The sequence below is a fragment of the Pleurodeles waltl genome, chromosome 5 (assembly GCF_031143425.1).
Source record: "Pleurodeles waltl isolate 20211129_DDA chromosome 5, aPleWal1.hap1.20221129, whole genome shotgun sequence".
Lineage (NCBI taxonomy): Eukaryota > Metazoa > Chordata > Amphibia > Caudata > Salamandridae > Pleurodeles > Pleurodeles waltl.
This window is the reverse complement of record NC_090444.1, coordinates 45,605,008-45,893,365: the sequence shown is the minus strand read 5'-3', so window position 1 is coordinate 45,893,365 and position 288,358 is coordinate 45,605,008. Positions and strand designations below refer to the sequence as shown.

At 46.8% G+C, this 288,358-nt stretch overlaps 1 protein-coding gene across 1 annotated transcript; it reads left to right on the top strand.

Annotated features, from left to right (window-relative positions):
* Positions 1-48,449: 48,449 nt before the first annotated feature.
* Positions 48,450-285,979, top strand: LOC138295319 (NACHT, LRR and PYD domains-containing protein 3-like). Its single transcript, XM_069233540.1, has 7 exons — positions 48,450-50,166; positions 88,492-88,653; positions 135,348-135,518; positions 170,664-170,834; positions 266,251-266,421; positions 269,927-270,091; positions 285,738-285,979. The coding sequence occupies exons 1-7, from the start codon at positions 48,488-48,490 to the stop codon at positions 285,808-285,810; spliced, it is 2,592 nt and encodes an 863-aa protein (XP_069089641.1). The 5' UTR covers positions 48,450-48,487; the 3' UTR covers positions 285,811-285,979.
* Positions 285,980-288,358: the final 2,379 nt, after the last annotated feature.

Here is a 288,358-nt window from a genome sequence, read left to right as displayed (position 1 = left end):
AGACTCCTACCCTGCCAAGTAGTACCCTATCTAGTCCCTGGGCCCTTGAATGGTGAATTTGGTAGAACAAAGTCTGAAATCTACACACAAGAGCCGTGAAGGAAAATCTTGACAAAGCACCTGCAACGAGCTGTAAAAATCAACGCACCACCTGTATCGCGGTTGGGAAATCGCTGCATCACCTGCATCGCGGCTGGAGAAACGACGCAACACCTGCTTGCGGCTACTGAAAATGACGCAAACCCACACAACACAGATTCTCGTCATCATGTGGCCAGATTTTGCACGCATCATCGCCAGGCGTCAAAATCAACGTCAACCTTGTCTGGACCTGATGTGCCCATCTGGAAATCAATGCATCGCTCTCTTGCCGGAGAAAAAAACGACATTTCGCCTACCTGACCAGAAAAGAAACAACACAATGCCTCACTTGCGAGTAAGGAACCAATACATCACTGACTTTTCCGATGCACACTCATCCATGCTACTTTATTTTTGAAGCAAACACAGTACTTTGTGAAACAACAACACATCCATTGTTTTCTATGGAGAAAGACTCCTATTTAAAAAAAAAATCATAACTTTACTTGTGTATGTTGGATTTTTGTCGTTTTGGTCTTTTTTGATTTAGATAAATATTGGCTGTTTTTGCTAAACTGGTGTGGTGTCCATTTTGCAGTGTTTTCACTGTTTTATTGTGCGTTGGTACAAATACTTTACATATTGCTTTTGCGATAAGCCTGACTGCTTGTGCCAAGCTACCAAGGGGGTGAGCAGGGGTTATCTTAAGTGTGTATCTCCATTGCCCCAACTAGAGTCAGGGTCTCAACTGACTGCCAACCAGAGACCCCATTTCTAACAGGACCTTATTTTGTTTTTCTTTTTTAATTTTTACTCTTATGCTGACTACTTCCTTGTTATTTTTTGCCTATACTTATTATATTATCTCTATAATTTTTCCTCTTTTTTTATTCCTTTATTCCTTACTGAGTATTTTGTTATAGTTTTCTACACATTGCTTTCCCCCACTTTTTATTACTTTTTCTTCTTTTTCCCCACAATTTAATACTATCTATTCATTTTTTTCCAGTTGTGATCTAAAATAAAAATAATGTATTGTCGCCTAGGTTCTCATTATCCTAATGAGACTACTGGATTTGGGCGGCAGAATCACCTGTATTGCAGGGGACTGAGGGGGTCATTATGACCCCGGCGGTCAACAATAATGTGGCGGTATTAAAACTAACAGGTTGGCGGTACTTACCTCCACATTATGACATTGACGGGTTGGCTGAAGTCAACCCACCAATGTACCTCTCCGACTGCCATGGCAGTAACAGCCGCTGGGCTGGAGATAACCATCTCCATCCCGGCGCCCGCCATTGTGCCGCCTGCGGGATTATGATCCCGCCTACCGCCATGGTTATCCATGGTGGTAGGCCCTATCAGTGACAGGGCCCCCACCTCTCCAAAGACGCCCCCACCCCCTACATCCACACCCCCTTCAGACACACACGCAGACACACGCTCATTCACACATACATACACGCATGCACAAATCCAATCACATACACACTTCAAAACATACACGCTGACACGCATTACGATTACTATACATAAACGCACTCACACTTCCATACATTCACGCACGCAGTCAACATTCAACACACACCCGCAATCTCGCACACACATACAAGCACACACCGCCACACACACACACAACACCCCTCACCCCCTACCCTGTCGGAGACCCGACTTACCTGGATCCAGGGGGTCTTCCGGTAGGAGATGGGACGGGGCACTGCTACCGCCAGCAGCACCCACCAGCAGAACACCGCCAGGCCGTATGTTCTGTCATAATACGACAGGCGTCGATCTACTGCTGTGGCGCTGTTGGTGGTAGCAGTGCCACCTTACCGCCTTACCACCATCCGCCAGTATGGTCACAGCCGGATTTCCGCCCTTCTTGTGGCAGAAATCCAGCTCTGGTCACAATATAGCGGAAGGCTGGTAGCCGCGGTGACGGTCTTTTGGCGGCCGTCACCTCGGCAGTAGCCGGTTTTTACTGCCAAGGTTATTATGAGGGCCTGAGTCTGATCCAGCACCATGTGACACCTGTCAGCCTATTCCGTTTTTTTTCCGGCTAACTAGCAGTGCCTCATCCCCACCCAAGAGCAGGGATGATTGGGCAACTGGGCGCATGACATAAATGACTCCTCAAGGAAATCGTGGTCACTCAGATCTCATCCGTTTCTCTCAGTTACATTAGCCTAACTTATGCAGGGACAGTCAGAGGCAGAGTAAGGTTCAATAAGGTTTTATTGAAGTAACTACATCTTAAATAATAACGCATGTATTGCAATAACTAGGACAATGAAGCACAACAAGATTAAAATTGTGACAAGGAGAGTAAAACACAAAAATAACACTACCATTGTGTCACTAAGATTTGTAAAGGATAGTTCCTACCAAGGTTATGTTAGAGCACAGCATGTTAAGCTCTAATTCTGCCCTTCAGGTTCCCCCTGGGAATACATCATCCCTCATACCTGAGCAAGAGGATTGTAGTCTACATAAGCAGCTGCAGCGAAGCAATCAGCAATCAGCATACAGTCGCAGTCATATGGCTGGAATCTCCCTCTAACGTACATGGATCAAAGTATTGATTTTATATTAAAACAGCTGATGTTCCAAGAAAGGATCCCCATGTAAGAGTGTGTATGTTTCTGTGAACATTGGAGACAAAGCGTACCACTTTTGCCGGCAACCTATCTCTGTGCAGCCTTGAGAATGCACAGAGTAAAAGAAATGTCTTGTTTAAGAACGCAGTGCTGACCTAGGCGAAGAACAGCTAGATAGAGAAAATAAAACAAGACCGCAAATGTGGCTATTGTTAAAGTAATATAACAAAGCTAGAATAAAACATATCTAGGTTAAAGTGCACAGCGGCAGGCCTAGTTTGCTAAAATAACGTGTATAAAACTATCGCTAAAATGGCTACACCGCAGTATAATGGTGGCTACAAAGCCTGGCCGTACTCCAGGTCCTATAGACAGCCTCCCTCTTTGTTTAAAAAACCTTAGAAATGTACTGAAAAAAAGAACGATTACAGGGACGTTATAATTATGAAATAGAATTTTAAAAAATGTAGAAATTTACTACAAAAACCAAAGGTTACAGGAAGATTACAGTTAGGTCCTGAATTTCCTTGCACAAAACCCCGAGAAATACAGCAGTTAAAGTTGGCAGCCCTGTCTATAACTTACACCCCCGCAATGCACTGCTTATCACCTCACATATTACATCACTCATAACATAGTCAGTGACATCACCAATGACATTTCAAATTACATCACTGATGACATCATCCAGTTTGTGTAAAAGTGTAAAACATGTTTACAAGAGTTAAGGGTACATAGAAAGGTATTGTATAAGTTAAATTAGTACATGCAAGTACCAAGGGTAAAAATAGAGCCAATATAAATGAATAGTGAATTTTAAAACACAAGAAGGAATTATGAGACAGACATCCTCAGTGGGGTATAATCCCATCAATGGAATATCATTCGCTGATGGACAACACACAAACACACAAAAAAGTAAAAGAGACACTTCTACATAATAGCCATGATTAATAAGAGGTGTATTTTAATTCACTCCCTTATCAGAAATAAATAATATAGTAAGACTGGCCTGGAGTTGCCAAAATCAACTCTTCCCTAAAAGGGATACTAAGGCCCTGATTACAAGTTTGGTGGATGGGGACATCTGTCTGCCAAACTCCTGACAGGGTGGCCGTCACTTAGTGGCGACCTTCCCTGCCAGCCCCATTATGTCTTTCCTGCTGGGCAGATGGGTGCAAACCAAGGATTCCGCTGGTTAGCCCAGTGGAAAAGTGGCAGCAGCATATGACCCAGTGGCAATGCTGCCACCCGCAGGGGGCACCAGCACCCTCATAATGCGTGCTGTCTGAGCAGGAGACAGTGTGCATTATGAGGGTGCTGAGCAGGAAGCCCCCTGCACCTGTTCTCCACTAGCCATTTCATGGTGGTGAAACTGGTATGAAAATGCTGGCAGAGAACCAGTTTGTAATCAGCAGGGTGGCACTGCCATCAGCCCGTCGGGACCACCGATCTCGACAGAGACTGCGGTTGGACCACCATGGTCATAATGTGGCAGTCGGACCGCCACCACAAGTCTGGTGGTTCTAGGACTGCCAGACTCGTAATTAGGCCCAAAATCTCATGTTAGAAAAAATTACACCACATATATGCTCCATCTACTGCAAGGTATATACCATGAAGGTATCAACGCTTGAGCCCAAGCTCTTCTTCAGAGTAAAGAAAACTGTAAGAGCTGTAGGTCAGGTATCATTTAATAAACAAAAACAATAGCTGAAGATCTGTCATCGACAAGCCTGAGGTGGAAATCTGCACTACCTATTGTGGAACAGGGAACAAAGAAGGAGTGCATCCGCACAATGTTATCAAAACACCATCAAGAATGTTTCCTGGAAGCAGAAGGCATGAAAACCCCCATAAGGTCCGAAGGCAATATACACTCCAGTGAGGGCAAAAAACACACTAACTTGTCATTCACGGTATAAGAAAGAATAATTTCTACAGAAGGCAGGAACAGATACTATCATTAGGTGGAACTGCCCAAGCATGGCTCATCTGTGAGAGAAGGCAAATACAAATGACCCCAATTTTAACCAGTATGGGAGGAACTGGCTAAGCAGAGTGTATCGAGGAGCATAACTAGTTGCCTTTGATTGATAATCAGCATTTTTGGCAATGGAATTGATGTGATTGTGTAAATTAAATCTGTTGTCAAATGGTCAGAACAAATCCGAGCATACTGGTAGAGTAAAGACATTTTGAACCAAGTTCGAATTAATTTGTAGTGAGATCAAGAACAAATCAGTTTTATCAAGGTTGAATTTGAAGTGTTATTCATTGTGAGAAATTGGGTTGCAGCAATAACAATCAACAAAAAAAATCATGTTTTGGAAGACAAAAATCTCCAGCAGGATGAGCCTGTGGCCAATGAGAGTTCCAAGAGTCTGGTTACCACTTTGGTGAAGGACCACTGATCAGGGTTTCCTGCTGCAGGGAATGCCTGTCACGAAGCAGACCACCCACAATGCATCTTGGAAGGATAGCCAATGGGGTTTGGTCTCAGTCTTCTCTTGGTTCTCAGAGTAGTTTTTAGCCATTAATTTTCTATGTCCCAAGTTTTGCAATTTGGGCTCTTTTAATATCACCACCAAGAGTCCATGACTAGATGGACACTATTTGGGGATATTGGATTCACTCAGGCTGGATCCGGGTGTGGGTTCAAGATGGGTGGAGCCTTTTCTGTCACTGAGGAAAAGTACATGCATCGTTGGTCCAGAAGCTATGTCTGATAAACTACAAAAAGGTACTGTGCTGCAATGTAAAACAACGTTATACAATATACGGAGTGTTAACGCTGAAGGCGGATTCAACCAGGCTTTCAAAGCACAGTTAAAGACAATCATATTTTGCTATATATCATTACAAATAACTGACAGAACAGGTAGAAAGCAAGGATTCTGCTATTACTCATACCCGAGTCCAGATAGGTGGAGCATTGTGACCTCAGCACCAGGCGGGGATACCCAAGAAGAAGCACTAAGGTTGTGCTTGCTAGGCTGTCCAATACCTGAAGCGGCACACCATCAAAGCTGCTGAGTAGCAGCTCAGAACAACTCCAGAGGTCTCCATGAGTGACAGAACTCTGATGGAGACCAAGAAGAAGGTAAAAACTCCAATGGCTGTCCTGGATGACCAAGAGGCTCAGTCAATCAATCAATCAATCAATGCATTAGTATAGCTCAGCACCATCAATGCTAAGGGTATCTGGGCGCTGATGGTGGCATGTCTCCATCGAAGAGCCATGTCTTGAGTCTCCTTCTGAAATCCGCCAAGGAGGGAGCTTTCCGGAGGTAGACAGGCAGCTTATTCCAGGACTTTGCTGTATGAGGATGAGCAGCCCCTGCTGTGGGTGCAATGGATATGGGGGGGTGTACAAAGTTGAACGTGAGGAGCGCAGTTGTCTTGTGGGGATGTGGAAGTTTATTCGGGGGTTGATGTAGTCTGGCTCTTGGTTGTGTAGAGCTTGATATGCAAGTGTGAGGGGTGATGCTGGAGCATTTGCAGAGGCCCAGGATGTTTCTGGCTACAGTGCTCTGTAAAGTCTGGAGTCTTTTCAGTAGCTGTGTGGAAATTCTGGGATAGAGAGCATTGCCGTAGTTGGGGTGGCTGGTGACCAGTGGGAACATGAAGATTTTTCTGGTGTCAGAAGGGATCCATTTGAAATTTTAGCAGGTCATTTGGAGAATGTAGAAGCAGGAGGAGGCAACTGAGTTTACTTGTAGATTCATGGACAGTTTGCTGTTGAGGATGATGCCAACGTTTCGTGCATGGTCTGATGGAGTGGGTGTTGGACCAAGTTCTGCTGGCCAACAGGTATGGCCCCATATGGAGGTGTTCCTCCTGAGGATCAAGACTTCCATTTGGCAGTGTTTAGTCTGAGGCCAGCTGTCTTTCATCCATGTTGCTACGTTGGTCATGGTGTTGCAGAAGGTGGTTTTGGATTTGTGGGGGTCCTCTGTATGTGAGAGTATCAGTTTGGTGTCATTGGTGTAGGAGATAATGTTCCTCCATGGGATCTGACAATATCTGCAAGGGCGGTCATGTAGATGTTGAAAAGGGTGGGCCTGAGGGAAGATCCTTGGGGTGCACTGGAGGTGATGGCCTTGGGTGCAGAGGTGAAAGGAGAAAGACAGATGAGACGAAGGAGGCAATCCACTTCAGGACATTTTGTTGAATGCCTATGTTGTGGAGTCTTTTGAGGAGAGTGTGGTGGGAGACTGTGTCGAACACCGCAGAGAGGTCCAGGAAGATAAGAGCTGCTGGTTCTTTTCGTTCGAGGAGGGTCCTGATGTCATCCGTAGCGGCGATCCGTGCAGTCTCCATGCTGTAACTGGCCCAGAATCTTGATTGTGAGGTGTTAAGAAGGTATTCGGTGAACTGTTGGTTGATGGCTTTCTCGAGTACTTTTGCAGGGTAGGGGAGCAGGGAGATCGATTTGTAATCTTTGAGGTCACTGGTCGGCGGAGGTATTTTTTTAGGAGGGGTCTGACCTCTGTATGCTTCCATCCGCACAGGAAGGTTGCTGTGCAGATCGAGGTCCAGAGGACGCTGGTTAGTTCCATGATGAAAGTGTTCGTTCTGAGACTGAAGAGAAGGGGCGAGGAGGGGTCGGTGGGTGCCCCTGAGTGGATGGACAAAATGATGGCTGCAGTAGTCTGCGTGGTGACTGGGGACCAGGTGGTTATTGTGTGGTTGTTGTTTGCTGTTTGAGGGAGGTTGTCTAGGCTGGAAGTAGTGGGTGGGGTTTGGAGTTGTTGTAGATGGTGGTGATCCCGCTGTGGAAGTAGTCTGAGAGCATGTCACAGAGCTCCTGGGATCGGTGTATGGTGGTCTCTGTAGCTGTTGGGTTGGAGAACTCCATGATGATTTTGAAGAGTTCCTTTGTGTGCTTGGCTGTGGTATCGATGCGGGAGGTACTTGCTGCTCTCTTGACTGTCTTGATGTGGTGGTGCTAGCTGTTGAGGGCTACCTTGTGAGTGTAGGAAAGTACCATCTTGCCTGGCATGCTACCCCCATTTTTTACTTGTGTGTCAGTTTGTTTTTGCCTGTGTCACTGGGATCCTGCTAGCCAGGACCCCAGTGCTCATAGTTGTGGTCTATATGTGTTCCCTGTGTGGTGCCTAACTGTGTCACTGAGATCTGCTAACCAGAATCTCAGTGCCTATACTCTCTCTGCTTTTAAAATTGTCACTGCAGGCTAGTGACCATTTTTACCAATTCTGATTGGCACAGTGGAACACCCTTATAATTCCCTAGTATGTGGTACCTAGGTACACAGGGTATTGGGGTTCCAGGAGATCCCTATGGGCTGCAGCATTTCTTTTGCCACCCATAGGGAGCTCAGACAATTCTTACACAGGACTGCCACTGCAGCCTGAGTGAAATAATGTCCACGTTATTTCACAGCCATTTTACACTGCGCTTAAGTAACTTATAAGTCACCTATATGTCTAACCCTCACTTAGTGAAGGTTAGGTGCAAAGTTACTAAGTGTGAGGGCACCCTGGCACTAGCCAAGGTGCCCCCACATTGTCCAAGGCAATTTCCCCGGACTTTGTGAGTCAAGACCTATATGTAGCTTCACAATGGTAACTCTGAACATGGCCATGTAACATGTCTAAGATCATGGAATTGTCCCCCCAAGCCAAATCTGGTATTGGGATGCAAATCCCATACATCCCCGGGGCTCCAGCATGGACCCCGGGTACTGCCAAACTAGCGCTCTGGGTTTTTCACTGCAGCTACCACTGCTGCCAACCCACAGACAGGCTTCTGCCCTCCTGGGGTTTGTGCAGCCCAGTCCCAGGAAGGCAGAATAAAGGATTTCCTCTGAGAGAGGGTGTTACACCCTTTCCCTTTGGAAATAGGTGTTAAGGGCCTGAGAGGAGTAGCCTCTCCTGGCCTCTGGGAATGCTTTGAAGGGCACAGATGGTGCCCTTCTTACATAAACCAGTCTACACCGGTTCAGGGATCCCCCAGCTCCTGCTCTGGTGTGAAACTGGACAAAGGAAAGGGGAGTGACCACTCCCCTGTCCATCACCACCCCAGGGGTGGTGCCCAGAGCTCCTCCAGTGTGTCCCAGACCTCTGCCATCTTGAATGCAGAGGTGTGAAGGCACAATGGAGGCGTCTGAGTGGCCAGTGCCAACAGGTGACGTCAGATGATAGGTGCTTACATGGTTAGGTGGCCAATCCTCCTCTGAGGGCTATTTAGGGTCTCTCCTGTGGGTTTCTTTTCAGATAACGAATGCCAGAGTTCCTCTGCATCTCCCTCTTCGACTTCTGCTAAGGATCGACCGCTGACTGCTCCAGGACACCTGCAAAACCGCAACAAAGTAGCAAGACGACTACCAGCAACATTGTAGCACCTAAATCCTGCTGGCTTTCTCAACTGTTTCCTGGTGGTGCATGCTCTGAGGGCTGTCTGCCTTCACCCTGCACTGGAAGCCAAGAAGAAATCTCCAGTGGGTCGATGGAATCTTCCCCCTGCCAACGCAGGCACCAAACTTCTGCATCACCAGTCTTCTGGGTCCCCTCTCATCTCAACGAGCGTGATCCCTGGAACACAGGAGCTGGATCCAAGTGACCCCGACAGTCCAGTGGTCATTCTGTCCCAATTTGGTGGAGGTAAGTCCTTGCCTCCCCACGGCAGACAGTAATCCTGTGTACTGCATGATCTGCAGCTGCTAGGGCTTCTGTGCGCTTTTGCAAGGAATCCTTCGTGCACAGCATAGCCCATGTCCCAGCACTCCGTCCTGCATTGCTTAACTCGCTGAGTTGACCACCGGCTTTGTGGGACCCTCTTTTGTACTGTTGAGAGGACCGCCATGCTCAGATTTCTTGAACACCTGTTCAAGTGCTTCTGCGGGTGCTGCCTGCTTCTGCATGGGCTCTCTGTGCTGCAGAGTGCCCCCTCTGTCTCCTCCTCCAAGGGGCGACCTCCTGGTCCTTCCTGGGCCTGGTCAGCTCATTTTCTTCAACCGCGACTCTTGTAGTTACCAAGGCTTATTTGCGGTCTTTCTGCGTGGAAACAATTCTGCATCCTCCAGCACATTGTGGGACATCTTCTGTGCAAAGGAGAAGTTCCTGGCATCTTCCGTTATTGTAGAATCTTCAGCTTCTTCCACCCGGAGGCAGCCATTTTGCACCTTCATCTGGGGTTTAGTGGGCTCCTGCCCCCCTGGACACTTGCATGACTCTTGAATTTGGTCCCCTTCCTTTACAGGTCCTCAGGTCCAGGAATCCGTCTTCAGTGCTTTGCAGTCAGTTGTTGTCTTTGCAGAATCTCCTACCACGACTATAGTGTGTTTCTGGGGAAGTAGGGTAACTTTACTCCTACTTTTCAGGGACTTGGGGTGGGGAATCTTGGACACCCTTAGTGTTTTCTTACACTCCCAGTGACCCTCTACTCACTACACTAGGCCTGGGGTCCCTTTGTGGTTCGCATTCCACTTTTAGAGTATATGGTTTGTGTTGCGCCTAGGCCTACTACATCCTATCGTATTCTACAGTGTTTGCACTACTTTTCTAACTGTTTACTTACCTGATTTTGGTTTGTGTACATATTTTGTGTATTTTACTTACCTCCTAAGGGAGTATATCCTCTGAGATATTTTTGGCACATTGTCACTAAAATAAAGTACCTTTATTTTTAGTAACTCTAGAGTATTGTGTTTCTTAGGATATAGTGCTATATGATATAAGTGGTATAATAGGAGCTTTGCATGTCCCCTAGTTCAGCTTAAGATGCTCTGCTATAGCTACCTCTATCAGCCTAAGCTGCTAGAACACTACTAATCTACTAATAAGGGATAAATGGACCTGGCACAAGGTGTAAGTACCCTCAGGTACCCACTATAAGCCAGGCCAGCCTCCTACAGTCAGCTGCTCCGTTGGAGGAGTCCTTGGTCATCCTCCATTGTTTTTTGAGTTGGTGGTAGTTGCATTTGGAGTTTCTGAGCTCTAGAGTGTATCACCTTGCTTGCTTGGAGGTGTTGTTTGTTTTTGCTGGTTTCAGCAGTGTGACTCTGTCGGCGCATCTGGTGATCCAGGTGGTGAAGTTCTGGACGGCCTTTTTAAGGTCTGTTGTGGGCTCGGGTTGCGAGTTGCCCAGGGCCTGTGTCCATAGGGTCTCAGTTACCCTTCCCCAGCTTCCGTTGGGAGTGCTGTGGTGCTTGGAGATATTGTGTTGGGCATCAGAGATGGTGAAATGGATGATGTCATCGTCGGTCCAGTTGAGTTCATTGACATGGTTGAATTTGATTCTAGGGCTGGAAGTGAAGATGGTATCAAGTGTGTCACCCAATTTGTGTGTGGGTTTGGTGACCAGTTGGGTGAGGCCAATGTTGCTGAGGTTTCCCAGGAGAGTGGAGTTGGTGTCGTTGGTTTTGTTGAGGTGAAAATTGAGGTTGCCGAATAGGACGTAGTGAAGGGAGTCGATGGCGAGAGGGGCGATGAGGTTGGCGATGGCATCGCAGAAAGATGGACGTGTTCTTGGGGGTCTGTACTCAAGGGTGCCCTGCATTGTGGTGTTGACATCGGTCCGGAGTCGGAAGTTGATGTGTTCCATGAGGGACGTTGGGTCATCGTCATTGAAGGTGCATCGTGGGGCCTCAGTGAAGTCTCAGAAGTAACAAATCGCCATTATTGGTTGTTTATGTGGAGGAATGCACACCTTCCTGCACAAAAACAACCATTCCCTGCAAGGCAGGCACCCTTGCACCATATTGCAAGGGTGCCTGTGTTGGTGCTAGACAGCTAATTTTAGCACCAGTGGTAGGGAACAAACAGGAGTGCACCCCTGTGTTTTTGAAATGTCGAAGCACGATGCTGCCAATTTTGGCCCTGCTATCTCCTCTAACATTTCCTTGTAAATGAGGCTCTTAGGGGCTCATTTCCACACCCCTTGCAACATGAAGCGTGAAAAAAATGACACTACAGTGGTGCAAATAGTCCCCCACACAGAGCTGCATTTACAGACTGGCCCAATGGGACCATGTGTCCATTTTGCTGGGCTTCTCACAGCATCATTTTTTATAGCCCTACTTTATTAATTTTAATGTAAACATATGCATCACACACAACATGATAATAGAGCACCCATCACACACCTTCAGTTTTATCAATCCTTCTAGAAGTCCACCACACCACACAGAATATTCCCCCAGTAATTCAACAGTCTGTAAAATCTCCACCATTTACCTTATATCGTTTAATATTTTGTTGGACCTCCTCTGCCTGTATATGTTGGCTTCTCCTGTTTAGTGCACCATTCCATTGTCAACCTCCATTCAATTAATTTTGCCTCCCGCCATTCTGTATCATCCAGGGTACCCACCCACTGCACCCATTTATGCCAAAGACTCTCAAATGTGTTGGAGGCATTACAGATCAGTGATCACAAAATATGGGTGATTCCACCGTGGCTCAGGCACCCCATCAGCAGCTTAGCCACTGATAAGTCATTAAGCTCTGCCTGGTAACTTACTAAAGCATAGCATAGCAATGTTGTGGGTATTTATGAAATTGGATATGCATGAGTTTAAAATATAGTTGTAACTCTTGAAATGATAGCATGTGAGATCCCCTCCAAACATCAGTATGGTGATCCCTATTGTGTCCCATTCTCAAAGCCCTCCAATTGCATGGTCTGGAGCAGCCTGCAGCCACACCATAGTGGAATTTGTGGTATTAACTTTTTATCCACCTCTTGAATCTGTTTGTGCTCGCCAGATCCAGAGTGTACAGGCTTTGTTATCTCCAGGGTGTGAAATGGAATGGGCTGGTTGTATGCACTGCTTGTTATGCTATCAAGGCCTAGAAGAGCTAACGCTAGTCGGTATGCCAGATCGAACCGTTCTCCACTCGGTCAGTTGTTCTCACAGCATAATTTATCAGCTGTCTCCAGCATGCTAGCCAACTCTTTACTTATGGCTCTACTTCAGGAGTTTCAATGGAGGGCCATTAAGTTTCATCCATAACTGTTCCTATATCTAGGATGACCAGACATCCCGATTTTTCCCCTGTCAGTCCCAATTTTTGGAGATCTGTCCACTCACCTTAACGCTTTTCACAGTTTTAAATGCATGTCCTGTAGTTGATCCTATTTAGTTTTATTGGGAATCAGGAGATAGTTTAGTATTCTGGCCTGCAGCCCTGTGTCCCCGTACTGGGGTCTATTTCACACCCGTTTCACATTTCATGTTATTGCAAGATGGCGGGGTCTTTATATTTATGACTCTCGTTTTACAATTCTGTTGCTTGCATTGCTCATTATCCTAATCATAGCAGCCCATGCAATTTACGGTAGATTGCCGTCTCGTTAATAAAACCTACTGAAACCTTCACTGCATCTCCTTCTTGGCCTGTGAATAACTGAGTCTTGTTAATCATGTGAGAAATAGGTAATCCATTTAACCACGACTCCCCCGGGACGTTGCATTCTTGAGTCCATGTGTAAAGGCTGTTACAAACCACCTTTTACTATTTGGGCTTTGGTAAGGTAAAGCTTGTGAGCCTGGAGGGCTGGGCCGACAGTTGTGACTTGTTGTAGGAATGGCCCAGTCACCTACAAACAAAAGTTCTGTCATCCCTAAACTAGCAGTCTTGCGTAGCATAGGAGGCTGGCCTGGGTTGTAGTGGGTACTTAAGGTACTTAAACCTTATACCAGGTCCAGTTATCCGTTATTAGTGAAATGAAGGCAGTGTCTAGAAGCCAGGCTCTCTAGAGGCAGCTGTAGCTGAGCAGCCAAGGCTTATCTAGGAGACATGCACAGCTCATGCAATACCACTGTAGTCACACAGTACTCACACACATGAAAGAAAATACCCATTGTTACAAAAATAAAGGTACTTTATTTTGGTGCCACAAATGCCACAAATACCGTAGAGACTATACTCCCTTAGGAGGTACGTACTACACAAAGTATATATACTAGTATGGAAAAACAGGTGTAAAAACAGTTAGGTGCAAATAGTGAAAATCACAATAGTTGGAAATGGGCCTGGGGGAACACAAACCATATACTAAGAAAGTGGAATGTGAAAGCCGGTTTCCCGCCTAGGCAAGTGTAGTGTATAGAGGGTCGCTGGGAGTACTAGAAAACACCAAAACTAAGTACTACAACCCACCCCAGAGCCCAGGAAAGTACAAGTAAAATGAGTGAAACACAGTAACTTTCCCAGAACACACAGAAACATAAGAAAGAAGATTATGCAAGAACCAGAAGAGACTGCAAGACACCAACAGTGGATTCCTGGACCTGAAGACTGTGGAAGAAGGGGACCAAGTCCAAGAAGCACAGAAGAGTCCAAGGAGAACAGGAGCCCCTGGTAACCCGGATAAAGGTGCAAAAGAAGAACCACCGTGAAGAAGAACAGTCAGTACTGCACCGAAGAAGACGGATTCAGGTTCCTAGTTGGTGCAGATGATGACCCATGCCAGGTGGAAGATTGCAGTCTGGTTTGCATCGCTGGAGTCTGCCAACAAGCCTTGGCACACGCAAAGCTCGCGGTTAGCGGAAAATGGTGCTGCTCGGGACCTAGAAGGGGAAGTCAGAGGGGGCTCTCAGCAACTCAGAGAGCCCTCAGAAGACCAGGCAGTGTGCACAGGAGTCCCACGGCATGGGGACAAAAGAGATGCAAAAAGACAGCAGCACAACGACAAAGGCTCCCATGTCGCTGGAGAACCACTCAGGAAGATGTGCATTGCAGGATAGAGTGCTGGTGGCTGGAGCTGCACAGTGCATGAAGAACTTTGTGGAAGGATGCCAACAAGCCTTGGCAACTGCAAAAAATGTGGTGCACGGGGGTACTGTCTTGCATTGGGCGAGCTCTTCCTCCTCTTAAAGTTGGACAGGAGGATGTCAGGACCGTCTGGACCACTTCAGTCCACCACCCGTGATGCAGGATCCATGCAGCTTGTCAGGAGAGGGGACCCACACTGCTGGTCGTCGATGCAGTGAGATGCCTCCTGAAGCAGGGGAGTGACTCCTTCACTCCAAGGGAGATTCCTTCACTCTTCTGGTGGAGGCTGAAGACAGGCTGTCCGTTGAGGATGCAGGTCCGGGACAGTTGCAGTTGCTGGCAGGAGCTGAAGATACAATGTTGTAGAAGTCGTCTTTGCTTCTTTGTTGCAGTTTATAGAGTTCCTGGAGGGTCCAGATGCAGTTTCTTCGGTGGGAAGGTGAAGTAAAGGTTGCAGAGGATTCCTGCTTGAGCCTTGCAATCCGAACCTCAAGAACCACCCAAAGAAGAGACCCTAAATAGCTCCGAAAGGGGGATTGGTCAGCTAAACAAGTAAGCACCTATCAGGGGAGGGCTCTGATGTCACCTGCTGGCACTGGCACTCAGATGCTCCCAGAGTTCCCTGCCAACTGGGGTGGTGATCGACAGGGGAGTGGTCACTCCCCTTCCCTTTGTCCAGTTTCACGCCAGAGCATGGACTGGGGGTCCCTGAACTGGTGTAGACTGGATTATGCAAGGAGGGCACTAAAGGTGCCCTTCAAAGCATTTCCAATGGCTTGGGGAGGCTACCCCTCCCAAGCCAGTAACACCTATTTCCAAAGGGAGAGGGTGTAACACGCCTCTCCCAAAGGAAATCCTTTGTTCTGCCTTCTTGGGCTTGAGCTTCTCAAGCAACAGGAGGGCAGAACTCTGTTTGAGAGGTGGCAGGAGCTGGGGCTGCCTGGAAAACCTCAGAAGGCTGGAATGGCAATACTGGGGGTCGTAAAGGAGCCCCCAGAGTGAATGGAATCATACAACCAATGCTTGAAAAAGCCTTGGGGTATGATTCCAACAAGTTTGATACCAAACATTCCTATGGTCAGAGTTACTGTTAATAAGCTGGACATAGGAAGTGACCTATGTCCAGTACATGTGTAAAATAGCATCCCCACACTCACAAAGTCCAGGAAAATGGTCCTGGAGGTCATGGGGGCATCTCTGTTAGTTCAGGGGTGCCTGCACACACCCTGACTGGGTGCATGCACCTTTTCACGCAGTCTGCAATGGCAGTCCTGCAGAAGCCTTTGCATGGGCTCCCTATGGGTGGCAAAAGATATGCTTCAGCCCATATGGATCTCCTATAACTCCAATGCCCGGGCAACCTAAGTACCATATCCTAGCAAATTATAAGGGGCACCACTATGCCAATTGTGGGCGAAATACTGGGTTAGCAGTATGCAGCAACCATAATTTAAGGAAGAGAGCATAGCTACTGGGGTCCTGAGTAGGAGGATCCCAGTAGGCACAGTCAAACACACTGACAAACAGGCCCAAAGTGGGGGGTAACCAAGCTAGAAAGAGGCTACTTTCCTACACCTAGAGCAAGAGTCCATCTTCGTCATTCCCGATATTGGAGAAGAGAGTTCAGTGATGCTGAGTATCAGTATTGGAAGGTTGAATATTGCCTCATTTCCAAGAAGCCTTTACATTTTTAAACAACTCAAGTAATTAATCTCTTTTTTAGAGTGTTAACTTGACTCAAATGTATTGGAGCACCTTCCATGACCAACAGTTACATTACACAAGGTTACAGGAGGTGAGCTGGAGCCTCAGTTATTGCTTGCAGCAGAGAAAAGAAGAGGACTGATACTCTGCCATATCTTATGCTTTTAAAATGAAGTCTTATGGTAAATTAAGAAAATTAAGACTTGAAATGAACAATAGCCTAAAACCTTGAGAACTAGCTTATGCTGGCCATCATTATGGGGGATATCAGGTTCCCAATACTTCAAGATAACTAGTGCACTCTACAGGTAAAGCTAGCATAAAAATATCTGTTTAATCAATCAAATAGTTTCTAAAGCGCACTACTCACCCGGTAGGGTCTCAAGGCGCTTGGGGGTGGAGGGGAGAGAATGTGTTCTGGTATATCTGTAAAAGTGGCAGAGGTTTAGTGAGGAAAATTATTTTGAACTTCACCCTTCAGAACAGTTTTCAGAGCGTTTGAAGGACACTCCGACCTCATTGTGTGTGTGTGTTTGTCTGTGTTTGCGTGCTTGCACATTTTCAATATGCCTATTCCATTTTCATTGTCACCCTTTGGTCCTACATCTATGTTTGGCCTGTCCTATTTTTTCTTCTGAAAACTCTGATCACCCTAACTACATCCAGAACTGTACCTTTAAGCTGCTGCTGTTATTCCGCATTAAAACATGACTCCAACGCCAACGCAGTTGTGCGTCAAAAATGTTACCGCCGGCTAACGCCATTCCAACGCGCCATGCGGGCGCCTTATTAATGGAATGACATTAGCCGGCGCTGCGGACTGGTGTGCGTCAAAATAAATTACTCACACCAGGCAGCGCCGGCATATGGGAAAATGGGGGTTGTGCGTCAAAAAACGGTGCAAGTCAGGTCTGAGGCAAAATTCAGGCCTCAAACCGGATTTGCGCCATTTTATTTGACGCCCAACCTCCATTGACATGACTCCTGTCTTAGCAAAGACAGGAGTCATGCCCCCTTGCCCAGTGACCATGCCCAGGGGACTTATGTCCCCTGGGCATGGTCATTGGGCATAGTGGCATGTAGGGGGGCCCAAATCAGGCCCCCCTATGCCACAAAAAAAATCGGAAAAAAATACTTACCCGAACTTACCTTTCCTTCCCTGGGATGGGGCCCTCCATCCTTGGGTGTCCTCCTGGGGTGGGCAAGGGTGGCAGGGGGTGTCCCTGGGGGCAGGGGAGGGCACCTCTGCGCTCCTTCCGAGCCCAAAGGTCCCTTAACGCCTGCCCTGACCCAGGCGTTAAAAAACGGCGCCCATCAGGCTGAGCGCCATTTTTTAAGGCCTGCCCCCTCCTGTGCGTCAAAATGACGTCAGAGTATAAATAAGGGGCACAGGCCTGAAAGTCATTTTTTGGAAGGGAACGCCTACCTTGCATATAATTAACACAAGGCTGGTTCCCCCTTCCAAAAAATGACGCACATGGTGGAATTTTGACGCCCGCTGGGTCGGACGTCAAAGTACAAATATGGGGCAAGGTTTGCGCCGATTGTGCGTCAAAAAATTTGACGCACATTCGGCGCAAACAGAGTATAAATATGCCCCTAAGTGCTGTTAATTTACATTATGTAATTTTTCCCACAGGTTGTCTGCCTCACCACGATATGAAATCCTACTCCACTGTGATGTAACCTTCACTAAACTCAGGGAGCTCTATCTTGTAGTAGACAATGAGGGACAGATGTATCATAATTTCTTGCAGTGCAGCAAGCCACCTTACAGTCTTGCAGCGCTGCACTGAATGAAAGGAAAGGGCAGGAATGCGCCCTATTTAACATGATACAGCACATTCTTGTTCTTTCCCTGCAGGGAGGGGCACCATTATGCACAAAACAATCCTCAGAGGCATTATCCACCTTCTATGCGTGCTGCAAAGTATATCTCCTCATTGCACCTCCAGTGGGAAGGCATAACATTCTGACACATTCCCAGGTATCCCAGTCTTGGTAAATCTGGGAATGCAAAAAATCCAAGGCATGACTCCCTCCAACAGAGTAACACAAGGCAGTGATATCCACTGCCTTGTGTTACTCCAGGTTTATCAAGCCATGCATGGCCACACAAGGAGACATTGAGGGGGTCATTCCAACCCTGGCGGTCATGGACCGCCAGGGCCGGGGTTGGAGGATGCACCGCCAACAGGCTGGCGGTGCACCAAGGGCAATTCTGACCGCGGCGGTAAAGCCGCGGTCAGAAAAGGGAAGCCGGCGGTTTCCCGCCGGTTTCCCGCTGCCCCTGTGAATCCTCCACGGCGGCGCTGCAAGCAGCGCCGCCATGGGGATTCCGACCCCCTTCCCGCCAGCCTGGTTCTGGCGGTTTTCACCGCCAGAACCAGGCTGGCGGGAACGGGTGTCGTGGGGCCCCTGCAGGGCCCATGCCACTGGCACGGGCACTGCAGGGGCCCCCTAACAGGGCCCCACATTGATTTTCAGTGTCTGCTTCGCAGACACTGAAAATCGCGACGGGTGCAACTGCACCCGTCGCACACCAGCAACTCCGCCGGCTCCATTCGGAGCCGGCATCCTCGTTGCTGGTGCTTTCCCGCTGGGCGGGCGGCCTTTTGGCGGTCGCCCGCCAGCCCAGCGGGAAAGCCAGAATGACCGCTGCGGTCTTTTGACCGCGGTGCGGTCTTCTGGCGGGGGAACTTTGGCGGGCGGCCTCCGCCGCCCACCAAAGTTGGAATGACCCCCTGAGTGTCTTGGTAAATCTGAGTGAAGTTTTGCTTCATCTTTGCTCCTCTTGTGGGATGCAAGGGCAATAAAATTCAATGATAAATATGCCCCCGAGTTTCAAAATGATTCTGAAGCTCCATTCACATAAGAATGTTTGCCCAGCATGGATTTACCATTACAAAGACATTGAGTAAATAGACATTCTGGAGGGTTACAGTAAAGACCAGAGAGACACTTTAGCTAAGCACTGAATTAAAGCAGAAATAATACAATACACTATGGGAAGCTGCTGTATGGATAAAAATTAGTTGCATCGAAAGTGAAAAGCTTAAAGTTCTGCCCACAGAGTAGCTTTCTGTCTGCTTTTTGATGCAAAATAAACTGTGTTATTTCCAGTCTTGGCTCCTAGGCCACACAAAGGTCACAGAGGAAGAGCAGAACGCTTGCCATCTTCTGTTATCAGTGATTTATTGCATAACAACATACTGTCTGTACATTTTAAGGATACCACACTACAGACTATCAACCAAACACTAGGACCAGAGTTCAGCAAGCAAAAGTAGCCTTAATCAATTTGAGAAAAAGGGCAGATGTACATTTTGCTCATTCATACTTCGCCCAAGTCAACTTCCATTATGACATCAGAGTTGTTTCATTCCCAGAGGCAGTCATTCCATACCCACCCCACACAGGTCTCAGAATGGGGGAGAAGGTACAGGACCGCACCCCCGCACCCTCACAGCTACAAAGAAAAACATGTATAAACCCAGCTCCTTGCTTTCTCATTCCTCCTCATGTGCAGGCTGGGAGGTGCTCGGAAAATGTATGGAGAGCCGGTAACCACCTCACTCTCTGTCAACGATCTTAGGCCTCATTTACAATAAACTAGCGCATCTATCACGATGCACCAGTTTGCTTGCGTCGCCCTGCGCCCCCCTAATGACACCATGGTAGCGCTGTATTTACAATACAATGCACCATGGCATGTGTTAGCACAGCTGCATCAGAATTTCTGCCGCAGTTGTGGTGCTATGCTGGACTAGCGACAAAAATGTTTACGCTAGTCAAAAGCTCGGGGAGGCACATTGAAAACAGCCTAGCATCACTTTAACACCTACCCTAAGTAGGCGATAATAAATGAAGCCAGAATGATGCAATGAAATCTAGCAGATTTCACTGCGCCATTCCTGGGGGCCTCCTAGCGGAGGAACAATTCCCTTCCATACATTACAGCTGGTGCAGGTATAATGTGGTGCAAGGGTTTACAAACTGGTGCAATGGCCCCATTGTGCCAGTTTGCAAATGCGGGCGGGGGACTGTTTGCTCCACCGTAGTGTCAAAACAATTATGCTATGGTGGCACAAACGGGCTTGTAAATAAGCCCCCTTGTTTGGCTAACTTGCTGCCGTTTGTGTTTTTCGGCTCTGAAAAATAAGGAGATGAATATAGGCCCTGGAGAGGACCCGCTTATATCACCATTTTTTGGTCTACGCCGCTGTCTGGTCTTCAAAGAAATCTTAATGGCATCCTAAAAGTTCCCCTGGGAATGCATTTGAGACATTGCTCACCATTGCCTTTGTCTTCCAGGGAACATGGTGTTTACTTTTCATTCTCTGACTTCGAAGTGAAAAGATTTATTTGACAATCCTGCTGGTTCCTATATGAGAGGGAAGGCTCAAAATGCACACAATACAATTTAAATTTCTGTAACTGAATTATGCACATATTTCAGAATATTTCAGTCAGTAAAGCATAAATGAAGCAAATTTTGCTGTGATTCTGAAGTGTGGTAGAAACAAATATTTTAATATGATCAAAACAAATCAATACACTTGGTTATGCCACTTCTACACATTATTTTTGTGCTCTGTATAGTTTTACCAATAAAACTATATGTCTGTGCAAATGTAAAGGTAACTGCTATTGAAAATGTGTTAGCTTTAATGACAAAGTGCTACCAAACCATGCATACTCCACTCTACGCTACTCAATGTTACTCCACTGTATTCCACTCTACACTAGTGCACTCTACAATACTCCACTCTATGCTATGCCAAACCACTCCACTCCTTGCCACTCTATTCTATGCCATGCTACTCCACTCAGTAGCATTCTACTCCATGCTACTCTACTTCACGCTACGCCACTCTACTCTGCTCTACAGCACTCCACTCTAAGGCCTCTTCACCACTCCACACTACACCACTCCACTCAACACCATTCCACTCTATGACACCTCACTCCACGATATGGCACTCTAGTCCATTCCACTTTACTCCACTTTAAAACACTCTACTCCACTATACTATTTGACACCCTACCTCACTCTATGCCACTGTACGACACTTCATTCTACAACACTGCACTCTTCGACACTCAACGACACTCTACTCTATGTCGCACAACTCTGACACTCTACTCCATTCTAGGCCACTCCACTCTATACAACTCCAATCCACTCTACTTCATGACACACTAAACCACTGCACTCTAAAACACTGTAGCACACACTACTCCATGCCACGCCACTCTACTCTACACTGCTCCGTGCCATTTCACTCCTCTCTATGCCACTCCAATCTATGCCATTCCATTTTATGATACTCCACTCCATGATGCTTCACTCTATGACACTCTACTCTAAAACACACTTCTCCACTCTATGACACTCCACGTCACTCTCTGTCACTTAACTTTAGGTTACTGAACTCCACTCTACGGTACTCCACTCTATGCCATGATACTCCACTCTAGACAATTAACTTTCCTCAACTCTGTTCCACTGTTCAAAACTCTGTGACATTCTACTCCACTCTATGCCACTCTATTCCACTCTACGCCACTCCACTCTTCAGTTCTCTCTGCGACTTTACCCCACTCTTCACCACTCCACAACATGACATCCTACGACACTCTATAACACTCTACTCCACTCCACTTAACTCTGCTCCATTCTACTCAACTCCACTATACTCTACCCTACTCTACTCTACTCCACTCTATGTGCCTCCTCTCTATGATATGGCATTCTACAACACAGCATTCTACTGCACTCTTCGTCACTCTATGCCACTCTACTCCTACTTCCTTTTATTCTGTGTATTGTACTGAATTTCCCATTCCTATGTCCAGTATGCAGTCCTTTTGTAAGGTATAGCTCATTTAAATAAAAAAAACACAAAAAGACATTAGGACTACACAGTACAAAACAACTTAAGACAGGCAGTGCCATCTTAAGGATTTTTGGGGGGCAAAGGCAAGGTATATTTGGGGCACCTGAAGCAGAAGAAATTTGAGATTTATTACCCATTTCCTGCTAATTCAATCCTGCATGATGGCAAACAGTAATGCATTATATGTTATACTTTAACACAGTCACACAAAACAGTTTAAATATGTGTTGCTCTGGACCCCAAAATATCCTTCAAATATCCTTAGAATTATGCAGGTTAGAGTGACCGAGTAAGAGGTAGAGGTAGGTAGGGAGGGAGGGGTGTTTAAATAGAGAAATAGAATAGAATGAGGTCAAATAGAGTGAAAAGAGAGAGAAAATGCACTTTTCTAAGAGGCCCCTTGGAATGCGGAGACCCTGGGCAATTATCCAATTGTCTGATTCGCCCCTGACTTAAAACATGTATGAAGATGAACACGTAATTTGTGTTGCTTTAAAATGGTTGGCTTATTCCCACCAGAAGCCAGTCTCTCCTTGCTCATATATATATACCCATTCTTACTGTGTTATTGAGCTCCTCTCTTTACCTCTTTGTGTTTCACATTGTTTTTATGGTGATCTATTAAAGGGGTCCCTGAATCCCAAATGCATGACAAAATATAAATGAATAGAAATATGTTATGTGTTTACATGTATTTGTCCCAAATCATTATTTTATACAAGTTGCATTTTTTTTTCCAGATCATCTATTGCTTTAAGAGAAGACAGGAAAAAGGGATGGCACATAGCGGCAAAAAATTACTCTTCGATTATTTAGAGGAACTTGAGGCAGCAGACTTGAAGAAATTTAAATCTCTTCTGGAAGAGTATCCACTGAGAGAGGGATACTCAAAGATCCCAAGGGGGAGGCTGAAGGAAGCAGGATGCATAGACACTGCAGATCTAATGATATCTTTCTACAAAGAGGAGTATGCTTTGGAAATCATAGCAGATTTACTGTGCCAGATCAACAGAAGGGATCTCCTTTATGAATTTCAAAGAAGATCACAGGCATGTATGTATGAACAAACCACAAACAATATTGTTGCCTTTCCATGCCCCAGAGAGATGTTGTAGATATATACAATGCATGTGCTGCATGGATACCCTCCAGATACCGTTGAGAGATGCTTCTCAGGTAAAATGCCATATGGCATGGGTACACTTCACTGGTGCCCTTCTGAGACCCCAAGAGATGCTATACATATATACAAAACATCCAGAGATATTTTAAGGCATAGGGAAACGGTCTGGGTCCTATCTTCCATGCGATTCCCTGTTAAGGTTATATCTGACTTTCTCATCTTTGTCAGTTTCTCTAGCTCAGCATCTCTATTTCTCTCTGCCTAACTCTTATTTCTGATTGTCTCTTTCTCTCTACCTATCTCTTCATCAACCCAATCACACCCATCTTTATATCTCTCTCACTCTCTCTATTTGATTGTTTACCTCCCTCCATCTTACTCTTCAACTTCCAGAAAAGACATTTGCAGTTTACTTTTCTCAAGGACCAGACTTACCATGGTCTTATTCAATAGGATCCTCTTTGCACCCTATAATAAGTGAGTGACCCCATATACCCTCAGGCCTAGTGTGCCTACATTTGCCTTGAAAAAGTCACATGTTGTGACGAAACACATGTTGGTTGTGTTTATGGAACAATGCTCATCTTATGACTATGATGGCTGTGATTAAGGAACGACAACCATCCTATGGATATGATGTCCATGTCTTCCATTAAAAGAACCCTCTACAAATAAACCTAACTGGAGGACTTGTTTACTTATGAACTTTCTCTTGAGTGCTGTGGTGTCTGGGATTAATCTTGCTCTGTGTTTCGTTTGAATACCATGTTACGCTCTGGGGTAGTGGAGCTTATTTCACCGCATTGCACCATAGCTCCCATTAACATGAACTATTATTGACTGTACACATACTACGTTTGGGAAGTGCACCCCTTCGAGCCACCACTACCCATCTTTCTTCGTGTACCTCTGTTCCCCATACCAACCTCCACCTCGGTTTCTGTGCTTCCCCTATCTTTCTACCATCCTTCAGCTCACTTCTCTTACCCCTCCCTTTTTCCCTCTCACACAGCCTACCCTTAAATTTCTGTGTCTTCACCCTCTTTCCCTATGCAAACAGGGGACCTCAAATCGTCTTGCCTGGGCCCCAAAAATCATTAAGATGGCTCTCAATATATGTGTGTCATGTTTACTTCTGACAATACCTTGGGAGATGCTATATGCATGTACAATACACATGTGGCATAGGTACCCATCAGAGACCTCTAAAAAGTACTGAATAGGTACAATACAACTGTGGCAAAGTTAGTCTTCAGAGACCCCCTAAAAGATTTTGTGTGTCTGTACAGTATGCTTGTGAGAAGTGACCTTCTTAGACACCTTTTAAGGCATTATCTACAATTGCAAAACAAGGTATAAATCTGACTACGCATTGGTGAGAAGCTCCCAGCCAGTGTCAAATAACTCATTCCTTAGTGAGTGGAAACTCCCTTTTATACAGAATAGTTGGGAAGATCATTTAATTAAACTTTCTAAAGAAGGCGTCATCCTAAAGCTTGAGATAATCCTGACTATGTTTTAAAGGATGATCTAGGCTTGGCACACAGCAGACTTGGGCTCCTCATGTTTAAATGATGTGTACACTTGGACTTGAATGTTTAAGATGCCTTCCCTAGACATGGAGCACTGCATGTGACGCTGTGTCTTTTTACAGTTACATCATCAGATTGCTGGCTTTCTGAGAAAGTGGCTCACCATACCCCTAAGAATGTGCCTGAAAATTGTCCTTCACTTCCTTCCGGTTGATTCCTCTCTGTTTTTTCCTTCAGAGTGACTCTCTTCTAACCTTCCATCCTCTGCACGCCTTCTATTGCTGAATTTAGCCTCCACTCAGTTTCAGTCAAGTCTGCCTTAATCTCTTTTATTTTAAATCTGCAAAAAGGCAGGAACTCTTTTCATAGATCACAAACTCTCTTTTTTTAAAACCCTATCCCTGCCAGCTAAGATTACCTCATTTCTGCCAGCCTATATATCTGACCGATTATTCACCTGATACCGTATTGCCCGCTCTAATGATCACACTAATTGGTATTAATATCATTTATCACAAAGTAACTGGAGTAAGTGCATGTCATTTTTGTTTGAGCACACACAAAAATTAACACTAACCACTAACCCTTAAGTCTAAAGTAGCGTGCTGCTCGCCATACATCGCTTCATCGCCTTGTCAAAGGATAGTAAGTGCTATATAAATGCAATTACAATTACAATATCTGTGGCCCTGGTACCTTTCAGAAATCACTCTGAGTTGCTGTATTATTGTACAATCCAGTTGAAGACTTACCTTTTTGGTTATTTTCTCATTGGTCTTCATCTGCAGCAGGAACTCTAAATCAGGATGAGTGTGGATCAGTGGGATAAGGAATTTCTGAGCGAATACAATCTTCAGCCATTCCTTAGGATTTCTACATTAAAGTCGGTTTGGTAGTAGTAGGTTCAGGATTTCATGATCTCTTGCAGGTGTAGTGAGCTCAGGCTGTATGAGTGCCTCATGATGATGTATATATTAAAGCAAAGTGCAGATACTATGGGCTCAGTTGTTTGATTGCCAGCAGACATTTGGTCTAAGATCACCAGTAGAGCCTGCACCTGTAATCTCCCACTAGGATGTACTTGTCTAGTTCAGTGTGAGTGCAGTGATTGCAGGCAGTCTGTATCCAGCCGTTTACAACTGGGATCTTTATATCCATGTGAATGCAAATGGAATGGTGTTAGAAAGTGAATTATTACTTGTGGTGGATGGAAGTCAATGACAGGCAAAGGACAGGCAAAGATCAGCATCTGGAAGCTATGGCATTGAGCTGACAGGCATAACTTAACGAAATGTATTTAGAAGTACCAAAACATTTAAAAAGTCAAAGAGGCAGCAGAATAATATCCCACTCCAAATTATAAAAATAGAAAAAAGTAACATCAAAACGACTAAAATCCTTAAAGGCAAACTGGAGATATTATTTTTTTAAAGAGTTACGTGAAAATAGCTTTAAGAAGTGCAAAGAACTAATCGTAGTCAAGGGTCACAGTAGACTGCAATTTGAGGCCAACCTCGATAAAGCCTTGGTTGGATAAACCAAGTGGATAGGTCTTGGTGAAATTCAAAAAGTGAGAAAGTTTGAAAATGTTTTTAAGTCCCACTTCAGAAAGAGATTATGTTGTAGGCTTGTTACAGTCTGGAGGTTCTTCCTCCTTTGCACAGCTGCTGGAGTCGTGCCATCCTCAAGAACCCCCTCTGGCCCATCACCCATGTCTCACCAGGGCATGACAGTCCTAGCTCTCTTTTCGGTGTAACGTGCTCCTGTATAATCATAGGGTCCTGCTGCAGAGGGCTGCTAAATGCCTCTGTACTGTCTCTCTCAATTCCTGGCTGCCACCCCGCACTAATGGGCCCAGAATGTATAAAGTATTTGCACAAAAACAGTGAAAACATCACAAAAGGACTGCACATCAGTTTAGAAAAATAACCAATATTTAAATCAAACAAGACCAAAATGACATAATTCCAACATAGAAAAGCAAATATATGATTTTTTTAAAGTAAAGAGTCCTAATACATAGAAATCAATGGATGTCTTGTTTTAGCACAAAGTACCTGGTATGCATCAAAAGTAAAGCTGCATGGACAAGCTTGCATTGGTAAGCAAGCGATGCATCAATTCCTTACTTGCAAGTGAGGCCGAGCGTCGATTCTTTCTCTGCCAGGAAAGTGATGTGTCAGTTTCTGGACAAGTACCTTCGGGTCCTTGTGGTGTTATTAAAGATTTTGACGCCCATGGATGATGCTTGGAAAATCCGGACAAACGGCAGCAATGAATCCATGCTGAGCTGCTGATGCATCAATTTCACTGGTGCTGCGTCAATTGTTCAGCCATGGTACAGGCGTTGCATTGATTGTTCTGCTGCTCGGCTCCGGTGCATAGATTTTCACTCAGGTTCTGCCAGCTTTCCCTTCCAGGGGCCCAGAGACTGGATATGGCACCAACTTGGCAAGTCAGGAGGTCCCAGCAAGAGAGCCCAGGTGCTGGCAGATGAAGTATTTGATGTCTCTAAGACTTCTTAACAGGATGCATACTCACTCCAAGCCCTTGGAGAATCTTCACAAGCAGGATACATAGCAAAGTCCAGTCTTTGTCCTCTCTAGCCCAAGAAGACTCATCAGGAAATGCAGGACAGACCTCAGCTCCCTTTGTGTCACTGTCTAGAATGAATTCACAAACAACCCAACTGTCAGCCTGACCCCTTCCCCTTTGTGAATGACAGCTAAAATACTGTTTTTCAGAGCAGGTAGTGATTACACTAACCTCTGCCTACTCTGAAAAAAAGAAAAAGGAATCTTTAAAAATTTTTGTTGGAAATGCATTCCATTTTCCTTTAAGGAAAATGGTCTGCATTAAAAAAAATGCTTTATTTAAAAAGCAGTCACAGACATGGTGGTCTACTGTCCTCAGCAGGTCACTATCCCTGTGATTGCGGCCATTCCCAATGGGGTTGCTAATTGTCACCTCTCGCATGAATATTGATGAAGTAGGTGATTTGTGACCCCAGTGTGATCGCAAACAGTGTACTTAACGCAAATTGCAAGTTGCAAAACAAAAGGTTGTTCATCTGGCTCACTGTCACTTGTCAGGCTGTAACTGGCCCATGATAAAATTCAAAGAATAGATCATACACTTAAATCTATAACTTTTTACCTGTGCCAGCTACATACTCACTTCAAAGACTTATTTTTATATTTAATAAAAATTCAATCTAATGGTTTTATTAAACATATTGGCAATGTAACTTTAATCCTGCCGGAGCTGCTAGAGGCTAATTTACATTAGCTCTCCAGCACCCGCCCAGCCTGAATTAGGTGTGAAAAAGTTGGATGATCCTAGGAGCTTCATTAACGTGAAATGGCACTTTCACAAGTGAATTTATGGAGAGATCTTGAGGAAACAGCTTTTTGTCCCCCCTGGTTAGGTTGGCTCTACACCCCATGGGAGAAAAGCTACCTGCAAAACTGGTTTTGAGTGACCTCGGGTGGGGGCTGCTCATTACCCTGTCCGCAACTTTGGGTGGGTACACAGGCTCAGAATAAGGGGGAATTGGCTTCCACATCTTGGCTTTTTATAGTGAAAGGCACTGTGAGATTGCTTGCAGTGGGGCAAACAGGAACTGCCAAAAATGTGGGTAGGTTTGCCCCAAGGAACTTTTACCCCATTGGTTGGGGAGTGTCCACCCACTAGCTGGTGCCAAGCATAAACGTGGCACCGCAAGGGACCTCCTCAGATCACTTTCTGAAGAACAGTAGAAGACTGAACCTGCTGTCTGTGACCTAAAAGTAGCTCTAAAGGACAGAGAGTACTCCCCCAGGACAAAGAAGTGGACTCCAGGGTTCAGTTGGCTGACCCTGTGTGGTTAAGAGACAGAATAAGATGCTAAAGTGCTCAGGTGACCAGTGGCAGATGGACTATGCCAGACACCCTTGGAGTCTCCAAATGCTTTCACTGGTGACCTAAGAAGTATACTCATGTGTTTCTATGGGCATCAGAACAACGTTAGTAAACATCAGAAAACATTTCCTCCACAGCTTCAAGGGAACCTGCTGATTCATTATATTGAATTGAATTTTAGCTTTGTCCTATTCAAGGCATCCAGCGCCTCCATAAAATGATTATGGGCCTGATTTGGAGTTTGTGGGATGTGTTTACTCCGTCATAAATGTGACGGATATACCGTCCACGGTATTACGATTCCATTATAGATTATAGAGATCATATTATGGTGGACGGAATATCCAGCAGGACCAATCATCTGGCCTTAGGATCCGTGGTGGGAGCTACAGTTTCAGCAGCGGCCCGCTATAGGGAGATATTTTGCCAGTACTAGGAAAGGACAGGATTTTGCCTTGTAATGGTAAATACGGTGCATTCCTTCCCCTTCACGCAGCACAGCAAGGTGGCTTGCTGTGTTACATTGCATGAATTTTTGATAAATATGGCCCTTTGCCTTTAACACAGTGAAATGCAGTGACCTATTTGCTCTGTTTGTGGTGCAAAGGACATACCAGCTCCCTGGAGCTCTGTTGTCATCCAGGGGAGGCCCGACCCCTCAAGGATTAATGTCTTAATTTTAGAGATCAGGATGCTATCATGCAAGCGGCATGATCATATGATGCACTGTTATTTGAAAAACACACCATTTTGGTATTTCCAGATTTCACACAAGAATTGCAGGCAAAGCAATACACCTTCTACAAGGTAGGTATGTTATGTTACATTGATTTGAAAAGCACACTAATCACCCAGTGGGTTTCCAGGTAAAGATGGAACTACATAACTAAGTAAAAGAGAGATGCAACATGTCTTGATTTTACCAGCCAAACTACGGAATTACCAGCCAAACTGCGGAATGTGGCAGAGGGGAAACTTTGGTTTTTAACAACCCCAGAGGTGGCTTGTGACTGGTTGGAGGGCTGATGGGCAGTTGAGTTCAAGAAGCACAGATGCCTACAGATGCTGACTAGGGGCCAGTGGAGAAATGAGTTTACACCAAGGTAGATGGCGATAGCCGAATATACAAGGTAACACAGGGATGCGGAAGAAGCAGAGGATGTCGGACCATTGCAGAACCATGCAGGTTGAAGCCTGAGTCCAGAAGTAAAAGATGAACTCAGAGAGTTCCAGATTACACAGTGACGACAGAGAATAAGTTCACAGGAGCATAGTTAATACAAATAGGTTCATGTTAATACTGCTCTCTCAAGCATTGGAATGGTGGGTAGTTTCACACCCACAGCATGAGGTGGTAGGTTGCGGAGGGGCTGCTACTGTTGGGTGGGGTTAGAGCTTATCGACAGTTCCAGACCTGTTCAATTCAGAGAGAAGAAAAGGGACGTGCCTGACTGAATTGGGAAAAAAAGACATGGGATGGTGGCGTGAAAGACAGATTGTGCCTTACCTTCCTCTTTTGGAACATATGGGTGCTAGGTAACAGATTGAAAAGGGGCGTGGTGTCTGTTTTGTTGGTGAGACAGGATTCAGATATTATACCCTTACAGGAGAGAAATCTGCCGGGCAATAACTGTTTTTTGGGGGGGGCTGGAAGATACAGAGTGCTGGTTCACTCCAGGTTCTACCTGGATCCCAGGGATAGGATTTCTTGTTCACTGACCTTCTTCAAAACCTGGCAAGTTCAGGGAGGCTATAATGCTACAATATGTGGGGAATGGAATGGTTTCAAGTTAATAGTAGTCTCCTGATATCCCCCACTAAGCTTACAGACAATGAAACTGGGGGACCTAAGGGAATGGATCACAAGCACACTGAACTATCCTGGTTGTTGGAGGGGATTTCAATCTAACCGTGAATGGAGAGATAGACAGGGTGACATTGTCCGGGCGAGTTGGAAGGCAAGACACAAGGGAGTTGTTTCAGGTCCATATGGTATCTGGTGATCTTGCAACAACCACCATTGAGCACAAGGCTTGAACTAGCAGTGCTGAAGATCCCATCTAAATAGAAACTGGATCCCTGGGAGCTTACTGACTGGGAGATTCGACAGTGGTTGAGTAAATGTACATAGTTATACTTTAAGGAAAATCAATGAGAGAAGTGTGGCTGTGTTGGAGGCCTAGAAATTAGTTGCTAGGTATCTTGATATCAAACATCATGGTTATACATGGAGAAAGAATGCAGGAGATGGTAAAGATGGAAAATCAACTGGTGCGAGGAGAAAAAGCCCTGAGCCACAGCATCAAATTGCTTTGATTAAGGCAAGTTTTAGGAAGCTGCTGGAGGAAGAAGCAAGAGCACAAATATAGAGGTAAACAACATAGACTATATGAGGTGGGAAATAAAGCAAACTGCTGGCAGAAGGTAGATTCATAGGTTCACCATGCAGGGTGGGGAAGTGTTAAATTCAGCAGAAGCAATAGCATGGACCTTTAAAGACATCTTCAGTGCACTATCTCAATCACATTCTCAGGTATCAGAGGACGACCTGACAAAGTTTGCCGAAGATATCTCGATGCCAGTCCCAGAAGGGGGTGACAGAGCACTTCTGGAAGATCCCTCATAAGTAAAGGAACTGTTGTACTTGATAAAGCACCTTGGGAGTGGGAAGGAAACGTGGCCCCAACAGTTTTCTTTCAGAAGTTTTGAAGTGTCTTAGGTATAAGATAGGGAAACCACTGAGACCCATATTTTACGGGGCCAAACATGAGGGAAATGTGAAGAAAGACCTCAGAACAGCAAATATTGTTCTAATTCATAAAAAGGGCAGTGCACCTGAGGAATCTGGTTAATGTAGACCCATTTTCTTACTGGTTATAGAAGCCAAGGTGCTGGCAAAGGTGTTGGCGAATATAATTTTGATATACATTGGATTGGTTTCAATGCACCAAAAGCAGTTGGCGCTTCGTGGCAGTCGTCTGGAGGGCGTGTGTTCTTGCGCGAAGCGTTGGAGGCGTTGCTCCACGCCGACCGAAGCACTGGGAAGGGCGTGCCTCCCACCATTGCCAGTAAGCAGAAGTGCGATTGTCGTTGCCGCCACCGCAGGAATCGCCGCCGCCTCACCTTGACCAGCAGGGCCGCGCTGGGTCCTGCGGCGTGAACACACAGCAGTGGCCTCCATCTGACCGGGACCGGCCGCGCTGCGGTGAACTCGGTGGCGTCGCCTCGACGCGGCAGCTCAAGCGGCGAGGCTCTCCGGCCTCCTGAGGTGAGCCCCGTCCGGTGCGCTCAAGCGGAGAGGATCTCCGGCCTCCGAAGGTGAGCCCCACCCAGCACGCTCAAGCGGCAAGGACACCACGTGTCAGGAGGTGAGCGTTTGGAGACACGTGGGCATCTGTTGACAAGCAATGGCAACAAAGAACTTTGGTTGCGTTCCCTGGAGGCGAGAGGCCCAGGGAGCACAGTGAAAAGTGGTGGAGGGGCGTGTTCCTCCACAGAGGAAAAAAAAATACAGGGTGGTGCCCCGACAGAAAAAAAAAGAGAGACGCATAGAAAAAAAAAAAAACAAGGGATAAGCTCAAGTAAAATTAAATAAACAATAGAAATATTGCGGGTCACCCTCCTCTCTGAAACCATAACCAGGGGATACCGTCGGATACCGTCGGACTTGCTGTTTGCTGCTGGTTTGCCCTTGGGCTCTCCTTTGCTTCGCGGGTCCCGCTGCGGCGTGAGTGCAAAACCTATGGACAGTTTCAGTGAGGGAGTGGGCGAGTGCAGGGGCTGCGAGCGTCGGGGACAGGACTACGTCTCCCAGCAGTCCTGTTGACCCGCGCCTTTTGTCACTCGCGGCCTGAAAAACCACCTCTGATCTCCACTCCCCTGGGATACCGTCGGACTTGCTGTTTGCTGCTGGTTTGCCTTTGGACTCTCCTCTACTTCTGCTGAGCCCGCTTCGCGGGTCCCGCTGCGGCGTGAGAGCCGCTTGTGCAAAACCTACGGACAGTTCCAGTGAGGGACTGGGCGAGTGCAGGGCTGCGAGCGTCGGGACAGGACTACGTCTCCCAGCAGTCCTGTTAACCCGCGCCTCCTGTCACCTGGCCGCTCTCCCTGCAAGCCCCGCCCTACTCATAGCTTAACTTTTTTCTTATAAACTCAAACAGCTACTTCCGCGTTGCGGGAGCGCGCGGGTGCGCCCGGGGATAAGCCCGGGACAAGGGCGGGACCGTCTGTGGCCGTCAGGGTACGCAGGAGGCTGGGCTGGGCCCACTCTCTTTCACCTGCATTTCCTTGATCCCACTTGGTATGCGAAAAAGGTTCTGGGTATGCCATCATCAGCCCTAGGTGGAACAGCAGCGAAGGAGGGGGGAGCCAACACTGGGACTCTGGACAATTACTTTAAATCGGTAAAGGATGATGGGGGAATCGAAACCTCTCTGGAGATGCGTAGGACAGAGCGTCGTCGCTCGATTGAACACATGAAAAAAAGGCCCTTCAGTGACATAACTCCCTATCCTATCTCCCAAGAGGAAGGTTCCCTCAATGGCAGCCCGGATCTTTCATCCCAAGAAGACGTTCCCCTATTACTCCGGGATAGTTCTTCCATCTCTGGCCCACCTCCTAAACAAACTACGGACACCACTCCACTATTAGTTGCCAGTAGTTCGGCAGTTGACTTATTCACCCAAACACACACCAGAGCCAAAATTAACATTAATAAGCTAAAGCAAACTGTGGTGGCAGAGGTGTATGACCTACCACCAAATAAACGCAGAAGGAAGATGAGGGGTGGTCAGGGGAAGAAAAAGATCTCCCACTCTGATTTTGGAAAGTCACTCAAGTCCGTACCTATGTTGGACAGGCCTTTAGTTAATGTGCAGAAGGCTACTCTCCCCAAGGGTACCAATATTATTACCACTGCTTCCATTAGCGACAAAGGGAAGAGCCCACTTAACACATTACTTCCCGGTAGCTCTTTGGGGAGCATTGAATCTTTAATTAGATCACTCTTGTTGCCCATTAGCGAGAGCTTGCAGAAAATAGAATTCAGGCTGACCACTCTGGAGGCAACCTTAACCACCCTGAACATTTTGGACAACAAACAGAGTAGAACCACTGAGTCCAATCTACCAATAGGAACCTTCCCCAATATACAAAACCCACCGATCCACACGGGGCCTCCCTTGGGCACCACTGCCGCCCCTCTTTTACAGCCACCTATGGCTATCCCAGTTCCAATTTTACCTATTAACTCTAACATCCTACCATCAGAAACAGATGGCCCAGCACTTCAATGTATACTCCCTGGTAAGCCTGCCCCTAGACCACGAGGACCCGACTTACCACCAGAGGCTAACAGCCTCATGGTGGTGTTGGCTGGTGTTCCCTCTCTAGAATTGGGTGAAAATGAGAGCTATCACTCACTCAAGAGGAAAACCATTAAATGGCTGAATTGGAACAGACCTCTTCCAGCTCACCTCAACAATGAGATCATTATGGTAAGAAGGGTACCATGGTTGGGGAAGTCGGGGAAATCAATAGCAGGGGACTGTATCATTGTGTCTTTTCGAGACCCTGGAACAGTACTATACATTTGTGCTGGGTCAAATAGATCACTGGATTCTACCATACAGACTTTGCCAGTTTCTTTCTTTTTCCCTCCCATTCGCTTGCACCATGACTTGTCACAAGGTAATTGGACAAGGGTGGATCGAAGATCTAGATACAGGGGATATGCTCCACGTCCAGTTTATCGACCTTCGGAGACTCCCTTTTTGGACCACAATCGTTTTAACTGCCTGAATGGTCTGGATGGTGTGGACTGACTGCCCCCAAACCCGAACTCAAATCCTGTGACCTTGGATAATGGTCCCAGTAAACTGCCTGATCCGGCTGAACCCACTTCTGAAAATGACCCTGCTAGAGCAATTGGTGTAGTTTCTGGCTTTGGTACTGGCTCTTCCCCCCACTCCATCCCTGCAATCTGTTCTGTGGCTTCTCCAGCGCACATGAGACTAATTTGGTGGAATGTGGCTGGTTTAGCCAGCAAACTGGGCACCCAAGATTGGATAACTTACATTGAGTCCGGGGATGTTTGCATGTTCCAAGAGACTTGGGCAAGGGAAGATTACAACCATCAAGGTTACGAGTCATTTTCCATCTCGGCTAGGTGGGAGGGTAAGGGCCGCCCCTCTGGTGGACTCACAACTTGGGTGGCTTCCCACCTAGGATGTCAGGCTTCACGCCTACCGGTGCTATCAGATGATATCCTAGTGGTTTTATTAGCCTGGCCGAACCTAGCGAAACTTGCCCTGATAAATATTTACTCCAGGCCAGTGGGAGCTTCGCGTGAATCCCCCACTATAGAGGAGCTTTCAGTATATTTAGCGGAAATGCCAAGAGATATCCCTTACATAGTGGGAGGGGATTTAAATTCCCATTTCGAGCCGTTGGTCGGTCTCGTAGAGGGATTTCCCACGGAAGAAGAGTTCAGGTGGTCAGTAGCCTCTGTTGTAGCACCTTCCCCAAAGGCATGGACGCCTGTGGCTTTACAGATTACTGCTCTCACTTTAAAGCATGGAATTAGAGCCTGCAATGGACGTATTAAGTCTGATGTACCAAGCAAAACCACGTACAACAGAGTGGGAAGAGAGTCCCGCTTGGACTATGCTCTTGTACAGATAGTGAACTGGTCTTCTATCCTGGACTTTAGGGTGGTGGAGAGACTGGATAGTGACCATAACGCCCTTGAACTCGATCTTAGCCATCCTGGGCCAAAGGCCTCCATAACAACCATGGGGGAGTCCAAACCTGAACTACTATTAGACAATAACAGGAGAAGAATCAGGTGGGATAAACTAGCTACGAGCCAAGTGAAACTTTCGAAGCTCTACGCAGGTTTAATCCCCATTTTGGAAAAAGTGGGAGAGCTAGCCAACGATGTGGGCAATATAGTCCACCATGAGAAATTATATCAGGCTCATGAGGACCTTATAAAGGGAGCGGCCTCTGAGCTTTTTACCAGGGTCCAGAATCAGAAGAGGATCCAACAACATAACTCCTTATGGTACAATGCAGTCTGTAGGAAGGCAAAGGGAGAACTCCTCAGATGCATCAAGGAGGCAACAGATAGAGAGAAGCTGCGAGAAAGTAGACGGGCTTATAAAAAACTGGTCATCCATGCTAAAACCGAATGGGAGGAGAACCAGTGGGAGGAGCTTACCACTTCCCTCGCAACAAGAGACCACCGAATGTTTTGGAGAGTAGTAAACGGGGGGTCGGGGAACCTCCATTCGGCAATAGAACCAAATATTGCAGCAGGGGTGTGGCAGGCACACTTCCAGTCTCTCTACAGTTCCGAGCAGGGAGAAACTAAGATTGATTTCGGTACTGGACTGGTAGAGTATGGCGGGGATTTGATAACAGTGGGGGAGGTGAAGGTAGCACTAATGGGACTTAAAGCAGGAAAGGCGCCAGGATTGGACGGCCTGCCCGGGGACCTGTTCAAGCAGGAGCCCGGTGTTTGGGCCCCCTATCTGGCTGCAGTGTTTAATGGAGTTTTGTGTGGCATGGAAATTCCGAGTACTTGGCTGGGGGCAGAGGTGGTTCCTATACTTAAAAAGGGCTCGCCCCTGCTCCCAGCCAACTACAGACCAATCAGTCTAATTGACGTGTCACAGAAGCTGTTTGGCAGGATACTGCTGAATCGGCTTCAGGACTGGGTGGAAGAAACGGGTGCCCTCAGTCCGTATCAGGCGGGATTTAGAAAGGGAGTTTCTACAGTGGACCAGGTTTTTCGTCTGAACCTTATCTATTGGAGGGCAGCAATATTGGAAGGGGGTAGTTTATACACTATATTTGTGGACCTGAGGGCTGCGTTCGACCTCGTGCCCAGAGGGAAACTCTGGAGTGTTCTGGCTGAGATGGGGGTCCCCCCAGACATCCTGATAATTTTAAAGAGATTGCACCATAATAACTATGCCCGGGTCAGGTGCGGGAAACACGGGGAACTAACGGACAGATTCCCCGTTGACAGGGGGGTTAGACAGGGCTGTGTATTGGCACCGACCCTGTTCTGCCTCTTCGTCAACGGGGTAATCACCCATCTCAATGGAACTGAATACACTGATGCCCCAAAATTGAATGGCAGCAGGGTGCCTGCAATCATGTTTGCAGATGACACCCTGCTGCTGTCCAAAACCCCTATGGGGATACAGAGGATCCTTGATTCTTTTGTGGCTTTCTGCACAGATAGGGGGTTAGAAATCAATGCTAACAAAACCAAGTTTATGGTTATGAACCCAACCCCAAGATCACGCCCGAACCCCTTACTGGGAGCTTCACGTTTAGAGAGAGTCTCCACCTTTGAATATCTAGGTGTAACGTTGAATGAAACCATGTCCTGGGGAACTCACCAGACTAGGGTTAATCTTAAATTAGTGCAGACCACTGGCGGCATTGCTCGGTTGATGAGAAGCTCCACATATCGACCGCTGGGGCCGCTTATCCAGATATATAAGGCACAGGCAAGAGGAGCTCTGATGTACGGGGCGGAACTGTGGGGTCACACAGCTTCCTGCAGTTTGTCTATAACTGAGAACAACTTCATTAGACAGATAGTAGCACTCCCGTCCAGTACTCCGCTCCTCCCCCTGAGGATGGATCTGGGTCTGAGACCAATAGCAGATGAATTAGGTCTCAGACCCATAGTCTTCTGGCGAAGGCTATGGAGCACCGAAGAACTATCTTCTTATAGGGCGGAACTGAGGGAGTTTTTAACCCACCCTAAAGCTCTACAGATCCCGTGGATAAAATATATAAAAAAGTCCTGTATGGGATTGGGCCTCCCTGACCTGTGGTCGGATCCAGCTAACGCCTCACTAAGGATCCCACGGAGAGCTTTGGTCAGTGCTTACCACGAGCAGAAATTAGTTATGGCCCTAGACTGCAAGAATGAGGGGTCATTAACATCTGTATTCGCGCAAAGCAAGGACTCATACCGCCTGGAGAGGTTTCTGGATGCTATGTCTCCTGTGCTGGCCAGGAAGCTATTTCTCCAATGGAGATATGGCACATTGCCTCTGCGATCTTACACCTGCTCCTGGTCAACACTGCCATCTACCAAGCTATGTCCGACATGTGTGGGAGCAGAGGAAAGCGATCTGCATGTGGTCTTGTTTTGTCCAACTTACAAGGCCGCCAGGAAATATTGGCTCCTACCACTTATTAGAAACCTTGGTTTTAGGGAGTTCCTTCCGGTGTACAGAATTTTAAAAACTGATGTTTCAGGTCCAATTGTGTTTGCACTAGCCAAATTTCTTACCAATGTCTGGCATATTCGTACCCGTATTTTAAAGTTGCAGGCTCCTATCTAACTTTAAGTTTTTATTTTTAATTGTATGGTCTTTTATCTGATGTGTTCCCTGTTTACTTTTCCTTGATGGTTCTACATGTTTACATGTGTGTTTTTTGTGTACATCTTTTATGGCCAAACTGGCCGAAATAAAGATAAAAAAAAAAAAAAAAAAAGAATATAAAAATAAGTCTTTGAAGTGAGTATGTAGCTGGCACAGGTAAAAAGTTATAGATTTAAGTGCATAATCTATACTTTGAATTTTATCATGGGCCAGTTAGTTACAGCCTGACAAGTGACAGGGAGCCAGATGTACGACCTTTTGTTGACCTCGATCAAATGATAGATTTGTCAAATGATTCCTCCGACCAGTCGGGATTTATGCCACACACGGATTCACTGCATAACCTCAGGCACCTGTATGGGTGCCTTTTGTGCTGCCATGATAAGAGGGAGTCGGCATTATTGCTCGTGTTGGATGCGGAAAAGGCATTTTACTCATTGGAGTAGCTCTGTGAAAAATTGTCTTTTGCTCAGAGTTTACGTCATGGATCCAAATAAAGTATACCAATCTGGTGGCAAGAGTCAGGGTCAATGGGTCAGTATCTGAGGAGTTTGGAATGGGTTAAAGGTGAAGGCAAGGGTGTCCACTGTCACCTCTACTGTTCGCTTTGGCAGATGAACTGCTGTCATGGCCGGTGACACAAGACACCTGCAATGGGGCTTATAAAGGGATCCATAATGGGAGGAAAGGGTCTTCCTTTACCCGGATTACTTGCTGCTAAAGTTGGCAAATCTACAACATTCAACTCTTCAGGTGCTGGACATCCTAAATATTTTGGGAAATACTAGGCATGAAACTCACTTTTCATAAATCAGTACGATTCCCGATCACCCCATGGCGGTTGCTGAAAAATTGGGAGTTGAGGTGGTCACTGGAGGGAAACATTTTTAGAAATGTTGAGTGATAAGGGAGAACTAGGAATAATGGATCGGTTATAACCATCATTACCAACACCACCATATTCACCTACAACACCACTGTTACCAACATCAAATCAAGTATTATTAGCAATTTCAGCCTATCAGCTTTGTGTACACCAAAAACAGCATACAAAGGAAATACACTGCAGTATGCATGGACATTACTTAAACAAACTAATAACCAATAGCACTACCATCACCACCACCCCTATTACTACCACCATGATCAGCAAACCCAACAGTTGTAGCTTTAATGACCTAACATGCAAAAACAGAACTGAAAAAGTACAGTTTGTGTGTGTTGCTACTTAATGCGAGGGTTTGTGACTGCATGACATTGCTCGTCATAATATGGACCTGCTTTAGTTGCATGTTACAGGCTACCGAATCCTAGCAAGGAGCCATAATTTTACTGCTCACACTCGTGTACCTTAGGGTCTCTTCCAAGAATGCTGTGACAGATGTAAATCTCATTTCATAATTCCTCTGATGCTGTATTCTGAATATGTCATATTCAAAGACAGTCATTTACTTAAATTGTCTAAATGTATCTTTCAGATTTGGAAGCAAACCGACAACTATGCAGAAGAACAGCTGAAGGTATGTTGTTCGCAAATATCAAAAAATCAATATTTCTTCATTTCTTCTACTCTGTCTTTTCTCACAAAAATGCACAATTCATCAACACTTATAACAATTAATAACTGGCTTAGCTCAAAGAACATTCAGATATTCTCCAAGGATAAGATGTCCTATGTTAGACCTGGCCCTTTTTCTAGGGTCATCCCCAAACCTTTTGCCTCCTTCCTCCTATTTTTTTCTGACCAGTTTTTTGTTGGAATTAGAATGCTGGCGGTGCACCACAGTCAACAATATTTAAATGTCCAATTCTTTAGTGTAGTTTCATTCAAATCTTCTCTTTATTCTTTTTCTCTTAAAACAGGACATATTCATAGCAAAAACAGCCAACGTGTTTCGTCCTTAACAAAGGACTTTTTCAGGTCTGTAATATGATAAATATGACTCCCTTTCAGTGTACTCATTCACATATATATATCAACAAACATAGATAACAACAAGACACTTTAAGGTAAAAACAAAATAATACATATAAGAGATATACATATTTAAAAAAAAGAAAAACATCTTCGAAAAAAACCCTACAAAATGTACTCAATAACCTGTTGCGAAAAGAACCCAACAAGGGAATACTTCAGCTATGAAGAACAGAAAATACATGTACAAAAACATAAAAAAATATATAATGACCTGTTATCCAGACACACAAAACAAAGGATGTAACAACTACAAAAAACAAACAATATACATATATAGAAAAAGGGAGAAGCAAAAAGCTACATACTACCCACAACCTATATTTAAAAAATACACCCAAGATGCCCCTTTTTGTTTTAAAACATGAGCTAAATTGTTTTTAGATTTTTAATTATCCAAGTATCCAATTACATATACTTACTAATCAATATCCCAACATTGGAAAGTATATATTTATTATTCAAAAAACCATGTTTGACACCGTAACTATAAAACCCTTTCACCTGCCCAGTACAAAATTCATGTGATAATATTAAACTCTTATTTAAGCCATAATTATTTGCTTAAATATAAAAAACATTACACATACTAAATAGTTTGATTCCACTTTGATCAGCCATATCTGAGGGGTCATTCCCAATGTAATAAAAATATCAAATGCATCCAGTATCAGTGCCTGATATAAGAGAAAAGGTTGCATCACTTCTCCAAAAGAAAATTAGTAATCATAATTGTCATAAATTATGAGCTATGTTTGTTAAATTAATGTTCCAACATTAGGCTTCAAGTTAACCCAAGAAGACTGAGCCAATCCACAGTGCTCCAGTTCCTCAAAATCCCATGGAAGCGCTGAGCTTTCGAGGGATGGCCACTACTGTGGGAGATTCATCATGAACCTGGCAATGCTGGTAGAGCCTCTCAAACATCACACCAGGTCCAGAGCACCCTGGAACTGGAGATAAGAAGCAGAGAGGGTGTTTAGATCTATCAAAGAGGCACTGTTAGAGAAGGCTACCATGTCATACTTTAACCCACAGATGAGAACTGAAATGGTGGTGGATGCCAGCCCGGTCGAGTCAGAGTGGTGCCACTCCAGGAGAGTAAAAATCGCAAGTGGATGCTCAAATCTAGAGGGAGGCCCACGCCATCAGGGGGGCTTGTCAACATTTTCATCTGTATCTATGTGTACATGAATTTTGAGTGGTCACCAACTGTTAGAAATGGGGTCTTCGGTTGGCAGTCAGGTTACCCCCTGTCTAAGCAAGGACCCTCACTCAAGTCAGGGCAAAGGAGAACACACCTGGGTACTCCCCACTCACCCCCTTGCTATCTCGGCACGAGCAGGCAGGCTTAACTCAGAAGCAATGTGTAAAGTTTTTGTACCAACACACACCGGTTTACAGTGAAAACACTACAAAATAGACACCACACCAGTTTAGGAAAATAGGTAATATATATCTTAATCAAACAAGACCAAAACAACAAAAATCCAACATACACAAGTCAAGAAATGAGTTTTCAGAATAAAAGAGACTTCCTCCATAGAAAACAATGGAACTATTGATTTTACACAAAGTACCTAGTTTGTGTCGCAAATAAAGCCGCACGAGCGAGCGTGCATCGGAAAAGTCAGCGATGTTGATTCCTTACTCGCAAGGGAGGCCGTGCATCGGTTCTTCTCTGGTCAAGTTGGCAATGCATTGGTTTTCTCCCACGCAAGAGAGCGATGTGTTGATTTCCAGATGGGGCACTTCGGATCCACGCAGGTTCGCAATGACTTTGACGCCCAGGGACGATGCGTGAGAAATCCGGTCGCATGGTGTTACAAAACCTCCCTGTATGGGGTTTGTGTTATCAGCAGCCGCAAGCAGGTGTTGCATTGATCTCCCATCCGTGAAGCAGGTGGAGCGTCAATTTTTGCCACAAAGTGGGTGGAGCATTGTTTTTCAGCCGCATTGCAGGTGGTGTGTCAAATATTTACCCGCACAGTGTTCTGTGTATGGATTTCAGTCCTTGTTCTGCCAACTTCACCTCTCAAGGGCCCAGGGACTTGATAGGATACCACTTGGCAGGGCAGGAGTCTCAACAGAGAGTCCAAGTGCTGGCAGAGGAAATCTTTGATGTCCCTGATACTTCAAAACAGGAGGCAAGCTCAGTTCTAGCCCTTGGATATTTTTCCCAAGCAGGAATGCACAACAAAGTCCAGTCTGTGTCACTTTTCACAGCCAGAAGCAGCAACTGCAGGATCACCCAACAAAGCACAGTCACAGGCAGGGGCAGCACTTCTCCTCAGCTATTCAGCTCTTCTCCTTGGCAGAGGTTTCTCTTGATCCCAGAAGTTATCTAAAGTCTTGTGTTTTGGGTCTACTACTTATACCCCTTTCTGCCTTTGAAGTAGACAACCTTCAAAGGAAAGTCTCTGTTGTTCACAAAATCCTGCCTTGCCCAGGCCATGCCCCAGACCCACAGCAAGGGGTTGGAGACTGCATTGTGAGAGGGCAGGCACAGCCCATTCAGGTGTAAATGACCGCTCCTCCCTCCACTCTAGCACAGATGGCTCATCAGGATATGCAGGCTACACCCCAGCACCCTTTGTCTCACTGTCTAGAGGGAATTCACAAACAGCCCAACTGTCAGTCTGACCTAGACATGGAATCCACACTCGACAGTGAGACAAAGGGTGCTGGGGTGTAGCCTGCATATCCTAACAATCTAAAAACCAACTTCACTAAAAGATGTATTTTTAAATTGTGAGTTCAGAGACACCATACTCCATATTTATATCTGCTCCCAAAGGGAATCTTCACTTTAAAGTGATTTAAAGGCAGCCCCCATGTTAACCTATGAGGGAGATAGTCCTTGCAACAGTGAAACCTTCAGTGTTAGGACATGTAAAACACATCAGTACATGTCCCGCCTTTAAGATACACCACACCCTGCCTATGGGGCTACCTAGAGCCTACCTTAGGGTTGTCTTACATGTATAAAAAGGGAAGGTTTGGGCCTTTCAAGTAGGTTCACTTAATAGGTCAAATTGGTAGTTTAAAACTGCACACACAGACACTGCAGTGGCAGGTCTGAGCCATGTTTACAGGGCTACACGGATGGGTGGCACAACCAGTGCTGCAGGCCCACTAGCAGCATTTGATTTACAGGCCCGCTGCACCTCTAGTGCACTTTACTAGGGACTTACTAGTAAATCAAATATGGCAATCATGGATAAGCCATTTACACATACATTTTACACAGGGAACACTTGCACTTTAACACTGGTCAGCGGTGGTAAAGTGCCCAGAGTACCAAAAACAGCAAAAACAAAGTCCAGCACACAGTTAAAACCTGGGAAGCAGAGGCGAAAGGACAGGGAAGACGTGCCAAAGATGCCAGGTCTAACACCAACCACAAGCCGTTGGTCCCTCGCTTTACTGGCACCATTCAACCTGCACCACTGAGAATAAAGAGGTGGGCAGTGGAACTGCAGCCCTACAAGTTCTAAGTCGTTTACCGCCCGGGTGTCAATAACCCAGCTGACTACCCATAAAAATACCCTCAAGACTACAGATCTAAAAAAAACGAGGAAGATGAAGGAAACATCAAGTGTTTCGTACAGTGATAGTTCAGACAGCATGCACCACAGCACTCACAGTTGCAGAAATTGAATATGCAACCTGGAGGGATGCCAATATCTAGAAGGCGAAGGAAGCAATGTGAGACAAATGTTGTTGGGAGTGAGGAGCTTACTGTCAGAGAGTCAAAATGGCCTACTGCCCTGTAGACGAAAGGTAGTGATACCCAGCAGTCTGTGGGACCGGATTGTTGACCTGACCCACAGAGGACACCAAGGGGCAGCCAAAACCAATGCATGCTTGTGCAGTAAGGTGTGGTTCCAAGGGATGAATGCCATGGTTGATGATAAAGTGAGACAATGTCACCTGCATGCAATAACGACCGGAAACCCCCACCCTGCTCCAATGCTAAATGAAGAAACAAGCCCCAAGCCATGGGCTAAACTGAGCATGGATTTTGGAAGCTTCCCTGATGGCTGGCTGACTGCAGTAATCATTGACCCCTGCACTCGGTTCCTGGTGATAAAACTGGTGACATCGATGACTTTTGTGCACATCAAACCGGTGCTGTAAAAGGCATTTGCCATGCTGGGCCTACCAGATAAAGTCTGAGCCAACAACAGAGCTCTGATCCAAGGCCAGAAGTGTCAAGACTATCTTGCATCCCAAGCGATCCAGCACCAGAAAATCACTGCGCATTGGCCATAGGCCTATGAAGATGTTGAAAGGTTCATGCGAACGCTAAGTAGAGATTTGAGGATTGGGGGTAGAGCAAGGGGAAGATGCCAAGTGGTCCCTACACAAGTTCCTGTGAGCCTACCATCAAACACCCCACAGCACCACTGGCTGTGCCCCCGTGGCCCTCTTGTTCTATCAACCTCCTTGAGACTGCTTTACCACAGAGGCCGACTGGCAGCCCACCGACTAACTATGGAGGAGTTTCAACAGAGACAGAAGACTACCAATGACAAGGAGAGGCTAAGAAGACATGCGCACATATGGGACCAGGTCATCATGAAGGACTGATACCCAGGGTAGCAGTTTAAGATTGTGTATGAACCGGAGTTGTGAGATGTTACCAAGACAGATGGCATCATGTTCACAGTCCAGCATAGAGGTCAAACTGCATGCACTGATTGTATTGTGGTTTAAAAGGATAACTCAGACTGATGACTGAGATAAAGAGTACCCAGCTGAAGAGTGGGAAGAAGGAGCAGGAGGCCCCCCACAGTGGGTGAGATGGAGGCAAAAGGTGGTTCAGCGCCAAGGAGGCAATCTGGCCGGTCCTGGCAGCAAGAGAAGCTGTTGTTGGATGGCAACCTTCATTCACAACGACCACTGGGACTGAGTCCACAATAAAGTGGCTCTGTAGAAGAAGTTTATAGCGAGCCAGTACCCCATAGCCTGATGTACAGCCTTCATTTCAACTCTGCACCCAGCCAAAAGCTACAAGACTTTGCCAACTATGAAGCAGATTTCTGTTTGGTGTTTCAGTTCACTAAAAGAAGAGAGAGATGCAGAGAGCCACTCGGCCAGTACAATACTTTATTGCTACACTCGGCCCTTGGGTATAAATAAATGGGCCTAAGGTCACTCAGGGTCTTTGCCCAAATAAATTACTAGTGCGCACACTGTGCTCATTGTGTTAGCCTAGTACCCTCACCACAAGACCCCTTTGTGTGTTCCAGGACCACACTACAAAGCTTCTAAACTAACAACAGGAGTAGTTGCAGTTAAAGGCCTGATTTAGATCATTGTGGACAGGTTACTCCGTTACAATGGTGACGGATATCCGTCCACCGCAAAAATATAAATCCCACAGGATATAATGGGATGTATATTACAGCAGACAGGCTATCCATTACAATTGTGTCAGAGTAACTCGTCTGCCTAGATCTAAATCAGGCCCTAAGATTTTCTATACAGCGAGTAGATCTTACTGCTCAAAGAAACATCTCACAGTCCTTAACAATTTCACAGTGCTGAGAGGACTAATGCTAGCTATATCCCCAGCCTCAACCCCCTGTTTAAGACTTTGTTAGTACTTTCTAAACAGGAACCATCCGGATCCAAAAAACATTTGCAAATATGAGATCTGTAGACTACACATCAACAACATTAATCATTCACCATCTGCACTGTATTCTCTTCACAGAGAGAAGCAGAGAGGCTGAATAAAAACAGACTGAAACAGTTGTATTGCAAGGACTCAGCTTTGAGAATAGAGCTAGCAACCACCCAGCCACACAGTGAGTGGGTAATTACTGTACAGGTTACAGAGACAGCACAGCAAGAGGGACAAATAACATTATGAAGATCCAATGCTCAGCAAGAAAGCATCTCACAGAGACATTGGGGCATATTTATACTCCGTTTGCGCCGGATTTGTGTCGTTTTTTTTAACGCAAATTCGACGCAAAACGAACTCCATATTTATACTCTGGCGTTAGACGCGTCTAGCGCCAAAGTCCATGGAGTTTGCGTAATTTTTTAGCGTGGACACCTACTTTGCGTTAATGATATGCAAGGTAGGCGTTCCCGTCTAAAAAAGTGACTCCGAGGCATGTGCGCCGTATTTACACTCCCGGGCAAAAATGACGCCCGGGAGTGGGCGGGTCAAAAAAAATTACGTCCAGCCGCTTTTGCGTCGTTTTTTAGCGCCTGGTCAGGGCAGGCGTTAAGGGACCTGTGGGCTCGGAAGGAGCCCAGAGGTGCCCTCCCATGCCCCCAGGGACCCCTCCTGTCACCCTTGCCCACCCCAGGAGGACGCCTAAGGATGGAGGGACCCATCCCAGGGAAAATAAGGTAAGTATTTTTTTTTATTTTTTATGTGGCATAGGAGGGCCTGATTTGTGCCCCCCTACATGCCACTATGCCCAATGACCATGCCCAGGGGACAGATGTCCCCTGGGCATGGCCATTGGGCAAGGGGGCATGACTCCTGTCTTTGCTAAGACAGGAGTCATTTAAATGGGGGTTGGGAGTAAAAAAAAATGGCGCAAATCGGGTTGAGGTGAAAATTTTGCCTCAGCCTGACTTGCCCCATTTTTTGGCGCCCAAGCTCCATATTCCCCTACGCCGGTGCTGCCTGGTGTACGTCATTTTTTTTAACGCACACCAGGCAGCTCCGCCGGCTAACGCCGGCTAACGCCGGCTAACGTCATTGAATAAATACGGCGCCCGCATGGCGCTTCAGAATGGCGTTAGCCGGCGTTGGATTTTTTGAAGCACAACTGCGTTGGCGCAGTTGTGCGTCGAAAAGTATAAATATGGCCCATTATTTTTTGGCAGCAGAGCAAGCTGTCACCAGAGTGAAAATACCTTGAACTGCTTTCCCCCAACCAACCCAATCACCCAACCACAATACAAACAGCACCCATTAGTACCAATTTAAGGACAGAACTGTCTACTAAAATGTCTAGTTGACCTGCAGTCAAACATCCAAGCAATCTAAAGTCCTTCTTGAAGTCTGCCTTCACGGAAAACCATTGAGGTGCATGGGATAGAAAAAAAGTGCATAAGTACACTAACAAAACAGTCTGTTGAGGTACACACCCCAGTTGATTAACACAATCTGGGAACTCTCCTGATAGAAACATAGCTATTGATTCTTGAAAGTTCCCAAATAACTTGATGAGCAAGCATGATGATCGATTACCACTGTAATACCAGTCTGAATTCTCCGCCATCTTATTATAATGCACAGTTTACAATGCTGGCAGCTTTACTGAAGCCTCAATTTAGTGGCTAGCCTTCAATTTCATAAAATGATCATCTTGTGATAATGCAATCTCCATGCTGATGACAAGTAGAAGACAGATGTGGTGAAGTCCATGTTAGTCACATAATTGTCTTGGCTGGGACTTCTTCCTGGTCTTGGCAGAAAGTGTTGCAAAACTGCACTCCATTTGGTAGAAACAACCATACAACACTAATCTATGGCAGAAAAATTAAGGACTCGAACACAGACACTAGCACCAAACTGAATCTGAAAGTCCACTAGAAGAGGCAAATTCCTCTCAGACAGACTTCGTAACTCCTTGTACATTACCATAATGGTATCCTTCCCCTGCATCCTTCCAAATTTGGGGACATTCCCCTCCCTCTCTAGATGTAAGACTTATTTGCTCCTCCCCTTATCAAGAGTGAATGTCTGACCTTTTTCAAGTTGGTAATCTACCTGCAAATGATGCTGTACACCCAGAAACTTGTGGGTGCTTTGGTCTTCAGCCACCAATGCAGGTGGACAAAACCTCCTTCTAACACCCCCAAATGTTGCTTACTTTCAAGATGTTTACTATGGCAAAGACTCACTGCCATGAGATGGAAAGGCATACATCCTGCTGAGTGATCATTTGCTGTAAACACAATGGATTAGTGGGTCAGAATATGTGTAGATTGGGAAACGTTCCAAATGTCAAGGTGTTGAAGTGGAATGAGCAGCTTGGGTGATCGTTGCAATGATGGGAGCATTCATCCATCCTTGGACACGTCCATCAATTCATCCATCCGTCCATTCACTCATTCTCACATCCATCCATCCATGCATCCTTCCATCCATCCATTCATTGTTGATAAAACACATTAGTAGACAGGGAGTTAAAACACTTGTAAATGGTCTGGTAAACTGTAATTGTCTTCCATGCAAAACAATTATTTTTGTTACAAATGATAAAATGAAATACTTTTTTAACATTTAATAATAGCATTGTCATTGTCGATGTTTGAATAAATCTTCCACGCTCTTCAAAAATTGAATACTAGATTGTACATTGCATATATGTGAAAAGTGGCATCATTGTTTAGTGCAAAAATGAGACACACCTCTGTATATTTAACCTATATACACATTTTAGATGTGCTTTTCTTTAACTTAGTATTTTTCATGGTACCTCTATTTTCAGATCACAGGGAAATATATATTGAACACATAATAGAAACATTTCGTATGATGGAGGAGAAAAACAGTCGAATGGGAGAATATGTAAATTTCAGGAAAAGGTACACGCAGTTGCTAATTATGAAGAGACATTGTGACCAGGAAGAGCGGAAGCATGAAATAATGCTCTCCGGCGAGAAACATCTGGAGCTCCTAAACCAACGAGCTGCATGTGCCTTCACCAATTTGGAAGCACTGTTTCACCCCGATGAGGATGGACACATCCCTAGAACTGTGGTGATCCAGGGAGTGGCTGGGATCGGCAAGACGATGACCGTTCGTATGATCATGCTCGATTGGGCATCTAGAAAACTCTTCCAGGACAAATTTGAATTTCTGTTTTACATACCCTGCAGAACACTTAGACACCTCCCTCTGCAGCTTTCTATAGAGGACCTCCTCTCACACTGCAATCCTGGAATTACTTTGTCAATTAGCAGCATGTTGGCCAATCCTGAAAAGGTGCTCTTTGTGGTTGATGGTTTTGATGAGCTTAAGCTGGCCAGTGGACCAGCAGTGAGTGGTTCCTGCTGTGGGATGATGCCCATGGATGGCATATTAATTCGTTTAATAAGTAAAACAGTTCTTCCCAAGTCATTCCTAATAATTACCACAAGACCGACTGCTTTAGAAACCCTAGGTGCACTTGTGAAGTTTCCACGCTTTGCAGAAATTCTTGGATTTTCCAAAGAGGACAGGAAGGAATATTTCTTAAAGTTCTTTGCAAATGAAATGGAAGGGACAGAGGCCTTCAATGCAGTAGCAGAGCATGACATCCTCTTTACTATGTGTTACATCCCCATCATATGCTGGATTGTCTGTACTGTCACAAAACCACACATTGAGAACAAGGAAAGTATTGTGTATGCTTTAAGAACAATTACATTAGTCTATATGTCTTTTCTCTCCAATTTATTAAAGCAACAGGACAGTCATTCTGAGCAAGTTGGTATTAACAGCAATCTGAAGAAGCTGTGCTGCTTAGCAAAGGAAGGAGTATGGGAGCAGAAAATTCTGTTTGAGGAAAGTGACCTAATTAAACATGGCCTTGACATAACTGAAGTCATGTCTCTTTTTTTAAAGAATGACATTTTTCGAAAAGATACAGAGTGTGAGATATATTACAGCTTTGTTCACCTCAGCTTCCAAGAGTTTTTTGCAGCAGTCTTCTATGTCCTTGGAGAAGATGATGAAGCTGCCAAAGATGCTGGTCATCCTCCGCAGAATGTGATAGATTTAATGGAAGCCTATATGAAACAGAAACAAAGTCACTTGATGTTGACTGTGCGCTTTCTCTTTGGCCTCCTTAACCAGGAGCGACTGTGCCACATGAAGGAGAAGTTGAAATGGAAGATTTTACCAAACGTAAAACCAGCTTTACAACAGTGGGTTCGAGACACAGTCAAAGAGAGGGGCAGAAAGATTGTCGATCAGCATCTCGATCTGCTTCAGTGCTTGTTTGAGACTCAAGATGAGGAGTTTGTGAGAGGTGCACTGGAGTACCTGGAAGACATAGAGTTGAAGAACTTAATACTGGAGGGAGATATGACTGCCATGGATTTCAGAGCCCTGACATTCTGTCTAAAGAATTCCCCTGGAGTTCTGAGGTTTGTTATGTCCTTCTACACAATGAAGCCAGAAGACCTCAGAGAACTTTTACCAGGTCTAATCAAATGTTCCAGTCTTGAGTAAGTCTTTCAGTGTTTCCCTCTATGGAATGCCGAGTTTGTCTGAGCTGACACTAACTATTATTAGAACATTGGAAACTTGGGAGCTCCATTGAAGACATTGGAGTGTTCCAGGCTTCTAATGGCTGGTATAAGCACCAGAGCTTCAACATTCCAATGTTTTTGTTCACAGCTGTTGCTGTAAACAAAGGCCTCCCAGAGCTCGAGGGGATTTAAATCTCCTGGAGTCCACCAGGCCTTTGTTTTAATTATTAGAACATTCTCCCCTCTAGTGGCACAATGTTCTAATAGCCTTATAGCCCTCCTTAGGTGGGCTAAGCATTAAAGTCCTGCTCCCTTGTTAAAGGGCCTTGTCTTCGGCTGAAGCCTTTTACGCTGGAGCGGGCCTTTAATAGTCTGTATAGCCCTCATTGGCAGGCTATAATGCTATACTGTATGCAGTATAGGTTTGGTAGTAGGCAGAAGTATCATGTGTGATTATTTGGTTATCGGGTGGTGTTAGGCAAACAGGTGCTAAAAACCGTATGCTGTCAGGCTTTGACTTTTTAATTGAACTTATCACTATGAACCCTCATTTTGCATAAGGATCATATTTGTCGGGAGGTGAGGTATCAGACTGTAATGACCTGATGTAGGGCAATAACTTTGAATTGATTTTTACAAAATATATAACACAAATAATTATAAACATAAGTAAAAGAGAAATGCCAAAAGTTTAAAACTCATTAAAACTATTATATTTATATAATATAGTCTCCCACAAAGGTTATGGAAGGTACTCTAAAGCTAAAATGAGGTGACATTTTCCATAAGTTCACCCTATCGTCCTTAGGGATGTGAGAATAAAGTCTCACATACTGAGTATAACATACTTACAGCAGCAGCAGCAGCCTGTCAGTTGACTCCTCTGTGTTCTATTGTAGCTTCATCACAGTACTCCAACTAGAGTACTAATACCCTTAATTTATGACAAAAGTGTAGTACATCTGAACACCATCTTGATGGAATATTAGCTGTAAAACTACTTACATTTCATGTAGAAATTAACAAAATGAGGGGATTCATTTTGTCACATAATGAATGGTTAGTTTTCAGAAGTTAGACTCCTTACAGGTGATGAGAAGACAAGATTTTATTGAGCTTTGTACATGAGATGCAACCCGTGGCAGGACCAGCTGCTCTAAGCAACATTCCAGAATTTGCATAGTTCTATATTGAGTCACATGGCAACAATCATCAAGCGACATCAATAGTACTCACATATTACAACATATCTGCCTTATTTTCAAAAAGAAACAATAAGATAACTGGAAATGGATAACCATACATAATAAACTAGTAACAATGAGCATCCTCAATGTACATGAACAGAATGGAAACAACCAAAAAGAATGATAATTAGTCAAATGAATACTAATTTTCTAGATTGATATCGATGCATGTTAATGAAATAACGCAAAATCATATATTATTATTAGGTGCATACATAATCTTTCAGATGTTTTGTAGGTCTCCTGAACTGTGGAGAAACATTTCTGGTAACATCAAGATTAGAATTCAATAGATGTCCACTATTAGTTAAACTGTCCCCCTTCCATTTCTCAGATTCATCAGCATGACACTTGACCAACTTCCTCATATTCCACCATTTTCCCTTTAACAAAAATGTATATCCTTTAACATCACTGATTTGTTAAGGGTATGAGCACTTGGAATAACCCTTTTTATGACCTTCCATATATATTCTAACCCACTCTCCTTTCTTGAAGTCCTGTGACTTTATCACCCTGAATTATGCTTTTGCACATATTGGGCTTGATAATTATTGACCTTCTTTTCCAATAACTCAGAATCTACTTTATCTTTAGCTGTCCTCTCCATCCATGCTACTCTTCATTTCAATAGGAAAGATGTTGTTTCTTTCATGACTGAGTGTAGTGTAGTTCTATAATCCCACATCATAGTTTTTATTTCCTTTTTCTACTCCAAACCTGTGCATAATGCCAATAGTACACATTTACTCAAGACATGGTTAAACCTCTCCACTAAGCCATTTACCCTGGCATGATATCTAGCTGTTTGATAATGTTTTATACCTTCCATCCTTAAAAAGTTTGTGAACTCTGTTAATGTAAATTGCTCTCCGTTATCTGATACCAAGGTTTCTGGACAACCCTTCTTCCTGAAAATGTCCTCACATAAAGAGACTACATAGGTAGCTTTGATATATCTCATGATTGTTGCCACTTAGAAAAATAATCTAGCAATACTAAAGCATATCTATTTTTCTGTCCTAAACAATCAAACCGTCCCACAGATAATAATGGCTAATATTTCCTGGGCTCACTGGGGAAAAGCGGTAGAGACAATAGGGCTTTCGGAGACTGCATGAGACTTGTCACTGCAAGTACACGGTACATAATCCCTCACAAATCTATCAACATCTCAATCCATTCCCAGCCACCAAAAGTCAATACGTGCTTTACCACTCATTGCAGATATTCCTCCATCTCCTTCATGCAACAATTCCAACAATCGGTCAAGCAAATACCCTGGAACCAATAATCTGTCTCTCCTCTTGACAATTCCATTCAGTACAGAGAGTTCACTCCATACAGGTAAGTAACTACTCAATTTTTCTCTCACGTCCTTATTTACTCCCAAATTACTCTGCCAATTTTCCGTAATTAATTTCATGCATTGATCTTCACTCAACTTTTGTTTCCATTCATTCTCCCACATAGTTCCCTTGCATGTCTCATTTATTACCACCACCCATTCCTCATCTTCAACATTCTCACTCTCCTTCAATGGTAGCCTTGACAAACAATCTACACTTAAGTTTTACTACCTGGCACATAGCGCTTTGCAAAAGTGATTTTCTGTAATCTGTACAACCACTTAGCTATACAAGGTGTGGCCCTCCCAGCACCCTTGGTGGATAATAAGTATATGAACATTTTGTGGTCCGTCCGTGATTCAAATTGATTTCCCCAAACATGTGTACAAAAATTATTGTGCACCCCACCTACACGCCAGGGCGTCTTTCTCAATTGTTGAGTAAATGGATTCAGCTCTTTGTAAAGTATAGGATACAAATGCTACAGCTCTTTCATGCCCTTCACACTCCTGCATTAATACAGCACCCAAACGGTATGCAGTAGCATCAGTGACCACTATGGTTTTGCCAGTAGAGTGAAAAGGTTTTGATATTATTGCCTCACTGCTAGATTTTTTCACGACCTCAAAGGTTTCTTAGCATTCATTGGCCATAAATATTACACTCCTTTCTTCAACAACGCTCACAGAACATATACCTTCTCTGCAAAATTAGTAACAAATTTGAAATAGTACTCTGACTATCCTAAAAACGACCTTGATTGCTCCCTGTCCTGTACAGCAGGTGCCTTTTCTATTGCCTCAACTGATTTTTCCTTTGGTTTAATACCATCATAAGATAATGTATGTCCAATGTTTCCCACTTCACTAGCCTCAAATTTGCACCTTTCTTAAGCAATTATTTATCCTACTTGGCCCAGCTTTACCAATACCTCCTCTAACTTGGCATCATGGTCTCTCTTGTCACTTCCTCACACCAATATGTCATCTTGAAAGAATAAAACGTTGACAACTCAGCACACTCTGCATGACCCTCTGGAACACAATGTGTGCTGATGCCAATCCGAAAGGCATGCATATACATTGAAACACTCCTTCAGGTGTGATAAATTATGTTAGGTGTTTGGGCTCAGCATGCAGCTGTAGCTGGTGGTATGCGCTGGACATATAGGTCCCCAGATGTAACATTTTGCCTCAATTATACTCATGACACTCATTAACATTTCATTGATTTCGGAAAGTGGATGGCAATCCACTTTTCAGATCCCTCCCTCACATTGACACACATTTGTATCCTGCCATTCACCTTCTTGGCAAGTACAATAAGGTTAAGCCATTCCGAGGCTTCAATGGGCTTAATAACCACAGCATTGCACAAACAATCCAACTTCATTTTTTGTTGTCCTCGGAAAGCCAACGGAGCATTGTGTACTTTGTAAAAGTTCAGTACCGCATTCTGCTTTAATATAGTGTGGTTTCAAACTTTCTCAGACAACCCAGTTCCTCATGGAACCTCACCTGGTCTGCTTAATGCTTTGTGCTACCAAATCTGATACACTATTTAAGATTGACCTCTTTATACACTACTCTTGTTTCACCCTTTTTAGAGATAGAATATACTTTCTTACTCAAAAATCAGTTTCAATCTATCAATACATATACATACAAATTTCGCTTAATTACTTTAGTAGGACACAAATATTAAAATAATTTGCTGTACAAAACAGGTAGCAATACATACACTTGCATATAGCAACATCCTAAAAGTACACCAATTAGGAACAACATAAAATAAATTCCATTGTTATTCCTTATCAAGTTATTCTCATAAATTGACCAATGCACGCATGTGTCATTAGAGTCACACTAGTGTGACGTATATGCCATTATACACATAATAATGCTAGACAGAATTAACAGTTTCGAGTATCATAACAATGAAGTGACACACTTTAGATTGCCTTTATTCAAACATCAGCAAATATTAGACAATTAACTATCACAGTAGTTTTACACTTCACAGCACTCCTCTGCGCTTCTGTTTAACTGCCAAATTATAATCACTGTAAAGAAAAACACCTATAAAAAATAAATGAAAACCCCACTACTTTAAATTCACATGGACAGAACAGTAATTCACTTGTAGTTAGTTTATCCCCTAGAGCAGTGTTGTCCAACCTTTTTATCGCCGCGGATCGGTAAATGTTTGATAATTTTTCCGTGGCCCGCTTGTCCCATTGTGTGACAAGCGGGCCACGGAAAATTTATCAAACATTTACCGCCCGCCACAGTGGGGCGGCCCGGTGCCGATTGATCCACGGACCGGCACCGGTCCGCGGCCCGGGGGTTGGGGAACACTGCCCTAGAGGTCCTTACCCATCAAGTCCATCAGAGTATTTTTTAGCATGGCAGCCCCATCTGCAAGGAAACAAAGCCAGACCCTTGCTGGGCTCAGCCGTTGACTGCAGCTAGCCCAGTTGGCAATGGTTGTGGAGAAGCTGGCTGTGGAGGAGAAGAGGATGGCTCATGGGAGCAAAGTAAAGAACTGGACCTGAAAGCCAAGCACGCAGCAAGATCTAGCAACAACAGTGGCAGCATTCATCCAGTGCCTTATGGAGAGGTGATGGTCTTTATACCCTAAGACCTTGTGCCCAGCTGTGTGTTGGAGGAAGAGATAGATACATAGTTTTCTGTCTGTGAAATATCCCTTAGAATGCACAGGTTCTCAGAAGTCCCCTGGTGGGGAGGGATACCTTTCCGGCACTTAAGATGGAGGATCAGATGCTCCTATGAAGGTTATATTACTTGCTAAGTTTAGGCTGATATCTGAGAGGCACCACCTCAGGTTCAGGGGCAGCCATAGAATACCAAACCAGTCTTGGGTACATTTGGACCATGCTAACAGATACTCAGATGCCGTACCCCTGAGGTCTGTGACTGCTCCTGCAGTAGTTAGGGCCCTGATGGGGATTTTTACCTGAGTGGAATTCCCCAAAGAAGTGATGTCTGAAGTGTGCAACTCAGTGGCCAAGACTGATTCTTATCCCATCCTCTGAGCTGATGAGCTCATTGACAGCTGGGAGCTGCCAAGTTCCTGAGAACTTTTGATCTTACAGCAGGGTCCTGGCATATTGGCCTGACTGAGGGGGCAAACAAGAGGTTAGCATTCTCTACACCAGAGGACCACTTCCAATTGAGGGGTATGCTCTCTGGATTAAAGAATGGCCCTGCCACCTTCCTGAGGATGGTAAACATTGTCCTGGCTGAAAAGGAGTTCTTTTGTGCTGCCTACCTGCATGACATTACTGTTCACATCAGCAGTTGGGTAGACCACTAGTACCACTTCAGGATGTGCTTCAAGCCCTGCATCCGGAAGGCCTGACTATCAAGGCCAACAGGTGACATTGCCGGGATCTATGGTGTATATGGGACACTGGGAGGGTCGGGGAAAGGTGCAGCCCCTCCCAGCCAAGATTGAGACTATTCTGGGCTTGGATCCCAATAGCTCAGACAGAAATGAGGGTCTTCCTGGGCCTCACTGGATATAATAGGAGGATTGCTAATGGCTATGGCTCAATTGCTGCCCAATTAACTGAGCTGACATCTAAGAAGCAGCCCAAGAAGGTGATCTGAACAGAGGCCTGCCAGAAATCATGTGGCACTCTCAAAGAAGTGATGTGCACAGCACCTGTACTCAAGGTCCATGACATCTTTCAGGAATTTATAGCACAGACAGGTGCTTGAGAGTATGGGATAGGGGTTGTACTATTGCAGTTAAATGAGGAAGGCCTGGGCCAACCTGCAGCTTTCATCAGTAGGAGGTTACTTCCCAGGGAACAGAGGGGGAATGCTATTGAGAGAGTAGCCTTTGCTGTGGTCGGGGCACTGAATAATCTGAGACCACACCTGTTTGGAACTCATTTCCGAGTTCAGACAGACCACAGGCCCTTCAGCTGGTTCATGCGAATGAGGGGTGCAAATTTCAAACTACTGAAGTGGTCCATTTCCCTATAGAGAATGAACATTACGGTGGAACACCACCTTGGGTCAGACCACTACAAGGCTGATGGTCTCTCTGGGTTCTTCCACCTCCCAGGATGTTGGGTAGTTCTCCCTCCTTTCTGCTGGAGTGGGCACATGTTAGATATGTAAGCCTTATGGTGGTCTTCCCAGAAACCTTTTGCTTTCTCCCCTCCTGTTTTGCTGAATTTGTTTTTATTGGCCTAATATTAGCCTAAACCTGATTGACATCTTTAATTTAGTTCTATGTTCTCAGTAAAGCGATAGACCATATGCCAGGGCTGTTATCCTTAATGCTACCAGCGAGCCTGCATCCCTTATTGTTTCACCCATTTAAGCATTCATTTGAAACATGTCTCTGGCCTCCCATTGCAGCCTGTGTGCAGTTTTAAATTTCCAATTATACTTGGCAAAATACACCTTTGGCCAAGGCTAAAGCTACCTTTTTAGTACATATATGTCTCCCATATGATAGGCCCTAAACATTTCAATTATAATGCTAGACATGTACTTTTAATTTGTATGTATCTTGGGAGTGAAAAACTCTCACATTCAGGCCAACCTTTTCTATAGGATAACATTGGGTTACCTTATTACATTTAATACGGGATAACTTTTAATTGGGAACAGGGAGAGTTGTCAAGTTTGGTGTCTAAAGAATTGTAATTTTTGTGAAGTTGAATTTCTAAGTCATGATTAGTAGATTGTCATTTTCTTGTTCTAACCACTTGGTGCCTGCAACTTGTATCTTGGGTCACGTGACTAGGTGTAGTTGGCAGCTGGCCCTTTTGTAGTCCTCCAGGACAGTTACACTAGTTGGCAGCTGACCGTTTTGTATTCTTCCTAGACATTTACACAAAACGGTGACTTGGTGTTGACAGGATGGGGCACCCCAGCAGGATGGGGGGCGGAGCTGTGCACAGCCCCACTTACACTTCAAAGCAGGTTCCTCAGCACACATACAAAGAACTTCACACTAGCCTTTTGTGATCCCTAGATTCAGCGGAGTCAGGGCATGGAGGCAGGAAATTTCAACAGCATCTGTTAGAGGAAATCTCTGGAAGTGTCTTCCACTTCGAAGCTGGTACCAGGTATAAAGACAGAACCGTCAGGCCCATTCTTCATTTTATTTCTGGACCTGCAGAGGACTCCCAGAGGACTGTTGTGCTGCCTGTGGCCTACTGTATATGTCAAGGGACTGCCCTTCTGCACAAAGAGGACTGCCCTGCTTCCTGAAGCCTGCTTTGTGCCCCCAGAGGACTACTCTGCTGCTTGAGACATGCGCCTGTGCTTGAACCAGGAATTCAAGAGAGTTTTGCTGCCTCCTGTTCTGAGTTATAGGGACACAAAAGGTTCCAGTAACTTTTAAAGTGTACCTTGAACCCACCTGAATGAGTCCTGATCCTCCAAGTTGTGTTCATCCAGGACCCTTGGAAGTGTTGCTCAATGTGCCTAGCCAGCCAAAAATCAAACTTTCGACTTAGAAAATGTTCAGTCTAACACTGGTCTGAGAACCAAGAGGTGTCTGGGACCAATGTTTTGTCTAAGAGTGGTCTGAGAACCAAGAGGAGACTGGGACCAATGTGCTAGCTGATCAGACTGAGATGTATTGCAGGTCAGCCTGACTTTGCAGTAGCCTCCAGCAGTGTTCATCTCCACAGCACAAAATCCTGTTCAACAGCTCCTCGTAGACGGGGCATTTGGCCTCATGGAAATCTCATCAGGTACAGCCTGCAGTTTTGTCCAACAGGAGACCTTTGACTTTTGAAAAAAAGACTGAGTCCGAAAGTAAAAATCTTCACCATGAGTTCATACAGCAGCTCCCCGACTATGACACTTCTGAGACATTTTTCTACAACATTTCATCTATGTCTAAAGGTAAGTCGAGGCCAGGCCTGGTCCACTTTGTGCAGCCAAACGGCACTGTATTGCATTTGGCCTTAAGTTCTGACTTTGCCCCAGTCTTGCATGACCAGATACTCGTGGTTGGTGCCTTGTTCTTTTTGGTGCTATTTTGCACTTTAAACTTTAAAAAATCATATCTCCAGTTTTTTACAGTTTAAGAGGTGCATGCATAGTTTACAAATTGCCTCTAAGTTACTCCTGACTGCTTTTGTGCCAACTATTTTTGCTGGCTGGATGTACTTTACCACAGGCACGTTTCCCCTGCTAACCAGTGATAAAGTGTCTGTGCTCCCTCTTTCAGCATGATGAATTTGGTGTACACTTGATTTACATATTTAACTGACCTAGATGGCCCTAGTATATAGTACAAAGTGTACCCAGGACCTATAAATGTAATTTCCCAAGTGTACCTATTGTGCCATCTGCTACTGTGATAGTTTAAAACATGGCTTCATGGCGTCAGACCTACTAATGTAACTTGACTAAAGCAGCTCTTGAACTGCAATTTAACCTGCCTTTGACAGGTGAAATCCTTCTTTTTAAATAATAAGTCACTCCTAAGTAGGGCTTACAACTCAAAAGGCAGGATGCATTGTAATTAAAAGTAGGACATGTAGAAATGTAATGTTAACATGCCCTTAAAAAGAAAAAGCCTCAACTCCTCAACTGCCGGTTTCGCTGTAGCAAGGAAAGCACTGGGGTGCATTACTAAATTCAATGATGTTATGTCGATCTAGAAAACAGCCACAAATGTTTTTATTGACCATTTTGCAATATTTATTAAAAGCTCAATTTATTGATGAAGCCTCTGGATAATGATATTTTACATTAGCCTCCAACCGCAGCTGTGGGTTCTTAACCTTGAGTGAGGTGTGAAAACTGCTCCCAGAGCAGGCGAGAAAGGCTAAGGTATATGGAGCTGTTTCAATTCTTCTGGCTGGATGAGCATTTTGGCTGTGCCCAAAAACTTAACATCAAAGGGGCCTCCCTGTCACAGGCCCCTCTTTTGTTCCACCAGTCAGCCAGGCTCCAATGATAATGGAGAGGGAGCTTCTCCAAAATTGGTTTGAAGTGACCAAAGAGGAGGGGTTGCTCATTTTTCTGGCCACACCTCTGTGGTGAGCACACATGTTAGGGCAGGCAACGTAGAATGGTTTTGCCATCTTAGATTTAGGCAGAGAGAGGCACTGTGGATTGTTTGACAGATGGCACACAGAAAATGCTGCACAAGTGGGTATTGTTACCCCTGGAAAGTTTTATCTCATTGAGTAGGGAGTAGCCAGGAGGCTCCCCTGCCACAGGCTCATGCCTGGCACAAATGAGGCATCCAGTATCCTCCTCAGAATATTAGTGGACCTGTGGAACATCAGAAGCGTACTGAACCTGAGAAGAGCCCTAAAGGACAGGACCTGCTCTCCCTCTTGTACGCAGGACAAAGAAGGTGACTCCAAGGACCAAAAGGTTGTGTGTGACCCGTTCAAGCTAAAGGGTCACAATAACCTACAAGACACCTTTCCTACAACATTCCTGCTGACCAGTTCCAACTGGACCTGCTGTGGACCCTACTTTGTCTTCTGCCAGAGTTAGTCTTCATTCCTTAGAACTGAGGTCCTGGAACCCTGGGCTGTGTCAATGTGTTCTCCTACTACATCCTGAGAAACCTGCAACCTAAAACCAGTCTGGCCCTAAAGACCTCCGGAAAGGCATGGACAAACCTGCCAAACTGATCCAACTAAGGTTTGTTGCTGCTGGGCTAAAGATTCGGGTTTCGCCCTCTGAAAACTTACCTGTAGTAGCAAAACCGATTCAGCAGGACCTTGTGGAAAAAGTATCCTAGGCCTCAAAGAGTCCTCATTGCCTCAGTCTGCTGACTTCCATTTCAGAGTCTAAGGAGTATCTGGACTAACATTTTGCAGTGAGTTTCCATCACAAATGTGATCAAATTGGTGCACGATGTTAATTTAAAATGTACTTTCCAACATAAAACTTTTCTTCAAAGGGATGGGCTTTTGATGCAAAATACTATCTACTAAAAAAAACTAGACAGGATATTGTAACAGAAAACAAAGCTCTTTTGACATATGCACTATTGAGGGGGAAATGCTGTTGTTTCTCTCTTCTTTTCTAACTTTGCTTGTGTGATGAACTGTACAGCACACATACGAAGCACAAAAAAACGTAAAGTTAGTTTAAGCATAGCATTTTGTGCTGCAAGGGTACCTTGCTAGACTCACACAGGCAGCCTTGCACTATGAAGCAAATGTGTGTGTGTGGCACTAGGCAGCATGATATATATATATATATATATACACACAAAAGCTTTCTCCATTCCAGGGCAGTTTCAGCTTCAGGGATACAGTGCCCCTTTCCACAGAGGCACAGCAAAAAATAAAGGCTGCAACCAGTCACCAGTCATCCTCATCCTAACGCGTTTCAGCTCTATATAGCCTTGTTCACAGGTGCGAAGATTGAACTGTATAGTCAACCAGTGCTTTTTAAACTCATCTAATCATGTGAATTAAATCATTCCTTCAAATCCCAAAATGCACCAGAATTACATCTTGATATCATTGTAATGCTTAAATAGCAACAGTTTTCCAAAATAGATCACAAATATTATAGTTCCAGTGGATTCATCTCATAATATTCCGAGCTACGTGCAAATCAGTAATTTAGTCTTAAGTGTCAAATAACAATTGCAAGCCTCGGGAAATTATTTCTTGTTGCTGCCACAGTGAATGTCTTTCTGCAGATGCTGAAACAGGAATAAACGAAGAGAGATCAAATATCCATCTTCTCATCCTTGCTCACCTCGGTATATAAATTCCTGGTTAAATCCAATGTTCCATACTGACAGTGAGCGGGTCATGCACCCCTTCACACATTTCCACAATGCTTTCTCCATTCAAAGGGGCAAGAACCTTGTAGTATCGGGACGCATTAGTTCTCAGATTCTTGAGTTCCCATAATCATACCTATTTAAAATATATATATTATATTAGGATTCTTTTATTTTAAGTCACCACATGGAGCTAATTACATCAACAGTCATGCAAGTAATAATCCATATGTAGTTATAAAAAGAGATTTATGTACAAGAGTTTTTAGACTACCCAAGCATTACACTTACGTTGCTGTAAACAATTTACTTATAGATACACAACTGATGAAAGAACTGTTAAACAAGAAGAAAAGAAGAGCGGCAATCGCCAAGTCTATATTTAGTATGTTATAGGATTCATTGTTATTTATCATTTTAAAATGTATATACATTTATGTTTAATCACATTAGGAATATAAGACTAGTATTCATGAATCTGCATTAATTTCAGCTTTCTAAGAAAAACAGCAAGATTAATGAGGAAGAAGATTACAAGAACAGGAAGACTTGGCCGTCTCTTCTCTTATCCCATCCCCTTTCCCCCCTTTGAACTGATCGGACCCAGGGGTATTCATTCATCTCTGAGTTGGGAAAGTTCGAAGTTGGGCATTGGGAGTTATCTGTGATTCTGCTCCTGAGGAAAATATTTCTGATAAGTTCCTGACAGTAGCATATAGTGGAATAGTGTAAAGTGGAGTTGCGTACACTGGAAAATTATAAAGTTGGGAGCAGTATAGTGTAGGGGGCATTAAGTGAAGTGAGATACATGAAAGTGTAATAGAATACAGTAGTGAACAGTATAATAGAGTGGAGTTTAGTGGTGCAGACTGGAGTGGTGTACAGTGGAGTTTGATGGAGTAGAGAGGAGTAACGTTCAATTGTTTAGGATAGAATTAAGGGGCATATTTATCCTCTGTTTGCACCGAATTTGTGTCATTGTTTTACACAAATTCGGCGAAAACTTAACTCCATATTTATATTTTGATGTTAGACATATCTAACGTCAAAATATAGGAGTTTGCACCATTTTGTGAATGAGTGAACCTATGAGATGCAAGGTAGGAGTTCTCCTCCAAAAAATAGTGCTATCCTTATAGCCCCATATTTATCCCCCTGAGCTAAAATGACGCACAGGTGGGCGGAGGGGTTAAATAATGGTGCTAAGCATGCTTAGCACCATTATTTAAGGCCTAGGTCAGACCAGGCGTTAGGGGACCTGTGGACACATTTCCATGGTTAAACACCATGGAATGGGTCCACAGGTGCCCTCCCCAAGCCCCACAAACACTCCCACCCCCACCAGAGAGCCACCAGAGGATGGGGATCCCATCCCAGATAAGTCCAGGTAAGTATTTTTCTTTTAATTATTTTTGCCATCGGGAACCCTAAATTGGGGCCCCCTGCATGGCACAGGGTACAATGGCCGTGCCCAGGGGACACTTGTCCCTTGTGCTGGCCATTGGGGTGGTGGGCCTGGCTCCTGTCTTTCCTAAGACAGGAGTCATGTTTTTGGTGGTTGTTCGCCAGGAAATGGCGCTAGTCTGGTCAGAGGCATTTTCCCACTATCTTTTTCAGCTATCTGACAGTAAAACATGAACTTCAAACATTCAGTTGATTCCCTTGTGTTCTACTGCAGCCTCCCAGAGTGTTCTAAAGAATAACTAGAGCTCTAACAGTCTTACTTGTGACAAAAGTGTGGCATACCAGAAGCCATCTTGATTGAATCAAACTGGTGTTATGCCATTAATTGTGTTTGACCACCGACTTTGTGTTTCACCACTGCGCATATTATTGTTCAATGTTCACCAGCAGCACATTACATGTTGTATTCAGTTTAGCTGCCTATTGGCTTTAATATGGCATTAGACATTACATTCTGTATTCAGTTTAGCTGCCTATTGGCTTTAACGTGGCACTAGACATTACATTTGGTATTTAGGTTAGCTGCCTATTGGCTTTAACGTAGCATTAGACATTACATTTTGTATTCAGTTTAGCTGCCTATGGGCTTTATCGTGGAGTTCGACATTGCAGTTGAGACATTGCAGATGAGCTGTGTTTTTCCACATGGTAGACTACGCTGTGTTTTTCGTATTTTGTTCTCACTGAGCCCTAGCGTGATAAGAGAGCGTATATTTTGGTGTTTTTCTCTCGACCCAGCTTTGGGAAGGAGCGAGGTTTGGAGACTTGGCCACTCTCCAACACTTGTTCTTTTCCAACTACAGTAGCCAGCATGTTTTGACTATTAGAGGAAGGAGCCTGTTAGTAGGCTTTTTCATTATAAGGGGTGTCCCTGGGCAGCAGCGAGGGGGAATTTTCCAAGACTTCAGTCGGGAGCGGACGTCAGCTGCCTGACCTCTCATTTGGGTGGAAAATCTCTTTCTCGCAGTTGAACAGGAGTCATCAACTTGCATACATAAGAAAGATGAAGAGGAGTGATAGGCCCTACGGTGATGAATTTTGACTTTTATTCCTTGCTTTGAAGTTATGCTGTAATATAATCACATGTATTTGCTGTGTACATTGCAATTGAGAAGTACTTTGATATGTTTTCCTTTCATTGCTGTGACTACTTTTAAACATGGGCTTCAAACCTACTAATCTCGTCTCTCAGGAACCTCGTGGTGAAGTAATAATAAATGTCTTCTTTAAACTAAGAAGTGCATTCCAGAGAAGTTTTGTCAACTCGGTCATAAGATAAGTGAAAGCAAAACAACTGGTAAAACTTAAAACATTTAATTTAGAAAGGAACAAAATGAGGGGTTTCAGTATGTCATATAAATTATGGGTAGTGCTGTAGAAAGGAAAAATAGGACACGTTTTAAATGAATCCTCAAATATCCTCCTCTTCTATTTCATCAAAACATTCTGATATGTAGACTGAAAAATGCACTTTCAAAACCAGCAGCAGACTGGTGATCAGTACATTACTACAGTGTTCTAAGGAGCAACTAGAGTGCTAACATTCTGAATTTATGAAAAAAGTCTGGCACCTCCGGCCGCCACCTTGATAGAATCGAAGTAGAAAACAGGACTGAGAACACTGCAGTAAATGAGGAAATTCGGGAGCTTAATAACAAATAGGTCTCCCAAAATGCCCATCAGAGAAAAAAGAACTTAAATGTAGCACAAATGTCACCCAAATGTAAGCCAAGTATTGCCCAATGACAGAAGTGTTTTTTACAGGTTTAAATAGCACAGCCTTGAGCATCAGTTACATTACACAAAGACAGATTCCTTTTGGGCTTTAGGCATGGGAAGATTAAGGGCCCTATTTTGATTTTGGTGGACGGGAAAGCCAAACTCCTGACCGGGTGGCCCCCGCCTATGCAACGACCTCCCCAACGATATCATTAATTTTCCTGCTAGGTCAGAGGGCGGAAACCTGAGTTTCTGCCAGCTGGCCTAGCAGGAAACAGGCTACAGCATTGTCTCCGGCTCCTAATCAAGCCGGCGGCAATGCAGTAGCCTGCAAGGTGCACCGGCACCCTCGCAATGTTCACTGTCTGCAAAGTAGACAGTGAACATTGCAACAGTGCTGGCCGGAGGTTTCCCTGCACTGCCCATGCCATCTGGGGTGTTACTGCAATGAAAAGGCTGGCGGAGAATGAGGTTGTTGTCCCCTGGCAGATTAGGACCACCACCAACCCCAAGACGGAGCTGGCGGTTCCCCAGAGGCCCGACCACCAGGGATGTAATGTGGCGGTCAGACTCGTAATGAGGCCCTAAGTGATTTGCACAGAATCACAGGATGTCGAGCTGACACCGAAACTCAAACCTGCTTCCCCAGCTGCAAAGTCTGCAGCTCTGGCTGTAATGCCTCATTCTCTCCCCTGAGTGTAACATATAATAAAGGGATCAAATGGATAAAAAAATGAAGATAACAAATAATTTAAAAGTGCTTTGTCGCTATTAGAGAGCTCAGTACATGTGTCCTTATTTTATTTTTTTAGTGCACTAACCATAATTTCTATGGTAATAAGACCCTCTCATTTTTATAATTTCTAAAGGAAATACTTTACAGTTTTGATTACATGTAGATAACGTCAGGCGTACCACACTTTTGTAAAAAATACAGAATATTAGCAATCTAGTTGTTCATTAGAATACTGTGGGGAGGCAGAGGTCAGGGAGGAGGGTAAAGAGACCACAAGTTTACCTCACCGGGCAGGTAGGAGGGGCAGTGGCAGCACAATAGACTGCAGGAGGGAGGGGATAGGGGCCTGCAAATGGAAAACAGGGGGAGGGGGTAAGGTTTCAGGTTTGGATCAGCAAGCTGACTATGGAGGGCAAGCGGGATGGACACTGGAAGCACAACACACCATAGAGGGCAACAGTGAGACTATAATGGAATATAGACAGACAACAGAGGGAAGGTGGGAGGGGGTCAGGAGCAGCAAGCTGACCACACAGGACAGGTGACAGCAGGGGTGGTGGCAGCACAGAACATGACCCTATATGTAGCGAAAACACATTAGGATGAGGATGACTGGTTGCAGCCATGTTGTATATATAATAAATGCTGCATTTGCAACAGAAATTGAGCTTTGGTACTTTGTTTTTTGCTGTGCATTTATGGAACAGGGTACTCCATCCCGATAGCTGGGGTTGGATAACTCTTCCTCTAAGAAATAACAAAAAGTATCAACTCTACATGTCTAGATATGCATATATATCTATATCTATATCTATCTATCTATCTATCTATCTAGCTATCTATCTATCTATGTATATATATATATATATGTATATATATATATATATATATATATATATATGGTGTTACACAGTGGAGTGTGGTACATGTCTAACGTCAGAATATTGGAGTTTGTATACTTTTTTAGATGCATTAACCTACCTTGCGTCAATGAGATGTAAGGTAGGTGTTCCCATCTAAAACATAGTGCTAACCCCATAGCCCCATATTTATCCCCTGTGCTAAAATTACATATGGGTGGGAGGAGGGGCTAAATAATGGTGCAAAGCTTGCTTTGCACTATTATTTAACGCCTGGGTCAGACCAGGATGTAGGGGGCCTGTGGACCCATTTCCATGGTTAAACACCATGGAAGGGGTCCACAGGTGCCCTCCTCAATCCCCAGGAACACCTCCACCCACACCAGAGGGAGACCGTAGGATGGGGGACACCATCCCAGGTAAGTAGGGTAAGTATAGGTAAGTATTTATTTTTATCAAAGTGCCATCAGGGGCTCAACCTGGGGCCCCCTGCATGGCACAGAGTGCAATGGCCATGCCCAGGGGACACTGGTCCCCTGTGCTGGCCATTGGGGTGGTGAGCATGTCTCCTGTCTTTCCTAAGACATGTAGTATGGATGGTTTTGCGTCAGAAATGATGCAAGGCTGGTTAGAGGCATTTTTTTTGCCTCTAAGCATTCTAACTTTATTTGTTGGTGTAAAACCCCCTTCTCCCATACCGCCACCCCCACCCGACTAACATCCTTTTTTTTAATGCTAGCCCGCCCTTTGCACTGGCTTGCGCCACTCCATAAATATGGTGCCCGGCTGGCGCTCAGGAATGGTGCAAGCCGGTGCTAAACTTTTTGATGCAAAATTGCGTTAGTGCAGTTTTGCATCAAAAAGTATAAATATGCCCCCATATGTTTCAAATGTGGTAATCCTAGACATGGTAACAAAGCTAGCCCATGTCCAGCTAGAAATGTCACGTGCAGAATATGTGGGAAAATAGGGCTTTTTGCCAAAGTTTGTCAAAGTAGTAAAACACCTGATAAAGTAAATGTGATTGAAGAACTTGATCCAAATGAAATCTCTAGCAGTGAGGTGAACCCAAAGAAAGATGTAATACTAGTGGTCTAATGTGGTGAACATAATTGCATTGACTCTTATAAAAACATTGAGGTTGATGGGAAGATACTGCCCCTATTAATAGATTCTGGGGCAAGGATGACCATAATTACTGAAGATTTGCTATTACAAACATAGGAGGAAAAAAACGTTGTTACCCTCTGACAGAAACCCTGTGTTGTACGATGGAAAAAAATAGACCTCATTGGTTATTTTGAAGCACGTATGAAATATAAAAACAAAGTGATTCTTGGGAAAATTTATGTAGCTAAAAAAGGTTTGAATATATTCGGGTGGTATCACCAGGGGTTATTCGGTATGACATTAAGATCAGGAAGGAGTGTTCACGTTTTGTTAGTTACTGACGAGTTAAATGATCAATCTCTGGTAATTCAAGACAAACACCCCAAGAATATTTGGTTACAAAAGTTCAATAAGGTCATCAGTAATAACTTGGGCAGGATCACAGGTTTCAAACAAACGATCAATGTACAAAATGGTGCAGCGGTAGTAAAGCATAAATTGAGAAGTGTACCCTTCAGTGTACGTCAGGATTTAGAGAGTGTTCTTAAACAAATGGTTGTTGATGGAGTTATAGAACCTATAGAGCCATCATTTTGGTTATCTCCATTGGTCATCGCATGAAAAAAGGATTGGACAATTAAGAGTTTACATTGATTTGTGTAGTCTGAACAAGGTCATATGGGTCAATTCACATCCTTTACCATGTATTGATGACATCACATCTACTTTTGCTGGAAAAGTAGCTTTCAGCAAAATAGACTTATCTTCGGCATATCATCAGGTTGAGTTAGATGAAACTTCAAGGCATTACACAGCTTTTGTGTCACCTTTTGGCTCTTTTCAATTCAATAGGATACCTTTTGGGTTGGCGTCCACGCTTCTGTCTTTTAGAGGATTTTAGAAAACATACTTCAGGGTAATGAAGGTGTTGTAACTTTTCAGGATGATATACTGATCGCTGGTGAGAATGAACGTACCCATGATGAAGCAATGAATAAAGTGTTACAAAGATTAAAAAAATATGGTGTAGTAGCAAATGTAAAAAGAAATTGAGTTTGCTAAATTCAGCATAGAGTACTTAGGTCATGTTATCTCAAAAGATGGGGGTTAAACTAAGACCAGGTTTGGTAGAATCGATTGTTAGTGCACCTGAACCAAAAACAAAAGGCCATATTGCATCTTTTCTGGGTTTATGTGACTTTTATTCAAAATTCATTAAGAATTTTTCTACTAAAACAGCAAACTTACGGGAACTCCTCAAGAAAAATAAAGAATTTGTGTAGGATGCAAAATCACAGGAAGAATTTAGAGCACTTAAAAATGACATAGGTGAGGCAGGAATTTTAGCGCCAATTGATCCTATTGAACCTTGCACTATTTCTGTAGATGCTAGTAACAATGGTTTGGGGGTAATGTTATCCCAAGAAGAAAAACACAATCATGAACAAACTATCTGGTTTGCGTCACGTTCTTTGAGAGTCAACCAAAAAGTTTTTTCCATGATAGAAAAAGAGTTATTGGCTTGCTGTTGGGCTGTTGAGTGATTCAAGAACTACATTTGGGGGAGAAGGCTTACACTCACGACTGATCATAAACCGTTAGTGAACATCCTTCGTGGAGAAGTTATCAAAGAACACACTCCGAGAATTGCTAGATTGAGTTAAAAACGACTACAGTATGATTTCAAAGTAGAGTATATTCTTGATGGGAAAAATATCAGGGCCGATTATTCATCTCGTTTACCAGTCAATTCGGGTGAGAAAATAGAGTTGGTGGATAAAGAAGATGAAGAGTGGTTGATTGCAGTTGTATATGTGTGTGATGGGAGACTGAGTGTTACGAAGAAATGTTAAAAGATGAAGATATGGTACGTATAAATAACTATTTGACCCATGGTTGGCCCAAGGAAAGTTATGTGCCAATAAATTTACAAGCCTATCCTAAAGTTGCAGACAAATTATTGATAAAGAACAACGGTATTTTGATGAGGAACCATAAATTAATTCCACCCAGAGGCTTAAGAGACAAAATCATTATGATTGGTCATCAAGGACATTTAGGACAAACCATTACTGAGTAAGATAAGAGAGTGTTACTGGTGGCCAGGTATGGATCTTCAAATAGTTACGTGTGTGAGAAATTCTATGATCAGTGCAAACAGTGATAAAGTGTTGAAAACTCAGCCAACACCTTTAATTCCAAGTATTTTGCCTGTGGACCCTGGATTAAACTGGCCATTGGTTTTATTGGTCCCATTAGCACCATAGCAAGAAGATCGAAATTTGCATTTGTGGTGGTGGACTATTATAGCAAATGGTGGGAATTAGAGTTTATGGAGGAACCCAACACAAATGCGATTATTAAAAGTTTGGAGAGATTTTTTGCCAGGGAAGGAGTCCCTAAAGAATTAGTGTTAGACCGTTTATCTGTAGAGAAATGAAACAATTTTGGGGAAAATATGCCATCCAACATAAGCAGGTAGCTCTTTATCATCCTCAAGAAAATGGTCTAGTTGAATAAATGAATTGCAGACCGGTTGAATATTTAAAATGGGCGATTCAAAATAAAATAGAAATGAATGAAGCAGTGGAGGACATGTTGTGGTCACATCGTTCCTCCCCAAATGCAGTTACTGGTGTAAGCTAGTTTGAAGTGATGAGAGGTCGGGTTTTGACCTCTAAGCTGTGGCCTGCTTGGTTGAGAGAAGTTGAGACCACAGCCGATAAAGCTAAGTCTTTAGATGAGATCATTAGACCCCATGTTCAAAAGTTTCAGAATAAAATGAAAGATGACTATGATACAAAACACAATGCACGGGTAGAAAGAACCAGAATTAATGTGGCTAAGGGGTTGTCCGAATTCAGAAGTCCAGAGAGAGTTGACGCTGTTTCCAATAGCGCAGTACACATCAAAGGTCACGAATGGTGGAATAAAAGCAGAATAGTGAAAATTAAGGGAGATTACAATGGTGACACTAGGGGGAGATCTCACAATGTTATTGAAGAGCTAAGTGGGATTAAAAATCATACTAAGCAAAAATCAAAAAACAAACCTGGTTTGAAAGCAAACAATGAAGAACTATTAAGACACAGAAGTAAGAGAATTATTAAAGAACCTGCTAGATATTCTGATTAAGCTTTTACTTATGCATTTTGAAATGCACTTATATTTAGGTGGTATCATTTTGCATATGTATTTTGAACTGCATTTATTTTCAGTGTTATCATTTTGTATAGAAAAGGAAGTTGTTGTGGTTATCTCATACATTCTTTATTCCATGCTATACATGGAATGTAGAATGAGAGATCATTGGGGGCATTCTAGAGAGAACAGTTGTAGAGAGCAGTCAGAGCGGTCGATGAGTGTGGCCAATAAATATCCAACTTCATTGAACTGATCATCGGTGTTCATTCTCATTTTTATCACCACACTATGGCTGCAGCAATAAGGTCTGGAAATGATACTAGAATTATAGGATTCATCCACTGATGAGCAGGTTGCACCATGTATACATAAATTGGCATTAAATGTAAACATAACCTTGCCAGCTGGGCCTTCATGCAAAGATTATTTTGATGACATTTAGTTCAAAAGATGTCTTTCAATGATCAATTTTTCTGATACAAATTCTAAGCTCTTCCTAATTACTGCTTGAAGTAGATAGTGGCTGAAGTCATCTCATCCAGTAAAACCAGGTTCAGGCTTGATGGAAATCTACTTCTACATACCAAGGGGCATGTTTGTTAGCTCCGTGTGACACTAAAGCATCACCTTTTTTAATGCTCCAGCAGCGCAGACTGCAGAACCATATTTATGAAGCCATACAAAGCCATTATACGTGGCTTTTCATGGCCTCATAGATATGCTGTAAGGCAATGCAGCACAAGTCACTGCGTTGCCTTACTCTACATAAGGAGGTGTTCCATGGACTTTGGGGTGAGTGTTCCCACGCAACACCCATGGGTTTAATGCATTCCCAGACTTACAAGAGCCTTTTAACCTCGGAATGCACCAAAACCTTAGGCCTCTCCGTGTTTGTTTTTTCTTTCTATGTGTGCATTCTGCAGCACACATAGAAAGAGGAAAATGCCTCCATGGATTGTTTTTGTGCAGGAATGTGCCCCTTCCTGCACAAAAACAATCCTGCATGCAATAGAGGCAACTTTGCACCATGGTGCAAGGGTGCCTGTGTTGGTGCTAGGCAGCCAATAGGGCACCATCACAGTTAGAAAGGACAGGAATTCACCGTATTTCATAAATACAGTGCATTCTTGCCCTTGGGCAGCACAGCAAGGTCACATGCTTTGCTGCCCTGCGCCCCCATTTTGCTCTGAAGTATTTATTGTTTTTGGTTTTATCTGCAGAAATTGCTGTGCGAAGGATATTGGCCCCAGAAAGGAGAAACGTTTGGCATTCTTTTGTCATAAATAAAAGGTAATGTGACAGAATTATTATGTAAGGTGATGGAACAAAAGCAATGCTCAATTTGAGCCGGTGGTTGCTGATGGAGCTTACCAGCACTCATTTTTGGGGTTCAGCACTTATTTTTTCCCACATTAGACATTGACCAAGAGCAAAACAGGTAAATATTTGCCGCCTCTGAGGCCAGGGTTCACAAAGGCAGTGCCGGGGGTAGCAATGTTCAGGCCATGTGTCACAGCGGAGACCCCTGGCGACCCCTAAATGACGTCCATGAAAAACACACAAAGGGAATGAAGGAGGATGAGAAAGGCGGACAAACAGTTGTAAAGCTATAAAGCAGGAACACGCAAGGACAAAGGAGCAGACTGTGCCTGGTAGCAGAATAAAAAGACATTAGGTGGATTAAAGGGCATGCATTAGGTGCACTGACATTTAATAGAACCAGTTTCTGAGCACAGCTTTGGGCGCCAACACTAATTCTTTTGCAAATTAAGCACTGAGCAACAGTAAGGTTTCTAATCTCAGTGACACTAAGGGGGTCATTACAACATTGGCGGTCTTTTTGCAAGACCGCCAAGTTACCACCGCGGTGAAGACCGCCAGCCGTGGTGGTCTTCCGCTCCGCGTATTTTGACCGCTGGCAGCGTACCGACGTTTTCCGTACGGAAATCCGCCAGCAGCTACACTGGCGGTCGGCGGGAAAGTGGAGGCTGCTCAACCTCCACCGCCACGCCAACACAACCCCGCCCACAGAATCACATCCCACGATTCTGTGTGGCGGTGTTTTGGTGGCGGTGTGCTGGTGGCGGTGATGTCCCCATGGATCCCGTCGCCTCCCGGAGGACCAAAGCACAAAGTAAGTAAGTTGATCGTCCGTTAGGGGAGGGGGTGAGGGGGTATTGTGTGTTGTGTGCGTGCATGGGGGTGTGCGTGTGAGTGTGTAGAGGGGGTGTGTTAGTGCGTGTATGCGTGCGGGGGGTGCTGCTGTGTCTATGGGAAATGTGTGCGGTTCGGCCGGTGTGCATGTCTGCATGTATGTGTGCGGGTATGTGTCTTCGTTGTGTATGTGTGTGTAGGGGTGTGTATATGTGCATGTTGGGGGTGTGTGCCTGTATGGGTGGGTGTATGTGCATGTTGGGGTGGGGTGGGGGTTCGTACCACCTCTGGGTGGTGGCAGGGGGATGGGGGTGTGGGGGGAGGACTCGTGGGGGGTAGTGGGGGGTGGGGGAGACCCCTATCAGTGCCAGGGAAGGAATTCCCTGGCACCGATAGTGCCTACCGCCATGGTTCTCATGGCGGTTCCCAACTGCCAGAAACCGTGGCGTTATGCAGGGTCCTGATACCGTTGGCGACCGCCGGGCCGGAGACCGCAACCTCCAGCCCAGCGGTCATTACCGCCGTGGCGGTCGGAGTGGTGAAGTGGCGGTCGATCACGGCGGTAACCGCTGCGGTCCAAATTCCATTTTTTTTGCCGCCGGTCTGTTTGCGGTTTCTCCGCCGACCGCCAGGGTTGTAATGACCCCCTAAATGTCTCTTCTCTCTTGTGTTCAGCTTTGAGATGCTTTGAGATGCCTAAAATCTTAGGGCCTGGTTCCAAATGCAGGGAAATTCTGATCCTAGTTCAAACACAAACTTGTACAGGGAGCTGGATTTTGAGTTGTGTGGTAAATATGGCTTACCCTGATATTGATGACAAATTTGGAGGGATTAAACCTGCTGGAATTTATCAAATAAAAATGTGCAGTGATAAGTCACAACATGCAGAGTTTGGTATGGTAAATATGGATTTCCCATGCGTTGCCTTATTTTCAAGTAGAAAACATGGAATAGAAATATTTACTGCACGTGGCAAACACTGCTTTCTGCTATATTTACCTGGTGGTGTAAATACCTCCTCCTTTCTGAAACACTTTTAATCAGGGCCTTGAGGTCATTCATTGTCTTTTCCAACCCATCCCATTGCTGCTCTGCCGTTAATATGAGCCACTGCAAATTGTACTAGATTATTTGTAGTTTAACTGTGGGTAACCTGTTGTGATATGTTACGTGTCAGCCTTTTATCTGTTACTGCTTCTGGATGTTTTGGACTTGAATTTCCTGTGCATAAGATACTATGGGTCTGATTTAGGGGCTGATTATGAGTTTGGCGGTCTGCAGTGAGGGTGCCATCACCATGGTGGTGGGGTTCCCCGCAACCTTTTATAAGGTTTCCACCAGTCTGACCTGGCTGACCTACGGAAACCTTGAAATAGAGTCTTCCTGCCAGTCAGACCAGCGGGTACAGTGCTACTAGATAGCACTCGGCTCCCTTAAAGGAGTCGAGTGCTATCTCGTCGCACAGAGTGGGCCGACCAGCACCATCAGAATGTACACTCTCTGCAAAGCACTGCCCCTCCTGTGGCCCCCGGCACTTGTTCTCCACCAGTCTTTTTTATGATGGTGAGTTCAGCACAGCCCTCGCTGATTACAACCAAGATCGCCATCAGCCTGTCGGGAACTTGGATCCTGGTGGAGACTGCGGTCTGTTGGTGGGTCTGCCTGTCAAACTTGTAATGTGGAAGTCGGACCGTCACACCTGTGGCGGTCCAACTATCACCTTGAGTCTGGCAGTCTTGTGACCTCCTGCCTCTTAATCAGGTCCTAAGAGTTTACTAGATGGGTTACTCCATCACAGACGTGATGGATATCTTGCCCGCTGTATTATGATTTCCATAGGAAATAATAGAACCATAATATGGAGGTCAGGTTATCTATCACATCTGTGACAGTGTAACCCCGTCCACCACATTGATAACCCATCCACCACAGTCTTCTCCCAGCATAGTGGGGGCCTTCAGAGCTTTCCCTGGAGGTACAGCAGCTGTAATTTGTGACATATCCACTGTGAGAAAACAGGGCTGATTGCAGAGGCCCCATAACTTTTTGCCCCCATTTTCCACTTTTTGCTGGTGTTTTCCTGACTTTAAAGGTGCCCTGGGTACTGCTAACCAGTCCCAGGGCCTGTGCTCTGTGTAAAATGGATATGCAAATTAGGCTAATTATAAGTGGCTAAGTTAACCTACCTATAAGTCCCTAGTATATGGTAGGGCATGTAGGTTTAGGGACCACAGCATAGGTGGTGCACACCTAGGTGCATTGCTGAGGTGCCCAGTGTCATTTTAAAAGCAAGCCTGCCTTGCTGGCTGCTTTTAAATTAAAGTTATATGCAAATTCGACTTTGGAATTAAAGGTACTTCCAAAGTCTTAAACTACCTTATTTTTACATATAAGTCACCCCTAAGGTGTGCCCTATGTGCCCCTAGGGCTGGGTGCCATGTAACTATAAGCAGGGACTTTATAAAAATAGATTTATAAGCCCTGGTGAGGTAAAAACAGCCAAATTCGTTTTTCCCTCATTGAAGTAAATGGCCTTCATAGGCTAGAATGGGCAGACTTTATTTTACATTTTAAAGTCTCCTTAAATGTTACATACCAAGAATTTGGTATCAAATTGATTGTTGTAATAAATCCCACAACTTCCAGTTGTTGGATTTAATATAACTAGTTCAGGTAAAAAGTTTAGACTTTACCTAAAAAGTTGCCAATTTCAGCTCTGCATTGTTTTTGCAGCTGTGCTCTGATTGGCCAGCCTGCAGCAGCTTCTGCCAGGCTACCTTGATGAGGTGTGAAGTGGCCTGACTTCACACAAAGGAATGTGCTTGGGGGAGAGAATCTCCCCTCAGCAGATGGTGAGGCAGGAAGGGGGAGGGCTGCCAAACTGGTCTTCAAAGGCAGAGAAGGACATTTGGAGCACCCAGCAACACCCCCACATCCTGCAACCCCAGACAATTAGGTGCCCCCTTGATTAGATTAGGAGAGGGCAGGAGAGGGGTGTGTTTATGATTTTTAGCCACACCAGTGGGTGGGCTCAGCCAGATGTAACCTCCAAAAATCAGATTCATCCATGTTGGATTTTTAGAGACTGTTGCCTTCTGGGATGGATTTTTGCCACACTTCCCAGGAAGTGGTCATCACAGGGGGACGACCCTGTCCCTGATTGGAGAACCAGGGCCCCCCTGCTTTTCACCCAGGAGCAAGGATAAAACTGGCAGACCTGCACCCACACCTCAGATCCCCTCCAGAATTCAACAAGAAAGGAACTAAAGAAGAAGAAGGACTGCCCTGCTGGACCCCTGGCCTGCACCTGGACCCTGCACTCAGAAGGACTGCACCAGCTGCACACTTGGGCTTCACCACAAGAAGGACTTTGCCTGGCTTCAACTGGTTCAAGGAGGGACTCCCTGTTTGCTACAGGTAAAAAAATGGCTAAACCAGAGTCCCCTGCACCAACTCCTGAAGAAAGCGACCAGCTGACCACTGTCCAGTGGCCAAAAAGGAGTTTGCGCCAGGTGCATTCTGGGAGTTGAAGTCCGCACCCCCCAAGGACCATCACAGAACTTCTGGACCCTTGGGGTGAGCTGTGGACCCCAAAAGAACCTTAAAAGAACATCTGGGTGAAGCCCCAGAAGTTTGGAAAAGATTTGAGAATTTTTGGAAAAAAGCTCCAGAGAGGGACCGACCCGCCGCGGAAATTCTAGCCGGCTTGCCTCAACCGCGACCCGGCCTGACTTCGTGGTTCGTCCCGGTAAAGAAAAACATCCGAAAAAGAGACTAAGGTGGTCATTCTGACCTCGGCGGTAAAAGGCGCCTACCGCCGGTCAGAAATCCTCCATAATCCCGCCGCGGTCGCGGAAACCCGCCTCGGTCATTCTGACCCGCAGAAGGCAAACCTCCGAAAATCCGACCGCCACAACAGACCGCCAGACCAGCGGTCGGCGGAAAGGTGGAGGTGACCAAACCTCCACCGCCACGCCAACAGAAATACGCCCATCCCATTACGACCCACGAATCCGCGGTCAGAATACACACAAACGAACAAAACTCAGCCACATTGGACGATTTGAATCCCACACACCTGATACACATACACACACCACTCCCACACACACAATACAATATAAAACACACACCCACATCACCCACAAACCCCTACGCTAAAAAATTCGTCAAGAAGCCAAGAGCGAGACACCAGCATCGAAAAAATAACAGCCACAGCCACTCAACACCATCACCCACACACTATCCACACACAAAACAACACACACCACCACACTCAACTCACTTAAATACACATACTCCACCCCACACATCATACACACCACCCCATGGCACCCCAAAGACAACCCCGCTTCACAGACGAAGAACTCAGGGTCATGGTGGAGGAAATCGTTCGGGTAGAGCCCCAGCTGTTCGGCACACAGATACAATACACCAGCATTGCCCGGAGGACGGAGCTATGGCAGAGGATTGTCGACAGGGTGAACGCAGTGGGACAGCACCCCAGAAATCGGGAAGACATCAGGAAGCGATGGAACGACCTACGGGGGAAGGTGCGTTCCATGGTATCCAGGCACAACATCGCCGTGCAGAAGACTGGCGGAGGACCCCCACCTCAACCCCCACAATTCACATCATGGGAGGAGGAAGTCTTGAACATCCTGCATCCTGACGGCCTCGCAGGAGTCGGCGGAGGAATGGATACTGGTAAGTTGAAGCTTCAATACTGCTTCCCCCCCACCTGCATGCCAAATCAGACCCCAAACCTCACCCCCATCCTCGAACCCCACCCTCACCCCCACCCCCATCCTCACCCCCACCCTCACCCCCACCACCATCCTCACCCCCACCACCATCCTCACCCCCACCCCCAGCACACCTATTCCCCGCCAATGTCTCACCATCACAACCCACACATCCCAAAACCTAGGCCTGCATGCGTCCACTAAGCATGGACACCCATCACCAAAGCATGCCCAATGCATATACACATCCCCCCCACAAGCCACCCTCACCAAAGCCCCCACACACGAATGCCAGCACTTGGGGACACGAGAACCCACAGATACACCCATATGCCACACATTGAAACTATAACCATACCTCTATACCCCTGCAGGACCCGACCGTCAACACACCGCGGCGGAGGGGCCAGAATTCTCCACACCCCCCACCCAAGAGGCGTCAGCGATGACAGCAGCTCTGTCGACCTGGACACCGATGACCAGCCCGGACCATCGGGGACCTCTGGACAGTCGGTTCCCCTCACACAGGCCCAGGCCACTACAGACCCAAACCCCTCTGGGAACACCAGCACAGCTCCCACCCAGCGGGCCCATGCCTCTGTCTCCAGGGCGCGTCAATCTGCGGTGTGTCTACCACTACAGGGCACCCAGGATAACCCACCACCCCAACAACAACAGGGACCTGGGGGCAGTGGTAGTGGGCACACCGGCCAGGGGGCAGAGGCCCAGGGAAACAGGGGAACTCGGAGGGCAGCTGTGCGACAGGGGGGGGAGGAGAGGCCCAGGGAACCCACTCTCCACGAGGTCCTCACCACCATCATGGGAGCATACAACCGCTCCCAGGAGACGATGGCGACGGTACTGGCCCGGTTCCAGGAGATCCAGGTGCTGCAGGAGGAACACTATCGGGGGTACAGGGAGGACATCAGAGCCATCAACACCACCCTGGTTACCATGGTAGGGCTGCTGCAGGACCTCGTCAACAACAGGGCGGACACTGAACAACACCCAAGGGCCCCTGCCACTAGCCTGGACCAAGAACAGCCAACCACCTCCGCCGGCGCTAGTGGACAGGAGGCCCCCGCACAGCAGCAGCCCACCAGACCCCCACCTCCTGCAGGAGAAGAACCACCCCGCAAGAGGGCCCTGAGATCTCGCAAGAAGACAGAGTAGGATGTCAAGACCCCCGCCAGCAATGGATACCACCTGATGTCATCCCACTGTCCCACATAGTCACCCTGTCCATCCTTGAACTGCCCATGCTCCATCTCTCCACAGGCCTCTGGACAATGCACCTGTGTGACTGTTACTCTGGACTCTGCCATGGACATTCCTTCACCATAGCCCCCACCCACTTGAAACCACCCATCCCATTTTGAGCACTTAAATAAACACCTATTTTGCACCAAAATATCTGGAGTCTGGCTGTGATTTCAATAGATTGTAATTGACATGACAGTGCAAATATGTCCTTGTACATGGTGAAGTCAACAAACAGCTGCCACAAAGCTGTAGTCCATGGGGAAACGAAGCACAGGACTCGTAGTGGGGACCCCAGATCTGAAATAGGGAGGGAAAAGCCAAAACTCAGTCATCATACACTGGGGCAAATAGACAGGCAGCAGAGATGCTGGAGAGTAGTTAACTTTTACTAAATTATCTTTGAAATGTTACCTGTGTCCTATTGGAAGTACTGTTCAATGATTCTGTCCCTGTTGTCTGTTTCAGCCCCGTCGTCTTCCTCCTCGTCACTCTCCTCAGGTTCCACCGCTGCCACAACACCACCGTCTCGACCATCCTCCTGCAGGAAAGGCACCTGGTGGCGCAAAGCCAGGTTGTGAAGCATGCAGCAGGCCACGATGATGTGACACACCTTCTTAGGTGAGTACATTAGGGATCCACCTGTCATATGCAGGCAGCGAAACCTGGCCTTTAGGAGGCCAAAGGTGCGTTCGATCACCCTCCTAGTACGCCCATGGGCCTCATTGTACCGTTCCTCTGCCCTGGTCCGGGGATTCCTTACTGGGGTCAGTAGCCACGACAGGTTGGGGTACCCAGAGTCCCCCACTAGCCATACACGGTGTCTCTGTAGCTGTTCCATCACGTAAGGGATGCTGCTATTCCTGAGGATGTAGGCGTCATGCACTGACCCTGGGAATTTGGCATTTACATGCAAGATGTACTGGTCAGCCAAACACACCACCTGGATGTTCATTGAATGGTAATTTTTTCTGTTCCTGTACACCTGCTCCCTGTCTCTTGGGGGAACCAAAGCCACATGGGTCCCATCAATGGCACCAATTACGTTGGGAATATGTCCAAGGGCGTAGAAATCACCCTTCACTGTAGCCAATTCGCCCACCTCAGGGAAAATGATGTAGTTCCTCACGGATTTCATCAGGGCAGACAACACTCTGGATAACACCTTCGAAAACATGGGCTGAGACATCCCAGAAGCAATTCCCACGGTTGTCTGAAATGACCCACTTGCCAAGAAATGTAGTACTGACATGACCTGCACCAGAGGGGGAATCCCTGTGGGTTGGCGGATGGGGGACATCAGGTCGGGCTCCAGCTGGGCACACAGTTCATGGATAGTGGCACGGTTAAGACGGTAGGTCAGGATAATGTGGCGTTCTTCCATTGTCGACAGGTCCACCAGCGGTCGGTACACGGGAGGATTCATCCGTCTCCTCGCCCAACCCAGCGGACGGTGCCTAGGAAGGACAACATGGAGCACACAGTCAAGCAACCCACAGGTACGTACTCACAGCTAGCACAGTATACGATTCTCTATGCAGTGAATGGCGTGTCTGAGTGGCTATGCAAGGCCTAGGCCTGTGTGACGCAGTTGAAATTGAGCCATGTGGGCCCTGGAAATGGCGGCTGCCTGACCTGTGAAGTGTGACAATGGGATGTGAGGTCAATGCGCTGGCATGGCACACCACGGCGGGCGGCGGGCGAAGACCGCGGCGCAAAGCCGCATTGGTTAACATTGAAGCCTATGGGTTTCAGGAGCCAATGGCGAAGGGCGCCGGCGGTGGCGGGACGCACCGCCGCGGTACGCACCGCCGCGGACGTGACCGCCATTTTCTATCTACTTATCCACTTGCGACTTGAACTTTCACAGGAGAGGACCTATACTGCAAGTGTTGCTGTGACCTCGGTCTGGAAGGGACAATGGCTGCTGCGCCTGGGGAAAGGGCCCCTGCCTTCACTGGAGAGGAGTTGGAGAAACTTGTGGATGGGGTCCTCCCCCAGTATGCGCTACTCTACGGTCCTCCAGACCAACAAGTGAGTTTAATTCAATATGGATTTGGGGCCACTGGCTGGCTTGGGGGCATGGCGGGGGGCCTGGCGGGGATGGGGGGCATGTTGGGCCTGGCGGGGGGCCTGGCGGGGATGGGGGGCATGTTGGGCATGGCGGGGGGCCTGGCGGGGATGGGGGGCATGTTGGGCCTGGCGGGGGGCCTGGCGGGGATGGGGGGCATGTTGGGCATGGCGGGGGGCATGGCGGGGGGCCTGGCGGGGATGGGGGGCATGTTGGGCCTGGCGGGGGGCCTGGCGGGGATGGGGGGCATGTTGGGCCTGGCGGGGGGCCTGGCGGGGATGGGGGGCATGTTGGGCATGACGGGGGGCATGGCGGGGGGCCTGGCGGGGATGGGGGGCATGTTGGGCCTGGCGGGGGGCCTGGCGGGGATGGGGGGCATGTTGGGCCTGGCGGGGGGCATGGCGGGGGGCCTGGCGGGGATGGGGGGCATGTTGGGCCTGGCGGGGGGCCTGGCGGGGATGGGGGGCATGTTGGGCATGGCGGGGCATGGCGGGGGGCCTGGCGGGGATGGGGGGCATGTTGGGCCTGGCGGGGGGCCTGGCGGGGATGGGGGGCATGTTGGGCATGGCGGGGGGCATGGCGGGGGGCCTGGCGGGGATGGGGGGCATGTTGGGCCTGGCGGGGATGGGGGGCATGTTGGGCCTGGCGGGGGGCATGGCGGGGGGCCTGGCGGGGATGGGGGGCATGTTGGGCCTGGCGGGGGGCATGGCGGGGGGCCTGGCGGGGATGGGGGGCATGTTGGGCCTGGCGGGGGGCCTAGCGGGGATGGGGGGCATGTTGGGCATGGCGGGGGGCATGGCGGGGGGCCTGGCGGGGATGGGGGGCGTTGGGCCACTGGAAAGGAAAATGCTGAGAAACTTGAACGTGGTATTTCTCCCTCCCTGTACGTGTCACATAGGTCCGCGCCCATGAGAAGATCGGGATTTGGCGTGCCATCGCCAAGGAAGTCCGGGCCCTGGGGGTCCACCATCGACGGGGCACCCACTGCCGCAAGAGGTGGGAGGACATCCGCCGCGGGACCAAGAAGACTGCCGAGTCTCTGCTGGGGATGGCCTCCCAACGTAGGCGGGGTGCCTGCCGTCAACTGAGCCCCCTGATGTTCCGGATCCTGGCGGTGGCCTACCCTGAATTGGATGGGCGCGTGAGGGCAGCACAGCAGACACAAGGGGGTGAGTACAAGCATTATCTACTCTGTTGTCGCGCAGTGGAGGTGTCTGGGTGGGGGAGGAGGGCTGGGGGTCCCCCTAGGCCAGGGCGATATCTGTAGGCTGGGCACCCCCGTAAGCCCCTGTGTCCCCAGCCACGACCCTCAGTAGTTTGTCAGTACAGCCATCCCTGGGCCGTGTCATCCATGGGTGCAGTTGTCAACTCTAGGCGTGTAGGGCATGTTCCACGGAATGCGTAGCGTACCCCAAGTGCGCAACTTAGTGCAGGGGGCATCTGTGTCTGTCATGTCCGCTAACTGTACCGGAGATCCATGTACTCAATATCCCTTTATTTCTCTCTCCCCCCCCCCTTTTTGTTTGTCTTTCTGTGCTTGTGTGCATCAGCATCATCAGGCGGAGGAGAAGTGGCATCGGGGCAGGAGGGAGCTGCATCTCACATGGCCCAGGAGGGCCATGCCACAGAGTCAGACTGGACCAGTGAGACGGAGGGCGAGGGGAGCTCCACGACGGGGACGACTGGACCCTGCAGCGACACGGACACGTCCTCGGAAGGGGGCTCCCTTGCGGGGGTGGCACCATCCGTGCCCCCCGCCATTACAGGTACAGCCGCCACCCAGCGCACCATCTCCGCCCTCCCAGCAGCCCCTCAGCGTTCGCCCCGTGCCCGCTCTGCCAGGAAGCCGGGCATCTCCTTCGCCCCAGGCACCTCAGGCCCTGCCCCTGTTACCCCCGCTGCCCTCAGTGAGGAGGTCATTGACCTCCTCCGAACGCTCATTGTTGGGCAGACTACCCTTTTGAATGCCATCCAGGGGGTGGAGAGGGAGGTTCATCGCAGCAATGCGTACCTGGAGGGCATTCATTCGGGTCAGGCTGCCCATCAGCGATCGTTCCAGGCTCTGGCCTCAGCACTGACGGCAGCCATTGTCCCTGTCTCCTGCCTGCCTCTACTAACTCCCTCCTCCCAGTCTCCTGTTCCTCTGCCTGTCCCACCCACACCATCAGACCAGCCTGCACACACCTCAACACCCAAGAGAAGCTCATCCAAACATAAGCACCACAGATCACGCAGACATTCACACACGCAACATTCCGATGCAGACATGCCAACAGTCACTACCACCTCTGTGACCCCCACCTCCTCGTCTCCCTCCTCCCTCCCTGTGACGTCTACACTCACACCTCCATTCACCTCACCATCAGCCAGTGTTTCCATCACCAGCACACCCTCCACTCCAGTCCGCACACGTGCAGTCACCACCCCCACTGCCATTTACACGTCCCCTGTGTCCTCTCCCACTGTGTCTGTCACCCCCTCTTCCACACCACACAAACGCAGCCACCCACCCACCCAACAGCCATCCACTTCACGACAGCCTATCCCTCCTGCACCTGCACCCAAAGACAGCAAACGTGACTCACCTACAACCACATCCTCTCCCTCCACTCCCATTCCCACTGTACCTACCACTCTCCATTGTCCCAAGAAGCTCTTCCTTGCCACTACTAACTTCTTTCCTGACCCTGAGCCCCCCCCTCCTTCTCGTCGGGGTAAGAAGAGCACCTCAGCCACCACCAGCCCTGCAGCCCCCTTGACAAGGGTGCAGGGGTATTGGAGCCCGCCAGCCCGCATGTCTGGATCTTCGCCCAGCAGCAAGGGGACAGCCAGCCCACCCCCTGGGAAGAGGAGCAGAAGGCGGAAGGGTCGCCGCAGGAGCCCGCCTTCTACATCCCCCCCGGACACCACCCAGAGACAGTCACCAGCCACAGCTCCAAAGGGAGGAAAGGGCCACAGGCCCACGACTAAGGAGGGCAAGGGCAGCAAGTCAGAGAGGTCAGGCAGCAGGCCTGCTGCCCAGGAGGAGCCCACAACCCCCATAGCCGCTGCCCCGGGAGGAACCGGCACAGCTGCCCCGGGAGAGCCCACCACCCCCATAGCCGCTGCCCAGGGAGGACCCAGCCCAGCTGGCCAGGAGGGCCCCACCACCCACAGCCCAGGTGGGCAGTGAAGGAGCACCATCCCCGCTGCCCAGGAGGGCACCACCAGGCAATTAGCAGTTGGCCATAGACCGTCCGCCGTCTCAAGAACCGCTGAACTGGGCCCGCCGTCTCAAGAACCGCTGAACTGGGCCCTTCAGGGCAAGAACCGCTGAACTGGGCCCCGCCGTCTCAAGAACCGCTGAACTGGGCCCTTCAGGGCAAGAACCGCTGAACTGGGCCCCGCCGTCTCAAGAACCGCTGAACTGGGCCCTTCAAGGCAAGGAGCGCTGAACTGGGCCCCGCCGTCTCAAGAACCGCTGAACTGGGCCCTTCAGGGCAAGAACCGCTGAACTGGGCCCCGCCGTCTCAAGAACCGCTGAACTGGGCCCCGCCGTCTCAAGAACCGCTGAACTGGGCCCCGCCGTCTCAAGAACCGCTGAACTGGGCCCTTCAGGGCAAGAACCGCTGAACTGGGCCCCGCCGTCTCAAGAACCGCTGAACTGGGCCCTTCAAGGCAAGGAGCGCTGAACTGGGCCCCGCCGTCTCAAGAACCGCTGAACTGGGCCCTTCAGGGCAAGAACCGCTGAACTGGGCCCCGCCGTCTCAAGAACCGCTGAACTGGGCCCCGCCGTCTCAAGAACCGCTGAACTGGGCCCTTCAGGGCAAGGAGCGCTGAACTGGGCCCCCCCGTCTCAAGAACCGCTGAACTGGGCCCTTCAGGGCAAGAACCGCTGAACTGGGCCCCGCCGTCTCAAGAACCGCTGAACTGGGCCCTTCAAGGCAAGGAGCGCTGAACTGGGCCCCGCCGTCTCAAGAACCGCTGAACTGGGCCCTTCAGGGCAAGAACCGCTGAACTGGGCCCCGCCGTCTCAAGAACCGCTCCGCTGGGCCCCGCCGTCTCAAGAACCGCTGAACTGGGCCCCGCCGTCTCAGGAACCGCTGAACTGGGCCCTTCAAGGCAAGAACCGCTGGCCCTTTGGCAGACGTGGCAGGGCAGGATCTATCTCGGGCAGGGCTGCAGGATGTCCTCTGGCCAACTTGCCTCCTCCAGTGGCAGTGGGGTCTGTTATGGACTGTATGGACTGTGGCTTTGCTCTCCCCAGGATGGCCCAGTGGGCAGGCCACCCACTTTATGGACTGTATGGACTGTGGCTTTGCTCTCCCCAGGATGGCCCAGTGGGCAGGCCACCCACTGTATGGACTGTATGGACTGTGGCTTTGCTCTCCCCAGGATGGCCCAGTGGGCAGGCCACCCACTGTATGGACTGTATGGACTGTGGCTTTGCTCTCCCCAGGATGGCCCAGTGGGCAGGCCACCCACTGTATGGACTGTATGGACTGTGGCTTTGCTCTCCCCAGGATGGCCCAGTGGGCAGGCCACCCACTGTATGGACTGTTTGGACTGTGGCTTTGCTCTCCCCAGGATGGCCCAGTGGGCAGGCCACCCACTGTATGGACTGTATGGACTGTGGCTTTGCTCTCCCCAGGATGGCCCAGTGGGCAGGCCACCCACTGTATGGACTGTTTGGACTGTGGCTTTGCTCTCCCCAGGATGGCCCAGTGGGCAGGCCACCCACTGTATGGACTGTTTGGACTGTGGCTTTGCTCTCCCCAGGATGGGCCAGTGGTCATGGAGTCCCCTCGTGGATCTGGCGTTGTGTACTCAAGTGGCTGAGGTGCCCCCCCTTCCCTTCCCCCTGAGGTGCCTGTCCTATTTTCTTTCTGATGCCCCTGCAGTGTTCTCTCCGTGGAGTTCTTGTCGTGGGACTGGGCCTTGCCCCTTTGCACAGGACCCCTGTGATCCACGGACAGTGGTTGGACTACATTTAGTAGCTGTATATATTTTGTACATAGTTTATTTATTAATTGGGATTACTGGTGTACATATTTCAATATATCTGCCCGTTTATGATCTCTTCTTTTGGTCTTTGCATTATTTCGGAGGGGGGTGGTTTGTGGGTTGTGACAGTGATCTGTGGGAATGCATTGATGTGTGTGTTGTAGTGGGTGTGGGTGGGTGGGTGTGTGCCGGTAATCTTTTCCCTCCCCTGTGTCGTAGGTGCAGTACTCACCGATGTCTTCCGCGCCGCCGGGCGTGCTCCTGGTATATGAGCAGGAATAGGAGTGCGGGGATGACCTGCAACTCTGGCTCCATACTGCCGGAATCTCGCGTGGAGTGCGTAGAGGTGAGCGTTTTCCCGTTCGTAGTCTGTTTCCGCCGTGTTCTTATCGGCGGTGCTCCCGCCCCGGAAAAGGTGGCAGATTGGTGGGTCGTAATAGGGTGGGCGGTACATTGTCTGCCGCCGGGCTGTTGGCGGGAACCGCCGCGCTGTTTGTTTGTACCGCTGTGGCGGTCGGAGTGTTAAGTTGGCGGGCTGTGTTGGCGGTTCCCGCCAGGGTCAGAATTGCATATTTTAGACCGCCGGCCTGTTGGCGGCTTGGCCGCCGCTTTATCACCGACCGCCAGGGTCAGAATGAGGGCCTAAGTCTGAACGTAAAAAGTTGACCGGGACCTCCCAGCCATCGTATCCGAGAAGGGCTCCATGGACGTCGGATCAAGATCCAGGTTTACCCCGGTCGAAGGATTTTCATCTCGAAAAAACGACTAAGTCCGAAGGTAAAAGTCTCCACCGAGGAAACCCACATCGCGTATCCGGACAAGGGCTCTAGGAGGTCGGATTCAACTGGCAGGTTCGTCCCGGTGAAGAAAAACTTCAAAATAAAGACTAAGTCAGAAGGTAACTTTTTGACCGAGGCCTCCCGCGACCTGTAGCCTAGCAGGGCTCCATCGCGGTCGGCCTGAAAGTTTGACTTTGCCCCGGTCCTGGTGCAACCAGATGACCCGATTGGCGCTTTTTGTTTCTAAGCGCTAGAAAAGTAATAATTCTTTAAAAATTCATATCTCCGGTTCCCTTTATCCGATTTTATTCGTTTTGGTGTCATTTTAAAGATAAAAATATAAACTATTTTTATAAATTGGTTTTGGATTTTTAAACTGTTTCCTGTGTTTTATTTAATTACTGTTTTGTGATATTTGAATGCTTTACACTTTGTCTCCTAAGTTAAGCCTTGACGCTCGTTGCCAAGCTACCAAGGGTTGAGCTGGGATTAATTTACTGAGACCTAACTGTACCTATGTGGAGGTTGGTGGCTTGTTGCTAGGTGTAGGTACCTACCTGCCCTACCAATAACCCATTTTCCAACATCCACCATCCCATCCAGGCAGGTAACTCAACACCACTGTCAATTGTGTCGTCACTGCACAGACCTTTCCATGACCTTGGGATAAGGTCTACGAATGTCAGGGAGAATGAATGGGACCATGTCCCTCAAAATCATTGCCCAATTGAGGCATCTTCTCTTTTTTCTCTTGTATTAGTTTAGCTGGTGAATCAACAGCTGGAGCAGATTTGGTCCTCACATATGACAGGTTGTTAGTAGCACCTAAGGCATCTTTCTAGACATCTCTTAAGCACGTTAAAAGAGGGATTAATGTTTACCTAGGGCCAAACATCCCCACTATGAGCCCATTAGGAGGGGCTACATCACAGCCCTAGAATGTCTTAGTTGGCTGGTGTAATTCAGCAGCTTATTATGTAAGAACTGTTTTATGACATCTACGAACAACTAGAAATACTGCATTTGGCTCTATAGCTAGCACTGGATATTTCTGAGCAGCATCACCCATTGTGTAGCATCCCCCATATCACACAATGTGCAGCATCCCCTACATCATCCAATGCACAGCATTCCATTTATCAGCCATTGCACAGCATCCCCGCATCACCCAATGTACAGCATCCCCTGCATTAACCATTGAACAGCATTCCCCTCATCATCCAATGCACAGCATCCCCCGTTTCACCTAAAACACAGCATCTTCTGCATCCTCCAATGTACAGCATCCTCCATATCACCCAATGCACAGCATCTCCCACATCACCCAATGCACAGCATTTCCAGCATCACACAATGCGCAGCATCCCCCATCACCCAATCCAAATCTCCCCTCACATTATCCAATGCACAGTCTCCCCCCGGGTGGGGTAACATACATATAACACAGGTTGGGGGCACATTTAAAGCCAGAGGCACTCATAGCAACCTGGTGAGGATGTGCAGCATTTTCACGTTTTCATATTATTTGCTGTAGTTCATTATTTTGTTTTGCTTGTTATAAATACATTTTGTGATGGCTTTATCTTCATCATTTAATTTTAATGTCATCAGGTGTGGATGATTACGTTTTTTTTAAAAAACTGTTTAGTATGCAATATATCCCAGAGCTCTCAAATCAGAGACATAACCTTTGTATCATCAATTGAGCGTTGGTTTCCTGTGCATTGTGTGACCTAAACCTCATACTACAATGGTAATCAAGAAGTAGGCAACAAGTGAAGTAACATAGAGCCAGGAAGAGAGCAAGTGTGCCAAGAAATATTTGAGTTGAGGTGGGATGAATCATGCATGGCAGATTTATGAGCATGTCTGTGAGGGTGCCTACCCTCTTTAATGTCTCTGTCTCTTTCTTTGCAGGTTGGAACACTGTTCTCTCACCAGCACATGCTGTGCACAACTTGCCTCTTTTCTAAAAGCAAATACATTTCTTAAAGAGCTGAACCTGAGCTTCAATGGATTTGGAGACAATGGAGTGAGAGAACTTTGTGAAGGACTAAAGCACAACTTACAGACACTGGAGTGAGTACCTGTTAGTCACTCTTCAAAACATTCTTAAATTTAAATTGGGAATTTGTCGAGCGAACTTCTCACCATAAGGGTCTACCGGCACTGTGAGGGATCGGTCCTCTGTACTTCAGTTGAGTAGACAGGTCTTAGGTCCTTCCTGAATTGAGGTAATGATGGTGACTGCCTGAGGTGAAGAGGCAAGGTGTTCAAGCTATTTGCGGCGAGGTAGGTGAAGGATCCTCCGCCAGCCAAGGACTTCCATATGCGTGGTGCAGTGGCTAGTGCCTGTTGAGCTGATTGGATAGGTCTGGCGGGGGAATAAAAAGAGATGCAGTGGTTGAGGTAGGTGGTCCTAGGTCATGTAGAGCCTTGTATGTGTGGACTAGGAGTTTGAAGTTTATCGTTTTCTCGACGGGGAGCCAGTGGAGGTCTCTTAAGTGTCTGGTGATGTGTTCATGGTAGGGGATGTCCAGGATGAGTCTGGCGGAGGTGTTTCGGATGTGCTGTAGTTTCTTCAGATTCTTCTGGGTGGTGCTGGCATAGAGGGTGTTGCCATAGTCGAGTCTGCTGGTGACCAGGGCATTGGTTACAGTCTTGCAGCAGTCGTTTGGGATCCATTTGAAGATCTTCTGGAGAAGTCAGAGTGTTTGGAAACAGGAGGATGCAACAGACTTGACCTGGCAGGTCATGGTGAGTGATGAATCCAGAATGAAGCTGAGGTTAGGAGCATGGTTTGTTGGGGTGGGAGGGTGCTGAGTGTAGCAGGCCACCAGGAGCCATCTTATGCTGATGTGGAGGGTCGCAGGATGAGGATCTCGGTATTATCTGATTTGAGCTTGAGGCATCTCTCCTTCATCCAGGCAGTGATGGCTTCCATTCCATTGTGGAAGTTCTTCTTGGCAGTTGTATGTTTTTCAGCCAGTGAGATGATCTGCTGGGTGTCGTCGGCACAGGGGACAATGTTCGGTTCGTGGCTTCTGATGATGGACCGAGCGGGGCCATGTAGATGTTAAAGAGTGTGGGGCTCAGGGAGGAGCCCTGGGGTATTCTGCAGCTGATCTCCATAGGTTCTGACAGGTATGGCAGGAGCCTGACTCTGTGTTCTGCCGGTCAGGAAGGAGCGTATCGACTGTTGGGCCTTGATGCAGATGCCAGCTGTGTGGAGTCTGGAGTAGAGGGTGTGATGGGAGACCCTGTCAAAGGCGGCTGATAGGTCCAGTAGGATGATGGCTGCTGTTTGGCTGCAGTCGAGGAGCGAGCGGATGTCATCTGTGACGGCGAGTCGAGCGGTGTCTGGGCTGTGGTTGCTCCTGAAACCTGATTGGGAGATGTCCAGGGTGTTGTTATCCTCGATGCGTTCAAAGTGACCAAACATGTTCCAAGGTATCTTACAAAAAGTGGAGGTGACTGACGACTTGTATGGTGCAAACTGGCATGGCCCTAACTTCTAGTGATACTACCTAGTGGCCCAGCTCCAATGGGTCAGGTTGTTCTCTCAACCACACCTGCTCGGGTCATGGCCCTTTGCAGCATGTTCACTTGCTTAGCTTTTTCTTTCCGTAAATCAAATGCAGGAACAACCTAGCACCACTGCTGCAGGTGGCTATCAAATGCTTCCAGAGAAGTTATTCATCACAAAGCATGTGGCACCCTAAGCGCCTGCCGTGCCCATTTTGGGCTGTCGAGGCACTGGGGTCACCTTACTATAGGAGACCTATAGTATTGGTTAATTATTTTATTATTTACATCAGCAAAATACAACTGAAAGGTGCACAGTGTCTTCCGCTGCACATCTCCACTTTTCACCAGATTTCTAGTAACTGTTGATCCGTTTGAGGTAGAAGCAACAATCTGCAAATTATGCAGCAGCTCACAGATTATGTGCCAAAAACAGCAAAATCCATAATTACATTAAAAAAAGCACAGAATCATATAATATCACCAGACCTGGAAATATTCAAAGATGGACAACTCTAACTCGTGAGGTAGTCGTTGAGCAATTTAATATTCATTGGTGTGATATCCTCATGCACTGAACCCTCCTTAACAGGTAGCGCACCATTTGGAATGTAGTTAGGAAGGAACAGCCAGTTCATGGCCTTATGTAGACTCTCTTCACTATGGGAGCCAGGCGCAGGTGGGTGAGTTGGCCTTGGAAGGCCCTTGCAGAGCACCCACAGGTCTTGCTGCAAGGATTGTCTGTAGATTGAGAATTGGGATTAGGAAGAATGGTTCACAGTAAATAATGGGATGGGGCACATGCCTACCCACATGTCATATAACTCAATGTCTGATTCAAAAACATTCAGGGGCATATTTATGAACGACTTGAGTCACTCTTGCTCCAAGCAACAAGGTGTAACATTGATGCAGCATTGATGCAAGCTTGCCTGACTTGATAAATCTAGAATGATGCAATGCAGCGCAAATCACATTTTGTTTCACTGCCCAGGAAAGGCGTTCCATGGGTGGAGAGTGGGTGTTCCCACGCATCCACCCATGGATTTTGGTGCATTTCCCGGATTTACTACTACTGGTAGACCTGGGAATGCATCAGAATGCTATGTCCCCCAGGTGAGGTGTGACAAGGAGAAATATCTTTATTTGCCCTCCATACATCCACTTTCTATGTATGCAGGAGCACCCCTAAAAATAACCATGCAGGGGTTCAGAAGGTGAACAAGCAATAAAGATGCTTTTAAATTGGAGTTTATCTTGTCATATTTGCGGTGTGTTCAAAGAAAAATCTCAAATGTCACGCTGTCTTTGTTTATTATTTGTAAAAATGGCTTTGTGCTGTGTTTTCCCCTTCATGAATATCCTGAAATGGTGGCGAGGAAATAACAAGTCCGACCAGAGCAAATCGCAAGGCGAGATCTGCCTGGCATGGCAACTGCATGCATTGACCCAGGGAACTCCTGTGTTCATGTCCTTGCCTTTGCAGAATCCTAAAAGAAACAAATAGCAAGAAACAAATACTGGTGTTTCCTATGACATTAAACCTGTAAAATACGTTAAAGCATTTTGATTAACAACGAGATTGTTTAAACCACGGTTTGATTCCAAACCACTGTGAGTGATGGTCTTATTAATTATCTTGCTGTCTGGGGAAAGCTATAGCAAGATGCTCGTAGTCACATAAATAATATTACATGTAGTAAAAGGGAAGGTTTGGGCCAGGCAAGAGGGTGCACTTACCAGGTCAAATTGGCAGTTTAAAACTGCAGACACATATACTGCAGTGGCAGGTATGAGCTATGTGGGTGGCACAATCAGAGCTGCAGGCCCACTAGTAGCATTTGATTTACTGGCCTTGAACACCTCTAGTGCACTTTACTAGGGACATACTAGTAAACCAAATATGCCAATCATGGAAAAGTCAATTACAATATACACGGAGACCAATTGCACTTTAGCACAGGTCAGCAGTGGTAAAGTGCCCATAGTACCAAAACCAGCAAAAATTAAGTCCAGCACACAGTCAAAAATACAGGAAGTAGAAGCAAAAAGACAGGGGAAACCATGCAAGGATGCGTAGTGGACCCAAAACTTCAGACTTTTAGGATACCTCTGGATCGAAAGGAACCTCTGCCAGGGAGAAGAGCTGGAGGAGGAGTACTGCCCCTTTGCTGTGTGTGCTTTGCTATGTTGGTCTGCAGTTGTTGCTTCTGCCTTAAAGAGGATAAAGACTGGACTTTGCTGTGTATCCTGCTTCTGAAGTTTCTCCTAGGTCTTCGAGTGTGCTTGCCCCCTGTTCTGAAGTATCAGAGCCATCAAAGACTTCATCTGCCAGCACCTGGGATCTATTGCTGAGTCCTCTACCCTGCCAAGTGGTGCCACATCCAGTCCCTGGGCCATTGAAAGGAGAAGCTGATGAACCCAAGGTGAAAATCCACGCACCGGAGCCGAGCAGCAGAAAAACCGACGCAGCACCTGTACCGCAGCTGAAAAATCTATGCAATGCCGATGAAAACAACGCATCACCAGCTCAGTGAAGATTCATCACTGTCATGCTTCCGGATTTTCCACCCATTGTCCGTGGGCATCAAAATCCTCAACATCACCGCATGTACCAGAGGCTGCTTGTCCAGAAGCCGATGTATCACTAACCCTACGGAGAAAGAATAGATGCACGGCCTCACTTGAGAGTAAGAAATCAATGCACCGCTTGTTTTTCCGATGCCCACTCGCCCATGCGGCTTTATTTTTGTCCGATACCAGGTACTTTGTACTAAAACAACACATCCATTGATAAATATTAGCTATTTTTGTAAACTGGTGTGGAGTCCTTTTGTGGTGTTTTCACTGTGTTACTGTATGTGTTGGTTCAAATACTTTACACATTGCCTCTGAGATAAGTCTGACTGCTTGTGCCAAGCTACCAAGGGGGTGAGCAGGGGTTGTCTGAGCTGTGCATCTCCGTTACCTTGACTAGAATGAGGGTCCCTGCTTGGACAGCGTGTAAACTGACTGCCAATTAGAGACCCCATTTCAAACATAGTTTCATATGCTGTAGCAGTAAAAGCCCAAAATTGTTGTGCTTACGGTGGAAAGGCTACTAGCCCCACAGCAAGGCCAGGGTAACAAGCTGACAATTCAGATGTGCTAACTCCTGAATGGGACCACTAAAGTTGGCACTTCAAGGTATCAATATAATCATTATAATAAGCCCAACGCGATGCCCAAGTCAAATTTAATGTAACCCTTGAGTAAATGGCAACTTTACAAAGTTGCCACTCTGTTGACCAAGTTTTCCAATGGCTGGTTACAGATGCTGGCCACAAGACAGCCTTCGTCCCTCCTGGTGAAAGTGTGAATGATTCCCTGGAAAGGAAACAACAGAGGAGTGCTGTTGGAAGAAGTGTTACCTCTCCCTGGCAGGTAGCCACACAGGGTGCGCCTGACATATGAGCTTCAAATGGGAAGCTGCCTTTGAAGGGCAAATGGTGGACACCCACGAGAGAGGATACTCTTTTTTTTGACAGACAGGTTTGTGCTGGGGATAGAGAGGGGTGAAAACAATTGCCAAACCAGTTTTCCAGTTGGCATGTAGCCCTCTGGTAGCCACACCTCTAGGCTGGGCTTCCAACCTCCACACACCAAGAGAAGGGTTTGGGAGTAGGCAAAATACTGCACTCTGTGATAGCTAGAACCCACACATTGCAGGAAGTCGTCATCAGTCAGGGTGGGACATGGTAGCTCATTGGCTAGTAGTCACTGTGACCCCGGTGGCAAGCTGTTAGCATAAAGGCGGCACCCGTGGCACCCAAACTTCACACTGTGGCCACACTGGAGAGAGAACCGAAGAACGACTGCTCTACTGATATCTGGACCTGGCAAAGACAAAGTGTCTTTGTGAGATGTAAAGAAGTTATCAGATTGTATTAATGCCAGGAATCTGCAGTGACTGAACTATAATAAAGTCCTCCAAATTTCCAGCAATGTGTGACAGATCTGTTTATTTCAGTTATTCCATGCCTATTCATTTGGTGGTTTGTTTTTTGGGTGTACGGTGCTGGTGATGAACAATCCTCATAGCAGATATGTTGTATGTGGATTTAATAGGTATAAGTTACAATTTGTTGCTGACCACTACGTATTATAGTGTTAGTATTATTCTTGGCCATAACGGTTATATATGTAAGTACATAACTATATATTGCAATGGCGAACCACAGGTCAGCCCTTTTTGCTTGCCTGCAAAATGAAAGCAGTTTGCTGGATGAGTTGTTTGCAATTCTTGTGTTGTAAGCAGAGAGCTTGAGGGTGCAACTGTTTTCTGGGATCTGTTGTCAGAATGTGGGTGGTGCAATCATCTAGGACGTAAACAGGTTTTCAGCTGTCTTCGGAAGTGTATATGCTTCTAATGCTTCCCTGTAGTGAGCTCCAGAGCTCAGCGGCTTGTACTGTGAAAGCAGTGGATCCTCCGATGTCTTATGGCAAGGTGGTATGATGATAACTGGTGCAAGCTTGGAGTGCATTGTTCTCTTTGGTTTATACTGCTTGAATTTAACTTGTAGGGCAGGCAGTCCTTTCCATGGGAGGCTCTGTGGACAATGTAGTGTCTTGTGTAGGAGGCTGGCTCTCTATATAGTGAACAAAAATGACGTGCTCTGTGCAGAGAGTCCAGGCAACCCTACCTTGGTATCCAGAGGCAAAAATAGACAACCCAATGCTCTATTTTTGTGATAGTGTGGGTGAGTAGTTAGGCTTATCTAGGAGTTGTGCTAAGCATTTTTTTTTGTACTCGCAGTATTAGTAAATAAATGAAGACACACTCAAAAGAATAACCCAAGTCCAATTTACAAAATTAAAATGGATCTTTATATAATTATTAAGACCAATAACTGCATTACAAGGTAAGTAGTATTTAAATTAAAAATACTAATAGACACACTGCCTTTTTCAGAATCTTCAATGTTATCCATGGAAGGAAAACAAGAATTTAGTTTTGCAGGGAAGTAAACGACTTACAAATCCAGTCTTTGGGTTTTGAGGGCAACACCAGGCAAGGTTCAAATCAGTCCTAAGAGTACACCCACAGTGGCACAGGGGAGGCCGGGTGCAGACATTGAATTTGGAGTTGGGTGCCCAATGTTCACCAATGTAGACTGGGAGGGCACGAAGATGCACTGCTCACAGGTGAGTATGACCGGCGTCAAAGATTGGTCACCGGGGGTAGAGGTAAGCACTGGGGAGGACACAAGGCAGCAAAAAACTTACACCTTCAACGGCAAAGGAGCGGCCAGGTGCAGAGTGCCAATACAGCGTCTGGCACCCAATGTTGACCAATAGAGACGAGGTAACCGAAGATGCACTGCTCTTAGGTGAGTAGAGTGGGGTCAGGGGTCTATCTCCTGGAGTTGAGGTAAGTACAAAGGGGGCCACAAGGCAGCACCAAACTTACACCCTCAGCGGCCCAGGGATGGCCGGGGGCAGAGTGCCAGCATCGGACATCCAATGTTATTCAATGGAGGAGATCGGTTTCAGAAATAGGCTGCAGGCCCGGGCCAGGAAGCCAGTTGAAGACAACCCACAGCTGCCCAGGTGAGTAGAGATGCCGGGGTCATAGGAACACCAACGCTCCAGCTCCCCAAGGCCCAAGAGCCCCAAGTGCAGGGGTGTCTTTTGGCGTCGGAAACAACTTACAGGGAAGGTTGCCGCCGGGGGAGGCTTCAGATAGAGTCTGCAGGTGTGATTGTGGAGTCTGGAAGGGGTCAGCCCATGGTGGACTCTTGCTCAGAAGCACTAGGGAACCTTCACAGGACTGGTGGACCACTTGGACTCGGACCGTGGGTGTTGGGTGCAGAGGTTGGTCCAGAGGCAGTTTAGCGGTTCCTCAGGCAGACTTCTTCTTATTTAAAGTTAGTGTCTTTTGGACAGGTCTGCTGTCTACAGGAGATCTGGGTCCTTATTGAAGGGAGGCAGTCCTCCCAGGGCTTTGGATGTCACTAGGCTACAGGACGTCGTAGGGCTGGTAGGGCTGGGGCCAAGTCAGTTGATGTCTTCAGTCTTCTCTGCTGGTGCAACTTCTGTGGTGTCTGGCTCTTCTTAGGTCATCAGGAATCTAAGGTTCTGGTCATGGGGTGCCACCTAAATATTATATTTAGGGGGTATTAGGGGGAGTACCTATTAGTAGCCAATTGGCTGGCTACCTTACGGTGGCTATATCAACTATGTGACCACCCCTTTGGGAGGGGGACACAACTCTGACACTAATTGGCAATTTTTCCTTCCATCCAATATGGAGGAAAATGAAATGGAAGGGTCACCTCGCCTGCCACACCTGGGGGGTGGTGCTGGCTGAGGGTGGCCACTCCTTCTATTCTTTCTAGTTTTTCTATGGGTTTTCCCACCTATAGTAGGGACTGAACCGGTGGGTTGACTTCTGCTGGCAGCAGCAGAGGCAGGGGTCACAGTTCAAAGGCGGTATAGCCTTTGAAGCTACCCGCCTGAGCATGGTGCCTGTCTGGGGGAGGAGGAGTGCCACCTTTGTCCAGGAAAGGCTTTGTCTACTGGCCCTAGAGAGTGTAGACTCTCACCCCAGGGGTCAAGAATCATGTCTGGTGGTGGCAGGCTGGCTAAGACCAGTCATGCAACCAAGCCAGGGTTGTTAGGTTTCAGGGGGCACGTCAAAGGTGCCTTCTGGGTACATTTTATAATAAATCCAACATTGACACAGTGATGATTTATTATGCTGAGTTGTTTGATACCAAACAACCCAGGGTCCAGAGAGGCCATCATGTAGCTGGGGAACTCGTAATGACCAGTGTCCAGCACGTGCACTTACTATGGCTTCCCTGTACACGTACTGTGTCTAAGAATTGACAGAGATAAAGTAAGGGCATATTTGCTCATGCACATGTGCCCTCACATGTAATAGAGTGCACCCTGCCTCAGGGCTATAAGGCCTGCTAGAGGGGTGCCTTTTCTATATTGAATGAAGTGCTACGTGACACGTCACCCAGGATGAGTGCCATGTTGTGTTTGCAATTTGGGGACACCTTGTCATGCAGCCTGCAATGGCAGCCTGTATAATGCTGGTGGCACAATTGACGCTGAAGCTCTGGGGGGTTCTCTTCAATACCCATGCCCTAGGTACCAGGAGTTCCATTTACTAGGGACTTACATGGGTGGCTGAAGTTGCCAATCACAGTACAGTTTGGGGGAAAGAGATTTGGCACAAGAAACCCGTTTAGCAGGGGCCCAGGGCAGTTACAGTTCGAAGCCACATCATGTTCCAGGCAAAAAGTGGGGGGATAACCATGTGAAGAGGCAGTTTCTCACAACATGAACATTGCCCTTCTAGCTATGGGTAGTCATTAGGACTGAAGCCATGCGCTCTCTTAGGTGAAGGTGGATAAGAATCCTTGAGGCCACATTTAGGATGAGTTGTAATTTGCAAATGTGGAAGTGCCAAGGTATAGTCTGTTGGCATAGTCAAGCTTAGAGACTATGGGGCATATTTACCAATGTTTCATGCAGCGCAACACAGCAAGCCACCATTCTGAGCTGTTTGAAAGTGCAGGAATGTGTTGTATTTAACATTATATGGCAGATCCCTGGCAATTCCTATGCAGACACACTTTTGGGTGCCTAATGCCAATGAAGGCACCCTTGTGTCATGTTTGAAGAGTATCTGCATTGTAGGCAGGATTGTTTTTGTGCAGGAATGGACAACTTCCTGCACTCATAGTCTTTTCGTGCGTAATTATGCACCATAGGAATCAATGGAGGATCACTTACAAAATCATACAGTTGGTTTACCAAGTTCGTCTTTTGCAGGTTGGTCAAGGGCATCAGTGGGCACGCTGTGCCAGCTAGAGGAGTTCAGGTGGCTCCCCTTTCCAGCGGGAGCAGTGGGAGAAGGTCTCTGGTGCTAGTGCAGGGCCACTGCGGGGGACCACTTGGAAAAGAACTGCTCAGGTAAGTTTAAAGATGAATCCTTGGGGTCCCCTTGGAGTGTTGAGGTCACAAGGAGTGGGGGACCTTTAGAGCACAGTAGGTTCTTCAGTGCAGGGAACAGGGCGGGCAGGTGCAGAGCAAATCGATGAGCCAGAATCTGTGTGCAAAGGTGCCCTCCGGAGCAGGAAGTAAGTTGGTTTAAGGGTCGTTTACCGGACAACGGGGGCACTCTGGCGGAAGGTCCCGGTTGCTTCTGAAGTCCCTCGACTGGTCCATTTGCAGCCCCAGGCAGGCTGTTTTTCTTCGTGTCTGACTTTAGCTGACCAATGTTCAGGGTATTGGCAGGGTTTGAACATTGGAGGGCGCAGTGCCACCAAACTTGTCACACTGGCAGGGTTTATCCTGGCGGTCGTTGGGTTGAAGTTTGGTCCAGCTGTGGTGTCCAGTTTGGAAGTTAGTGGCTGGTCAGTGAGGTAACGCTCACTGGTTTGCTGGTTCTGCTTTGGTTTTGGAGCGGTACCTGGACGTCCTCTGGGGTTTTTGTAGAGTTGTCCAGTTGTCCAGCAGCTCCTCAACGCGATGATCAGGTCCTGGGTACAGCAGGCAGGGTTTGGCGCCTTTTCTTGTGCAGCAGGCCCACAGTTCTCGTGCTTTGGTCCTTCTTGGTGCTGGGCTACCCTCTAAATACCAAATTTAGGGGCCGTTTTAGGGGGAACCTGGTAGTGACTAATGGGTCATCTACCTTAGGGTGACTACACCCACTAAGTGAGCACCCAGTGGGTCACATCCTTATAGATGATTGGTTATTTTCCTTTCATCCAAGATGGAGGAAAATTACATGGAGTGTTCACCTCGCAGGCAACACCCTAGGGGTGGTACATGCCAGGTGGGGTCGCTCTTCCTATTCTTTGTGTAGTTTTTCTGCTGTTGCTCCTTCCATAAGTGGGGGTTTGCAATGGGGGTGGCATCTGCTGCTAACAGAAGGCTTGGAGGTCAAGTTTCAAGGCGGTAGCCACGTGAAGCTTGCCGCCAGGTCAGTGCACATTCCTGAGGGAGGAGGTGTTAGCACCTCCACTCAAAAAAAGCTTTGTCTGAAACCCAGAGAGATGAATCTCTCACCCAAAGTTTGTAGATTGGCTGTCTGGTGGTAGCAGGCTGGTTAGAACCAGTCAGCAACCATGCCAGTGTAGGTAGCTTTTGCAGGGGACACCTCTAAGGGGACCCCTATGTACATTTTAAAATAAATCCAGCACTAATACCAGGTTGGATTTATTAGTCTAAGTTGTTTGATACCAAACAACCCAAGGTTCAGAGTGGCCATCATGTAGCTGTGAAACTGGTGTTGACCAGTGTCCAATACATGTAGTAAAATGGCTGCTCTGTTCACTCACTGTGTCCAAGAATTGGCAAGGACTGAGTGGGGGCATATTGCTCATGTATTTGTGCCCACACACACAATATAGTGCACCCTGTCTTAGGGCTGAAAGGCCTGCCAGAGGGGTGACATACCCATAATGTATGCAGTGTGTAGTGGGCAGGGCACATAGGCAGTGTGTGCCCTGTCTAGCTTCCATTTTAGGTTTGCATCAGGTCACCCAGCCTGTAATGGCAGGGATGGATGCACTTGAATGCAGGGCTCTAGAGGGTGGCACAATCAGTGCTGTTGCTCTCAGGGTCCTACCCTTAGTACCTCCTGCCCAGGGTACCTAAGTAACATTTACTAGGGACTTATGGTGGTAGCTTAAGGTGTCTCTAATTGTGCCAAGGCGTCACAACAGTTTTAGGGAAAGAGCTCTGGCCCGGGAACCTGGTTAGCAGGGGGCAGGGGCACTACAATTTCTAGGCTACGTCATACATCAGGGAAAAAGTGGGAGCTAAGCATGTCGAAAGGAGGCCTTTCCTCACAGCACGGGAACACCAATGCTCCGCCCATGGAATACCTCCTTGCCTCGAAAGGCAGCGATTTGGGATGCCTTACGCTCCAGTAGATTTATCAAGCCAAGCAGGACCATACTGGGTGGCCTTGTGTGGATTGATAAATCTCATGTAGGTTTTGTGTCACTGTTCTGTACCCTTTTGTGGCGCAACATTGACACAAAACATTGGTAAATCTGGCCCATGAGTGTGAGTATGGCTTCCAGTTTATGTTGGTATGAAAGTTAGGGGAAGATGCAACATACTGGTTTCATTGTGTAGAAGGCACTCTTTGTTACTTTAGCATGCAGTAGAATAGGTCTCAATCAATGGTCACTCCTAGGTTTTTAGCTTTTCCTGATGTTGTTGAAGGAGATTCAAGTTCCTTAGGCCATATGATGGTAGGCTGGTAGTTTTCCCATTGTCTTCATGTTATAATCTCTGTCTGCGCAGTACCGAGTTTAGTTGGTTATTCATCATCCGTGTTTTTATGGCACAATGAAAGTCATTGAGTTTTGAATTGTAGAGGTCTTCTGGTGTATCCAGTTTAAAATGATTTAGGTGGCATCTGTATTGTTATAAGAGGTGTGATTGTATGACTGAATCAGATTTGGTAAAGGGGTAAGGTAGATATTGAATAATAGGGGGTATGTGACAGGCCCCTGGGGAACGACATAGTGTTGCATGTGCTGAGATTTGAAAAGGGATAGGTAGGGTACTGATGCAGATGAGATTTAGCTTTTACCTTTGATATTACAATGATGATCTACATGTGACAAGTTTGACATCTGAATGTGTGAATTGCTAACAAGTTAATTGTAAAGTACTGCACTAAAAGTCTCTATTAAAGTGCAGTCATTGTAGACTAGTGATTTGAGTCATGCGGTATAGCTACTTAAATTTAGAGATAATTATTTATTTCATGCTTCCTTATGATGTTAAGAAATAGTTTAAATTGAAACGATAATGAATTTCTTTATGGATGTGTTTAAATGTCACATGCTAAAGTTGATAGTTGTAGTTCCCCATCATCCTTACTGAATTGTATTAACAAGTTATTTTATTTTTCCAACTTACTGTAACATGAATATTGACAAGATTCATTATTGGTGGATTTACAATTATAACATTTATAGTTAACAGAATAAAGAGTGTCATTTGAGTTTTATTTTGCTTTAGTTTAGCCATATTGAATTGATAAGCGTCAGTCTTGAAGAATGGGAGAAAACTGTTTCTTTTTGCTATTGAGTCATTTCTTTCCAGATGTCGTTCCAATAAAATGTTAGTTTGGAAATATTGTTTTATACATAGAGAACCTGAGAAAGCCACCTTGAAGTTGGTACACTGAAAACTGAGAGCATGGACATTATAATTTGTTGCAAAGTCGTACAGAAGAGCAAAGATGGATGCCTTCCCATGACAGTCCTGGGAACTAGTCTTGATGCTATAGATGCCTGTTATAAGATGTGCTATAAGTCGACAATGAAACCTTTCGATTTACATGGCGCTACCCATTGACAAATCATCCTTCAGTTTGGACTTTAATTTATCATGTCCAGTTGGATTTGCTGGACTCTTTTTTTGGACTTTCCGTCCTTGCCCCTCACCTTCCCAAAATGCTGAGCTGAGAGAACCTACATTTTTCCTGATCCATGAGAAGACTCTTTGCTGAGCTTCTGAATTGCTGACATCTCTTCTTTTTTTATTTCAAGAGTGTTTTATTGGGATTTTATACAAAAGGGAAATTATATAAATGAAAAGAGACAATACATTGTATGGTACCATCAAATCAAGTGGGAACAGTAGTTTAGGGTATAGCATGAGGAGTGTATTTGTATGCTATGGTGAGGTGAAGTTAATCAGTGTATGTATTGTGACGGAGACATTTTTCATATTGTGATGAAGGATTGAGGTACCTCAGTGGTAGATGAATGAGTCAGAGTGAAAGAGTAGAGATGAGAGAAGAGAAGAAGAAGGTGATGGGGTGAAAAGTAGGGAGTACATGGGGAAGAGGGTGGGTAGGGAGAGGAGGAAGTGGGCAAGTTGGGGGAGGAGAATAGGGTGAGAGAATGAGTGAGTGAATGCATGAATCATCAAGTGATCAGATGATCTTAGTTACATAGACAAGTGAGACATAAAGTTGTCTAGTTTGCACCAGTTTACCATTCTTCATTGGTGTTGTCATCAAGTATAGGTTTAGTGCGTTGCAGGCAGTTCTGGTGAATTGGAACTATTCCTACCATGTGTGAGGGGATAGTTTGGATGAGTCTTTCCATTTGATGAGGATAACTTTAAGGCCATTTGTGACTAGAATGTCCCATAGGAGACGGTCTTCTTTGTTTAATGCCTGTTTAAGGCCAGTGGGGAGATGCCCAGTATAATAGAGGCTGCTAAAGTAGGAGTCCATTTTGTATGAAGAATTTGAGATATTGTAATTACTGATGTCCTGCCAGAGCTTGTTAGTGAAGGTGCATGCCATTAGCATGTGTTTTATGTCTCCTGTTTCCTTCACACAGCTCCAGCATGTGTTGGAGGATCAAAGGCCTAGTTTATAAAGTTTGACTAGAGTCCAGTGGTCCATATTGATAATCCAGTATCTGCTTTGTGCTAGTGATGGAGTTATTGTGTTGGAAGTGAGGTTACTCCAGGACTCCAGGTAGATGGCCAGCCCAGTGAGACCTTTTGAGTGTTGTTCGATTCTGATAGTAGAATTTCCCACTTGTCTCTGTGTGCATTTATTTAGTGAGGTTTTTGTGGGGGATAAGAATGAGTACAGTTTGGAAGCTAAGTGACCACCTTTGGTAAATTTTTCTAATGTGTTAGGTAGGTCAGGGATGGTTTGAGGTTTATGTTTGGAAATGGTAAAAGTATAGGTTGTTTAAGTCAAATATGTATTTAATTTGAGAGAATGGCATGGGTTCTGATGGGGGTGCTGATATCTCTCACCAGGAGAATATCTTTTTCTGCCCATTTCTCTATATACATTGTTTTGCCTTCTAGTTTTAAGTTTTCATTGTGTCATAGCGAGGCTAGACATGAGTGTTTATTTTGTTGGGCAGTTTGTTGTCAGTTTTTTGTAGTGCCTCTGCTGTGCTGGATAGAATGTTTATAGAAAAGTGTGTTTTAATTTTTTGTACATTTAGAAGTGAAATGAGAGATAAGGGTTTAGCGAGGGCGATTTCAATAGCAAGCCAAGGCGGTGAGGGGTTGGTGGTTGTTAGGCGCCAGTGGCTCCCCTGTTTCACTAGGGAGGCATGTTGGTATCTCCAGTAGTCGAGTAAGTTTAGGCTGCCCAATTTTTTAGGAAGTCTCAGTTTCTTTAGGGTAATCCTGGGCTTTTTAAACTTCCAGAGGACTTTGGTAAGTAACATGTCTATTTTAGTAAAAAAATTGTCTGATAGGTATATGGGAGACATGCTGATTAAAAAGTTAATGATGGGTAATCCTTGTTTTGATAGATTCTATTCTACTCCACCAAGTAACAAACCTTGTTTACCATTTGTCTAAGCTAGTGTTGATGCTATCTAGCATCCTAGTGCATCCCCGATGATCTGTGCATTTGGACCAGAAGACCTATTGAGTTCTAGGTATTAATCAATCTCTTTTTTGATTATTCTCTTGAAGGAGAGTTCCTCCATGAGGAGGTTGATCATTCTCAATTCTTTTGTTCCTGATGTTTTGCCAGCGATATCATAAAGTAATGAAATACAGGCATGGTCTGAGATTAGGATTGGTACAGTGGTTGAGGAAGAGGTGATTGGGGCATGAGTTTTGTCAATTAAGATATAATCGATGTGAGAGAATGTGTGTGTGGATGAGAGAAAAATTAGTAATCTTTCCCTGTGGCATTGAATAGTCTCCATATGTCTTTGAGTTTAGGAGAATTGCACTTTTAGCATTTGTTTATGGGATTTGTTGGGTTTAAATTGACATGTAGAATTCCTTTCAAGGGTAACGTCCCGAAGTAAATTGAAATCTCCTTCTAGAATGATTCTGCAATAGGGAGGTAAAGTTGAGAGTTTTTTATTGAGATTAATCCAAAAGCTAGGGTTGTTGTTACTGGGGGCATAGATGTTCATGACTATGATTTCAATGTTGTCCCTCTGAGGACAGTGTTGTCGGTGTCTGCTTCTGAGGAAAGGATAGCCTGAGGCTTTCCAGATAAAGGTGATCAGCACATTATTTCTCTTCGTGGCCAGGGCGTATGCTAAGTCACTAAACCATTGCCTGTTTCATGGCCAGCTTTGTTTCTTGAAGGAGAATGAGGTCTCTCTTAAGTTTTTGTGAATAGTCTAGGGTTATCTGTTATTTGGTTGGGTGATTTGGGAGAGTAGTTTTATGTTCTGCATTTTTGTGGGAGGTTAGTCTTCTCATTGAAGTAACCAGCTATATGCCAGTTCTTGTTTGCCAGTGAGGTGTGAGTAGGAGTTGGGTTTGGGTTTGAAGGGATGGTATGGGTGAGGAGACACGGAATGGGTGAGAGAAGAAGGGGTGGAGGTAGGAAGGAGGGATGGGAGATAGTAGAGTAGTACAGAACAAGACAGGAAGAAAGATATGAAAAGTAAAAAGAAAATGATAGTATAGTTATTGATTACATATTTGTGATGAGAATCTAGATACCATGGAGAGGTATCCCAAAAAATCAAATTGAGGAGAGGCGAGTGATCAAGCCTATGTTCGGTGTGTAGTCTTGCCGGGCCCAGTATAGAATAAGGTGTGTATTAGGAGTCACTGCAATGTCTAAGTATGGTATGTTTACCTATATTGTATGGTGGTTGGAGTGCTTGGGGTTGTTTCAGTAGTGGTGCCTAGTGAGTTAGTTGCCATTTAGTGGGAATGGATAATAATGTGTATTCTGTTGCTTATATCAATGTAATTGCAGGAATAGTAGTTGTAATATATAGAGAAAGTGTAATATTTGTAGTGAGTGAGGTAGCTATTTGTGGTATGGTTGTTAGTCGTTTTTTGTCAACTTTTTGTCAACTTTAGTTAGCTTAATTTTGCCCCAGATGTGGTTTTCCATTTTTTTTTTGTCTTTTATTTACTTTTTACCTTTTGTCCCACTGTTTTGTAGCCCAGCCCATGTTAGTTAGTTAGTAAAGTTGGTCAGTGTTTGTTTTCTGAACATCAGGTCCTTTACCTGAGTATACGTTTTTAATAAAACCATTTAACTTTATTTCCGAGTTGGGTTTTCCTTTTATGGCCACATTGGTCATACTGTAAATTTAAATGGTGATTGATTGTGTTGTTAACTTTCTCTTACCCCTTAGCTAGGGTGACAAGATCCTTCAACTTTGATAACAGAGCAGTGGTTTCTCCCATGAGGGGGGAGAGATTAATTAGGCATAGTGTTAGGGATACTCTAGTTCTAGTTCTATGGTGCAATTGTCCAAACACAGCTTAAATTCTGATCCCATGTTTTTTTTCGGAAGATTTTGGAGTTCCAGCAATGTTCCTTTGCAGCTGATGTGTGATTATTAATAGGGTTTGCACTTGCATCGCTTTGGGTAAAGATTGTGGTGAAGTGTGATGTTGTGAAGTGTTTTTCAGAGTTTTTGAAGTTGTTCTGTAAATGTAGTGCTTTCTGCTAAGAAGTTGTGTTGGTTAACAGGTATGTTGTGGCCAAAGATTATGGGATAATGCACAAGTGTAGAAGAAGCTTTGTTAATTTATTGTCTATAGTGTGAAGTGCTGGTCATGAGATGTTGTTGACGGTGCCAGTAGGTTCCTGGTGTGAGTGGTTGATAATGGTGAATCCTGAGTGCACATTAAGGAACTATTTGAATCTGAGTAAGATCCGCTGGTTGAATCTCATTCACTGCATAAGAAGAGAAGCATAGTCATAAAGTTTATTTTCATAATGCTTTTGAAGTGTTTGATTACCCGATCCTTTAGTAAGCAGACAGTTGTTGTTAGTTTTGGCTTGCATTACTTTGCATTAGGTTTGCATTAAGAGAGATTGTGTGAGAGAAATTGTAAAGACAGTTAAGTTGCTGCAAGGAATGGGACTGACGTCACTCTGTGTCATGGTGGTATAGGTCAGGTGGTGTGAAGCCATACTAGTAATAATGAACTGTGACAGGGAGTGTTGCGCTGCTATTGGTTGTGAACATCTGAAAGAGAATTGTGGGAATAGAATTACTTTCTGATTGCAAACAAAAAGTACATTTTGAAATATTGTGAATTTGTTTGAAAATGAAGATCTTTTGTGCATTGAATAGTTTGATAAAGGGTGATGTATTTGTCCCTGTTAGAAAGGGGAAAAGTGCCTCCACCCGAAGGTACTCAAGTTCATTATGTATTGTCCAAAGTAGGTCTGTATGCATGTTTGAGGATTAAACAGTGGCATAAAGTTACTGAGAAAGAAAATGCATTTGCATTTCCATGCTATGTAACATTCAATTTGAGAATCATTGAGAATTTGAGGTGAATTTTGTATGAAATTAGACCGCCTCCAAGACTTGTACAAATTGAAGCACTGAATACATGGGAATACCTAGCTCATCAGAGACCAAAAGAGAAGTATGAGGGTTGAGTAAAGAAAACAATAAGAACTGTTGCAGAGGCAAGATGGGACAATCAACAGAAAGCTTGGAGAGCAGACATATTTGAGGGAGCTAGATTGTATCCTGTCAACGAGTGAAGAAGGAGAAAGCTCAAAATCAAAGAGTAAGAAAAAGACAGACAAGGCAGAACAGGTAGAGGAGACAGAGAAAAAGACTGAAACTTCTGACAGTGATTCGGATGATGATTTTATAAATCAGTTACTGTGAAATTGTCTGCCTCCATACAATTGTTTCGAATACCACAGTTATTACAAATTTCCCTTTACCAACAAATGCTCAGGAATTTGTTAGTCCAAATGGTTCAGGATTAGAAAGAGTTCTTTCACTTCTGAGACCTTTCACCCCCTACATGCATTTCAGATCCAACTCCAGTGACAAGTCAAACAGGTTCTGCTCCCAATGCGAGGTTTCCTGAGAGATCCTCACCATATTTTGTGCTCAGATCAGACCCTACTATGAACAATGGTTGTAGCAGCCTGAATAGAAGATTGCCCTTTAACACTACGGAAGAAGACATGTCTGTTGCAAATCCTGATCAGGCAAATTTGTGCATTCAAGAGGAGAAGTATCGTTGAATGTTAGAATATGTTTGTAAGGTCTCAATGCCAAGGAATTAAATGATTGGTTAAATAGTGTTGGTGCTACAAATGTGACAGGAAACAAATAGCAATGGAAGATCAGTAGAAACCCCAGAGAGAGAGAGAGAGAGAGACTATTAGATGTGCCCAGATTAAAATTAAAATTAAATAAAATGATATTAGGAACTGTAGATACAGCTCAGTTAGACATTTACAGAGAGGAGGGACTGTGGTTCATATGCAAAGACATTACAAAAAGTGCACGATAAGCTTATGAAAGACTAGATGAATTAGCTCAGAGACATGATGTTGATTTGGAAAAATCAAAACTCTTTCAGAAGAGTTAAAGATTAGGATACACTGCCAGGGATATCATGAACATGAGTCCTCCAGGAATGAAACTGCAGGTTAAAGAATTAATTGGTTACATCCACAAGTAGAGTGCTTCAGACATGTGAGAAGGAAGATGGGCAAAGAAGAGAGATCAGAAGAAAGTGAGAATGGATCTGCCTCCAGCTGGAGCAGGTTAGAATGAGAGAGATATGAATATGATTCTCATGATAGATGTTTCTGGTGGAGGATAAGTACATGTACCTTGGAGTAGAAGCTATATTCTGTCACTTACAAATGATTTCCAGAAATTGAGAGAAAAGCCAGCAGAATAGTATTGTAAGACTGTGAGATTTGTGAAGCTGTCAAAATGTGTGTAAAAAGATTTGAATATGTTGTTTGACTTGTGGACTGAATGTAAAATTGCTATTGATTGGCCGGGCAAAGAACCTCCAAGAGATCCAGTGACAAGTGCACCGTCTGAAGAGGTAATGAAAAAGTATCAGAAGGTGGTTGCATTTTTTAAAGAAAAGGTGTCCCCCAAAGACACTGATTGCAAATTGTCAGAACAACTCAGGAGTCTAAGGAATTAATATATTCCTATTATGCGAGATTAGTGCAGGCTTTCAAGCTTTTTAGTGGCACTGAAACCATAGAAGTGAAAGATATGGGTCACTTTATGTTTCGATTTGATCAGGGATTGAAGCTAGAAGTGAGCACAATGATTCAGCAGCATTTGATTTGAACAAACCAATTGATAATATCCTACCAATATGCAAAGTATTGCAGTGACATATTTGATTTAAAGCAGAACAAGTTGAAGAAGCTTATGGTGATGCAATTGATGCAACTGAAAGCTGCACAGAGAAATCAGACTCTACAGTTTGCAGGGAATACTCATGGAATGCAATGAGTGTATCTGCAGGGAGCCCAAGTGATGTATGGAAGAAATTCTTTTCAACAGCAAGGTAGAGGACGAGGTGCTGCTTCAGATCCAATTGTAGTTGTGGATATGATGACTTTGAAGAAAACTAATCCTTTTCACATGTGTGGCAAATTGGTCCACTGGAAGTGGGAGCAAGCTCTTAATTGGAATAATAATCAGATGCAGAATAGTGGATTTGTGCAAACACAGGAAAATAATCAGGTTCAAATGTGTCCCAGAGACAAACAGATGCGAGTTCCACAAGCCCCACTGCCCCAATAACAGTCAAATGTTCCCCAACAGAATGCAAATGAGTCACACATTTTAACAAAAATCAGTTAACAAGTCAATTCCCATTGATTGACTTGGATGATGAGAATTTCTCCGACACATCCTAATGATAGTGCCTGAGTGGGGAGGAGGAGTGCATATTTGGCACATCCTTAGAGATAGACAAGAGTGGTCCATACGTTGATGGTGACATGAATGGCCATCCTGTGTCCTTTCTGGTTGACATAGGTGCTACCTGCTCTACTGTGAGAACAGCAGAGGTTCCTAACCTGCCCCTCTCGGGAAAGAAGGTCCAAGTTGTAGAAGTTACAAACAGCAATTGACCAATCCAGTAACAAAACTGTCCCTGTAAAAGTAGGTTCTTATAAGAATGAACACCAATTTGTGGCATGTGATTCAAGTCCTGTGAGTTTATTTGGACATTACTTGCTGTTCAAGTTGAACTATTCCATCTGTTGTACCCCAAGAAGTATAGACATTCACAAAAATGATGAGGATGTGGCATTCAAAATTGTGAATCAAACCCCAGGGGTCACCCTGTATCCTATGTTGACCTGCCTTGATTTACCTGCAGATTTGAAGGATAATGGCCCTCGTTTTGACTGCTGGCAGTCTTCCGCCCACCAGATTACAAGTACTGAAGGATTTACGCCACATTTTGGGCAGAAATCCTCCAGTAGTCGTTCTGGCGGTTTGAGGCTCAGGGCGGTACAGCCACAGGCCCGCCCCGGCAAAAGGACTCTACCAGCCGTATTACGAGCAGTAATACGGCCTGGCGGTGTCCTGAAGGCGGGGCGCTGCTGGCAGTGGAAGCACCTGTTCCCTGCCAGACGAACTCCTCTCCATACAAGGTAAGTCGGGCGTCTGATAGGGGAGTGGGAGGGACAATGGGGGTGTTGTGTGTGCATGTGTGAATGGGTGTTGTCTGCGTGTGTGAATGTATGTGTGTATGCGTGATTGAATGCGTGTGTGTATGCGTGGTTTAATACGTGTATGAATGTTGAAGTGAGTGAGTGAATGTTGAGGTGAGTGCATGTATGAATGTTGAGGTGAGTGCATGTTTGAATGTTGAGGTGAGTGCGTGTATGGATGCTTGCTAGTGTATGCGTGTATGGATGCTTGTGTGTTAATGCGTGTATGTCAGTGTTGGTATATGAGTGTATGCAAGGTGCGTGAAAGAGTGTATGCAAGGTGTGTGAATGAGTGTATGTGGAGAGCGTGTGGCTGTCTGTGTGCGTACATGTGATGGTTGGGGGGCACTGCACTAGAAGGGGGGTGCTGTTCTGGTAGGGGGGTTCTGGTATGGAGGTGGGGTAGGGTGTCTTGGGCTTGCGGGGGGAGTCGTCTGTCGGTGACAGGAAAGAAATTTCCTGTCACCGGTAGCCTTTCTGCCAGGGTTTTCGTGGCGGTGCTACTGCTGCAGAAACCCTGACGAAAATCTGGCTCCAAATACCGCCGGCAGTCATCATTGGACTGGCGGGTCGGAGATGCTGATCTCCGGCCTGGTGGGTCCAACTGCCCTGGCATTACAGGTAGGGATGTGGCAGATTGGCAGAGGCCAACCCAATAGATTCATTATGTGGCGGTCTTCACTGCCAGCCCGTTGGCGGTGAAACCGCAACCGTGGCCCTGACCACCAGGGTCATAATGAGGACTACTGTGCCCCCTGAAGTCTGTGACTTTTCAGGGAGGAAGATAGGACTCTTCAAAGGTATTGACCTTGTCAAGATAACTTTCAACCTGAATGCTGTGTATTCACAAATTCTGTCCATTTTGGGACTGCAGACGCCCAATGAAAAATCCAGCATAGTCCAGGATCTTAGAAAGGTAAATAAAATAGTTGTTTCTTGTTGCCCTGTGGTACCGAATCTAGCAGTGATTTTGTTTCAAATTCCATTTGAAGCTGAGTGGTTCACTGTGATTGGCATATGTCAGTCATTTTTCTCCATACAGTTGCATGAGGAGAAAACTGTTTTTCTTTGCATTTTGGTTTGGCAGTTGTGTTTTGGCATGGTGCAGGGTCCCACAAAGGTATACCAAGAGCCCTTTAATTTTCAACCACCAGATCTTGAAAAATTATCTGGAATCACTTAAAATGCCCCACCATTCAGACTTGATTCAATACATTGATGACCTGTTAGTGGAATCAAATACTCAGCTTGCAGAAGAGATATAATTGCCCTGTTGAACCCTCTGGCTGAGAATGGGCAAAAAGTCTCCCTGACTAAATTGCAGTTCTGTAAGAAAGAAGTCGTATACTTAGGACACTACATTGAGAAAGGTGCAAGGAATATATAGCAAGAAAGAACCTCAGCAATTCTGAAAATGAATCCCCCAACATCTCAGAAAGAAGTCAGGATGTTTTTGTGAATGGTTGGCTACTGTCTCCAGTGGATCCAAACTTTTCCTTATTAGCCAAACCTTTACAGAGGTGGACACTTAAGAATTAGTCTGTCCGCTACCACTGGATGACAACTGCATAAGTGCCTTCACAGAGCTGAGAGAAAATCTCTATTGTACCCCTGCTCTTGGAATGCCTGATTATAACAAATGTTTTGATTTGTACTGCTGTGAGAGAGAGAGGTGAGCTCTCTCAGTTTTGACTCAGTTACATGAGAATACACACACAGACAATTGGTGTATTTTTCTGACACTCTTGATCATGTGACTTTGGCATTGCTCAGCTGTCGTAAGTCAGTTGCTGCCACCAGTGTCAGCACTGAGCAGTGCAAAGGCATTGTTGTGGGTCATCCTTTGAATTTTCGTGCCCTATTCTGTGGAAATTGTGTTAACCCAAAACTCAGCAAATAATGAGCACTCAACTTACCCAATATGAACAAGTCATATTGGCAGCATCACACATAACATTAAAGAGATGGGTTACATTAAATCCTGCCACTTTATTGCCCCTACCTGTCGGTGATAAAAAAGTTGACAGTATTGATGAAATTGAGCATGACTGTCTAGATGTCACTGAACTGTACACCAAGCGAAGACCTGAAGTTCAAGCTATTCCACTTCCTGAATCTGATGTATGTTGACGGCTCCTGTTTGAGAGACCATGAAGGTATCCTGAGAGTTGCTTATACAGTTTGCACTGTCTCAGGTGTGGTGGAAGCCTCCTGGATTCAAGGAGTCTTTTCTGCTTAAGAAGCTGAACTAGTTGCTCTTACAGCTTGCTGTGTTTCAGAACAGCTGAAGGTGACCATTTCCACCGATAGTCAGTATGGCTTTGGTGTTGTTCATGTTTTTGGACAGTTATGGTCCCAGAGAGGTTTTTTGACCTCTTCTGGATCACCTATCTATAACGGAGACAATGTTTACAACTTGCTGAATGCATTACAGTTACCTGCCTAAATTGGGGTTGTGAAGTGCCCTGCATACATGATTATGTTACTCTCAGCAATAATTATGTCAATGAAGTGGCGAGATACTGTTCCCTGAATTGTTCTGCCTTTCACAGGGAATATGTAAATGAGGAAAATGATGAGAGACATTACAATCTCTTGTTAACTACTATAGATTCATGGGGGGAAGCCAAAAAACTGCAGGAGAAAGTGTTGGAGGAAAAAACAGCAGTGTTGGATTAGCTTAGGATGTGTTAAGAGAGATGAAGATGATGTTTGGGTTTCAAGTGATGGAAGAGCTTTGGTGCCTAACAGTTTGTCACCACCTATGGTGAGGCATTACCACAGCCCAGCTCACGTTGGCCTAATGCCATGTGCACTTGTTCTGTCAGACATGGTTTACCCCCCGATTCAGATTAATGGGAGAAGTTCTTTGTCACAGGTATGCCACTTGTCAGCAGATGAATGTAGGCAAACATACTGCAGTTACACTGAGTCACATAGGAAAATCATGAGGACCTTTCAACAGAATGCAGCTCGATTTTATTGAACTACCAGTATGCAATGGACAGAGATACATCTTTATTGTTGTAAGCATTTTCTCTTGTTGGGGTGAAGCTTACTCGACCAGAAGAAATGAAGATCTCACAGTAACAAAGCTGTTCCTTAGGGAGATAATACTTAGGTTCGGTTTCACAACCTCTCTAGAGTCAGACTGAAGGACCCACTTCAGTAATGAGGTTCTGAACTTACTCTGTGTGGCATCACAAGTTGAGCAAAGTCTACATTGCAGTTACAGGGTAGAAGCGTCAGGATTGGTGGAACAAGTGAACGGAACTCCAAAGTCCAGATTGGCAAAATTGTGTGCTTCCATCTCATTGAAATGGCCTGATGCATATCCTTTCGTTTTGATGAGTTTGTGCAGTACTCCAGACAGAGAGAACAGTACTCTCTCCACATGAAATTCTTATGGACCATGCCATGAGATTGCCAGCTGTGCCTACAAATGCGCTTGTGAACATTACAGATGACAAGGTACTTGATTATTACAAAGGACTGGCTGATGTGGTTCATTCTGTGTCTCTGTTGATATGCATAGAAACAATGTCAGTGTACGTCATGCTATGTGCCTGCCTAACAACGAACTTGCTTTGCTATTGTCAATTCCACCTGACATGTCCTCCCCGTCAACCCTAAGTCGGAAGTACATGGTCAGGCAGACCCTGCGACCTAAGCCTGAAGCAACTGATTGACAGATCACAGGTGGGGTCACACAAAGCTAATAAACAAACGTGAAAAAGAGGAAAGACCCATATCTATTCCCCAGATAGGCAGCAGCACAACAAAGGTCCTAGGAAATTAGCCCCCAATAAAACATATTTGGCAAGAGGGGTTCGCGTTCCCAACACACCAAAAAGTTAGATGCCACATAAGGTAAGGAACACACAGCCAATCAGATCACAGCAGACACACTCCATGCAGTAATCACATGTTCCCCATGCCGGAAATCCGGACATGTTACCTACTGGCGCACACTATGTCCACTCCAGGTCGAGACCTAACTGCAGTCTTTATCAGATAGCCTCGGGAGTAGGCCCAGATTCCTTTTCTCAAAGAATGTATTCAATTGTTTCATTGCAACTCAAGACAATGTATAAAAAGGCGCTCAAAACTCCGTAACTTTGAGTCTCTACTGAGCTCTCCCAGCCATTACGTTAAACAGACTGTTCCTGCTATGCCAAATGCCTCTTGTCTTTCATTAATTTAAGGTAAATCTGCATTCAAGCAACATTTTTGGCTAGTCAGCCAGAATAGATTAGTTCTCCGAGCCTAGAATGCAGCTGAAGGGAGGGTAGGTACCCCACCCATATTGATTCACATCTGCACAACAAAGAGAGGTGAGCAGACGCTGCAATTGATTGAACGTTCTGCTGCATCTGCAGGGCAGAGGTTTATCCTAAAGCCGCTGTCAGTGGGTAGGAGACTACATCTGATCCTTAGTTCCAGCAGTTGGCCTTTGGTAAACTAGTGCTCTGCTTGGACCATTGGGCAAGACACATATGACACACCTGACCCTGGGAGTGGTCTAGAGTTCCACTAGGACTGCTGGGCGAGACACAGGTGATATGCGTGACCCTGGGTGTGATATAGGGTTTCGCTTGGACTACTGTGTGAGACACAAATGCAGTGCATGACCCTGGGTGTGATATAGGGTTCCGCTTGGATCACTTGGTGAGACACAGATGGTACACGTGATCCTTGAGTGTGACATTGGGACAAGGCCTCAACGCTTAGACTGCTGGGCGTGACACTGATTGTAAACATAGGCTCTGAGTGTGTGATATAGAGCCAACACCTCAATCTTATTTTTTAGTCTAAAGAGGTTTCTCAGCACTACCGGTCTCTTAAACACTGGCGGTGTCTGAAAGAAATGAGAGGTGTTATTTGCTTGCACCGCGGGCATGACACAGATGGTACGCTAAGCCCATGGGTGTGAAACAGGGAGCAATTCAGATGTTAGGGAAAACTTCGACTTAGGAGATTTGGTGCACCTGGCGCTTTGCCAAGGAGGATCTGTAGTTGTCGAGTTGTTCCTTCTTCTCTGTGTAAATTGCTGCTATCTTTGTCCCCGAGCCAATAGTGTCAGACTATCAGGCTTACTTGGTCCCATGTAGCATGCACAGCCTCCCTACGGCATCGGGCAGCATGCGCTAGGAGCAGACTAAGGGTTTTTTGAGACAAAGTCATCATTTTTTGTCTATCATTTTTACTCTCTTCCTCTTCATTTCCATTGTGGTTGCATTTTTTGGTGCTGATAAACTGTTGCAACTATATTTCATGTTGAAATGCTATGTCTTGTTAAATGTTTTTATGTGCATATAAGGAAGTCACTATCTTTCTCTCACAAAGATTTATTCCATACCTGCTACTCTGCTGCTAAATTGGTTTACAATGTTTAGGTTAACCATTGCTCTCTTTTGCAGGTTGTGATTCTTTATATGTATTGTTTTATGTATTGTGAAAAGTCTATTTGATACATCTCTGTCTAAAGCTGATCTCATAGGTAATAGTTATTGCCGGCATATTCCCGTGTACATATTTCCCCACGATCAGAATAGGATTTAGGGCCAGTTAAAACTCAAAGAAGTTAGAACTATACCAGACCCCTAGAAAGGTTCCCAACTCACCATGGAGTCGCTGTTAAGTCACATGCAAACTAGATTTGCCATGCAAGCTAAAAAGCTAGATAAATACTGTTGTGAATGGCACACACATACTAAGGCACATGCATCTCCCTGGCCAGAGGGGGGATCCTTCAACACCAGCACAATAGAACACACAAGGACACACATTCAGACAAAATTTGTAGAGCAGAAAAGGCTAAAAGGGAGTCACTGTTAGAACTATGGGCCATCTTTGAGGTGCCCCTGACCTGCAACCGCCCAGAACCCACAAGCAAGGTTTTCACACCTCCCTCAATATAAGTAGGGATGGAGGTGTTCTCTCTGATGCCTGTCATCCCAGGTGTTCCTGTCCTGGCTTACACCAATCTACCAGTTATCGGGCCCGAGGGCCCCCACCGGGCAGAGATCCAGGGCTGGAGGCACGCCAACCCCAACCTTGTCTGCTAAGCTCCATCATCAAACTCCAGCAGAGCAAGTAGCATACACTCCAACCCGTCCCTTGGAGCACTCTGAGGTGGCTGGGAGGTTCTTAGCAGTCCTGGATAGTGACGCCAGTAGTAGAAGGGAGGAAAAGGTTCCCAGCCTTCCGTTGTTTGAAGTCAGGGAAGGAGCCACAGGGTATACTCCCCTAAAGTATGCCCAGGCAGCAGAGGAGACAACAGAAAGCGAGCTGATAGTACGTTCCCACCATGGAGAAGCGCGTGCAGCATGGAGTGAAGGAGGCAGCCCAGGTGGGAGTTAGAAGAAAGGCATGGGTTGAGGAGAGAGAGAGAGCAAGCTCTCACCTGGGAAGCACAAGGGGAGAACAGAGAAATGTGCCCCCCTCCAGATGAGAGCGGATTTAGGCCCCGGGCTCCACGCAAAGAGGAGCCAGAAGTAGAACCAGAAGGGAGGCTCCTATCAGAAGCTCAACCCATCAGAGTAGGGGAGGGGCAGACCAAGAAATAAGAGATCAAAGCAGGCTAGTCCAGACCCAACTAAGGCACAGTAGAAGCTAATTGGCACCTCTGCATGTGCACAAGGGATGAAGACGTCCGCCATTCCCCCCGAACGTGCTGGTCAGGCAGACCGACCCCTAGAGAGATATTTCTTTGTGTGACCATTTTGCCACTTTCTAGCTTGCTGGACAGAAAGGGATGGCCAGTATGATAAAGCCTGGCTGGAGGAGGGATCCTTCGAACCAGAGGACATGGCCATCGCATCCAGCATGGAGGGGGTGATCCCAAATGGAACTTCCCCTACATATAGAATGCCTGAGAAGATGGGAGCGTTACATTGAGGAAAAGCTAACAGCCACTCAGAGCCAAAATGTGCCCATTGTTACAGAAGGGCACGTGAGGGACAATCTATGTGTCGTGGATGCAGATGGACAAAGAAGGCCTCAGGACCAAGTTACACTAATTGATGGATGGGGTAGGAAAATGGATCTCATGCTTTGAGAAAAACACAGCAGGAATAAACCTTGCAATAGGTGATGTCAAGGGTCTGCTCAGCAGCATCATCGTAGAAAAGACCAATACGGTGTTTTCCTCATCCTGTATTCCATCCATCATGCTGACTAACACCGAGCATGACAGGGCCGCCTTCAGCTCATTCAGCTCATTCAGTCACCATATATGGATGGCCCTAAGAGAAATGCACCCTCACTGCCCAGATGTAGCAGGATTGACGATGGAGAGTAGGAAGCCTGGGGAAACCATAATTGAGTTTCTAAACGTAATGAGTGAACAATGGGGACAGGACAGCCATGGACTGATACGGTCCACTGGGTTGCATTCTTTTAAAGCATCCTCAATAAGGGGCTGCCAACAGAAATACAGAGTGGACTGGACAGCGTCATAGGATTAGACACCAAACCTTGGTGGGAAATCCAGGTCGACATATTACATTACTATAGAAATAAACAGTAAAAGGACAGGGAAAAGCAGAGAGACGCCACAAAGATGGTCCAACATAATTTGAAAGAGACCATCCTCGAGGGGGCCACATTGGCCCCAACCATGCAAATGGCACTAGTCTTGAGGGGAGCTCCACCTCAGAACCCCAAAGGTTTTCCACCCATTCCTACTGGCAGAGGTCAGGGAGGCTAGCAACCCCAAGACTTCATAGAATGTTGCAATTGCCATAGAATGGGCCACATGGCTGGCCGGTGGTGCTTAAAAGTGCATCATAAATAGAGAGGGGTAAGCCTAGGCCAGACCCCGCAAAATCCCTATCTGCAAAACCTGAACAAGGTCAACCTAAATGCATCCTGCATGCAGCAGATGGGAAACTCATACCAGCAAGGGCCGGGGCCACAACCATGGTAGGGAGGGGTGACTGTCTTGGAAGGCAATACTTTTGCACAATCATGTACACAAATACGCAGTAAGTCAAGCTCCCAATGAATTTACATTCACCTCATACCCACTCCAAAACTAATTTCAACAATAAATATCAGTTACCCAACATTAGGAGAGAACTCACCCCTTTCCTTGCATTTGGGAAGCTGGGTGCCTCCCTAGAGCTTCATGCAATGGTTTTTTATTGAATGCTGCAGAAGGGGTCAGAGAGGTGCTCTGTGACTCTCATATGATTTTGCTGCAGCAACAACTGGGATCACGCCTACTGCTTCCCCGGATGGTGTGTGTGGGAGGCCTTGTGTGATCTGACCAGGCTGGACGTGGAGGTGAGTGTATCCGTGTGTCTTGCATGGGGCTGTGATGGTCACTTAGAGAGTCCCTTCTCCTCCTGGCACCAACCTCTCCTCGGATCCAAGATGTTTTAGTCCTGCCACCCCTGGGCTGTGACAAGGGACAATCTACTCTCACTGTTTTTGGAGGGACATGAACCAATGAGCAGGCTTTTGAACGTTTTGAAGCCTTTTGTGGAGAGGATGAGGCCAAGTGTTTGCTACAATAGGAGTCAGGTATCTAACGAGGACTCATTAAGATTTGCCCGAAATGAGTAATGAACAGGGGCGATGATGGAATTTCCCTTACTTTGTGTGTGTGCTACAGAATTTGTTGGACTTGTGTGTAGACTTCGGATTTTTGTGTGGACATTATCATTCCAAGTGCGTGGGAAACCTGGGTCCTGACACTGGAACATCGCATCATTTTGGAACTGAAAGGGGGCCTCCATTCACTGGAGGCCTATTGTTGAAGAATGGGGTCCTTTCTACTTGGAGCCCATCCTAACTAGATTTGGATATGGGGGCCTGGGTGTTGGCTTTTATGCTCTGGTTGGAGGCTGCCCTGCACCCCATCATTACACTGCCCTCCCCCTGGGTCATGGCCAGCCAACCACATCCTGGGGACACAGCAGCAGAGTGGGCCTAGGCCACTGCAAGCACTCAAATGGTGGATTCTAATGTGGATTCCCGATCAACAAAACGTATAGCAGCCCTGAGTGCATTCTTACATAACACATGGTATCAGCACATGACTGGCGTGGGCGTCCAGACATCAGCCAGACCATGCTACATCTGTTTGCTGAAACTACATGCTGTAAGTGCAGATAGGCTTTATCTATCCCAGGTGGTAGCACCTGAGGAAGCAAAATGTCTCATCCACTTGTACCTTTGTAGAATCAGGCCCAAGATACAACCCAGTAGGGTAGAGCCCCACAGAGTCGTGGTAAACAGTACTCAATATAAAATCGATTCCACAGCACTATATCTTTACACTGAGCCTCGCAATATTCAAACTGAGCTAGACAGGGTGTGCAAGTGGGGCACTATAGGGGAGAACGCAGTTTGGCCCCAAGACTTTCCAGAAAAGAGATTCTTGGAGGTTGCAAAACCACTGCACCAGTGCACAAACATGTCCGCTCTCACCTCCATCTGTGGCTCCAGCGTGGCCCTTAACTTGTGTACGGCAGTATTCTTTATTAACAATTGGATCCCAGACAAGAAGTTCCTGTGTACGGCCATCCACCTCAATGATACAAGGGGAAATAAGTCTTATTGGGGAGGGTTAAATGCCAGCATAGATACCCCATAACATGAAATCTGAGATACTGAAATAGATACACGTGGTTGGAAGGGAAGGGGCAACCCCTAATTGTACGGAGGCTTACAATAGATCCATAATGTTTCAGAGGCAAAGGAACGATCCCTCTTGGCACAAATTAAAATTGTGGATCAATACTGCACGTACCAGACATGCGCTGGGCCACCTCCGCACTGAAGGACTACTAATGGCAGTGTGGAGAATTCAGCTCATCCCCGAATGACGAGGCACTTGTTCTCTCATGACTGTGCACACCCTGACCCTGATCATCCCTGAAGAAGACCTGTCTGAGTTGTTCCAATATCCGCTACGGAAGAAAACAACTCTGTTGCATCAGGCTCAAAAGAAAGGAACTGCTGATTGTTTTGGTTGGGATAAGTGCAAGGATATTCCAGAAGAATTCAGACTATTCACTGACACTCAAGTAAAAGCAGGAGGGTCCAAACCCTTCTTCACACTACAGACTAAAGCGAATGCCCACTAATTGCAGATAACCAGGTGGGAAATGCTGAAAATGATCAACAGCACTAAACTCTGCCTAAACGCTATCAAAGAACAACTAAGAGCCATCACCTCATGTTGGACTTGATGACTGTTATGGAGGGTGGGGTATGCACCAAGATCAGTGTGTCCTGTTGCATGTTTGTACCTGGTAAAAACCTAGACAATGGGTGTAGGAAAATGGCTCCTTGTTGCAGTACCCTCCCACTTTTTCTGTGATATTGATGCTGACTTGACTGAGAGTGTGCTGGGACCCTGCTAACCAGGCCCCAGCACAAGTGTTCTTTCACTAAAAATGTACCATTGTTTCCACAATTGGCACACCCCTGGCACACAGATAAGTCCCTTGTAAAAGGTACCAGTGGTACCAAGGGCCCTGTGACCAGGAAAGGTCCCTAAGGGCTGCAGCACGTGTTGTGCCACTCTAAGGGACCCCTCACCTAACACATGCACACTGCCATTGCAGATTGTGTGTGTTGGTGGGGAGAAAAAGGCAAAGTCGACATGGCATCCCCCTCAGGATGCCATGCACACAAAATACTGCCTGTGGCATATGTAAGTCACCCCTCTAGCAGGCCTTAAAGCCCTAAGGCAGGGTGCACAATACCACAACTGAGGGTATAGCTACATAAGCAATATGCCCCTACAGTGTCTAAGTCCATTATTACACATTGTAAGTACAGTGTGGCCATATTAAGTATATGGTCTCGGAGTTTGTCAAAACGAACTCCACAGTTCCATAATGGCTACACTGAATACTGGGAAGTTTGGTATCAAACTTCTCAGAATAATAAACCGACTCTGATGCCAGTGTTGGATTTATTAAAAAATGCACACAGAGAGCATCTTAGAGATGCCCCCTATATTTTTTCCCAATACTTCAGTGCAGGACTTGCTGGTCTGTGCCAGCCTGACACTGAGAGACGAGTTTCTGACCATCTGGGGTGAGAGCCTTTGTGCTCTCTGGGGCCAGAAACAAAGCCTGCACTAGGTGGAGGTGCTTCACACCTCCCCCCTGCAGGAACTGTAACACAAAGGCTCAGGCTACGTGTTACAATGCCCCAGGGCACTCCAGCTAGTGGAGATGCCCAACCCCCGGACACAGCCCCCACTTCTGGCAGCAAGTCCTGGGAGATAATGAGAAAAACAAGGAGGAGTCACCCCCTCAGCCAGGTCCACCCCTAAGGTGACCAGAGCTGAAGTGACCCCCCTCCCTTGAAAATCCTCCATCTTGTTTTGTGGGATTTAGCCTAATAGGGATAGGGATGTGCTCCCCTCCCCAAAGGGAGGGAGCACGAGGAGGGTGTAGCCACCCTCAAGGACAGTAGCCATTGGCTACTACCCTCCAGCCCTAACATACCCCTAAATTTAGTATTTAGGGGCGACCCTGAACTCAGGAAACCAGATTCCTGATGACCTACAAAGAAGAAGGACTTCTGACCTGAAAACCCCACAGAGAAGAAGGAAGATGACAACTGCTTTGGCCCCAGCCCTCCCGGCCTGTCTCCAACTTTGAAGAACCTGCACCAGCAACCTCTGCCGACTCAGAGGACTGCCCTGCTACTACAAAGGACCAAGAAACTCCAGTGAACAGTGGACTTTCCAACCAAGCAAGAAGAAACCATCTTTAAAGGGACTCTCACCTCACTCCAGAAACGTGAGTCCCCACCACTCTATACCTGACGCCCCTGGCCCATGTCCAGAGAAACCAATGACCCAGAGAGGATCCCCAAGCGACTCTGACGATGTGTCCACCCTGGGCTAACCGCTCTGCACCCCCACAACGAGGCCTGCAGAGGAACGAAGAAGTCAGATGCCTGGAAGGAGCACTGCACCAGCAGCCCCAAGGTCAGTGAAGAACCGACCACCAGTGCAGCAGTGACCAGCAGGTGGCCCTCACCCTTGCACAGTCGGTGGCTGGCCCGAGAAGCCCTCCTGTGCCCTGCTGCAACAACTGAGTGACCCCTGGGTCCCTCCATTGAAATCTATTGCAAATCAGATGCCCTGTTTGCCTACTGCATCCGGCCGCCCCTGTGCCGCTGACGGTATGCTTTGTGTGCCTACTTGGGACCCCCTCAGTACTCTACTAAACCCCCCTGATCTGCTCCCCGAGGACACAGGTACTTACCTGCCAGCAGACTGGAACCGGAGCACCCCCTGTCTCAGTAGGCGCCCATGTTATTTTGGCTCCTCTTTGACCTTTGCACTGGACCGGCCCTGTATTGCTGGTGCTGGGTGTTTAGGGTTGATTTGAACCCCCAACGGTGGGCTACCTATGCCCCAGAGACTGAACTTGTAAGTGCTTTACTTACCACATTAACCTAACTGTACTTACCTCCCCAGGAACTGTTGAATTTTGAACTGTGTCCAGTTTTAAAATAGCTTATTGCCATTTTATGAAAAACTGTGTACATTACTGTTTAGGTTCAAAGTCCTAATTATACTTATGCAAAGTACCTTACATTTAATGTACTTACCTGCAATTTGAATCTTGTGGTTCTAAAATAAATTAAGTAAAGAATATTTTTCTATATAAAAACCTATTGGCCTGGAGTGAAGTCATTGAGTGTGTGTTCTCATTTATTGCTTGAGCGTGTACAACAAATGCTTAACGCTACCCTCTGATAAGGCTAACAGCTCGACCACACTACCACAAATAGTGCATTAGTATTATCTATTATTGCCTCTGTCAAGCCTCTTGGGGAACCCCTGGACTCTGTGCACACTATCTCTCATTTTAAGATAGTATTTACCGAGCCAGCTTCCTACAATGGGACATTGACGTTCGCCATTCAAGCACTGTATTGTCTACAAGCTGACATGAAGAAAGAGAGAGGTGCCCCAGAGCAGGACTGTTGTTTGATTGGTTTTCCTTGCTCCCGTGGTGGGTGGTCAGACTGTGCCTGTCATTGCTGTCAGTTCTCATTTCTGTGCTGTTTTTGTGTTGTTTTCTACAAATGGGAGATTCCTGATGTAAAAATGCAGTCCTCAAATTAGGTAGAGCTCAAGTAGGTAGGGAAATAGTAGTAGACACATTAAAAAAACATTAAACCTTGAATAATGTGACTGTCATGAAATATGGGGTGGATAAAGTAGTTGAAAATTCAACTAGAGGGGGGCATGTTGATATGCATAGAAACAATGTCAATGTACACCATGATTTGTGCCAGCATGACAAGAAACTCGCTTTGTATTGTTCATTCCACCCAACATGACCTCCCTGTCAACCCTGAATCACAAGTACATGGTCAGGCAGGCCCTGCAACCCAGGTCTGAAGCAACTGATTGCCAGATCACAGGTGGGGTGACATATAGCCCATAGAAAAACATGCAAAACAGGAAAGACCCAGATTGGTTCCTGAGATAGGCTGCAGCACCACAAAGGTCCTATGAAACTGGCCCCCAACCAAACACATCTAACCAGAGGGGTGCGCATTCCCAATGCACAGTAAATTTAGATGCTACATTAGGTTATGAACAGACAGCCAGTCAGAGCACAGCACACACACACTACAAGCAGTGATCACTTGCTCCCCATGCCGGACATCTGGACATGTTACCTGCTGGCCCACACTATGTCTACGCAAGATTGACACCACCCTACACACTTTAGCAGATGGTCGGATTTATGGCCTCATGACTAGGCACGGATTCCTTTTTTCAAAGACTGTATTCAATCATTTTATTGCACCTCAAGGCAAAGCATAAAAAGGTACACAAAACTCTATAAATTTGAGAGACAGTCAGTAGACCTCACTCTGTACTGAGCTCTCCCAGTCATTGCGTTTAATTAAACAGACTGTTCCTGCTTTGTTGAACACCTCTTGGCTTTCATTTATTTAAGGTAAATCCGCATTCAAGCAATGTCTCATTAGGTTGAAGAAGACACATTATAACCGCAGCAGGACCTGTGTCACGACTTGTGCCCAGGTGACTGGGTGATGGTCAAGGAACACCTTTGGAAGTTATGTTTGGAGCCTCTGTAGAGAGGACCCTATCAGGTTATTCTGTTGACCACGGCAGCTGTGAAATGTGGAGCTCTCCCCAAGTGGAATAATGTGGCACATACGCTCTCCCCAACTGGAATAATGTGGCACATACTCTTAAAGTTACAGATCCCCTTGATGAAAGAGTTGGTTACAGTGAGACGAAGGGACCACCAAACACTTCAGTGATCCTTTGCCCGCTAAACTCTTTAAAGAACTAAGGGGCAGATGTACCAAAGGGGTTTACCCATTCTATGTCTATGCGAAAATATGTTCATACATATGGCCCTAAGATCCTCCATTCTCCCACTGGATTATGATTGTTAATGCATTTCTCTCTCAGGGCCTGATTCCCAATTGTCTAAAGATAGGACAGGTCACTCCCATCCTAAAGAAGCCAAATGCCAAGATGTCTGACCTCAATAATTTCTGTCCCATCACCAACCTTTCAACACTTGCTAAGGTCCTAGAAAAATTTGTACACCTCAAACTCTGCAAACACATTGAACAATATCACCTCCATGACCATTACTAGGTAAATATCCTTTTTTACGACTTTTTTATTACGAAAGTCGTGGTTAACGAAAGCGTAACAACGCTTTTTTTAACCACGACTTCGTATTTTTGTGCCTTAACTACGTATGTTCTGAACAACGAACATGCGTGGTTAAGGTACAAAGAAGGGAGTTGGCGAAGGTAAGTGGTGGGTTTAGGTTTTGGGGTGGGGTTGGGGGGGTGGGCGTTTTTGGTTTTGGGGAGGGCTTGGAGGGTTAGGGGGTTTTAGGTTTTGGGGTGGGGTTGGGGGGGTGGGGCGTTTTTGGTTTTGGGGAGGGGGTGGGGGGTTAGGGGGTTTTAGGTTTTGGGGTGGGGTTGGGGGTGTGGGGCGTTTTTGGTTTTGGGGAGGGGGTGGGGGGTGAGGGGGTTTTAGGTTTTGGGGTGGGGTTGGGGGGGTGGGGCGTTTTTGGTTTTGGGGAGGGGGTGGGGGGTCAGGGGGTTTTAGGTTTTGGGGTGGGGTTGGTGGGGTGGGGTATTTTTGGTTTTGGGGAGTGGGTGGGGGGTCAGGGGGTTTTAGGTTTTGGGGTGGGGTTGGGGGGTGGGGCGTTTTTGGTTTTGGGGAGTGGGTGGGGGTCACGGGGTTTTAGGTTTTAGGGTGGGGTTGGGGGGTGGGGCGTTTTTGGTTTTGGGGAGTGGGTGGGGGGTCAGGGGGTTTTAGGTTTTGGGGTGGGGTTGGGGGGGTGGGGCGTTTTTGGTTTTGGGGAGTGGGTGGGGGGTCAGGGGGTTTTAGGTTTTGGGGTGGGGTTGGGGGGGTTGGGTGAGGGATGTAGGGTGAATGGTGCCTATTGCAATATCGTTGTTAAGGCATTCGTGGTAAAATCATTAGTAGTAAGGACGAGGTCGGTGTTCCGACCTCATTGTTAAGGTTAATAGTTGTTTTTAATTCGGTGTTCCGTCATATAATCCCATTACTAATCTGGCTTCAGAACAGGACATAGCACTGAAACAGCTCTAACTCATATTGTAGATGATGCCTTGAGATTACTTGATCAGAACAAACCATGTCTGCTTAGGCTTCATGATCTCTCCTCTTCGTTTGACATGGTCAAACATGACAGCTTGATAGTCCTTCTTGAGCCAAGAATGAGTGTAGGAGGCCGGCCTGGTTTGTAGTGGGTACCTTGGGTACTTACACCTTATACCAGGTCCAGTTATCCCTTATTAGTGAAGTAGTAGTATTCTAGCAGTTTAGGCTGATAGAGGTAGCTATAGCAGAGCAGCTTAGGCTGAACTAGGAGACATGCAAAGCTCCTGCAATACCACTTATAGTTGCACAGTACTTATACACAAGTAAAGACAATACTCAGTGTAACCAAAAATAAAGGTATTTATTTGGGTGACACAGTACCGAAAATATCTTAGAGACAATACTCCTTCTGGAGGTAAGTATTATATACAATATATACACTAGACACCAAAATTAGACAAGTAAATAGTCATAGAACAATGCAAACAGTAGGAAATCCTACAGAATGCAATGGGAGAAAATAGGTCTAGGGGCAACACAAACCATATACTAAAAAAGTTGAATGTGAATAACAAATTCCCCCCTAGACAAGTGTAGTGTGTGCAGAATAGCTGGGAGAGTAAGAATACAGTAAAGGTAAGTAAACTACCCCACCCTAGAGCCCAGAAAAGCAGGAGTAAAGTACTGCAAGTTTCCTTAGGACACACTACACCTCGTTTTGGGGATTTTGCAGCAGCCAACCAAGTCTGCAAAGAACAACTGCTGGATTATTGGACCTGAAGACCTGCAAAGGAAAGGGACCAAGTCCAGAGGTCGAAAGAAGTTCCAGGAAGGACAGGAGCCCCTGCCAACCCAGAAGAGGGCGCAAAAGAAGAATCCCCGGTTGGTCGAAGACTGCAAAAATGCACCCTGGGAAGATGCCAGCAGGCTCCTGCATGATGCAAAAGATGTCCCATGGTGTGAAGACCGTTGCAGATGAGATTTTGTGTTGGAAGGTGCCTACAAGCTTTTGATATGACAAAAGTGTGTTTTGCGTCAAAATGGCGCTGGATGGACCCAGGAGGGACCTGGGGGCCTCAACTCTGTGTGAGGAGGAGGAAGAGAGAGGAAGAGGGGGGTCTCAGCACTGTAGAGAGCCCTCAGGATGCCAGCCAGCACCCCCAGAAGCCACAGGATCTGGGTTCAAAGGAGCTGCAAAACACAGTTGATGCAGCACAACAAAAGAAGGTTCCACGCCGCTGGAGAACAACTCAGCGAGTTGAGCGTCGCAGGATGGAGTGCTGGAGACCTAGGGGCTGTGCACAAAGGAATTTGGCAAAGAGTGCACAGAGGCCTCAGGAGCCGAAAAAGACATGGTACACAGGGGTACCATCATTCTCGGGGAAGGCAAGGTCTTACCTCCTCCAAATTGCATCAGCAGGACCTCAGGGCAGACTATGTCGATGATGTCCACCCTCTGTGTCCTTAGGAGCACGCTTGTCGTTGTGAGAGGAGTCCCAGGGTACCAGTTGTCGTCTTGGAAGGTGCCTGCTTGGAGCAGGGGAGTGACTCCCCCACTCCACTGGAGATTTCTTCGGTTCTTCTGGTGCAGCATGAAACAGGGAGTCTCCAGAGCATGCACACCGTGGAAACTGTTGCAGTTGTTGACTTGGAGCTGGGGTTGTTGAAGAAACGTGTCTCTTGTAGACACTTTGTTGCAGTTACAGCGTTTTTTGGAGCAGGCTGTGGTTGATCCGAGGTCAGAAGAGTCTGAAGTTGTTGCAGAGGATTCCTGAAGGAAACTTGCAAGCAGAATCTGAAGAGAACCCACAGGAAAGTCCCTAAATAGCCGTGAGAGGGGGATTGGCTACCTTATCAGGTATGGACCTATCAGGAGGGGTCTCTGACGTCACCTGCTGGCACTGGCCACCTAGAACCCTCCAGAGTGCCCCCACACCTTGCAAAGCAAGATTGCTGAAGTCTGGGACACACTGGAGGAACTCTGGGCACCACCCCTGGGGTGGTGATTGACAGGGGAGTGGTCACTCTGCTTCCCTTTGTCAAGTTTCCCGCCAGAGCAGGGGAGAAGGGGTCCCTGAACCGGTGTAGACTGGTTTATGCAAGGAGCATTTCCAGACGCTGGGGGAGGCTACTCCTCCCCAGCCTGTAACACCTATTTCCAAAGGGGGAGGGTGTAACACCCTGCTCTCAGAGGGAATGCTTTGTTCTGCCTTCCTGGGACTGGGCTTCCCAGACCCCAGGAGGGCAGAACCCTGTCTGTGAGGTGGCAGCAGCTGTACCTGCAGTGCAAACCTCAGAGAGCTGGTTTGGCAGTACTGGGGATCCATGGTGGAGCCCCCAGGATGCATGGAATTGGCTCCCCAATACCATATTTGGAATGGGGGGACAATTCCATGATCTTAGACATGTTACATGGCCATATTCGGATTTACCACTGTGAAGCTACATATAGGTATTGACCTATATGTAGTGTATGCGTGTAATGGCGTCCCTGCACTCACAAAGTCCAGGGAAATGGCCCTGAACTATGTGGGGGCACCTTTGCTAGTGCAAGGGTGCCCTCACACTTAGTAACTTTGCACCTAACCTTCAGCAAGTAATGGTTAGACATATAGGTGACTTATAAGTTACTTAAGTGCAGTGAAAATGGCTGTGAAATAACATGTGTGTTATTTCACGCAGGCTGCAATGGCAGTCCTGTGTAAGGGTTTGTCTGAGCTCCCTGTGGGTGGCAAAAGAAATGCTTTAGCCCATATAGATCTCCTGGAACCCCAATGCTCTGGGTACCTAGGTACCATATACTAGGGATGTATTAGGGGGGGTCCAGTATGCCAACTGAAATTAGTAAATGAAGTCACTGGCCTACAGTGACAAATTTACAAGCAGAGAGAGCATAAGCACTGAGGTTCTGATTAGCAGAGCCTCAGTGACACAGTTAGGCACTACACAGGCATAACCTGAGCACTGGGGTCCTGGCTAGCAGGATCCCAGTGAGACAGGCAAAATATACTGACATATAGGTTTTTATCTATGAGCACTGGGGTACTTGCTAGCAGGATCCCAGTGACACAGTAAAAACACACTGACACACACTCACAAACAGGCCAAAAGTGGGGGTAACCATGCTAGAAAGAGGCTACTTTCTCACAATGAGGCTATCTGGGACTGTCTTAAACTGGTTTGCCTCATTCCTACAGAACAAAGCTGAAAGGATCAAAGTCAATCAAGTCCTCTCCGACACCACTCAGGTCTCGATTGGAGTACCCCAAAGTTCCACACTATCACCCACGCTATTCAAGTTTGTTCATGGAACCTCTCACTGAAATGCTTAAGCACTCAAATATTCCATACCACATGTATGAGGATGATACACAATTATACCTGAAAATGTCATCACCTGAGGACGTAGTTACTCTCAACTACACCCTGCTAAAAACCTCTGCCAAATTCCTCTTGATCGACCGTCACAATCACTCTGCCCCCATAGAAGACTGTGTCAAACAATTTACAGCTCTCAATTGCGTCCCACATATCATTGACTTTACTAAATCACTTGGCATAACTTTGGACACATACCTGAATATGCAAGATCATATCAGCGCAACCGCCAGGTGAGCCAACTACCACCCAAATATTTTAAGGAAATTCAAACCTTTCTTGCCCTGGATGAATTTCATTTGGCAGTGCAATCCCTAGTCATTTCAGGATTCGATTATGGGAGTGCTACTCTTGCAGGGTTACCCAAAGTATAAATGGCACAGATAAGAACCACTCTGAATTCAGCGGCTAGGCTCGTCACAGGATACAGAGAATTTGATCACATCACTCCTGACCTAAAACTACTAAACTGGCTTCCGTTTGAAGCAAGGATCCAGCTGAAGATAGCCTGCATGACACACAAGGCCCTCCACCATAGTAGTCTCCTCTACCTGGCCAATAAACTGGAACTGTCTGGTGGCAGTTGCACCTTAAGAAGCACTAACTCTCTACTCCTGAAACCACAGAAGCTCATAAAAAAAAACTTACAACTGCTCCTTCTCTGGCCAAGCCCCAAAAATATGGAATGCTCTTCCATCAGTAATCAGGTCAAACCACTTAACTACCTCATTCAAATTAATTTAGTGAACAAATTACTTCAGTAATAACCCTAAAGTACTCAGCTGACTTATATTCATTGATATACCACTAGAATAGGAATCTTCCTAATCAATTTTGTTCACAGTACATTTGCTTTGATACTCACTTTTTCCTGATTGCTTCTTGCCATACATATATGACTTGTATGCTATATGTATAATACGCTCTAATACCCTTACGGGTCATGTTCACACTTTATAAAACTCCTCGAATAAATAAATAAACAATTAAGGGTCAAGACAAGAAAGGATGACAGCAAAAGTCAGATGCTGACGAAAGACCTAGTGCTGTAGCAAAAAGAGTTGTCCTTGGAGACTGGTGGTTGAAGGAGCAGACTGGACCTGAAGTGCAAATTCCACATACTGTTTCAAAAGAAACTGAGGACTCTGGTCAAAGTGACAGTGATACTGAAGGACCAGTAGTCCGGAGGTCAAAATGAAGGAAAATACCTTGTCAAAAGTAAGCAGCACCTGAATTGACTTATTTTGCAGCAAATGAATGAGAAATGGCGTTTGCAACCTTTTGTTTTAACAATTTGAATCCAGTTGAACATTCTTGAATTTGTTCATATGGCTAAACTGAACTTTGAAAGTTCATGGCCACAGACTGAGACATAACTTGAATGTGATTATTAGTAATTTTGAACTGCACATTTTTTAGAGACGTATGACTTTTTAGACGTATTTGATGGACCCTGTAGAAATCAGGGGCCAGATGTATCAAGGATCCATTTTGCGAGTCTCAAATAGTGATTATTAAGAAATCGCTATGTAAGAAATGCAAAATGGTATGTATCATTTTTGCGATTCGGTAATTATGATCGCAAATGCTATTAAAGAATCACAAATAGCGATTCTGACCCCATTCGCACCTATGGGCCTGTAGGCCCATATTTGCAATTTTTTTTGCATCTCCCAAATTGCGAATTCCAGTTAGGAATTCGCAAATTAGGAACTGCAAACCACAGAGGGCTTAAGGCCCCCACCTGCTCCACCCCAAAAAAAATATTTTAGGACATGTAAGGCGCACACATGCCAAAGGGGCATGTGTGCGTTACATGTTAATTTAAAAAATGCATTTATAATGCATTTTAAAAATTTGCACATTGTTACCACCAAATTGAATTTGGTGGTAATTCTGATGCCTTAATGCACAATTCGCATTAAGGAAAAGCTTGATAGATGTGCTTAAGAAATCGCAAATAAGGATTCCTTATTTGCGATTTCTTATTTAGAGATTCGCAATTTGCGATTCTCTAAATGGGGTCGCAATTTTAAGGAATCGCTATTTTAGCGATTCCTTAATATTGCATAGCGAATGCCTTTCATACATTATGAAAGGCATTTTTTCATTCGCAAACGTCCGAATTATGCGATTCGCACCGTTTGCGAATTCAAATTCACTTGATACATCTGGCCCCAGATGAATATTTTTGCAAATTAATTTGTGAACTGTGCTGAATGAGACAATTGCTTGCTATTTGCTTTGCTCACAATGAAAAAGCCTGAAAGAAACAGTTGCTATTTTTCTTGCCGCCATTTGCACTTTATATTTTACATTTTTATATGTTTGTTTATTATCGGTCTGAAATTAGAGGACTCATGGAACCAATTAGAAACAAACTTAGTAGAGGCAAATACATGTGTACAGGAGTTCTGGCCATATCATGTAAAGTTATGATCTTATTGCGTATAGGTTTGCGTTTACCTACACATTCCAAAGTAGGGAACAATAGGTCAACTAGTGCATCACAAGTTACATCACCTGTTAGTGATAGAAAACAATAGATGAGAAGAAGTTATAAGAAGATTCTTATAGCGGAGATATTTAATCAAATTTGAATATAAATTGTTTTATGGATGGGTTGACACCATGGATGCAAGGAATTGCTACGTGTGTATGCAACTGCCTGCCTCAGCTAGTGAGGAAATTACATTTCATAGTCTGCCCATGATATATGGTATTTTGTTTGTTTGTTCTTCACTGTACTGGGTCTTATGATGAACATGAGTATGGGTCTGATGATAAACCTTGCTGCAATGATAATACTGAGTAAATGTTTCTGTGATAGGGTATTGAAAGTACGCACTGAAGTATGATCATTGATGTCTCCTTCCATGGCGGTTAATTTGTATGTAATTGTAGTGTTCTCCTTGTTTTTCTTAAGGTAATTTTAAATCTTTGTAGGCCTCGGCTCTAAGCAGTATGCATGCACTGTCTCGAAGAGAGACATGTTGTTTATATTTTGTGGGCTTCAGCCCACCCATAAGCTTCCCATTCGCTGGCTCCATCATTGCTCTCCTATTTTTAATCCCTATTTGTTCATGTCATGCATGCATCATGCCTCTTCCTCTGTTTATCCCTCCATGAGAGCAGGGACCAAGTACTAGTATCCATCCCAAGCTGCCATTTTAGGACGTTTTAGGACGTGTTTTAGAAACTACTTTTTCTGTTTCTTTTGAGCACTTAACACGTTCGCTGTGTGTTTACAGACACTTCCAGCTCCAACAGTCACATTTGCTGAGAATACAAAGACCGAGAAAAAAAGTCAGACACCTTCACTGCTTGACCCTCCCACCCCTTCCCTCATCACTGCGTGCCTCTCTGTTGGTCATTACAAAAGACTTTCCAAGCATGTTGTGCAGGCGAGACCAGCACATCCTTTCCAATATGACCAACGCTGTGTGTTTACAGTCATTCCCAGCTCTGACAGTCACATTGGATGAGAATATAAGACAGAGAGCAAAGGTCAGATGTCTTTGCTGCTTGATCTGTCCCCCACCCCCTTCCCCATTGCTGCTTGCCCCTCTGTCAATCATTACAAAAGACTTTGCAAGTTTGTAACAGAGCACTGTGTGTTTACAGTCGCTCCCAAGTCTGACATTCACATTTACTGAGCATACAAAGACCGAGAGCAAAGGTCTGATGCCTTTGCTGCTTGGACCTTCCCCAGTTCCACCAAATGCTGACAGTCACATTTGATGAGCATACAAAGACCAACAGAAAAGGTCAGACACCTTCTCTGCTTGACTTGACCCCCACGCTCTCCCTCATTGCTGCTTGCCCCTCCATTGGTCATTGAAAAAGACTTTGCAAGCATGCTATGCAGGCAAGGCAAACATGTCCTTTCTGATATGACCGGGAGGGTCAGCACACATTAGTTTATACAGCTATCCATTTATTTATTTCTTCTGAGCACCTAACATAAGGGCTGTGTGCTTGCAGTCACTCCCAGCTCTGACAGTCACATCTGCTGAGCATACAAAGACCGAGAGCAAAGGTCAGGCACCTTCGCTGCTTGACCTGCCCCCCTGCCCCTCTCGCATCACTGCTTGCCCCTCCATCGGTAATTACAAAAGACTTTGCAAACATACTGTGCAGACGAGACAAACATGTCCTTTCCAATATGACTGGGAGGGTTGGCGCACATTAGTTTACACAGCTATGAACTTACCAGGCTACAGCTAGCAAACATTGTGCGGCCACCTTGTATGGGGTCAGGCAAAATACTACTGTATGTGCACAGCGTATGCATGATTTTCTTTTGCCTGACTTTATCATAGACACCATCACCCAGAAGTTTATTTTCTTCAATTTTTGACCGCCAGCATGCTACTTCTGCCACATGTTTCCCCCCTGCTCCTCTTACATCGCGCTCTATGTGTGTTGCACAATCTCTGCTTCCACAGGCTTATCCCAACATATGTTTTTTAACATATTAGTAAAAAAAGGATTTATATGGCATTGCTTGCCCTTTTTATACTGTTTACAAAACAGCAGGCTAGCCCTGGCATGCCTTTGTGTACATGCCATGGTTTATGTAGGTGTAGTGCTGCAGCCCCTGCATTCATATTAGGTGGCCTTGCCAGCACCCCACACCACCCCAGGGCGCCTTGGAGCCAGCTCAGACTGGATAGGTGTGCTCCATTAAATCAATCCATACCTTGCTCCTACCACAGCCTTCAATGAAGAAATGCTAAGATTCCTAACCAACCCTAGCATTTCTGTCTTGTATTTGTGTTATAGTAGCTAAATTGAGCATTTCACAGCAATTTACTCAATATATACGAAGTAAAAACTATAAATGTCACTTTATATTCCAGGGTGCTACATAACATGGCCAAAAGACATTGCATTAACAAAGTCAATAGCTCTCATATTGCCAAGACTGATTGGCTTTGCCAATGCTTGTTATTTTTCAGATCAATTCACTGGAGATTTTATTCAAAGAAGTCTTGTGATAGTTCTGTTTCTGTGTTTTGGGATACTTGGTGCGGACATCTGAGAATTTTATGGAGTTCTTTTGAAGGGTAGTCTGCTTCAATAACGTGTGTAGTGGTTTTCTTGTGGTTCTGATGGCTCTTTTGTAAGCTCTTTTATAGTGGCATAGTATGCTTGTATCTGTTTCATCTCCTTTTGTGTTGTAGAATATTCAGTTGTGTTTTCATTCTTTTGATGTCATTAACCCATGTGATGTTCTTTTTGTGGTCATCCCTAGATGTTGTTTTTGTTGGTATCTATTTGTCCAGTATAGTGGAGGTCCACTTCTAGAAGGTATGTCTTTCAGTCGACTGTTTATTGGGGTTCTTTGTGTCTGAACCACATATGTGTACATAACCACCTTCTTTACACCTAGAAGTGGATTGTTCATTAGTGAGTGGGCAGGTTGTTAGTTCAGGGTGTACATTGTGCATTTGCATATTTTTTATTAATCTATCTTTCCACAATGAAAGAGCCAGTGAATTTCTGCATGAAGATTTCAATTCTCTGAATGAGAATTCCCTGTTAAGTAATGGAGATTTTAGGTTTTAGGCCTGAAAGGTAAACCCCAGGAGTGTAAAATCTCTTCCGGTCGATTGCTTGCTGTGAAATGAGAATCAATTCCTGCTCGCATCACACTTGTACTATCTTCTTAACACATATAATGTGGAAGATCTGTTTCCTCGTAAAGTAACAAGGAACCTTTTCTACTAGACAAGAAGGACATATTACTCTCTGTTCATCCAGCATCCTCCTGCCCTTGTGTGATATTAAGGCCCATATTTAAAGGAAAATTATGAAGCACAACGCTGCGCAAAAACTGCCAATGCCGCTCTCCGTAATTTTCGCAGTGCAGGGATGCGCTGTATTTAATTGAATACAGCGCACCCCTGTGTTGTCCCCTGTGCTGGTGCTAACTTGAGCTGCCTGGCGCCAACGCAGGCATCCTTGCACCATTGTGCAAGGATGTCTGCGTTGGTGGGTGTTGATTGTTTATGTGCACATAAACAATCATGTCTGGCATTTTGCTCTTTCTATGCGTGCTGCAGAATACAACACACATAGAAAAAGCAAAAAACGAGGAGGAATAAAAGTATTTCTCCTCGTTGCGCCTTGATAATGCCACCCCTGGGATGGCGTTAAATTTTGGCGCTGCTGAGGTTTAGGAAAACTCGTAAATCTGAGGCAATGTCAAACCGCAATTGGTGTTGCTGTGGCACGCCCACAGCAATACCCATTGCACACCCCCACCATGCAAAGGGCTGTGTGTGAAGGGGTCGTATTTACAAGGTGGTGTTTAAGCCACAAAGAGTGGCTTAACGCCACCTAGTAAATATGGTGCAGGGCATTGCGCACTTGGAGCATCACAAAATGTGATGCTCGGGTGGTGCTACGGGCTCATAAATATGCCCCTTAGTGCCTATAGTATTTAAAGAGCTTCGGTAAGCATATCTAAAGTGGTAAATTCAATCCCACTGGTAACTAAATTGTAAGATGTAATAAAGGGATCCCTTAAGTCCATGTATTCAGCCAGACACCAACTGTACAGCATCCTCTGGTTCATCAGATAACAGTGACAACTAGGTTCAACATCCCAGACCCTCAGCCATCGTTTAGTTTCTGCTGATGCAATGCCAGACATGTCACATGGGTAGGTGGGCTTTGGGTGAGCCTGCTCTTAGATTTCTTGGTAATGAACATCAAACCTAGATTATGATAGACATCTTTCCATTTTTTATTTCATTTCTGTATCTCTTTCACCTGTAGGATGATGGATTGTGATCTCACAGATTCATGCTGTGTGGACATTGCCACTGTTCTTAGAACGAATACATCTCTTAAAATGCTTAACCTGAGCTTTAATGGACTGAAGGACTCTGGAGTGAGATTGCTGTGTGACGGGCTGAAGCACCTAAGCTGCAAAACACAGAGACTGATGTAAGTAGTGACTACTGTGACTACTTTTCCTCTGGTGTTTTATTGTCTATTCAATTATACATGACATGTAAACATTTCACATACATGCTAACATATGCGTTTTTTGTAGTAAAACCATGGTACACCTTGAAGAAAAACAAGAAACACACTATGAGAATGTAAAAAATGTAATTTAAGCCCCAACACTCTCCCTGAAGCAATGCATGGATGATAAAATACCCCAAAAAGGAGTCAAAATCACGCCTGCCCCTACTTAGAAAATATAAGGTAAAGGAAGTTGAAAGAAATGACCTGAGAATGCAGGCGGAAACACAAGGAAAACTGGTTCTATCACCAACTTACACTCCTATGTGTAGGTTCAAATTTCAATGCAAGTGACCCTTCTAAATTAAGGAATGGGCCCCTTGGAGTATGTGGAGGGCCCAGTCTTAGGGTAGTTTCTGAGAGTGATTAGTTGGCAGATTCACCTACCCCTCGTCCACATCCCCGGAATGACAAGTATTAGGGTTAGGTTCTTCACAGAGGTGGGGACCACGCTCTATCACACAATTGGGATCCCCAAATACAGTGAAGATTTGGTATTTCTTTATATTTCCTAATGAAATGCCACTTGATCCTATGGGACCAGCAGAGGCAATAAATATGTCGACCAATAACTCCTACTGGTTTAGTCTCACATTTTTCTAGTATCATAGACTGGTATTATTTCTCTTAGTTTCTCACACTTCTTTTAATCTTGGCATAGATTCTTTATCCCCTAATAAACAGACTGCAAATTGTCTATAGTCAATTTTAACCCTCTTCAATCCAATTTCCTACACTTGCCCTCGGACTCACCAGTATATACCGTCCTTTTCAGGCGAATCAAAAGATCTCCGGCAAAGTTCCCCCTCGAGTGGCCCATTAGGCATTGCAGTTCCAGCCCAATGAAGAGCAGGCCGATGATGAGGCATGCCACCTTTGGGTGGAGGAGGGCTTGTCCTTCGAAGAGCAGACACTCCTAGTGACATATGGTGTTCTTAGTCCTTAATATATTACCTTGAAGCCATTATCGGAACAGTATGCCCTATTGAATGTGTTCTATTATACGAGCAATTGTACACTGGACATACCCCGGTCTGCCTCTACTGTTTGTTGTCCTTTATCAGCACATTTTTTCAGTTAGGCAGGAGCCATGTACCCTACTATGCACTATTGAAATATCAGTTCACCTAAGTGCAAATGCTTGCATATGTTTGTTGGAACAAGCATGTGGTATAGATTAGTTAAAAACATTTGTTTCATGCTGACCGCAAAGTTGTCTCTTATGCTTGTTTGCTTTTTTTTGGTTAATTGCCCTAACATATGGTGCTGATTCTTGAAAGGCTCTGGCACCTGCTGACATCAAGGTTGCCTGATGTACTTGCTTGTTGTTTATTTGTTTAACTGCCCCACCATCTAATTAAAACCCTCCAATTCCTGCCCCAGTTTCTTGCCAGAGACAGCCTTCTAATTGATAGGAAACACTCAGTAATCCTCAGGAAGGCTTCAGTGTCTAATGTGTTTCTTTACTTAACCTTTTAGTTATTGTCCTTGTTTCCCACTGGAGATAGCCTTCTAATTGGCAGGAAACACTCAGTAATATTCTAAAAGGCTCCAGATTAACACTTTCATGACAGGCTATAGATACTGCTTTCAAACACACCCCAAGCTTGGCTTTGTCAATCTGCCTAAAGAGAGAGTTGTGTCTCCCATCAGTGCCATCTTTGAGTTCTGATCCCCACCGCCTACGAAAAAAGTAACCGAGACACCTTCACATGGAATTGTGGGCCAGCAAACCCACATGGCCTTCATGATAACATCAAACCGTCTTGAACCCTTCAACCTGGTCATTCAGCCAGCACTGCCGTGCCCCATCGCCTTGACTACAACCATCATTCTTTCACCTCCATTCAACTCTCCAGCGATTCCAGCCCTTTACACAGACTTCACATTACTGGACTAACAAGGCAATTGCAGTTTTTGGTATCTCCTTTTTTGTTCAAGGACACCCCAGCAATTTGATTTTGAATAGGAAAACCTTTGCTAAGGGAAAATGACTAGCTGTGTGAAGTAATACAATGTTAAAAATACGTATTCAGGAAAGGGGTCACTGATCAGGGTCCCTTCACATGGACTTCAATTTCTTATTGTAATTCTTATGTGATATGATGTATTAAGGACTTGCACCTCAGATTGTATAACATACATGTATGGTTGTCTGAAAGGAGTGTGGTCTTGTTGAGGAGCACCTCTCCTGACTGAAGGAGTGTGTCTTGCCACTAGAACTTAAGTGCTCCTGCTCAGAAGGATTAACACATCCACCGCCATCCTTTTTACGGGAGCTCTAGGTACATCAGAACCAAGTCTCTCTCTCTCTCTCTCTCTCTCTCTCTCTCTCTCTATCTCTCTTTCTCTCTCTATATCTCCTCAATCCCCTACTCCCCAGGGTTAGTCATCTCTTCTGATACTAAGGATTAACCTCAAAGGAAAATGTGAACCACTCCGACAACAATTCACAATCCACTAAATCGAGGGGTAATCTTATCCATGAGGAATGTCTCTGCCCCAGAATTTTAAAAAACATATGTGGAAGAACTAGCGCTGGTGGTGCTTGAGGTATAAAATGAAGCATTCTAACTAGGGTCCCTCCCACCCTCACTACGGGAAGCTCTATCAAACTTGGTAAGCCACCCATCAATGCCATTTATATATGCACCTCTACCTCATAAAATATTGGTCAAAGTTTTCACTAATGACCTTCTCCCAATAGTACCCAATAAGATACGAGTGGATCTATCAGACTTCATTCCCGGGTAGATCCACCTCTGTCAACCTATGCACTCTGGCCCATATTTACAGGCTTTGTGGAGGAGGGCAACGCAGCAAGTTGCCTTGCTGCTCTGCCTTGTGCCACAGGGAAAGGGCAGGAATGCACTGTATTTATCCAATACGTGCATTCCTGTCCTTTTCCCCTGCCCTGGTACCCTTTTGGCAGCCTAGCTCCAATGCAGGCACCTTTGCAGCATGGTGCAAGGGTGCCAGCGTTGCATGCAGGATTGTTTTTTCCTGCACAAAAAGCATCCTGAGAGGCTTTTCCTCATTCTATGTATGCTGCAGAATGGGCTCTGGGAGGCCTACCTTTTTGGCTCATTCCCAGGTTTACAAGTTCTTGTAAATCTGAGAATGCATCAAAATCTATAAACTTTGAGTGGGAACACCCACACAACACCATTTGAAATGCCCCCATGGTGCATAGTAATGAAGCACAGCGATTTGCGCTGCGTTACATTATTTGAGATTTATGAAAACACACACAGCCATGCAAGGTGGCCTTTTGTGGCTTCATAAGTCGCACTTAAGGTTTGCGTTACTCTTGAACCACATTGGTGGTGTAAGAGTGACAGAAACCAGGCCATAAATATGTCCTTTTCTCTAATTACCCATCAGATTGACGTTACCAGTGGCTGCTGTTTTCGTCAATGATGCCAAAGCTGAGCCCATGTGAGTTGGGAGATGATTCTTAAAATGGTTCACTCTAGACTCCCTACTTTTGGCACCACCATACCCCATCAGCAGGAGAACCAGACAGGGATGCTACCTCCCACCTATCTTTTTCGCCCACGTGATGGAGCCATTATCCTACATTCTCTGCAAGTACCACCACCACCAAGGAACAACATTAGGAACACAAAACCTGTTTCGGTCAATGTTCACCAATGATATTCTGCTCATAATTAGGCAACTAACACCTATTCTAGATTAAATCACACAATTCTGTGCAAGGTCCGGTCTACAAATAAACTGGGCGAAATCCTTACTAATGCCTCTCACATCGAATATCCAACAGCCTGTGCTACAATACCCACTTAAAAAGCAGATAGACCCGGTGAGGTACCTTGGCATACAATATCACATGGACATCACAGTCCTCACCCGGGCAAATGTCAGGAGATGCATATCCAGTATAACTGACATGGTGGACTGCTGGACCAAAATGCTACTACTGGAAGCAGAAAGATTGGCCTTCATGAAAATGGTGATCGTCCTCAAGCTACTCTACCTATTTCAAAATATACCAATCCCACTTACCAGGGCATTCTTTGATCAACTGGAAATGTTCATGTTGAGGCTGGTGTGGGCTGGATAACAACCCAGAATTGCAAAGTTGAAAATGCAACTACTATATAGGATGGGCAGATTTGCCCCATTTAGTCACTCAGCCACAGTATGAGCAGCACTGGGTACTTGACAATAGACGCCCTCTTACCTGGACATAGAGGCAGGGCTGACTCACCCCACCCCACTGCGCCAAGCAATACTACTAAAGCTCCAGTGTCCTCGAGATGAACCACTGCGGGACCAGGACTGCAAAAGGCACCACAAGAGCAAACATTACACATTGGCAGATGTGTTCATAAACAGAGGTTTCATATCCTATGCTGAATGATTACATGGCACCACAAGCCATCCACTACATATCCTGACACACATTGACTCAGCAGCACAATGCAAGACCTATACCCATCATTCCCTGAGAAGCCTTCGGCGTGCCAGCTGCTAAGAATGCTTTTCACAAATTCCACGTCCACCAAACTCATAACTTGTCTGTATAATGCTTTCACATCCACGTCTCCACCAAACTCTCACATACTAAATCCAGATGGGAATGTGAACCTGGGCATAACCTGACAGATCCACAATGGGCATGTTGCAGTAATCAGACCCAAGAAGTATCCTTCAATGACCTGATTTTTACATCTCAAACTTTTACACAGAATGTATTAATCCCCCGTTCCCATGTTTAGATATGGCCTCTCTCCTAAAACAAACAGCTGGAAATGTGGGACCCCTGATCCTACTTTCGTACATATGACACAGACATTCCCTGGCATCAGCTCCTACTGACATAACCATATCAATGAACTATAGTCAATGATAGTCACAGACTTAAACATAACACTCATGGTCCCACTCCTTGGCTATGTTAAAGGTGTTCTAAAACCCCACTGTAAACATGTTGCCCAAGCACTACTTTTGAAGAAATGCAGGATAGCCATGCCTTGGACCTTTCAGACCCCCCACACACAGATACGCCCAATAGCTCTGGGACCTCACTACATGCAGAAAACTACTACATACTCCTTCCTCCTTCCTAGGGTCCCTGGGACATATGGCTCAGCTTCACTTTTATTGAACTTTTACAGGCCTCAACCACTAATCCCTAAAGATCCCCCGGGAGCATTGTATCACAGAACCGCGTATGCCATTACCACACATGCCTTTACAACATATCCAATACAATGCATATGCCGTTACCACACAAAATTTTCCTGTGCATATGCCTTTACCACGCAAGCCTTCACAAAGAAAATATAAGTATTTTGTAAGTAACAAATACATTTTAAATGTACAAAACCACAGAAATTCAACAGTTACAGTTATAGCTACCTCAAGTAACTAATACTTGTGCCCTAAGGTAACTATAACACGCGCCCTCGCCATGCACAGTCTTTTAGTGAAAAATGTTACTGCAGATATTACATTGATATTATCAAATGATGTCATGAGTGCTGAAATTTGTGGGGTAATTAGCAGTGCATGGCAAGTCCAAGAAGGCCTCATTTTTTTTTTTTGTCTGGTACTGCTATTTCAGTGTATAGGTATTTAATAGAAGATTACAAATAACCGAATGGAGGGAAAAAGTTGAATTGGATGAGCCATTAAATGTCAGCCAAGAAGATCTGTGACACTCAGAAAGTACTACCCTTTGTGTGAATTCTATGTCCCCCTCTTGCCCTTTTTTTAGCATTAATCTTTTAAAAGAGACTATTGCAGGTCTAGCTCCCCCCCATTATACATTTATGGGCACATAGTTTTCTTTCCTTTAGGACATCTGTTGAGGGTATAGCACAACTGCAGCTTTCCATCTCCATTGTATTCATCTGTGAGGGCATCTTTTGGCTATATAGTGCAACTTCAGCTTTCAAGCAGTTATAGACTCATTTGAGGGCATTTGTCGGCTGTATATTAAAACTGCAGGTTTCCTGATCCTAGCCTGAGTGCTTTGCACATACAATCTAGGAATGAGCTAATAGGCCTGATTACAAGTTTGGCGGTTCCGTGACCGCCATGTTGGAGGTGGCGGTTCGACCGCTAACTTTGTGGTGGAGCAGACGACCGGATTACAAGTCTGTCAGTTGTACAAACAGATGACGGCCAGCGGTCTGCCGGCACCGTCAGGCAGTACAGACTGCCACGGTGCAGAGGAAGTATAAATAGCACGACAGAGACAGTGTTTCTGCCAGACCCATTATAAGGTTGCACAACGCCAGGCGTCCATACTCTGAGACGCCGTGTTCCATAATTCGAAAGCCTTATAATATCGGGTGGAGTGGATATTCAATTGGATTATTATACATGTTGTGGAGCATATTTGGACTCGAATTAACTTTCATTACCGATTGTTGTTCAATAGCGGTACTCAAATAAGCCCTGAAGAAGTCGTAAGGGATGTAAACATTTCCCAAGACGAAACACGTTGGCTGGAAGTACAAATTTCCCTTGGATTTCAGACGGTCGAATGTTAAATCATATTCTGAATAAACTTTGGACTCATCAATAGTCTCTACTGATTGACTCCAGGACCAGTTTGGTGCAATATGGACTGATATATCAAATTAATTTTTCATATGAATTGTCTATTTAATTTTCTCTTTTTTTACAAGAGGGGATCCTCACTGTGCATATTTTTTGCACAACACCAATGTGACCAAGGTGGTCCAACCGCCATGTACAAGCTGGTGGAAACGGACACTATAAAGAGAGACACACACCGGCAGGCAGCTTTACACGTCCGGGGCCTCAAGGGAGCCATTTACAAACATCATGTCGCTGCTGCTGCTGCTAGTCGAAATACGATGAAAACAACATCTACATGGACACCATCAACCGTAAGTACACACACCTACCTGTATCATTAATCTTTCAAAACAGCTTGTAGTGCCGCCAAACACATCATAGGGGTAGTACGCCTTGGGCAGCAGGCACACATCTTGGACAACACATACTCACTGACATAGATCAACATGGACATGTACACACACACTACTCACACTTTGGTAAGCACAGTCATGCTCACACTGCACTGCAACACCACACAAATACACACGGTCACACAGCCAAGGAACAGGGACACTGAAGGCTACACAACATTGTCACACAACAAAAACAACACACCTACAGCACATATACAATTACTGGTCACACAACCACATTCCACACTGGCCAGGGACTGTCCACAAAAACAACACACATACCTATTGATGTGACATGCAGCACAAACAACGCCAGCAGTAAACATTCCTGCAATGGACACACACATCACAGCACAATGAAAGCACAATGGCATGCATAAAACACAGGTAGACAAATACACCAAGAACAACATAGCAACTTTACCTATACAATTGGGATGCAGCCATCTGGGACATATAACACTTTGAAAAGGACCCTCAAACACAATCGCTACAGTAAATGGCCCTACATTGGCCTTAGGGGCAAACAATACCAATTGTCATGCACATCTAAACAATGGGGAAAAGAAAGTCAAAAAGGTACATACAACTCCCACTGCATGAGACATACCTCTACATGAACCATTTGCAAGGGACACACACCTAATTGGACACATGCACAGGCAAAAGCAGACAAAGCTAGCAAAATTCAAAACACTCCATGTCTGTACATACAAAACTATAGATGACACACATCTCATGAATACATAAGCCAGATCAGGGGGACACGTCTCACACCATACATGCTCACATTGGACATCACAGTAAGAAATACTTACCATACCAAGTAGTGCATAATGCTATGACACCACCATTGCATTGACACACACATACATATACACACAAACTATACCTTTCTTCTGGGGAACAACTGCACTGCACACAAACTCACATACTTCTAACAACGGCAACTGGAACAGGAAGCAGGTTTAAACACACACAACTGTAGGTTCACAACCAAAATCACTCTGGGATAACAGAAAGCTAGAAAAGGAGTAGCAGGACAAAGGTGTACCCAAAACAAAACAACTGTTGGGTTTATATATATAAACAAGTAAGATTGTTCAACTGCCATTGGCAAGTCCATAAATTTTTGCCTGGTGTGCTCTCACTTATATGGGTACGGGTAAGGTCATGCAGGAACAGCTTTTTGGAAACACAGGTATGGTCATCAGAAGGGGGACGGGATTTGGAGGATCAAGGAGTGGTTGTAGGCTGTGTAGGTGTGGATGTGTTGGGTGCATGTGTTATACCTGACGGCCTTAGAGTGGTCATCCCCCAACTTTTTGCCTGCCTCTCTCCACCTTTCTGACAATGTTTTTGCTCGTTTTAGGACTCTGAGCACTTTACCAATGATAACCAGTGTTAAAGTGCATATGTTCTCGCCCCTAAACATGATAACATTGGTTCCTACCCAAATCGGCCTATTTAATTTACCTGTAGTTCCCTAGTAAAGTGCAATGTATGTGCCCCTGGCCTGTAAATGAAACGCTACCAGTGGGTCTGAAGCACCGATTGTGCCACCCACATAAGTAGCCCTTTAACCATGTCTCAGGCCTGCCATTGCAAGGCCTGTGTGTGCAGTTTCACTGCCACTTCAGCTTGGCATTTAAAACTACTTGCCTAGCCTTAAACTCCACTTTTTCTACATATAATTCACCCCTAAGGTAGGCCCTGGGTAACTTGTAGGGCAGGGTGCTTTGTAAGTAAAAGGCAGGACATGTACCTATGTGTCCTACATGTCCTGGTAGTGGAAAACTCCCCAAGTTGTTTTCCACTACTGTGAGGCCTGCTCCTTTCATAGACTAGCATTAGAACTGCCCTCATATACTTTTGAGTGGTAGATTCTGATCTGGAAGGAGTCGCCAGGTCATGTTTAGTATGGCCAGGATAGTAATAGAAAATCCTGCTTACTGGTGAGGTTGGATTTAATATTACTATTTTAGAAATGCCACTTTCAGAAAGTGGGCATTTCTCTGCACTTACTACAATCTGTGCCTTACAGCCTTTCTCCAATCCACGTCTGGTCTGTGCTGGTTGACAGCTCCCTGTGCATTTCACCCAGACAACCACAAACACAGGACACTCAGGGGCATATTTATACTCTGTTTGCGCTGAAATAGCATCATTTATTTTTTTACGCTATTTCAGCGCAAACTTAACTCCATATTTATATTTTGACGCTTGACCCGTCTAGCGTCAAAATATTGGAGTTAAAGTCATTTTTCGTCTGCGGAAAACGACCTTGCATCAATGAGATGCAAGGTAGGAGTTCCCGGGCAAAAAAATTCTCTTAGGCTCTTGCGCCTTATTTATCCTCCCGTGCAAAAATTGAGCACGGGAGGGAGGCGGGCCTAAATATTGGCGCTTAGCTTGCTTAGCGCCATTATTTAACGCCTGGGTCAGGGCAGGCGTTAGGGGTCCTGTGGGCTCATTTCCATGGTGGAACACCATGGAATGAGTCCACAGGTGCCCTTCCCAGGATCACCCCCACCCACACCAGAGGGACAGCGGAGAATGGGGGACCCAGGTTCAGGTACAGATAAGTATTTACCTTTTTTTTTAAATGCCACAGGGTGCCCAGATATGGGCCCCCATACATGGCACAGGGTGCAATGGCCATGCCCAGTGGACTCTTGTCCCCTGTGCTGGCCATTGGGGTGGTGGGCATGATTCCTGCCTTTTCTAAGGCAGGAGTCATGTGGCATGGTAGATTTGGCTCAATAAAAGGACGCTAATCTGGTTAGAGTCATCTTTTTTTACTCTAACCAGCCTAGCATAATTTTTTGGTGCTAAGCACCCATCTCCCATACTGTCACCCCCACCCGGCTAACGTCAATTTTTTTTATGCTAGCCCACCCTTTGCGCCGGATTGCGCCATTACTTAAATGTGGCGTCCAGCTGGCGTCCTGGAATGGCTCAAGCCGGCGCTATACTTTTTGATGCCAACCTGTGTTAGCGCAGGTTTGCATCAAAAAGTATAAATCAGGGCCTTGGTCACATCTGCATTCATCTGCATACTTAATCGGTCTTCCACTTACATTTCAAAGGCCAGTGGCCTGTCCTCACACAAAGGACTGATAACACCCCACATGGACCGTGGCAGACAAGACTGGACTGAAAGGGGAACTTGCACACTTCAATATCACTCTTTGAAATTTACCCCACTTCAAAGGCATTTTTGGGTATATAAACTGGGTCTCTGACCCCACCAAATCAGATACTTCTGGACTTGCACCTGAACTCTGCCAGAAGACATGCCTGGCTGCTGAAAGGACTCATCTGGACTGCTTTGCTAAGAAGGACTGCTGCCCTGCTGCCTGCTGGCCACTGACTGTGCTGAAAGGACTCTGCCTTCCCAAAAAGTGCTCTCCAAGGGATTGGATTGAGCTTGCCTCCTGTTCTGGACTCTCAGGGACAGCAAAGACTTCATCTACTGGCTTTTGCTAGTTTTCCAACATATCACGTCTTGACCGACTGGATCCAGCTACCCCACCAGGTTATCAGGAATTGATACATTGCTAATGACGCCGCATCAGCTCCCCCTGCAACCGGACAGAACCAATGCCTCACCTCCACCTGCCTCACAGTGTGGAACCAACGCCTCATCTCCTCGAGCACCAAAAGGGACTGATGCTGCACCAGCTCCAACGACGCCTCTTCCTCCTGACTCCGTGCGACTTCCTTGTTCTTCATTTTCCAAAGGTACTGTAACTGGGGGTCCATGTGACTCTGTGACCGGCACCAGTAGTGTCGGATTGTTGGGAACGACTCCGTCAACTACATCGTGATAGCCCGAGTTGGAGCTATTGTGTTTCTAAGCTCTTTAGTTCATAACCTTGCCTGTGTACATTGGATTTTCATTATTTATACAGGATTTTATTCCGATAAATATTCTCTATTTTTCTAAACCTGCGTGGTGTATTTTTGTGGTGTTTTCACTGTGTTATTGTATAATTTCTGCACAAATACTTTACACATTGCCTTCTAAGTTAAGCCTGACTGCTCAGTGCCAAGCTACCAGAGGGTGGGCACAGGATACTTTGGATTGTGTTGTGACTTATCCTGACTAGGACTGTGATCCCTGCTTGAACAAGGGTATATACCTCTACCAACTAGTGACCCCATTTCTAACAGCATGCTAATGCGAGCTATGCTTGTTTGTGGTGGGTGTCTGTTGGGTGGGTGAGTGAGAACTATTATGTGTCTTGGGCTTAGAGTGGGTAGAGGTGCTAGGGGATGCCATGGTGGGTGGATGGGTGTCTGTTGGGTGGGTGAGTGAGAACTATTATGTGTCTTGGGCTTAGAGTGGGTAGAGGTGCTAGGGGATGCCATGGTGGGTGGATGGGTGTCTGTTGGGGTGGTGACTGCAGGTATGGTGGATGTGGTAGATGTAAGTGTAATGGTAGTTGTGGCGTCTGCTGGTGTGCTGCTTGTGGTAGATATTGGAGGGTTTGCTGGGGTGGTGTCTATGGGTAGGATCGGTGTGGTGACTGTGTCAGTGACTGTTGTGGTGGTGTCAGTAGGTAGGCTTGATGTGGTGTGTGTGATGCACGGGTGGGGGGAGTTTCCGGGTTAGTTGTGAGCGTTGCTGTGTCTGTGGGTAGATGTTTGTGTGTGTGCTAGTGTGTCTTGTGGTGCTTGTGTTTGTGTGTGCCTCATTTGTCTGCTGAGGTGGATGCATGATGATCTAGGGGAAGGGGCTATTTGGATTGGAAAGAGAAAGGTGGAGGGAGGAAGGAAGCTGGGAGGTGACTGGCTGCTGTCAGTGTGGAGGCCAGAGCCTGAAAAGATCTCTTTAGGCAAGACATTGCACCATGAATGCCTTTCAGGAACGCATTAGTCTGTTGTAGCTGACTTGCCAATCCCTGGATGGCATTCACAATAGCCTCCTCACTGAGGGTAGCAGGGATAACACGGGCTGGGGCAGAGGTGCCTTTGGCAAAGGAGACACCCACCCTCTTGGGTGAGCAGGCACAGCCAACTGGGTGGGGAACAACAGGGAGAGTGGTGATAGAACAGGGGGAGGCAGACAAGGATGGTACTGGGGGGTCCCCGATGGGTCCACCCCCACTAGGAAGTGGCCCCTGCAGGACAAATCCAATGATGAGGATGTAGATCCCGTCTCCCCCGTGGCACTCCCCTCGCCCTCCAGGCCACCGGGTCCCTCTGTGTCAGTGGTATCTTTACCCGAGGCCCCGTGGCCAGATGCTTCCCCACTTGGCTGTGCCCCCGTCTCCTCTGCCTGCCTGTGCTGATGCTGCAAAAAGAATAAGCTATAGGGTCATAACATATACATAATAACACGTCAATCACAACTTGATAAACAATACATCATGTCAAGTAGGCTCCATAAAATTATTTCACCAAAGTGGCCCTTTCATGTGCCATATCATATGCCATTTGGACTTACCAGAGTTATCCACAGGCTAATCAGGATCTCAGACAACTACAAGTGCATGGCTGAAGTCTTGTAACCACAGTGATCATACAACAACTAAGTGACCTCTCCATCCTTAAAGGTGTGCCACATGCAACAGACATGTAGCCAACAATACAATCCCTTGGTAAAGTAACTTTTCATATTTCACACACAAGTTTATGCACACATCTATTTTGCACATACATGATGTGCCAAATATTTGAGATGATGCCAATGAAATCCAGCTATCGCAGATACAAAAGTGAAACATCAGGGAAGAGTTGACCTGGAAATTCCCATGTCACAATGGACACATTTCAACAATGCACAGCTCTAAAAGTGAGACCTATCCCAATAGAATCAAGGAGGTAGTATCAATGTTACCCAGATAGGCCTCACATGTGTCAATGAAAGGAATAACATTGACATCAGGTCCAATATGTCAGGGAGAGATGTCTCAGAATACACACAACAATGAATCACTCAGGCCCAGGATGGTCACCACTAATGTCTGACACCCATTATAATGACATCATCTGAGTGTGCCTGTGGCACACATCTATACTTTGCATGTTGGAGAGACACATAACTTGCAAGGAAAAATAGACAAACCACAACCTGTTGTCCAATGAGAAAACATCACTATCCACATTTAAGACATGCCAACCCTGGTATCTGTCTGTGGTTGAATGCCTGAACCCAAGCGCATGTGATGTAATGTCAACATCATTGCAAGCCACTTCATGGTTCATGACAACAGTCAGGAAACAATCCTCAATCATTCAACATGTGCAGTGCACTTTACCACAAGATGCCACATCAATGGCATAGATGAACACAGAGTGGTTCCACAATCTGGGCCTAAATGGCATGCCCCTCATTGCTATTGCAGTCCTACATGACAAATGACATACTACGACTCATGAAGGCATTTGTCAGACAATAAACAATGCTTGCACACTCCTGTCTGTGGCAGGTCACGAAATGGATCAGCATTGTAAGTGTGCTATTCCACTAAGGGTTTTCTATGTACACATATGTGAGGGAATACAGGCATCATCCCATCAACCTGGGTAGAACATGCATGAAATTGCAGAACAAGGATATCTTCTAAAGAGAAAAGGAATCATGCTGACAAGTAGGCACAAGGAATGTTGGCTACAGTCATGGGACATAATTCTACTTGATGGACTTTCACCACTTACCAAGGGAAAGTAGTTTGATACTTCTGCAAACCATTAACCATGTAAGCCATGTCACACCTATTCTGGGCACGAACACATCACAGACTACATTGAGGCACCAGCACACATCGTACACTCAAGAAGACTTGCTTCTGGGTGGCAGATGTCTACATACACTTATGCCCAGACACATGGTAGAGGAAAGTGATCCATAACCCACTTACCTTTTGTCTGTGACTTTGAGGGGAAGTGATCTGTAGATCAGAAATTACACCAAGTACAACAACAAAAAGTACATGAAAGATCACTGTACGCACCCATTTGTGGTCCCTGCAGAGAAAGATGTTTGAGGATTCCCTCAGTTTTATACCAGGTCCAAGGTTGAGAAGGCAAGGTAGACCAGCTTCAAACACATGACATGTGAACACAAACAATCTCCCATCTACTGTGTAACACATGTCTCATCCCTAATTGTCAGGGGGAGTGGTCAGTGCCCCACTGAACCACCTGACAAAGGGACAGGCAGGAATTTGCTGTCTACTCACCCCCTTGTGGCTGCTGTGCTGCCCTCAAACACTCATCCCGCTCTGAGTAGGCCACCATCAAAATGCAGCCCATTACGGGGGTCATTGTCAGACAGGCACCCCACCCATGTTGGGAGGACAGCCCCGGCTGGGCCTCTGAGATCTTCCGGGCGCAGCATCTCAGGTCCTCCCAAGTCTTTCTGTGGTGGGTGCTCCACTGGTTGTGGACCCCCACTGTGGACTCCTAGGGTCCACACCTTCTAGGCAATGGCTCTCCAAACCCCTTTCTTCTGATGGGCATTGACCTTAATGGATGCAAAAGAAAAGACAAGAAATTATGTCCACAAGTGCCATCCAAAATGGCTGAGTCACATACATGTCAGTACACAAAACTATTAACATTCTTTTTTGCCCAAACTGCCCAAGTGTTCCACATACCAGCCACTGGGTGCAGGCACATGACTACAAACTCTTCCTAATCTGCAGACATATCCACCGCCCTGCTCAGGCCCTCCACTGACTAGGTAAGCCGACTGACATCTTGTGGTATATACTCTTGCAATCTGACTGAGAGCTGAGGTACCATTGAACACACCACACATCTGCGTCTTCTGAATGGTACACTCCTTAGGCCCAAATGCATTAATACACTCACACTGTGAGAATGATTCCTGAATGCATTTCCTACAGGCTACTGCCAGAGTACAAAATCAATCATTACACATGGGTAATGATGAAGGGACTGGCATGGTGGGTATAGAAGGTGTCCAACCTGTCCATGTGTTGACATGTTGACTGAGAAATGCATTCTTATGCCACCTCAGGGGGTAGGGTTCTGTATCATGTACATGTGCCACTGAACATATTTCTGGACATATGTGTCCATCCTACAGAGATGATATCCACCAAATAAAGGCATGTATTGTTCATTGTCTGCTATGTGACCAAACTGCAATAAGGAATTAACATTTATGCAATAAGCCTGCCCAGGACAAATATGGCATGTGTGATGTTGTCAACAGGGCTGTGTGAGTAAGGGACCTGTCAGGGATCAGAGACACACATTGACAGTGATGCCAAGGGCACATAATACACAGATCATTGCCGCCCTACTAAAACAATGTTCATACTCATCAGGGAACGAACCTCAATAAGCTGCATTTTTCACGGAGCCTAGATTGGTTCACAAGACAGGACATACTTGGATATAGGGAGTGGGCACAGTGTCACAATTGCATAGTCAAAAATAATCAACAACAGCCTAGACCTGGGCCCTAACTGGGTGATACATTTGACAGGCCCTGATCTCTGCATGCTGAGCAGACAGAACCTAAATGATGCTCCATTTCCTTCACTTCCATGCATGACAGTACATCATGTAGCCAACAACATATTGGCAGTTGGTGTGTATGTGGTAACCTGAAGGGCAGAGTGAGTCGGGATGTGCCTTCAGAATAACAGTTTAGTAAGATCAGATGTGCTTTGAAATCTCACAGGCAACATACACATAGCTCACTTGACACACACCTCACACATACAATATGCATACACAGCTCATGCTGTCATGCAAATACATGTGGTCTTACATTGACAACATCCATTTGTCAAGTGATGTATGGGGATGGCTGTGATGTCACCTCACCTAATTTTGTGCATCCAACATAAGGTAAAACAGGGCACACTCAAAACAGACACACATACCAAAGTCTAAGGACCCAACATCAGGCACTGACCACGGTTACAAGACCATTGACTCTCTCATGAATGCCACACTGACTCCACCTCCATGGCCTTGACTTTTGATTCTGGCACACATGGGAACAATCTAGCTTATGCGGAGGGAAAATATGGTGAAGTACAGTGACAAAAAGTGGGCATGATGTACTTTTCCTGATCCTCTGGTGCACCATAGAGCTGTTCATAGAGGGGTAGGACCTCCTCCACTAGCTTCTCCAGCTCCTCTGGGGAAAAGACAGGGGCCCTATCACCTGTTGGATGTGGCATGATTGCTCCCATAGGTACACAGCAGCTCAGGTCGTGGAGGTCTTGCTAGCAGCAGTGTCCGGAGTCAAGTGAGGGATTTTTCAGAACATGGCGGTCACTTCCACTACGTGCGCGTCCGTCATCGCCAACGGACACAACCATTGGCCTGCAACCGCCTCTGGCAACAATGTTAGCCTATGGTTGTGTCCACCGTAGTAGCAACCCCCCATGGCCAGTGGTCACGGGAGGTTCCTAATGTCCAGTGGAGTGGGGCAGGCACCTACCATTTTAGAGGCATGAAATGCATTATATGGCTAAGAAACATTTGTCACAACTCCGAAAATGTTGTTAATATCATTGATAAGTGCTTATCCTCTCCTGTATTGTAGGTCCTCGGTTGGACACCATTTGTGTACGTTGCTTGACAGCTTACTTTGTGGCACAGATAACGTGTATACATTTTTGGCAAAGCAAGGGGGAAACATGCTAATTCTGTGTCATTGACAGTGGAGATGTGTACTGTGTATCATGTTCTCAACTTATGACATGTCTTGTCACAGTTTGTCATTGACATGCCTATCGTGTGTTGCAAGGGAAACATTGAGTGATGGTTAAACTCATTATTTGTCCTACATAGGTACCCAGGGAGGGGAAGGATCAGATATCCTCCTGTCCACCGTCCACTACCAGACCTTCAGTTCATGGAAGAAAGACACATTATCCAGATCTACCGTCTGAATAGGCAAACAATTGTGGTCGTCAGTTAGAGCAAAATCTGATGCCTGCCATTTATCATCCAAATAGAATGCCACTCATTACACAGTTTATGTCAGTGTTCCACTTCCTGGCCACAGTGTCCTTCCAAAATACAGTGGCCCTATCTGCTGGGATGTTCCAGCCTATTTTTGGTCTTTTATTGAAGGATATACTCTCAGCAATGTTAAAACACCTGGACAGCTACATCCGGTTTCTTCAACGTGTGGATTTCGCCTATGTGAAGGCTAAGTTCTATGGTTTGGCACACATCCCACGTGTTGCGGGAGCCATTGATGGTACACATATTGCCTTGGTTCCACTGCATGGCAATAAACAAGTCTATCTTAACAGGAAGAACTTCGATTCCATCAATGTCCAAGTTGTTTGTCTGGCAGACCACTCCGTATCACAGGTCTGTGGCAGTTATCCGCGTTCAGTCCATGATGCCTTCATCATGAGGAACAGCAGAATACCTCAGCTGATGTCACGATTGTACCCAGAGAGGGCCAGGCTAGTTGGTAAGTCACATATGTCCTGTTTGTTCGTATGCAATGTCTGCAGCAAAAATTCAGATGAGAGGGACTCATAGTTGCACATATGTCCCATTCCATTACAGGGGAATCTGCATACCTAAACGGTCCATGGTTGTTGACACCGGTGAGGAACCCAACTTCGCCAGGGGAAGTCCGCTTCAACGATGCCCATGGAAGAACATGGCATGTCGTGGAACAAGCTTTTGGGTTCCTGAAAGCCAGATTTAGGTTCCTGGACAAGACAGGTGGAGCTCTCCTTTACTCACCCGAAAAAGTATGTAACATCATTGTGGCCTGCTGCATGCTCCACAACATTGCCCTGAGGAGAGATATCCCATTTATTTCAGGTGAGGAGGAGCCAGCAGTACCACCGGGTGAGAATCCAGAAATGCCAAGTGAGGATGACAGTGATGAAGAAGAAGGTGAAGACTTGCAAGCAGATCTCATCAATTACTACTTCACTTGATTGTAAGTATGTAATTTTATGTGATTACTGTGACTGTAAGGGGAACTATAGGGGTAAGGATGTGTTTAGTAGGGTATTTTTTCCAATCAACATGGGATATGGAACTATGCAGTGTAGGAAAGTAGCCTCTTTCTAGCTTGGTTACCCCCACTTTTGGCCTGTTGTCAGTGTGTTTGACTTTGTCTACTGGGATCCTGCTAACCAGGACCCCAGTAGTTTTGCTCTCTCCCTTAAATGTAGTTGTTGGTTACTGCTATCACTGTATTTCACCCACGATTGGCACATTGGTGCCCCCTTATAAGTTCCTTGTATATGGTACCTAGGTAGCCAGGGTAATGGGGTTCCAGGGGATCCCTATGGACTGCACCATATATTTTGCCACCCATAGGTAGCCCAAGCAAAGCGTTCTGCAGGACTGCCATTGCAGCCTGCGGAAAAAGGTGCAAGCACCCTTTCACTGCCACTTTTCACTACTCCAGGTTACTTATAAGTCACCCCTATGGCAGGCCTTCCAGCCCAGAGGGCAGGGTGCCAAGTACCTGTCTGTGAAGGCACCCTTGTGCCCCCACAAACTCCAGGCCCATTTTCCCAGACTTCGTGAGTGCAGGAATGCAATTTTACGCATGTACTCGACATAGGTCTCTACCTATGTCCAGCTACATAATGGTAACTCTGAACATAGACATTTCTGGTATCAAACATGTTGGAATCATACCCCAAGGCTTTGCAAGTATTGGTTGTATGAGTCCATGCACTCTGGGGGCTCCCATTACAGCCTTCTGAAGGTTTCCAGGCAGCCCACGCTGCCACAACCTCCCTGACAGGTTTCTGCCCTCCTGTTGTTTGAGAAGCTCGAGCCCAGGAAGGCAGAACAAAGGACTTCATTGGGAGAGGGGTGTTACACCATCTCCCTTTGGAAATAGGTGTTACAGGCTTGGGAGGGTAGCCTCCCCAAGCCACTGGAAATGCTGGAAGAGCACATTTGGTGCCCTCCTTGCATAAACCAGTCTACACCGGTTCAGGGATCCCCAGTCCATGCTCTGGCGCGAAACTGCGATAAAGGAAAAGGGAGTGACCACTCCCCTGTCCATCACCACCCCAGGGGTGGTACTCAGAGCTCCTCCAGAGGGTCCCCGGGATTTGCCATCTTGGATTCAAGACTTTGGCGGTCATTCCGACCGCCAGGGCCAGGGACCGCGGGAGCACCGCCAACAGGCTGGCGGTGCTCCCAAGGGCATTCTGACCGCGGCGGTACAGCCGCGGTCAGAAACGGAAAACCGGCGGTGTACCGCCGGTTTTCCGCTGCCCTGGGGAATCCTCCATGGCGGGGCAGCAAGCTGCGCCGCCATGGGGATTCCGACCCCCATACCGCCATCTTGTTCCTGGCGGCTTTGGCCGCCAGGAACAGGATGGCGGTATGGGGTGTCGTGGGGCCCCTGGGGGCCCCTGCAGTGCCCATGCCAACGGCATGGGCACTGCAGGGGCCCCCGTAACAGGGCCCCACTGAGAATTTCAGTGTCTGCATAGCAGACACTGAAATTCGCAACGGGTGAAACTGCACCCGTCGCACCCTTTCCACTCCGCCGGCTCCATTCGGAGCCGGCATCCTCGTGGAAAGGGGTTTCCCGCTGGGCGGGCGGGCGGCCTTCTGGCGGTCGCCCGCCCGCCCAGCGGGAAACACAGAATAACCGCGGCGGTCTTCTGACCGCGCAGCGGTATGCTGGTGTCTCCCGCCGGCACCGCGGTTACCGCGGCCGGCGGGAGTCAGAATGACCCCCTTTGTCTTCTTGGGTACAGGGCTGACACTTCTTCCTCACCAGTGGTACCTTTATTTTTGCAATACTGAGGACCGTATTTATAGGCCTCTAGCGCCACAGGAACATCACAGCACTGCGCTGTATTTACAAGGTGGCGTTAAGCCACTTTTTGTGGCTAAACGCCACCTTGTAAATACGGCCCCTTCCCACGCAGCACTGTGCGTGGAAGGGGCGTGCACTGGGTGTTGCTGTGGACGTGCCACAGCAACACCCATTGCATTTTGACGCTGCCTCAGATTTATGAAATTTTGAGGCAGCACCAAAATCTAATGCCACCCCCAGGGGTGGCGTTAGCAGGGTGCAACGAGGAGGAATACTTTTATTCCTCCTCATTTTTTGCTGTTTCTATGTGGGCTGCATTCTGCAGCACACACAGAAGTGCCAAAGCGCCATTAGTGATTGTTTATGTGCAGGAAGGGACACCTTCCCGTACATAAACAATCACATCCCTCAACGCAGACATCCTTGCATGATGGTGGAAGGATGCCTGTGTTGGCAGCTAAATTTAGCGCAAGTGCAGAGGGAAACACAGGGGTGCACTGTATTCACTTAAATACGGTGCATCCCTGCGTTTCTAAAGTGAGGCAACGTGGCGCTGCCAATTATGGCGCAGCACCGCGCTGCGCCACTTTTCCTTAAATCTGGCCTTCTTTCATGTGTGTATTTATACTTGTTTTGCGCTGAATTTGCGTCATTTTTACTACGCAAATTCAGTACAAAACGAACTCCATATTTATACTTTGGCGCTTGACCCATCTAGCGCCAAATTTATGGAGCTAAAGTCATTTTTTGGATGTGGAAACCTGCCTTGTGTCAATGAAATGCAAGGTAGGCATTCCTGTGCAAAAAATTACTCTATGGCCTTAGTGCCATATTTATCCCCCCATGCTAAAATCAAGCACGGGGAGGAGGGGTGAAATAATGGTGCAAAGCTTGCTTTGCACCATTATTTAACGCCTGGTCAGGGCAGGAGTTAGGGGACCTGTGGGCCTATTTCCATGGTGGAGCACCATGGAATAAGCCCACAGGTGCCCTCCCCAGGCTCCAGGGACACCCCCACCCACACCAGAGGGACAGCTGAGTATGGGGGACCCCCATCCCAGGTAAGTATAGGTAAGTACAGGTAAGTATTTTATTTTATTTTTTAAAGTTTCATTGGAGGCCCGGAAATGGGCCCCCTACATGACACTGGGTGCACTGGCCATGCTCAGGGGACACTGGTCCCCTGTGCTGGCCATTGGGGTGGTGGGCATGACTCCTGTGTTTTCTAAGACAGGAGTCATGTGGTATGGATGGTTTTGTGTCATTTTTTTTACTCTAACCTGCCTAACATCATTTTTTGGTGCAAAGCCCCCTTCTCCCATACCGTAACCCCCAACTGGCTAGTGTAATTTCTTTTTTACGCTAGCCCACCCTTTGCGCCGGCTTCCACCATTCCATAAATATGGAGCCTGGCTGGCACTCAGGAATGGTGCAAGCCGGTGCAAAACTTTTTGATGCAAAACTGCGTTAGTGCAGTTTGCACCAAAAAGTATAAATATTCCCCTACGTGTGACTACAGTGGTATTGCATGAGCTTTGCATGTCTCCTAGATAAGCCTTGGCTGCTCATCCACAGCTACCTCTAGAAAGCCTGGCTTCTAGACACTGACTAGACTACACTAATAAGGAAAAAAGTGACCTGGTATAAGGTGTGAGTATCATAGGTACCCACCACACACCAGGCCAGCCTCATACATGCAGTATACAGACAAGGTTTGCTTGCTAAGTCAGACTTGGAAATGTTGCTACCTTGATGATTCACTTTGTGCAATGTGAGTGGATCTACTGAAGTTGGATATGAGATTTGGGTCATATATATGATTTTTCATGCCTCATGTTTTGTGTTTTATCCAGGTCTCTTCACCATGCCATCCTCATGTGGCCATTTAAGAGTTGTGACACTGGGAGGGAGCTGTTGCTGTTCTGACATATGAAGTGGACATGGATTGATTCAGGTAATGGTCACAGATATGGGGTGTATGAGTCCTGTGCCAAAGCAGCTTAGATAGTGGATGGATGGAATTCTGAAGTCCACAATACACTTGTTTGATGTGGTGAGTTGGTCCAGTTGTCTAATGTGTGTGATCATTTGCCCTTGAAACATGTCATCCAGAGCAATCCATGTATTCTCCCTTCACATTGTTTTGACAATGATCCTGCATGAACTTTGTGTAGCTGTCAATGTGTTTCCTCATTGCAGGCGACAGTGCCTGTGCCACAACACTGACATAGGTTTGTGTCATGCCACCAGATGCTTGGTCATTGCAATAGGATGGACCTATGATCAGGGATTGTTGTACTGCCCTCTGTCTGTGCCATGGCATATGTTAAGTTGGCAGACATGGTTTTTGTGTGTGATAAGGCTCTAGCTAGTGACTATATATACTAATTTGTTAGCCTATTCTACGGGACAAGGTCTAACAAAGCTCTTTCTTCTGTGGTCTGGGGGACGGTACCTTTGTGATATCTAGTCTGACTCAAGGTGGTTCTGCCATTCCTGGATATGACAGTCCAGACATTTTAACTGTCTATGTGCGGTACTGTGCAGTAAAAGGTTTTGTGTGACCAGAAACTTGTGTCATTATGTTGCTAATTCTCCTCAGCCTGACACTACCTGAGGCATACCCCTCTTTCCATTACCAACGTATGTCTTCCCCATGTGCATCACATGGGTTTACAATTCAACCTTTCAAAATGTTGAAAAAATAGTAGAAGGCAGTGTTTTTTGTGATACCTGTGTTTATTTACATATGTACATGAAATAATTGTGAGACTCAACAAAAAAATAAAGTGAAGGGAACAGTCATGGTGGATTAAATCAAATTAGTAGATGCCACAACATTTGAAGTCCAAAGTCCAGTGTCCTACTACCATGGAAGATGGAAAGTGATTAAAAACAATCAACAGAGTGACGCTGTGGCACACAAAGGAGTTCCTTCAGGGAGAGGTCATTTGCTGTCAGCAGTTGATGTCTTGCCATTTGGACCTCCTGGAGTCTTGGGTGAACCTCCCCATTTGAGGGTGGGATCTGCTGCTACCGCGGTGTTGGTGTCTGACGCAGGTCCTTCCCCTAACTAGGCCTCCTTTCCAGTGGCTGCAACAGATGTTGAAGGGGCTAGTGTTACTTGATCAAAGGAAGCGGTGTGGTGTTGTTAATGGTACCTGATCAGGTTACTGCAGATCTCCATGAACACCCCTGTTAGGGAGTCCAGGATGGTGGCCTCCCACTTTTACAGAAACTCATGATGGAAGTCCCTCTCCAGCTGCTCCATCTTCCGGAGTTCGGCAAGTAACTGTCCCATTACGTCTTGGGAATTTTGGTAGGCTCCAAAGACTTGGCTGATGGTGTCCCGGCCAGGACCATCCCCAGCAGCCTCATGCCTCAGTCCCACACCATCCCTCCCATGCACCCTACCCCCTCGTGCCTGCGCCCTTGGCACAGCTTGCCCCTTACCACTGGCTCCAGGACCATCATTGTCAGAAGTGTTTTGCTGTGACTCAGGATCCTGGACTGGGGGGCACAAGATGGTTGTCGCAGTCCACGGGACACAGGTTTGGGGGTGATTGGCTGCCTGAGATGTTGAAGCAACAGGGTTGGGAAGAGTCGATGCCGGCATGGTAAAGCTCACTGGTGTCGTCTGACCAGATTGCCTGGATGGGCCAGAACCATCCTCAATGTCCAGACGTCCAGGAGTGGTGTCCTCACAGAGGGCTTCATCCATGGGGGTAGTGGCAGTCTCTTCAGCGGGCTCGGTATCCGCTGTGGCAGTTAGACCTGTTGATGTGAGAGATAAAATTTATTGTAATGTGACATCTACCTCCAATAGTAAACAGTGACATTTGGCTAAGGCCAAGTACACATTATGGCTCTCATTACAACCCTGGCGGTAAATCCCGCTTTCCGCCGTGCAGAAGACCGCCAACATACCGTTGCGGCAGTGGAATTCCGCTACAGGTATTACGACTCACAGCTCGGAATCTGCCACAATACAGACACCCACACAAGTCTGCCACACAAAAGGTCAGTGATAAACTGGCGATACCAAAACCTACACCGTCACGCCAACAGGAATACGCCCACAGTATCACGACCCACGAATCAACGCGGCGGTCTTTCAACCGCGGTAATCCATTGGCGGTACACACCGCCGCGCTCAAAATACACACACATTTACAAAACACACCCACATTGGACAATTCAAAATACACACACCTGACACACATACACACACCCAATCCGATATAAAGCACACATCTGCATCACCCACAAACCCTTACAACCAAAAATCAGAAAGTAGGCCAGAGAGAGAGACTACCTAACACAACACCAGCATCCACAGACACACAACACCATCACTTATACAATATCCATACACCTCAAACAATCCTGAGGGCCTTGCAGGAGTAGCAGGAGGACTGGACTCTGGTAAGGCAAATCTTTAGTACTTTATCCCTCCCACCCCACCTGCATACCATCACATACTCCCACCCTCACCCTCACACCCATCACCCCAACAACCCACAGATACCCCACTAACACATCCCACACATCCCAAAATCAATCCCTGCATGTAACACCAATGCATGGACGCCCATCAACAAAACATTTTCCAGTAGAGAGACTCACTCATGCCCCAAAATCACCAATCACACAAGGGCACCGCCGCGGACGTGGCTGCCATTTTCTTACTCTTCCCTCACTTGATACCTGACCTTCAACACAGCAATAATGCAAGCACAGGAGTAGAGAGTAACTCACCCATTGCACAAGATGGCACACACTGATACATAACTATGAATTTGCACCCCAACAGGACCCATACCCAACGTCACTGGACAGGAGGTGCCAGACATATCCAGTCCCCCCACAGAAGAGGCCCACAGTGAGGACAGCAGCTCTGCATGCCTGGATCAAGATGACCAGCCCGGCCCATCAGGGACCTCGGGACAGTCGGTTCCCCTGACACAGTCACAAACCACCACCGAACCTCCCCCCTCAGGAAACACCACCACAGCACCCACCTAGCAGGCCCATCCCTCTGTCCCCAGAACACGTCAATCAGCAGTGTGTCCACCACTACAGGGAACCCAGGCAACCCCACTAACACAGGACGATCAGTGACCTGGAGGCAGTGGCAGTGGGCACATCGTTCAGGGGACAGAGGCACAGGACAACAGGGAAGCTGGGAGGATTGCTGTGCGACAGGGGGAGGACAGGCCCAGGGAACCCACAAGGCACTCTCCAACATCATGGGAGCTTACCACATTCTCAGGAGACAATGGACACGGTACTGGTCAAGTTTCAGGAGACCCAGCGACTGCAGGAGGAACACTACTTGGGGATCAGGGAGGACTTGAAGTCCATCAACACCACCCTGGTCACCATTGCAGGGGTGCTGGCAGACCTTGTCAACACTAGGAGGGACATAGTGGCACACCAACGGGCCCCTGACACTAGCTTGGACGATGAACAGCCCTCCACCTCTGCCAGCGCTAGTGGACAGGATGCACCGCCACAGGAACAACAGGCCACCAGCACCCCACCCCCTGCAGAAGGAGAACCACCCCGTAAACGGTCCCTGAGATCCAGAAACAAGACAGAGAACATTGCGAAGACCCCCGCTAGGAAATAAGACCCCCCTGAATGTCACCCTTCTGTCCCAATTTGTCACCCTGTCCACCTTAAACTGCCATTGCTCCACTTCCTATGCCCCATTGGACAATGCACCTGTGAACCAAATAGACTGGACTCTGTCATGGACATTCCTCCACCATCACCCCAGCCCATTTTACCCCCCCTCCACTTATTTTCACAGAAATAAACACACTTGAATCACAAAACAATCTGGAGTCAGTCTGTGCTTTCGCTAATGTGTAATTGCAAAACCTCTGGAATATAGCAATGTCAATGTACTTGTTCACATACCAATGTAACACAGCTGTAGACCAGCAGTAAACATAGCAAAGGGCTCAAAGTGGGACTCAGACCTGTGAAATGGAAAGGCAAAGTAACAAGTCAGGGTCCATACACTGAGTGAAAATGACAGACTTATGCTAGCTCTAACAATAGTATGAGATTTGGGAAGCAGTTACATCTTCTTACCTGTGTCTCACTGGAAGTATTGCATGATGATGTTGTTTCGCTTGTCGATATCTTCTTCTTCTGCCTCCTCTTCTTCACTGTCCACAGGCTCCACAGCTGCCACAAGACCACCATCTAGCCAATCCTCCTGTAGAAAATGCACCTGGCATAGCAAAGCCAGGTTGTGCAGCATAAAGCAGGCCACGATTATCTGGCACACCTTCTTCGGTGAGTAGTATAGGGAGCCACCTGGAAGATGGAGGCACTGGAATCTGGCCTTCAGGAGGCCAAAGGTGCGTTCTATAATCCTCTTAGGTTGCCCATGTGCCTCATTGTAGCGTTCCTCTGCACTTGTCCTGGGATTCCTTAATGGGGTCAGTAGCCATAACAGGTTGGGGTAACCAGAGTAACCTGCAAATGTCGAGGGACAAGTGTTAGACAGACACTAACCCTTAGGGACAACCCCATACCCAGACACCTATGTCAACTGTGTAGGGACCTTGGCCTCACCTATTAGCCACACACGGTGCCTCAGGAGTTGCCCCATCACATAAGGGATGCTGCTATTCCTCAAAATTTAAGCTTCAATCACAGAGCCAGGATACTTGGCATTCACATGGGAGATGTACTGGTCTGCCAAACACACCATCTGCACATTCATGGAATGGTAGCTTTTCCGGTTTCTGTACACCTGTGCATTCCTGCGGGGGGGACAAATGCCACATGTGTTCCATCAATGGCACCAATGATGTTGGGGATATGTCCAAGGGCATAGAAGTCACCTTTCACTGTGGGCAAATCCTCCACCTGAGGGAAAATGATGTAGCTGCGCATGTGTTTCAGCAGGGCAGACAAAACTCTGGATAACATGTTAGAGAACATTGACTGGGACATCCCTGATGCCATGGCCACTGTTGTTTGAAAAGACCCACTGGCCAGGAAATGGAGTACAGACAGAACCTGCATTGGAGGGGGGATTCCTGTGGGATGGCAGATAGCTGAAATCAGGTCTGGCTCCAACTGGGCACACATTTCCAGGATTGTTGCACAATCAAGTCTGTATGTGATAATGATGTGTCTCTCCATTGTCAACAGATCTACCAGGGGTCTGTACACCGGAGGATGCCACCATCTCATCACCTGCCCCAGCAGACGTGCCCTATGGAGGAGAACAGTGAGCAGAGGGTCATCCAACACTTAGGTATCACAATATGTTATTTGCTAAAACATAGGAAAATTGCTATGTGCCGGTATCTGTCTGTATTCCAGGCCTAGATAGGTGTGACGCAGTTTTTTTCCATCCCTTGTGGCCCCCTGAAATGGCGGCTGCCTGACCTGTAAGGTGGGACAAGGGGAAATGAGGTAACTGCGCTGGCGGTGTACACAGTCGCGGTGGGCGGTCGAAGACCGCTGCGCATTTCAGCATTGGTTAACATTGGGCCCTATGGGTCCCAGGAGCCAATAACGATGTATGCCGGCGGTGACGGTACACACCGCCGCGGACATGGCCACCATTTCCTTACTGTTCCCTCTCTTGATACCTGACCTTCAACAGGAGAGGACCTATACTGCAAGTGCTGCTGTGACCTATGTCTGGAAGCGACGATGGCTACAGTGTCTGGGGAAAGGGCCCCTGCCTTCACTTCAGAGGAGTTGGAGAAACTGGTGGATGGGGTCCTCCCCAGTACACGCAACTGTATGGTCCTCCAGACAAACAGGTGAGTACACTGTGAGCATGGTGGATGGCACCTGAGTGTATAGAGTGTCGTGGATGGAAGAGGGTAGGGAGGGGGACAGGCCAGCATGTCAGGATTGTGTGTGTATGTATGTCTGGGCCAGGGTGGGAGGTGTTTGGCAATGTGTGAGATGAAATGTGCGGGCTAGAAACATTCATTTATACTTCACTTTTCCTCTAGGTCAGCGCCCACCAGAAGAAGGGTATTTGGCGTGCCATCGCCAAGGATGTCTGGACCCTGGGAGTCTACCATAGATGGAGCACCCACCGCCGTAAAAGATGGGAGGACCTGTGCCGCTGGAGCAAGAAGATGGCAGAGGCCCAGCTAGGGATGTCCTCCCAACGTGGAAGGGGTGCCCGTCGCACCATGACCCCCCTGATGTACCGGATCCTGGCGGTGGCCTATCCGGAGTTGGATGGGCGCTTGAGGGCATCACAGCAGCCACAAGAGGGTGAGTACACTCTCATTCAGCTGACTCTGCGTGCTTTACAAGGTGTCTGGGTGGTCGAAGTGGGCTGTGCGTTTCCCTAGGCCAGGGCGCACTTGGTAGGCTAGGTCCCTTGTTAGTCAGGCTCTGTGGCACCCCAACCCCACCACTGGTAATAGCCATCTACACCTAGTCAGGCTCCTGTGACTTCCAGGTGTGCAGCAATTGGGCTTAGGCCTCGTCCCCCATGGGCATGTGAATTTGCTAGGAACTGTTAGTGCATGGCTTAGTGCATAGGGCTGCTCCCTGTGTGTTGTGTCCGCCAACGGTAGTGGTGTTGCATGCACTGAACATGTGTTTCTTCTGTCTTCCCCCCCCTTTTTGTTTTTTCTCCCTGTTCTTTCGTGCTATAGCATCATCTGACAGAGAAGCAGTGGCACAGGAGCAGGAGGGAGCTGCAACACACTTGGCCCTGGAGGGTGAAGCAACGGAGTCTGAAGCCACCAGTGGGACGGAGGGCGAGGGGAGCTCCACAACAGGGACAGGAGCATACACCAGCAGCAGCAACTCCTCCTCTGATGGGAGCTCCCTTGCGGTGGCGGGCACCTCTGTGCCCACTGCATCAACAGGTACAGCCACCACTCCCACTACCAGCACCGCCCTCCCAGCAGCCCCTCAGCATGTGTCCCGTGACCGCTCACCCAGGAGTGTGGGCATCTCCTTCGCCCCAGGCACCTCAGCCCCTGCCCCAGTCAGCCCTGCTGCCCTCAGTGAGGAGGCTATTGACATGAGATCCCTCACTGTTGGGCAATCTACCATTTTGAATGCAATCCAGGGTGTTGAGAGGCATTTGCAGCATACCTGGAGGGCATTCATCTGGGCAGACGGCCCAACAGAGAGCATTTCAGGCTCTGGCCTCAGCACTGATGGCAGCCATTGTCCCTGCGTCAAGCCTCCCCCCTCCAACTTCCTCCACCCAGACCCAATCCCCTGTACCTCAGCCTATCCCAAGCACACCATCAGACCAGCATGCACACTCAGCAACACACGAGTGGACATGGCAAACATAAGCACCACACATCCCACAAGCACTCACATAAGCACCATACCCATGCAGACACAGCAACATCCACTGCCTCCACTGTGTCCCCCTCCTCCACGTCCTCCTCCTCCCTCCCTGTCTCATCTCCACTCACACCTGCATGCACTACATCCTCAGCCACTACCTCCATCACCAGCACGCCCATCACCACACACCGCTCACGTGCAGTCACCACCCCCACTATCATGCACACATCCCCTGTGTCCTTTCCCAGTGTGTCTGTGAGCCCTCCTCCCAAAGTACACAAACACAGGCACACACCCACCCAACAGCCATCCACCTCACAACAGCCTCCGGCCCATGAACCTTCACCCAAATTCAGCAAACGTACACCTCCTACAACCACTGCCTCTTCCTCCACTCCCAAACCCCCTCCATCTTCCCGTCCCAGTGTGTCTAAGAAGCTTTTCCTGGCTAACTTTGACCTCTTCCCTTCACAACCCCCGTCCTTCCCCTAGGGCCAGGCTTTCCAGGTCTCAGCCCAGCACCTCAGCCACCAAATCCCCAGGCACAGTGGTGCTACCAACTGCGGGGTTATCGAGTGCGCCACCCATCAGGGCTGCCAGTGTGCCACCTTGCGAGGCCAAGGACATTCCGCCACCTGCCAAGGTGAAGAAGGTGCCCACATCCCAGAGGAAGAAGCCGCACCTACCAGCCACCAAGGGCTCCCCCAAAACAAAAGGGGACAGTGGCAAGACACCTGCGGCATCATCAAAGGTGGGGAAGGGGCAAAAGCAGAAGAGCAGGTCAGGACAGGGCACGGTGGCACCGACTAAGTGACTAGTGTCAACCCTTCTGTCAACGACTACACCAACCTGTACGGCGGTGAACACTGCAACCTGCCCCGCTACCAGCACTGCTACCTGCCCTGCCACCAGCTCCGCCACCTGCACCGCCACCAGCACCGCCACCTGCACAGCCACCTGCACCGCCACCTGCACCGCCACCTGCATGTCTGCAGCCTCAGCAACAGTCCCCAGCATCTTCCCCAGTGGGCAGCCGTCCAAGGCTGCAGGAGACATCCTGCTGTGTCCCTCAACCGGTGCTGACACATGCACCACTGCCAGCACCGCCGCCACAGACACCGCCGCAAACATCGCCACCAGCCCTGCGACGTGCTCGGTCAGTGGCACCACAGGTGACATGGCTACCATCACTAGTGGGCAGCCGTCCGAGGCTGGAGGAGACTTCCTGGACCCTGCCCAGCTTCCATGAGGCATGACATTCATAACTGTTTGCACCTGCAGGTGGCAGGCAAAGCCGCAGCAGGGTGGGGTATGTCTCTGCCTCCATGGCGTATCATGCTACCTGTTCCTAGGCAATCTCGTGGCACACACAACCAGGTGAGGGAATGGGACCGACCACACTGCATGTGGAGCACTCTGGGCACCAAGCCCCCTCCAGAACCAGTGGAGAATCACATCCACTACCTCAGTCCTTGGCAGGATGAAGCACTCTAGGCACAAGGCCCCCTCCAGAATCAGTGAAGAATCACATCCACTACCTCAGTCCTTGGCAGGATGAAGCACTCTGCGCACAAGACCCCCTCCAGAACCAGTGGAGAATCACATCCACTACCTCAGTCCTTGGCAGGATGAAGCACTCTGGGCACCAAGCCCCCTCCAGAACCAGTGGAGAATCACATCCACTGCCCCAATCCTTGGCAGGATGAAGCACTCTGGGCACAAGGCCCCCTCCAGAACCAGTGGAGAATCACATCCAGTACCTCAGTCCTTGGCAGGATGAAGTACTCTGGGCACAAGGCCCCCTCCAGAACCAGTGGAGAATCACATCCACCACCTCAGTCCTTGGCAGGATGAAGCACTCTGGGCACAAGGCCCCCTCCAGAACCAGTGGAGAATCACATCCTCTACCTCAGTCTTTGGCAGGATGAAGCACTCTAGGCACCAAGCCCCCTCCAGACCCAGTGGAGACTGTTATCCACTTGAGAGACTGTGGCTTTGCACTCCCCAGGATAAAGCAGTGGGCAAACCACCCACTGGAAAGACTTGAGAGACTGTGGCTTTGCACTCCCCAGGATACAGCAATGGCCATGGAGCCCCCTCGAGGAGCAGTGGCATCGTGCGTTCATCCGGCTGAGGTGCCCCCTCTCCCTTTCCCCCTGAGGTGCCTGTTTATTTTCGATCTGATGCCCCTGCAGTGTTCTCTCTCTGTTTCAAGTCAGATATCTTGTGTGGGCTTTGCCCATGCATTTTGGGGCCACTGGTCCACGGACAATGATTGGAACACTATCCGGACTTGTGTAGTTGGTGTACATATTTGTATATACTGATTTTTTAACTATAACTATCTGATTATTCATGATTACAATTGTTACAATCATTTAATGTTGTCCTTGCGTTCTTCCGGGGGTGGGGGGTGTATATGTAATGTTGCTGCATGTATTTGTGTGTATGGTGTTGTGGGTGAGGATGGGGGTGGGGTTATTGTGTGTTGTGTGTGTGTGTCACTCTCTTTTCCCTCCCCCCCCTCCCCTGTGTTGTAGGTGCAGTACTCACGTGGTCCTCGACGGCATCTGTCCTGCTCCTGATAGAGCAGGAGGAAGACCAGCATGGGCAGTACGTGTAGTTCAGGCTCCATGGCATCCTGGTTCCTCGTTGGGTGTCGAGAGGTAAGTGGTTTCCCTTTCAAGTACTGTTTCCGCCGTGCTTTTGATAGCTTTGGTTCCGCCCCGGAAAAGGTGGCAGATAGGCCTCTTGTAATACAGTGGGCGGAACCTTGTGTTCCGCCTGTTTGTTGGCGGTTACCGCCATAGTGTTTGTTTCTACCGCCGTGGCGGTCGGAGTGGTAAAGTGGCTGTCTATGTTGGCAGTTTCCGCCATGGTCGTGATTCATTTTTTTTGCCGCCGGCCTGTTGGCGGTATTACTGCAGCTTTACCACCGTCCGCCAGGGTTGTAATGAGGGCCTTTATTTGCAGATTTCCCTTATTTGACAGGTACACATGCCATCCGATGTACTCGCCTGACATTTGGGTAACATACCAATTCCATTTCAGTCAATTAGCTTCAGAATGTTAGTTTATTAGCACTTTTAATGGTGGTCATAGACTCATTTATTGCCAGCAGTGCAGGCTAAACAGTGGCTGGGCAGGATATGCTATAGGTCATTATAAGACCTAGTTGACTGTTATGCAGGCAGACCCAGAACCTTGTTGTATATGTGGTAGTTAATCCCATTCATATGATGCATCTTGGGCCCTTTGATCTGTCTCAAAATGTTTTGGCACAAACTCTGAGTTGTCCTTCCTGTCCACAATATTTTCATCTTGGCATAGCTGCTCAAGATGGATCTAGGTGTGTAGCCATATCACAGAGTGCACCCTGATCTGTATCTTGGTCCCTCCCAGGTCGGTAAACTTCATTTGTGAATTCACAGACAGATGCACAATGTCATATGGACACTGACCTGTCAGGGACTATCCCTCCTGGGATCTACTGTCATGTTACTCCAAGTATTAGAAACAGTAGACAGATATCATCCTCCCAGGTGAGTACAATTCAATGGCTGAGTAGAAGGAGAAGGGCCATTGAAGCAGAGGACACTGTGTTGGCTAAGTAGAGTGAGAACAGCAGTGCCTCCTGTCCTTAGCATTCCTGACAGTGTCTGTCCTACCCACACAGTATACAGATGTCATCTTCTCAGGTGAGTACAGTTCAAAGGCTGAGTCAAGGGAGAAGGGTAATCGGAGCAGAGGATACTGTGGTGGCTGTGTGGAGTGAGAATAGCAGTACCTCCTGGCCTTAATGTTCCAGTCAGTGCCTGTCCTACCCAAACAGCATACAGATGGCATCCTCTCAGGTGTGTAATTTCCAATGTGGAGGTGACAATCAATGTAATTTCAGTAATAAACACTGTTGAGGTTTTTTGTAATGGTGAAACAGTGCCTGCTGGGAGTTGTAGTGCTATCAGTCCTTGTATTACCCATACTATACAGAGTTGGTGTTGCCCCAGGTGAGTCTAATTCACATGGTGGAGGCCAGAGAGGGGTCTATGGACAGGTGGACACTGGGATGTTGAGTAGTTTGACAGTGAAGTTGACAAGAGGCTGATTAATGGACATGCATGACAATAGAATTTGCTGATATTTTATGTTGTGATTTACCCAATTCCACTCCCCCAGGTATTCCTGGAAAGCCTTCAAGATGCAGGGTGGCCAAGACCTTCTCCTCCCAGGATGTGAGTTGTAAGGGAGGAGGTGGGGGCCCAATGCAGGCCTTCTGGACATGCAGCTGGTGCCTGAATGCCATGGTATGGACCTTCCCCCTGAGGTTGTTCCACCTCTTCCTGATGTCACCCCTTGTGCGTGGGGTGAGGCCTACAACATTCACTCTGTCGACTATCCTTTGCCACATTTCCATTTTCCTGGTGATAATAGTGTGCTAGACCTGGGCTCCAAATAGATGTGGCTCTACTCTAACGATTTTATCCACCATGACTTTTAACTCACCTTCAGTGAAACAGGGATTTTTCTGGGGTGACATGGTGGTGATAGTAAAAATGTGTTTGGTGGTGGGAATTAAACAGGTGACGGGGAGTAAATGGAGTAGTGTGGTGTAAATGGATTTGATAGTGGTATGTTAAGGGTGTGGTATATCTGCTTAGTGTAAGTTTGTGGGGTGCCCATTCTATGGTTTATCTTTTTTGATCTGGCGCTCTGGCTACAATGTTTGGTGTTGTGGATGCAAAGGATTGTGGTGTGTAGAGGGGTGTGTGTTTTATAGTGTGCTTTGCAAGTGTGTGGGGTGTGGCAAATGTGTGTCAGAGGTGTTGTTTTCAAATCCATCCAATATGGTGTTGTGTATTACTTTGTTGACCGTAAACCGCCGTGGTTCTGACTGCCATTGCTGGACCACCGTGGCTGACTGCCATTGTGACTTTGTATTTGTAATAGGTTCGATAGTTGGTTGATGGGCTGTCGGTGCTTGTGGTCAGACCACCTATTTCCTGTCCTCCAAAGTACTGGTGGTGTTGAATTTTTGGCTGATCTTTGTCGGCCCTGCCTGTGTCACTTGCAAAACAGCAGTCTGTATGACCGCCAACATGGCAGCTGCCACTATGATGGTCAGGCGGTCCAACCCACCAAACTCGTAATGAGGCGCAAAGTATTAAATGTCTGATTTCAGGTATAAAATAGGTTCTCGTGCATTCCATAACAACTAAAAATACACAAAAGCTGATAAAAAATCATGAGAATTAAATGTTACTGTGGGTAGAACCAAAATGTGTTTAGCAGTGTCTCGAGCCCATTGTAGAAGAAGGCATGAAGGGCAGCAAAAACAATGGCTGGGTCCCAACTGAGGTGGAATGGTGTGTAAAATAATGATGGACTGGAATGCTGCATGAAATTAATTCATGCTTTCAATTCATCACTTTTATATATACTTTCTATAGTGAGATATCTGGTGACAAGCAGTTCTGCTGAAGTGGGTAACAGACAAGAGGTGGAGAGATTGGTAAGTGAGTGCAGGGTCATGTGTTATATCCCCTTAATCATCAGGTGCTGCTTCTGGATCATCCAGTGGGCAGGGAAAGCACTGCAACGCATGGCCCTTCAGCAACAACCTAGAAAATGTGGTCAGCCGTGGAGCAATGTCGACCCTTATGATGGTTCCTAGAAAGCAGGTCATAATGGTTGGGAGGATGCAGCTGGCCAGAGTCGGACTGGGAACCCAAAGCAGCCCTAGCAATTTTGTCAGGCTAGCCCCCAGGAGCAGGTAGGGAGTATTGCAAGTGTGAAGCCCTGCTGCTTTTGTTACTGGAGGCTGATATTGCAGCACCTGCAAAACCAGCCCCCAGTATTCCAGCCTCCCAATGCCCGCTACGGCTAGTCCAACCTTGCAGCTGGCACAACCTATCATCTGACTCTGCTTAAAATAGGACAGACAAATTATGTTGTTACAGTTATAGTTAATCAGTTGTAGTTTGATCTCTTTCCGTGTTCTGCCTTGTTCCGCAGGTTGGGGCACTGCTCCCTCACTGGTTCCTGCTGTGCAGGTCTTTCCTCTGTCCTCCAAAGCACTGTGTCCCTCACAGACCTTGAATTGGACCATAACCTGCTGAAAGACTCTGGGATCAGAGAGCTGTGTGTAGGACTGCAGCACTCAGGCTGCAGGATAAGGACACTGGTGTAAGTATCCGTTGCTTCATGTGTTATTAGATTGCTGTTCAGAATACAGGTGAGTCTGCACACTACAATAATATCTCATGAGTGCCAGAACTGCAGTAAATAGTGAGCCAAATAAAGGAAATAAGAGATTAAGAAATGTTAATTGGCACTTACAGACAAGAAGGCTAATCACCTGAGTTTGATAATTAGTCAATCAGGTAAATCCTTAGTAATAGACTCTTCAAAACAGGGTGTTGGCAATGCATTTGTTAGGCTAGTTATTAAAAGAAATGCAAATGTAAAAGCAATAAAAGTAGACCATGACCTCTGGCCTAGAAAGTATGAAACCCACAACTATGTGGTTACTAGCTCTGAATGGTAAATGTGGACAAAGCATGTTCACCATGTCATAAACTGATGTTTTCATTGTATAGAAGAGACAACACCAAAGTAGTGCATCTGGTTTTAGTATTATGCTTATGATAATCAGAGATAAGCAGAGATCTTTACTGCCCTTGATGGTGTTCGGGCAAAATATCATTTTAAAAATATGGAGTTGCAGAAATAGTGAATTTTAACCCCATGACACACTCACACGCTCCCAGGTGCGGACCCAAACCAGTGGCTGACGCCAAAGAGGGATTTTAAAAAATCCTCTGCTGCTCGCACCAAAGTATTTTTTTGTTAATTTAATACCTATCAGGAGACATGGAAGAGATTCCATGTCTCTCCCTTTCCCCCCACCTAGCCATCTGTGACGTCCATACCACGAGGAGCGCAACGTCACATTTTGTTTTCCCTCACCGGAGCTGGAAGTGGACATAAGGTCACTTTCTGCTCCTGTGGGGAAAACAGGCCTGAAAGGGCCTCCTCAGCCTTCATGAAGGCCTCATTTGAAAGGGGACATTCTCCCCTTTCAAACAAGGCCTTCCTGATAGTGCTTCCTGGGCATTGATCGCAGCCACGCTGCGATCCATGCCCAATAAACCCCACTAGATGCCAGGGATGTCATCTGGGGGAGTCGGCTCCCTTGAAAATGGGCCTCCCCCCAGGGGAGCATTTTCAAAAAAAATAAACGTAGTTTACCCTGGGGGTGCGATCACCCCCAATGGGTAATATATATATATATATATATATATATATATATCTATATATATGTATATATATATATAAATATATGGTTGTTTTTAAGAGAAAGGATATTGACTGGGGGTTGGCCCCTCCCCAACCTATGCCAATTTTTTTTTTTTTTAAATAAGTGTGTTTACTCCTGGGGGGGAAATCGCCCCCCCCCCCCCGGAGTTAAAAAAAAAAATTACATTTAAAAAAAATGAAATTGACAGGGGGTCACCCATGAGCAGGGCTAAACCCCTAGGGGCTTTTTTTTTTTTCTTTACTTATGTGTGGTTTCCCTGGGGGCAAATCCTCACAAGCTATACATCCCTGGACTCCCATTGATGTCTACTTTACATAAATGTCTGAGTTTGATAGGTTTCCCTAAATGATTCCCAATCCCAGGATTAATTAGTACACTCACCTTAGTTATCATTACTGCCACAATACATTTGGGGACCTTCCCCGTTGCAGGTACTTGGCCTACCCACACAAGTGAGGTAATATTTTTATTGGGGGAACCTGGGGAAATGCTGGGTGGAAGGAAGTTTGTAGCTCCCCTCAGATTCCAGAACTTTCCATCACTGAAATGTGCAGATAAAGTATTTGTAAGCCAAAGTTTGAGGTTTGCAAAGGATTCTGGGAGACAGAACTTAGTGAGTGCCCCACAAGTCACCCTATTCTGCATTCCCCCAGGTATCTCATTTAAAAAAATATATAGGTTTGGTAGGTTTCCCTATGTGCCGGCTGAGCTAGAGCCTAAAATCCACAGCTAGGCACTTTACAAAAAACACACCCATTTTCATTGGAAATATGCAATGTGTCCACGTAGTGTTTTGGGGCATTTCCTGTCATGGGCACTAGGTCTACCCACACAAGTGGGGTACCATTTTTACTGGGAGACTTGAGGGAATGCTGGGTGGAAGGTTGTTTGTGGCTCCTCTCTGATTCCAGAACTTTGCATCATTGAAATGTGAGGAAGAAGTGTTTTTTAGACATATTTTGAGGTTTGCAAAGGATTCTGGGTGACAGAACCTGGTGAGAGTCTCACAAGTCACCCCATTATGGATTCCCCTAGGTGTCTAGTTTTCACAGATGTGTGGGATTGGTATATTTCCCTAAGTGCCGGCTGAGCTAGAGGCCAAAAACCACAGCTAGACACTTTGCAAAAAACATGCTTTTTCTTTGCGAAAATGTGATGTGTCCAAGTTGTGTTTTAGGGCATTTCCTGTTGGGGGCACTAGACCTATCCACACAAGAGAGGTACCATTTTTATCGGGAGACTTGGGGAAAAGTTAGGTGGAAGGACATTTTTGGATCCCCTCAGATCCCAGAACTTTGCAGCACCGAAATGTGAGGAAAAAGTGTTTTTTTAGCCCAGTTTTGAAGTTTGCAAAGGAGTCTTGGTGACAGAACCCAGGGAGAGCCCCACATGTCACCCCATCCTGGATTCCCATAGGTGTCTACTTTCTAAAAATTTACAGGTTTGGTAGGTTTCCCTAGATGCCGGCTGAGCTAGAGTCCAAAATCCACAGGTTGGCTCTTTGCAGAAAACACGTCCGTTTTCTTTGGGAAAATGTGATGTGCGCACATTTTGTTTTGGGGCATTTCCTATCGCGGGCATTGGGTCTACCCACACAAGTAAAGGGGGGAATGCTGGGTGGAAGGAAATTTGTGGCTCCCCTCAGATTCCAGAACTTTGCACCTTATGTGGACAAAAGATTATGGGGGCCTAAGCGCGAACTACCCCAAATAGTCAAAAAAGGGTTCAGCACTGGGGGGAAAGGGCCAGCAGCAAAGGGGTTAAATATCATCACAGAAATATCATGGCCAAAAGTATCATTAACAAAAATATTGATGTTTTTAAGTAAGAAATATTGTTTTTTAGGTTTCTTTATGTGTTTAAATAATATTTTAATTGTTTATGTTTTATATTGTTTGTATAGTTGTTAATGTTTCTAAATCTAGTTTGTAATTTTTGTAGGAGGCTGACCTGGTTTGTAGTGGGTACCTACGGTACTTACACCTTATACGAGGTCCAGTTATCCCTTATTAGTGAAATGTAGGCAGTGTCTAGAAGCCAGGCCCTCTAGGGGTAGTGTGGATGAGCAGCCAAAGCCTAACTAGGAGACATGCAAAGCTCATGCAATACCACTGTAGTCACACAGAACTCACACACATAACGAAAATACTCACTGTTACAAAATTTAAAGGTACTTTATTTTGGTCACACAAATGCCAAAAATACCATAGAGATTATACTCCCTTAGGAGGTAAGTAATACACAAATTATATACACTTGCATGCAGAAATGTGCATAAAAACTGTTAGAAAACAGTGCAATTAGTGAAAATCACAATAGTTAGAAATGGGCCTGGGGGAACACAAACCATATGCTAAGAAAGTGGTTTCCCACCTAGCAAGTGTAGTGTGTAGAGGGACGCTGGGAGTATTAGAAAGCACCAAAGGTAAGTAATAGAACCCACCTCAGAGCCCAGGAAAGCAGGAGTAAAACTCAATAACTCTCCCAGAACACACAGAAACACGCAAAAGAAGATTATGAAAGAACCAGAAGAGACTGCAAGACACCAGCAGAGGATTCCTGGACCTGAAGACCTGTGGAAGGAGGGGACCAAGTCCAAGAAGCACAGAAGAGTCAACGGAGAAAAGGAGCCCCTGCTAACCCGGATGAAGGTGTGTAGGAGGCTGGCCTGGCTTATAGTGGGTACCTGATGGTACTTACACCTTGTGCCAGGTCCAGTTATCCCTTATTATTAGATTAGTAGTGTTCTAGCAGCTTAGGCTGATAGAGGTAGCTATAGCAGAGCAGCTTAGGCTGAACTAGGAGACATGCAAAGCTCCTACTTTATCACTTATATCATTTAGGTACTCTTTCATAAGAAAGACAATACTCAGAGTTACTAAAAATAAAGGTACTTTATTTTAGTGACAATGTGCCAAAAATATCTCAGAGGATATACTCCCTTAGGAGGTAAGTAAAATACACAAAATATACACACAAACCAAAATCAGGTAAGTAAAACAGTCAGAAAGTAGTGCAAACACTGTAGAATACAATAGGATGCAATAGGCCTACGGGCAACACAAACCATATACGAAGAAAGTGGAATGCGAACCACAAATGAACCCCTAGGCTAGTGTAGTGTGTAGAGGGTCGCTGGGAGTGTAAGAAAACACTAAGGGTGTCCAAGATACCCCACCCCAAGACCTTGGAAAGTAGGAGTAAAGTACTACTATTTCCCGAGCAACACACCAAACTCGTGATAGTGGATTTTGCAAAGACCACAACAGACTGCAGAGCACTGAAGACGGATTCCTGGACCTGAGGACCTGCAAAGGAAGGGACCAAGTCCAAGAGCCGTGAAAGTGTCTGGGGGGGGGCAGCCTCCGGATGGAAGAAGCTGAAGATTCTGCAACAACGAAAGGTACCAAGAAGTTCTCATTTGTGCAGAAGATGTCCCATGGAATGCTGGAGGATGCAGAGTTGTTTTTTAGCAAAAGACCGCAAACAAGCCTTGCTAGTTGCAAGAGTCATGGTTGAAGAAAAAGGGTGCTGCCCAGGCCCAGGAAGGACAAGGATGTCGCCACCGGGGAGAGGAGACAGAAGGGGCCCTAAGCAACGTAGAGAGCCCACGCACAAGAAGGTAGCATCCACAGAAGCACTTGAACATGGGTTTAAGAAGTTTGAACACGGCGTTCATCTCAACACTGCAAAAGAGGGTCCCACGAAGCCGGAGGTCAACTCAGGGAGTTGAGCAATGCAGGACAGAGTGCTGGGGACCTGGGCTTGGCTGTGAACGAAGGTTTACATGGAAATATGCTCAGAAGCCCTAGCAGCTGCAGTTCACGTGGTGCACAGGATTACTGTCTGGAGAGGGGAGTCAAGGACTTACCTCCTCCAAATTTGGACAGTTGGACCACTGGACAGTCTGGGTCACTTGGGTCCACCACATGTGTTCCAGGGGCCACGCTCGTCAGGATGAGAGGGGTCCCAGAGTACCGGTGACGCTGAAGTTTGGTGCTTGCTGGAGCATGGGGAAGATTCCATCAACCCACTGGAGATTTCTTTGTGGCTTCCAGTGCAGGGCGAAGGCAGGCAGCCCCCAAAGCATGGACCACCAGGAAACAGTTGAGAAAACCGGCAGGATTAGGCGCTACAATGTCGCTGGTAGTTTTCTTGCTAATTTGTTGCAGTTTTACAGGCGTCCTGGAGCAGTCAGTGGTCGATCCTTGGCAGAAGTCGAAGAGAGAGGTGCAGAGGACCTCTGGTGAATTCTTTCAAGTCGTTCTCTGAGGAAAAGCCCACTGGAGAGACCCTGAATAGCCCTCAGAGGGGGATTGGCCACCTAGTCAGATAAGCACCTATCAGGAGGGTTCTCTGACGTCACCTGCAGGCACTGGCCATTCAGAGGCCTCCAGGGTGCCCTCACACCTCTGGATTCAAGATGGCAGAAGTTTGTGGACACACTGGAGGAGGTCTGGTCACAACCCCTGGGGTGGTGATGGACAGGGGAGTGGTTACCTCCCTTTCCTTTGTCCAGTTTTGCGCCAGAGCAGGGACTGGGGGTTTCCTAAACCGGGCTAGACTGGCTTTTGCAAGGAGTGCACCATCTGTGCCCTTCAAAGCATTTCCAGAGGCTGGGATATGCTACCCCTCCCCAGCCTTTAACACCTATTTCCAAAGGGAGAGGGTGTAACACCCTCTCTCAGAAGAAATCCTTTGTTTTGCCTTCCTGGGACTGGGCTGCCCAGACCCCAGGAGGGCAGAACCCTGTCTATGGGGTGGTAGCAGCAATAGCTGCAGAGAAAACCCCAGAGAGCTGGTTTGGCAGTATCCGGGGTCCGTAGTGGAGCCCCGGGGATGCATGAGATTGGCACCCCAATACCAGATTTGTTATGGGGGGACAATTCCATGATCTTAGACATGTTACATGGCCATATTCAGAGTTACCATTGTGAAGCTACATATAGGTAGTGACCTATATGTAGTACACACGTGTAATGGTGTCCCCGCACTCACAAAGTCTGGGGAAATGGCCCTCAACTATGTAGGGGCACCTTTGCTAGTGCAAGGGTGCCCTCACACTTAGTAACTTTGCACCTAACGTTCAGCAAGTGAAGGCTAGACATATGGGTGGCTTATAAGTTACTTAAGTGCTGTGAAAAATGGCTGTGAAATAACATGTGCATTATTTCACTCAGGCTGCAGTGGCAGTCCTGTGTAAGATTTGTTTGAGCTCCCTATGGGTGGCAAAAGAAATGATGCATCTCATAGGGATCTCCTGGAACCCCAATACCCTGGGTACCTAGGTACCATCTACTAGGAAATTATAAGGGTGTTCCAGTGTGCCAATTAGAATTGGTAAAAATGGTCACTAGCCTAGCGTGACAATTTTAAAGGCAGAGGGAGCATAAGCACTGAGGTTCTGATTAGCAGAGCCTCAGTGACACAGTTAGTCACTACACAGGTACACACATTCAGGCCACAACTATGAGCACTGGGATCCTGGATAGCAGGATCCCAGTGAGACAGGTAAAAACAAACTTACATACATGTAAAAATGGGGGTAACATGCCAGGCAAGTTGGTACTTTCCTACAAGGTGCGAAAGAAGAACCACCGATGAAGAAGAACAGTCAGTACTGCACCCAAGAAGAAGGATTCAGTTTCCTGATTGGTGCAAGTGATGTCCCTCGTGGAATGGAGGATTGCATTTTGATTTGTGTCCCTGGAGACGGTCAACAAACCTTGGCACACGCAAAGCTTGCAGTTAGCGGAAAATGGCGCTGTCCGGAACCAGGAAGAACCAGGTGGACTTTACCCAGGAGGGGGAGCCAGAGGGGTCTCTCAGCAACTCAGAGAGCCCACAGAAGACCAGGCAGTGTGCACAGGAACCCCACAGCATGGGGACAAAGGAGGTGCAAAAGAAGGCCAATGAAGCACTATGACAAATGCTCCCACACCGCCGAAGAACGACTCAGGAAGATGTGTGTCGAAGGCTAGAGTGTTGGGGGCTGGAGCTGCATGGTGCATGAAGAACTTCATGGAAGGATGCCAACAAGCCTTGGCAACTGCAAAAAACACGGTGCATGGGAGTACTGCCTTGCGTGGGGAGGCAGGCTCTTACCTCCACCAAAGTTGGATAGTAGGACGTCAGGACCATTGTGACCACTTCAGGCAACCACTCGTGATGCAGGATCCATGCAGCTCAGCAGGAGATGGGATCTATGCAGCCGGTCGTCGTTGCCGTAGGTACCTGCAGAAGCAGGGGAGTGACTCCTTCACCCCAAAGGAGATTCCTTTGCTCTTCTGGTGCAGGCTGAAGACAGGCTGTCCTCTGAGGATGCACAACCAGGAAACAGTTGCAGTTGCTGGCAGGAGCTGAAGATACAATGTTGCAGAAGTCATCTTTGCTTCTTTGTTGCAGTTTGTAGAGTTCCTGGAAGGTCCAGGTGCAGTTTCTTCTGTGAGAAGGTGAAGTGGAGGATGCAGAGGATTCCTGCTGGAGTCTTGCAATCTGAATCTGAAGAACCCTAAATAGCCCTAGACGAAGAATTGGTCAGCTAAACAGGTAAGCACCTATCAGGGGAGGGCTCTGACGTCACCTGTTGGCACTGACCACTCAGATGCTCGCAGAGTTCCCTGCCAACTTGGAATCCAAGATGGCAAAATTCAGGGACCCTCTGGAGGAGATCTGAGCACCACCCCTGCATTGGTGATAGACAGGGGAGTGGTCACTCCCCTTTCCTTTGTCTAGTTTCACGCCAGAGTAGGGACTGGGGGTCCCTGAACCAGTGTAGACTGGATTATGCAAGGAGGGCACCAAATGTGCCCTTCAAAGCATTTCCAGTGGCTTGGGGAGGCTACTTCTCCCAAGCCTGTAACACCTATTTCCAAAGGGAGAGGGTGTAACACCCCTCTCCCAAAAGAAATCCTTTGTTGTGCCTTCCTGGGCTTGAGCTTTTCAAGCAACAAGAGGGCAGAAACTTCTCAGAGATGTGGCAGCAGCTGGGGGCTGCCTGAAAAATCTCAGAAGGTTGTAATGGCAATACTGGGGGTCCTCTAAGGACCCACCAGAGTGAATGGAATCATACAACCAATGCTTGCAAAAGCCTTCGGGTATGATTCAAAGATGTTTGACACCAAACATGGCCATATTCGGAGTTACCATTGTGCAGCTGGACATAAGTAGTGACCTATGTCCAGTGCACGTGTAAAATGGCATTCCTGAGCTCACAAAGTCACGGAAAATGGTCCTGGAGGTCATGGGGGCACCTCTGCTAGTGCAGGGGTGCCCTCATACACAGGTACTCTGCACCCTAGCTTCAGGGCTACAAGGACTGCAATAAGGGTGACTTATAAGTGACCTGGTGCAGTGTAAATGGCAGTGAAAGGGTACATGAACCATTTTACATGGGCTGCCGTGGTAGTCCTGTAGAAGCCTTTGCATGGGCTCCCTATGGGTGGCAAAAGGAATGCTGCAGCCCACAGGGATCCCCTGGAACCCCAAGGCCCTGCATACCTAGGTACCATATACTAGGGACTTATAAGGGGGGACCAGTTTGCCAATTGTGGGTGAAATACTGGGTTACCAGTATGTAGTGACAAAATCTAGAGGAGAGCAAGCATAATCACTAGGGTTCTGGTTAGCAGGATCCCAGTGAACACAGTCAAACACACTGACATCAGGCAGAAATTGGGGGTAACATGCCAAAAAGAGCGTACTTTCCTACACTCTGGTTTTACGGATTACAGAGTCAAGGAGGACTCCTTGGATTCCAGGAACCTGCACAAAACTGTTGCCCCATGCAATGTGGGGGATGATATCTACAAGTGGTTTGCTGCACTTGAGAGGGCCTGTAAAATTCAAAGGGTCCCTCAGTGGCTGCTATTCTCTGGTTGTCCTTCCCTTACAAGGGAAGGGATAGACTTCTCATTGTCAGAGAAGAAGATGCAGACAACTACACAATTCTAAAAACTGCACTCTTAGATGGTTTTGGTCTCACCAATGAACAATCGAGAATTTTCAGGGAGACCAGAAAAGAAGCCTCACAAGATTGGGTTGACTTTGTGGACTGTTCTGTGAAAGCTTTAGAAGGCTGGTTACATGGCAGGAAAGTGTCTGACTGTCAGGGCTTGTATAATCTGTTATTGAGAGAGCATATTTTGAATAATTGTGTGTCTGATTTGTTGCACCAATACTTAGTAGACTCAGATCTGACATCTCCCTAAGCACTGGGAAAGAAGGCAGACAAATGGGTCAGAACAAGGGTGAGCAGAAAAGCTCATACAGGGGGTGACAAAGACAAGAAGAAGGAAAGTGGTAAGTCACATGACAAAGGTGGGGACAAAGATAAGAAAGAGTCTTCATCAGGCCCACAAAATTATTCTGGGGTGGGTCTAAATCCTCTTCCCAAAACAATCAGAACAAAAAGCCTTGGTGCTACATTTGTAGAAATAAAGGCCATAGGGCAGGAGGCAGCGTCTGTCCTAAGAAAAGCACCAAACGTCCCAACACTACTACCCCCACTCCTACATCTAGTGTCCCTAGCAATAGCAGTAGTGGTGAGAATAACAATAACCAATCCAAGGGTGTAGCAGGGCTAACTCTGGGAAGTATAGTGGGGCCTGGTTTAGTTAGGGAAACCACTGAGGCTGTTTTAGTCTCTGAAGGTGGCATTGACCTTGCCACCCTTGTTGCTTGTACCCTTAATATGGATAAGTACAAGCAAGAACCCCTAATAATTGGTGTTCAGATTGAGGCCTTTAGGGACATAGATGCCAGTGTCACCCTGGTGACTGAAAACTGGTGGCGCCTGAGCAACACCTACTTGGTCACTAGTACCAAGTGACTGAAGCCCACACAATACTGTGAGCCACCCCATGGCAGTTGTTGATCTCAGCTGGGGGGGTTCCTGGTCCTAAAAAAAGTTGTAGTGTCCAAGACCTACCCTTAAGTGTCTACTAGGGAACGACTTTGAGACTTCAGCTTGGGCTGAAGTAGAGTTGGAGGCCCATGCATCCATGCTAGGCATTCCTAGGCATATCTTTGCTTTAACAAGGACTCAGGCCAAGAAGCAAAGAGAACAGGGGAACTTGGATCCTGAAAATATGGACCAAGAACTTCCCAAAAGCAGGGGTAGGAATGGTAAGAAATTATCCCCTATTCCTCCCTCCACTGATGATTCCCCCTTTGTGGAGGAGGAATCTACTCCTTGGACAGAACCTACACCTGAAGAACTTCAAGATGACACAGCTGAACTCTTGGGTGCAGGGGGGGGGGCCTGCCAGAGAGAAGTTAAGTGTGGCTCAACAGACTTGTCCCGCACTTGAGGGTTTGAGACAGCAGGCTGTCAAACAGAAAGAAGGGGATATCAGTTGCACCCACAAGGTGTACTGGGAAAACAACCTGCTGTATTCAGAACCAAGAGAACCCAAACCTGGTGCCACCAGAAGACTGGTAATCCCTCTGCAATACAGAGAGTTTTTGTTGACCTTAGCTCATTATATTCCCCTGGCTGGTCACCTGGGGTAAAGTAAAACCTGGGACAGACTGGTCCCTCTCTTTCACTGGCCCCATATGTCAGAAGACTCAAAGGAGTTTTGTTGCTCCTGTGTCACCTGTCAAGCCAGTGCCAAGACAGGTGGCACTCCAAAGCCACCCTTAATTCCAATTCCAGTGGTTGGGGTACTCTTTTAAAGGGTAGGGGTCTACATTGTTGGCCCCCTATACCCTACACCCTCCCACTGCTTCTGGAAACAGATTTATTCTGGTGGTGGTGGACCATGCCACCAAGTTTCCAGAAGCCATACCTCTTAGGACCACGACTGTGGCCAAGGCCCTCCTGGAAATCTTTTCCAGGGTTGGATTCCCAAAAGAGGTTGTATCAGACAGTGGTAGTAGTTTCATGTCTGTATATTTGAAAGCTATGTGGAAAGAGTGTAGTGTAACTTATAAATTCACCACACCTTACCACCCCCAAATAAATGAGTTGGTTGAGCATTTTAATAAAACACTCAAAGGCATGATTATGGGACTCTCTGAAAAACTCAGGAGGAAATGGGATGTCTTGTTACCATGCCTCCTCTTTGCCTACTGGGAGGTACCCCAAAAAGGAGTGGGCTACAGCCCTTTTGAACTCCTCTTGGTCACCCTGTTAGGGGTCCACTCGCTCTTGTGAAGGAGGGTTGGGAACAACCCATGAAGCCCCTTAAACAAGATATAGTCAAGCCAAGAATTGCAAAAGCAATGGCATGACCAGAAGGCTGTCCTGACTGTGTACTAACCAGGACAGAAAGTGCGGGTCCTTGAGCCTGTGGCACCCACAGCACTCCAAGACAAGTTGAGTGGATCACACATCATAGTGGAGAAAGAGGGTGAGATCACTTATTTAGTAGACATTGGCGCTCCAACAAGTTCCCTCAGGGTACTTCATGTGAACCGCCTAAAGCCCTACTATGGCAGGGCTGACTCAACCCTACTCATGGCCACTGATGAGGGACAGGAAGAAGAGAGTGACCCTCTCCCTTATCTCACCTCCAATTCTGCAGGTGGTGGCTCAGTTGAGGGGGTAGTCTTAGCAGATTGCCTTTCTGAGTCTCAAAAATAAGACTGCAGAAATATCTTAGGGCAGTTCTCAGAACTGTTTTCCCTTACACCTGGACAAACCACATGGTGTGAACACACCATTGACACAGGGTACAGACTACCTGTGAAGAGTAAAATCTACAGGCAGCCTGACCATGTAAGGGACTGCATCAAAGCAGAGGTGCCAAAGATGCTGGAGCTAGGAGTCATTGAGCACTCTGATAGCCCCTGGGCTAGCTCAGTGGTTCTGGTCCCAAAGCGCCACTCTCAGAATGGGAAAAGAGAGATGAGGTTTTGCGTTGACTATAGAGGGCTCAATGCAGTAACCAAAAGTGATGCTTATCCTATCCCCAGGGCAGATGAGCTCATAGATACACTGGCATCTGCCAAGTATCTTAGCACTTTTGACCTTACTGTTGGCTATTGGCAGATTAAGGTGTCAGAAGATGTAAACCAAAAACTGCATTCTCTACCATTGGAGGGCACTACCAATTTACAGTAATGCCCTTGGTTTGAAAAATGCACCTGCCACTTTTCAGAGGCTAGTGAACATAGTCCTCCAAGATTTGGAAGCCTACAGTGCAGCATATCTAGATGATGTCGCTGTCTTTAGCTCCACCTGGGATGATCACCTGGTCATACCTTTGGACTGTTTTGGAGGCTCTGGAAAAAGCAGGCCTTACTAGCAAGGCTTCATAGTGCCAGATAGGGCAAGTGAAAGTGGTTTATCTGGGACACCTAGTAGGTGGACAACAGATTCAGCCACTAAAGGGGAAGATCCAATCCATTTTGGATTAGACTCCCCCTACTACACAAACCCAGGTCAGAGCCTTCTTAGGCCCCACTGGGTATTACAGGAGGTTCATTAGGAACTATGGATCCATTGTTGTACCTCTTAATTACCTCACCTCCAAGAAAATGCTTAAAAAGGTATTATGGACAGCCAGCTGTCAAACAGCTTTTGAGGAACTCAAACAGGGCATGTGCTCTGCACCTGTTCTAAAGTGCCCTAACTACTCCAAGAAGATCATAGTTCAGACTGATGCTTCAGAGTTAGGGATTGGGGCAGTTCTCTCTCAACTTAATACAGAGGGCCAGGATCAACCAGTCAATCAATCAATCCATTTATAAAGCACACTACTCACTCGTTAGGGTCTCAAGGCGCTGGGCAGGGGGGCGCTACTGGTTGAAGAGCCACATCTTGAGGTGTTTCCTGAACGTCAGGAGGTCCTGGGTCTGGCGTAGGTGGAGCGGTAGGGAGTTCCAGGTCTTGGTGGCGAGATGTGAAAAGGATCTTCCTCCGTCGGTGGTGTGGAGGATGCGGGGGACAGTGGCGAGGGCGAGGCTGGCGGAGTGAAGATGGCGGGTGGGAGCGTGAGTCTGTCGTTGAGGTAGGCTGGACCTGTGTTGTGGAGAGCTTTGTGTGCGTGGTTCAGGAGCTTGAAGGTGATCCTCTTCGATACGGGTAGTCACTGCAGGTCTCTGAGGTGGGGGGAGATGTGGTTGCGGCATGGGACATCGAGGATGAGGGGGGGATGCGTTCTGGATCCGTTGCAGCTTCTTTGCGGTTTGGCCATTGTCCTAGGTAGCTGTGCCACCAGGAGTCGTTCCACGCTGAGGGGTCGGAGCCGAAGATAAGAATCTCTGTTTTATTGGTGTTTAGCTTGAGGCGGCTTGATTCCTTCCAGCTGGAGATGGCGTAAAGTCCATTGTGGAGGTTGATTTTTGCAGCTGTAGGGTCTTTCGTGAGGGAGAGGATTAGCTGACTGTCGTCTGCGTAGGAAACTATGTTGATGTGGTGGGTCCGTGCAATGTTGGCGAGTGGGACCATATAAACAAGAGTGTTGGGCTGGACAGGAACGGCGGGAGGAGGATTCTCTGGGTTCTGCCGGTGAGAAATGACGAGATCCAGTCGAGAGCCTTGTCGCGGATTCCGGTGTTGTGGAGTCGTGTACGGAGGGTGCGATGACATACAGTGTCGAAGGCTGCAGATAGGTCCAGGAGGATGAGTGCTGTGGTTTCGCCTTCGTCGAGCATGGTCCTGATGTCATCCGTGGCAGCGATGAGTGCGGTCTCGGTGCTGTGATTTTTTCGGAATCCGGATTGGGTGGTGTCGAGCGCCTTGCAGTCTTCCAGGAAACGGGAAAGTTGGGAGTCGACGATTTTTTCGATGACCTTGGCTGGGAAGGGAAGGAGGGAGATCGGCCGGTAGTTCTTCGGGTCATCTCGGTCCGCCTTGGGTTTCTTCAGTAGGGTGTTGACTTCTGCGTGTTTCCAGATTTCTAGGAAGGTGGCTGACTCGAAGGAGCTGTTGATGGTGTCGCAGAGGTGGGGAGCGATGATTTTGCTTGCTTTATTGAAGATGTGGTGTGGGCAAGGGTCCCATGGGGATCCGGAGTGGATGGAGGCCATGGTGTTGGTGATGTCTTCTTTGTTGATGAGGGTCCAGGTGTGGAGGAGGTTGGTGTTGCTTGGGGTGTTGGGTTCGAGGGTGCCTGTGGTCTGTAGGTGGGTCTTGGGGTTGAAGCTGTTGTGAATTTCTTCTATCTTGCGGTGGAAATTAGTGGCGAGGGCATTGCAGAGCTCCTGCGAAGGCGGGGGCTCGTTGGAGCAGGTCCTAGGGTTTGAGAGCTCTTTGAGGATGCCGAAGAGTTCTTTACTGTTGTGAGCGTTGTTGTCTATGCGGCTTTTGAAGTGGGTTCCTTTGGTGGTGCAGGTCAGCTGGGGATGTTTGCGGATGGACTCCTTGAGTGCGATGTGGTTTGCTTCGGTAGGATCCTGGTGCCAGGTCTTATCCATTCTGCAGCATTCTCGTTTGGAGTTCTGTAGGTCTGGGGTGAACCAGCTGGCCTTGGCGCTGTGGAGGGTGTTTGATGGTTTTTTGAGCGGCGCTAGGGTGTTGGCGCAGTCTTCTATCCAGTGATGTAGGTTGGTGGCGGCTGTGTCAGGGTCTGGGGTTCCTGGCGGCAGGGCCTGGGCGAGGGTGGAGATCAGTTGTTCTGCTGAGATTTTGCTCCAGTTGCGTCGGGGGGGTAGTGTGCAGTGGTGGTGAGTGTCTGGTTTCTGGTAGGAGAAGTGGATGCAGCGGTGGTCTGTCCAGCCGAGTTCGGTGGTGTGGCTGAATGAGACGTGGCTGCTGGCAGAGAAGATGGGGTCGAGTGTGTGGCCTGCTGTGTGAGTGGGCGATGTGACGAGTTGTTTGAGGCCGAGGTTTGCAAGGTTGTCCAGCAGGTGGCTGGTGTTGACGTCGTTGTTGTTTTCTAGATGGAAGTTCAGATCGCCGAGGAGGATGTAGTCTGCTGAGGCGAGGGCCTGGGCGCTGACGATGTCGGCAATGGTGTCGCAGAATTGTGCTCGGGGGCCCTGGGGTCTGTAGATCAGTGTTCCCTTGAGGGTGGTGTTGGCATTGACGTAGATGATGAAGTGGAGGTGTTCGGCGAGGTTGAGGGTGTCGTGGGTGCTGGTCGAGACTTTGATGGTACTTTTGCGGACTATGGTGATTCCTCCTCCTGGTTTATTGGTGCGGTCTCTCCTGGTGATCTTGTAGCCTTCAGGGATGGCAGTGGCTATGTCGGGTTCAGAGGCCGAGTTCGTCCAGGTTTCGGTGAGGAAGGCGATGTCCGGTGATGTGGAGCTCAGCAGGTCCCAGAGTTCGATAGCGTGTTTGTGGATGGAGCGGGTGTTGAGTAGAATGCAGTTGAGGTGATTGTCGGCAGGTCTGTTGTGGTGCTTCAGGGTGCAGGTGTAGTGGCAGGCTTGGCAGGTAAGTGGTCCCTTGGTGTTCCACGTTGTGGACTGGAAGCAGGCAGAGGAGCGTCCTGGATTGAGGGCCTGGAGGTCGCTAGCAGTGTAGTGGCGTCTGGTGTTGCAGGGGTCCAGAGGGCCAGGGGGACTGGCGCTGGGCGCGTTCCGGGCTCAGACGGGCGTAGACCGGCTTGCCTCTGGCGCACCAGCGGCGCGGTTACGCAGTGACCGCCACTAAGAAGAGGAGGTGGGAGGGAGGAGCAGCTGGGAGGCTGGAGCGAATGGGGGCGCGAGGGGGCCGGGGCCGCAGGGACGCAGCGGCGGGATTCAACGGCTCCGGGAACCGGAGCGCAAGGGGCACAAAAGGGGGCACAAAGCAGCAAAAAGGAAAAAAGGCGCAAAGCAGAAATTACCAAATTAAAGCAAGTACTGCAAATAAAGAGAATACAGTTAACAGTAAATAAGCACTACGCCTACCACTAGGCACCAGGGATGAGGAGGAACTCGAACAACTGAACAGCAGCGAGGGCGGGGTGGGGGACACGGGGACAGCAAGGTGGTGCTGTGCTCGTGGGGAGCAATCTCTTGACCAAAACAGGTCAGAGGTCACCAGTAGCTTTCATTATCAGAAGGTTGACTCCCAGAGAAAGGCGTTGGCCAGCCATAGAGAGGGAGGCCTTTGCTGAGGTCTGGGCCTTGAGGAAGTTGAGACCATACCTCTTTGGTACTTAATTCATTGTTCAGATAGACCACAACATCTCTTATGGTTTAAACAGATGAAAGGAGAAAATTGTTAAGTTGGTCCATTTCCCTACAGGGTATGGACTTTACAGTGGAACATAGACCTGGGAGTAACCACTCCAATGCAGATGGTCTCTCCAGATATTTCCACTGAGACACAGAAGACTCATCTATGCAAGGTTAGCCTTCTTGTCCTTCGTTTGGGGGGGTTGTGTACCCTCTTTCTTGGCATGGTTACCCCCTTTTTCTGCCTGATGTCAGTGTGTTATACTGTGTTCACAGGGATCCTGCTAACCAGGACCCCAGTGATTATGCTCTCTCTCCCAAAACTTTCATCCACAATTGGCACACTATTTCCTCATTATGAGTCCCTAGTACATGGTACCTAGGTACCCAGGACATTGGGATTCCAGGGAATCCCTGTGGACTGCAGCGTATATTTTGCCACCCATGGGGGGCCCAATAAAAGGGTTCTGCAGGACTGCCATTGCAGCCTGTGTGAACAGGTGTAAGCACTCTTTCACTGCCACTTTACACTACACCAGGTCACTTATAAGTCACCCCATGGCAGGTCTTGTAGTCCAGAAGGCAGGGTGCAAAGTACCTGTGTGTGAGGGCACCCCTGAACTAGCAGAGGTGCCCCCACCAACTCCAGGCCCTTTTACCCGGACTTCGTGAGAGCGGGGAGGCCATTTTACACGTGTACTGGGCATAGGTCACTTCCTATGTCCAGCTAAATAATGGTAACTCCGAACATAGGCATGTTTGGTATCAAACAAGTTGGAATTATACCCCAAGGCTTTTTGCAAGCATTGGTTGTATGATTCCATGCACTCTGGGGACTCCTTTGCGGAACCCCAGTATTGCCATTACAGCCTTCTGAGGATTTCCAGGCAGCCCAAGCTGCTGCCACCTCCCAAACAGGTTTCTGCCCTTCTGTTGTTGAGAAGCTCAATCCCAGGAAGGCAGAACAAAGGATTTCCATTGGGAGAGGGGTGTTACACCCTCTTCCTTTGGAAATAGGTGTTACAGGCTTCGGAGGGGTAGCCTCCCCAAGCCACTGGAAATGCTTTGAATGGCACATTTGGGGCCCTCCTTGCATACACCAGTCAATACTGGTTCAGGGACCCCCAGTCCCTGCTCTGGAGCAAAACTGGACAAAAGAAAGGGGAGTGACCACTCCCCTATCCATCACCACCCCAGGGGTAGTGCTCAGAGCTCCTCCACAGGGTCCCTGGGTTTTGCCATCTTGGATTCAAGGTTGGCAGGGAACTCTGGGAGCATCTGAGTGGCCAGTGTCAGTAGGTGACATCAGAGCCCCCTCCTGATAGGTGGTCACCTAGGTGACATCAGAGCCCCCTCCTGATAGGTGGTCACCCAGCTAGGTGACCAATCCCCCTTTCAGGGCTATTTAGGGTCTCTCCTTTGGGTGGTTTGGGTGAGCAATCCCCCTTTCAGGACCATTTAGGGTCTCTCCTTTGAGTGGTTTCTCAGATTCAGATTGCAAGACTCCAGCAGGAATCCTCTGCACCCTCCACTTCGACTTCTGACCAAAGAAACTGCACCTGGACTCTTCAGGACCCTACAAGCTACAATAAGGAAGCAAGACGCCTCCTGCAACATTGTATCTCCGGCTCCATCGAGCAACTGCAACAATTCCCTGGCTGTGCATCCTCTGAGGATAGCCCATCTTCAGGCTGCATCAGAAGAAAGAAGGAATCTCTCTTGGAGTGAAGTAGTCACTCCCCTGCTTCTGCAGGCACCAACTGCAATGACGACCGGCTGCATGGATACGCTCCCTTGCTGAGCTGCGTGGATCCTGCATCACGGGTGGTAGACTGAAGTGGTCCGGACGACCCTCTCTTCCAACTATCTAACTTTGGTAGAGGTAAGACTTTGCCTCCCCATGCAAGACAGTACCCCCATGCACGGTGTCCTTTGCAGCTGCCAAGGCTTGTTGGGGTTTTTCCTCCAAGATATTCAAACATCTTGAAACTCCCGCCCCCAGCACTCTATCCTGTGACGCATGGATCCCTGAGTGGTTCTCCGGCGGCATGGGAGCCTTTCTCGTAGTGCTGCATGGGCCTCTTCTGCAACTTTTGTGTCCCTGTCCTGTGGGACTCCTATGTGCGCTGCCTATTCTTCTGTGGGGTCTCTGTGTTGCTGAGGGCCCCCTCTGACTCTCCCTCCTGGGTAGAGTCCACCTGGTCCTTCCTGGTCCCCTCCAGCACCATTTTCCGCTAACCGCGATCTTTCAATGTGCCAAGGCTTGTTAGCAGACTCCAATGATGCAAACCTGACTGCAATCCTCCATCCTGCGTGGGACATCATTTGCACCCTCCAGGAACCCGACTTCGTCTTCTTGGGTGCAGGGCTGACACTTCTTCCTCATAGGTGGTTCTCTTCTTGCACCTTCATCCTAGTGGGTAGCTCCTGCCCTTCCCAGACTCTTCTGTGCTTCTTGGACTTGGTCCCCTTTTTCCACTAGGTCTTCTTGTCCAGGAATCCACTGTTGGTGTTTTGCAGTCTGCTCTGGGTTTTGCAGTATTCTTATTTACTTCTCTGTGTGTCCTGGGAAACTTACTGTCACTTACTCCTGTTTGCCTGGTCGCTGGGGTGGGTTGTGGTACTTACCTTTGGGCTTCTATAGTACTCCCAGCTACCCTCTACACACTACACTTGCCTAGGTGGGGGTCCGACTTTCGCATTCCACTTTCTTGGTATATGGTTTGTGCTCCCCCAGGCCCATTTCTAACTATTGTAATTTTCACTATTTGCACTGTTTTTTAGCTGTTTTTATGCCTATTTGTGCATACTAGTGTATATAATTTCGGTATTATATACCTCCTGAGGGAGTATAGTCTCCATGGTATTTTTGGTATTTGTGTCACCAAAATAAAGTACCTTTATTTTTGCAACACTGAAGGCATATTTATACTCGGTTTGCGCTGAGTTAGCGTCACTTTTTTAATGCTAATTCAGCACAAACCTAACTCCATATTTATACTTTGGCACTAGACACGTCTAGTTCCAAAGTTATGGAGTTTACGTAGTTTTCTGGAGGGGAAAACCTACCTTGCATCAATGAGATATGGCCTTTGCGCCATATTTATCCCCTGTGCTAAAATTTGGCACGGAGGAGAGGATGGGGGCCTTAAATAATGACGCTAAGCTTGCTTAGTGCCATTATTTAACGCCTGGTTCCGGCCAGGCGTAAGGGGACCTGTAGGCAGGTTTCCATGGTCAGAGACCATGGAAATTTCCCAGAGGTGCCCTTCCCTGGCCCCAGGGACACCCCCACCCACACCAGGAGGTCACCAAAGGATGGGGGACCCATCCCAGGTAAGTCCAGGTGAGTATTTCTTTTTTTTTCTCCAACACCCCTCGGGGGCCCTGACTTGAGGCCCCCTGCACAGCGGTGGCTGAGGTGAAAGGATGTAGGTGAATCCTCTGGGTTTTTCTGGTGAGGAAGGAGGTGATCTATCTGAGTGCATCCCCTTGGATGCTGATGTGGTGAAGTGTTTTGATCAGTGGGTGGTGGGATACAGTATCGAAGGCTGCCCAGAGGTCGCCTGCGGGTCACCTAAGAATCATTCATCAGCCCTAACTTTTTAACACATATATGATCCTGCTAGCCAACATCGTCAGATCCCAAGCCCTCCTGGGTAGAGTCCACCTGGTCATTCCTGGTCCCCTGCAGCACCATTTTCCGCTAACTGCGATCTTTCCATGTGCCAAGGCTTGTTAGCAGACTCCAATGATGCAAACCTGACTGCAATCCTCCATCCTGCGTGGGACATCATTTGCACCCTCCAGGAACCCGACTTCGTCTTCTTGGTTGCAGGGCTGACACTTCTTCCTCATAGGTGGTTCTCTTCTTGCACCTTCATCCTAGTGGGTAGCTCCTGCCCTTCCCAGACTCTTCTGTGCTTCTTGGGCTTGGTCCCCTTTTTCCACTAGGTCTTCTTGTCCAGGAATCCACTGTTGGTGTTTTGCAGTCTGTTATGGGTTTTGCAGTATTCTTCTTTACTTCTCTGTGTGTGTCCTGGGAAACTTACTGTCATTTACTCCTGTTTGCCTGGTCGCTGGGGTGGGTTGTGGTACTTACTTTTGGGCTTCTATAGTACTCCCAGCTCCCCTCTACACACTACACTTGCCTAGGTGGGGGTCCGACTTTCGCATTCCACTTTCTTGGTATATGGTTTGTGCTCCCCCAGGCCCATTTCTAACTATTGTAATTTTCACTAATTGCACTGTTTTTTAACTGTTTTTATGCCTATTTGTGCATACTAGTGTATATAATTTCGGTATTATATACCTCCTGAGGGAGTATAGTCTCTGGTATTTTTGGTATTTGTGTCACCAAAATAAAGTACCTTCATTTTTGCAACACTGTAGGCATATATATACTCGGTTTGCGCTGAGTTAGTGTCACTTTTTTAATGCTAATTCAGCACAAACATAACTCCATATTTATACTTTGGCACTAGACACGTCTAGTTCCAAAGTTATGGAGTTTACATAGTTTTCTGGAGGGGAAAACCTACCTTGCATCAATGAGATATGGGCTTTGCGCCATATTTATCCCCCCGTGCTCAAATTTGGCACGGAGGAGAGGATGGGGGCCTTAAATAATGACGCTAAGCTTGCTTAGTGCCATTATTTAACACCTGGTTCTGGGCAGGTGTAAGGGGACCTGTAGACAGGTTTCCATGGTCAGAGACCATGGAAATTTCCCACAGGTGCCCTTCCCTGGCCCCAGGGACACCCCCACCCATACCAGGAGGTCACCAAAGGATGGGGGACCCATCCCAGGTAAGTCCAGGTGAGTATTTCTTTTTTTTTCTCCAACACCCCTCAGGGCCCTGACTTGAGGCCCCCTGCACGGCAGTGGCTGAGGTGAAAGGATGTAGGTGAATCCTCTGGGTTTTTCTGGTGAGGAAGGAGGTGATCTATCTGCGTGCATCCCCTTGGATGCTGATGTGGTGAAGTGTTTTGATCAGTGTGTGGTGGGATACAGTATCGAAGGCTGCCCAGAGGTCGCCTGCGGGTCACCTAAGGATCATTCATCAGCCCTCACTTTTTAACACATATATGATCCTGCTAGCCAACATCGTTAGATCCCAAGGCCTCAACATAATCTACGTAGACAACACTCAACTCATCCTCTCGCTCACCAGCTACCCCACAACCACCAAAACCAACTTTCACAGATGCATGACAAGTGTCACCGACTGGATGAAAAAAACTGCCTGCTGCTAAACACAGACAAAACTTAAGTTCTGACCTTCCACAAGAGCAGCAACACATGGAACGACTCCTGGTGGACTTCAGAACTAGGACTCGTAGCCACTCCGTCTGAACATGCCAGAAGCCTTGGAATCATCACTGACAACAGATTAAAACCATCTGCTCCACCTGCTTCTTCACTCTGCGCATGCTATGTAAGATCTTTAAGTGGCTACTCATGCACACGAGACACATCGTGACACAGGCCCTCATCACCAGTCAACTAGACTATGGCAACACCCTCTAAGTAGGAATCGCCTTGCAACTCATACAAAGACTAGACCATACAGAACACCTCAGCCAGACTCATCCTCAACCTTTCCTGATGATCCCACATCACACCACACCTCAGACAACTCCATTGGCTCCCTGTGCTGAAGAGGTGCGTAGTCAAGCTGCTGCCCCACACACACAAAGCTCTACACAGCCAAGGGCTTGCCTACGTTAACCCATACTTGAATTTCTAACAACCATCAAGAAGTCTACACTCCTCCTCCCTATTGCTTGCCCACACTCCGCACATCGTAAGAGAAATGGATGCCACAATCATTGCATAAATTTAACAAAGTTGCTGAAAGTCCACAAAGAAAGAATACGTATACAGCTCCTAAAAATATTTTCCAGTCCTTGTAATTTATTCATGAAGTGCTCTGCATTCCATAGAGTGATGAAACTTCTTCAGTAGAGTACATCAAATTCATGTGATGAAACAAACAAACTCTCCGGTACACCATTGATAGCAGTAGTAGTCCGCCAATCAAAGTCAAAATAATTGGAAAGCCACCAAACACACTTGAAAAGAGCGAATGGATGGCCGCCGGGATGACTCCAAAGACAGTCTGGAAGATGGACACGAAACCAGACCCAACAGCCTTAAAGAAGTGGACAATCCCAGTAGTGCTTGAAGAATTGAATATTCTGGATACCAGTTCTCCAAAGTGCTAGGGGAAGTTGGTATTTAATAGGGATTGTATCTCAGCTGATGATCTCGCAATCTGGAGAGCATATGTCTCTCTGGCGGATGTCAAGGTGACCTGTTTTTGAAACAATAGCGCCTTTAGCCTGCTCAGCTTGTCATAGTTCACATTAATAGTATCTATGTGGGGCCACATGTCATATACTTGTATCTCTCATGTGGGGGGGATAAAACATGTCTGCAACACGTAACGGCTTTCGAGACCGAAATTGCGTAGGCAATTCCTGGTTGCATGCCGCAACAACTTTGATCGTTCAGTACCACATAACTTCCATTGGAAAGTACATGCAATACCGGTCGAATCAAAGGGACGGGAGTACCCTTCAGGAAGCAGGCCAAGTTCATGACCCCCGCATTGCAAAGGCTGTGAAGGGACACCTGCTTATATATCATTGAATGACTAACAGTTGTCTCACATTCGCTTCTGCTAAGAAAGACCTCTATTTCGCCGTTCAGACATTTATAATCAAAGGGCAGCTCCCACTCTTCCCTAATATAGCTATTGCCTAGTTGCTTGTACCTTCCCATTGCAAGATGTTTCAGGCAGCTTGAGAACTGAAAGGTCGAAATGGGTAAATTAATTATGCTATGGAAGAGCCAAATAGTTGAAGGGCTCTCTGTTACCGTGAAGGGCAACTTATCTAACTTTTCTACGTGAAGCATATAGGAACCTTTTCGAGCGCTGTTTTCTAGGACCCAGCAGAAAATCCTACAAGTCTACAGCTTCAGAAAGAGTGTTCAGATGTTTCTTAACTGCGGCTAACATGTTAGTCTGTATCCAGTGTTGGCACAGTTTACCCACACTGTATGTCGTAATTATACCTGTATGTTGACCCGATACTAAGCGAGGGTCTGGCCTGTTAATCGAAAAAAAACCTGAAGAGTTCAAAAACACGCTTGACACTCCTTAGTGTCAGTTGGCCATATTAACCAACCGCCGGGACTGAAAAGTGAAGAATTATAGGTACCAGCCCTAACCCTAGCATCTAGTCTTTCACTGGTGATATTAAGGAAATATTGCCAATCTTTAAACCTTGCCGGAGTGGTGGATACTGGGCGTATTCATGTCTTTAATTTTTGCCAACCCCAGTCAGGATGTCTGCTGAATAGTGTCATTTAAGAAAATCATTTGCACAGGAATCAGGCATGTTCAAAATAAAGCTTCCCCACCCTGTATCTGCCAATCTTGTGTTCCCCATACACCTTTCAAGTCAATAGTGCTCTTCCAGTATTCGTAACCTTCAACTGCGAGCCGGGAAACAAAGGGATCAGAATAAATCAGTTTTGTATCAGTTAGCAAAATTTTCCTAATTTGTGCTGGAGGTAATTTAAAATAATACTACTCCGCATTTTTCGTGTCATGCCCAGAAAAATATGTAAATTTATCAGTATAGTATTTTGGGCTCCCCACTGGTGGTGTTGAACAGTGTTCCCACTGTGTGTAGTTTAATACTGGTCTGTGTCTAGTGGCACGGTGTAGGTAGTGATGTCCCCAATTGTTATAACAGAACATTTCCCCATAATTAATTGTATGTTCATATACATCATCACTTTCAAAAGCGGAATAGTCCTTCATTTCAGTTAGCATGGAATCAACTGTTTAGACATCCCAATCATCAGATACAACATCAGGTGTAATTATATCTGTCATAGATATTTTGAACACGTATGGTATTTGAATAATCTCTGTAGGCCCGTATATTTCAAAGGGAACTTTGTCCCACACAATCCCATCAGAAATCGGTATTGCTGTAACATTTACCAAGGACAAGTCTCTTCGGACCTTATGCGGGGAATAATATGGAGTTAAATCTTCACCAACAGGCTCAACAGAGGAGCTATTAGGAATATAGTGACCATTTATGAGAAAAAAGAAAACAGTCACAAAACCAATCCATAAAAATAATGCAGAAAATGTCAGACAGAACCATAAGTAGTTTCATGGGTATATCATATAGTTCTTTTTAAGCCATTGATACAGCTTACTTCTTGTTGAAACATTGTCAATCACAGTAGTGGATGAGTTGAAGAAAAGTCATCAATGTCTATGAAATAGCCAGAGGCAGTCTCTGCAAACACGGGAGCCGGTGCATTATTTGTACCTCGGTCCACTTAGCGTGGAGGCTCTTGGTAGACAGTGTCATCATTCTGCGATGTGTTGGTGTAAAAAACAGCCAAATCTTGGACAGGAATCGTCATTGAAGTGGTAACTGGAACTAGCAAAAGTTCATTTTCCGCCCTCCCCATGGTCGAGGAGGTATCAGGAACAGCATTGGGAATTGTGGTATAGTCCGTAGTAGTGTTGTTCATCCTACTATGTAGATGTATGTCCTCTTGGGTAGTGAGAGGGGATCGGGAACCACCCAAGGGACCTCTTGGTCTACTGTGAAGGATCGGCCACATGATGTAATTTGATGTCATCAATGGAAATGAATCTGTTCGTTCGAGAACCAGACAGTGGTGGTAAGATGACAGTCCTGGTACCTTGAATTCCCAAGACCGGTACAGGTGCTCTGTATGATGGACCGCTTTCCTTCTTCACAGCAATCTTCTCACGAACCAGATCCCCAACTTTAGGAATCCAGCCAGTCGAAGTTTTTGCTAAATCCCTTATTCCTAAGCGGGCAGCACTGGTAGATGATTTATCATCACAAAATTGCTGAAGCTCCCGTAAGACAGTGAGAGGTGCATTTATGTCAAATGGTGTTTCTGCTGCCACCATACCAGAGGCATCAAGATCTGGGACATACATAGGTATCCCAAAGAGAACCTCATAAGGAGTACGTCCCCTCAAGGACCGTCTTGGCAAATTATTCAGTGCTCTCTGGACCCCATATAGGTGATGTCACGATTCCGCCTCTCCATGACCGAATTTCCCTCGGGATGGTATGGTGAGGAGTAATAGTGATTCCTTTTTTATGAATCATTTTTGGTCTGGAAGGTAGTATTTGTTTTAACGTATCATCTGTATGTAGGACATTCCAGTGTTTAAAAAGAATCTTATAAATGTCCTGGCTATTTTGACTATAAGGTGTACAGAAAGATATTTTTTTTTTCTAGCAACTTTGATAGTTTGTTGCAAGTAGCCCCTATGTATAAATCTATTCTCCAGTTTGTCTAGTTCTAGTTCACAGAGCTCTTCCTTGCTACAATTTCTTTTCACACAAGTCATTTCCCCGAAGGAAATGGCATTTATTTGAGTGTTAGGATGAGAACATGTTGCGTGTAATATGGCATTACACGCAGTGGGTTTCCGGTACAGACTTGAGTGAATTTGATTATTTTCTATGAATATTTCCAAGTCAAGAAATTGCACTCGTTTTTTATTGTACTCATATATCATTTTTATGTTGAAATAATTTGTATTGATATAGGTCAACAATTATAATAATGTTGGTTCCGGTCCCATCCAGATCAGTAGTATATCGTCGATATACTGTCCCCCCCCAAAAAAAAAGTATGTTCTGTGAAGTTCGGGGGACCGTTTGACCAAATGTGTTTCTTCCCGTAGAGGCCCATATAAAGGTTAGCATATAATGGGGAGAATTGTGAACCCATAGCTACTCGTTGTGCCTATTTGAACCATGTGCCTTCATGAATAAAAACATTGTTTTCCAATATGAAATCAATCACTTTGAGTAGCATATCAGTATGTTCCAAAAAGGAAGCTGATCGATTAGAGAGAAAATATCGAATTGCCTGCAAACCCTTTGCCTTGGATATACATATATATAGAAAACTAACGTCCATTGTAACCCATGTAATTTCAGAGGACCACATAACGTCCTCTAGTTTAATCAAGGCATCACATGTATCTTGTAAATATGAGGGTAAGTTTGTTACAAATGGTTGCAGAAAATTATCAATATATTCTGAAAGTGCTTCAGTTGGTGAATCAATACCTGATATAATTGGTCTACCCGGAGGAGTAGTTTTATGTTTATGTATCTTGGGCAATATGTAGATACATGGTGCTTTAGGATGTTTATTAAGGATGTATTTATATTCGGGATCCAATATTAAACATTCTTTCAACCATCCTTTTAATAGTGCCTCCAATTCACGGACAATTTGAGGTAGTGGATTGCCCATCAACTTGGTGTAACATGTTTGATCAGCCAACTGTCGATCAATTTCATTGACATAGTCAGATCTATCCATGATAACTATATTTCCTCCCTTATCCGCTTCTTTAATAACCAATGTTTGGTTATTGGACAAGGTCCGTAAAGCCTCTCTTTCTTCTTTGGTTGTGTTGTATGTGATGTGCGATTTACCAGCAAGTATTCTTTGTTCAAGTTTATTTAAATTATCAACAACCAATTTGTTGAAGATGTCTATAACATTGTCACTTGCCATTGTAGGTGTAAAAACAGATTTTGGTTTGAAACCACTACAGAGTGATACATCTTGTTGAATATCTAAATCACTCAAGACTTGTTGTACATTCATGTCAAAACCCCTGCTGGTATCTATGGATAATATAGTTTGGATGTCATTAATGTCCCTAATCGTATGTGTACTTGGTGATACATTCAGTTGTTCTCTGGCATTTTTTAGAGTGACTCTGTGTTGGCTTTATGAGGAGCCCTGCTAAGGTGAGCAGGTTGCTGTATGGTTTTGCGCTTCGGTCTTTTTTCCAAGAGGAATCATCATAAAGATTGACTTATGTACACAGGTTGGTTTTCTAAACTCGTCTAAGGTCTGGAGTGAGTTTTAACTCGGCGTGTTACAAGTTGGAATCTCACCATGTTTTACATACTTTTAGGAAATTATCAGAAATATTTGGAGAGACTTTACGTACAAGAGGTATTTACCATACATCTACCATTCGGATTAGCATGATATTTTGACAATTATGACATTGCATGGAAACGCACCCAGATAAATTTTGGGTATTAGTTGGTTCTTTTCTACTTCCAACCACTGGGTACACTTACCTAGAGATTTGTGTGTCTGGTTTCCTGATTTCACAGATGGGGTGTGAACAATGGCATGTGGCTTATTTGACTTTTCTTTCAGAATATTTCGATGGTGACTAACCAAATACCTTTATGAATATAAAGGTTATCAAGGGAACAAGATGATTTAATTTCCATTATGTCTAATGTTCTGAAGTTTTGTTGTTTTCTAATTATATTTGTATTTATGTAATTGCTTAATCAGCCTTGAGAAAGTCCGTATCAGGACGAAATACGTGTCGGCTGAATGTCCCAATTAGGCTGAATTCCATAACTACAAGCAGCATTTCCCTTGGTTGGACTCTACCAGGGGTGAATATCTTAACCTAGCTAAACTCCATAACTACAAGCAGCATTCCCCTTGGCTGGACTATACTAGCAAATGAAACTTTTCAGTAATAATCAGGATCTTACTATGGATGGACTTATCATGGACTTTGCATATTGTTTTTTGTGATTGTTAGTTTTTGACTTTTTGGGTCAACAAGTGAATTATTAATTCTGTCTTATATGTGTTCAATAAGGTGCTTAAATATTTTGTTGTTTGGATTGATTGTCAGTTTAGAGTTTTTGATTTTGAGTCTTTTTCAGTTCACTATATGTATTTGTTCATTTATTAAATATTATGTATATATATTTGCCACATATGAGTAATTGCACACATTCTCTCTTAGAATTGTGATATTTTTAATCAATTATGGAGTATATGTCAATCCATTGCTTGTGATAGTTCATTATGTACATATTTTGAGTGCTCGACAGAATGTTTTTTATATGATTACCTTTTTCTTTTTAAACTGTGGCTTTTGCTCAGGAGACTTTTCTTCTTTTTTAATGGTAGACTGCGGCGAGTCTTTCTTTTGTTTCACGTATTCAGCACGTCGATCAGGATGGCCCCCTCTCTCGCTATGTCTATCTGGTGTGTCCTGAAAGGAACGAGAGGGACGTGAATCAGTATATCTGTCAGGAGTTTTGATATTCTCCCTATTTCTAAGATTGTATCTCCTTTCGGAGTTCTCCGGGTGTGGAGAATCAGCTCTCTTATTTCTTCTATCTTTGAAATCTTTTTGTTTCTCCCAGCGCTTTGTAGAGCCCTATTGTGCCTTCTTTCTACCCTCCTTATGGGCAGTACTTTGTAACTCCAATATCTTTGGTTTGGCTCCCAAACTATCCCGCCCTATACTAGTATAGGTGTCGGAAATTATTTTTGGTAGCTGTCTCTTCTGGTCCAGATGGGGAGTTTCCCGGAGACACTGGCGTATTGCCAGTGCAACCGCTTCCCCTTTAATATTACTGAGTATTATTGAGGAAACCGCGTCAAAGTTCTGAATTAATTTCATCCCCAAATCCAAGGCTGGTGCAGCCCCGTGCTCATTCTGTATTTGTTTTAACACTTCTGGTAAATTGGCAAGTGTCGGGGTACCATGTGTGGTAGTATATATAGCAGCGAAGACTGTACCCCATATGGCACAGTCATCCACCGAGGGAACCATCCCAAAGGACAAGCACATAGTGAGCAGTCTGTGTTTTTCCTGTGGTCCCGTATGGGGAAACACAGCTTCCAGCTGATTAGTTTTCTGGGCAATCCAGGACGGTATTTTTTCCCATTCTGTGGGTATTTTATCCATGATAGTATGCACTGTTTGTGGATTAATTCCAGGAGCCAATTGGTAACCACCAGGTACTGGCGGTGCTGGACGCGCAGGTGTAGTGTTCAAAGTTCGCATTACGAACTCATCTAGTCGTCTATATAATGTCACTAATTCATTACATAAATCTTGCAGAGCTGCTATTGTCATATTTTGTATGCCTGGGTGAGGTGTGTATGTGGCAAACATAGGCCACGTTGGTCCATCATTACTTAAGGGACCTAGCCTCACTCTTTGTAATATGTGTGGTAGGGCGCCTTCAAACCAGTTCTGGTGCTCTTGGTATGTGAGCGATATTTCATGATACTGGTATGCTCGGTACCGTTGAGGTACGTTCGCAACTTCATATGTATGGAATGTATGTTTTCTTTGGTCCACCTCAGGAAAGGTGACCCAACAAAAAAATGTTTCTGTTTGGTATGCTTCATTAGCTTCTATTATAAGAATAACATACCCGCCTTCATCTGTAAGGCCATGCTCTAATAAGTGTTGTGTTAGTGCTTGTCTAGCATTTTAAGGAATGTCAATGGCGTTAGCCATATTTGTTTAGAAAAACGGAACACCAATAATGGGTAATAAAGTCCTTTAATGAGTTCGAGCTCGAACAACCTACAGCTTAATCAGGTGTCACCTTTTCAGCTGAGGAGGAATTTCCCAAAGACCACAGACGTCTCCGTATAATGGCACTTAGGGTACCTGTTATCTGTGAGACAGTGATAGTTGGGGTATCCGTAAATTAATGCCTAAACACCATCGTTGGTGGCACCATGTCGTAGTTTGGACTCTTGCTCTAGGCAAGACTGCTGGTTTAAGGATGACAGTACTTTTGTCTGTAGGTGACTATGCCTATCCTACAACAACTGTCGTCCCAACCTTACCGACTCACTAGCAGTACCTCACCAAAAACACAATAGTAAAAGGTGATTTGTGGCAGCCTTTAGACATGGACTTAAGAGTAAGACATCTCAGGGAATGTCGTGGTTAAACGGAGATTACCCCTTTCTCACGGATACAATATGTCTCATTAAAACACATGTAATAACAAAGGTGCAGTAAAGTTTCAATAGTTTTTATTTAACATAACTGCAATTTGCGATATGTTGCATGGGCTGCAATGATTAGGATAATGAACAGTGCAAGAAACAGAATTGTGAAGACATGAGTCATTATTACAAAGACCCCCACCATCTTGCAATAGCATGTAACAACATTAAAGGTATAATATGCCCTAATACCCTAATATGATAGGCCTAACCTCTTCCCTAAAGGAGAGCTGGGTTTGTTAAACCTAATCTGCCAATGCCATGTCCACGAGAGGAGCCCCCTACCCTCATTACCTTGGAATGAGGTCTCTATCTCAGACTCCGCAGGGACACGAAGACTGGGGCAGCGTCAAGACGATGTGCAGCATCGATATCAGCGATGGTGGCAATGCCCTCTGGTCGGAATCCCTCTGATTATCTGTCTAAAGTGTGATGTATTTATACAGATCTACCAGGACCTTTGACATAGGTGTGTTCCAAAACAATAGATAACAGACATGCTTGGGACGGCAATTATTATAAATAATTCGCTCGAAAGAATAGAGAGGGAAAATCCTTAAGCGTGAACACCTACTGTTTGTTTGTCTTTGTTGCTTGATCTTGACGCCTTAGCGCGGTGGTACTGATAACGCAAAGCATAACAAGTGGCCTAACTATAAACAAGGCAGCCATCTTAGATGAATTAAATAATTAAATGGGCTAAGACAGAGCAAGCTACGTAGGTTAAAAGTCACTAGGTGACGGGCACGAGTCTGCAAGCCAAAGGCTAAGTTATCCCATTAAAACAAACTAGGATTCACTACAACAGGCCATCGCATATTTCTGAAAATACACAGCAAAGCACAGGCATATTTATTATGTCACTGGGAGTATGGGCCACTACTCATAGATTAAAGTCCACACTTGGTGAATTTCACAAATGCCACTGCATGGTGGACAACACAGGAGTTTTCAATGGGAAATAGAAAAAAGCATAATTAGGGGATGTTTTGCTAATGCCTTAATGACCTAAGATCCCTGGCTTTAGGCACCATTCATTACACTAACCGCAGATGTACACCTGAAATCATGGGTATACTCTATGTTTTAAGTATTTGGATCTTTAAAGAGCATCTACTGCACAGTGCATGTTCAATGTGGATGTGTGGTGAAATAGACCCCTCAGTCCAGTCACTGATATAGAGGGCAGTTTAATAACTCAAATCACAGACATAAACATTTTGAGATACTTGGAAGGTAAAACTCATGTTGTTGACACTCTCACATGTTTGAATGTTGCTCAGATATTGTGTTGTTCCAATAAAATGTTCATGTATACCAACAAGAAGTGAAATATGCCTGCAGGAGTACCAGGCTAGAGCCCCAAACAAGAAGCCATTATAACTCAACACTTGAAGGACATGTAGGAGAAATTGACCAAACGTAATTAAACACTGTACTTTACTCAGGACACATTTATCAGAGTCAGATGGTTCACTTCTCAGAGCATTGCTGATACTCACTCATCCTATAAGAATATAATTGAGGAAAGCCAATACAGTATAGTCAGTTTCATGTAAAGATGTTTTGCTGCTCTGAGATAGTTATTTGACTCAGTCCCCTGAAGACTCTGCTGTAAAGTATTTTTAAATGGGTGTTCATCTTTGGTATTCCAATATAGTGGTGGGTCTCAGTGATCGATAGGAGCAAAATATTAGGTAACTAGTATGAGAGAGAGCCTCTTTTTGACATGCTTATCCCCCCACTTTTTGCCTGATGTGTCCCAGAAATTGTAGTGCCCAGGGCCCCTGCTAACCAGGATCCCTGGGCCAGAGCTCTTCCCCTAAGTCTGTTGTGATGCATTGGCACAGCTGGATACACCTATAGCTACTATTATAAGTCCGTATTAAATGGGCACCTATGTGCTCAGGACAAGGGGTACTATGGGTAAGCACCTGAGGGCAGAAGCACTGATTGTGCCACCCTCTAAGGCAATGCACGCAGATGCACCCAGCACTGCCATTGCAGGTTGATTGTTCTGGTGCAAACCTAAAAAAAAATAAGCTTGACATGGCACACTGCCTGTGTGCCTGTTCACCATATACAGCAGGCCTTACATCCCTAAGGCAGGGTGCTCAATATTATATATAAGGGCATAGCTGCCTGAGCAATATGCCCCCACTGTGACCTTTCCAAACGTGAGACACAGTGAGTGAGCAGATCAGCCATTTTAATACATGTGCTGGACACTGGTCAACACGAGTTTCCCAGCTACATGATGGCCACTCTGAACCCTGGGTTGTTTGGTATCAAACTCAGAATGATAAATTCAAACTGGTGCCAGTATTGGATTTATCCCTAAATGTACCCAGGGGCCACCTTAGAGGTGCCCTGCAAAAGCTAACCATCCTGGCAAGGTTGCTGACTGGTCTTATCCAGCTGCCACCTCCAGACAGCCAATATACAAACCTTGGGGGAGAACCCTGTCTCTCCGGTTTGTAAGACAACTCCCTTTCTGGGTAGAGGAGAGGAGGAAAGTAGCCTCTTTCTAGCTTGGTTACCCCCAATTTTTGGCATGTGTGTCAGTGTGTTTGACTGTGTTCACTGGGATCCTGCTAACCAGGTCCCCAGTGATTATGCCCTATGTCCCACAACTCTGTATTCATCCCACAATTGACATACTGGTGCCTCCATGTAAGCCCCTAGTATATGGTGCATAGGTACCCACAGCATTGGGGTTCCAGGGGATCCCTATGGGCTGCAGCAGTTATTCTGCCACCCATAGGGAGCCTATGCAAAGGGTTCTGGTGGCCTGCCATTGCAGTCTGCGTGAACTAGGTGCATGCACCCATTTTCACTATAGGTCACTGCAGCAGGTCACTATAGGTCACCTCTATGGTAGGCTCTCTCAGCCCAGAGGGCATGGTGCATGTACCTGTATGTGAGGCCACAACTTCACTAGCAGAGGTGTCCTCACAAACTCCAGACCCACTTTCCTGGACTTTGTGAGTGCAGGGATGCCATTTTACATAAACAAAAATCAATGCACAGCCTGCAGGGAACGACACACAGCCTGCCCTGTGACGAGAAAATTGCTGCGCAGCCAAACCGGAATGATGCAGCCTGACTTCCCGAAAGAAGATTGACACAGCGCTTGCGTTGTGACCGTAAATTCAACGGACAGCCCTACCAACGCACAGCCCAGCCGGAATGATGCAGCCAGACTTCCTGAGTGAAGAATCTACGCAGCGCCTGCCATTTGACAGAAAATTTCACGCATCGCCTACCGGATTGACGCAACACCTGTGACTTCTTCCCACATGTCCAGGATTTTCCCCGCATCGTCCCTGGGTGTCCAAAGATCCCCGCATCGCAGTCAGGAACCGACGCATAGCCCCTTACAGCGTGGAAAGAAACAATGCATCGTCTGTGCTGCGTCAGAAAATCCGACGCACACCTTATTTTTCTAAATCTGTGTGGTGTATTTTTGTGGTGTTTTCACTGTGTTACTGTATGATTTTTTGCACAAATACTTTACACATTGACTTCTAAGTTGAGCCTAACTGCTCAGAGCCAAGCTACCAGAGGGTGGGCACAGAATAATTTGGATTGTGTGTGACTTACCCTGACTAGGATTGTGGTCCCTATTTGGACCATTGTGAATACCTCTGCCAACTAGAGTCCCCAAAAGAATGTTGTAGTGGAAGAGCCAGAGGATGGCTCCCCAGAGGATTTGCCGCCAGCAGTGGAGGATGACACCCTTGGATCTGTGCCCCCTCTAAACCAGGGAGCAGTGTCTCAAATCACAACCTGACCACAGAGGAAAGGAGGGAGGAGCGTTTCAACTGCAGATGGCCATGTTAAACATGGAGGCAGAGGAGAGGAGAGCAGAAAGAAAGGCTGAGAGAGCAGCCAGACAAGCTGAGGCTGATGCAGCTGAGAGGGCCTTGACTGAAAAGAAACTCATCTTGGCTCATGAAGTGAGTCTGAAGGAGCTGGAGCTCAAGTCTAGGCAGTCTGAGTCCAGCAGTGATGTTGACAGCATACATACAGGATCTGTTGGGGACAAAAAGGTTTGTATAACCAAAGATGTGGTGCCAAGTTATGTGGTTGGAGATGATATTGATAAGTGGTTGGGGCATAGCCAACAAGATGGCCGACCGGATGTACTAACCGAGTGCTCCTGGCCCTGGCTACAGAATCCGGCAGTATCCTGCTTCCCTGAAGCCCAGCGGACCTGGCGGATTCGATGACAGGGGCTAGGGAGTCAAGGTGAGATGACGGTGGAAGGCATGACCACCTAGAACTGCGCTGCACTGGCGAGGCAGAGGAGAGAGCCTGACCCTAACATGGCAGCTGCCGTCAATGGTGCACGCTGGGCCGGCGGCATCTGACGAGGTAGGCCCGGCTTGGGGCTACAACAGGGAAACAGCCGGGCCCCCCTCTTCTGACCCGGCGGAGCCTGATGGCGAGCACCTCATGTTGTGGGTACTGCCCGTTTTACTCTCCCCCCTCTTGGTTGATGATGGATCTGCTGGTGGCCGCCACCAGTATGGAGAGACCCTTGGAGTGACCCGGTCGGGGACAGAGAGCTGTGCTTAGGGGACTGAGGAGTCGCAGCGGGGAAACAGTGTCGCTGAGAGAGACACCGGTCAGTGAGTGGGGGAAGCTCTGAATTGAGCTGCAGAGAAGTGCTGGGGGCTCTGGGGCGCAGCTGGAGCTCCACCGCTGGGCCGGCTGATCTGGCTGTTGTCTGTCTCCCCCACCTCAACATTGCCACGTGGGCCACCTGGCTGCAGCGCTGACTGGAGAGTCGAGGGGCACCCCGGGAAGCGCCGAGGGCCAGACCGCATGCATATACCGAACTTGTTGTGCTCCCTGGAGGCCATGACAGACACCAACCCCTCCTGGTAGGTGCGGTGCCACGAGGCTTTGGGGACGAGAGGAAGAACAGCGCACAGGGGGGGACCATGCATAAAGCCTGCTGCCCACAGAAAGATCGCCGGAAACCTATAGAGCTCGGCAGAGGCCAGCGCTGTGGGCCTCATACAATATGGGTAAAGACAGAATGACCAAAGGTGCACAGCAGATGAGGATGAACCAGTGAACTCCTTTGTAAAATGCTACAGAGTACACACATACCTCAGATGAATAGGTGCACACACTTGATGAACGCTGAAACACAAAACCTACAGAAAAAGTGGAGGGGACAGTTATATTCCACAGTCTTACGCTGGGGGTGTCGATATGGTTAGCCCCTGGGGTACCATTGCAACTAAAGGGACTAACGGCGGATGTGGCGGGCCGGTATGTACTCCTACACAAGAACTTCGAGTGGTGTGAACTCTGAATCTTGAACTTATACGCCCGCAACTCTGATGATGCCAAGTTCTTTCAAAATCTGGAGCAAGAACTATTACCCTACATTGGGATGCCCATTATCTGGGCAGGGGATTTTAACTGTATTCTGGACGGTGCTTTAGACAGATGCCCACTGAAACTGGGCACAAAGCCCCACATGACTGCCAGACTCAGGAGGTCATGACTAGCCTGCAATTTGTTGATGTATGGAGGGAACTGCACCCCATGTCCAAAACATATTCCTGCGACACACCCACCCATGGGGCATACACCAGGTTGGATCGATTTCTGCTAGCAAATTATGGCCTGCTAGATGTCCGGCAGGCAGCCTACCAGGTCAGATTCCTACCAGACTATGGCCCCCTGGTACTGGAATGTGAGACCCATTCTCCCAGGCCGGTGATGCCCTGTGGCAAATGCAGCCTGAGCTGCTCCGGGACCCTGAATATACGAGGGACCTACAGGAAGCACTAAATGGATATTTCAGGGAGAACTGGACCACGACCCAGATGCAAGGAGTAGAATGGGAGGCCTTAAAGTTCATCATACAAGGCAAAAGCCTTAGTAAATCCTACGGTATCAGGAAAATATTAGAGCTGGAGCTCACACAGCAGGAGGGTATCCTGACTGCACTCCACAGCCAAGAAGGCAACAGTAATGTGGATGAAGCAAGCTGATAAGAGGCACATAAGAGAATAGAAGCCATTTGGAATAGACTGGATAGCTATGTCCACAAAGACTATAGACAGAGACTGCTCGGGATGCATGGTAGTTTGGCTACTCAACTGCGAGAGACCCCCACCAATAATCCTGTTACTCTGTGGACCAACTGGGGAAATGGTATTAGGACAAATAAGTGTCAATTTACTCCTGCAGGATCACCTGAAGAGCATATACACCTCACCTAGGCGCAAGGATAGTCACCAAGTGCGCCAGTACCTAGATGGCCTCTGGCTCTCTTGGTTAGCGGAGGCACAGACTGAGGAGCTTGAAGGGGACGTAACATTGAAGGAACTGCAAGAAGCCCTAGGGGCTATGCCCTTCAGAAAAGCACCGGGACCCAATGGCCTACAGGTTGAGTTTTACCATACATACTCTGCATCTGTCCTTCCTAGACTGTTGGAAACACTCTGTAAGGCCCATAGGGAGGGTACGCTGCCAACACATATGAGGGAAGCCCTGATAGTCATGATACCGAAACCGAGGAAAGACCCGGTCGACCCTGGCTCCTGTAGGCCATTGTCCATCCTCAATGTAGATGTAAAATTACTTTCTAAAGTACTAGCAATGCGCTTAAGCTGTGTGGTTACTCATCTGGTGCAAGAAGATCAGAGTGGATTCATGCCGGGGAGGGGAACTCATATGAACCTGTGGAGACTATATCATATGATGCATGAAACCCAGGATTCTGCAACTCATGCTGCGCTGGTTGCCTTGGACATAGAAAAGTCATTCAATACTCTGTCTTATGGGTCCGCCGCCTGTATACAACACTGCGGGCAAGGGTACGCACCGGGGCTATAGTGTCAGAATCATTTGACATTGAACGTGGCAGGCGACAGGATTGCCAACTGTCGCCACTTCTGTTTGCACTGGCGATGGAGCCACTGGCTGTGCAGCTTAGGGCGGGACTCCAGGAGTGGGGCATAAGGGCGGGGACCAGAATGCACATCGTATCACTATATGCAGACAATGCTCTGGTGAATGTTGCTGACCCGGAACAGTCGATCCCACTCCTATTGCGTATGATGGATGATTTTGGAGAGATATCTGACTTCCGTGTTAACCGACAGAAGATGGTGTTGTACCCCATGGGGTTTCTAGCGACCGTTGAGGTGTCGGAACTCCCACAGGTGGGCCTAACATGGGAGACTGAGGCCTTTCATTACTTGCGTATAAGCATCACCCATTCCCCTCAACTACAATATGAGCTGAACATGGGTAGGGTGATGGACCGACTATGGGCCTCTGCCCAATTTTGGACCACTCTCCCACTATCAGTTATGGGCAGGGTCACGCTGAGTAAAATGGTCTTACTCTCGTGCTGCCTGTATATCATGCAGAATTTGTTCTGTAAGCTGCCCCCCCCACTGTTTCACCAGCTGGATAAGCTGCTGCTGTCCCTAGTCTGTGCGGATAAGAGGTGTAGAGTCCGCCTTGAGGTGCTGCAGTTAGACCTGGCTGATGGTGGATTGGGGCTACCAGATCTCCATCTATACTACTTGGCGGGTTTGCTGCAGTACGCGACTATGTGGTGTGATGATGCCCCCAACTGGGAAAAAAACTACTAGAAGGCTCTATATGCATATCCCAACTTCCAGGCCTACTCATGGGCTGCTCTAAGTGACCGAAGGGTGCTCCCTTTATAATATTTCAGGTATCACGGGTATGGGAGCAGGCAGTCACTCGGGTACTGCAGATGGCACCCTATGCACGCTTGTTCTGGATCTGGTAGCTCCGCCCCTTATGAGCATCACTAACACTGGATTTCTCGAGATGGCGAGCAGGCATATGTAATAACGCAGCAGATTTATGTCAAAACAGCTCATTGGTTACCCAATACCCTATTTGGGACCGACCAGGGACAATTCCTGCAATAGGCTAGCCAATCACAAACGGTCTGGGAGATTTAGACCTCCTTTCCTGAGAAGCCCACCGAATCCCACCTCGTGAATGAACTTATAGACCCGGGTAGTGACCGTGGTCTCCTCTCCGGAATATATGCATCCCTAAAAAAAGACAGACAGATAACTATACATGTGACGCGAGCAATGTGGAATATGGACCTGGAAATCACACTCACAGATGAGGAATGGAATAGGGGCTGTTCACTAGTGCAGGAAGGGACTAGCAACGCTAGATTTAAGCTGATGCAATTTTACTATTTGCACAGTGCGTACCAGATGCCACAACGCCTTCATAGAATATTCCCAAAATTATCTGTTGCATGTGCGCACTGCGGCATATCCCCAGCTACTTTCGGGCACGTCACATGGACATGCAGTTCCCTACAACCTTTCTGGTGCCAGACAGTACAAACGCTAAAGGCTGCGACGACAGTGTGAGTAAAGGTAACAATGTAGCACTGCTTGCTGGGATTGCTGCCCATCCCAAAAAAGGCTGTAAAATGGCATACTAATTCATGCAGCTGGGGCTTGTACTGCCAAGATGCGCATTGCGATCCAGTGGGCTAACCCAAACCCCCTGAAATATGATAGCTAGCTGACTGATCTTCTTGAATGGGCGACTGCTGAGGAATATAGACTCCGTAAGATCCATATGGATGAGCACGCAGAGCAGGACTTAGAGGCCTGGAATGGTATGAATGAGGGGTTGCGCAGGAGGGCTGGGGTGGAAGATGGGGGAACCTCAACAGACAAATCCCTCTGTAGGAGTGCTGAGAACGACTAGCCCCCAGGGACGTGAATTGGGGGTTGTGGACACGAGTCTGAATGAGTTCGCTCGGCGCCTTGCCCCCCTCCCGGGACTTGAACCAAGTAAACATGCACTGCAATACCACCATCTATAATTGCACTGCTCTGCCTACTTAACCCCGCTGTGCTGGAAACCTTTCATGCTCAGAGATTGACTGCCATGTAGATGCTCGTGCCCAGTTAAAACTTATGTGCTGAGCTTTTAGCACACTTGTTGGAGAGAACAGTTCACCATCATGGACACGGAGGATGCGCCCCTCTTAGAAGTGTGGGCGGAGCTGCCTTATAATCTGTATGCTTATGGTATATGGTACTGTATTGAATGTTATGCTTATTTTTGTTTTGAATAAACAAAATTGGAAAGACATTGATAAGTGCTCTGCTGCTTATGAAGTTGCATTAAGGGCTCATGGGGTTCCTGAAGAGCAATGGGGGGCAGGCTTGTGGAAACACATGCCAATACTTGGGAGGGATACACTTCTCACACTAGAGGTTGGGGACCTGAACACGTATGCCCCTAAGAAAGCCACTTTGATTGTTAAGTTTGTGCTGACCCCTGAAAAGTATCACCAGAAATTCAGGGACAGCACCAAACTCTCCACACGAACTTGGGTAGACTGTTTTGATTTTTCTAGCAAGGCACTGAAGGGATGGGTGTGGTGCAGTAAAGTAAATGATTATGTGGGGTTGTATAATTTGATCCTGAGAGAGCATATGCTCAGTGTTTGCTTTACAGAGTTGCACCAGCACTGGATTGACTGTAAGATGACTAATCCTAGGAAGATTGCTGAGGAGGCGGACCTCGTGCTAGTACCAAATTGTCCAAAAAGGTATCTGGGGGGACACCCACAAAGGTGGCCAGGGTTCCCACCAGAAGAAAGAGGGGGAAGAAAAACTTAAAAATAAGGAGTTCTTAAAAGGCCTCCGAAATAATTCCCGAGGGGATAGTGGTAACCAGTCCCATCCTGATTCTGCAAAGAAACCAGGATTCTTTGACTGTAAGAAAGGGAGGTTTGTACCTCAATGCATAGAGTGCACCAAGTATGGTCACTCCAAGGGTGACTCCAAGTGTCCAAAGAGGGCATAGCCCCCACTGAAGGGCAGACACCTGTGTTGGCTAGTGTAGCCCTCTGGGAGGAGGTAGTCCTAGATAGTTTTGGGGAGGAGATAGAGGTAACCCTAGTGTCCCTGGGAAATGAGTAAATGGTGCCAAAAGCCCACATGCCTGTTGTAAGCAGTGGGTCACAATTAATGAGCAAAGGGTGGAAGATCTACGTGACACAGGAGCCAGCATGACTACTGTCAGATGTCAGCTGGTGTTAGCAGAGCAGATCATCCCTAATATATTCCACTAGGTCATAGTCGCTGACAATCGTGAGAGTCACCTACCGGTGGCTCTGGTTCCCTTTGAGTGGGGGAGGGGTGTTCTCTGGTACTCTGAAAGTAGCTGTGAGTCCTGCCATGCCTGTAGATTGTCTGTTAGGCAACGACCCTGAGCACACTAACTGGAAGGAGGTAGAGCTCAGGTCTCACCTAGAGATGTTAGGTTTGCCTAGCCAAAGGCGTCTGGAGCCTGGAACAATGGCCCAGGCAGGTGCCAAGGAGAGGGGCAAGGGGGCGGCAAACCAGTCCCAGAAGTTCCCACAGTGGTTGAAGGGGTCCCTAAGGAGGAGGCCCCTGAGCCAACAGTGGAGGACATTGCTGCCCTGGGTAACCTACCTGAGATTGCTGGCTGGCACGTTGAGGGTAGGCCAACTAGGGAGGAATTCTGCAAGGCGCAGAAGGAATGCCCCACTCTTGAGGGTCTGAGGCAACAGGCTTCAGCCCAAGCAGCAGATGAAGCCTCTGGCGATCACTGTATCTATTGGGAGAATTATCTCCACTACAGTGAGCCTAAGATGCCGGAACCTGGGGCAGCACGTGTGCTGGTTGTCCCCCAGTGCTACCAGGCCTTCCTACTGGGTCTGGCTCATGACATCCCCCTGGCGGGACATTTGGGGCAAGACAAGACCTTCGCCAGGTTTGTCACCCACCTTTATTGGCCCCAAATGTGGGTGGCCTCAGATGCATCCTGTAGGTCCTGCTGTAGGTCCTGCCCAACCTGTCAGGCCAGTGGAAAGACAGGGAAAAGGCTCAAGGCCCCCCTGATCCCACTCCCCATCGTTGGCATCCCCTCTGAAAGGATGGGCATCGACATCATTGGTCCCTTGGACCCCAAAACTGCCTTAGGCAACAGGTTTATCCTGGTTTTGGTGAACCATGCCACCCGCTACCCAGAGGCAATCCCTCTGAGGACAGTAACCGCACCGGTGGTGACCAGTAATCTGATGGGGACATTTACCCATGTGGGATTCCCAAAGGAGATAGTGTCTGACAGAGGCACAAACTTCATGTCTGCATATATGAAGTCTATGTGGGATGCGTGTGGGGTGACCTACTGGTTCACCACCCCTTACCATCCTCAATCCAATGGTCTTGTGGAGAGATTCAACAAGACCTTGAAAGGCATGATCACAGGACTCCGTGAGGCGATGAGGTGTAAGTGGGACGTCCTCTTTCCATGCCTGCTCATTGCTTTTAAAGTCGTGCCCCAGAAAGGGGTGAGGTCCAGCCCCTTTGAACTTCTCTATGGGTACCCCATCAGATGACCCCCGAAGCATAGTAAATGAGGGGTGGGAGAAAGCTCCCAGGAAACCCCACCTGGATGTGGTGAGTTATATGCTGGCCCTTCGCAACCAGATGCAGCGCTTCTGGAAGAAGGCCAAGAGCAACCTTGGGCCAGTCAAGAGGTTATGAAACAATGGTATGACCAGAAGGCCACCCTGGTAGAGTTTGAACCTGGTGACAAAGTTTGGGTGATGGAGCCAGTAGAGCCAAGAGCCCTTCAGGCCCGCTGGACTCGCCCATTTGAAATCAAGAAGTGGAAAGGGGAGGCCACTTACCTAGTGGACTTCAAGTCCCCTAGAAACCGCCTAAGGGTGCTCCATCAGAACCGACTGAAGCCTCATTTTGAGAGGTCTGAGGTCAGCATGCTTCTGGTGACAGATGAGGGTATGGAAGAGGAGAGTAAACCTCTCCCCGACCTCCTATCTGTGACAAGGAAGGTGATGGGTCAGTGGAGGGTATCAATCTCTCTGACTCCCTGACCCTAGATCAGAGAGGGGACTGCCACCAGTTATTGGAACAGTTCTACTCCCTGTTTTCCCTCACCCCTGACTCACACACTTGTGTGTCCATGACATTGACACAGGAAACAGTCCCCCTGTAAAGAACAAACTTTACAGGTTGTCAGATGAGGTGATGACTAGCATCAAGGAGGAAGTTGCCAAGAAGCTGGCTCTTGGGGTGATTGAGAAGTCCAGCAGCCCCTGGTCCAGCCAAAGGCTGCTGCTCCCGGTGCCAAGCCAGAACTTAGGTTCTGCGTGGACTACTGAGGGATCAACTCTGTCACAAAGACAAACGCTCACCCCGTCCCCTGAGCTGATGCGCACGTAGACAGGCTAGGCACTGAAAAATTCCTCAGTTCCTTTGACCTCAAGTCAGGGTATTGGCAGATCGCCTTGACTGAGGGGGCTAAGGAGCGATCCACTTTTTCTACTCCTGAGGGACATTAGCAGTTCAGAGTAATGCCCTTTGGGTTGAAAAATGGCCCGCTACCTTCCAACGGTTGGTTAACGGGGTCCTAGCCAGAAAGGATGTGTCCTACACAGCCTACTGAGGTGACATTGCCGTCTACAGTTCCAGTTGGGAGGAACACCTGCTCCACCTCAAGGAGGTGCTTCAGGCTCTGCAGCAGGCACGGCTGACCATCCAGGCCAGTAAGTGCCAGATTTGGCAGGGTTCCGTGGTGTCCTTGGGACACCTACTAGGTGGTGGCAAGGTGCAGCCCCTCCAGACCAAGATTGAGACAATCAAAGCCTGGCAACCACCTAGGACCCAAACTGAGGTGAGGGCCTTCCTGGGTCTCACCGGGTACTACCGCAGATTTGTTAATGGCTATGGAGCAATAGTGACCCCCTGAACAGAACTCACAAGAAACAACCTAAATCTATGAATTGGACAGAGGCTTGTCAGAAAGCCTTTGACTCTTTAAAGGAAGTCATATACACAGCACCCATGCTCAGGGCCCCTGACTACTCCAAAGAGTTCATCGTGTAGACAGACGCTTCAGAGCATGGCATAGGGATGGTTCTAGCACAGCTGAATGAGGAGGGCATAGACCAAACAGTAATCTTTATTAGCAGAAGACTATTACCACGGGAACAGAGGTGGAGTGCTATTGAAGAAGAAGCTGAGGCCATACTTGTTTGGGACTCACTTCTGGGTTTAGACAGACCACAGGCCCCTCAGATGGCTCATGCAGATGAGGAGTGAGAATCCTAAACTCTTGAGGTGGTCCATTTCCCTACAGGGGATGGACTTTACGATGGAGGATTGCCCGGGGGCTAACAACGCCAATGCTGATGCTCTCTACAGATACTTCTGCCTTAGGGATGAGAGCTCCCAATGGTGTGGGTAGCTCTCCCCACTTTCAGCTGGGGGACACATGTTAGATCTGACAGCCTTCGGGTGGTCATCCCCAAACTTTTTGCCTACCTCCCTCTACTTTTCTGACACAGTTTTTGCTGGTTTTAGGACTCTGCACTTTACCACTGCTAACCAGTGATAAAGTGCATATGCTGTCTCCCTTAAACATAGTAACATTGGTTCATACCCAATTGGCATATTTGATTTACTTGTAAGCCCCTAGTATAGTGCAATACATGTGCCCAGGGCCTGTAGATTGAATGCTACCAGTGGGCCTGCAGCATTGGTTGTGCCACCCACATAAGTAGTCCCTTAACCATGTCTCAGGCCAGCCTTTGCAAAGTCTGTGTGTGCAATATCACTGCCACTTCGTCTTGGCATTTAAAAATACTTGCCAAGCCTTAAACTCCCCTTTTTCTACGTATGAGTCACCCTGAGGTAGGCCAAAGGTAACCCATAGAGCAGGGGGCTATGTAGGTAAAAGGCAGGAAATGTACATGTGTGTTTTATATGTCCTGGTAGTGGAACACTCCTAAATTTGTTTTCCACTATTGTTAGGCCTGCTCCTTTCATAGGATAACATTAGGGCTACCCTCCTATACTGTTTGAGTGGTAGCATTTAAAAAGAAAGGGGTAACCAGGTCATATTTAGTATGGCCAGGATGGTAATACAAAATCCTGCTTATTGGTGGGGTTGGATTTTATATTACTATTTAAAAGATTCCACTTTTAGAAAGTGAGCATTTCTCTGCATTTAAAATCCATCTGTGCCTTACAGCCTGTATCTAAACTGGTTGACAGATCCCTTGTGCATTTCACCCAGGCAACCACAAACACAGGATACACTTTCAATCAATCAATCAGGAATTTGTAAAGTGCACTACTCAAGGCGCTTTCAGACCTGCACTCATCTGCATACTGAATGGGAATCCAGGGCTGAGAGGGTGGAGGGCCCAACACATACATTTTAAAAGGCTAGTGGCCTGCCCTCACACAATGGACTGGCAAACCCCCTACTGGGACCCTGGCAGACAGACTAGTACTGAAAGGGGACCTTGTGCACTTCAAAACCACTCTTTGAAGTCTCCCTCACTTCAAAAGCATTGACCCCACCAAATCAGACACTTCTGGACCCGAACCTGCAACCTGTCAAGAGGAACTGCCTGGCTGCCCAAAGGACTCATCTGGACCGCTTTGCTGTGAGGGACTGCTGCCCTGCTGTTGCCCTGTTGCCCTCTGACTTTGCTGAGAAGTTCTCTCCAAGGGCTTGGATTGAGTTTGCCTCCTGTTTTCTGAAGTTTTAGGACCAAAAAGACTTCATCCCTTCAAGAAAACTGCTTGTGCACTGAAAATTGAAGCACAGCCTGCCGGAAACGATGAACAGACTTGCCTTGTGACGAGAAAATCACCATACAGCCGAACCGGAACGACGCAGCACGACTTCTCGAGCGAAGATCGACGCAGCGCCTGCGTTGCGGCTGGAAATTTGATGCATAACCCTACCGGATCGACGCATAGCCGAGCAGGAACGACGCAGTCCAACTTCCTGAGTGAAGAATCAATACAGCTCCTGCCATACGACAGAAAATTCTATGCATCGTCTACTGGATTGACGCAACACCTGTGATAATCCCCTGCATCGTCCCTGGGTGTCCAAAGATCCCCGCATCACAGTGAGGAACCAAGAGAACGTGCCAGAAATCGATGCAAAGCTCCTTACAGAGTGGAAAGAAACAACGCATCACCTGTGCCACGTCAGAAAATCCAACGCACACCTTATTTTTTCATGCATCTTCTCCTCTGCGGTCTCCATGCATGGTAAGTTTGATGCAAACCAGGTACTTTGTGCAAACAAGAGACAACTGTTGATTTCTAAGATTTAAGACTCTTTTTAATCCTGCATAAGTAATATTTCAACTTGTGCTTATCGAATCTTTATCGTTTGTTACCTTAATTTATCCAGATATATATCTTATATTTTTCTAAACCTGTATGGTGTATTTTTGTGGTGTTTACACTGTGTTACTGTATGATTGTTTGCACAAGTACTTTACACATTGCCTTCTAAGTTGAGCCTGTCTGCTCAGTGCCAAGCTACCAGAGGGTGGGCACAGGATAATTTGGATTGTGTGTGACTTACCCTTACTAGGATTGTGGTCCCTATCTGGACAAAGGTGAATACCTCTGCCAACTAGAGACCCCATTTCTAACAATGGTACACAATCAGAACAGTCTTCAGTTCACGGCATTGCTTCTTGGCTGGCCTGAAGGTTTTACGTGGCCTTTTTCATGTACTCAGCCATCCTTGATCTGAGGCCAAGTACATAGTCCACAATATCCTGTTTAGGGGGTTTGATGGGTTGCTCCCATCCCTCCTTTACAAGGGCAAGTGGACCCCTAACACAGTGTCCTAACAGAAGTTCAAAGGGGCTGTAGCCTACTCCCTTCTGAGGGACATCCCTATAGGCAAAAAGGAGGCATGGTAATAGGACATCCCATCTCCTCCTGAGTTTTTCAGGGAGTCCCATTATCATACCTTTGAGAGTTTTATTAAAGCTCTCAACTAACCCATTTGTTTGGGGATAGTAAGGTGTGGTGAATTTATATGTTGCACCACACCCTTTTCACATAGCTTTCAAGTATGCAGACATGACGTTGCTACCTTTGTCTGATACTACATCTTTTGGGAAGCCCACTCTGGAGAAACTACCCAGGAGGGCTTTGGCCACTGCAGCAGCTGTAGTGGTCTTTAGAGGGATGGCTTCTGCATACCTGGTGGCATGGTCCACCACCACCACTATAAATCTGTTGCCAGAAGTTGTGGGAGGGTCTGGGGGCAACAAGGTCAACCCCTACTCTTTCAAAGGGTACCCCAACCACTGGTAGCGGTATTAAGGGGGGCCTTTGTAGTGCCACCAGTTTTACCACTGGCTTGACAGGTGACACAGGAGCGACAAAACTCCTTTGTGTCTTCAGACATATGGGGCCATTGAAAGTGAGAGACTAGATTGTCCCATGTCTTGCTTTGCCCCAGGTGACGAGCTAGGCAATGCCATGTGCTAGGCTTAATAACAACTCTCTGTATTGAAGAGGTACTACCAATTTCCTGGTGGCACCAGGTTTGGGTTCCCTTGGCTCTGAATACAGGATATTATCTTCCCAGTTCACCTTGTGGATGCCACTGACATCCCCTGTCTGTTGTTGGACAGCTTGCTGTCTCAAACCCTCTAGTATGGGACACGTTTATTGAGCCACACTTAACTCCTCCCTGGCAAGCCCCCCAAGCACCTAAGAGCTCAGCTGTGTCAACTTACAGTTCCTCATGTGTAGGTTCTGTCCAGGAAATGGATTCCTCCTCCTCAAAGGGGGAATCCTCAGTGGAGGGTGGGGTAGAGGATAATTTCTTACCCTTCTTGCCCTTGCTTTTAAGAAGCTCTTGGTCCATAGTTTCAGGATCCAATTTCCCTGTTTTCTTTGCTTTTTGGCCTGAGCCCTTGTTAAAGTAAATATGTGCCCTGGAATACCAAGCATTGCTGCATGGGCTTTCAACTCTACCTCAGCCCAAGCTGAAGTCTCCAAGTCAGGTCTGTGGACACTACAACATTTTTAGGACCAGTAACCCCCCCCAGCTGAAATCAACAACTGCCATGGGGTGGCTCACAGTAGTGTTGTGGGCGTCACTCACTTGATACTGATGACCAAGTAGGTGTTGCTCAGGGGACACCAGTTTCTCAGTCACCATGGTGACACTGGCCCCTGTGTCCCTGTAGGCCTCAGCCTGAACACCATTTATCAAGGGATGCTGCTTATACTTATCCATGTTCAGGGGACAAGCAGCAAGGGTGGCAAAGTCAATGCCCCCATCAGAGACTATAGCAGCCTCAGTGATTTCCCTAACTAAACCTGCCCCCATTACACTTCCCAGAGATAGCCCTGCTACACCCTTGGATTGGTTATTGTTATTCTCACCACTACTGCTATTGCTAGGGGCACTAGATGTACGAGTGGGGGTTGTAGTGGTGGGAGCCTTGATGTTTTTCTTAGGACAGGAGCTGTCTCCTGGCCTATGGCCTATGTTTTTACACATGTATACCAATTTGTTTTCACCTGATTGTGAGAGGAAGAGGATTTAGACCCACCCCCAGAAGAGTTTTGTGAGCCTGATGAAGACTCCATTTTATCTTTGCCCCACCTTTGTCATGAGACTTACCGCCTTCTTTATTCTTGTATTTGTCACCCCCTGTATGACCTTTTCTGCTCACCCTTGTTCTGACCCATTTGTCTGACCTTCCCATTTATTGGGGAAAAGTCAGAGATGAGTCTACAAAGTATTGGTGCAACAAATCAGATACACAATTATTAAGTATATGCTCTCTCAAAATTAAGTTGTACAAGCCCTCATTATCAGACACTATGCTGCCATGTAACCAGCCTTCTAAAGCTTTAACAGAACAGTCCACAAAGTCTATCCAATCTTGTGAGGACTCTTTTCTGGTCTCCCTGAACTTTATTCTATATTGTTCAGTGGTGAGACCAAACGCATCTCAGAGTGCTGACTTAAGAATATTGTAGTTGTCTGCATCCGCTTCTCTGACAGTGAGAAATCTATCCCTCCCCTTATCAGAGAAGGACAACCAGAGAATAGCAGCCCACTGCCTTTGAGGGAGTGAACTTTACAGGCCCTCTCAAGTGCAGCAAACCACTTATCAATATCATCCCCAAGAGTCAAAAGAGTCCTCCCTGACCCTGTCCTCCTTTAAACCTGAGCTGTTGCCACCAACCCCTGCCTTTCCCTTTCAACTGCTAAGGCCTCCCTATCAAGGGCTAACCGTTGCTGCTGCAGCCTCATTCTGGCCTCCTCCAACCTGTTTCCTGAGCTCCCTGTCTATGGAGTCTCCCGCTGGGTTAAAACAGTTGGTCCCCTCAGACACTGAGATGACATTGGAATGGACAGAGGATGATCTGTCTCTAGGCTTCCACTAGCCCTTTAGGTGTAAAGGGAGCCCTCCCAGTCTGGCTTCCCCTCCCACTTCTTCAAGTGTTCCCAGCTATCCTATCTCGGTCTGCTAGGGACTTTGTGACTCTGTGAGGAATCTTGCTGATCCTCCCCCAGATGTAGAATATCTTTTTCTACCTCTGAGGAGTTAGAATCCACTCTCTCCTCCTCCTGGTCAGCAGCTTGTTCCTGGTCATCCTGAAGGAGGAGGCCTTAGAGCAGACTCTTATTAAGATTCCTCCTCATGTCTAACTTCCATTCTGCACACATCCCTTTTAATTCCTTGAAGGTCAGGTTCTCATAAGGAGAATCCATCGCCTCCCTAACCTCCCTAACGTCTAGTCTCTCTGAAGAAGTTTGGAGCAATGGCTATGCCTAGACCCCTAGCTTACCCAAACCCAGAGACTAGATTCCTAGGTGCCCTAATGGAAGCCCCTAGTATATGGTACCTAGATACCCAGGGCATTGGGGTTCCAGGGGATCCCTATGGGCTGCAGCAGTTATTCTGCCACCCATAGGGAGTCCATCCAAAGGGTTCTGCGGGCCTGCCATTGCAGCCTGTGTGAAAAGGTGCATGCGCCCTTTTACTACCAGGTCACTGCACCAGGTCACTGTACGTCACCCCTATGGCAGGCCCTCCTAGCCCAGAGGGCAGGGTGCAAGTACCTGTGTGTGAGGGCACCACTGCACTAGCAGAGTTGCCCCAACAAACTCCAGTTCCATTTTCCTGGACTTCGTGAGTGCGGGACGCCATATTATGTGTGTCGTGGACATAGGTCACTGCCTGTGTCCAGCTACATAATGGTAACTCCGAACCTAGGCATGTTTGGTATCAAACATGTTGGAATCATACCCCAGTACTTTTGAAAGTATTGGTTGTATGATTCCATGCACTCTGGGGGCTCCTTAGAGGACCCCCAGCATTGCTCCTACAGCCTTCTGAGGGTTTCCAGGTAGCCCAAGCTGCTGCCACCTCACAGACAGGTTTATGCCCTCCTGTTGCTTGAGCAGCTCAAGTCCAGGAAGGCAGAAGAAAGGATTTCCTTTAGAAGAGGGGTGTTACACCCTCTCCCTCTGGAAATAGTGTTACTGGGGTTGGGAGAGGTAGTCTCCCCAAGACACTGGTATGCTTTGCAGGGCACATTTGGTGCCCTTCATGCATAAACTAGTCTACACCTGTTCAGGGACCTCTAGTCCCTGCTCTGGTGCAAAATTGGACAATGGAAAGGGGAGTGACCACTCCCCTTTCCATCACCACCCCAGGGGTGATTCCCAGAATTACTCCAGAGGGTCCTTGGGTTTTGCCATCTTGAATCCAAGGTTGGCAGGGAACTCTGGGAGCATCTCCGTGGCCAGGCCAGGCAGGTGACATCAGAGCCCCCTCCTGATAAGTGGTCACCCAGCTAGGAGACCAATCCCCCTTTCAGGACTATTTAGAGTCTCTCTTTTGGGTGGTTCCTCAGATTTGGCTTGCAAGATTCCAGCAGGATTCCTCTGCATCCCTTACCTTGACTTCTGACCAAGGAAACTGCATCTGGACTCTCCAGGACCTGACAGTCTGCAACAAAGATGAAGACTTTGCCTGCTACATTGTTTCCACAGCTCCTTCCAGCTTTTGCAACATTACCCCGGTCGTGCATCCTCTGAGGACAGCCCGTTTTCAGTCTTCACAGGAAAGAAGAAGGAATCTCCCTTGGACTGAAAGAGTCACTCCCCTGCATCTGCAGGCACCAACAGTAACGACGACCGGCTGCATGGATCCTGTCTCCTGCTGAACTGCGTGGAACCTGCAACATGGGTGGTGTTCAGAAGTGAGCCAGATGGTCCTCTCTACCAGCTGTCCAACTTGGATGGAGGTAAGCCCTTGCCTTCCCACGCAGGACAGTACCCTTTGCAGCTGCAAAGGATTGTTGGCACTTCTTCCAAGGGGTCTTCAGTCTTCGTGTAGCTCCAGCCCCCATTACTCTTTCCTGCAACGCACAGCTCCCTTAGCGACTCTCCTGCAGCGTGGGACTTCTTTTCATATTGCTGCATGGGCTCCATTTGCACCTTCTGTGTCCCCGTCCTGTGGGACACCTCTGTGTGCTGCCTGTGCTTCTGTGGGCTCTCTGTGATGCTTAAGGTGCCTTCAACTCCCCCTCCTGGTTTGAGTCCTCCTGGGATTTGCTGGACTTGCTGGTCCCCAGCAGCACCACTTTCCACCAACCGCGACTTTCGCCTGTACCACGGCTTGTTTCGTGGAATCTGGAAACGCAAACCCAACTGCAATCTTCCTTCCGGCGTGAGACATCATCTGCATCCTCCAGGAACTCCACTCCGACTCCAGTGCTGCAGTGCTGACTTTCCGTCTGCACCGTCGACCAACTCCTGCAATCAGCTTGGTGGGTAGGGGCTCCTGCCCCCACTGGACTTTGCTGTGTCTTCTGAACTTGGTCCCCTATTTCCACAGGTCTTCCTCTTCAGGAACCCACCATTGGTTTCTTGCAGTCATCTCTGGGTTTTGCAATTCTCTTCTTTTCTTCTAAGTGGGTGTTCTCAGAAAATTCTAGTAATTTACTCCTGCTTTCCAGGTTGCTGAGGGTTGTTGTGGTACTTACCTTTGTGCTTTCCTGATACCCCCAGCGACCCTCTACACACTCCACTTACCTCAGTGGGGCTCTAGGTTTACTATTCTCTATTGTGTTTTACACTATTTGCACTGTTTTCTAACTATTCTTATGCCTATTTCTGACAACTAGTGTATATATCTGGTGTATTACTTATCTCCTAAGGGAGTATTGCCTCTATAGTAATTTTGGTGTTGTGTTACCATAATAAAGTACCTTTATTTTTGTAACACTAAGGGGCATATTTATACTTGTTTTGCCCCAAATTTGCATCATTTTTTTTACGCAAATTCAGTGCAAAACTAACTCCATATTTATACTTTGGATCTAAGGTTTTAGAGTTAAAGTCATTTTTTGGATGTGGAAACCTACATTGTATTAATGAGAGGCGAGGTAGGTGTTCCTATGCAAACAATTACTCTATGGCCTTAGCCCATTATTTATCCCCCGTGCTAAAATGATGCACAGGGGAGGAGGGGTCAAATAATGGTACAAAGTTTGCTTTGCACCATTATTTAAAACCTGGGTCAGAGCAAGCATTACGGGACCTGTGGGCATGTTTCCATGGCCAGAGACCATGGAAAGAGCCTGCAGGTGCCCTTCCCTGGCCCCAAGGACATCCCCACCCACACCAGAGGGACACCACAGGATGGGGGACCCATCCCAGGTAAGTCCCGGTAAGTATTTTTTTTCCCCTCTCAGGGGCCCTAACTTGGGGCTCCCTGCATGGCACTGGCCAGAATGGCCATGCCCATGGGACATTTGTCCCCTGGGCATGGCCATTGGGGTGTTGGGCATGACTCCTGTCTTTACTAAGACAGGAGCGTTGTCCATGGGAGTTGTGCGCCAGGAAATGGCTTCTTGGCTCTTCTCTCTTCTGCTCCTCGCTCCTCTTCTTCTTTACCTTCTCCTTGGCTCTTCTCTCTTCTGCTCTTCGCTCCTCTTCTTCTTTACCTTCTCCTTGGCTCTTCTCTCGTCTACTCTTCTGCTTCTCTTCTTCTTTACCTTCTTCTTGGCTCTTCTCTCGTCTGCCCTCCTGCTCCTGACTCTTCTCTCTGACCTTCCTCACTCGCCACCTCCTCTGTAACCCCCCTCCCCTATCGTTCTATCTCTCTCCCTCATTCGCCACCACCTCTGTAACCCCCCTCCCCTATCTTCCTATCTTTCTATCTCTCTCCCTCACTCGCCACCACCTCTGTAACCCCCTATATTCCTATCTTTCTATCTTTCTTCCTAACTCCCCACCACCTTTAACCCCCCCTCCCCTATCTTTTCTTCCCTCTACCTGACCCCCCCTCCCTCCGCTTTCCCGCCGCCACCTCCTGCTCGCCCCCGCCCCCCCTTCTCCCATTCGTCGCCCCACTCCCACCCCCGCCCCCAGCTGACCCCTCCCCCCCTCCCTCTTATGGCGGCTGAAGGCGCGCCAAAGGCAAGCCCGTCTGCGCCTGGACCGCGCCCAGCGCCACAACCCTTGGCCCCCAGCACTCCCAAACCCCGCAGCACCGCTACGACCCCATCACCCTCCACGCCCTCAACCCGGGGCGCTCCAGCACCTGCTTCCAAGCCAACCTGAAACGTACCCACGGACCCTTTGTATGTAACACCTGCAAACTCACCTTCCACCACGAAAACACCACGTCCGCCAGCCCACGCCCATCAACCACCTCAAATGCATCCTGATCAGCGCACGCTCCGTCTACAAGCACGCCGTTGAACTTTGGGACCTCCTGGACTCCACCGCACCAGACATTGCCTTCATCACTGAGACCTGGATGAACGCCTCCTCGGCCCCGACATCGCCATAGCCATCCCCGAAGGCTACAAGATTGTCAGGAAAGACTGCACCAACCAAGTAGGAGGAGGAATCGCCATCGTCTTCAAGGACTCCATCAACGTCACCACCTCCACCGAAGACACCCCCCTCGCCGCCGAACACCTGCACTTCCAGATCCACACAGACCCCAGGACCACCCTCAGAGGAACTCTCATCTACCGACCCCCTGGACCGCCCGCCCTCTTCAGCGACTCTATCACCGACTTCATCTCCCCGCACGCCCTTGCCTCGCCGGACTACATCCTCCTCGGCGACCTCAACTTCCATCGGGAACAGAACAACGACCCCAACACCACCGCCCTGCTCGACAACCTCGCCAACCTCGGTCTCAAGCAACTGGTGAACACCCCCACCCACATAGCCGGACACACGCTCGACCCCATCTTCTCCGCCAACAACCACGTATCCTTCAGCCACTCCTCCGCTTTACACTGGACCGACCACAGATGTGTCCACTTCACCTTCCGACGCGAGACTCGCCACCTCCGCACACAACCCATCCCACGTCGTCAGTGGAACAAAATCCCCGAAGAACAGCTTCTCTCCACTCTCATCGACAACCAACCCACCTTCTCCTCCGACCCCAACGACGCAGCCCTCAGCCTCATGAATTGGATCACCAACTGCGCAGACAACCTCGCTCCCCTCAGACGCCTCCCAAGACAGACCAACACCAAAAAGCCTCTCTGGTTCACTGACACCCTTAAGGAATAAAAAAAAAAACTGCCGCACTCTCGAGAAAGCCTGGCGTAAGGACCACACCACAGATAGCATGACTGCCCTCAAGAACGATACCCGCGAACACCACCAACTGATCCGCGCCGCCAAAAGAAATTTCTTCACAGACAGACTGGACAAAAACAGCCACAACAGCAGAGAACTCTTCAACATTGTCAAAGAGCTCTCCAACCCCAACGCCAACGCCAACGCCATCACACCCTCACAAGACCTTTGCAACTCCCTCGCCACCTTCCTCCATCGTAAGATCACCGACCTACACGACAGCTTCGGACACCACACCCAGCCGACCACCACAGAACCCACAACCCCAGCCATCACCCTCAACGCCTGGACCCACATCAACATGGAAGAGACCAAAGCCACCATGAACTCCATCCCCTCCGGTGCCCCCTCGGACCCCTGCCCACACTTCATCTTCAACAAAGCCGACGACATCATCGCCCCGCACCTCCAGACCATCATCAACAGCTCATTTTCGTCTGCTACCTTCCCCGAGAGCTGGAAACACGCTGAAGTCAACGCCCTACTGAAGAAACCTACGGCGGACCCAAGCGACCTGAAGAACTTCCGCCCCATCTCGCTCCTCCCCTTCCCTGCCAAAGTCATAGAGAAGACCGTCAACAGCTTACCAACTTCCTTGAAGTCAACAACCTTCTAGACCCCTCTCAGTCCGGATTCCGAGCCAACCACAGCACAGAAACCGCCCTCATCTCAGTCACAGACGACATCAGAACCCTGAAGGACAACGGAGAAACAGTCGCCCTCATCCTCCTCGACCTCTCGGCTGCCTTCGACACCGTCTGCCACCGCACCCTAATAACCCGCCTCTGCTCCACCGGGATCCAAGGACAGGCCCTAGACTGGATCACCTCCTTCCTTTCCAACCGGTCCCAAAGAGTCTACCTCCCACCTTTCCGCTCAGACCCCACCGAGATCATCTGCGGCGTCCCACAAGGCTCCTCGCTCAGCCCGACTCTCTTCAATGTCTACATGAGCCCCCTCGCCGACATCGTACGCAAACACAGCATCATCATCACCTCCTACGCCGACGACACTCAGCTGATACTTTCCCTCACCAAGGACCCCACCAGCACCAAGACCAACCTGCAAGATGGAATGAAAGACGTCGCAGACTGGATGAAACTCAGCCGTCTGAAACTGAACTCAGACAAAATGGAAGTCCTCATCCTCGGAAACACCCTGACCTCCTGGGACGACTCCTGGTGGCCCACGGCCCTTGGCACCGCACCGACCCCCTCAGACCACGCATGCAACCTCGGTTTCATCCTGGACCCACTTCTCACCATGACCAAACAAGTCAACGCCGTATCATCCTCCTGCTTCCTCACCCTCCGCATGCTCCTAAAGATCTTCTGTTGGATCCCCGCCGACACCAGAAAGACTGTGACCCACGCCATCGTCACAAGCCGCCTGGACTATGGCAACACCCTATACGCCGGAACCACCGCTAAACTCCAGAAACGTCTGCAACGAATTCAAAACGCCTCCGCCCGCCTCATCCTCAACATACCCCGCAACAGCCACATCTCCGCCCACTTGAGACACCTGCACTGGCACCCCGTCAGCAAACGGATCACCTTCCGACTCCTCACCCACGCACACAAAGCCCTCCACAACAAGGGACCCGAATACCTCAACCGCCGCCTCAGCTTCTACACACCCACCCGTCTTCTTCGCTCCACCACCCTCGCTCTCGCCGCCGTCCCTTGCATCCGCCGCTCCACGGCAGGTGGGAGGTCCTTCTCCTACCTGGCGCCCAAGACATGGAACTCCCTCCCCACCATCCTCAGGACCACCCAGGACCACTCCGCATTCCGGAGACTACTCAAGACCTGGCTTTTCGAGCAGCAGTAACCCCTTCCCCCTAGCGTCTTGAGACCCGCACGGGTGAGTAGCGCGCTTTATAAATGTTTATGATTTGATTTACTCTGCTTAGAGGCATTTTTTAGTCTCTAAACAGTTTTGCGCCGTAATTCAGCGCACAAACTCCGGTTCTCCCTACGCCTCCCCCACCCGGTTAGCATCATTTACAATGACGCTAACTGGGCAATATCGCTGGCTACTGCCGTTCCATAAATATGGCGCCTGGCCGGTGTCCAGGAATGGCGGTAGCCATCAGTATACTTATACTCGCACACCTGCGCTAATGCAGTTTTGCGTGTAAAAGTAAAAATATGGGCAGAGTGTATTCTTGCATGTGTGTAAGTGCAGTGTGACTACAGTGGTATTGCATGAGCTTTGCATGTCTCCTAGACAAGCCTTGGCTGCTCATCCCCAGCTACCTCTAGGTAGCCTGCCTTCTTGACACTGCCTACACTACACTAATACCTAGACCTGGTATAAGGTGTAAGTACTCTAGGTACCCACCACAAACCAAGCCAGCTTCCTACAAGGAGCTAACACCCCCTTCCTCAGGAATGTGCACTGTCCTTATGGTGAGCTTCAAAGGGCTTACCACCCTTGAAACTCGACCCCCAAGCCTGCTGCTAGCAGCAGCTGGCATCCCCCTTTGCAAACCTCCACTTTTGGCAGGAGCAAAGGCGGGAAACCTAACAAAGGGTGGGAGGAATGGCCTCACCTAGCATGCACCACCCCTAAGGTGTTGCCTGCGAGGTGGACCCTCTCTTTCATTTTTCCTCCATCTCAAATGGAGGGAAAGTAGCCAATTAGGTTTAGGGCAGTGACCTTTCCCACAGGAAGTGGTCACTATAGTGGGTGTAGCCACCCAAGGGTAAGTGTCCCATTGGACACTACCAGGTGCCCACTAAAATGCACACTAAAGTCAGTATTTAGTGGGCATCCCTAGACCAAGAATTCAGATTTGAAAAGACAAAGAATACCAGCACCAAAGAAGATCCAAAGCAAGAGAACTATGGACCTGCTGCATCAAGAAAAGGAGCCAAACCTCCCTGCTGCACCCAGGTCCCCACAATCACAGCTGCCGAGGAGCTAGACACTGGGCTGACCTCAAGAAACCCAGAGGACCTCCATGTTTCAACAATCGCCCAAGATCTCCTTTCTGAGTGGAGTTACCACTCTGCAACCAACAAAGAACCAGCAACCCAGTGAGGGTCACTTTACTGACCGGCCAATATCTCCTGAACCGAAAGTTGCAGCTGGACCCACCATCACAGCGATGACCATCAGGACAAACCCCACAAGTGTGCCAAGTTTGGTGGCACCTCGCCCTCCAGAGACCGAGTTGTGGCAATACCCCAGGTACTGGTCAGTGTTATGTTATGTTATGAAAATGTATGGAGCGCATGGCTACCCAAAGGCCTCTCAGCGCCATACAGGAAGCTTCACAATAACGCTGCCTTAGGGACAAAGATAAGACATAGATCTTCCGCCCCATTTGGCCTTTTTATTGGGGGTATTACCGCTAAAGCAACTGATGATGACCGAAGATGTCTGACAGGCTTGTGGAAAGGGAGCCAATGCAGGTCTGAGAGAGCTGATTCATGACTGGTTATATTGAAGAGAAGGCGGGCAGCAGTGTTCTGCACAACCTGCAATTTCTTTCTGACATATTTGCAATAAGCAGAAATATTTTCAACACCTTTCTAAGAAGTCTGAATATGCCAAAACAAGTGGAGGATATTTTCATCGCCTGATTGTCCATGGTTAGCCATGGGTCAAGCCATACTACAAGACTCTTGATGTATCTCCTAGCGAATGCAGCACAGGTGAGATTAGATTTGGTTCAGCATGATGACCCAAGATCATAACCTCTGTCTTGTCTCCATTCAACTTGAGTCTACAATCAGACATCCCCTGAAGCAAGATATTGTGATTTACAGTGTCGAAGGCGGCACTGAGGTCAAGAAGCACAATTGCCGATACCAGTCCCTGATCCAGGCGCTTCCTGACTTCCTCCGTAACTCCAATCAATGCCCATTCCATGCTGTGTAAAGGTCTAAAGCCCATCTGAGAGGGATGAAGCATGTCATTTTCTTCCAGAAAGGTAGAGAGATGAGTGTTCACATGATTTTCAAGTATCTTTGCTAGAGCTGGCAACATGGATATAGGTCTATAGTTATTAAGTATGGATGGGTCTAGGTTGAGTTTCTTAAGCAGAGGTTTCATTATGGCGTGTTTCCACTGTGGAGGGATGGTACTACTAACCAGTGACAGATTCAACTGGTCGGTAAAAATGGGAACTATTATTGATAATCTTTGTGCTAAAATAAATGGGGGTGCAGAGTCTAAGGGGGATCATGATTTAAGGGTGACCAATGATGTTAAAACCATTTCCGGGGAGAGAGGCGCAATCCGTGCGAACTTCACTGAGCCATTAAAACATTGCTCGCCTACAGCTTGGGGACTGTGGGTACCTATCAGGAAGGCTGAATAAACGTCTGAAATGTTTTCTGAAAGAATAGGGCTAGGTCATTACTATTTTTATATGAGGCATCTGCTGCTTCAATTTGTGAATGGGGGAAGGCAATTTCTCTTAGTAAATGAAAAATGTCTTTGGGGGAGTTAGCGCTCTGGTCTATTTTGGCCACATAATAAGCACTCTGTGCTGCTTTAATTTCTGCTTGAAACCGTCTGATGGCCTTCCTATAATCTTCTTTAAGTAAAGTGTCATAGGGTTTTCTCCATTTTCTTTCCAGACGTCTGCAGTCCCTCTTTAGTAGATGAGGATGAGTGGAAAACCAAGGAGCATTTTTTTTTCCGATGACCTCCCAGCCTTGACGTATAAGGGAGAGTAATAGCTAGGCTTTAAGTAATCCAATTATTAAATGTTTCTAAGGAACAGGCCATATTCCCCTTCAGGGCAGGTTTGGAACTCTCTAAAATACCAATCCACTCATTGACCTTAAGCGAGTGCCAACGCCTATAGGGTTGGGTTATAATTTGGGAAGATTTGCCCAGTGCTAAGGTAGGAAGGTTAAAGGAAATAAAAAAATGGTCAGACAAGGCCAGAGGGTTGGGAGGTAAGGCAGTTAAATTGGCTATATTGCTACAAACTAGCTCAATAGTGTGACCTTTATTGTGAGTTGGGCCTTTAATCAATTGTGTAAGGTCTAAGGCCCTCATATCAGACAAAAGTATTTTGGCCACGGCATTGTCTTGATTCTCTGCATGGATATTAAAATCACTGAGAATTGTAAAATTTGGCTTATTGCAGATTAATTCGGCAACTTGCTCGGGGAAAGCTTGTAAAAAGTTTTGTACTGGGCCAGGGGGACGATATACTAGGGCCCCAGAGAAACTATATTGAGAGTTTAAAGAAATAGAAAAAGACATACTCTCACAGTCTGGCAGTTGGAGGGGACAGGAGGTGACCTTGACTGAGTCCCTAACGACGATAGCAATCCCCCTCCCTTTCCCAGAGGTTCTGTCAAGCCTGAATATTAAGTAGTCATTAGGCAAACCTAAGGCAACATCTGGTGCTGAGCCCTCATGGAGCCAAGTCTCCGTTAAAAACAGAGCTGTAGGTCTCAGCATGCTCAAAAGAAGGTTGATGTCTAGATTATGAGTGGCTATAGATCTACAGTTTGCCAGAAGAAACGTGCTTTGTAGAACTTTATGAGGCACAAGGATGGTCTGTACTGAGGGCTGTGGCAATCGGTGGGGGGCAGGATGCTTTCCATAAGATCCACCTGTCCCTCACATCCATCTACTGGATCTGGTCTGACTGAGTGAAGAAAGGCAGCATCGCAGGATATCATATCTGTACAAAGATGGGCAAGGATGCTGGCCCCTGGGCCCGGTCGGGCGCCGATGGGCGCAGACAGGCTTGCCTTAGGCGCGTCCGCTGTGCAACCGCAGCATCGCCGGCTTTAAATGTGTTCCGAATTTAAGAGAGTCAAGTGGCTAGACCGCTGACCTCAAAGATAGCGTCAGTAATTGTGCCAATGTGGGTATAGAAAAATGGATGCCGTCTACGAGCTCCAAAACAAGCCAATACAATAGACCACTGGAGGGAGAGAGGACCCAACCGGTGAGTCAGCTAAAATTGAAGTGCTCCAGAAAGAGAGAACGGAGGGGTTCAATACACCAATTTTAGCACCGACGGCCTCTAAACACGGACCGAAGGTGGAAAAACAGCAAAAATCACTTAACCCTTCCCCTAGTACAGTAAAAGATCCAATTTCAATAATAAATGCTTTCCTCAGTTAAAACTAGATAAAATGCTATCACCTATGGCTGTAATTAGAAGAACTCCCCCAGAGTTGAAAAAGGACCAGGAGGAAGCCCCAGTCGAGCGACTTCAGGAACACTCTGGATCTCCTGCCAGAGTGCCCCCGTTGTCCTGTAAGCCGTCCTCCAAGAGACTCACCTCCAGCACCAAGGGACTGCATTGCACACAGCTCCTGGATCAACAACTCGCCTTGAACCTGGTCACCCAGCGGCATGCAACGAGGAACCAGCTGTGCCCCCAGGGTCCCACACCCCTTGGGACCTCAACACCCCAAGGCGACCCCAAGGCACCACCTTTAAATCTGCAAGAACCACCCTTTTCCAAGTGGTCCCCTCAAGAGACTTTTCAATGCTGCTCCTGCCAGAACTGGGAGCTGCCCAAGCCTCTCAAGCTGGCACAGTGTGCCCACTGACGGCCTCGACCAACCTGCAGAAGCAGAACCTGGTAACATAAATGTGCGATTTTATATGCATTTTTAAAAGTGACTGCCTATTGATTCCTATGGTGCGTAATTACGCACAGAAAGACTGCATTTAATTAAACTTAAAAAATGCATATGTTAAAAAGTACTTAATTGATAATCTTTGTCTTAAAAATTATATAAAAATCAGAAGTATTTTCATAAATTGGTCTTGAGTTATTCCTTTGAGTGTGTGAGTCGCATGATTGATACTGTGAGCCAATGCTTTTCACTTCTCCAAGATCAGCCTAACCGCTTAACCAAGCTACCTAAAAAATGAAAGCATTAGGTGGTCTAGTTTGTACCTCAGGAAACCAACGTGTGGTTGCCTGGATCCCCTGCACAGTGCACCCAGTTTTGCTCACTACCTAGAGGCCCAGCCTGCTACAACTGATGGATCATATTTGAAGTGAAGCACTGCAACATTCTAGGGAAGTCACAATCAATGCCGGGTTTCAACTGGTACAGGTAAACATGCTCCATAGGGTGTGTTATAGTAGGATACTGATGGCAAAAATTGGTTGGGCTCACTCTATTAATTGCCTCCGGGGACGCGACCTACCAAGATCATTCTTACACAACATATGGGAAGATGGGTTCAGAAATTCTGGGGGGCGGGTACCGGATGTATTTTTGAAATGGGACACAATTGATTCCTATATCCTTGGAATATGGGGGGATGACATTGTGGCAGGTACCAAAAGATATTTAGTAATGCGGCGCTTGTAGCAGCGTGACAAACTGTAACGCAGTTATGGAGGGGTGCCATATTGACCTTCACTCTGAAAGTGGAAGAGAGATTCGGACAGGTTCATGGTGCAGAAAAACACATACATGAGGGTTGTGGTTGCCTCAGAAAGTTTACAAAAGTTTTGGCCCCTTTGAAAATATTTTGTGGGTATGAATAGGCATGACCTGCAAGATCTTTTATCTTCCCTGTTTGCAAGGGATAAGGATTGTAGGACCTGGAGATGCTCTATAACTGACAAATTGTTTGGTTGCATACATTGCATGGATCCATAAGGGTTGCTGTTCAGTTAGTTGCTGGCATTGGCATTTGTGGAAAATGAACTGACGTTCGGTGGGGCAAAGTTCTTTAGTAAGACCAACCTAGCATTATCTTGACACCAGGGAGCGTTCGACTCTTCCAAACATTTCACAGCATTTGTTATGCCCATTGAGACATGTCAGTTTTGCTGGATGTCATTTGGGTTGGCGTCTGCTGTCTCACTTTTTCCGAGAATTATATGAACTGTACATGTAGGGATGTGAAAGTTTGTGAGTTTTATTCCAAATGTGCTCAAAATGTTTGAAGAATCTTCAAAGGAAATGAAACAATTTAGAGTAGAGTAATGCTTTTGAAAAGATATTATTGCAGTGCTTCCTAAAACCTTTAGAACCAGGACCCTTCCAACAAACTTTTGCGACCAACCTAGCTTTAATTGACATGATGTGGGTGATTTGTTTAATGTAACTGTCTAGTGCACTGTCATTTAGCAAGATTGCCGCATAATTCACTTTATATTTCTTTCTCTGACTGCAAAGTGAGAGGCGTTTGTAAACACCAATCCTCATGTTAAACAATAAGAAGCACTTTTTCAGAAGACCTAGCCTGACCTGACTTTAAATTGCAATAAATGTGATAAGATAAATACAGAATTTTAAGGCATTGCTTCAACTTTTGCAATGAACCAAAAATTGTCTCCAGACCTGTCAACTTCACCAAAAACCTCAGTGTGTGAGGAAGGGTTGGGGCCAAGGAAGCACGTGGCCTCATGCCGAGAAGCACCTAAGAGGCACTTTTGTTCCCACCCCAGCCCCAAGCCCCCTAATAAAAACAAAAAGAAAAAACAAGCTTGCTGAGGCTGTTGCCGTTGTCCTTGGGTGCTTTCACACTCATTAATGGACATCAGCAGTTAAGAGCCTCCGGAATTTAACTGAAAAGCACTGTTTACAGTGGTTTTCAGCTTGTTTTCCCTGCCACCATGGAGACCATGTGAGGGGAGCCATTATCATGTGTCACATTGTGGCACCGTATGAGTTGGCAGATCTGTGGCTAATAACCCACTTTCGGACATGCTGGTTTACTGGGGCCAAAGAAGAGCTTGCTTCAGGGAAGGTTTTGAAATCCTCTGATGCTAGGCAAATGTACAGTGACCATGGACAATATGAAGTACAGCTTAGGAATGATCATTTCCTAAAGAGATGAGGACAGTGAAAGTACTGTGGGTCTTCCATGAACGATGTATGTCAGTTAAAAAGGTCTTATTCAGTGTTTGACAAAAAGGATTTGACATGTTGCTGGTGGCTTGAGAAATTCAGATGTTATTTTTAGGATAGGAAGTTTACACTAATGACTGAACACAACTTGTTGTTTACATCCTCAATTGCAAGGTGATCAAGCACCCAGAATAGCCAGACTAAATTAAAAAATATTGCATTATGACTTTGAGAGCAAAGAATACTAGAGATAATTATTTGTCAAGATCATCACTTCCATCAGATGATGTTGTTGATCGTGACAAACAGTGTCTGATTCCTGTTATTGATTTCAGTCAGTTCAGTGAGATAGTTGAATAAGAGTGGTTTCAACTGGTGAGAAAGATGAGGAGTTGGGAGGGATGGCCACAAGAAAGATCCGTTCCCAAGCAAATTTGAATTTTGCGAAGGATGAAGAGTTATCCTTGATGGAACAGGATATTGATGCAATGTGATATTTTTTTCCCTCCTTACAAACTTGGAAACAAGATTTTTGAGATATGCTAAGGTGGTCATCTTGGCCAGACAGTGACCACATGTAGGGTGCAATGCGTTCAGAGCTTGTGTGGCTTTGGGTAGATTCACAAATCACAAAAAGTGGTAATGGGTTGCCTAGTGTTCTGGGGTGTGACAAACAGCTTTACACCAACAGTCCTCCTTTACAAACGGTAGTTGCCAGAAAGTCCATAGGTCAAATTGCTGGTAACCCTTCGATCATTTTTCTAAAAAGTATAAGTATGCCATTGTTTTGGGTGACTACTGCAGTAAGGGGTTGAAGGTTGAATTCATGTCTGAGCTCAACACAACGTCTGCCATTGGATTCTTGAGAACATATTCATGAGGTAAGGGGAGGGAACGTTTCTGACAAGGAGGTCCAGTTTGTTTCCAGATGACAGATTTGTTTAACTTAATTCATTATAAAGTACCATAGAATAGCACTATATCTGACAGACACTGTGAGAAAGTAGCCTCTTTATAGCCTTGTTACCCCCACTTTTGGCCTGTTTGTGAGCATATGTCAGGGTGTTTTCACTGTCTCACTGGGATCCTGCTAGCCAGGGCCCAGTGCTCATAGTGAAAACCCTATGTTGTCAGTATGTTTTTTATGTGTCACTGGGACCCTGCTAGTCAGGACCCCAGTGCTCATAAGTTTGTGGCCTATATGTATGTGTTCCCTGTGTGATGCCTAACTGTCTCACTGAGGCTCTGCTAACCAGAACCTCAGTGGTTATGCTCTCTCTGCTTTACAAATTGTCACTAACAGGCTAGTGACCAATTTTACCAATTCACATTGGCATACTGGAACACCCTTATAATTCCCTAGTATATGGTACTGAGGTACCCAGGGTATTGGGGTTCCAGGAGATCCCTATGGGCTGCAGCATTTATTTTGCCACCCATAGGGAGATCTGACTATTCTTACACAGGCCTGCCAGTGCAGCCTGAGTGAAATAACGTCCACGTTATTTCACAGCCATTTACCACTGCACTTAAGTAACTTATAAGTCACCTATATGTCTAACCTTCACCTGGTGAAGTTGGGTGCAAAGTTACTTAGTGTGTGGGCACCCTGGCACTAGCCAAGGTGCCCCCACATTGTTCAGTGCAAATTCCCCGGACTTTGTGAATGCGGGGACACCATTTCACGCGTGCTCTATACATAGGTCACTACCTATGTATAGCGTCACAATGGTAACTCCGAACATGGCCATGTAACATGTCTAAGATCATGGAATTGTCACCCCAATGCTATTCTGGCATTGGGGTGACAATTCCATGATCCCCCGGGTCTCTAGCACAGAACCCGGGTACTGCCAAACTGCCTTTCCGGGGTCTCCACTGCAGCTGCTGCTGCTGCCAACCCCTCAGACAGGTTTATGCCCTCCTGGGGTCCAGGCAGCCCTGGCCCAGGAAGGCAGAACAAAGGATTTCCTCTGAGAGAGGGTGTAACACCCTCTCCCTTTGGAAATAGGTGTGAAGGCTGGGGAGGAGTAGCCTCCCCCAGCCTCAGGAAATGCTTTGATGGGCACAGTTGCTGCCCATCTCTGCATAAGCAGTCTACACCGGTTTAGGGATCCCCCAGCCCTGCTCTGGCGCCAAACTGGACAAAGGAAAGGGGAGTGACCACTCCCCTGACCTGCACCTCCCAGGGGAGGTGCCCAGAGCTCCTCCAGTGTGCCCCAGACCTCTGCCATCTTGGAAACAGAGGTGTTGCTGGCACACTGGACTGCTCTGAGTGGCCAGTGCCATCAGGTAACGTCAGAGACTCCTTCTTATAGGCTCTTACCTTTCTTACTAGCCTATCCTCCTTCCTAGGTAGCCAAACCTCCTTTTCTGGCTATTTAGGGTCTCTGCTTTGGGGAATTCTTCAGATACCGAATGCAAGAGCTCACCAGAGTTCCTCTGCATCTCCCTCTTCACCTTCTGCCAAAGGATCGACCGCTGACTGCTCAGGACGCCTGCAAAACCTCAACAAAGTAGCAAAGACGACTACTGCAACCTTGTATCGCTTCATCCTGCCGGCTTTCTCGCCTGTTTCCTGGTGGTGCATGCTCTGGGGGTAGCCTGCCTCCTTCTTGCACCAGGAGCTCTGAAGAAATCTCCTGTGGGTCAACGGAATCTTCCCCCTGCAACCGCAGGCAACAAAAGACTGCATCATCGGTCCTCTGGGTCCCCTCTCAGCACGACGAGCGTGGTCCCTGGAGCTCAGCAACTCTGTCCAAGTGACTCCCACAGTCCAGTGACTCTTCAGTCCAAGTTTGGTGGAGGTAAGTCCTTGCCTCCCCACGCTAGACTGCATTGCTGGGTACCACGTGATTTGCAGCTGCTCTGGCTCCTGTGCCCTCTTCCAGGATTTCCTTCGTGCACAGCCAAGCCTGGGTCCCCGACACTCTAACCTGCAGTGCACAACCTTCTGAGTTGTCCTCCGGCGTCGTGGGACTCCCTTTTCTGACTTCGGGTGGACTCCGGTTCACTCCTCTTCTAAGTGCCTAATCCGGTACTTCTGTGGGTGCTGCCTGCTTCTGTGAGGCCTCCCTGACTTGCTGGGCGCCCCCTCTGTCTCCTCATCCAAGTGGCGACATCCTGGTCCCTCCTGGGCCACAGCAGCATCCAAAAACCCTAACCGCAACCCTTGCAGCTAGCAAGGCTTGTTTGAGGTCTTTCTGCGTGGGAACACCTCTGCAAGCTTCTTTTCGACGTGGGACATCCATCCTCCAAAGGGGAAGTTCCTAGTCCTCTTAATTCTTGCAAAACACCAAGCTTCTTCCATCCGGAGGAAGCTCCTTTGCACCCTCAGCTGGCATTTCCTGGGCATCTGCCCACTCTCGACATTGTCGCGACTCTTGGACTTGGTCCCCTTGTTTCACAGGTACTCAGGTACGGAAATCCACTGTTGTTGCTTTGCTGGTGTTGGTTTTCCTTGCAGAATCCCCCTATCACTACTTCTGTGCTCTCTGGGGGTTTTAGGTGCACTTTACACCTACCTTACAGGGTCTTGGGGTGGGCTATTTTGCTAACCCTCACTGTTTTCTTACAGCCCCAGCGACCCTCTACAAGCTCACATAGGTTTGGGGTCCATTCGTGGTTCGTATTCCACTTTTGGAGTATATGGTTTGTGTTGCCCCTATACCTATGTGCTCCTATTGCAATCTATTGTAATTTTACACTGCTTGCATTACTTCCTTTGGCTATTACTGCATATTTTTGGTATTGTGTACATATAGCTTGTGTATATTTGGCATCCTCATACTGAGGGTACTCACTGAAATACTTTTGGCATATTGTCAGAAAAATAAAGTACCTTTATTTTTAGTATATCTATGCATTGTGGTTTCTTATGATATTGTGCATATGACACCAGTGGTATAGTAGGAGCTTTGCATGTCTCCTAGTTCAGCCTAAGCTGCTCTGCTATAGCTACCTTCTATCAGCCTAAACTGCTAGAAACACCTCTTCTACACTAACGAGGGATAACTGGACCTGGTACAGAGTGTAAGTACCCCTTGGTACCCACTACAAGCCAGGCCAGCCTCCGACATTGGTTGTGCAGCGGTGGGATAAGTACTTGCAACTACTTACCACTTTGTCATTGTGTACTTTTCATAAGAGAATAATATACAAAACAAGTTCAGTGTATGTACACCTAACCAAAAAGTTTTGCTTTTCTTCTCTTACACTATCTGCTAACTGCTGAAAAGTACTCCTAAACTTTCAAAAAGTTTCAAAAGTTTGAAAAAGTTTTTTTCTGTTCTTTAAAAAGTACTGAAACTTTTTCTCTCTTCTCACTGTCTCTAAACCTTCTTCTATCATGTCTGATGTAGGAACTTCTCTTAAAATGGTCAATACAACTTATGACAATCTTAACTTTAAGAGCCTAAGGAGTCTCTGCATTGATAGAGGTTTAGTGGTAGGAAAGAACCCTTCTAGAGAATTTCTGTCTAACATGCTCATTGAGAATGATAAGTCCCAGGGTGGCACTTCAATTGAGAAGTTAGGAGATAGCTCACACTCTGACTCAGGGGAGCCCCTTGAGGGAGGTGTACAGGGTTCTCTTCCTAATCTGCCCCTTAGCAGACCACCTGGCAATACTGGTAGTAATAGAAGCTCCCATCATAGTAGGGATGGTTTTGTTCCTGAAGGCCAGGTTATTAGAGTGCAATCTGTTAGAGGCAGGTCTCCCTCTGTTGAATCCAATATTTCTTCTGTGTCTAAGCATTCCCAACCCACAGACCTTCAAGACAAATTGTTAGAAAGGGAACTCAATAAGTTGAGAGTGGAAGAGACCAGGATGAAGCTTAAACAGCAACAGCTGGCTTTAGACAGGGAATCCCTAGATCTGGAGAAGGAGAGACAGAGGTTGGGGTTTGGACCCCATGGTGGCAGCAGCAGTATTCCTGATAGAAATCCTGTGAGAGAGCATGATTCCAGGAATCTGCACAAGATAGTTCCCCCTTACAAGGAGGGGGATGACATTAACAAAGCGGGTTGCTGCACTTGAGAGGGCCTGTATGGTACAGGGGCTCCCTCAAAGGCAGTGGGCTGCTATCCTATGGCTATCTTTCAATGGAAAGGGTAGGGATAGGCTCCTTACTGTTAGAGAAAGTGATGCCAATAATTTTGCAGTTTTGAAGGATGCACTCTTGAATGGATTTGGCTTAATCACTGAACAATAAAGGATTAAGTTCAGATAAACCAGAAAAGAGTCCTCACAAGACAGGGTAGATTTTGTTGACTATTCAGTGAAGGCCTTGGAGGGCTGGTTACATGGCAGTAAAGTTTCTGACTATGAAAGCCTGTACAATCTAATCCTGAGAGAGCATATTCTGAATAACTGTGTGTCTGACTTGTTACACCAATATCTAGTGGACTCAGATCAGACCTCTCCCCAACAATTGGGAAAGAAGGCAGACAAATGGGTCAGAACAAGAGTGAACAGAAAAGTTCATACAGGGGGTGACAAGGATGGCAAGAAGAAAGATGGTGAGAAATCTCAGGATAACCATGGGGATAAGGGTAAAACCAAAGATCCTTCTTCAAATCCTAAACACTCTTCAGGGGGTGGGGATAAATCAAATTCTTCCTCTTCTTCACAACATACACACATTAAAAAGCCTTGGTGCTTTGTGTGTAAAAATAAAGGCCATAGGCCAGGGGATAAGTCCTGTCCAGGTAAACCCCCTGAGCCTACCACCACTAATACATCAAACTCTAGTGCCCCTAGCAGTAGTGGTAATAGTGGTGGGACTGCTGGCAACAGTCAAACTAAGGGTGTAGTTGGGTTCACTTATGGGTCCATCATAGAAACTGGGGTAGTCAGTCCCAAGACAGTTTCTGTCACACCTAGTGGCATTGGCCTTGCCACACTGGCTGCTTGTCCCCTTACAATGGATAAGTACAGGCAGATAGTTTCAATAAATGGTGTTGAGGCCCAGGCCTACAGGGACACAGGTGCCAGTATCAATTTGGTGACTGAAAACCTAGTGGCTCCTGAACAACACATCATTGGACAACAGTACAAGATTATTGATGTCCATAACTCCACTAAGTTTCTTCCCTTAGCTATAGTTCAGCTTAGTTGGGGTGGAGTTACTGGCCCTAAGCAGGTGGTAGTGTCACTGTGGGAACATTGATGTACCAGAAGTCACGAGAAAGGTATATACCGTAGGGAGTGACTTTAGACAAAGTCAGAGAGAGGATCCCTCATTGAAAAATGCATGGGAAAAAGCACTTAGTAACGAGAGTGTAGGAGCAGGACCCTCATTTCACATCCATAATAATCTATTATATAGGATACCCCAGTCGGGAGACAATCCACAGTGACAATTAGTAGTCCCTAACAGCCATTGAATGCAGGTGCTGCAGGTAGCACATGGGGGAGCAGGAGAAGGGCATCTCGGACGGGATAAGACCAAGGAGGCGATACTTAAACGATTTTACTGGCCCGGGATATACGGGGAGATACGTAGGTTCTGCCAAAATTGTCAGAAATGACAGCTATATAATCCAGACACGCAACCCCCAGCCCCGTTACAGCCCCTCCCAATAATAGAAACTCCTTTCTCTCGGGTGGGAATGGGCCTTATTGGTCCCCTCACTCCATCCACTCGGGGGAGACAATATGTCCTGGTGCTGGTTGACTATGCCACTCGGTATCCTGAGGCAATACCCCTCCCGTGTATGCACACAAAGGTAGTAGCTCAGGCTATGATTGAGTTCTTTTCACGGGTCGGTTTTCCCAAAAAGATCTTGACTGATCAAGGCACCCCATTCATGTCCAGACTTATGGGAGAGGTCTGTAAAACATTGGGAATAAAACAAATTAGGACCTCCGTATACCACCCCCAAACCGACGGACTAGTGGAACGCTATAATCGGACTATTAAGTCATTACTTAGGAAAAGTATTGCGGAAGACGGGAAAGATTGGGAAAAAAAGTTACCCCTTGTACTATACACAATACGTACACACACTCAATCATCCCTTGGACATAGCCCCAATGAACTATTATTTGGCCAAACCCCTGGCACTCTCCTAGACATATTAGTAGAACAGTGGGAAGAGACAGATGAGGAAACGAAGGATCTCTTTAAACTAAAGAATTAAGAGAGAATCTGCAGTCATTTTGGGATAGGGCACATGATAACCTACGAGAAGCTCAAGAAAGACAGAAGAAATATCACAATACTAGAAGTGTACTACGTACTCTTAATGTTGGGGACAAGGCACTGATCCTCCTCCCCAGTAGCGAGAATAAATTATTGGCCCAATGGCAAGGACCTTATGAAGTATTAGAACGGATTAACCCTACAACATATAGGTTGGCCCTTCCCCACAGACTCCATCGAGACCAGATCTATCACATAAACCTGTTAAAAAAATGGCAGGAGACAGACGACATACATAAAATTCAACATATCACAACCGATCATAGAGACGACATACCATATCCCTCCTTTTTCCCCTCCCAAAACCCAGAGGACAGTATACCTCAAATCAACTCCAACCTGTTGGACCCATATAAAAAGTCCCTCTCACAGATGGTTAAATCCTATGCAGATGTTTTTTCCCAACAACCCAGTCACACTACCTTAACTGAACATAGCATCCGCACGAAAAGTGAGGCAATAGCAAGACAAAGACCCTACAGAATCCCCGAGGCCAAGAAAGCGGTAATGGAACAAGAAGTTCAAAAGATGTTACGGACAGGTATTATAGAACCGTCCAATAGTCCCTGGTGTTCTCCGGTGGTGTTGGTACCTAAGCCGGATGGGACTACCAGATTTTGCGTAGACTACAGAAGGGTCAACGAGCTTACTTATTTCGACGCATATCCTATGCCACGCATAGACGAATTATTGGAGAAGATAGGTCACACCAAGTTAATGTCTACCCTAGATCTAACAAAAGGGTATTGGCAGATTCCTCTAACCAAAACAGACCGAGAAAAAAATGCCTTTGCAACACCTTCCGGGTTGTATCAATTTACCGTCCTGCCTTTTGGGTTACATGGAGCTCCTGCCACCTTTCAGACATTAATGGATATGGTCTTACGACCCCATTACCTGTATGCAGCAGCATACTTAGATGACATCGTGATATTTAGTGAAACATGGTCTGACCACCTCCAACACTTAGCAGTGGTATTACAGGCATTAAGGGAAGCCCACTTGACCGCCAATCCAGAAAAGTGTAAACTGGGATGTACGTCTATAAGATATTTAGGCTACATCTTAGGACAGGGGCAGGTCCGCCCTCAAATAGAGAAAGTGGAAGCTATCCAACATATCCCAATTCCAACGTAAAAAAAAAAGACGTACGTGCCTTTCTAGGTCTCGTCGGGTACTATAGACGGTTTATACCCGGGTTTTCTACCATTGCCAAGCCCCTTACTAACTTACTGAAAAACACGTCCCCAAAAACCTTCACTTCGTTGTCCAAAGCTAGTATGCATAGCTTTCTCCAGCTCAAGACTGCCCTATCTACTGATCCTGTTTTATGTTGTCCTGACTTCAATAGCCCATTCTGCTTACAAACTGAAGCTTCCGGAGTGGGGCTAGCGGCTGTATTGTCTCAACCTCAACCTGATGGTACTACCCGGCCCATCTTATACATTAGTAGGAAGCTACTCCCACGAGAACAGCACTATCCGACCATTGAGAAAGAGTGTCTAGCCATTAAGTGGGCCATTGAGTCACTCCGTTATTATCTCAGTGGCCGTCCCTTTACCCTCTTGACTGACCACGCTCCTCTCACCTGGCAAGCTCGCAATAAGGATACCAACCCTAGAATCCTGAGATGGTTTCTTTCTCTGCAACCTTTTTCTTTCCAGGTGCTTCATTCTCCAGGCCGGGCCATGGTCAATGCGGATTTTCTCTCCCGGCATCCCGTTACAGAGGGTCTCTCCGATCCGACCCACACTCTCCCCGGACTTGTGCTGACACTGCCTCTTCCGCACCGGAAGTAACCCAGGATGGCGACGCTAGCATTGGTTACCTGACAACAATGCAGGACTTGACAGGATTCAAAAGACGGCTTCCTCTCCTTTCCAAGGAGAGCGCCGGGAATAGGAGCTGGAAGAACCCGGAGTATGAGGACACAGAAGGACGGACAGACCAAGAGGACGCCGACACCAAAGACGAAGAAGCCGCTCTTTGGAGGAGCGGAACACCGCTGGAGTCAGAGCCGACAGAAATCCTTGAAGAAGACCGCTGACCCAGGGGAGCTTTGCGAAAGAGCCGCCATGCTTCCGGAGAAGCGTGGACACTCCAGGTACGGGGTGCGGAACAAGGGGAAGCGGGCGGGAGGTGGGAGGTAAAAGAGAGGGCGGGGAAGGGAAAACAAAGGGGCACTGCACGGGGAGCACGGGGAGAAAAGGGGGAGAGATTGTGGGGAGAGACCCAAGACGTAAGAAGACATAGAAGAAAAGGGAGAGAGAGAAAGACAAAGACAGCGGAAAGACCTATATATGCATACTAATATATAACATAAATCAAAAGAGACGAAAGGGAAAAAACAGGAAAGGAAGGAAGACTGTAGTATACAATCAACAGTAAAAGAAGAAAAAAAAAACACAGAGAGAAAGAAAAGACAGCGAGGAAAGAAATAGAACAGACCCCAGAAAGAACCAGGAAAGAATAAGAAAAGTAAAGAAGAAAAGACAGAAGAAAGGTAAATAGAGAAGAGAAGAGAGAGGAGAAAGAAACAATTAAACCACAACCTGCACTTACCAGATCTATTTTCTTCTCTTTCCGCACGCTTCCCGCGAGGTCCTGAGAGGGAGAAAAGAAGAAGACGCAAGTTCATGTCCAGAAGGAGAAGACGCCACAACCTACCATATCAGAACAACTATCTATGTCTGGTCCCTATATACTGCCTATCAAACCAATATATCAAACCTACTAAAACAAAAACCCACACAGTTTGGTGTCTAGAACAGCCATCCTCGTACAGTAAGTAATAGAACCCACCCCAGAGCCCTGGAAAGCAGGAGTAAATCACAGTAACTTTCCTAGAACACACAAGAACACGAGAAAGAAGATTATGCAAGAACGAGAAGAGACTGCAAGACACCAACTATGGATTCCTGGACCTGAAGACCTGTGGAAGAAGGGGACCAAGTCCAAGAAGCACTGAAGAGTACAAGGAGAACAGGAGCTAACCCGGATGAAGGTGCAAAAGAGGAACCACTGGTGTGGAACAGCATTCAGTATTTCACCCAAGAAGACAGATGCATGTTCCTGGTTGGTGCATGTAATGTCCCATGCCGGATGGATGAATGTAGTCTGGTTTGCCTTGCTGGATTCTGCCAACAAGCCTTGGCAAACGCAAAGCATGTGGTTAGTGGAAATTGGCACTGCCTGGGACCAGGAGGAGCCTGGTGGACTCTACCCAGTAGGGGTAGCCAAAGAGGGCTCTCTGCAACTCAGAGAGCCCTAAGAAGACCAGGCAGCATGCACAGGGGTCCCTCAGCACGGGGACAAAGAAGGTGCAAAAGGAGTCCCATGCAGCACTACACAAAGGGATCCCATGCCGGAGAACCACTCAGGAAGATGTGCGTCACAGGATAGAGTGCTGGGGGCTGGAGCTGCACGGTGCACGAAGAACTTCGTTGAAGGATGCCAACAAGTCTTGGCAATTGCAAAACATGCGGTGCACGGGGGTACTGTCTTGGGTGGGGAGGCAAGCTCTTATCTCCACCAAAGTTAGACAGTTGGATGTCAGGACCGTCTGTACCACTTCAGTCCACCACCCGTGTTGCTGGATCCACGCAGGAGAGGGGACCCACGCCACCAGTGTCGCTGCAGAGGGGTAGCCTGCTGAACCAGGTAAGTGACTCCTTCACTTTAAGGCAGATTCCTTCCTTATTTTGGTGCAGGCCGAAGACAGGCAGTCCTCAGAGGATGCACGTCTTGGAAACAGTTGCAGTTGCTGGCAGGAGCTGAAGGTACAATGTTGCAGAAATCGTCTTTGCTTCTTTGTTGCAGTTTGTAGAGTTCCTGGAGGGTCCAGATGCAGTTTCTTCAGTAAGAAGGTGAAGTAAAGGATGCAGAGGATTCCTGCTGGAGTCTTGCAGTCCAAATCTGAAGGACCACCCAAGAGAGAGACCCTAAATAGCCCTGAAAGGAAGATTGGTCAGCTAAACAGGTAAGCACCTATCAGGGGAGGGCTCTAACGTCACCTGCTGGCACTGGCCACTTAGATGCTCCCAGAGTGCCCTGCAAACTTGGAATCCAAAATGGCAAAACCCAGGGACACTCTGGAGGAGCTTTGAGCACCACCCCTGGGGTGGTGATGTACAGGGGAGTGGTCATTTCCCTTTCCTTTGTCCAGTTTTGCGCCGGAGCATGGACTGGGGGTTCCTGAACTGGTGTAGACTGGATCTGTGCCCTTCAAAGCATTTCCAGAGGCTCTGGGAGGCTACGCCTCCCATGCCTGTAGAACCTATTTCCAAAGGAAGAGGGTGTAACACCCCTCTCCCAAAGGAAATCCTTTGTTCTGCCTTCCTGGGCTCGAGCTGCCTGAGCAAGAGGAGGGCAGAAACCTGTCTGTGAGGTGGCAGCAGCTGGGGCTGCCAGGAAAACCTCAGAAGGCTGTAATGACAGTACTTGGGGTCCTCTAAAGAGCCCCCAGAGTGCATGGAATCATACAACCAATGCTTACAGAAGCCTTAGGGTATATTTCCAAGAATGTCCATATTCAGAATTACCATTGTAAAGCAGTACATAGGTAGGAACCTATGTCCAGTGCACGCGTAAAATGGCATGCCTGCACTCACGAGGTCTTTTAAAATGGTCCTGGACGACGTGGGCCCTCACACACAGGTACTCTGCACCCAGCCTTCAGGGTTGGAAGGCCTGACATATGGGTGACTTATAAGTGAACTGGTACAGTTTAAATGTCAGTGAAAGGATGCATGCACCATTTCACACAGGCTGCAATGGGAGTCCCGTAGAAGCCTTTGCATGGGCTCCCTATGGGTGGCAAAAGAAATGCTGCAGACCATAGGGATCCCCTGGAGCCCCAATGCCCTGGGTACCTAGGTATCATATACTAGGGACTTATAAGAGGGGACCAGTATGTTAATTTTGGGTGAAATACTGGGTTACTAGTATGCAGTGACAAAATTTGGAGGAGAGAGAGCATAATCACTGGGGTCCTGGTTAGCAGGATCCCAGTGAATATAGTCAAACACTGACATCAGGCAGAAATTGGGGGTAACATGCCAAAAAGAGGGTATTTTCCTACAGGAATCCATGGATCTGTTCCTAGATCTGAACTGGTGTTCGTCGTACCACTTCTGCCTTCCCCGATGCTGGTTGTGACTTTGATCCTCCTGGTGAAAGCCGTGATTCCCCGAGTGGCACCGATCACATCCTCTTTGCTGACTCAGACATGGAGCCGGATCAGCATCACGCTAAACCGACTCCGAAGCCAATAGGGGCTTGCTCCCTTATGTCAGATCCTGAACCTTATTCCCATGGGTATGGTTAGGTATGGGAGGGGTCGCTGGACACTTTGGAATGTCAGCTCCAAGACCCTATGGACTGGCGTATGGACTTGGTCAGTCAGTGGTCTGGATATCTGCTGAGACAATGGCATGCCTTCTCCCCTTTCTGTGGCTAAGGAGGAGGGAGCATCCTATTTGATGGTGGTGCAGAGAGCTACCGAGGTCCTGAGCCTCGAGCTGCCTCTAGTGGCAGTCAGGACTAACCTCCTGACAGAGGTGCTTTAGCCTGGGGTTCATCCTCTGAACCCCTTTTGCCCTTTAATGAAGCCCTCACTGAAGTATTGCTAGGTACCTGGTCCAAACCCAGCACAGGGGCTTCTGTGAACAGGACTACTGCCCACCACCATCACCCTGCTCCATCTGACCCAGCGCTCCACCACCAAAAGCTTGTTTATCCAAGACTCTACATCCCAGGGGTGCTTCCCTTCCACACCCCTGGATACGGAATCCAAGAAGGCTGGACTAACTTGGGAAGTAGATGTTTTCTTCCACCAGCTTGGCATTGCAGTCCGTGAACAGTGCATGCCTTTTGGGCCGTTATCCCCACAAGTGCTGCCATAGGTCCCAGAGGAGGCCTGGACTGTACTCTCTCAGGCAGTTGCGGATGGGAGAGATGCAGCAAAGTTCACATTCTAATGTGGACTGGACATGCCTAGCTCACTGGGTAGATCGTTTGTATCACTAGTGGCCCTGAGGTACCACGCCTGGTTGAGGATGTCTGGCTTTTCATGGAATGTCCATTCCAACCTTATGAACATACCCTGTGATGGCACTCATCTCTTCGGAGAGAAAGCAGACTCGGCGCTTGTGCGCTTCAAGGACTCTCCGGGTATGATCAGGTCCTTTGGCCTCACGGCTGCCTCTCAACCCCCTCAGTCAGCTTTTCACACCTTTCATGGCTACAGAAGGGGAGAACTGCCACATTAATTTCCGTCTAGCCACCATGCCACACATGCTGCCCAATGTTTCTAAGGCCAGGGACGTGGGATCCACTGACCTCATGAAACAGGGAGCCAGCGGTCTGCCAAATCTGCCGCCCACCCATCTGCAGCAACCTCCAAACCTTCCTAGTCTTATCTTTCCCCACCTAAGGCCAGTCATAGGCAGGATTCGTCATCACCTGCTTTGCTGGAAATCCATCACGTCAGACAGGTGGGTGATGACGATAGTCTGAAGTGGATAATCACTCCCTTTCTTTACTTGTGGTACACGGTTGGCCATGAGCACTTTCAGTTCACCGTGCTCCTCTTTGGCCTTAACAGCGCCCCTCGGGTGGTCACCAAGGTGATGGTGGTGGTCGCAGCTTATCTGCACAGTTCAGGTGTTTCAGTCTTTCCCTAGCACAACAAATTGCTGGTGAAGTCGGGCTCGCCTCAGGCTGTTGTCTCTCACCTCCAGACTACGGCAGAACTCCTGAATTCTCTGGGTTTCACTATCAACGTGCCAAAGTCACACCTGATTCCCTCTCAGATGCTCCCTTTCATGTGAGCTGTTCTGGACACAGTGCAGTTTTGGGCTTATCCTCCTGAGCGACGATTCCAGGATATTCAGGCTATGATACCGATGTTTCAGCCTCTGTTGTGGATTTTGGTAAGAATGACTCCGAGGCTGCTGGACCTCATGGTCTCCTGCATCCTGCTAGTAAATCATGGTAGATGGCATATGCGGACTCTATAGTGGGACCTGAAGTTCCAGTAGGTGCAGCACCAGGGGAATCTCTCGGATGTGGTCCAGATCTCAGATGGAACTGCACAAGATCTGCAGTGGTGGTTAACAAACCTCAATTGGACCAGGGGCAGATCCCTCTCCCTTCCCCAACCAGATCTGACAGTAGTGACAGATTCGTCAGTCCTAAGATGGGGCGGCCATCTGGGAGAGCAGAGATCAGAAGCATCTGGTCTTCGGTGGAGTCCGGACCCCAGATCAACTTGTTGGAACTCTGGGAAATCAGGCTAGCACTGAAAGCATTTCTTCCCTCTCTCTGCAGGTGTTCACAGACAACACCACCTCCATGTGTTACTGCAAGAAGCAGGGTGGGGTGAGGTCATGGACCCTTTGTCAAGAGTCTCTGCATTTCTGGACGTGGCTAGAACAACTGGGCATTTCCCTCGTGGTTCAACATCTGTCAGACTCTCTGAACGTCAGCGTGGACAAACTCAGCCGTCAATGTCTAGTTGATCAGGAATGGCATCTCCATCCGGAGGTGACACAAGGTCTCTTTCAAGAGTGCAGAAAGCCTTGGTTAGATCTGTTCGCCTCCACAGAGAATGCACAATGTCTGCAGTATTGTGAGTTGGAGTTTCCAAGGCGGCAATCGCTCAACAGCACTTTTCGGCTCAAGTGAAACTCAGGCCTCCTGTACGCCTTTCCACTCATACTACTGCTGCCCAGAGTTCTCACTAAGATCAAGAACAATTGGGTTCAAGTAATCCTTGTGGCTTCGGACTGGGCACAAAGGATTTGGTATCCTGAGTATTGAGCGTGGCCCTCTATGCTCCGATCAGACTGTCCCTTTGGGAGGATCTTCTGTCGCAGCAGCAGGGGAGGGCTCTCTACCCAAACCTGTCTAGTCTCTGCCTTCTTGCATGGATATTGAGCGGCGAAAGCTGAAAGCTTTGGACCTTCCGCCCGAAGTCTGTCATGTAACCTTGCCAGCCAGGCGGCCCTCCACCAAAACGGTATACGCCTGCCGTTGGAAGAAATTTGTGGCATGGTGTACAGACAAGTCTGGTGACCCCTCTGAGCCCTTCTCACTGAGGTTCTTCTGTTTATACTTTCTTTGGTCCAGAAGGGTTTGCTCTGAGCACCCTAAAGGGTTATTTGCCTGCCATTTCTGCTTTCCTATGGTTTCCTGATTAACCTTGTTTGTTCAAATCCCCTTTGTAAATATGTTTCTTACTCATATGTTTCCTCCATCCCCATTCATTAACCCCCAATGGGGCTTGAATTTGTTTTTGACCCTCCTGATGTCCACTCTTTTTTAGCCTTTCCACAATTGTCCTGTCAGGCATCTTACTTTAAAAACAGACTTTTTTTGGCCATTACATCTGCCTGCAGGGTAAGTGAGCTGCAGGCATTGTCATCTAAGCCTCCCTACCTTTCCATCTTTCCTGACAAAGTGGTGCTTATCACTTGGGCCTTCTTTCTGCCTAAAGTGGTCATGCCCTTCCATGTAGGCCAATCCATTACCATGCATACGTTTTAAGCACCCCCTCATCCTTCTAAGGAGAGACTCCACCGCCTAGACACAAAAAGAGCATTGGCATTCTACCTTGATTGTTCTACAGAGTTCCGGGTGGATGATCAACTCTTTGTTGGCTATGTGGGTGTGAAGAAAGACTGGTCAGTGCAGAAGAGAATAATCTCCAATGGGTCATACTCTGCATTAAAATGTGCTATTCATTGGTGAAGTTAGAGGGCTCATTCTACCAGAGCTAAAGCTGCAACCACTGTGTTAGCACTCAGAGTTCCTGGACATTTGCCAGACAGCAATGTGGACGTCTCTGAACACGTTTACCAAACACTACTGCCTGGACAGTGGGGACCATAAAGACGGTCACTTTGCCCATTCGGTCCTGCAGGACTTTTTGGTGTGATCTGGGTTCACAGTCCCACCTGGGATATCTATTTGAAGGTAAGGAATCTGCAAGCAGATGTCTCTATCAGATGGACAAGTTACTTAACTTTGGAAACGCTTTATCTGGTACAGTTAATATTTAGTTGCAGATTCTTTACCGACCCAGCCATCCTCCCTGTTCTGCAAAATAATTTCTAGGATCAGGGTTTCCCCTTTTCAGGGCCCCAGTTTTGATGCACCAGTGGTCAGTGTTCTTCATGGCTCTCCTCTTCTGGCGTGGAAAGTTGTGAAAGGAACTGATGTCAGCGTGTCAGGATGGCGTCTATATAGGACCCACTATGTCATTTCTGGATCGGACAATGCCAATGACGGATGCTGAGCCAATCGACGCCACCTAACAGTGCGCAGGAATACTGCTCGAAAAAAATCGCTGGATCCAGACTGACGCCTAGGAAAATTCTAAGGTAAGGAATCTGCAACTAGATATTGTCTCTACCAGATAAGGCATTACCGAAGGTAAGTAACTTGTCCATCACGCGCAGGCAAATTGGTATGTGTTTCTGTTAGATCTGACATCCTTGGTATGGTATCCCCTGTCTTTATGCCTCTGCTTCCTGTGTTTATGACTGTGTGCTGGACTTTGTTTTTGCTGGTTTTGGAACTCTGGGTACTGTTGGTAGGCTCTCATTATTCTAACGCCAGGACCATCAAGATCTGGAACATACATTTGAGTTCCAAACAGGCACTCGTATGAAGTAGGACACTCCCAGGGACCTTCTAGGCAGATTATTAAGTGCTCTCTGGACTCTATACAGGTGGTTAAGCCAACTACCACCCGTACCTAAGACTCTGGGGGTGATTCTCACCCTGGCGGGCGGCGGAGGCCGCCCGCCTGAGTTCCCCCCTCCAGAATACCGCACCGCGGTCATTAGACCGCTGCGGGTATTCTGGGTTTTACACTGGGCTGGCGGGCGACCGCCAAAAGGCCGCCCGCCAGCCCAGTGTAAAACAACCTTCCCACGAGGACGCCGGCTCCGAATGGAGCCGGCGGAGTGGGAAGGTGCGACGGGTGCAGTGGCACCCGTCGCGAATTTCACTGTCTGCAATGCAGACAGTGAAATTCATTGTGGGGCCCTCTTACGGGGGCCCCACGACACCCCATACCGCCATCCTGTTCCTGGCAGGTGAACCGCCAGGAACAGGATGGCGGTATGGGGTGTCTGAATCCCCATGGCGGCGCAGCGAGCTGCGCCGCCATGGAGGATTCAGAAGGGCAGCGGAAAACCGGCGGGAGACCGCCGGTTTTCCACTTCTGACCGCGGCCGAACCGCCGTGGTCAGAATGCCCTGCGGGGCACCGCCAGCCTGTTGGCGGTGCCCCTGTCATTTTAGCCCTGGCGGTCGACGACCGCCAGGGTTAGAATGACCCCCTCTGTCTGTTAAGGACTGATTTAAATCACGGTGTCGTCGCTCCACAACACTATTTCCCTTGGGATGAAATGGAGACGAGTAATGGAGCCCCTAACGAAGCCATGGCATCCCTGAATTCCCTTGAGGCGAAAGCAGGGCCCTGGTCCAAGCGTCAGCCGAGCGCTGTGGCCACACCCATAGAAATCTGTAGCAAGAGTCAACAGCGACTAAAATGTATTTGTATGCACTGTCTGGTTTTAGGGACCACAATGGTCCAAGTACACACATTGTAATGCTTTGTTGGAAATTAGGAGGGGTGTCTTCGGTGGGCGTTTGACGGTGGAACCCTTAATTTGTTGGCAGATGTCACAACAAAGGACATAGGCCCTCATTCTGACCTTGGCGGTCTTTTCGCAAGACCGCTGAGTTACCGCCGCGGTGAAGACCGCCGACCGCGGCGGTGTGCCGCTGTGCGCATTCTGACCGCTGGGAGCGTTCCGCCGGAAACCCGCCAGCAGCCACACTGGCGGTCGGCGGGAAAGTGGAGACTGGTCAACCTCCACCGCCACGCCAGCAGAACACCGCCCACAGAATTACGACCCACATTTCTGTGTGGCGGTCTTCTGTTGGCGGTCTTCTGTTGGCGGTCACGTCCCTATGGCTCCCGTCGCCTCCCGGAGGACCAACGCACAAGGTAAGTTGATCGTCCGTGAGGGGAGGGGGTGGGGGGGTGTTGTGTGATGTGTGCGTGCATGGGGGTGTGCGTGTGAGTGTGTAGAGGGGGTGTGTGAGTGCGTGTATGCGGGCGGGGGGTGCTGCTGTGTCTATGGGTAATGTGTGCTGTTCGGCAGGTGCGCATGTCGGCATGTATGTGTGCGGGTATGTGTCCCCGTTGTGTATGTGTGTGTAGGGGGTGTGTATATGTGCATGTTGGGGGTGTGTGCATGTCGGGGTACATGTATGTGCATGTCGGGGTGGGGGTGGGGAGGGGGTTCGTACCACCTCTGGGGGGTGGCAGGGGGGTGGAGGGTGTGGTGGGAGGACTCGGGTGGGTAGTGGGGGGTGGGGGAGACCCCTATCAGTGCCAGGGAAGGAATTCCCTGGCCCCGATAGTGCTTACCGCCATGGTTCGCACGGCGGTTCCCGCCCGCAAGAAACCGCGGCGGTAGGCAGGGTCATAATACCCTTGGCGGTCTTGGGACGACCGCCGGGCCGGAGTGCGCAAACTCCAGCCCCGCGGTCATGACCGCCGTGGCGGTCGGAGTGGAGAAGTAGCGGTCGGTCGCGGCGGGGACCGCCGCGGTCAGAATGCCATTTTTAATACCGCCGGTCTGTTCGCGGTCCGACCGCCGTCTCTCCGCCGACCGCCAGGGTCAGAATGAGGGCCATATTGTTTGGCCTGTTTGTATAGACCTGGCCACCAATAACGTGCTTGCAACAATGATATTGTAGCCGCCACACCAGCATGGGCAGAGGTACCCCCTCATGCGCTGCTTTAATCAACTCTGATCTTATGTTTTCATTGGGAATTACTCAAACCCCCACGCATGGTATCTTTACTTCGGCTTCAAGGCAGCCTCCTATTGTAGGAAATACCATCTTGCCTGGCATGTTACCCCCATTTTAACTGTATGTATGTTTGTATCTGCCTATGTGTCACTGGGATCCTGCTAGTCAGCATCCCAGTGCTCATAAAGGATGCCCTAGTATGTGTTCCTTGTGTGGTGCCTAACTGTATCACTGAGGCTCTGCTAACCAGAACCTCAGTGTTTATGCTCTTTCTGCTTTTAAAATTGTCACTGCAGGCTAGTGACTAATTTTACCAATTCTCATTGGCACACTGGAACACCCCTATAATTCCCTAGAATGTGGTACCTAGGTACCCAGGGTATTGGGGTTCCAGGAAATCCCAATGGGCTGCAGCATTCCTTTTGCCACCCATAGGGATCTCAGACAATTCTTACACAGGACTGCCACTGCAGCCTGAGTGAAATAACGTCCACGTTATTTCACAGCCATTTTACACTGCACTTAAGTAACTTATAAGTCACCTATATGTCTAACCCTCACTTGGTGAAGGTTGGGTGCCAAGTTACTTAGTGTGTGGGCACCCTGGCACTAGCCAAGGTGCCCCTACATTGTTCAGGGCAAATTCCCCGGACTTTGTGAGTGCGGGGACACCATTACACGCGTGCACTACATATAGGTCAATACCTATATGTAGCGTCACCATGGTAACCCCGAACATGGCCATGTAACATGTCTAGGATCATGGAATTGTCACCCCAATACCATTCTGGTATTGGGGGAGGACAATTCCATGCATACCCGGGTCTCCAGCACAGAGCCCGGGTACTGCAAAACTAACTTTCCGGGTCTCCACTGCAGCTACTGCTGCTGCCAACCCCTCAGACAGGTTTCTGCCCCCCTGGGGCCTGGGCAGCCTGGGCCCAGGAAGGCAGAACAAAGGATTTCCTCTGAGAGAGGGTGTTACATCCTCTCCCTTTGGAAATAGGTGTGAAGGGCTGGGGAGGAGTAGCCTCCCCCAGCTTCTGAAAATGCTTTGATGGGCACAGATGGTGCCCTCTCTGCATAAGCCAGTCTACACCAGTTCAGGGATCCCCCAGCCCTGCTCTGCTGCGAAACTGGACAAAGGAAAGGGGAGTGACCACTCCCCTGACGAGCACCTCCCATGAGCTCCTCCAGTGTGTCCCAGACCTCTGCCATCTTGGATGCAGAGGTGTGAGGGCACAATGGACAACTCTGAGTGGCCAGTGCCAGCAGGTGATGTCAGAGTCCCCTCCTGATAGGTGCTTACCTTTCGCAGTAGCCAATCCTCCTCTGTGGGCTATTTAGGGTCTCTCCTGTGGGCATCTCACCAGATAACGAATGCAAGAGCTCACCAGAGTTCCTCTGCACTTCCCTCTTCAACTTCTGCCAAGGATCGACCGCTGACTGCTCCAGGACGCCTGCATAACCGCAACAAAGTAGCAAGAAGACTACCAGCAACATTGTAGTGCATCATCCTGCCGGCTTTCTCAACTGTTTCCTGGTGGTGCATGCTCTGAGGGCTGTCTGCTTTCACCCTGCACTGGAAGCCAAGAAGAAATCTCCTGTGGGTCGAAGGAATCTTCGCCCTGCCAATGCAGGCACCAAACTTCTGCATCACCGGTCGTCTGGGTCCCCTCTCATCCTGACGAGCGTGGTCCCTGGAACACAGGAGCTGGGTCCAAGTGTCTTCGACAGTCCAGTGGCCCTTCTGTCCAAATTTGGTGGAGGTAAGTCCTTGCCTCCCCACGCCAGACAGTAATCCTGTGTACTGAGTGAACTGCAGCTGCTCGGGCTTCTGTGCACTTTTGCAAGACGTCCTTCGTGCACAACCTAGCCCAGGTCCCCAGCACTCCTTCCTGCATTGCCCAACTCGCTGAGTTGGACTCCGATGTCGTGGGACCCTCTTTTGTGACTCTGAGTCGACCGCTGTCCTCAGATCTTCTAAGTGCCTGTTCAGGTACTTCTGCAGGTGCTGCCTGCTTCTGCGTGGGCTCTCTGTGTTGCTGAGCGCCCCCTCTGTCTCCTCCTCCAAGGGGCAACCTCCTGGTCCTTCCTGGGCCCTAGCAACACCCAAAATCCTCAACCGCGACTCTTGCAGCTAGCAAGGCTTGTTTGCGGTCTTTCTGCATGGAAACAACTCTGCATTCTCCAGCATGCCGTGGGACATCTTCTGACCAAAGGACATGTTCCCGGCACTTTCCGTTGTTGCTGAATCTTTGGCTTCTTCCAACCGGAGGCAGCCCTTATGCACCTTCATCCGGGGTTTAGTGGGCTCCTGCCCCCGCTGGACACTTGTGTGACTCTTGGACTTGGTCCCCTTCTTTTACAGGTCCTTAGGTCCAGGAATCCGTCTTCAGTGTTTTGCAGTCAGTTGCTGTCCTTGCAGAATCCCCTATCTCGTCTTTACTGTCTTTCTTGGGTAGTAGGGTAACTTTACTCCTACTTTTCAGGGTCTTGGGGCGGGGTATCTTGGACACCCTTAGTGTTTTCTTACACTCCCAGCGACCCTCTACACACTACACTAGGCCTGGGGTCCATTCATGGTTTGCATTCCACTTTTGGAGTATATGGTTTGTGTTGCCCCTAGGCCTATTTCTCCCTATTGCATTCTATTGTGATTCTACATTGTTTGCACTACTTTTTTAACTGTTATTTACCTGAATTTGGTTTGTGTGCATATCATTTGTGTATATTACTTACCTCCTAAGGGAGTGTATCCTCTGAGATACTTTTGGCATATTGTCACTAAAATAAAGTACCTTTATTTTTAGTGACTATGAGTATTGTGTTTTCTTATGATATAGTGCTATATGATATAAGAGGTATAGTAGGAGCTTTGCATGTCTCCTAGTTCAGCCTTAGCTGCTCTGCTATAGCTACCTCTATCAGCCTAAGCTGCTAGAACACCTGTAATCTACTAATAAGGGATAACTGGACCTGGCATAAGGTGAAAGTACCACAAGGTACCCACTATAAGTCAGGCCAGCCTCCTACACCCATTCAATAGGAATATTTAGCAGGAAATGTTTTTGGATAGGGCGTGCCTTCAGCCGTGGCTTTCACGGCAGCCCATATGTCATCGTCTGGTTTAGTTCCAGAACGGGTTACTGCAGCAACAGCAGCCGTAGCCACAGCTGATTTGGCTGATTCATCAGCCAGTGTATTTCCAGAGCCTAGTGTTAAGTTTCTATTCTCAGGTGCTATATTTTGGCAGAAGAAACCAATGGAAATGTCCAGTGTTGTTGTTTTTTTTTTGCGCACTATGTTGTTCATGAGTGCTGTGTTATGAGTTTTGTATAGCGTATGTGCGTGTATGACTGTTTAAACATCTGTAGACTATTCTGTACGAATGGTCCGGTTTAGCTACTGGGAATAATGGATAATTCATTGGTGAGACACAGGGTTCGAGTTCACCTTGGTACTCCAGTTGTTTGAGGATTTCCCTCACAGGTTCTTCATGTTTCATTGGATACTGGGGTTGTGGTTTTGTGGTTGGGGTTGATTTTTAATAGGGATTACATGATAGGGGAAATCTTTATCCCATCCTACGTGGTTGCGATATAACGTGGCTGCCTGCGCCAATGCCCAATTGATGGCGTAGGATTGTGCAAGCTCCTCGGGAACAAGAGGTGAGAAAGAAGGTTTAATAACATCTCCCCATATGGGCAGGTATGGACAAATTCAGGTGGCCAATGCCTTTTGGCCAATATCATATATGTTTACGACGCAGTCCCAAATTATTGCGTCTATTGTGCACTCAATGTCTCCTTCTAACTGTAACGTTACTTTGTACACCCTATCAGGCATGGAGAAACGCATGTTCGCAGTCTCTACTTGTAGGAAGTCATCAGTTGCTTTCACCTCCAGATGCTCTAGAAGATTCGGCAAACTATTGTGACCTCTGCCGCGCTGTCTAATAGCGTTAATGCCCACTTATTTTTCTTCAATAGAGCCCTCTTTTTGAGTGGCATGTCAAACTGCAACTGCTGCCCCCTTTTCCTTTTTGAATTGAGGTTTTTGTTGGGGAAGTTTCTCTTCTTTTTTAACAGAAACTTCTGTTGAGTGTTGTGATTGCTGTCTCGGTTTCACGTACTCAGTTCTTCGCTCTGACCGCCCACCTCTGTCACTGTCTTTTTCCAGGGAGTCCTGAAAGGAATGAGATTGGCGTCTATCAGTATATTGATATCTGTCAGGTGTTTTTATATTATCTCTATTTCTGAGATTATATGTATTCTTCGGGGTCTCCCTATGCAGAGAATCTCCTCTTTCTTTTGTAGGTGTTTGTTATTTTTTATCCCAGTGTTTCTTAGTACCCTCAGCAGCTTGCTTGGTAGAATCTTTATTAGATTTACCCTGAAATTGTGGTTTTGTGGGTCTGGACCCCAGACTATCTCGACCAATGCTAGAGTAGCTCTCCGCAATAATCTTTTGCAGCTCACGTTCTTGATCCTGTGGAGTAACATCCCGGAGCATCATGCGCACTGCTAGTGCGACTGCTTCCGCTTTAAAGTTACTTAATATGATTGAAGATACAGTGGCAAAATTGCCCATGAGTTGCATCCCCAGGTCCAGGGCCGGGGCAGCCCCGTATTCATCTTGAATCTCTTTCAACACTTCTGGTAAATTGGCAAGTGCCGGTGTACTGTGTGCAGTAGTATAGAGCGTGGCAAATACCGTGCCCCATGTATTACAGTTATCTATAGTGGGAACCAACCCAAATGGCAAGCACATAGCTAATATTCTATGTTTATCCTGAGGCCCTGTATGGGGAAATACTGCTTCCAGTGTGTTTATCTTTTGAGCTAACCAAAACAGAATTTCTTCTTGTTTGGCGGGTACTTTACCCATGATCAAATGTATAGTCGCAGGATTAATGCTTGGCGTCACTGCATGTGGTTGCACTGGTGCGGCACATGCTGGGTTTGTATTCAATGTTTGCATTACAAACTGTACTAATCATCTGTATATTGCTGTCAGCTCAGCATATAAGCGGCGGACTTCAGCTGCAGTTAAATTTGCTGCAGCAGGGTGAGGTGTATAAGTGGCCAATAAAGGCCAGGTAGGACCATCATTACTTAGAGGACCTAACCTAACATGTAAAATTGTGTGGGGTAGAGCGCCATCAAACCAATTATTATGTTCTTGATAAGATAGAGGTATTTCCAGATATGAATATGCTGTGTATTGTGCAGGTGCGTTGCAGGTGTATAGTGATGAAATGTATTTGTGTTCCCATCAGCTGCTCGAAATGTGACCCAAGAATAAAACAATTCTGTTCTATAGGCTAGATGAGCCTCAACAACAAATGTGACTGGACCACCCTGGGCCGTTAGGCCATGTGCCAATAAATGTGCAGTAAGGGGTGGTCGCATATTGACTGCAATTGCTACCTGTTGTGGATTCGCCATAATGAATGGTACATTTCGTTCGGAGATAGGCACACCAAATGGGGATTATCCTTTTAGAGTTCAAGCTTGAACAACCTACGGTGTTAGATAGGTACTCCCTACTCAGTTGAGGAGGAAATCCTCAATACCACGGACGTCTCCGTATATAGTACTGAGGTGTCTTTGTATGTAGTGAGACAGAGATACTCAGGAGGACCCGAAAATTAGAGCCTGACCAAACGTTGGCGGTGCAATGTCGCGTAGGCTCTCATTATTCTAATGAGACTACTGGATTTGAGCGGAAGAATCGCCTGCGGTGTGGGAGACTGAGTCTAACCCACTACAGGTGACACCCGTCGGCCGGGTTTTTTCTCCGGCTAACTAGCAGTGCCTCATCTCCACCCAAGGGCAGGGATGATTGGGCAGCCAAGCGCATGACACAATTGACTCCTCAGGGAAATCGTGGTCACTCAGATCTCATCCGTTTCTCTCAGTTACAGTAGTCTCACATATACAAGCACAGTCAGAGGCAGTATATGTTTCAATAAGGTTTTTAATGAAGCAACTGCATCTTAGATAATAAAGCATGTACTGTAATAACCAGGACGATGAAGCATGACAGGATTAAAATTGTGACAAGGGGAGTAAAACATAAAAATAACGCTACCATATTGTCACTAGAGTCAGTAGACTAATTCCTACCTAGGCTATATTAGAGCACAGCATGTTAAGCTCTAGTTCTGCCCTTCAGGTACCCCTGGGAAGACATCATCCCTCATACCTGAGCAAGAGGCCTAAAGTCTGCATAAGCAGCTGTAGCGAAGCGTTTATCAATCAGCATACAGTTGTGGCCATCTGGCTGGAATCTCTCTCTAACGTGTATGGGACAGAGAAGTGTTTTTATAATAAAACAGCTGATGTTCTCAGAAAATTTCCCTACGTAAGGATGTGTATGTTTCTATGAATACCAGAGACAAAGCGTTACCGGCAACCTATCTTACTGTGGCCTTGAGAAAAGCACAGAGTGAAAGAAATGTCTTGTTTAAGACCGCAGTGCTGGCCTAGGCAAAGAACAGCTAGATAGAGAGAAATAAAACAAGACCGTAAATGTGGCTATTGTTAAAATAATAAACAAAGCTGAATAAAATATATCTATGTTAAAGTGCACAGTGGCAGGCCTAGCGTGCTAAAATAACGTGCATGGAGCTATAACTAAAATGGCTACACAACAGTACTTTACCACTGCTGACCAGTGCTAAAGTGCAAGTGCTTTCTGTGGAAACTGTATGTGTAATTGGCTTTTCCATGACTGGCATATTTGAATTACTAGTAAATCCCTAGAAAAGTGCACTAGAGGTGCCCAGGGCCTGTAAATCAAATGCTACTAATGGGTCCGCAGAACTGATTGTGCCACGCATATGAGTAGCCCTGTAAACATGCCTCAGACCTTCCACTGCAGTGTCTGTGTATGCAGTTTTAAACTGCCAATTCAAACTGACAAGTGTACCCACTTCTCTTCCCTTTTTATACATTTAAGGAACCCCTAAGGTAGGCCCAAGGTAGCCTCATGGGCAGAGTGCAGTGTATGTTAAAGGTAGGACATGTACTGATGTGTTTTACATTTCCTGACAGTGAAATACTGCCAAATTAGGTGTTCATTGTTGCAAGGTCTAGCTCTCTCAGAGGTTAACACGGGGACTGCCTTTAAATATCTTTTAAGTGCAGTTTTCCATTGGGAGCAGATAGAGATCTGAACTCACAATTTAAAAATACATCTTTTGGCAAAGTTGGCTTTTAGATTGTCAGTTTGAAAATGCCACTTTTAGAAAGTGGGCATTTTCTGGCTTAACAATTCTGTGCCTCTGCCGGCTTGTGTATGCCATGTCTGGGTCAGACTGACGGTTGGGCTGTTTGTGAATCTCCACTAGACAGTGACACAAAGGGAGCTGGGGTGTAGCCTGATTATCCTTATGAGTCTCCTGGGCTAGAGTGGGGAAGGAGAAGCTGACACTTATACCTGAAAGGACTGTGCCTGCCCTCACACAATGCAGTCTCCAACCCCCTGGTGTGTGTCTGGGGCCAGGCCTGGGCAAGGCAGAAGCTTGTCAACAACAGAGACTTTCTTCTGAAATTTGCCTACTTCAAAGGCAGAAAGGGGTAAAAGTGGTGGAGCCAAAACCCCAGGCTTTTAGATTACTTCTTGGGTCAAGAGGAACCTTTGCCAAGGAGAAAAGCTGAAAAGCTGGAGGAGAGGTACTGCCCCTTTGCCTTTGAGTGTGCTTTGCTGGGTTGGCCTGCAGTTGCTGCTTCTGCCTGAGAGAGGATATAGACTGGACTTTGTGGTATTTTCCTACTTGTGAAGTGTCTCTAAGGGGTTGGACTGCACTTGCCCTCTGTTTCGAAGTCTCAGGGCCATCAAGGACTTCCTCTGCTAGCACCTGGGCTCTCTTACTGAGACTTCCACTGTGCCAAGTGGTGCCCACTCCAGTCCCTGGGCCTTTGAAAGGTGAAGCTGGTGGAACCAAGATTGATATCCACGCACAAGGAACCACACAGGAGAAAATCGATGCACCACCTGCAACGTGTCTGTAAAAATCAATGCACCACCTGCATTGCGGCTGGAGAAACGATGCAACACCTGCTTGCGGCTGCTAAAATTGACGCAATCCCCGACGCAGCGCAGTTATCCACCACCGTGCGGCTGGATTTCGCACGCATCATCGTTGGGCATCAAAGTCATTGTGAACCTGTGCAGACCTGAGGTTGCCCATCCAGAAATCGATGCATCGCTGTAGGAAAATGCCTCTCATGGCATGGTTACCCCCTAACTTTTTGCCTTTTGTTGATGCCAGTTATGATTGAAAGTGTGCTGGGACCCTGATAACCAGGCCCCAGCACCAGTGTTCTTTCCCTAAACTGCACCTTTGTTCCCACAATTGGATCAGCCCTGGCACACAGATAAGCCCCTTGTAAATGGTAACCCTGGTACCAAGGGCCCTGTGTCCAAGGAAGGTTTCTAAGGGCTGCAGAATGTATTATGCTACCCTGGGGACCCCTCACTCAGCACATGCACACTGCCTCACAGCGTGTGTTTGCTGGTGGGGAGAAAATGACTAAGTCGACATGGCACTCCCCTCAGAGATCCATGCCCACACCCCACTTCCTGTGGCATAGGTAAGTCACCCCTCTAGCAGGCCTTACAGCCCTAAGGCAGGGTGCACTATACCACAGATGAGGGCATAGTTGCATGAGCACTAGGCCCCTACAGTGTCTAAGCCAAATCTTACACATTGTAAGTGCAGAGTAGCCATAAGGAGTATATGGTCTGGGAGTCTGTCAAATACAAACTCCACAGTGCCATAATGGCTACACTGAATTCTGGGAAGTTTGGTATCGAACTTCTCAGCACAATAAATCCACACTGATGCCAGTGTGGGATTTATTGAAACATACACACAGAGGGCATCTTAGAGATGCCCCCTGTAAACCAGTCCAACTGCCAGTGTTAGGCTGACCAGTTCCTGCCAGCCTGCCACATCCAGATGGGTTTCTGGCAAGATGGGGTGAGTGCCTTTGTCACTCTGTGGCCAGGAACAAAGCCTGCACTGGGTGGATGTGTTTCTCACCTCCCCCTGCATGAACAGTAACACCTGGTGGTGAGCCTCAAAGGCTCAAGCCTGGTGTTACAGCGCCCCAGGGCACTCCAGCTAGTGGAGATGCCCGCCCCTCCGGACACAGCCCCCACTTTTGGTGGCAAATCCAGAGGAGATAATGAGAAAAACAAGGATGAGTCACCCATCAGGCAGGACAGCTCCTAAGGTGTCCTGAGCTGAGGTGACCCCTGCCTTAAGAAATCCTCCATCTTGTTTGGATTCCCACAATAGGAATAGGAATGTGCTCCCCTCCGCTCAGGGAGGAGGCACAAAGAGAGTGTAGCTACCCTCCAGGACAGTAGCCATTGGCTACTGCCCCCCAGACCTAAACATACTCCTAAATTGAGTATTTAGGGGCGACGCTGAACCCAGGAAATCAGATTCCAGCAACCTGAAGAAATAAGAAGGCCCCGCAGAGATGACAGAGACGACAACTGACTTGGCCCAGGCCTACCGGCCTGTCTTCAGACTCAAAGAACCTGCACAGCGACGCATCCAGTGAGACCAGCGACCTCTGAGGACTCAGAGGACTGACCTGCACCTAACGGACCAAGAACCTCCAGAGGACAGTGGCTCTGTCCATAAACAGCAACAAGAAACCAACTTTAAAGAGACTCCTGCCTCACTCCGGAAGCGTGAGTCTTCACAGTCTGCACCCGATGCCGCCGGCTCGAGTTCAGGGGAACCAATACCGCAGAGAGGACTCCCAGGCGACTCCAATGACGTGGACACCCTGAGTCGACCTCCCTGCACCCCCACAGCGACACCTGCAGAGAAGATCCAGAGGCTCCCCCTGCCCGCGACTGCCTGGTAACAAAGGAACCCGACGCCCAAACCAAGCACTGCTCCCGCAGCCCCCAGGACGAGAGGAACCACCTACCAGTGCAGGAGTGATCAGCAGGCGGCCCACACCATAGCCCAGACAGTGGCTGGCCCGAGAATCCCCCCCTGTGCCTTGCCTGCATCGCCAGAGTGACCCCCGGGTCCCTCCATTGATTTCAATACAAAACCCGACACCTACTTTGCACACTGCACCTGAGGGTGTATTTTGTGTGCCTGTGTGTCCCCCTCCCAGTGCTCTACAAAACCCCCCTGATCTGCTCCCCGAGGACGCAGGTACTTAACTGGTAGCAGACTGGAACCGGAGCACCCCTGTTCTCCATAGGCGCCTATGTTATTTGGGCTCTACTTTGACCTCTGCACCTCACCGGCCCTGTGTTACTGGTGCTGAGGGTTTGGGGTTGCCTTGAACCCCCAACGGTGAGCTGCCTATGCCCAGGAGACTGAACTTGGAAGTGCTTTACTTACCTGAGAAACTAACCAATACTTACCTCCCCCAGGAACTGTTGATTTTTGCAGTGTCCACTTTTAAAATAGCTTATCGCCATTTTTGTGAAAACTGTGTGTACTACTGTTTTAATTCAAAGTTCCATACTTACCTGTGTGAAGTACCTTACAATTTATGTACTTACCTAAATTCTGAATCTTGTGGTTCTAAAATAAATGAAGAAAAGAATATGTTTCTACATAAAAAACTATTGGCCTGGAGTTGTCCTTGAGTGTGTGTTCTCATTTATTGCCTGTGTGGGTACAACAAATGCTTAACACTACCCTCTGATAAGCCCACTGCTCGACCACACTACCACACAATAGAGCATTAGTATTATCTAATTTTGCCACTATCAACCTCTAAGAGGAACCCTTGGACTCTGTGCACACTATCTCTCACTTTGTGATAGTATATACAGAGCCAACTTCTGACAATCGCTCTTCTGTGGGAGAGAAAAACAACGCATCACCTACCTGACGGGAGAAGAAGCAACGCACAGCCTCACCTGCGATTAAGGAATCTACGCATCGCTGACCTTTCCGACGCATGCTCACCCATTCAGCTTTATTTGTGACACAAACCAGGTACTTTGTGTAACATCAACGCATCCATTGTTTTCTGTAGAGTAAGACTCTTTTTAATTTAAAAATACACAACTTTACTTGTGTATGTTGGATTTTGGTCATTGTGGTCTTGTTTGATTTAGATAAATATTGGTTATATTTCTAAACTGGTGTGGTATCCATTTTGTAGTGTTTCCGCTGTATTCCTGTGTGTGTTTGTACAAATTCTTTACACATTGCCTTTTAGATAAGCCTGACTGTTTGTGCCAAGCTACCAAGGGGGTGGGCAGGGGTTATCTTAAATGTGCATCTCCATTGCCATGACTAGAGAGAGGGTCCCTGTTTGGACAGAGACACCCCATTTCTAACAGTTTCCATGACCTACACCAGTAGGTTTATATGTAGTAGTAAGAAGGTGTATCAGTATTCCCTATATTCACATTTGGGGAGCAAGAAAGCCTTTTAATCAGCAAGCATTTTCCATGCAAGGGAAAATTATGATTTTATATTTTTTCTAAATTATGATGCTTTTCAGTGAAGTAAGGATGAGAAAGTAGAAAAATGGTCCCCGTTTTCTCAGGAGGAGTTTGTTTAGGAAGGATGTTTATTCTAGAAAAGAAAAATGTATCTAAAAAAATAGTTCTAAACGCTTCCTATGTACTGTACTCTTTGCTTGCATGTATGCTTATACGTAAATGTTTCATAGAGGGCCAGCATTGGTACGAGCATGAGTTAACAGTTGTGTTTAAGAGAGAAGACATGAGGGGAACTGAAGACGTTGGCAGAAGGGAAGGGAGCGGTGTAGACTTGCGAACGCAGCTTGCGGTGGGGCTTGTCTGACCTTAGTTTAAATGTTTATTGACCTTATATTAACAATGCTAAAGTCACGTAGATCATGTGAAGTACCAAGTGATAAAAGTAAAGAAACAACACCGCTGCCCAAATTGAATGAAGAAACATCCGTGTCCAAACAATTGAATGATCAAACATTCAAATATGACCAAACAGCAGATCAGCAATAGAATGTGGAACAATGAAATCAAATACATTGGTTAATCACAGATGAATTAATAAGCAATCTTTGTTCAGAACAGTCAAATCAGTTGGGAATCCTAAACTAGCCTAAAATTAGATATGCATGTTTGGGCTTACATGCAAAAGAGAAGAACAGACAAAAAGTACATTTAGAAAACATCTGGCTAAGGCGCTAATCAAAACAGTGGTTGTTATCTAAAAGAGAGAAAACACAAAAAGGACAAAATGCACATTTATACCTCTCCTTAATGGATTAGTGCAGCATACGGCGAGGACATCATCAGCAGAGCATCTTCGGTCTCCTTTCAGGAAGGAGCAAGGGGAACAGTTCAGGAAGATTGGACTTAGTGCAACTGAACCATTAAGCATGTAGCAAATAGGTCTTTAGTCACTGAGAGCTAGAAGAAAACACACTTCAGGAAACTCTAGCAGGAACTAACTAACATCACATCTAACATTGTTGTATTAGACCCTCCAAAAGTAACTAACTAGCTTACTATTGGTCAGACTATGAGGAGATTTAGGCCAGAACCAATTACTGTCTTTTGCATCTTCCAAAGTATCCACGATTGGTCCATGTTCTTGGAGGAGACTCAGCAGAAAATACAAATGTTGCAGGCTATTCATAAGCACTGAGGATCATTGTTCTAGGGTACACATTACTTCTTTCCCAGGAAGGACAGACTAAGACAAAAGTTACATCCGTGGGAACAGAACTTTCTTACTGATTGCAAGTTTCACACGATGTTAGAGTCCATTCATTACGTATGAGATCAGCAAGACAAAAGAAATGGGCAATGTGTCCGGTGCAGCTATAGGAACAGAAAACATTGCAGCATCATTCTAACATGCTGAGTTAGCTTTAGGCCCCTACATGTGGGCCTAAATACATAATGTAAAATATATGTATTAACATTCATTATTATTATGAGACATCATTACAAAACATTTGTATGTTATTTATTGTAAAACATTCACTGGTCGAGTGGTGTCCACTATGGTGGTCACATCACGCCTTTTACAAGTTGCACATTTTAAACACACAGTTTCAAAGCAGCAGTTTGGCTTGTGTTTTCTCTATCTAGTTAGTATGTCAATTACTCAAATATGTGTTAATTAACCTCTGCTCCCTCAGACTAAAGGTTCATCCTACTTTTCTCAACTGGTAAGCGTGGAAGAATAGGATAAGAAGAATTATTCCTTTACTGAGTACATAAACCTAACTTCCCATTCAGAAATAATTTTATTTTGTAAATAAACTACATATTTTAACCATAACACAAGCAATATACACTGGAAATAAAACACACCATAGAAAACAGAAATGTCTACAACTTTTTTTGAGTTATGAAGGTACTTTCCATTTCCAGCTCCTCTGTTGTTACTTCCAACGTTTGCGGCTAGAACTCAGGTATGGTACAGGTGGAGACTCACAGGAGCTTCTGGTCTTACACAGAGACTGATGCTGCCTGGCTGTTCAGACAACTGTGGCTCTATAGCCAAAGCAAATATGACACAAAAAGAAAATAAAGGGCAACATGCATCTGTATTTAATTTTAATTAATTCATTCTGCGAACAGCCCCTGTACTAACTCAGTAAATCTGCGGGTTAGTGCATGAGATGCAGATAGCACAGTTCCAGCCACCAGGCTACTGTACACACTCCCACAAACCTATTTCAAGTCATACCATTTATGGGTTGAGGTAGATTGTTCTGTCTTATGTTCTCTTAGGTAGAATCAATACCTTGTATATGGGGCCATGGACATTCTTTGATGAACAGAGTGTGATGTTGACAGGTCTGGTTGAAAAGATCACAGGACAGAGTGCCTGAGCTGCAGTTCTATGGATCATGCATGCTATAGAAAGGTCGGAGCAGCCCCAAAGTGGTGGTGTTTCCTTGCAGTAATGTGTGTTCTGTCTCCCGCAGGATAGACCACTGCTCGCTTACTGGTTCTTGCTGTAAGGATATTGCGGCTGTGCTCAAAACTAAGAAGACCCTGAAAGAGCTCAATCTGAGCCACAACAGGCTGAAGGACTCCGGAGTACTTCATCTGTGTGAAGGGCTGAAACACCCAGCCTGCAAAATACAAAGGCTCTTGTAAGTAGCAGCTTATACTCCCGATAGAAGTGGGACTCAGCTTCTATTAGTGCTTTCTCACCTGGGATATAAACATGGTGGTAGTTAGTCATTCTCCTTTGATTATGCATTAAAATCCAGGTCTTGTGGACTGAGGCAGCAGTAGGAATACATTTGATTCAAGTCTCAAGCGATGTTCGGAAACATAAATAAAGTGTCTTCGGGGTAACATCATAAAGCACATACATATTAGGACAATTCAGTTTTCATTGGGGACTAGTCCTATCACTAAAACAGTCACAGCTGGTGGTAGGTCATAGTGGCAGGGCGGGATGGGGGATGTGAACAACACAAACAAAAAACGTACCTTGATCCCTACTGCATCGCCATGCCGCACCACCGCTCTTCAGGTCACTACTGCATGCAGGCAGGCACAGACTCCCAGCCTGCCATGCGGCCAATACTAACATTGCCCTCATGCTGCTGGCAGCATAACAGCAGCATCAGGAGTGGCCTGAGTGCCCTGGCTTTGCGGTCCCGGGCAGACTGGGAACCTGTGTCTTCTGTCTCCAAACCGGCAATGCAGCTCGGGTTGGAGACTTCTCAGTGCGCATGTGTGTTTGATGAGATGGCCGGCCAAACACACATATGCTCAGACAACAGTGCACACCACTCCCCCTCCCTGCCTGTCATCCTCCCTGGCTGAGCCACTGTGAAAATAAAACAATAATAAAGATAGTTTATTATAATTTTATTTTTAAAGTTTTGCCACTGCTGCTGCTGGCAGGGGATGACGCTCCTCCGCCATAGTGGAGGAGCCGTCGCTATCACTAAAGGGTTTCAAAAGCATTATATATCTGCAGTATTTCATAAAATGAAGCTTCATGGCAGTTTCTGACATTGTGATGCATTTTCCACTGTTGGGAATGTAGGTCTGTGGGCGGAGCAGGGTGTGTCGTGTGTAGACCACATGCAAACTGCAGAGAAACACCCATGAGAGTGTCTACTGCAGAAAAAACAGATTAAATATGTGTTGATACTCTCTCAACCTAACCAACAAATCTAGATGGCAGGTTGGTAGGGTACTTGTATGTTTTAGAGTGGAAAGCAGAAAAGTGATTTAGGCAAACAAATCTGCTTATTAAATTCACAGACAACAGGAAGTTCACCTTTAAGGATGACAAACAGGATGCCCCTCTGCAGATCCACACACCAACTATAGCTGCTTTCGGTAGACAAACTAACAGAAAGCAACTTGCCCTTGGTAGACAAGAAACAAATGCATAGATGCTATTAGTAGAAAGAACAAAAATCTTCAAAGTCTTGTGCATCACTTACACATGCATAACACTCCTGCATAACTGCAGCAGTCAACAGAGTGGAAATCACTGAATGGAGTTGGGATGCTCTTCACCCCAAGACATGCTCCCTCTCAATACACAGATTATAGGATCACTGACAGCAGGCAATTTTCTGGTTATCTAGGTGAATCTTCAATATTTTACATCATTTTGGGGTTTAAAGAAGCATCCATCCTTTCCTGGTGGGCTGTGACTCGGGTCAGGTGGCAGCACATACCCGCTTTCCAAAATTACTCTACCGTATCAGCCTCAATCCCCAGTACCGAGATAGGAAGGTACTGGTTCTCTGGTGTGAAGCAAGACAGTGAGGCTGGAAGATGTGCAATCTGGAACTTATGCTGCTGTTTAGAACCGCAACCACTTACCCAACTGCTTGTAAGATAGAGCAAGCATGTCTGAGTCCATTAAACAGAAAGGAGGTATATATACAGGGGCATATTTATGAATATATAATGCAGTGCAGCAAATCACCTAGCTGTGCTGCTTGACAGGGAAAGGGTAGGAATCTGTTGTACATAACAATATATGCCAAATTCCCGTCATTTCCCCCTGGCCTAGCACCAACGCAGGCAACTTGCACCATACCGTAGTGCACTGTAAGTAGGATTTTTTAAGAACAACCCCCTGAGGAATTTTCCTCTTCATATGTGTGTTGCATAAAGAAGGAAAAACATGGAAAACTAGACATATTTCTCCTCGTTACTCCTCACTTGGGAGGGAATGCGTGTTTCCATGAGTGTTGCATGGGAACAGTTACACACCACTCATAGATCACCTCACTGGGGCAGAGTAAAGCAACGCAGATATTTGCGCTATGTTGCATTACTCCATATTTATCAAACTATTCAAGGTGGCCTTGCGTGGCTTGAAAATTCACATTTTAAGGGTTGCTTCACTTTTGCACCTTCCATAAATAAGATCAACAGTGTGGTGGCGGGGAGCATCTGGCATATCTCAGAGGACACACTGATATTAAAATCCATGTGCCTTTTGCTGACAGAGCAACTACACAGGTGTTGTTTAATTGCATTTCACCACGGCTTGCTCAAGAACACAAGGGACATGAGCTGTCAACCATCTCGTCCTCTTCCAAGTCTGTACCTCAAAGGTAGATGCTGCCTTTGCTCCGTTGAGCGTGTTGTGCTGCTAGCATCACACATGTACAGCGCTTAGACTGCTGAAGGCAGTAGAATACACGTGATACATTGTGCTCCTATATCACTCAGAAAAATATGTTTTACCATAAGATCGTTTACCGAAGGAGGTCAGTTTCCTTGTTCACACATTTTAGTAGTGGCTGTAGGCTTCATTCCGATATTGCCATTGGTGGAAAATGGGTACAAATGGAATTTGCACCAGTTAGAGCAGTGCGGCCTATTTAGACCTGAGCACACAGGCCCAGATTCTCAAAGCTTTAGAGTTGGTTTATCGTAAATTTTTTAACGTTACACCGACACTAAACTTTTTGGGCATTCACAAACCAACACAAATAGATTTGTGTGAAATGTTGCTTTGCGTTACTTTGCACCAAGGGGGCGTTACATGGGTGGGACATGGGTGTAACCTTGCTACCACAAATGCTTTTTGACTCTAAACCCTAATCTGAAACCTCAGAAGAAAGGGTTTAGTGCCAAAAATGAATATCTTTTAATGGGAGGCACAAAAGGGAGATTATTTTTATCCCCTGCTTTTCTGACTTTGCATGTGCACTGCACTGTACAGCACACATACAAAGTGGGAAAAGCATTTCCACTTGTCTAGGCATAGTATTCTGTACAGCGTACACACCCTAGCACTATGGCGCTAAGGTGTGTGCGTGGAGCACAGCGGCTGAAAACAGCATTGGCACTAGGAAGAGGGGAGAAGAATGCCTGTTCTCTCCTTGTCAGGCAACGCAGCGCAGTAACTTTGAATCCTGCGCTGCATTGCCTGTTACCTACCAGACCCTGGGCCATAGTGAACTTTATTGCATGTTTCTTCCCACACTGAACACCAATATTTTGCCTTAACCAGAGGCAAGTGCAAGCCCAACTCATTGCAAATACACAAGCAATGCATGAAAAACAGTCTTGTGCACAGTCTGCAGGGATTATTCCCCATTCTATGACAGTATCAGCAAGTCCAAGACTAAAATGATTGTGACCTCGTGTTCCTTGATTTTGCAGTCTGAGACGTACTGAGGTCACTGATGACAGCGTGCAGGTTCTTTGTTCTGTGCTCAGCAAGAATGCATCTCTGCAAGTCCTGGATCTCTTCTGGAATGACGTCACACAGAGGTCCGCCCCTTCACTCAACAAACTGCAGAGTGCGCGAGCAGGCTTGGACCTGAGGTTTGCCCAAACTTACCATTATTTATAAAAAATGCACATTTACAGACAGCAGATCATGGAGGGCCTAGGAACACTTACTAGTAATAATGTTTGTGACTGAACGCAGAACTATGAAGTCCTTGATATAATAATGGCCAATCCCACGCTCTGCACCGCTAAAATGTGTCTACACTATGGGGCATATTTAAGAGCCCCTAGCCCTACCAGAGAGTCACTGTATGTGACCTCCAGTGGTGCTAACCTCTGCTCCATATTTACAAGGAAGTGTTACGCCACTTTTTGTGGTGTCACGCCACTTTTTGTGGTGTCACGCCTCCTTGTAAATATGGCACCTCTTACGCAATTTTCAGCATCAGAGGGGCGTGCAATGGGTGTTGCTGTGGGTGTGCCACAGCAAGACCCATTGCATTTTGACGCTGCCTCAGATTTACAAGATTTCATAAACCTGAGGCAGCGCCAAAATCTAACGCCACCCCAGGGGTGGCGTTAGCAAGGCGCAACAAGGAGGAATACTTTTATTCCTCCTCATCTTTTGCTTTTTCTATGTATGCTGCATTCTGCAGCACGCATAGAAAGAGAAAAATTCCAGATATTATTGTTTATGTTCGGAAAGGCGCTTTGGCACTTCTGTGTGTGCTGCATCCTTCTCACACATAAACAATCAAAGCCCTCAGCGCAGACATCATGACACGATGGTGCAATGATGCCTGGGTTGGCGCTGGCACTAAATTTAGCTGTCAGGGGACAACAAAGGGGTGAGCTGTATTCAATTAAATATGGCGCATCCCTGCATTGTGAAAATTAAGCAGCGCGGCGCTGCAATTTTGGCGCAGCATCACGCTCCGTAATTTTCCCATAAATATGGGCCAATATTCCTCACACTAGGAATCATTCTTAACAAGCGTTGGCAGTGCAAATCAGTTTGGGTTTATAAGTTGAAAGGATGTTTGCAAGCTTGAGAAATACAAAGAAGAGGTGGCCCTTGGGTACCACTAGAGAATGCTTATTTCCACAAACAGGAACCATTGGCCTGCTGTTGCACCTGTTTTACATGTTTCCTAGTACAGAGGGGCAGAAGGATGGGAGGCAAGGTGTCAAGGAAGCAGGGAGCAGCAGGATGTTGAAGGCCATGAGGAGTGAGTGGTAAAGGCAGTGAGTGAAGCTGTTAGGAAGGTATTCCAATGAAGGTGAATGATAGTGATGGAGGTGAGATGGAGGGTGAGGCAACCAATGCGCAGGGACTGAGTCACAGGCGTGAACAACAAGAATGAACATGAGCCGTATTAGCAGGAAAGGATGGGGGCATAAGAAGACAGACACAGAAAAGCAAATGCAGGGCAGCCGGAGGAGAGAAACAAGCAAGGGGTGCAAGAGGAGGGACAGAGCCAAAATGGCACAGAAGGTGAACAAGCAAAGACAACCCAGAGGCACAAGAATGAAAAGACATATGAAAGGTGACCATAGGAAGGTATACCCACTAATGTGTCTAGAGATGTGGTGTGAATAATTTATGAAAAATAGGATGATAAATTGGATAATAGTGGACTGCAGATATTGATATTTTAGTTATTACAGCTGCACACGGTCTGAAGGGAGTAGTGGGAAAAGCAGCCCCCCTCCACAGGTACACACACACACACCAGGGAAGTCAGGGATGCACCTCACTTTCAGTGGCACCACGTAGAAAATCTCCTCTTGTTATATGGTTCCTACAAATATAGCAGGACTGTCTATTAGACCAACACGAACTTCACAATATAGATACTCAGTCCACATATATAATCAGTAAGTGTTGGAGTATCTCAGCTACCTCACAGTACCACATCAAGAAAGAAGATGGAACCCTATGGGACTCCAGAAGTGATAAGGATCCTGGAACCCTGGGGTGTGCATGTAAGAGAACTGAGCAAAGAACACTGCCAGTGAATCCCATTCGAGACTTCAGGTTATGAATTAGAAATGGTGAGATACTGTGTCAAAAGCAGCTAAGACCTCCATCGATATCAGAAGGCAGCAGTCACCTCTATTTTTACTCAGAAAGGCATTATCTCTGAATTGTAAAGTATATGACTTTGTCTTGCAGCATGCCCTATTGGTTTATGTTCCTATGCAAAATCAAATCTGAACTGTTTTACATTTGATCTGCAGCTGCTCAACGCTGATTGGGTATTAGAAGGAAGTGTTTAAACCACTCTTTATGAAGAATTTGAGAAATGTAGATGCCACTCAATTTGTCTTTAGTGTATGCAACCCCACTCCCTCCGTATGACGACTTGTTTAGTTAAGTGCCGATTTTATTGTAGCCTGGATTAATGAAACACTGTTATCTTTCATTTATTTATCAATACAAATTATAATTGTAATATTAAATATGGATTTAACATGTTTATGATTTATGTGTCTTGGTAATTAATCTTATTAGATATTATTTGACTTGAATTGGCAAGTTATATTTGCCAGACTGGGATGTGGCCTGGACACAGGGAGGAACATTTCCTTTAACGTCATGCACAGGTTGAGGCCTCAGGGTCTTTACTCTATCGTCTCCATGGATATCCGGGGGACTTTCTCAACACGTTGGACAATGAGATTGCTCATTACCTACTACAGTTTTCAAATGTTACCCTTCTTGGTGATTTCAGAAGGCACCTTGACACCATGTCAATGTTCAGGCTACCTCCCTTTTTAGAAAAATTAAGTTCTCTTAGCCTGAATAAATATATTGTGCTTCTGACCCACCAGGCTGTCATTTTTTGAATGACATTTTTCATAACAGGTTTGTGGAAGTCCAAACAGTTCAGCCGTTTCTTGGTCGGACCATTCTTTAGTTCACTCTGGGACAGAGAGATAGGATTAGCCCTTCACCTAGTGGAGATACGGATGCAGAGCCCTAGCTACAAATTCTAGGTTATTGCAGGTTGTAGACAAGGTGACCCCAAAAGAAACTGTGTGTGGTAATCATAGATGCCTCCCAGCTGCTCTGCAGTTTACTTGTGAGCTTGGGGAATTAAGGAAACGGTGCAAGAAATAAGAAAGGCTGTGAGGAAACACTACTCCTTAGTGGATAAGGAGAAGTACAGGGTGGCCTCTGACCAATATCATGGGTCAATGAGAAAGGCTCAGTCTAGCTATTTCTTGGATCGTATACTTTCAGTTGCAAACAATCTGTGTTCAATTTTTAACACTGTCAAGCATTTTCACCATCCCGTCTCCCTCTCGCAGCAAATTGTAGCTTCTGCCAACTTGTGCCACGATATTTCTAAACATTTTTAGTACAAAATGGTGAAAATCATGTCCAATCTGGAAGTGAATCCCATCTCTTCTAGCACAAGTAAAGGCCCTACAGGACGGATACTGAAAAAGCTATGTGAATTCTCTAGGATCACATTGGCTGAAAGAGCCAATCTTTCTTACAAAAGTGTCTCCCCAGATGATTCTTGTCCTCACTGAATTCTGAATTCTGCCCACTATTGTCAAGATGATCAATCCCATTTTCAACTGACTTTTTCATTTATCTATTCAGGAAGCCACGGTGCTAGCCTGTTGGTAATGGGCCAGATTGGTCCCACTACTATACCGAACTAAAACCAACTCTCCAATTTCAGACCTATCTCTTTACTTGCAGCTGCTTCAAAGATGCTTGAAACTATTTATTAATGCCAGGCTATCCACCTATTCAGAGTAGGGCCACCTGCTTCATGCCTCGCAATCCTGCTTCAAATTGTTTCACAGTAAAGAGACAGCATTGGTAGAGGTGATGGATTCCATCAAACTATTGCTTGATCGGGGAAAACAGGCTGATTTGGTCTTATTGGATCTATCTTGATACAGTGTCACACACTATTCTCCTCCAGTGTGGATGGCCTGGCTTTGGCATGGATTTGCTCCTTCTTGGAGAATAGAAGTCAACCAGTTTGGATGGCCCCACACTCATTTGATTTTAAAAAGCTCATGTTTGGCGTACTGCAGGGTTCTGCCCTCAGCCTGACCCTATTTAATGTTTATATGGGTCCCCGGGTCTTAGTTAAATGTGGTCCGAATTGTTTTCTTATGTGGATGATACACAGCTCTTTCTTTCTATTGAAAAGGAACTACCACATTTAAGAACTGTTTGGAAGCAGACTTTGATTAGATGTGGGTTAGCAACCTTCAGTGAAACACTGGAAAAATTGAAGTGTTGTTGTTTGGGTCTCCCTCCATTTGCTGGGGACCTGATTGCTGGTCCTTCCAAATTGGGTTTGCTAAATTATAGTACAATTTAAGGGAAAGAGCACTGGCACTGATTAGCAGGCCTCAGTGCACCTCCAGGTCGAGAACAACGGAATCAGTAGTCTAAATGAGGGCAAAAAAGTGTGGGGGGCATCTGCAAAGAGCCTAATTTCTTACAATAGTGCAATGGTTTCTGTGAGATGTCTTCATGATATGCTCTCCTTGTGGGAGGTCTAGGATGAGTCTGGTGGTGGCGTTCTGGATAAGTTGTAGTTTTTTTATGTTTCTAGTCAAGGTGCTGACTTAGAAGGCATTGCCGTAGTCGAGCTTACTTGTGACTAAGGCGTGGGTGAATGCCCTGCGGCAGTCTGCTGGGATCCATCTGAAGATCTTCTAAAGTTTGCGGAGTGTGTTCCAGCAGGAGGAGGTGACTGAGTTTACCTGGCGGGTCATGGATAGGGGGAGTCGAGGATGATGCCTAGGTTGCGGGCGTGCTCAGTCGGTGCAGGGGGGCACTGAGATGGCATTTCAAAGATGATGAGCTCAGTCTTGTCGGAGTTGAGCTTGAGGCAGCTTTCTCTCATCCGGGTGGCGACGGCTTTCATTCCAGAGTGGAAGTTCCGTTTGGCCATGTCCGGGTCTTCGCTGAGGGAAATGATGAGTTGTGTGTCATTGGCATATGACACGATGTTCATACCATGGCTTCTGATGATGGCTGCGAGAGGGGCCATGTATACGTTGAACAGTGTGGGGCTCAGTGAGGATCCTTGGGGACTCTCAGTTGACTCCTGTTGGTCTGGATGTGTACGGTGGGAGTCTAATCCTCTGAGTCCTCCCAAAGAGGTAGGAGTTGATCCATTCCAGGGCTCTTCCGCGGATTTCTATGTCGTGGAGTCTGGTGCGTAGAGTGCTGTGGGAGACATTTGTCGAAGGCTGCTGAGAGGTAGAGGATTATGAGCGCGGTCTATGAGTAATTGGATGTTGTCGGTGGCTGCCAGGAAGGCTTTCTCCATGCTGTGGTTGCTGCGGAAACCGGACTGGGAGCTGTCCAGAGAGTTGTTGGCCTCAATGAAATTCCGTAGTTGTGCGTTCATTGCTTTCTCCAGTACTTTGGTGGGGTAGGGTCACAGTGAGACGGCCCGGGAATTCTTTAGTTCTGATCGGTCGGGCGACGGTTTCTTCAGGAGAGGGCGTATTTCGGTGTGTCTCCAGTCTTCGGGGAAGGTGCCAGTGTTGATGGGGCAGTTCATTGTGTTTCTGAGCCCAGGGCGATGGACGTGTTGGCTCTGATGTATATTTGGTGTGGGCAGGGGTCCTTGGGGGCTATGGAGTGGGTGCTGTTCATGATGCTGATTGTTTCTTCCGTGGTGAGCATGGACCAGCTGTGGATGGTCTGGGTGGGTTCTGGGGTGGTGGGTCAGTCACAGGTTCTGTTGCCAGAATGTTCCAGGAGGAAGCTGTTGTAGATGTCCTGGATCTTGCGTTGGAAAAAGGTGGCAAGTTTGTCGCAGAGGTCCTGTGATGAGGGGATGCTGGTGGCTTCAGAGAGGGATTTGTGAACTTGTTTATGACTTAGAAGAGTTCCTTAGAGTTGTGTGTGGAGGAGTTGATGTGACCCCAGAGTGCGTCCTTCCTTGCGTTCTTGATGTTTCATCGGTGGATGGCAGTTGTGGCTCTGAAGGAGGTGAGGTCTTTGATGGTTGGCTGTTCCTCCATTTCTTTTCTAAATTTCTGCAGGTACACTTTGATTCCTGGAGTTCGGTGGTGAACCAGCTGGCTTTCTTGTACGTGTTTGGCCGATGTTAGCCGGAGGGCAGCTAGAGTGTCAGCCCATTCGGTGATCCATGCATTGAGATTGTGCGCTGCTGTGTTGGTTTCATCAGAGGGAGAGATTTGGTGAGAGATGAGGTGAGCTGCTCGTTGGTGATTTTGTTCCATTTCCTGTGGGGAGTCCTGGGGGTGCAGGTGCGGCTGTTGGGTGTGCTGATTGTGAAGTGTATGCAGCGGTGATCAGTCCAGTCTGGGGTGGAGATGGTTTTGATGGTGATCTGGTTGCTTGAGGTGAAGGTGGGGTCCAATGTGTGTCCTGCGATGTATGTGGGTGCAGAGACCAGCTGTCTGAGGCCGAGGGTGGTGAGGCTGTTGAGTAGAGCGGTGGTGTTTGGGTCGGCACAGTCCTCGAGGTGGAAATTCAGGTCACCAAGGAGGAAGTAGTCATCTTACGCCAGGACCTGGGGGGTAGTGATGTTTACAACGTCATCTATGAATGCTGGGTGGGGGCTGGGTGGGCTTTACACCAGGCTGCCACGGATGGAAGAGTTGTGGTTGAAGTGGACCAGGAAGTGAAGGTATTCCATGGTGGTGCATTGTACTTCTGGGACGGCCTTGACATGTAGTGAGGACTTGTGTCTGATTGCCCACCCGGGCAGGAGGGACGGTCCCTCCTTAGGATGCTGTATCTGTCGGGAATGGCAAAGGCTGGTCCCGAGGTGGGGCTGGTCCAGGTCTTGGTCAGGTGCTCTCCAGTTGGGTGGTGTCGATCAGATCCCAGACTTAGGTGGCGTGTTTGTGGAGGGAGCAGATGTTCAGGAGCAGGCAGTTGATGGGGTTGTGGAGGATGTTGGTGTCTCTGTGTGTGGAGAGCACCTTCAGATTGTTGAGGCTGGTGTGTCCTTGTGGGAGATGGTGCAGCAGTTGCTGAGATGTCCAGTGTTGAAGTGGAGGAGGGTCTCGGTGTCGTAGCGGAGGCTGTCCAGGGGATGGTTTAACAGGGATCCAGGGTTCCTGGCGCTGGGCAAAGTCTGGGCGTGGATGGGCGCAGACTGGCTTGCCTTTGGCACTCCTTGGCACACCAGTGGCGCGGCCGCCATTAAGAAGGGGAGGGGGCGGGTGGAGCGGTCAGCTGGGAGGCGGGAAGGGAAGGTGCTTCGTGTGGGGTGGGGGGGCTGGGCCACAGGAAGGGGGCAGAGGAAAATGAAGCGAGATTGAAGAATTGAATAAAAGGAAAAATGAGTGAGGAAAAGGCAGTAAAAGCAAGAGTGAATAGAGAAAGGCAGAAAAAGCAAGAGTGAAAGGAGAGACAGAGAGAAAAATACTTACTTGTGATGCCCACTAGACCATTAGGGATGAGGCGCATGGACGAGCCTGCGGGTGGAGGAGGGCCCCAAACGGAGAGTCAGGAGACTCTCAGTACATCCCAGGCAGAAGGCAGAGGCAGCAGCATCCAGAGGAGCTAGGGAGGGCAGCAGATGCTGACCAGGAGGTCAGTGCAGTTGCCCTCTCATAGGGCTGCGGCTGCCATTAAGAAGGGGAGGGGGACTGGTGGAGCGGTCAGCTGGAAGGCGGGAGGACAGGAAAGATGATTTGCGGGGCCGCAGGGGCCAAAGCGAGATTGATGAAAAGGCAAAACGAGGGAGAAAAAGGCAGAAAATGCAAGAGTGAAAAGAGAGAGGCAGAAAAAGCAAGAGTGAAAAGAGAGACAGAGAGATAGAGTGGAGGAGGGCCGCAAATTGAGAGTCTGGAGTCTTTACTACAGCAGAGCTGATGTGAGTTGGATCTAAGCGTATGTGTATGGTCATGTGCTGACTCTACTTTATTGAAGCAGAGCTGATGTGGGTTAGATGTAAGCGGATGTCTACGGCCATGTACTGTGTCGTGTAGGCTCTCATTATTCTAAATGAGACTACTGGATTTCGAGCAGCAGAATCATCCATGGTGTGGGAGACTGAGTCTAACCCACTTCTGGGTACGTTTAATTCCCGAATTTTAGCTAAGCCTAAACAACGTGTCTGTTGTACTGCGTCTTTTAAAAAGATCATTTGTACAGGAATAAGGCATGCTCTAAACAAGGCTTCCTTTCCCTTAATTTGCCAATTTCCTGTTCCCCACACACTTTTCAGATCAATTGATTTAAGCCAATATTCATAGCCTTCTATCGATAACCGGGAAACAAAGGATTCTGAATATATGAATTTTGTATTGGTCATTAATATATGTATATCCTTGGTAGGTGGTACTTTAAAATAATATGACTCAGCATTTTTTGGATTGTGCCCAGAAAAATATGCAAACTTTTCAGAATATGTTTTGGAACTCCCCTGTGGCGGAGTCAGGCAATGTTCCCATTGCATGCAATTAAAAACAGTTCTGGGGCTGCTCGCTCTATGTATGAAATGGTGCCTATAATAATTATAGCAAAACATATCACCATCATTTTCTTTAAATTGGTAAACATCTTCATTCTCAAAGACAGTACAGTATTGCAATTCAGTCATCATAGAATTAACTGTTCTCACATCCCAATCATCAGAAACAATGCCTGGTATTACTATATCATTCATTGATAATTTGAACACATACGGTATTTGAATAACTTCTGTGGGACCATATATATCAAACATTACTTTGTCCCAAACAATCCCATCAGGAATTGGCACTGCGGAAATGTTCTCAAAGGATAAGTCTCTTCAGACTTTATGTGATGAAAAATGTGGCTTTAAAACCTCCTCCACCAGTTCAACTGTTGATCTTTCAGGAAGAAAGAGACCATGTATTATTAATAAGAAAAAGGTGATGACAAAACCAATCCAAAGTAGAAAGGCTAAGACAGTCAAGGAAAGCCATAGATAGTTCCATGGAAAAACAAAATAAGTTTCTCTAAGCCAGTTTGTTAGCTTACACGTACCAGACAAGTCGGCTGCCGAAGAGGCGAATGAATCTGAGAAGTCATAGTTGAAGTCTGCAAAATATCCAGAGGCAGTTCGTGCAAATGGCGGAGCCGTTGTCAGTGGTGGAGTTGGTGTTTCCTGCGGTGGCACAATATAGACAGCACCATCCGTTTATGTTGGAGTTGAGTTAACTTGGTCAAATGTTTCTAAATTAGTTGACTTTAATGGAACTAATGCAAGATCATCTTCCACCCTCCCCAAGCCCGGAAAGGTGTTGGTGTTGGTATAAACAACTTGTAGAGGAACTTCTTCATGAGTAGCGAGAGGGATTCGGGAACTACTGGATGTTCCTCTTGGTTGGCTGTGCAGGATCAGCCACATGGTGTAGTTTGACATTGTCGATAGAGACAAAACAATTTTCTTTGGCACCTGCCAACGGTGGTAGAATGACAGTACCCCTAGTACAGGGACTGGTGCTCGATAAGAAGGGCCAAATTCCTTTTTCACAACGACTTATTCACGTACAAGATCCCCAACTCTGGGAATCCAGCCAGTAGGTGTTACAGGCACATCCTTAATTCCTGTGGAGGCGGCACTGTTAGAAGAATTATCATCATGGAACAGTTGCAGTTCCTGTAAGATAGTGACACGTTCATTTATGTCAAAAGGTGTTTCTGCTGCCTCCACGCCAGGAACATCAAGATCTGTAACATACATTTGAGTTCCGAACAGGCACTCATATGAAGTACGACCCCCCAGGAACCTTCTAGGCAGATTATTTAGTGCTCTCTGGACTCCATACAGGTGGTTAAGCCAACTACGACCCGTACCTAGGACTCTGGCTGTTAAGGATTGCTTTAAATCACGGTTTAATCGCTCCACAACACTATTTCCCTCGGGATGAAATGGAGAAGAGTACTGGAGGTGGACCCCCAACGAAGCCATGGCGTCCCTAAATGCCCTTGAGGCGAAAGCAGGGCCATGGTCCGAATGCAAAGCCGCAACTGCATATGTACCGATAAAGACTCGCAAATCTTTAATAACAGTCCGAGCGTCAGCAGAGTGTTGTGGCCACACCCATATAAATCTGGAACATGAATCAACAGCGACTAGAATATACTTGTATGCACTATCCGGTATTAGGGGACCGCAATGGTCCAAGTACACACATTGTAATGGTTTGTTAGAAATTAAGAGGAGTATTTGAGGTGGGCGTTTGGCAGTGGAAACTTTAATTTGTTGACAGATGTCACTACAAAGGACATACTGCTTGGTAATGGGCCTGCAATATTGAAATCATAGCCGCTACACCAGCATGGGCAGATGCTACCCCCTCATGCGCTGCTTTAACCAATCCTGGTCTTATATCTTTGTTGGGGATGTCCCTACACCTGGTATTCTAACTTCAGCGTTCAGGCCATCCCCCATTCGATAACTATATTTATTAGGAAATTCTTTAGGATAGGGCTTACCACCAGCCGTGGCTCTCATGGCAGCCCAAATGTCTGCGTCGGGTTTGGAACTCGAGCGAGTCACTGCAGCTGCAGTGGCTACTGCCACTGCTGACTTTGCAGCTTCATTAGCCAGTGTATTTCCAGCAACATGTATTCCAACGCGCTGGTGTCCAAGTGTGTGTACAACATGGACACTTGGTAGCGTCTCTTTCAGGTCAGCTACTTTCCCCCACAGTAGTCTGTGTTTAATGGTGTTGTCTTTGGAATCTCTGAACCCATTCTGGTGCCAGTAATGCAGGTATTGATTAAAAGACTGGACACAGTAGTATGAATCACAAACAATCAGCGTAGGCTGTGCAGGGTCCGTGTGTTCCAGTGCCATCAGCAGAGCTTTTAGTTCTGCCAATTGTGCTGTGCAATCCCCTAGGGTTTGTGTAAAGGTATGTAGAGGACAGAATGTATCACCCTCCATGTAGCCACTTACGACTGCGCAAGCAGCAGAATATTGATGTTTAGTTCCAATTGCAGGTTGTACTGAGCCATCGGTTTACACGACTCTATGATATTGTTCAATAGGCAATGTATTTGTTGGAACTGGCTATTCTATTTCATATTGTAACAATTCTTGAGTTTGTAACTTTGGGTCAAAAATGTAGTCTACATCAGTGGCTGTCAGAGCCCATTGTATCCAACGTGGATGTAATGCTTTTGTGTTTGGAACGCTAGCTTTTGTAACAGCCTCTAGGGCTGGGATCGGAGAAACTACAATAATGCGTTTACCTTGGGCAAGAGGTCTTTCTTTAATGACAGCCATCTGTACAGCAGTGAGAATTTTCTCAGTGGGAGCAAAGCGCTGTTCTGCTGCTGAGTATAAGTGCGATTTGTATGCAATCGGGACTGTCTTGCCTTCATTAAATGTCACATAGGTGAAACCGATGGCCCCAGCTATTACTCTGATGACCAAATATGTTTTGTTGTCCCTTGTGTGTAAGTGTTGTGTTGCAAGCATATCTGTCTGCAACTCTCGAAGAATACGTGTATGTTCAATTGTCCAGAATTTACTTGAAAAATTCGGACGTATTAAATCATATAAAGGTTTTATGCGTGTAGCATAATCTGGAATGTAAGTTCTGCCAAAATTTAGGAAACCCAATAGTGATTGGAGTTTTTTTAATCGTATTTGGTGGTTGTAACTGTGCGCATTTCTCTTAAAATTGTGGCGCTAGGATCTTCCCTTCACTTGACAGCTCATATCCTAGGAACAGGACGCTGAGGAAGGCTATTTTTGTTTTTTAAAGTTGAATTTGTAGCCAAATTCAGCAAATCCGACAACAATGCGGGCTACCCATCTTAAATGTTGTAGCAATTCATCATCTGTAAGATAGATGTCATCTACATAGGTTAATGCATCTGGGCAATCTTGTGCAAAATTGCAGTAACACGAGCTGCAAACAGTCCTGGGCTGTTCTTATACCCCTGAGGTAACAGACAGATTTTTTTCTGGGAGCCTAGTGCACTGAAGCTTGTTAAATCTCTACTCTCAGGTGCTATATTCTGGCAGAAAAAAACATTCAAAATATCCAGTGTTTTGTCTTGTATTTTTTACGCACTATGTTGCTCATTAGTGCTATGCTATGTGAGTTTTTGATAGCATAGGTGCGTGTATGACTGTTTAAATGTCTGTAGTCTAAAACTATTCTATATGAATGGTCTGGTTTAGCTACGGGGAATAATGGGTTATTCATTGGCGAGACACAGGGTTCAATCACACCCTGGTACTCTAATTGCATGAGTATTTCTTTCACTGGTGCTTTTGCTTCATGTTTTATAGGATACTGCGGTTGTGGCTGAGGTTCACTTTTAATTGGGATTACATGGTTGGGGGATTCTTTATCCCATCCTACGTGATTTCTGTATAATGCGGGTGCTTGTGCTAAAGCCCATTCAATGGAATAGGATTCAGCGGGTTCCTCTGGAACAAGGGGCGAGAAAGAAGGCTTAATGACTTGGGCAGGTACGGACAGAGTCAGGTGGCCAATCTTGTTCGGCCAACAAGACATCATATACTTTTACTACACGATCCCAAAAGATTGCGTCTATTATGCGTTCAATGTCTCCTTCTAACTGTAACGTTACTTTGTACACCCTATCAGGTGTGGAGACACGTATGTCCGCAGTCTCTACTTGTATGAAGTCATCAGTTGCTTTCACCTCCAGATGCTCTAGAAGATTCTGGCGAACTATTGTGACCTCTGCCGCGCTGTCTAGCAATGCTAGACCCCAATTCTTGTTCTTCAAGAGGACCCTCTTCCTGAGTGGCATGTCGGACTGCGACTGCTGCCACTTTTTAAATTGTGGTTTTTGTTGGGTGGGTTTCTCTTCCTTTTTAACAGAAACCTCCAAAGAGTGTTGTGATTCCTGTCTCGGTTTCACGTACTCTGTCCCTCGCTCTGATCGCCCACCTCTCATTTCTTTCTTCCGATGAGTCCTGAAAGGAACGAGATTGGCGTGTATCAGTATATTGATATCTATCAGGCATTTTTACATTATCTCTATTTCTGAGCTTCTAGCTATTCTGTGGGGTCTCCATACGCGGAGTTTGTTGCTTTTTATCCTAGTATTTCTTATTACCCTCAGGTGCTTGCTTGGGGGTATCTTTGTTCAATTTATCCTGAAATTGTGGTTTTTGTGGTATGGCCCCTAAGCTATCTTGACCAATACTTGAATCGGTCTCTGCTATTATTTTATGCAGCTCTCGTTCCTGATCCTGTGGTGGAACGCCATGGAGCTGCATGCGCACTGCAAGCACCACCGCTTCCCCTTTAAAATTTAAAATTACTTAAAATGATTGAGGATACTGTGGCAAAATTGCCCATCAATTGTATCCCCAAATCTAGGGCTGGGGCAGCCCTGTATTCATCTTGAATTTGTTTCAACACCTCCGGTAAATTGGCAAGTGTCGGTGTTCCATGTGCAGTTGTATAGAGCACGGCAAATACTGTGCCCCAGGTATTACAGCTATCTACTGTAGGGACCATCCCAAAAAGGCAAGCACATTGTTAATATTCTATGTTTATCCTGAGGTCCCGTATGGGGAAATACTGCCTCCAGCGCATTAATTTTCTGTGCTAACCAAAACGGAGTTTCCTCTCGTTTGGCGGGTACTTTACCCATAATCAAATGTACGGTTGCAGGATTCATACCTGGCGTTGCTGCAGGTGGATGTGCTGGAGCAGCACGTGCTGGGTTGTGTTTAGTGTTTGCATTACAAATTGTACTAATTGTCTATATATCGCTATTAATTCAATATATAAACGACAAACCTCAGCTACTGCTAGATTTGCAACCGCAGGATGTGGTGTATAGGTGGCCAATAAAGGCCAGGTAGGACCGTCATTACTTAGTGGACCTAACCTTACTGGTAATATTATGTGGGGTAGGGCGCCATCAAGCCAATTATTATGTTCTTGATAAGATAGAGGTATCTCTAAATATACGTATGCTCTGTATTGTCCAGGCGCATTCGCAGGTGTATATTAGTGAAATGTATTTGTGCTCCCATCAACTGCTGGAAATGTGACCCAAGAATAGAAAAGTTCTGTTCTATAAGCTGCATGGCCATCTACCACAAATGTGACTGGACCTCCCTGGCCTGTTAGGCCATGTGCTAATAAATGTGCAGTTAGAGGTTGTCTCATATTAACTGCTATTTGTACCTGCTGTGGATTTGCCATAATAGTGCCATAATAGTGAGTTTAGAGAAGGCACACCAAATATAACTTTCCTTTTAAAGTTCAAGCTTGAACAACCTCCAGCTGCAGTAGGATAGCCTACCAGCTGTGGTGGAAATCCTCAGTACCACGGACGTCTCTGCATAGGGTATTGAGGTGTCATTATATATAATGAAACAGAGATACTCCGAAGGACTAGAAAATTAGAGCCTGACCAAACGTTGGCGGCGCCATGTCGCGTAGGCTCTTATTATTCTAAATGAGACTACTGGATTTCGAGTAGCAGAATCATCCACAGTGTATGAGACTGAGTCTAACCCACTGCGGGTGACACCTGTCGCTCTAAATCCGGGTTTTGCTCCGGCCAACTAGCAGTGCCTCATATCTACCAGAGGATAGTGATGATTTGGCAGCCGAGCGCATGACATATTAGGCTTCTCAGGGAAGTTGTGGTCACTCAGGTCGCTTCCAGTTCTCTCATTTATAATTCAGTCTCATATATAAACGACAAACAGAGGCAGTATATGTTTTAATAATGAGTTTAATAAAACGACTGCACCTTAGATAGCAAAGCGTGAGCTGCAATAACCAGGACAACACAACATGACAGTATTATTTCCTATCTAAGTCAGATTTTGAGCACAGCATGTTAAGCTCTAATTCTGCCTTTCAAGTTCCCCCGGGAAGACATCAACCCTCATACCTAAGCAAAGGCCTGTAGTATGCATTAGCATCTGTAGCGAAGCATTCAGCAATCAGCATACAGTTGTGGTTCCCTGGCTGGAATCTCCCTCTAACGTGTAATGGGACTAGGAAGTATTTTTCTTATAACACAGCTGATGTTCTGAGAAAATGTCCCTACGTAAGGATGTGTATTTTCTATGAATATTGGAGACTAAACTTCTACCAAGTTCACCGGCAATGTACCAAACTACAGCCTTGAATGAAGCACAGAGTGATCAAGAATGTCCTGCTTAAGAACACAGTGCTGGGCTAGGCAAAAACAGTTAGATAAATGAAAATAAAACAAGACCGTAGAAATGGTTATTGTAAAAATAACAATGCGAAGCCGAATAAAATATATCTAGGTTAAAGTGCACAGCGACCTAGTGTGTTAAAATAAAGTGCATGGAGCTATTACTAAAATGGCTACATAACAACTGGACCTAGTTTACTTCAGCAGAGCCAATGTGGGTTGGATGTAAGCGGATGCGTACGGTCATGTGCCGAATCTACTTGACTACAGCAGAGCCGATGTGGGTTGGATGTAAGCGGATGTGTATGGCCATGTACTGGACCTAGTTTACTTCAGCAGAGCTGGTGTGGGTTGGATGTAAGCACATGCTACAGTCATGGGCTGGGTCTAGTTTACTAACGCACATTTATTGTGAGTCAGGTAAGCGCACATGAGCAGAACTGTGTAGTGGATAAGGAGTGGCCATTTTTGTTGGCGTGGGCATACGTTTAGAAATTTGTGATAGATATAATTCACCATGGAAGGGGTAATGGACGCTCACGAATTACAATGAATGGATCTTCTGAAGCATGTGTGCCTGACAATTTTTGCATTCGTTCTATCTTTCAGGGTGTTGTTTAAAGATAGTGGTCATCAAGAAGAAGAACGAGTGATGGAGAGGAAAGCCTGCACCCTTCTGTAAATGTAAATCTAGTTTCAGCTTTAATGTATGTCTTGTAAATGTCCTACTCTTTTTCATGTTTCAGATGGAACCCTATGTGTGTGCTTGAAGGTTTAACTGAATTATGTATTTTTCATTCTTCATTTGACTGTGTCCTGTGCCTTTAAAAATAAAGGCAATTCCACACATGGCTCCTGCTTTCTGCATTTTTCTTCCAGAAAGCTTATTAATATGAGAGAATTAATATGCTGGTTCTTCAGATGTAAATACTTTTCCATAAATACATGGCAACGTGCGCCCACTGATTTGCTCTTTTACTCTCCAAATAAGGGTCTACAGTTCTGAAAATGTAAAAACTAAAACCTAAAAAAGATGTCCAGGATAGTGACCTGCTGTCCTCACATGTAATTAAGAAATTGGCAATGTGAGTGCACACGTGGGCACTCTGACGACGCACTCCCACAGGTGAACCTGCTTAGGTTCAATAAGAGTGAATGTTACACTTTCCGCTAATTCACGTCTCACTATATCTGTCTGTTTGATTTACCTGCCTGTCAGTCTCCCAATGGTTGTTTGTCAGAATGTCGTACTAAGAGGTAAGGGATTACATACATGTTGTGGCCAAAATATTGAATACAAAATGTCATCACATTCACCAACGCATACACTGACTCCCTAGGCCACTTAGGGGCATATTTACAAGCCCACAGTGCCAGAGGAGCCTCACTTTTTGTGACACTGCAGTGGCGCTGTGCATTATGCATATTTACAGGGTGGCGCTAAGCCACTTTTTATGTCTTAACGCTGCCTTGTAAATATGCCCCCTGATGCAGTTTTCTGCTGCAGAAGAGCATGCAATGTGTTACTATGGGCGTTCCACCGGAACACCCATCACTTTTGACACTGCCCCAGATTTACAAGAATCTATAAATCTGTGGAAGCACCAAAAACTAACACCACCCCAGCGGTGGCGTTAGCATGGAACAACAAGGAGAAATACTTTTATTTCTCCTCATTTTTGCTTTTTCTATGTGTGCTGCATTCTGCAGCACACATAGAAAGGGCAAAAATGCCATGATTGTTTATGTGCAAGAAGGTGTCCCTTCCTGTACATAAACAATCATTAAATAATGATGATTTGGTACTCCTATGTGTGCTGCATTGTAGATTGTTTATGTGTAAGAATAATGACGATTTGGTACTTCTATGTTTGCTGCATTGTAGATTGTTTATGTGTAAGAAGGGACACTTTCCTGTACATAAACAATCCTTCTTTTCAATGCAGACACTCTCGCACTATGGTGCAAGGATGCCTGCATTGGCGCTGGCAGCTACATTCAGTGGCAGTGCTAGGGGAAACACAAGGGTGTGCCGGATTTTTGTAATTACGGCGCATCCCCGCATTTCAGAACTGACACCGCACGGCACTGCCAATTTTGGCGCAGCACCAAGCTGCATCAGTTCATTGTAAATATGCCCCTAAGTGTAAGTGTCAGGCCTGTTGAAGGGAGTGGCACTTATTACTCCAGTGTCCACGGCTCACACTCCAGGTTAGACCACTTCTTCTTCCCCGCCACTGGCAATACAGTCCTCAGCTATCCTCCCCAGATGTATTTCAGAGCATTTCCCAGTGGAATTGACCCCAGTAGGTCTCCCAAATGTTCAGGATCCCTAGTGGCAAATGAACTCATATAGTCTGATGGCCATTTCACAGACCTCAACCAGAAAGATATTGGGAAATAATTAGCCTTCAATGTCACCTCTACCTTATCTTCAATAACACTTTGGGAGGTGCTGAAGCCTCTGTGGGTGCATTATCTCTTCTACTGCCAGACACCAGAGGGATGAGAAGAGGGATATTGGTAGGCTGAGCATGGACCTTGCAAGCCTAGATGTGACCCTATACCATGCGGTTGGAGATGAGGTGCTCCACAGTGTAGAGGCAGTCAGATCAGATCTAAAGGATACATTACTGGGGAAGGCTTTGAGGCAGTTGGTTTCCTCTCAATACCACATCTACAACATGGGAGATAAAATGGGCAAAGCCTTGTACTGGTTAGCACACCGTGACCTGGAGCACAGAGTGGTGGTGGGAATCTGCGACCCCATGGCAAAGGCATCTGCAGACATCACCAATATATTCACTGATTATTACAGTGGGTTATAAAAAGCACTCCCTACATCTGTGGCTGAACACAACAGCTTGATAATAAATAATCTCCCATTGCCACACTACAACCAGATGATAGGGATTCCCTACTTATGCTCATTCTAATCCTTGAAATGTATACAGTGATCAGTGCCATGTCATCAGGCAAAATCCCTGGCCCAAGCAGCTTTCCCGCTCAGTTCAACAAAAGAATTGCGAGTTTCCTGGTCTTCCCATTAGAATCCCTTTCTCAAGAAACTCTGCATATTGGAGACTGGCCGCAAGACCTAGGATGGGCGACGCAGTGGTAATTACCGAAGCAGAGAGACATCCCATGGACTGTACTTCCCATCACCCTATCTCCCTTATCACCACTGATGTAAAAATCCTAGCCAAAATCCTAGCCTACAGGTTGACTTG

Coding starts and splice junctions, on each gene's coding strand:
- LOC138295319 (XM_069233540.1), top strand. CDS start 48,488: ATGATGGAGGAGAAAAACAGTCGAATGGGAGAATATGTAAATTTCAGG. Junction 50,167..88,491: donor ATCAAATGTTCCAGTCTTGA/GTAAGTCTTTCA, acceptor CTTTCTTTGCAG/GTTGGAACACTGTTCTCTCA. Junction 170,835..266,250: donor TGCAGGATAAGGACACTGGT/GTAAGTATCCGT, acceptor TGTCTCCCGCAG/GATAGACCACTGCTCGCTTA.